This window comes from Mustelus asterias, chromosome 9, assembly GCF_964213995.1.
Source record: "Mustelus asterias chromosome 9, sMusAst1.hap1.1, whole genome shotgun sequence".
NCBI lineage: Eukaryota > Metazoa > Chordata > Chondrichthyes > Carcharhiniformes > Triakidae > Mustelus > Mustelus asterias.
This window is the reverse complement of record NC_135809.1, coordinates 128,319,561-128,607,918: the sequence shown is the minus strand read 5'-3', so window position 1 is coordinate 128,607,918 and position 288,358 is coordinate 128,319,561. Positions and strand designations below refer to the sequence as shown.

Genomic DNA, 288,358 nt, shown 5'->3' with positions numbered 1-288,358 from the left:
GGGAAAGATCAAAGCCCCAGAAAAGGTCTGGAGGAGTGCCGTATAATTGATAGTTAGTTTGAGAGTGATAGATGCCTCAATTAGTTCTCAGCAAATGGGGAAATGTACAGTCACAAATCGATTTGAGAGTTCAATTTCACAAATAATTTAAAGCTAGTAGACAGGGAAAAAAATAATCAGCAAGGCTACTCAAATGTTGGCCATTATAGAATCATAGAATCCTACAGTGCAGAAGGAGGCCATTCGGCCCATCAAGCCTGTGCCGACAACAATCCCACCAAGGCTCTATCCCCATAGCCCCGTGCATTTACCCTGGTTGTCCCCCTAACACTAAGGGCCAGTTTTAAATGGCCAATCAGCCTAACCCGCACATCTTTGGACTGTGGGAGGAAACCGGAGCATCTGCAGGAATCCCACGCAGACACGGGGAGAACGCGCAAACTCCGCACGATTCCGAGGCCGGAATCGAACACAGGTCCCTGGTGCTGTGAGACAGCAATGCTAACGACAGTGCCACCGTGCTGCCCGCTATCATCATCCATTATCTCAAGAGATTGGATTAAGAAGGGGAAGAAGGTGGGCTTCTGTTATATGGAGCATGGGTTAGACCCCAAGTGATTTGATTTATTATTGTCACATGTATTAGTATACAGTGAAAAGTGTTGTTTCTTGTGCACTATACAAAGCATACCATTCATAGAGAGAGTGCAGAATGTTACAGTCATAGCTAGGGTGTGGAGAAAAATCAAAATAATGCAAAGTAGGTCCATTCAAAACTCTAATGGCAGCAGGGAAGAAGCTGTTCTTGAATTGGTTGGTACGTGATCTCAGACTTTTGTGTCTTTTTCCCGATGGAAGAAGGTGGAAGAAGGTATGTCCAGGGTGTGTGGGGGTCCTTGATTATGCTGGCTGCTTTTCCGAGGCAGCGAGAAGAGAAGGCAGTGTCAATGGATGGGAGGCTAGTTTGCGTGATGGATTGGGCTTCATTCACGACTCTTTGTACTTTCTTGTGGTCTAGGGCAGAGCAGGAGCCATACCAGGCTGTGACACAACCAGAAAAAATGTTTTCTATGGTGCATCTGTAGAAGTTCGTGAGAGTTGTAGTGGACATGCCAAATTCCCTTAGTCTCCTGAGAAAGTAGAGGCATTCATGGGTTTTCTTAATTATAGCATCCGCATGGAGGGACCAGGACAGGTTGTTGGTGATCTGGACACCTAAAAACTTGAAGCTTTCGACCATTTCTACTTCGTCCCCATTGATGTAGACGGGCATGCCCTCCACTATGTTTGCTGAAGTCGATGACTTTCTCCTGCATTTTGTTGACATTGAGGGAGAGATTATTGTCTTTGCAACAGTTCACCAGATTCTCTAACTCATTCCTGTACTCTGTCTCATCATTGTTTCAGATTTGACCGACAATGGTGATGTCATCAGCAAACTTGAAAATCGAGTTGATGGGGAATTTGGCCACAGTCATAGGTCTATAAGGAGTATAGTAGGGGGCTGAGGACACAGCCTTGTGGGGCACCGGTGTTGAGGATGATCGTGGAGGAGATGTTGTTGCCTATCCTTACTGATTGTGATCTGTGAGTTAGGAAGTTCAGGATCCAGTCGCAGAGGGAGGTGCCGAGGCCCAGGCCACAAAGTTTGGAGATGAGTTTCGTGGGAATAATGGTGTTGAAGGTTGAGCTGTAGTCAATAAATAGGAGTCTGACATAGGTATCCTTGTTATCTAGGTGTTCCAGGGTTGAGTGTAGGGCCAGGGAGATGGCGTCTGTTGTGGACCTGTTGCGGCGATAGGCAAACTGTAGTGGATGCAGGCAGTCTGGGAGGCTGGAATTGATTTGTGCCATGACTAACCTTTCGAAGCACTTCATAATGATGGATGTCAGAGCCACTGGACGATAGTCATTAAGGCACGCTGCTTGGTTTTGTTTTGGTACCGGGATGATGATTGTCTTCTTGAAGCAGATAGGGACCTCCGATTGTTGTAAAGAGAGGTTGAAGATGTCTGTGATTACCCCCGCCAGCTGATCCACGCAGGATCTGAGTGCCCGTCCGGGCGCCCCATCTGGGCCAGTTGCTTTCCGTGGAATATTTTATTCAATTTTGGCTTCCAGACCTCAGGAAAGATATATATATATATAAATAGACCTTGGAGAAAGTACAGTGCAGATTGAACAGAACAATACAAAGATTAGAGGATTAAATAGTGAGGGTTAATTGTATAAACTTCGATATCGAGTGTCAAAGAATGAGTAGTAAGTTGATCAAAGTGTTTTACGTGTTAAAGCGATTTGCTCGGACAGATATTGGGAAACTATTTCCCCGAATGGATGATCAAAGATGAAAGGACACATTACGCACAGTTGGATTTTGTAGTATAGCTGGAATTGGTGCAATGGAAGCTGAAAGCCTTCCGAATGGGGTGAACAGTACATCCTTACATGACCTTTACAGCCTGCGTGATGTTTCATGTCGGAAAGGATACTCACATGGGCATTCTGTGCCTGTGTTTGAAACTTCCCAACTGGTCAGATTGTAACGTGAAAGAGCAATGCAAATGGATTTGTGCACAACTAACAAACTTGGAGCACCCAGGTTCGCTCACTATCCGCTTGTCAGTCATCAAGAAACATCCATAACAGCTAAAAGAAAGGGGGCCGACCACTGGAATTATTTAAAGAATTAGTAAAACCAATTTTTAAGTAAAATGATTTCAATTAACTTATTCTATTTCAAAATTTCTAGAAATTTCTGTCGAGAGCTTTTGCTGGTGTTATGGTGAGTTGCTGGATTTGGCAGGTAACCCTGCTTCATTCCTCACCTTGAGGGAGAGGATTTGATAATCTCTTCACGCAAAGATGCAAAGGTGGATTGGGTGGGGGAGGGGGGAGGGAGGAGGACTTTCTGGGGTGGGCCTTTACCTCAACCGAACCAAACAGTCCAGCCAGTGTGTGGTCGAGGGAGTCGTCCGTACTGATTGTCCCTTCCATGGCTATGTTTACTATGTAAGAAGTTTAACAACACCAGGTTAAAGTCCAACAGGTTTATTTGGTAGCAAAAGTCACAAGCTTTCGGAGCCTTAAGCCCCTTCTCCCCCACCCACTCACCGGAAGAAGGGGCTTAAGACTCCGAAAGCTTGTGGCTTTTGCTACCAAATAAACCTGTTGGACTTTAACCTGGTGTTGTTAAACTTCTTACTGTGTTTATCCCAGTCCAACGCCGGCATCTCCACATTCTGTTTGCTATCCCAGGAAAGGGAGTACAGGATGTATGCCGGCATGTGTGAGGCTTTCCGTGCCCAATGGGCACTGCTGGGACTGGGGTGTTTTATCAACCATTTCAACCACATTTTGCTTGGATGTCTTTAAGTTTCCTTTGAGATCCCATTTACTTTGATGCAGTCTCCCTTTAAGGGGCTGCACTTTAATTTATCCCTCAATTTGATTGTTTTGGTTTATTTTGTTCACCAAAGGAATCACAAAAATAATCGCCACAACCAAATACACGGCAAAGTACTACATGTGCTATGGGATAAAACAGTAACCCATATTTAATACACTCTCTCACACCAACTGGAAATTTTCCCCTGAATATTTTTCATGTTGCAGTTTCTATTGTAACCACCAGATGGAGCTGATGCACTTGTTTCACTCGCTTGCCATGTTCCTGTCAAAGTAAATCATGGGCAAAGTATCTTACTTTAGTTCAGAATCCTGTGCCCTGATCTATTCGGTTAATTCTATGTTCTTCCTTGTGAACTAATCCATGTTTTCAGTTTGGCACTGCTGCCTCACAGCGCCAGGGACCCGGGTTCAATTCCGGCCTCGGGTGACTGTGTGGAGTTTGCACATTCTCCCTGTGACTGCGTGGGTTTCCTCCGGGTGCTCTAGTTTCCTCCCACAGTCCAAAGATGTGCAGGTTAGGTGGATTAGCCATGCTGAATTGCCCCTTAGTGTCAGGGAGATTAGCCGGGTGTGCACTTAGGGTGACAGGATAAGGTCTGGATGGGGTAGTTGTTGGAGCAGGTTCGATGGGCCAAATGGCCTCTTTCTGCACTGTGGAGATTCTATGATTCTCCCACGATACCTACATACTGAGAAACTCACACATGTGTCTGTGGCTCCAGCTGGCCTCGACGGATGGTGATGATGGGAGGTGATGGCCCAGTGGATTTATCGCTAGACTATTCATCCAGAAACTCAGCTAATGTCCTGGGGACCCAGATTCGAATCCCGCCACGGCAGATGGTGAAATTTGATTCCAATTAAAAAATCTGGAAGTAAGAATCCAATGATGGCCATAAAACCATTGTCAATTGTTGGAAAGACCCATCTGGTTCACTAATGTCCTTTAAGGAAAGAAATCGGCCATCCTTGCCTGGTCTGGCCTACATGTGACTCCAGAGCCACGGCAATGTGGTTGATTCTTAACGGCCCTCCAAGGGTGACTAGGGAGGAGTCAATAAATACTGACCAATCAGCGACACCTATGACCCACGAATGAATAAAAGAGTCAGGGCTATTCTTTGAAAAGATGGCTGATGTTGCCACTCAGACGCCTGAGGACAAAAACAGAGGACAGATACAATCACAGCCATGCCTCCAGAAGGACAATGGTGGGGAGCACAATAGGTCTGCTTAAAATGCGGTTCTGAGGCCTGGTCCTCACCAAGGGGGGCCTGCAACGTCCGCTGGAGCGATTGCCACTCATCGGGGGCGATTCTCCCATTCCGACCCGCCAGTCTTTTGGCGCACCGGGTTGGGAGATGCGCACATGCGCCGATTTGCGGGATTTGCGCATGTGTTCCTGACGCACGCGTGTCTCCCACTTCCAGAAATCAGGCGCAGTCAGGACCACACAGGAAACCGGCGGGAAGACCAGGTAAGTAATTCTGTTATTTATAATTCTATTTTTAATGTTATTTGTCTGTGATTATCGGGCCCGGGACTGAATTCTTCAGGCACAGTAGCATCTTCCACCTCCTCAGGGGTATTTCACTCCAGCAGGGTTCACTCTACCTCCCCACTTTCGGGGAACTAGTAGGAGACTCCGCTGGAGTGAAGGGGGCAATCGGGGCCTCCAGGGGGTCGGGCAGCAGGGGTGGTGCCCCATGGGCATGGGCACCCTGGCAGTGCCAGTCTGTGCCCCCAGGCACTGCCCAAAGGGCAAAGTGCCAATGCCCAGGGGGCACCTTGGCACTGCCCAGCATGCATGGGGCAGTGCCAAGGGGGGTGGGGCCTAGGGGGTGAAGTTTAGGGGTGATCAGTGGGGTGGGGGGGTCCCGCTGCCACTCTGCATTTGGATCCGGTCGGGACTGGAGGGAGGCCAGCGATCAGGGCAGGCTGGGGGTGGGGGCTGGTGGGTCTGCCGGGGGGGTGGTCTGCCTCCCTTTGGGGGGGGGGGTCTGCTGGGGTGCGAGGTGGGGGGTGGTGGGCAGGCTCGTCACTGCTGGGGGAGGGGGGAGGCTGGAGAATGGGGTGCTCCTGAATGGGGGGGAGGGCGGAGGGGCTGGCCCGGGAATGATCATAGGGGCCGCGATCGGGCCGTGGAAGTGTTGGGAGGGGCAGCACTGTGGGGGTCCCGGGCTAGACATTGATTGAGCTGCAGGCTTGCAGTTCGGGGCCACTGCGCATGCGCAGAGTTCCGGAACTGTCAGACCCGGGCGTGAATAGGCCCCGCCCCCCGAGCTTTTAATGACATTCACGATTGTGACCTCTGCGTTGCACAGAGTGTGGGCGATTTGAGTCTGAACTCCCACTGAAAAAAATTCGTGATTTACACATTTTTCCCGCCAGTTCAGCACTTAGAATTTTTTGGGGAGTATTGCCACCCCGCCACCCCTCCCCCTCCACCCCACCCGCCCCCCCCCCCCCCCCCCCCCCGCCCACCACCACCCATAGTCTTTGTGTGTTGTGGTCTGCTTATTCTCGCTCTTGCAAGGGTGGATCCACTGGACCAGGTGGACACTGGAACAGATGCACATGCATCAGAGGAGGAATCCAATAATGATTCAGATGGGGAGTCAGATAGGCACTGGGTGAGGACAAAGAGCAAGGCATGAGGAATGTTCAGGGAGGCAGGGACACGAGGGGGGGGGCCTTGATGCAATGCTCTTTCGGCTAGGCTGTCAAGTCTAATCATCCTGCTTATCTCAAGGGCACCACCTGTTTGGTGAACGTTTAAGACAATGCAATAACTGGGAAGGTGTGCAGTGACTTGGCTGAGCACTGGCAGACTCTGGAGATGGTGCTGTGATTGGCAGAGGGGTGGAGAAGTTGCCACCCTCATCCAGAGTACTGAGAGAGGAACCCACAGCGAACGATACACAGCTCGTCCGCCAGCATGAGTTGTGTCTGTACCTCTGTCCTCACCATGGATAGACGGGCAAATAGCAGCGAGACGGTGTCTGACCATCTCTCATGTTGGCATTGAGCTCCGGAGGTCCGGCGTGTTGGACTGCAGGTCCGAGTCCAAATCCAGGAACCCCTGAGTCACCATTCTCTCAATGGATGAGACTGTGTGCTCCCCGATCACCATAGCACAGAGACCCTCAAGGATCTCTGCCAGATCGTTCCACACATCTTGCTGGACACCCAGCCTGAGGGACAATTCCAGAGGCTCATCACCTGCCTGGGACTCAGCATGGCCCTGGTCTCCCGCACTCCTTGTAATGCTGGCACCCTGAGCACTCTCTGCCTCCACCATTTGCTCAGGTGAACATGATGTGCCCTCACCACTCTGCCCTACCAACTGAGCCGATGTACTATTGCCTCCCGATGTGCCAGTATCTGCGCTGGCGATTGGCATGGAGAGAGGGTGTGACGCCATGTCCATGGTCAATGCCTATGCTAGACAGCCGGATTCGATTCATATCAACCATAGCACGGCAGTTTAGTGATCGATGAATCACTAGGGACTCTTTCTCAGAAGCCCTTATCAGTGAGACAGCGCTACATTTCCTTCACTCTCCACCTGTCACACTTCGACCCACTGGACCTCCTCCAAGACGCCTGCCTCCTGCCGCCTGAGGATCTTCCGCCGCGCTGAGCTGCAGGGCACCTATTTCACGGCTGGTGAGGATTTCCACCACCCGTTGCTGAGCACTCAGCATTATTGTTCCTTCATTATTCAAACCTCCACCTGCAAAACCATATTATGTCCTCACCACACCCTCGCCTCCCTTCACCCCCAAGAACCATGTTGATGTTCCCGTCATCTTTGTACATCTGACCTTTAGTATGATCTTACTTCCCAGCTTTATCAGGCACAGATCTATATGCATGATTGCGTGTTCAGTAACGCTGATTCCCAGATTTCTCCACACTGGTTCATGCCAACTTAGTGTCCACCCTTGCCATGCACAGTAGATCACTGAGCCTTTTCTGCCACTATATCCTTGCTCACTGACCTCGGTTTGATGGGGCAACCTCATTTTGTCATTCCGGGCAGAAGTATGTCCTGTCTGGCACTCACGGCAAAAGAATTTGCTTTTGGTTATTTTATTATATATAAGTTGTTGTTATTGTTTCAGCATATCTGTTGCTAAAATCCACATCCATACTTTTGCTGCCTTCAGACGTAACTATTCCAATGCTTTCCTAGTCGGGCTCCCATCTTCCACCCTCCCTAAAATTAAGCTCATCCAAAGGTCTACCGCCTATATCTTAAATGCAGCATGTTCCATCAAACATACATCCCTGTGCTTGCTAATCTACATTACATAAGAACTAGGAGCTGGAGTACGTCACTTGGCCCCTCGAGCCTGCTCCACCATTCAACAAGATCATGGCTGATCTTATCGTGGACTCAGCTCCACTTACCCACCCGCTCATCTTAACCCTTAATTCCTTTACTGTTCAAAAATCTATCTATCTTTGCCTTAAAGACATTCAACGAGGTAGCCTCAACTGCTTCACTGGGCAGGGAATTACACAAATGCACAACTCTTTGGGTGAAGATGTTCCTCCTTTATTCAGTCCTAAATCTGCTCCCCCTTATTTTGAGGCTACGCCCCCTAGTTCTAGTTTCACCCGCCAGTGGAAACAACTTCCCTGCTTCTATCTTATCTATTCCCTTCATAATCTTATATGTTTCTATAAGATCTCCCCTCATTCTTCTGAATTCCAATGAGTATAGCCCCAGTCTACTCAGTCTCTCCTCATAAGCCAACCCTCTCAACTCCGGAATCAACCTAGTGAACCTCCTCTGCACTCCCTCCAGTGCCAGTATATCCTTTCTCAAGTAAGGAGACCAAAACTGTACACAGTACCCCAGGTGTGGCCTCACCAGCACCTTATACAGCTGCAACATAACCTCGCTGTTTTTAAACTCCATCCCTCTCGCAATGAAGGACAAAATTCCATTTTCCTTCTTCATTACCTGCTGCACCTGCAAACCAGCTTTTTGCAATTCATTACCTGATCCACCATTACCTCAATTTTAAATTTCTAATTCCTTGGCCTCGATTATCATCCTCAAGGCAGGTACAGGGAGTTGGGAAAATTCCTAACTCAGTCCATCCACCTCAGGAGAAAGTGCCCGCAATGGTGGGATCTTCATTGCTGAGGTGACGGGTGTTAAGATTGGAATCACGCAACTCTTGAGTGCGTGCTTTCAGTTGGTATTTACAAGTCGCTGCCCCCAGTGGGGGAAAGATTCGGGAATCATTGCAAGAGCATAAAAAACAGTTCATACTGCGTGTGTGTGTGTGGGAGGGGGAGGGGGGGGGGGGAGGAGGAGGAGCAGAGGTGGGAAGAGGGATTTGTGCTGTTGCCCTGTAGTCTTGCAAATAAATCTGGCTTCAGAAAAAGACTAGCTTCAGATTCATTGAAATTGTCATCGACTTCAAGAAGCGTAAAAGAGAACATGCCCCTGTCTACATCAATGTAGAAAGGGTCAAGAGCTTCAAGTTTTTTGATATCCAGATCACCAACAACCTGTCCTGGTCCCCCTATGCTGACTCGATAGTTAAGAAAGCCCACCAATGCCTCTACTTTCTCAGAAGACTAAGGAAATTTGCCATATCAGTTATGACTCTCACCAACTTTTACAGATGCACCATAGAAAGCATTCTTTCTGGTTGTATCACAGCTTGGTATGGCTCCTGCTCTGTCCAAAACTGCAAGGAACTACAAAAACTCGTGAATGTAGCCCAATCCATCACGCAAACCAGCCTTCCATCCATTGACTCTGTCTATACTTCCCATTGCCTCGGCAAAGCAGCCAGCATAATCAAGGATCCCACGCACCCCTTTTTCCGTCAGGAAAAAGATACAAAAGTCTGAGGTCACGCACCAACCGCCTCAAGAACAGCTTCTTCCCTGCTGCTGTCAGACTTTTGAATGGACTTACCTTGCATTAAGTTGATCATTCTCTACACCCTAGCTATGACTGTAACACTACATTCTGCACTCTCTTGTTTCCTTCTCTATGAACGGTATGTTTTGATTATATAGCGTGCAAGAAACAATACTTTTCACTGTATGTTAATACATGTGACAATAATAAATCAAATCAAATCAAAACCAAATCATCCTTTCCCCAATATATAATTGATGAAATTTCCATGGTAGTAGAGGATGATTTGATTTATTATTGTCACATGTATTGGGATACAGTGAAAAGTATTGTTTCTTGCGCACTATACAGACAAAGCATACCATTCATAGAGTACATAGGGGAGAAGGAAAGCAGAGGGTGCAGAATGTAGTGTAACAGTCATAGCTAGGGTGTAGAGAAAGATCAGCTCAATATATGGCTGGTCCATTCAAAAGTCTGATGGCAGCAGGGAAGAAGCTGTTCTTGAGTCGGTCGGTACATGACCTCAGACTTTTGTATCTTGTTTCCGATGGAAGAAAGTGAAAGAGAGAATGTCCAAGGTGTGTGGGGTCCTTGATTATGCTGGCTGCTTTTCTGAGGCAGCGGGAAATGTAGACAGAGTCAATGGATGAATGTTGAGCACTGCTGATTGGACGATGAGTGAGAAGTTTTTTTAATCTTTATCTTCTAAGAGAAGATCTTCTTGGTAACCTCAGGTACAGAATGGATGAAGGCCAATGCAAATTTTCAAGCTTTGATTATCCACGAGTTTTTTCAAAGCCTGTTCCATATAGATAGTGGAAAAATGAGATAGAAATTTGGTCACGGATTACCTCATTATCCGAGAGGAATCAAGGTCTGGCTTTGGCTTTCAGTGGCAGGAAAAAGCAAGATTAGGAGTAAAATATTTTTGGCACTTGATGTGACTGACTTGGATACCAAAGGGGGACTTCTATTTCTTTTCTTGGATAGGTTTTGTAAGAAAGATAATTTGTTGGAAGCATACAAAGCATGGTTAACTTTTAGTAAATTTAAGAAGACAATCAGTCCATGGGAGAGCATTTTATGATCTTTGATAGGTGATATAAGTTTGATGTTGAAATCCCAGAGTCTGTGCTTGTATTCCGGTTACTGAATTGTACACAGATTTCATATATAGAGACTTCTGGTATTGAAGGAAGGGTTCAATTTCATGAAGAAAACTCCCTCTTCGACCAAATGGCTGCTGTCCTAAAAATATTAGGGAAAGCTATTGATGTGCGATTAAATAACTCGGGAGGCTGGATCGTACCCGGGAAATAAAGGCTTTAATTACTAACAAGAATGGCGCATACTATATAACAATACAATCCCAGACTAAAGGGTCACCCGGCAGTGCAGTGACCTTTATACTCCTACAGGTAGGCGGAGCCAACCGGAGTGTACCACAGAACAATACCAACAGGTAGAACACCCCAACCCTAACCCCAACAGTGACAACAGTAACATATGTACAAGTACCCATAGTGCTGACCATCTATGGTTCAGTACCCGTAGTGGTAACCATCTATGGTTCACCATAGCTATCATGTTCAATTGCTTTTCAATCAAGTACAGGCAACTCTGCACTGATGCAAAGAATGGAGAACTGGCTACAGAATTTCAATATCGTTTAAATACTAGATGTGGCCGTCAGTACAAATACGGGTTGCTGACAGGTGGTCTGAAAATGGTCACACGTTTAGCCAACTTGAGAATCAAGGCAAGCAGTGGGTCTAGGATGATGATCGTTGGCGCTTGAGCCCTAGAAATGTACGGGGAATGATGATTCGGTGTTATCATTGTGATTCCAAATATCATACAATTGCCCAAACTGCAAAAAACATGTCCTGAGGTAATGCATAAAACAGATATTATTGACACTGAGAATGATGATGGTGACTAGCTTGAAGCCATTGCACTGGCCAATGGCAGTTTGAATCCGGTGATGAGCATTTTGGTTGCTGATTCATTAAATTGTGCAATATTGGATAGTGATTCCACTTGCACAGTGTGTGGAGTGAATTGGTTCAATTGCTACTTGGAATCTCTTGACAAGGCGGAGAAGTGGCAGATGGACTTCAACCCAGATAAATGCGTCGTGGTCCATTTTGGTAGGACAAATGGGATGAAGGAGTACAATATAAAGGGAAAGACTCTTAGTACGGTAGAGGATCAGAAGGACCTTGGGGTCCGGGTCCATAGGAATCTAAAATCGGCCCCACAGGTGGAGGAGGTGGTTAAGAAGGTGTATGGTGTGCTGGCCTTTATCAATCGAGGGATTGAGTTTAGGAGTCCGGGGATAATGATGCAGCTATATAAGACTCTCGTCAGAGCCCACTTGGAGTATTGTGCTCAGTTCTGGTCGCCTCACTATAGGAAGGATGTGGAAGAGATTGAAAGGGTGCAGAGGAGATTTACAAGGATGTTGCCTGGATTGAGTGGCATGCCTTATGAGGATAGGCTGAGGGAGCTCGGTCTTTTCTCCTTGGAGAGACGAAGGATGAGAGACCTAATAGAGATGTATAAGATGTTGAGAGGCATAGATCGGGTGGACTCTCAGAGGCTTTTTCCCAGAGTGGAAATGTCTGCTACGAGAGGACACAGGTTTAACGTGCTGGGGGGTAGGTACAGGGGAGATGTTAGGGGTAAGTTTTTCACACAGAGGGTGGTGGGCGAGTGGAATCGGCTGCCGTCAGTGGTGGTGGAGGCGAACTCAATAGGGTCTTTTAAGAGACTCCTGGATGAGTACATGGAGCTTAATAGGATGGAGGGTTATAGGTAGGTCTAGAAGGTAGGGATGTGTTCAGCACAACTTGTGGGCCGAAGGGCCTGTTTGTGCTGTAGTTTTTCTATGTTTCTAAGGCAGATCGATACAGGGTTAAAGAGTATGAAAGCTCTACTGTTTAAGGACAGGGTAATATTACGTGTCCTGGGCACGTAAGATAGCGTGTGATGACATAGGGCGCACATCACAATGACATCCCGGACTCGCACATTGGGCGGGATTTTACGGGCCTCGCTTGTCCCGAAGCTGTAAAATCCTGCACACGGTCAACAGACTTTTCCATTGTCCGCCCCACACCCACTCCGATTCCCGTGGCGGGCGGAATGGTAAAATTCCAGCGAATATTTTAGTCGTCTCGTGCAGGCGCAGGTCAGCAATGCAATCGCTGACAATTATGGAACCAACTGAAGGGGTTAACTGTTCTGCTGCTGAGTATGTTATGTCGGCTGTGCAATTTTTAGGTCATCAAATGGACACAACGGGCAGGCGGGCAATCTGTTTTGCAGCTTCTCTGAATCAGGGATGGGGGTGGGGGATGCCTCAATTTGAAGGCCCCTCCAGATTTCGGGTGCTGACACCTCCAGGACCTGGGACCTCTGGCCCTTCCTCCTTCCTGTCTATTCTCCAACGTTATGATCACCCCCCCCCCCCCCACTCATGACCCCTGCAGGGCGTCCCCAAGCGTCCCACCCCTGGGACCCCCGGGACTTACCTTGGAAATGGTCCTGGGACTTAGTTCCAGGTACAGCACTGCAGTACCTCTCCTGGCCGCTGCTGACGTTACATCACTGGCGAGGGAGGGAATTTTCTGATATGGAGTGAATATATGGCAGGGAAGCTCTTTAATTGCGTTATAATTAAGATCCTGCCTTTCTAGGCGGGGAACTCATTATGTCACCAGTGAGGGGCGGAGAAAATCAGAAAATGAGATCTTGCTGGCGAGAATCTTATTTTTTGAATCTCACGAAATTTTGTGCCCACCTCACCATTTGTGCTCACGGTGAACGTGAGGGCAAAATAGTCTATGTGGTGTGAGTCTTGAAAATATGTGGTTCATTTCTCTGTCTTCAGATTCACCTCTTCCTCAATATTTGATTAATGAACTGGGTGGGGTTTGAGTCAGGCCAGCTGACCTGCAACGGGCAAAGTCAACCACAAGGGCAGCAGACTGCATTGCTTAGAAGGTCCACCTCAATGTCTTGGGACTTTGTCCCAGTGAAAGAAGATATAAAGGTCCTCACCCTCGTACCTTCAACATCCTCCAAATACTTCCCATGCCACCTGCTCTCACCCCTCCTCCCCCCAAGCCTTCTTCTCTGTCTCCTCATGCCCCCTATGGCAAACCACCCCTTTAGGTCCCTCACATCCCCTGTGCTAAGCTCTGCCCTTCCTCCTACCCCACAGGCATACATAATGAGGCTTGGCTGAGAGCCCAGGATAGTTTTTACAACAAGAGAACACCTGTGCCCCGGAGGAATCACTTTCTTCGCTCTATCATTCACAATCATGCCTTCAAATTTTTGTTTGTTTAATCTGCTGGGAAACCCCTTAGAGCTTTTCCATCGCGTTAAAGGTGGTATGTCAACGCAAGGGGGAGACAGTGGCATACTGGTATTGTCACTGGACTAATAATCCAGGGTAAAGTTCCGGGGACCTGGGTTTGTGTAATAAGTCTTCGGAGGCAGAAATCCCTTCACCAAAATCTCTTTATTTACAAATTCTAACAGCAGTACACAGAGTGGGTACAGTAAGAAGTCTCACAACACCAGGTTAAAGCCCAACAGGTTTATTTGGTACCAAATACCATAAGCTTTCGGAGCGCTGCCCCTTCGTCAGATGGAGTGAAAATCTGTTCTCCAACAGTGCACAGCTTTCCCCCTGATCTTGCAGAATCTTACTAGCTGTTCTGTCTGGAGACAATACACATCTCTTTAACCTGTGTTTAATGTTCCCTCCACCCACATTATCTGTACCTTTAAGACCTGGCTGGCTGTAGAGATTGGCATTCTAATTAGTATTCTGTAACTTGATTTCTGTGTCTCTGTGCACTGTTGGAGAACAGATTTTCACTCCATCTGACGAAGGGGCAGCGCTCCGAAAGCTTATGGTATTTGCTACCAAATAAACCTGTTGGACTTTAACCTGGTGTTGTGAGACTTCTTACTGTGCTTACCCCAGTCCAACGCCGGCATCTCCACATCATGACTACCATCGCGGGTGTCAGAGGAATTGACACACCCGGTTAAGGTTAAGTATAAGGCAAAGACTCCCTGATTGGCCCATCAATTGGATCCTTAATCAGGGAGTTCATACTCCAATAGGCCAACCTCAATGGCCTGATTGAAGTCATTACAGTTTGCAACACGGCAAATGGTGAAATTTGGACCAATAAAACTCTGGGCTTAAAGGTCTAAGGATGACCATGAAATCATTGTCGATTGTCGGAAAAATCTATCTGGTTTACTAATGTCCTTTAGGGATGAAAATCTGCCATCTTTACCCTGTCAGCCTACATGTGATTTCAGAAGTACAGCACTGTGGTTGACTCTTAAATTGACCTCTGAAATGGCCAACAAAGCCACTCAGTTAAAGGGCAATTTGGGATGGGCAATAAATACTGGCCCGGACAGCGACTCTCACACCCCAGGAATGAATAGAAAGAGAGTTGCTGCTGCACTGAATAATGCTTGTCATTTTGACGGAATATCCTCCCATTCAATTCTACTTTCATTTTAACTTGAAATTGGCACCTTGGACTGATTCAGAACCTATCATTTAAATGTATACTAGTGGTGCCAATACCCATTAAAATACAGATCCAGTTTGCATTACTGTCTTTTAGTCAAGGATTGTTTGTCTAAGAAATCTTACATTTTATAATCAGTTATATTTTCTGAGTGCTATGGTGGATCAATGCCAACTACTTTTTATAATAACTTTTGAAACCCTTGATTCAAGGACAAATGATAACAAAACTACTGCATTAACTGAACCATCATACTTCAATGGTGGGAAATCATCCTGACAGGAAACATCTTATTTTCTAAGCAACTAAAGAATTTACAGATTAATCTTAAGACTCCCACTTCAGTCAGTCTGTTCCCGCAGCCATCTGGTCAATGTGGTTTTAATCCAAGGCTATTTCATTCTTTAAGACGAATCTTTGCAATTCTGAATGTGTGTCTTCTTTTTACTTTGACTGTTTCTGCTTTGCTTCTCACCAGTTGTCATAGGTTCTGCCAAAAGAGACTATTTTCAAGCAGCATTGAGTTTTCTGATGAGGCAGTGTGTATTTGTGTGGCTGTATTTAAGTTGATTTGTTATTGTTATTTACAGTTACATTGCAATGAAGTTACTATGGAAATCTCCATAGTAACTAGTCTCCATGCTCCAAAGGGCTGTACTTTTCTTTTAATTTGATCTTTGCTCAGTGATTAATCTCATGCATCTATTCAAAGGCACTCAGTTCCTCGGTGTTAGTCATGGATTTTTGCAAATAAATGCACCATTTTGCAGATCACAATTTTGTACAGAATGCTCCACTAATACCATGGATACATTTAGAATGCAGCGACTGATCTGGGACCTGGACTTAAAGCTCGGGCTCCATTTGGGCATTTGTGTTCTTTCTATTATACTTGGCTCAAATTTCATTTCCACTGCTAAAGTCCCTACAAATCCTCTCTCAACATTTAAGTTTTCATGGACTTTGAATAGTAGAACCAATGTGCTCCAAGCATTTCAATTCACTCCAGCTACATTCAAAATTATTCAGGGGTCCTATGATATCCTTGAAATAAGACCAGTTTAACGACACTGTCAATAAAACTCATCAATGTTATACGCAAGCTTTAGCTGCGTGGGCTGCTGTCAAGTAGCGGGGGAAAGTTCCTTTACAGGTCCCTGTCCCCATTGGAGGCACTCTTCTCACACACACACCCCCCCCCTGGCCCCCCCCCCACCAACTCTCCCCCATGTATGTAGGGATCATGGCGTCACATATAATTCAGCCCGCAGACGTGCTGGCTTTGAAAGACCCCAGCAGCAGATGCAGGTAAGCCAGTGTGCACCGGTGCAGGGTCTTCAGTAAGAAGTCTAACAACACCAGGTTAAAGTCCCAACAGGTTTATTTGGTAGCAAAATCCACTAGCTTTCGGAGCGCTCGCTGCTCCTTCGTCAGGTGAGTGGGAGTTCCTCATTCACAAACTCTGCCTTCCCGCCCTGAGGAACTCCCCACTCACCTGACGAAGGAGCAGCAAGCGCTCCGAAAGCTAGTGGATTTTGCCACCAAATGAACCCGTTGGGACTTTAACCTGGTGTTGTGAGGCTTCTTACTGTGTTTACCCCAGTCCAACGCCGGCATCTCCACGGCAGGTCTTCAGCCCAAGTAGATGGGGAGGGTCAGAGCAGGAAGGGCATCCGGCTGTAAAACCATCCACCAAATCCAAAAGATATGATGACTGACATGGAGGAGTGATCAACCAACATTTTGGCAACCCTTTGTAACACAGGAAAAGTAGAAAGAAAAAGGAAGATTCTGTTCAGTGTTCTGATTCTTAGCCTCAAGCCTTGATTCCCTACCCTTCATTCAGAAAAGTTGATACCTTGGCTGAAACTCTATGTTGGATAAAGTTCTGTAAAGATTTTTAAAATGCTGCTGGCAATGTTTAAAGTGCTAATACTTAAAAAAAATTAAGACAGAAGTTGGGAATTCAACTTTTCCAGATGCACCATGGAAAGCATTCTTTCTGGTTGTATCACCGCTTGGTATGGCTCCTGCTCTGCCCAAGACCGCAAGGGACTACAAAATGTCATGAATGTAGCCCAATCCATCACGCAAACCAGCCTCCCATCCATTGACTCTGTCTACACTTCCCGCTGCCTCGGCAAAGCAACCAGCATAATTAAGGACTCCGCGCACCCCAGACATTCTCTCTCCCACCTTCTTCCGTCGTGAAAAAGATACAAAACTCTGAGGTCACGTACCAACCGGCTCAAGAACAGCTTCTTCCCTGCTGCTGTCAGACGTTTGAATGGACTTACCTTGCATTAAGTTGATCTTTCTCTACACCCTAGCTATGACTGTAATACTACATTCTGCACTCTCTCGTTTCCTTCTCTATGAATGGTATGCTTTGTCTGTATAGCGCACAAGGAACAATACTTTTCACTGTATGTTAATACATGTGACAATAATAAATCAATTCACTTTTCTTCTCTCAGTGCAGAGAAGGTAAATGGAAAGATTCTTAAAAGGTTCACCCTGCAATAACCATCAGAATCTGTATAATTTAAAATTGATACCATATGATATCTATTTTAAATACTGAACAAGGCTGTTCACACCAACCCTTGAATTGATCTCAAGAATGGCCCTCGCACTGCCATCTTAGTCACACTCAGTCCACCTTTCTATGTTCACTCCATTGGGAATCCTGGAACACACCAACACCGAGAGACACCCACACCCTTATCTTTGTCCTCCATACACCAGCACTTCCCTTCCACTCCAGTCAGACCATGGCAACATCTTTCCCATGCTTCCAGCAATCAGTACCACCTTCCAAACTGCTTCCTCTCCATACTACAGCCTCCAATGCAGGTTTCCCAGACCCTTCCATGTCTGAAATAATTCCACACTCCATATGCGGGTATTTCCGCACAACCCGTCAAGTGTTTCGCAAAGGCCATTGGCCAGCGGCAGGATCTTCTGGTCCCGCTGTTGTCAACAGGGTTTCCCATTGTAGGCCTTCCTTGCTGCTGGGAAACCCATGATGGGAATGCGCTGTCGTTGGGACTGGAAGACCCCATCGATACCTTAACTCTGTTTCTCTCTCTGTTTATTATTAAAATTCATTTATGGGATGTGGGTGTCGCTGGCTGGCCAGCACTTATCGCTCATCCCTAATTGCCCTTGAGAAGGTGGTGGTGAGTTGTCTTCTTGAACTGCTACAATCCCCAGTAGTGTAGATGCATCCATAGTGCTGTTTGGGAGGGAGTTCCAGGATTTTGACCCAGTCACAGACACGGCCAGACTTGATGAAGCTTTTCCAGCATTTTCTATTTTTATACCATCAATCAGTAGTTTTAACAATGCTTTCATGTAACATATTATAATACAACATAAACTCCAATTTAATCTGCTCATTAAAAAAAACCAAATAATCTTAAAAACAGATTAGTGGCATTTGGCATCAACAAACAAACCACTCACCTCTTACTGTCTTCAGCTACAATTAACCACTTCACTTTAAAACTGTTAAAGCACAGTGGTTAGCACTGCTGCCTCACAGCGCCAGGAACCCGGGTTCAATTCCTGGCTTGGGTCACTGTCTGTGTGGAGTCTGCACGTTCTCCCCGTGTCTGTGAAGGTTTCCTCCGGGTGCTCCGGTTTCCTCCCACAGTCCGAAAGACGTGCTGGTTAGGGTGCATTGGCCATGCTAAATTCTCCCTCGGTGTACCTGAACAGGCACCGGAGTGTGGCAACTCAAGAGATTTTCACAGGAATTTGCAGTGTTAATGTAAGCCTACTTGTGACTAATAAATTAACTTTACTTTTCTTGATTCACGACTAACTTATCAACATTTTGTGAATTGTTAAAATTTAAATGGATGTGACCTTCATTCTAAATGCTTGTTTTGTCTTGTCTGTTAATCATCACTCACTAAATAACTATGTACACTTTTTACATCTCCTTGCTTTGTCAGGGCTACTTTTGGGATACTGATGTCTCTAATCATTATTGCCCTGTGTCTCCCTATACCACTCTTAATTGTCCAATAGAGATTGCCAATTATTGTTTGTATTATCAAAACTAATTTCCAAAATATTGCTTCATTTAGGCCCGTTTTAAAGGTCATATGGATCATACATTGTGAGTTATGTAAGTATAGAACTAGCTTAGATGTCAGGATTTTTCTCCAGGCAGAGGGATTATTGCACTTGTAAGGATAAAGAGAAAGGCTTGCATTTATGCACTGCTTTTGTGATGGCTACTGCACTATTAATAATTTTATGTTTAAGGGGGACTGCTTTAAGAGGCAGTGTTTTGTCACAAGCAGTCGGTTTGTCTGGAAGGAATGCAACAGATGCTGGGAAAACAGGATAGTTATTAATTTTAGTCATGCAAGGGTTTATTCAGCTGAAGGCTTAATGGGTGGTTTTTTTTGATTAAAGTAATAGATGAGTTAAGTATACAGGCACAGAGTCATGTGAGAAGAGCAGAAGAACAGTTTTATTTTCATTTTAAGAAGGGAAGTTGCTGACTGCAGTTGGTCAAAGGCAGAAGCCTGGAGGCTCTCTCTCTGAAAATACCTTTCTGAAAGTTCTAAGGTGGTACTCAAGTTAAAGCAAATATACCTGGATTTGCCAGCTAATTTTAAAGAGTGGTTTAAATCTGTAAGAAAAATATTGCTTAATTGGAACTGAATAGTAGTAAGTTAGAAGTTAAGTGTTTATTTCTTATCATGATGAAAGGTTGTTCAACAGTTACGATTGGAACTATTTCACTTTGTTAACATAACTGTGTTATGAATAAAGCTTGTTTTGATGTGAATGCTGATTGGGAACAGCTATTTGAGGGCAAATCCACATCTGACATGTGAAAGGCTTTCAAAGTCCAGTTGATAAAAGTTCAGGACAGGCATGACCCCGCAAAAATGAAGGATAGATATGGCAGGATTCAGAAACCATGATGACAAAGGAAATTGTAAGCTAAGTCAAAAGGAAAGAGGAAGCATATGAAAGTCTAGGCATCTAAAAACTGACAAAGCCATTGAGGAGTATAGTGAACATAGGAAGGAACTTAATTGCAGAACTAGGAGGGCTAAGGGGGACCATGGAATGTCTTAGCAAACATGGTCAAGGAGAATCCCAAAGCTTTTTATGCATATATTAGGAGCTAAAGGGTAACAAGAGAAGAGTAGGCCCATTCAAGGACAATCAAGGGAAGTTAAGCATGGAGCCACAGGAAGTAGGTGAGATCCTTAATGAGTAATTTGTATCAGTATTCACCAAGGTGAAGGACATAACGGATGTTGAGGTCAGGGATAGCTGTGTGAACGCTCTAGAGAATGTCAATATATCAAAGGAAGGATTGTTGGGTATCCTAAATTGCATTAAGATAGACAAGTCCCCGGGGCCAGATGGGATCTATCCCAAGTTACTGCAAGAGGCAAGGGAAGAAATAGCTGGGGCCTTATCAGATATCTTCACATCCTCTTTGACCACAGGCAACGTTCAAGAAGACTGGATAATGGCCAATATTGTCCCCTTGTTTAAGAAAGGAAGCAGGGATAATCCAGGAAATTATAGGCTGGTGAGCCTGATGCCAGTGGTGGGAAAGCTTTTGGAGAAGATACTGAGGGACAGGATATATGCACATTTGGAAGAAAATGGACCAGTTAGCGACAGGCAGCATGGTTTTGTACGAGGAAGGTCATGTCTCACCAATTTGATTGAGTTTTTTGAAGAGGTGACACAGATAATTGATGAGGGAAGGACTGTGGATGTAGTTTATATGGACTTTAGTAAGACGTTTGATGAAGTCCCACATGACGGACTAATACAAAAAATAAAATCACATGGGATTCGGGGTTGGCTGGCCAGATGGATACAGAAATGGCTTGGTCATAGAAGACAGAGGGTAGCGGTAGAAGGATGTTTTTCTGGGAAATTTGTGGCTAGTGGTGCTCTGCAGGGATCAGTACTGGGACCTCTGTTGTTTGTAATATATATAAATGATCTAGAGGAAAATGGGGTGGTCTGATTAGTAAGTTTGCAGATGACACGAAAATTGGTAGAGTTACTGATAGTACTGGTGATTGTCAGAGGATAAAGCAGGGTATAGATAGATTGGAGACTTGGGCACAGAAATGGCAGATGGAGTTTAATCCCGGACAAATGCAAGGTGATGCATTTTGGAGACTCAAACTTAGGTGTGAATTATACTGTAAATGGCAAAGCCCTTGGAAACATTAACATACAGAGGGACCTGGGCATGTAGGTCCACAGTTCCCTAAAAGTGGCCATTGAAGGCAAGCTTGCCATGTGCCTTCTTAATCACCTTGGCCACGTGCATTGCCACTTCTAGAGAACTGCATGTCCAGATCCCTCTGTATGTTAATGTTCCTAAGGGTTCTGCCATTTACACGTTCGAGGTGAGAGGGGGAAAGTTTAAGGGAGATGTGTGGGGGAAGTTTTTCATGCAGAGAATGGTGGGTGTTTGGAACGCACTGCCAGAGGAGATGGTGGAAGCAGGCTCATTAGCAACATTTAAGAGGCATCTGGATGGGTACATGAATAGGGAGTGGATAGAGGGATGTGTACCGAGTAAGGGCAGATTTATTTTGTAGTTTAGTTAGGGCATCATGATCGGCATGGGCTTGGAGAGTCAAAGGGCCTGTTCTTGTGCTGCACTTTTCTTTGTTCTATGTTCTTTGATAAAAAGATCCCTAATTTGTCAGTGGACCCACTCCTGAGGCGAAACAGCCTTCCCTCACATTTATGCCGAAATAGAAAAATTGTTGGCTAGTCTGACTTCGTAATATAGCTTTGGGTTTCTCATCTGGCAACCAAACAATTTTCACAACTACCGGGTGTCTCAAAGCATTTTTCAACCAATATAGTACATTTTTGAAACACTGTTGCTGTTGTGAAGTCTTGTGATAAAGTGGGAGTGTTCGTACCTCTCGACCAATTAGCTCTGGGTTCAAATCTCATGATGTGGAGATGCCGGCGTTGGACTGGGGTGAACACCCCAGTCAGATGGACGAAGGAGCAGTGCTCCGAAAGCTTATGGTATTTGCTACCAAATAAACCTGTTGGACTTTAACCTGGTGTTGTGAGACTTCTTACTGTGTTCAAATCTCATTCCAGGACATGATGACAATGAAAGGTTTGTTCATAATAATGTGGTCAAATGTGTTGATTATTAAAATCCTTCTGATGGCAGTTGGTAGTAGTGAGTGAATTTCCTGGTCAGCCACACTGCAGAAGACAGTGGCAAACCACTGCCAAGCTTAATCAGAGTTAAAGTGCATGTTTGCCAATTATCTTTTAGGGCCATGGTACCTGAAGGAGGCATCCCTATTGTAATGTAAGACATCTGGCACCCAAATAATGCGCTGGATGTCATCAATGTTTATGTGAAAGTCAATTTGAAGACTGTGGCTGCTATCACCATAGGGGAGTGTGTAAGTGAAGAACAGGAACAAAGTTTAGATCACTGGAGAACACTCGAGGTAATGTAGCAGAGATGGGAAGATAAACTATTGCCGCATCTCTTGTACTTAGGTCATAGATCATAGAATCCCTACAGTGCAGAAAGGGACTGTACAGCCCATCGAGCCTGCACCGATAACAATTCCACTCAGGCCCTAACCCCGTAACCCCATGTATTTACCCTACAAATCCCCTGACACTAAGGGGCAATTGAACATGGCCAATGCACCTAACCTGCACATCTTTGAAGTGTGGGAGGAAACCCGAGCACCCAGAAGAAACCCATGCAGACACGAGGAAAATTTGCAAACTCTGCACAGACAGTGACCTGAGGCTGGAATTGAACCTGGGTCCCGGGTGCTATGAAGCAGCAGTGCCTTCCACTATGCCACCGTGCCACCAAGAGGGAAAAGATTGGGGTAACTATTGTGCCTCTTGCAACTGCTGTGGCAAGAACTAACATGGTTAAATGATGAATCAGCACTTCAGGTTTTCCTAGAAATTATGACTTAACTGCTCACTGGATAAGCTGATTGAGCCATCACTGGAGGTTATAACATAAATATTATCATTTAACAGTGTATACCTCTAATACCAATAGTTTATTCCTCATGCTGCTTCAATTAGAATTATAGAATCGTAGAATCCCCACAGTACAAAAGACGCAATTCGTCCAATGAGTCTGCACCGACTCTCTGAATGAGTTTCTTACCCAAGCCTACTACCTCCACCCGATCCCTGTAACCTCACACATGTACCATGGCTAATCCACCTAACCTACACATTTTGGGACACTAAGGGGAAATTTAGCATGGCCAATCCACCAGTCCAATCTGTACATCTTTGGACTGTGGGAGGAAACCGGAGCATCCGGAGAAAACCCACGCAGACGTGGGCAGAATGTGCAACATTCCGCACAGTCACCCAAAGCCGGAATTGAATCCGAGTCCCTGGCGCTCTGGGGCAGCAATGCTAAGCACTGCGCCGCAAGAACATTTCAATTTCTCATTCAAAAAAATCCAATCCCCTATTTGAATGTATTGCGTTTTCATTTCATTTTTAGCTGCAGTAATTCTAGCTATTATTGATGATGCAAACTATGTGATATCACATTGGTGGCTCATACAGCCCACACATCGCAGGCCAATTCACCACCACATTGTTTCATGGTCAACCAGAAGTTGAATTTCACCCCTATTCTTTCCATCTACTTAATAATAGTCAATTTGTTACCCAAGTATTAACCATCCTATCCAAATCTAGGTTAAATGAAGGAATTGTCCCATTTGCAAAGATGAACTGACCTTAAGTAAACTTCAGAATAGAAACATGGAACAAACACAAGAAACATAAGTCACAGATCTTCATCATATTAATTTGCAATCAAGAGCCTTTCAGTAAAAAAAAACCTTTTCTCTTCTGGCTGAACTGAACCACTGCAAAAGCCTAAGAGCTCCAATTACCTCAGGTGAGGAAATGCATGAAGCAAATAACTGGAGTGATTGGTTAATGTAAAAACCATAAATCCTAAGATCTGGAATTGATAGCACTGATTCAGTATAAAGGGAAATTCAGTTTGTGATGCCTTCAACATTACTGATGCACTGTTGCTTGAAGTAAACCTCTGCAATGTACTCATATTTAAAGGTATTTCTGACAATTTTTTAATGCAATGCTGGATAATAATAGCATGCTGAATATTTTAACTTTGTGTTCTTTAAAATATAGCTGTGTGCAGATGTGGAAAAATGATTATATGCCTACGAATTTATAATCTTTGATATTGAAAGCATTGAATGTGGTATGTTTAATATAATTTTGTACTAGCAAATGGACCTGATGGAACATCACAGTATTACGTTGATTAAATTTCATGCACATCCTGCCGACTAAACAGGTCTTAGGTTTCTGCAACTCGTGGGAATCGTGAAGGTTTAATATGCTAGCCTCTCTTTAATATTTATTTTTAACCAGATCATGTAAGGAAGCTTTGTGCTATATTTGACCAGAAAATGTTCAAGTCAAACGTAAAGGAGGCTAATAGAAATGCATATCCTTTATTATATGCATTAATTGGACCATGTTCATTTACTTATCTTTTCAGATTCGCCTCATGTTCCAAATTATGGTGACAAAGATCTCTACAATCCACATATTGTTCTTTTTACTGTGCTGGATGCCTGTCCAGTCGCTGAACAAATGTCAGCTGACTAATGTCACAATCGCGGTGGAAAAAGAAGAATGTGGGTACTGTGGCATGATCAATGTAACTTGGTGTGCTGGTTACTGCTTCACCAAGGTGAGGAACCTCATAATTGTTGATAAGTAATCATCAGATATGTGTGTTTGACATGTAGTGTTCTATGATATGAGAGAAGTGGTCGAAATCTATGTCACCGATGTTAGAACAAACATTTAAACTTTCTGTAAGAAGTGCAAATGTTAGAATTCTGAAAGACAAACACAAAAATCCTTAAAAACACAGCAAGTGTGTCCCATTTAAAAATAAATAAGTGGCAGATTTAATGTATTAAACTCCAAAAATATAAACATCTCTTTTTTCTGTTTAAGAATGCTGCAGACCTACTTTATGACCCAACCATGTTCCACTACTACTTAAACATTCCTAATAATTTTGGACTTCAAGCAAGGACATAACAGGAAAACTGCATGTGCTTTTTGGGAGGGCTGTCATATGTACTGAATAATATGTTGTCATTGACTATACATGCTGTTGATATGAATAATGTAATTAATTATAATCAGATTACACAATGAAAGAGCAAGTGTTTTAATACATGCTTCCTGCTGTGCTGCTTAATTCAGAATCATGCCATTTTCCTTTAATTTCTTTTTCAAATTTCATGTTTTAGGATCCAGTCTGCAAGCACTCCATGGCTTCCATTTATCAAGATATTTGCAGCTACAAGGAAATAATCTATGAAACGATAAGCATTCCAAACTGTCCTGCCAATGTTAACCCTTACTTTACTTACCCTGTAGCAATAAGCTGTCAATGTGGAATGTGTAATACCGAAACCACTGACTGCACAGTTTCAGCTTTGGAACCAACACATTGTTCCTCGACTCAACATTAATAAAACATAGATAACTTCCTTTCCATCCAGTGGGTCCGCAGCAGAGGATATTTGATAAACAACAAACATAGTATTCTAACCTGATTTAGGAGCAACAATCTCCTATTAATTAATGTAGCCTCAAGTTAATATTTAATGGGTGCAAATATATGGTACTGTTAAATTATGTGCCAGCTTATTGTAAGACATGTGTTAAGTTATGTGTTGTCTTGTTTTAGTACATTACTAAGAATTTGAATGAGAAATGAATTATTGAAAAAAGTCTTAAAGCAACATGTAAAAGGCTCAGGTCTGTGTGCCGTACATGCTGGTTTTGTACAGTCTGTTCATTAAACTATAATGTAATTTATATGAAACCATAAATAAAGACAAAATATGCTGACTACTGAATTTTAGTTGTTTATTTTGCTTTCACTTCACAGATATCCTGCTTATAAAGTGGTTAATGCAAAATAAATAAAATGCAATAAATTTATATTTAATTACAGTTTCTATATTCATGCAAGAGGCTCAAATATTGTGTGTTAGTCCAAAGATTCTCAGTTAAGGATCAAATTGAAAGGGGTATCAGTGGAAGTGGAAACACTGAGTGCCGAATCTGGGTAGGGGGGGTGAGGGGGGGGGGGGGGGGAGGGGTAGGGGGGGGGGTGTGGTGGGGGGGTGGTGGGGGGGGGTTGGTGGGGGGTGGGGGGGGTGGGGGGGGTGGGGGGGGTGGGGGGGTGGTGGGGGGGTGGGGGGGGGGGTGGGGGGGTGGGGGGGTTGGGGGGGCGGCGGTTGGGGAGAGGATGACTTGGGAGAATCTTGCAAACTGAAAATAATGTAGCATCGTCTTTGTGCTGCCTAATTATCTATGGGAAAGGTAATTAAACAACAGTGTCCTACTGAGCAATTAGTGACCTGTATAATACATTTGTGATCTGTAACTGGATTGTTGATGCTCAAATGTTCAGAGCCCTGTGGTGAACTTGGAAGAATTGTCCCCGTGGTGGAACTTGGTTGGAAATAAGATTCAAGGAGATTACTAAATCTTGTTTTCATCTGAACATTGCACAGAATTAGAGGAATTCCCTTTGGAAGATAATGTCAAAATTATAATCGCAGGAACTAAAAACATGACAGTCAAAAATTTGGGAAAATATTTCAAAATATATATCCCCCCATCCATGGATGGTTGGGGAGGATGGGCTTCGGAGATTCCCCTGCTGAATAGAAATCCGCTTAGGAGGTTTATTCTGCAGGTCGCTAAAAACGCAGATCCGGATTGGCCCGCGCGGTGGTAAAGTGGGATTTGGTGGTAGAGTTGTGCGCACGGTTCATTAAGTCGATTTAAATGCATGCAAATACATTTAAATCGTCGGGCCGCCCGATTCGGGCACGGGCCGGATCCGTGCCCGAATCGGGTGTCGGTAAAGCCGCGATCTGCTCGGATTCGGGTGCAGATCGCATTAAAGGCCCGACGCCTGACTTTACCACGATTTTTGGTAAAATCGGGCCCAATGTATGCGGTGGTGGTGTGTTACATTAATTTTGGGAACTGTGGCAACATATACTTCTACACGCAAGGCCTAGGCAGAATTCAGGTTTGGGGCAGTCAATGCCAAGTAACATTCCAACAACTTTTACAGATGTATGATAGAAAACATTCTTTCTGGTTGTATCACAGCTTGGTATCACTCCTGCTGTACCCAAGACCGCAAGAAACTACAAACGATTGTGAATGGAGCCCAATCCATCACGCAAACCAGCCTCCCATCCATTGACTCTGACTATACTTCCCACTGCCTCGGCCAAGCAGCCAGCATAATCATGGACCCCACCCACCCTGCACATTCTTACTTCCACCTTCTTTCTTTGGGAAAAAGATCTTAATGTCTGAGGTCACATATCAACCGACTCAAGGACTGCTTCTTCCCTGCTGCCATCAGTCTTTTGAGTGGACCGACCTTGTATTTAGTTGATCTTTCTCTTCACTCTAGCTGTGACTGTAACACTACATTCTGCACTCTCTCCTTTCGTTTTCTATGAATGGCATGCTTTGTCTGTATAGTGCGTAAGAAACAATACTTTTCACTGTATGCTAATACATGTGACAATAATAAATCAAATCAAATCAAATCAAAGAGAGAGATTCCAACCATCTCCCCTTGACATTCAATACTATTACCATTGCTGAATCCTCCAATGCCAATATTCTGTGAACTACTATTGATCAGAAACTGAACTAAATATTGTGGCTATAAGAGCAGGTCAGAGGCTGGGAATTCACCTCCTGACTTTTTAATTTGAATTGATTTATTATTGTCTCATGTATTGGTACACAGTCAAAAGTATTGTTTCTTGAGTGCTTATACAGACGAAACATAGCATTCATAGAATACATAGGGGAGAAGGAAAGGAGAGGGCACAGAGTATAGTGTTGCAGTCACAAATAGGGTGTAGAGAAAGATAACTTAATATTGTAGATCCATTCAAAAGTCTGATGGCAGCAGGGAAGTTGTTCTTGAGTCGGTTGGTACGTGACCTCAGACTTTTGTATCTTTTACCCGATGGAAGAAGGTGGAAGAGAGAATGTCCGGGGTGTGTGGGGGTCCTTGATTATGCTGGCTGCTTTGCCGAGGCAGCGGGAAGGGTAGACGGAGTCACTGGATGGGAGGCTGGTTTGCGTGATGGATTGGGCTACGTTCACAACCCTTTGTAGTTTATTGCAGTCTTAGTCAGGGCAGGAGCCATAACAAGCTGTAATGCATCCAGAAAAGAAGCTTTCTGTGGTGCATCTGTAAAAATTGGTGAAAGTCATAGTGAACTTGCCAAATTTCCTCAGCCTCCTGAGAAAGTAGAGGTGTTGGCATGGGCTTTCTTAACCATACCGTTGGCGTGGGGGGAAGAAGGAGACGACCACCTGAGGCAGGAGATGGCTGCCATTTGCCCAGGGGGCGGTGCTACTTATGTGGAGTGGGGCAGGGGAGGGGTGGAGGGTGGAGGTAGGAGGAGGTGCATGGGGGTCAGGGACTGGAAGCATACAGGGTGCTGGGGATGGGAGGATCTGGGTGAGATTTTGGGAGAATGCGAGATGGAGTTAAGCACTCACCCTTGCTGCTCGGATGAGGTCATTGACCTTCTTGTGGCACTTCTTCCCTGTTCTGGGGGCCAGTGCCATGGTACTGCCTCCCAGGCCGCATTGCCATCAGCCCCCCCACTGGGTCAGCGTCCTCCTGGGAGGAAGAGGACTGTCTGTGGGTGCTGGGGGAGACATTATCCGGCCTGGGAGGGATGTGGCAGGGGAGCAGCATTCTATCATTGCGCAGTTGTAGACTCCGATCGGAGCTGCAGGGCTTCACGTGCGTTAAATCCCACCCACAGACTTGTGCAGCGTGATTCAGAATTGCTGATATTTTTGCAGGCAGAGTGTGTATGGGGGTGCCTGAGAACGGGTCTAAAAGCCAGATCTGAAACACTCCCAGTTTCAAGTCCGCCCAGAACTTTGAATCAAAATGGTAAAATAGTGTTCTCTGTGTCCTTCCCACAACTTGCCTTCTCACCCAACTTGGTATCATCAGCAAATTTTAATGATACTGTGCCTTCAAGAAATGTATTTTTACCATGTTTCTTGTAAGGGTATGTTTAAAATTCAGCTCAATACGTTGCTGATTTGTCTGGGAAAACAGGGAGCTCAAATGTTGATAATGGAGGATAATGGCTGAGTTTAGCTAATGGTGTGTTTGCCTGAACAGGGTTCATGCATTTGTATTTACTTAGCTTTCCCTTGGGGTTTCAGAGGAGGGTTTGGATTAGGTTAAAAACAAATTACTGCGGATGCTGGAATCTGAAGCCAAACGCTGGAAAATCTCAGCAGGTCTGGCAGCGTCTGTAAGGTATGAAAAGAGCTGACGTTTCGAGCCCGGGGTTGATGGACAAAGAAACAGAGTCATGTGCAAATGGGAGGGGCTAAGCTTGCAGGGGAAATAAACAGTTTCTCTTTTATATGAAAATAGTCAGCTTCTGCCTTGAACAGTTTTTCTGTTCTCTCTCTCTCTGGAAGCTGCTGTTTGGGGTTGTCAGAAGACAGATGTTTCTCGATCTCTCCAGATGTGCTCAAAAGTCTCTCGGACTGTGAACAAGTACAAGCTTGTAAGCCTGGGGTTTGCTAACTGTCTGTTATTTGCTCAAGTCTGAGGTCACGTACCAATTGACTCAAGAACAGCTTCATCCCTGCTGCTATCAGACTTTTGAATGGACCTACCTCACACTGAGTTGATCTTTCTCTACACCCAAGCTATGACTGCAAACACTACCTTCTACACTCTCTCCTTTCCTTCTCTATGGATGTTTCTTGCATGCTATGCAGACAAAGCAAACCAATACTTTTCACTATATACTAATACATCTGACAATAATAAATCAAATCAAAAAAGCTAATTTTGAAGAAGGGTTTTAAGTTTGTAAGAGGAATATTGCTTGAATTGGAACTCATAGGAATAGGTTAGCAATTATGAACTATAACTTGTCATTTTTAAGTACTGTTCAATTGGTAAATGCTAAGCTAATTCATTTGTTATAGTTAAATGGTATTGTTAATTAAAGTTTTTTGATAAAAGCTTCCTGGTGTGTCACTAGAATTCCACCTGGAGTGAAACACCTTATCCTCACACTAATGCCAAAACGGCAAATCGCTGGGGTCTAGTCTCATACCCTAATGATACGTTATAAAACTTTTTACTTTTATGAACAAACCTTTGATACATTACACTCTGTTTTTGCATCCAAGTCATTATTATAGTTCTGAAATAACTCCTCAAAGGTTGGTGTCCCTTCACCAGATTCCGTTTATTTACAAACACAATTCCACTCCAAAGAGTGCTTCAGGTACAAAGTCAGAATCCAGAGTGTCAGTAGCCCCTGACATATAACAGACAGACTCCCTGATTGGGCAGGCAATCATTTCCCCAATCAGGGAGCTCATACTCCAAGACGCCAACCTCAATGGCCTTGTCGAGGTCATTACACCGCGCCCCCCCCCCCCCCCCCCCCCCGCCGCAAGTCTGAGGAACCTCGGCTGTTGGTGCGCCTCATGGGTCTCCTGAGACATTTTAGCGCCGGGTCCAGTTCCTCCAACTCCGAGTCTGATGTTGGCGATGTTTATCAAACCAGCATTCGTCTCTTGCAAAGGAGTAGCCGCGGCTTCATCCGCAGTGTCCATTTCGGACTCTGAAGTCTTAACTGTGAGTGATGGAGAGCCGGGGGAGGCCAGTCCAGGAGGATTCTTGGCCCACTGTGCACAGTTGGCTCCTGGACGAATTGTGATTTCAAGGCCCATACCTGGTCCAGGTGTTTTTCTGGATGGCCTCACCCATGCGTCTTCTTTACATTAGGAACAGGCAATAAAAACACCAGAATAGCCAGTGACGTCCATATCTCGTGAAAGAGGAGAAACACCTAAGGGGAGGAATTATCCACCACCGTCCCTCAGTAGTGTTTTTGCAGTGGCGGAGGTGGCCTGCCATTGGCCAGCAGTGGGATCACTTCCCGTCATTTGCATCCTCCGCCACCGAAGAACCCGTGGGATTGAAAGATCCTGCCCCCAGGAATGGATGGGAAGCAATTACAAGTCTAGAAATTGAAAATTGTAGCATTGGCATCTGAGGAAGTCCAGTCAGTTAAGGAACATTAGTAACACAGAAAAATAAAAATATATTTGTATTCACCATAAATCAGGGGAGAGATGTGAGATCTGAAGTCAATAAAGGTAAAGTCTCCATTGTCACAGATGACCACAGTCTGCTCTCCCCCTCAAAGTGGTAATGATTTAACCTGAGGATCACCACACCTCAGGCAAGGTTGAGAAGGCAGGGCCTTCATGAATAACCTCAGCAGGTGCAGGAATTGAACCCACACTGTTGGCATCACTCTATATCACAAACCAGTCATCCAGCCGACTGAGCTAACCAACTCCCCAAAGACAATAAAGGTCAAATGAGGTCCATGTTCAGTCCTCTCATCTATCAGTTAATTAACTGCCCTTGCAACTCTTTCCTGATAAGCATTAGTCCCATGCGTCACACGTGTCATTGTTGCTTTCTTCATTCTGCCAAAAATAAATCGCTCATTGATCTGCCTGTGAGGTAGCCTTGATATCAGGTTCCAGACAGGAATCATTTAGCCTATTCATTGAAACATAAATAGCCCTATTAATTGACCAATCTGCCACAGAGAGCATTAAAAAGAGTTTACTTACATTTTATCATGATGCTGCCATCAGAAAAACACACTGCAATTAACCTAAAGCAGTGTGAGAGTGTAATAAAACCCCCCTAACTGATATTCTTCGATTTTTCGCTTTTGGATGTGGTGTTAAATCAAAGTAATATCCGCCTGTTGAATGCAAAACATTCCACATTTGAGAGAGTAAATATCTTTCAGAGCCCTGACAACATGTATCCTTAATGAACTAGACTAAATATTGTTTGAAGGACCTTGGTGGGTTCAAAATTCCTACCAGATTTGCCTATATAACAACAGTAGTTACATACTAAAAGTTAATTAATTGATTGTGAGGATGTCCTGAGGGTGTGGAAGATGCTATTTGAATGAATACATGTCCTCGGCTGAGGTGCCTAGACACCCAGATCCCAACAGACTTCAAAAGAACTAATCTGCTGTGCAGATAGTTAAGATGTGGAGATGCCGGCGTTGGACTGAGGTGAACACAGTAAGAAGTCTCACAACACCAGGTTAAAGTCCAACAGGTTTATTTGGTAGCAAATATCATAAGCTTTCGGAGCGCTGCTCCTTCGTCCTCCTTTGACGAAGGAGCAGCGCTCCGAAAGCTTATGGTATTTGCTACCAAATAAACCTGTTGGACTTTAACCTGGTGTTGTGAGACTTCTTACTAGATAGTTAAGACACATACCATATATATGCTTAAGATGATGGACCAGTGGGAGGACTTCACATATAAGAGGGATTTCACAGTAACTTTATTGTAGTGTTAATGTAAGCCTCACTTGTGACTAATAAATAAACTTTAACTTTAATAAGCTGGAAGTTTGTCATGCCATGAAAAAAGAGTGACATTTGGGTGATTTATAAAAAATCATTCTTAGTGATTTGGGCATCACTCACTAGTGAAGTGTTTCCAGCCTTTTCCTCTATACAACTCCCACTATTGGGAGCCGGGATCCAGGATGTCGCTAGTCGCGTCCCGGAAATTCTGAGGTGGGAGGGAGAGGAGCCTGAGGTAGCGGTACATATTGGTACCGCTGATGTGGGTAGGAAGGGAGAAGGGGTCATGAAAAGGGAGTACAGGGAATTAGGGAGACAGCTGAGAAAGAGGAAAGCAAAGGTAGTAATCTCAGGATTACTGCCTGTGCTACGGGAAGGTGAGGGCAGGAATGGAGTGAGGTGGAGGATGAATGTGTGGCTGAGGGACTGGTGCAGGGGGCAGGGATTCAGGTTCCTGGACCATTGGGACCTCTTTAGGGGCAGGGGTGATCTGTATACAAAAAACGGGTGGAACTTGAATCACACGGGGACCAATATCCTGGCCGGTAGGTTGGCTAAGGCTACTGGGGAGAATTTAAACTAGATAGGTTGGGGGGAGGGGAGCTAGAAGAGTTGACTAGGATCAAGGAACTAATTGATGGGGGGGAGGATGCAGGGGTAAGGGGAATTACAAAATTAATGGTAGAGGAGAGGGTGCAAGTGAATGAAGGCGGTAATTTAGATAAGGGAGTAGAGGGAGACGGTGTTCGCGACTCATCAAAGCGGGTCCAGATAAAAGCTGGAATAAGGACACTTTGCCTGAATGCACGAAGCATTCGGAACAAGGTGAATGAGTTGATGGTGCAAATCAGCACAAGTGGGTACGATCTAGTGGCCATTACAGAAACGTGGCTGAAAGGTGACCAGGACTGGGAGATGAATATCCAGGGGTATCAGGCGTTTAGGAAGAATAGACAGGAAGGAAAAGGTGGTGGGGTCGCGCTATTAATAAGAGATAATATCAGGGTAGTACTGAGGGATGATATAGGCTCTGAGGAACAAAACGTGGAATCATTATGGGTAGAGATGAGGAATAGTAGAGGGAGAAAGACACTAGTAGGTGTGGTATATAGGCCCCCAAATAATAATGTTGAGGTAGGGAGGGCTGTAAACAAGCAGATAAGGGATGCGTGTAAAAACGGAACGGCAATAATCATGGGGGACTTCAACATGCACATTGACTGGCAGACTCAAGTCGGTAAGGGTGGAATGGAGGAAGAGTTCTTAGAATGCTGTCGGGATAGTTTCCTTGAACAGCATGTTACGGAACCGACGAGGGAACGAGCTATTTTGGATCTGGTATTGTGTAACGAGGTAGGTAGAATTAAGGATCTTATTGTGAAGGACCCTCTTGGGTCTAGTGACCACAATATGGTCGAATTTCTGATTCAGATGGAAGAGGAGAAAGTTTGGTCTCAAACCAGTGTCCTCTGTTTGAACAGAGGGAAATATGATAGGATGAGGGATGAATTGGCTAAGGTAGACTGGGAGAGCAGGCTGGCAGGTAGGATAGCTGAGGAACAGTGGAGGATTTTTAAGGAGATCCTTTTCAGTTCTCAGCAAAAATATATTCCAGCAAAAAACAAGGATTGTAAGAAAAGGGAGAACCAGCCGTGGATAACGAAGGAAATAAAGGAGAGTATTAAAATAAAAACAGCTGCGTACAGAGTGGCCAAAAATAGTGGAGAAACAAGTGATTGGGAAAAATTTAAGAAACAACAAAGAGAGACTAAGAAAGCGATAAAGAAAGGAAGGATAGACTATGAAGCTAGGCTAGCAATTAATATAAAAAATGATAGTAAAAGTTTTTATAAATATATAAAAAGGAATAGAGTGGCTAGAGTGAATGTTGGACCCTTGGAGGACGAGAGGGGGGAGTTAATAGTGGGAAATGTGGATATGGCTGAGTCTTTAAATACGTTTTTTGTGTCGGTCTTCACGGTGGAGGACACAAATAGTTTGCCAAATATTAACGATAGAGGGTTGGCAGCAGGAGAAATACTTAATACGATTAATGTTACCAGAGAGGCAGTGCTGGGTAGACTATTGGGACTGAAGGTGGACAAGTCCCCGGGTCCGGATGGAATGCATCCCAGGGTATTGAAAGAAATGTCAGAGGTAATAGTGGATGCGTTAGTGATTATTTATCAAAACTCGTTGCATTCTGGGGTAGTGCCGGTTGATTGGAAAACGGCTAATGTTACGCCGCTGTTTAAAAAAGGAAGGAGACAAAAGGCGGGTAACTATAGGCCGGTCAGCTTAACGTCTGTAGTAGGGAAAATGCTGGAATCCATTATTAAAGAGGAGATAGCAGGGCATCTGGATAGAAATGGTTCGATCAATCAGACGCAGCATGGATTCATGAGGGGAAAGTCGTGCTTGACGAACATGTTGGATTTTTATGAAGATGTGACGAGGGCGGTTGATGGAGGAGAACCGGTGGATGCGGTGTTTTTGGATTTCCAAAAGGTGTTTGATAAGGTGCCCCATAAAAGGCTGCTGAAGAAGATTAGGGCACACGGAGTTGGGGGTAGTGTGTTAAAGTGGATTGGGGACTGGCTATCCGACAGGAAGCAAAGAGTCGGAATAAATGGGTGTTTTTCCGGTTGGAGGAAGGTAACTAGTGGCGTGCCGCAGGGATCGGTACTCGGGCCGCAACTATTTACCATTTATATAGATGATCTGGAGGAGGGGACGGGGTGTAGGGTAACGAAGTTTGCAGACGACACAAAGATAAGTGGAAAAGTGAATCGTGTGGAGGACGGAGAAGATCTGCAGAGAGATTTGGACAGGCTGAGTGAGTGGGCGAGGATATGGCAAATGGAGTATAACGTTGATAAATGCGAGGTTATACACTTTGGAGGAAATAATAACAAATGGGGTTACTATCTCAATGGAAACAAATTAAAACATGCTACCGTGCAAAGGGACCTGGGGGTCCTTGTGCATGAGACGCAAAAGCCCAGTCTGCAGGTACAACAGGTGATCAAGAAGGCAAATGGGATGTTGGCCTATATTGCGAGGGGGATAGAATATAAAAGCAGGGATGTCTTGATGCACCTGTACAGGGCATTGGTGAGGCCGCAGCTGGAATACTGTGTGCAGTATTGGTCCCCTTATATGAGGAAGGATATATTGGCATTGGAGGGAGTGCAGAGAAGGTTCACCAGGTTGATACCGGAGATGAGGGGTTTGGATTATGAGGAGAGGCTGAGGAGATTGGGGTTGTACTCGTTGGAGTTTAGAAGGATGAGGGGGGATCTTATGGAGACTTATAAGATAATGCGGGGGCTGGATAGGGTGGAGGCGGAGAGATTCTTTCCACTTAGTAAGGAAGTTAAAACTAGAGGACACAGCCTCAAAATAAAGGGGGGTCGGTTTAAGACAGAGTTGAGGAGGAACTTCTTCTCCCAGAGGGTGGTGAATCTCTGGAATTCTCTGCCCACTGAGGTGGTGGAGGCTACCTCGCTGAATATGTTTAAAGCGCGGATGGATGGATTCCTGATCGGTAAGGGAATTAAGGGTTATGGGGATCAGGCGGGTAAGTGGTACTGATCCACGTCAGATCAGCCATGATCTTATTGAATGGCGGGGCAGGCTCGAGGGGCTATATGGCCTACTCCTGCTCCTATTTCTTATGTTCTTATGTTCTTATTGATTTTTTGCTCCTCAGTGTTTCTCAGCTCTACCCTTACAGATTCCATATCATTGCAGCTAATACTTTTCCTCACCATTGAGTTAATTTCTGCTTTAACCAACAATGCAACTCCACCACCTTTTCCTTTTTGTCTGTCCTTCCCAAATACTGAATACCCCTGGATGTTCATTTCCCATCACCTGGCAGCCGTGTCTTTGGAATCCTGATTACATCACACCCATATACACTTATTTGCGTGATTAATTCCCGCGAGGCTGGTGCAATGGCTGCTTGCGTTGAGGGTTCTCATTTTTGCCTCTCGCTCTCACCTCGCCCCCCAGCCCTGCTCCTCTCCAAACAGTTCCAGGGCGCCCTCCTCGAAGGGGATGAGGATTTCTAGTTCAGACATCACTTTGCTTGGCTGTGCTTGGTCCCCGTCCTGGAATGAGACAGATGGGGAGTGTGTGAACAAGATGCGTGCTGGGTAAAGTGGTAATGATGCCTGACATGTTGGGTTGGTGAGTGCGAGCTGGGGTGTGATGAGGGGAGGAACGCAGTGGGGATAGGGGCGTGGGAGGGTCAGTAGTGGGACACAATGAAGTGGCAGAAAATGAGCTCCCAGTGAAAGTGCGATGGGTGTGTGAGTGGGTGCGTGATAACAAATGAGAAGGGTCACTTACCCTGGCTGCAGGAAGGAGGTCATTCATCTTCTTCCTGCACTGTATTCCTGTCCACCTTTGCAATGAGCTGACTCTCATTAGCGCTGCCACCACCTCCCATGCGGAGTTGGTGACCTTGCTAGCAAGTCTTCAGCCCATGTGAGGGTATAGGATGTCCCGCCTCTGCTCCACTCCATCCAATATCTTCAGGAGGGCTCCCTCCGAAAACCTTGGGTCTGTCTCCTTGGCTGCCACCTCCCCGATTGGAGTTGAAACAAGTGCTGGGGAGGCACTTAAATGGTGCTCCCCTCTGATTAATTAGCTCAAGTGATGCTGGGGCAGGTGAATCAGTCAGACTGCCAAGGGGGGTAGCGTGAAACACATGCAAAATCTCATCACCCCCCCTCCCCCCCCACCCCCACCTCGCATCCCCCCCCAACCCCCAAGTGCCTGAAGGTACATTGCAATTTTTTGCCAATGATGCTGGCGGGCTGATTCCTGGTTTTTGGACTGAAACTGACACTTAGCCAAAATAACGGAATATTCCATCTTTAGAAACAAGTGTCATCTCTGCATTGCTCTGAAATATATAAAATATACCATGAATTGGATAATATACAACACAAAAGTTAGAACAAAATGCTGAAAGTGCTGGAAATCCAAAATGAAAACAGGAAGTGCTGGAAAAGCTCAGCAGATACGGCAGCATCAGTGGAAAGAGAACCTGGGTTAACATTTTGAAATGAATGACGATCCTTTGGAACGGAAGGGAGGAAGCATGTTTTGCTGTTGAATGCACAGCACTGACTTCTGGCTGGGATTGCCTTAAGATTCAGTTCAGTTCCTAAGCTCAGAATTGTCCTCAATACGCTAAAGGGCCATCTTACTTGGAGAGGCTAGATTATTGCTGGAGCACAAAATGGTTAAACCATCCTACAGATGTTATTTTGTATGTTTGTGTTGTGGAGTCAGGAGACCCAAACTCTGCCCAACCACCCCGTCCTGTTATCTCTTCTGAAATCCTGGGTAGGCCACAGGAACCAAATAATTTTGTTGCCTTCCCACAGAAGTTGTTTTATTAGTGTCTCAAGTAGGCTTACATTAACACTGCAATGATGTTACTGTGAAAATCCCCTAGTCGCCGCACTCCGGCGCCTGTTTTGAGGTTGTGTCCAGTGTAAGTTTACTTTGCATTTGACTGTAAAGCACCTGACTTTGCAGCATTTGAGGTTTGCCAGAAATGAGAAGAATTACATTCTCCATCTTTATCAGAAAAGCAACACCTGCAGCTCCTAACTTCAGCGAGCTCGCTTTCAATTAGTAATGGACTAATCTACAGGATTTTTCATTTTCCCATTGAAAAATAACTTTTCTTTGTGCTGCAAGGCAAAATAAACAAACATTTTCCCAACAAGGCAGGGGACATATTTCTCATGCAAGACCTGATACTAAAATACACAGTTTTGTTTAGTTGCACTTCTACAACAAACCACAATCTTGTATTCGATTTCTGAACATGCAGTGGAATCAGATTTGCTCTAATAGAGATAAGGTGATTGGCTGTTGGCATCCACCTTATTTTAACTGATGACCCACCAAGGTCAATTTCTCCAAGGCAGATGTCCTGAAAGCTAAATCAGAAGATGATGATTTTGCTGCACAAACAATGGCCTAAAAAACAATGCCCTAATACCTGAAGCGCAGTGCGACTGGCATGTAAAATAATGCACGTGCACAATGAAGCCAATGGTAGGCCCATGTCATATTGATCCCCCAACTTCATTAGGTCAGTAGGGACAACCCTTGAGTGATAGTCATGACTCCATTGGCCACTTCTTGGTTGTGGGAATGCAACTATACGGTTTGGTTCCTCTGTCTACCTAGGATTTCAGAAGAGGTGACAGAATGGGGCGGTTGGGCAGAGTTTGCAGTCATAAGGATGCACTCCTGCCTTTCCAATGCAAATATACAAAATAGGAGCAGAAGTAGGCCATGGCCCCTTGAGCCTGCTTTACCATTCAACAAGATCGTGGCTGATTGGTTTGTGTTTCAAGGCCCTGTTGATTCACTGGAGTGAACCACTCCATGGTGGTTGGGGGCGGGGGGGGGGGGTGGGGGGTGGTGGTGGTGGTGGTGTTGAGAGAGGCTAGCGGGCCCAGAGACATCAGTCCCAGGCTTGCTAATGGGATGGAAATCCACTCTCTGCTGAGTTCCAGTGCAGCACTGATGACGCCAGAAATCCTGGTCCCCAGAGACGTGTGGTGGCCATGGCGTCCAGCGGGGAGCCCGCTAAATGGCGTGGCATCACACCTGCTGTGCTATGCCTACCCATGCCAAAATTCAAAGTGCAGAACCTATGATCTAGGCTGACTTCACAAAATACCTTGGAGTTTCTGGCCGAGACTAAAGCAAATTTCTGAGATGACCTACCTTATGATTCATGCCCATTTCTGAGCAACTGATAAAATGCTATGATTACAGTGATCTTTTCATCAACATTGGGTAAAATTCCTGGTCATCCTGCCCTCACAGCACTGTGGGCTGCAGTCCAGGATGGGGGGTTCAGGCAACACTCAATCGGGCCCGACGGGAGGGGGGGTTGGGGGGGGTCAATCAGCCGTGGAGGCCAGTGATTGGTGTGGGTGTGCGATATTCAGGGAGGGGAGGGGGGGATTGCCTGACATATCTCTCTCTGTTCTGTTGCAGAGATCTGCGCATGCACCAATGCACCCTCTAGTATGAGCAGCCGGCTTTCCAATGAGCTTAGACCTCCTTAGCGCCCTCCCCCTACTGGTGGGAAACAGATTGTGTCTCATTTTTTTCAACAGAGGAGTAAGATTGCACTTTCAAACTTGCCCAAAAAACGGAACACTCCCGTTTTCATGCTTGTTCCGCACTTCAAATTTTTTTGGTAAAATCAGCCCATCGAATCTGCCCCAGCTGCAAAGGTAACTTCCATTGGAAGTTAATAATACTAGATGGAAGAGGGAAAAAAAAACATATTTAAGGAAAGATTGAAAGCTGAATGAGAGGTGAGAGGTAAACTTGCAGGTTGAGTCCGTAATTAAGAAAGCAAATGTAATGTTGTCATTTATCTCAAGAGGCTTGGAATACAAAAGCAGGGATGTACTTCTGAGGCTTTATAAAGCACTGGTTAGGCCCCATTTGGAGTACTGTGAGCAATTTTGGGCCCCACACCTCAGGAAGGACATACTGGCACTGGAGCGGGTCCAGCGGAGATTCACACGGATGATCCCAGGAATGGTAGGTCTGACATACGATGAACGTCTGAGGATCGTGGGATTATATTCATTGGAGTTTAGGAGGTTGAGGGGAGATCTGATAGAAACTTACAAGATAATGAACGGCTTAGATAGGATGGACGTAGGGAAGTTGTTTCCATTAACAGGGGAGACTAGGACGCGGGGGCACAGCCTTCGAATAAAAGGGAGTCACTTTAGAACAGAGATGAGGAGAAATTTCTTCAGCCAGAGAGTGGTGGGTCTGTGGAATTCATTGCCACAGAGGGCTGTGGAGGCCGAGACGTTGAGCGTCTTCAAGACAGAAATTGATAAATTCTTGATTTCTCGAGGAATTAAGGGCTATGGGGAGAGAGCGGGTAAATGGAGTTGAAATCAACCATGATTGAATGGTGGAGTGGACTCGATGGGCCGAATGGCCTTACTTCCGCTCCTATGTCTTATGGTCTTATGGTCTTATGGCCACGTGATATTCTAAAATGTGCGCTGGGACAGACCTGTGATATAAGCATCTCCAGCCACCTCAGAGAAGTGTTTGTTCCAGAAAGCAAGGTTTTGTGACAAACCTTGGATTTCCATTGTCGAGTGAGATGGAGCGAGATTTCCTGTGGATTAAAAACAGAAAATGCTGGAAAATCGCAGCAGGTCTGACAGCATCTGTGGAGAATGTCAAGATGATCCTTCGTCAGTCCTGTGGACTCCAGTGTTTGAGGTTTCTTTTTAAATAAAATGTTCAACTTAATATTTAAATTCTTCAAAAATGGTATTGGAATCTTCACTTCATACATGCCTTCTTGTAATAAAAATGCAAATTCCAAATCATTGTGATAGCTGGACTAAATTTCGTCACCTCGCAGCTCTACCTGAGAGAGGTGGATACTCAACGAGAACTTGGAGTCTTCGTGCATCAGTCGCTGAAAGTAAGTACTCAGGTACAGCAGGTAATAAAAAAGGCAAATGGTACGTTGGCCTTCATAATGAGAGGATTTGAGTATAAGAATAGGGATGTTCTGCTGCAATTGTATAGGGCATTTGTGAGGCCACATCTCGAGTACTGTGCGCAGGTTTGGTGTCCTTATTGGAGGAAGGATGTCCTTGCTATAGAGGGAGTACAGCAAAGGTTTACCAGTCTGATTTATCCCCCCAACCCCCCAGTTTATCCCACTCCACCCCACCAATTGATCCCACCCCCCAATTTATCCCATCCCCCCAATTTATCCCACCCCCCAATTTATCCCACCCCCCAATTTATCCCACCCTCCCAATTTATCCCACCCCACCACTCCCCCCCCCCCCCCCTTATCTATCCCCACCCCACCCCTAAAGGTTTGGGATTTAATCCTTCCCTCCCCCCAAGTTTGAGAATTCATATCCTGCTCTGAAAGTTTGGGGATTTGTGATCCCTCCCACCCCGCCCCCAAGGTTTGGAAGTTCTGATCCCCATTTACACACCATTTTTACAACTCGCCATTTGGAGGACAGTGGTATAATCAGACAAAGTCAGCATGGATTTACAGAAGGGAAATTATGCTTAACGAATCTATTGGAATTCTTTGAGGATATAACTAGTAGAGTTGACTGAGGAGAACCAGTTGGTGTGGTTATTTAGACTTTCAGAAGACTTTTGACAAAGTCTCACATAACAGCCTAATATATAAAGTTAAAGCACGCGGGATTGTAGGTGATGTTTTGAGATGGATAGAAAGCTGGTTAGCAGATCGGAAGCAAAGAGTTGGCATTCAGTTACTAGTGAGGTTCCGCAGGGATCTGTTCTAGGTCCCCAACTGTTCACATTATATATTACTGATTTGGAAGAGGTAACTAAATGTATAATTTCCAAATTTGCAAATGATACAAAGTTGGATGGGAGGGTGAGCTGTGAGGAGGATGCAGGAATGCATCTCGGCGGGGGCGCTTTGAGGAGAGACTAAGTTGGTAAGGATTATATTCAGAACCGATATAGTTTCGAAGAGTCGGAGGGGAACTCAGAAACTTATAAAATTCTAACAGGGTTAGACAGGGTAGATTCAGAAAGAATGTTCCCAATGGTGGGGGAGTCCAGAACTAGGGGGCATAGTTTGAGGATAATGAGTAAACCTTTTAGAACTGAGGTGAGGAGAAATTTCTTCACCCAGAGGGTGGTGAATGTGTGGACTTCAATACCACAGAAAGTAGTTGAGGCCAAAACATTGTCTGATTTCAATAAGAAATTAGATATCACTCTTGGGGCGAAAGGGACTAAGGGATATGGGGAAGGGGAGGATCAGGATATTGAATTTGATGATCAGCCATGATCATAATGAATGGCGGAGCAGGCTCAAAGGGCCAAATGGCCCATTCCTGCTTCTAGTTTCAATGTTTCTATGTCGCTGCATAATTCTATGTCTTGTTTCCTTTGTAATGCTCCTGTGAAGTGCCTTCGGAAGCTATCTATGTGACTAAGTTGTTTTATGAGAAGCCACGTGTGTCGCTCCATTCAAAGTAGGAGTAGAAGTAAGCAATCAAATCTACTCCACCATTCAATGCAATCTTGATTAATCTAGTGTGAAAAACTCCATCACCTCGCATCAACACCACTTATTCCCTATGAGCCCCAATTCCCTTACTGATTAAAAATCCATCTCATCTCAGCCTTGAACACACTTAATGGCTCAGCCTCCACAGCCTTTTGTGGTAAAGAAGTCCATAAATTCATTACCCTCTTGAGAGAAGAAATTCCTCCTCATCTTTGTCTGAAATGGAGCGATTCCTAAAATTATGCCCTCTGGTCCAAGACACTCTCACAAGGGGTAATAACCTCTCAGCAACTACCCTGTCAAACCCCCTGAGAATCCTGTATGTCTCAATAGGGTCACCTCTCATTCCTCTAAACTCCAATGAGAACTTGGCCAAACTACTCAACCTCTCCTCATACCCAAGATCAACCTAGTGAACCTTCTCTCGACTGTATCCAATGGCTATATATCTTTCAAGAACAAAGAACAAAGAACAATACAGCACAGGAACAGGCCCTTCGGCCCTCCAAGCCCGCGCCGCTCCCCGGTCCAGGATTGAATCCTGAATCCAGGATCCCCGCCCAATTTTCCAGCCTATCTACATACCAATATCCTATCCACCGAGCTGTCCCCCACAGCTACGATGCTTTGTTCATTACAACCTATTAACTCACCCCCACCCCCCCATTCCAGACCATGTGATCTCCAGGGAGAGGCGAAAACCCAGAGTGAAAAACCCCAGGGCCAATATGGGGAAAAAAAAATCTGGGAAATTCCTCTCCGACCCCCTGAGGCGATCGAAACGAGTCCAGGAGATCACAATGGCCCTGATCGGAAAATGCTTCCCAACCCTAGTCATTTCCACTTCCACGAGAAACAAGGAACAATTAGCCCGCGCCACTCCCTGGTCCAAACTAGACCACTCTTTTGTATCCCTCCATTCCCACTCCGTTCATATAGCTGTCTAGATAAGTCTTAAACGTTCCCAGTGTGTCCGCCTCCACCACCTTGCCCGGCAACACATTCCAGGCCCCCACGACCCTCTGTGTGAAATATGTCCTTCTGATATCTGTGTTAAACCTCCCCCCCTTCACCTTGAACCTATGACCCCTCGTGAACGTCACCACCGACCCGGGGAAAAGCTTCCCACCGTTCACCCTATCTATGCCTTTCATAATTTTATACACCTCTATTAAGTCTCCCCTCATCCTCCGTCTTTCCAAGGAGAACAACCCCAGTTTCCCCAATCTCTCCTCATAACCAAGCCCCTCCATACCAGGAAACATCCTGGTAAACCTCCTCTGTACTCTCTCCAAAGCCTCCATGTCCTTCTGGTAGTGTGGCGACCAGAACTGGACGCAGTATTCCAAATGCGGCCGAACCAACGTTCTATACATCTGCAACATCAGACCCCAACTTTTATACTCTATGCCCCGTCCTATAAAGGCAAGCATGCCATATGCCTTCTTCACCACCTTCTCCACCTGTGACGTCACCTTCAAAGATCTGTGGACTTGCACACCCAGGTCCCTCTGCGTCTCTACACTCTTTATGGTTCTTCCATTTATCGTGTAGCTCCTCCTTACATTATTCCCACCAAAATGCATCACTTCGCATTTATCAGGATTGAACTCCATCTGCCATTTCCTTGCCCAAATTTCCAGCCTATCTATATCCTTCTGTAGCCTCTGACAATGTTCCTCACTATCTGCAAGTCCTGCCAGTTTTGTGTCGTCCGCAAACTTACTGATCACCCCAGTTACTCCTTCTTCCAGATCATTTATATAAATCACAAACAGCAGAGGTCCCAATACAGAGCCCTGCAGTACACCACTAGTCACAGGCCTCCAGCCGGAAAAAGACCCTTCCACTACCACCCTCTGTCTTCTATGACCAAGCCAGTTCTCCACCCATCTAGCCACCTCCCCCTTTATCCCATGGGATCCAACCTTTTTCACTAGCCTACCATGAGGGACTTTGTCAAACGCTTTACTAAAGTCCATATAGACAACATCCACGGCCCTTCCTTCGTCAACCATTTTGATCACTTCTTCAAAAAACACCACCAGGTTAGTGAGGCATGACCTCCCTCTCACAAAACCATGTTGACTATCGTTAATGAGTTTATTCCTTTCTAAATGCGCATACATCCTATCTCTAAGAATCTTCTCCAACAACTTCTCCACCACGGACGTCAAGCTCACCGGCCTATAATTACCCGGGTTATCCTTCCTACCATTCTTAAATAACGGGATCACATTGGCTATCCTCCAATCCTCTGGGACCTCACCTGTGTCCAGTGACGAGACAAAGATTTGCGTCAGAGGCCCAACGATTTCACCTCTCGTCTCCCTGAGCAGCCTTGGATAGATTCCATCAGGCCCTGGGGATTTGTCAGTCTTTATACTCTCTAACAAACCTAACACTTCCTCCTTTGTAATGGAGATTTTCTCCAACGGTTCAACACTCCCCTCCGAGACACTCCCAGTCAACACATCCCTCTCCTTAGTGAATACCGACGCAAAGTATTCATTTAGGATCTCCCCTACCTCTTTGGGCTCCAAGCATAAGTCCCCACTTTTGTCCCTGAGAGGTCCGATTTTTTCCCTAACAACCCTTTTGTTCCTAACGTATGAATAAAATGCCTTGGGATTCTCCTTAATCCTGTCTGCCAAGAACATTTCGTGACCCCTTTTTGCTCTTCTAATTCCCCGTTTGAGTATTTTCCTACTTTCATTGTACTCCTCCAGAGCTCCCTCCGTTTTTAGCTGATTGGACCTAACATACGCCTCTCTTTTCCTTTTGACCAGTCCCTCAATTTCCCTGGTTATCCACGGTTCCCTAATCCTACCCTTCCTATCCTTCTTTTTTACAGGCACATGCTTGTCCTGTAGCCCTCACAACCGTTCCTTAAAAGACTGCCACATACCAGATGTGGATTTACCCTCAAACAGCCTCTCCCAATCAAGAGCTGCCAATTTCTGCCTTATCCCAATAAAGTTAGCCTTCCCCCAATCCAACACCTTACCCTTGGGACACCACTCATCCTTTTCCATCACTATCCTAAAGCTAACAGAATTGTGGTCACTATTTGCCACATGTTCCCCAACCAAAACTTTGAAGACCTGACCGGGCTCATTCCCCAGTACCAGGTCCAGTATAGCCCCCTCTCTAGTTGGGCTGTCCACATATTGTTCCAACGAACCCTCCTGTACACATTTTACAAATTCCTCCCCATCCAGAGTCCCTGCCCTCAGCGATTTCCAGTCTATACCAGGGAAATTGAAGTCTCCCACTACAACAACCATATATTTCCTGCACCTATCCAGTATCTCCTGACATATCCATTCTTCCACTTCCCTTGGGCTGTTGGGGGGCCTGTAGTACACCCCCAACATAGTGACTGCGCCTTTCCTGTTTCTAAGCTCCACCCAGAGTGACTCGCTACACGACTCCTCCGAATTGTCCTCCCTCTGCACCGCTGTAATATGCTCTCCAACCAATACCGCTACTCCCCCACCTCTTTTGGCCCCTCCTCTGTCTCGCCTAAAACACTTGTACCCTGGAATATTCAGCTGCCAGTCCTGTCCCTCTTTCAACCACGTCTCTGTCCTTTCCTTGGATAAGGGGACCGAAACGGTTCATTTTATTCCAGGTCTAACTGGAGCCACATATAGTTTTAGCAAGGCTTCCTTATTGTATGCAGAAATGGAAAATGCTGGAAAACTGAACAGGTCTGATAGCATCATATTCTGCGATATACAACTTCTCACAATGCTGTTACATTTATTGTCTTTGTTTTAGTTAAATCATTGTCGTGATACACAATTACATGTGTAGTTGTCAAATAAGATGAGTTTACTATCATGTTAGACGTTTATGATATTTATGTGTGGAGCAAACACAATGTCATTTAAAGAAATCTTCACAGTTGCAAAGTTTCTTTTTCTCACTGGGAGAGGCAGTGGCGTGACGTTGTCGCTGGACGAATAATCCAGAGACTCAGGGTAATGCTCTGGGGATGGGGGTTCGATTCCCACCAGGGCAGGTGGTGAAATTTGAATTCAAAAAATCCAAAATTAAAAGTCTAATGAGACCATGAAACCATTGTCGATTGTCGGAAAAACCCATCTGGTTCACTAATGTCCTTTAAGGAAGGAAATCTGCTGTCCTTACTCGGTCTGGCCAACATGTGACTCCAGAGCCACAGAAATGTGGTTGACTCTTAACTATCCTCAAGGATGGCAATAAATGCTGACCCAGCCAGCGACACCCACATCCCATGATTGAATTTAAAAAAAGTGGGGAGGGATGTTAAATTTAATTTATTTATTAGTGTCACAAGTAGGCTTACATTAACACTGCAGGAGGAAATACAGATAGTTTAAATAAGTTTGTGTTAGTTATGTGGTATAAGTTTAAGCTTAATTTGTTTCAGCATTTGTGTGCGGAAAAAGGTTTAGAACTTCAGTTTATATTCATTGGAATTTAGAGGAATGAAAAGGTATCCCATAGACACTTATAAAAGTATAACAGGATTAGATATGGCTGATTGAGAAAGAATGTTCCCGATTGTGGGGGAGGCCAGAACTAGGGGTAATAGTTTGAATATAAGGGTAAACCTTTAGGACTGAGATGAGGAGAAATTTCTTCACCCAGAGAGTGGTGAATCCATGGAATTCACTACCACAGAAAGCAGTTGAGGCCAAAATGTTGTGTGATTTCAAAACAAAATTAGATACGGCTCTTGGGGCGAAAGGGATCTGGAGGAAGGGGGACCAGGATATTGAATTCAATGGTCAGCCATGATCAAAATGAATGGGGGATCAGGCTCAAAGGGCTGAATGGCCCACTCCTGCTTCTAGTTTCTATGTTTAATCTGATCACCGTCACAGTATAAATCTAGTCCTATTCACTTTGTCTTTAGCTCTGACGAAGGGCCATCCAGACTCAAAACATTGGCTATATTCTCTCCTCAGATGCTTTCAGATCTGCTGAGATTTTCCAGCATTTTCTGTTTTTTCTTTCAGATTCCAGCATCCACAGTACCGTGCCCTTATTTTAGATTACCCTGTTGTGCCTTGTGTAGAAGTTGTGTGTGTTCGTACTCTCTGCCGCTTGTTTTCTGCTAGTGAGTGTCTCCTGAAATTCCCCAAAGCCTTCTATCATGATTAACTGTCGGGAGAGCTTTCTTATACCTTTGTTACAATTCAAAAGCTCTTGAACATTCCCAAACCAATCAGTAGTTTAAACCTAAAACTGAATTATCCAGTTAAAGAAGTGCCAGCTAGGAATACAGCATCCCCTGTTTTCTCATTTTTTTCCTCCTAACTTCATTTGACCGTTGGGACTGTCATCAGTTGTAGCTGTGCAATGATAAAGGACATGTTTCTGCACTGGAGACATATGATGCTGTCCTTGATGGCTAATTACCTTTGTGATGCAGCCATTATCATACCATTAAAGCGAGATACCTGCCCTTCCATTCTTTTTACAGCTCCCAATGAGATTTTGGTTGACCTTGATTTCCAGACACAGCAAATCCTGCTTCATGTCATGTGTGTGCTGGTGGATGAAGTGCAACTTGCACTAAACAACTTGAAGCTTGTGACCTTACCCTCTGCTCTCTTTCCTGCCTTGTCTATGCTGTGTTCAGAAAGTTATTCAAGAAGATAGAGGATTGTGAAATTTCATACAATGCAATTAGAGAAGTGGGATCCAATGCATTAACATTCCATCTATGAATGATAGACCTCTACAGTTAACTTGACCCTCAAGCACTCAGACATCCCACGGGTTTAAAGTGTGTCACAGCAGGATGTTAAGTTGCTGTGGCACTGCCGTGGCGGAATGTCAGTGGCTTCATGGAGTAAAACTACTCCCCTTTGAGGAGGGTAGTATTTGTCTTTCCACTACTGACACACCATTAATAACCACCATCAATGGCAGGGACATGTGCAAAATTTCAAAGTTTGCAGATGATATGAAGTACAAAAACACGCTGCGCAATAATAGATCAGTTATTGCGGCTACATTCGTGGCTGGGTGGCCCCAGAGAGGGAGCAGCGATGTCTGCCATATGCTTAAGGGTCCCACAACCCGTTGGGGCTGGAGTACATCATCACCCCTGGGGACAATATTTTAACTTGATTTTGGAAGTTACCATGAAGTTTTGAGTTTTTGATACAATGCCCCATCAGAGCTGTCACCCCCTCTCATTTATTAATTTTTATTTACTTAATTGTTTTTGATTTATGAATGGTATAACACACATCAGGAGGACTTCTTTATTTATTAGTGTCACAAGTAAGGCTTACGTTAACGCTGCAATAAAGTAACTGTGAAAATCCCCCAGTCACCACACTCCGGTGCCTGTTCGGGTACACTGAGGGAGAATTTAGTATGACCAATGCACCTAATTAGCACATCCTTCAGATTGTGGAGGGAAACCAGAGCACTCGGAGGAAACCCATGCAGACACGGGGAGAATGTGCAGACTCTGTACAGACAGTGACCCAAGCCCAGAATCAAACCTGGGTACCTGGCGCTGTGAGGCAGCAGTGCTAACGACTGTGCAACCATACCACCCCAAACAGATTGATGAAATGTGCAAGACACACCGTTGAAATGTGAAGAGTTATGTGTTTGGTTGTGTTATGAACACACCTTGCTTGGCCACTGAGTCCTCAGCTGGGACTTGAATCCAGGTCTTCATTATTCAGAGGCAGGTGTGCTATGCACTGCATCATAAGACCTGGAAGTTATACTAAACATTTAGAAAAGACTAATTACACATCGACTAGAATATTGTGTTCCATTCTGAGTAGCATACTTTAGGATTGACATCAAGGCCTAAGAGGGAGTCCAGAACAATTTGACAAGAATTGTATCAGGGATGAAGAACTTCACTTATATGGTCAGACTGAAGGCATTGGAATTGGTCTTCGTCGGCTGAAAAATTAAAAGGAAATTTATTCGCGTTTAATTTCATGAACGAGTTTGAAAGTTTAACTGAAGATAAAGAGCGGAATTTTCCCATCACGTCCGCCGCAGGACTCATCGCAGGTGGGACTGGACCATGCAAAGGTCCCATTGACCTTGGGCGGGATTTTCTGCCTTGGGGTGAGCGCAGCTGGAAAATCCCACCCAAACTATTTGGAATGATAGGAGGGTCATTGCCAAAAGGATACGGGTTGAAGGAGGAAAAAAAAACAGAGCAGAGGTGACATGTGGAAACAATATTTTCACACAGCAATTTGTTCTGACCTGGAATACAGTACCTGAATGAATCGTGGAAACAGAATCAATTGTAATTGTCAAAAGCAAATTGGATGAATACTCGAAGGGGAAATAACTTAACAGGGCTGTGGGGAAAGAGGGGGGTGTGTGATTAATTGAATTGAAGAGCACTACCAAAGAAATATTACAGGCACGATAGACTAAATGGCTTCCTCCTCTGTGATACCATACAGTTATACCGTTACAGACTGGAGTGGCCAAAGCATTTCTTTCTTTGCTTTTTGAGTTTATAATTCCAATTATGATGTGCTAACTATGCTAATGGTTATGAGTTTTAAAAAGAAAACAAAGTGGTTTGCACACGTAGATTCAAAATGATAAGTCTATTCTTTGATGGTATACAATGTTCTAGAGTTTGGCTATCCTTGACTCTAGAAGTATGATTTGGAACTTCAGTGGACATTTCTTCTCTTGGAACTAATTCTGTATCGTTCTCACATGGTACAGTTGCACAGGCACAATCATCAGCCAACTCACATTCAACTAAGACTTCCATAGTAGTCTTTACAACACTAGGAACTAAAAAAGTTGGTACTTCTGGAGATGATTCTGAGAAATCATTTTGAGATGACAACAATTGAGTCAGCATGGCGTGGCCAAACTAGTTCATCTTCGGTTTGAACCATGTAAGAGATTGGACCTGCTTTTGCTTAAACTATGGCTGGTACCCATTTCTCACTTGTGGCATAATTACACACTAACACTCAATCTCCTTGTTGAAATGAGCATTGTTTTGCCCTCGCTCTCGTTGAGCAACTTTATATTGCTGTTGATGCTCTACTACCTCTGAAGTTTCTGGAGATAATAACAAATCAAGCGTCATTCTCAACTTGCTCTTTAACAGTAGTAATGCAGGTGAACTTTGGATAGTCACATGAGTAGTATTTCTATAAGATGCCATAACGCTTTTCACACAACAGAATGAACCTTGTTTTAAAGCTTATAAAAAATGTTTCAAGGTTTGTAGAATCTTTCAGCTAATCCATTGGTTAATGGTGTGGATTTTATATGCTGAATCCCAATTACTTTGAGATAATCCTCAAACTCTTGTGAAGTAAACTGTGAACCATTATAGCTAACAATCTGTTCCGATTTACAAAATCTTGCAAAACTTTCATCAAGTTTTTCAATGGTTTGTTGTAGTGGATCTCATGATAAGAACTTCAGGCCGCTTTGAGTGTGTATCAATTATGAATAAGAACATGTAACCCTCAAAAGGACCAGCAAAATCTACATGTAACCGCTGCCATGGCATTTTAGGCCACTTCCAATATGTGAAGGAGATGACAGTCTTGTATTTCTTATTCGTGCACAGGATTGACACTGTTCCACTTTTTCTTGGAGGAGTCCAGAACTAGGGATCATAGTTTGAGGATAAGGGGTAAACCTTTTAGCACTGAGGTGAGGAAAAATTTCGTCACCCAGAGAGTGGTGAATGTGTGGAATTCACTACCACAGAATGTAGTTGAGGCCAAAACGTCTGATTTCAAGAAGAAATTGGATATAGCTCTGGCGGCTCAAAAGTTCAAGGGATATGGGGGTAAGGGAGGGTTCAGCATATTGAATTTGATGATCAGCCATGATCAAAATGAATGGCAGAGCAGGCTTAAAGGGCTGAATGGCCTACTCCTAAAGTAAAAGTTTATTTATTAGTCACAAGTAAGGCTTACATTAACACTGCAATGATGTTACTGTGAAATTCCCCTAGTCGCCACATTCCGGCGCCTGTTCATGCTTTTAGTTTCTGTGTTTTAATGTTTCCTCAACCTGAGCATCCAAACTCGGACACCAAAAATAACTATGTGTTAATTCTTTAATCCAGGGTATACCAGGATGTCCTTCATGTAGTAGTTCAAGAACTCTTCTCCGTGGACTTCAGAGGAATGATCACTTGGATTCCCCACAATAGACACCCACCTTGGATGGTCAACACAAGCCCTCTTGGAGTGGGATTTTCCTACCGCACTCACCCCAAAACTGGAGAATCCCGTCCGAGCTCAATGAACCTTTGTGTGCTCCGCCACCCCCCCCCCCCCCCCCCCCGCCCCCGCTACAATTCCTGTGGCGGGCATGATGGGAGAAATCCCCCCATGGTTTCAAATCACGATGCGTATGATGCGTTCCAGCTATCGTTCCTTTCAATACCATATCCATCACCTTCCCAATTCCATGATAATTTCTAGTATGTCTCTGAACTAGAGAAACCATCACAGGCAAATGATCTACCGGCAAAAAATAAAGAGTAGTGGCAAAATTAGTCGGTGGCATCAGCTCAATACGTAAAGGTAAGTGTGATCAAGCATCAGCATTAGCATTGCATTCTGATAGTTTATATCACAGGAGTTTGCACATAAGGTCAGAGACCATCTTTACAATCTACTAACAGCTAATGTATGCCTTCATACGGCTCAAAAGTAGTAATTGAGGGTCAATGATCAGTCAATAATGTGAAATGACAACAATGTAAATAATGATGAAACCTTAGTCGCCAAAAATTATACTCATTGCCTCTTTTTCTAACTGAGCAGAGTTGGATTCAGCACTGGTCAGATTACACAACGCAAAATTCTTCACTCAGATCACTGCATCATATTGTGCAGTGATCTGAGTGAAGAATCATCATGTATGACAGAGGGAAAGGAGGCAAAGGACTGGGTAAAGGCGGAGCAAAACGGCACTGCAAAGTGCTTCATGATAATATCCAGGACATCATCAAGCCAGTAGTCCCCCGTCTGGCTCGCCGTGGCAGTGTCAAGCGGATCTCAGGTTTGATCAATGAGGAGGCTCGCGAGGTGCTGAAGGCATAACATGTGAAATGTCAAGTCACCGTAAGTTTTGCTTCCTGGCTTTGCTGGATGGTGTGGAGATGCCGGCGTTGGACTGGGGTAAACACAGTAAGAAGTTTAACAACACCAGGTTAAAGTCCAACAGGTTTATTTGGTAGCAAAAGCCACACAAGCTTTCGGAGCTGCAAGCCCCTTCTTCAGGTGAGTGGGAATTCTGTTCTGTTTGTGAACAGAATTCCCACTCACCTGAAGAAGGGGCTTAGAGCTCCGAAAGCTTGTGTGGCTTTTGCTACCAAATAAACCTGTTGGACTTTAACCTGGTGTTGTTAAACTTCTTGCTGGATGAACCAAGCTCTGGAGCAAATTGAAGGTTTTACTTCTTATTGTACTGAGAAAAGCTGGTACGGGCTTTGTAATTTTATTCGCTTGAACAAAGTACTAAAAACACTGCATAGGAACTCCATGATTCATTTTCCTCATTGAAAGAATCCATGGATCCGAACGGACCCACCATTTCTCTCGCAAGCACTAGCAAGTCAAGACTGCTCAATATATATTTTCTTTACTGTCTTCCTAGTACACCCCTTTTTTCCCTGGAGACCACTGACTTGATTTTTTTTTACAAATGGCACCAGCCGTGCAGGAAAGTATCCCTTTTTAAATATGCCGGATACTGCCTGGAATCTCACCCTTCTCTGAATGGAAATACTCCCTCTTCTAAAACCATGCAGAGCGCTTTTTCAACTACACAGCAAGACTTCCACTCTGCCATTACACACTGCAACATTTGTGCAGACCTTTCAACTTAGAAGCGTCTAACCGATTTTTTTTCCCGGTAAGAAACCTAATTTTTTCCTTTATTTTCTCTTACTTGGGATTCCTTCAGTGGCACTTCCATCTTTAATCTTGTTGTTTATTTTCCCCAACCTTCTAATATTCAAAGGGCGAGGGTCCATGCTGTTTTTTTAAATTTCACCTCAGGATCCTTTCTTCTTGTCAAAACAAAATCCTGACATTCTGCCAGTTTTATTTTTACCCTGGACTACTTCTTACACATGGCAATGTATGTATTCTGTGCATTCTAAAATATCTCCTTTAAATGTTTACCCCGCATCTCAATTGATCTATCCCCTAACCCTAATTTGTGAATATACTTGAGCCAGCTCAGCTTTCAGGCCCTGAAATAATTGCTCATATTTATGTTTAAAAACATCGGGTGGAATTTTCCATCTTTCTTGTCCAAGTCCTGCTCAGGTAAGATAAGCGGTGTGTGGCATGCTGGCTGCACAGCCAGCTTTTCTTGCCATATTGCCATTTTTCCAGCGTGCATGGGCACAGGGAACCCATGACCCCCTTCCCCCACCCCACTCCGCTATGGAGCTCCCCAGAGGAACCCCTCCAGCACTGCCCCTTAGCACTACTGCTGTGTCAAGGGAAGTGTCAGGGAATTGGGCAGGAACTTTACATCAATGGCAGGGTGTGGGATCAATCTTATTGCAGATCTCAGTGGTGATATTCCCAGTTTTGGCTTCTTGCTGGATTTTGCACCTGCAGACCCACTCCTCTCCCTCAGTCTGAGTGTAAAATTCAATATCATTGTCGCTGCTATCTAGAAGTGCATTCACTATGAGATCATTACTCTTATCCTGTTGTACAAAACCAGGTCGAGAAAAGCCTGTTCTCTGGTTGGCTTCAGAACATGCTGTTCTAAGAAACTATCCTGAGAACATTCAATGAACTCCTCATCCAGGCTTCCTTTGCCCATCTGAATTTTCCAGTTTATATACAGATTCAAATCCCCCATGATTATCACCATGCCTTCCTGACAAGCTCTAATTATTTATTATTTTATACCCTACCCTGCCATACGGTTACTGTTAGGGAGCCTGTATACGACTCCCACAAGTGAATTCTTGCCTTTGCCAATTCTCATCTGAACCCAAGCTGTTTCCACATCCTGTTTTCCTGAACTTAGGTCATCCCTCTTTATTGTATGAATACCATCATTAACTAACAGAGCCATCCCTGCACTTGTTCATAGCTTCCTGTTCTTCCTAAATATTCCCCTCCTCCTTAATCCTCACCCAGCTTGTTGCATATGGACCCCCACCTTGATTAAGCCACTTGCTGAGATACCTAAACCCGACTTTACCTGGGTTTCTTTGCATGGTGGACTTCCTGTAGTCCCAGCAGTGGGCATTGATCCTTGCTGGCACTGCTGGGACTGTCTGATCCTTGCTCCAGTGAAAAATTCTGGAATCTTTCACTGGGTTTTTTTGGTGCTTTATAAATGCAATTTGCTGTTGTTATCTTCACTTGATAGATTCCCAAGATAGTGTTGCACCCAAGATTGTTATTGCTTCTGTCCAATTCCTTCAGATTTCAGGATCTGAAGAGCAGCAAACATCAGCACGTTATCGCTGATGAAAATATCCTTTTTCCATGAAGCAGCACAGGGTCTTTGGTCCAGAGACTTTCTACTCACTGTTTTTGAATAAAAACCCGATGGTTCTGAAGCCAGTGGTCATATCTGCTGTTGTAGAAGTGGCCTGCCTTTTCTATCCCCTGTTCCTGGTTCGGGACAGGGGAGTATTGGATCCACAGAGATGTGGATGGGATCAGCACCAAATAGTAAATGAGACATGGGAAATTTTATTTTGTGCAGTGACTAATTAGAAGATGAAATGACCCATTTGAGGCAGTGGCAGAAGCTGAATACAGAGTCGTATTTATATTGGAAATAGATAAAAGGAACTTGCAGGCTAATGGGAGAAATTGGATATCTGAGAGAGCTGGCACAGGCACAATGGTCAGAATGATCTCCTTTTGTTCTGCAAAATTTTCGATGTAAAATGGACAACATCAAATCAGCCTCTGGTTACACACCCACCCGGTTTCTCTTTCTCTGAATTTAAATAAGCTGAAGTGCATACTGGCCGGCCTATCTAGTACTGCCGGAATGGTGCCCCCTATTCTCCATTTCAGCAAAGGAAGATACCATATCCCAAGTTTTACACTGATTAAAACTTGATACAACTGATTTCTCACACTGCAATATGTTTCTCCAGTAATATTGTGGTTGTGATGGGCGGTACGGTATGGGCGGCACGGTAGCACAGTGGTTAGCACTGCTGCTTCACAGCTCCAGGGTCCTGGGTTCGATTCCCCGCTTGGGTCACTGTCTGTGTGGAGTTTGCACATTCTCCTCATGTCTGTGTGGGTTTCCTCCGGGTGCTCCGGTTTCCTCCCACAGTCCAAAGATGTGCGGGTTGGGTTGATTGGCCATGCTAAAATTGCCCCTTAGTGTCCTGAGATGTGTAGGTTAGAGGGATTAGCGGGTGAATGTGTAGGGATATGGGGGTAGGGCCTGGGTGGGATTGTGGTCGGTGCAGACTCGATGGGCCGAATGGCCTGTTTCTGCACTGTAGGGTTTCTATGATTTCTTCTATGATGACTAAATTCTTATAATTTGCAACTTTTGAACAGTTATGAATTTCCTTATAAAACTTAAAAGCACCTTCTGATATTTATTATTTATATTGTCTTGCAGGCATAGTATATGGTGTAGTTTGTACAGCGATGGCAGTTCTGCCATCCTTAATGGGTGGCATCATACAGGTAAGTCCAGTTTATGAGAATTGTCTGTTTTTTTAGAAAGCAATTACACTTCTCTACTTATGATTCTAAACTGTGAGGCTGCCCGCTTCTCTGAGCTATTTTGTATGCTGCCCTAATTGAGTATGGATGTTTTTAGATGCAGACCCCGTAACTTATATCAAGATGCTTTGGCACTAACGCAGATTGCTCGCTGTATGAGGTAGATGGTAAAACAAGCAGTACTTCTCAAACCTTACCCTGCCAATAAAAATGGGCCCAAATTAGTAGTAAACCAGTGCGTTCTCAAACTTTATTTAAGGTTGACACTACTGAAAGAAGTCTTCTTACTTGATAACCTAATACAACCTAATACACAGTATTTAACAAAGATTTCCTTTCACTCTGGTCGCATTTAGTTCCATATTAAGACCATAGTATTAGAGGGTTGGATGGAGAGAAATTTGTTGAGTGTACTCAGGAGGAATTTCTCATTCAGTATGTGGATGGCCCAACTAGAGAGGGGGCAAAACTTGACCTCCTCTTGGGAAATAAGGAAGGCCAGGTGACAGAAGTGTTAATGAGGGATCACTTTGGGATCAGTGACCATAATTCTATTGGTTTTAAGATAGCTATGGAGAATGATAGGTCTGGCCCAAAAGTTAAAATTCTAAATTGGGGCAAGGCCAATTTTGATGGTATCAGGCAGGAATTTTCAAAAGTTAATTGGGGGAGTCTGTGGGAAGGCAAAGGGGTGTCTGGTAAGTGGCACGCTTTCAAAAGTGTGTTAACCAGGGTTCAGGGAAAACACATTCCTCTTAGAGTGAAGGGCAAGGCTGGCAAAAGTCGGAACCCTGAATGACTCAGGATATTGAGGCCTTGGTCAAGAAGAAGAGGCACATGACATCCATAGACAGCTGGGATCAAGTGAATCCCTTGAAGAGTATAGAGAATGTAGGAGTAGAATTAAGAGAGAAATCAGGAGGACAAAAAGGGGACACGAGATTGTTTTGGCAGATAAGGCAAAGGAGAATCCAAAGAGCTTCTACAAATACATAAAGGGCAAAAGAGTAACAAGGGAGAGAGTAGGGCCTCTTAAGGATCAACAAGGTCATCTATGTGTGGATCCACAAGAGATGGGTGAGATCCTAAATGAATATTTCTCATCAGTATTTACTGTTGAGAAAAGCATGGATGTTAGGGAACTTGGGGAAATAAATAGTGATGTCTTGAGGAGTGTACATATTACAGAGAAGGAGGTGCTGGAAGTCTTAAAGCGCATCAAGCATTCGGCATGCTTGGTTTCATCAGTCAGAACATTGAATACAGGAGTTGGAATGTCTTGTTGAAGTTGTACAAGACATTGGTAAAGCCACTCTTGGAATACTGTGTGCAATTCTGGTCACCCTATTATAGAAAAGACATTATTAAACTAGAAAGAGTGCAGAAAAGATTTACTAGGATGCTACCGGGACTTGATGGATTGAGTTATAAGGAGAGGCTGGATAGACTGGGACTTTTTTCTCTGGAGCGTAGGGGGCTGAGGGGTGATCTTATAGAGGCCTATAAAATAATGAGGGGCACAGATCAGCTAGATAGTCAATATCTTTTCCCAGAGGTAGGGGAGTCTAAAACTAGAGGGCATAGGTTTCAGGTGAGAGGGGAGAGATACAAAAGTGTCCAGAGGGGCAATTTTTTCACACAGAGGGTGGTAAGTGTCTGGAACAAGCTGCCAGAGGTAGTAGTAGAGGCGGGTACAATTTTGTCTTTTAAAAAGCATTCAGATAGTTACATGGGTACGATGGGTATAGAGGGATATGGGCCAAATGCGGGCAATTGGGATTAGCTTAGGGGTTTTTAAAAAATAGGGCGGCATGGACAAGTTGGGCTGAAGGGCCTGTTTCCATGCTGTAATCCTCTATGACTCTATGATTCTATAAGACATTTATTAATCAAGAGTGTTTGAAACCAGTGCCAAGCAAAGAGACATTCTTGGGGATGCGCTTAATCCCATGTTAGAGTTTTATTAAGCAGTCTCTCATTCAGTATATCATTAGAAAGCATCAGTTTCCCCAAACTAAAGATAATTCGTGGTCCATATCCTTTGAACAGCTTGGGCAGTCTATTTTCAGCATTGTCCAGTACATTGTCCAATCAAAACTCTCACCTCAGTCCTCTGTAACAGAATCCATGTGTGAATTTGCCCTCCAATGAGCTATCATGTGAGCTACGACCTGAGGCCCGACCACTTGTAGATTGTGACTCACCATGTGGTGGTAGAATGGCAGTTAAAGTCAATGCACATCTAGTATCTGAACTGGTGGCTAAGGTCACATCAAGTGTTTACATCAGTAATGTGATTTTGCACTCTCTCTGTCTCTCTTCTACCAGAGGCTGTTGGCCAGATGGCAGTTGTTAGGCAGGAAACTAGAAGAGGAAGCTTAGGTTAAAGGAAGTGGGGTTGGGATAGGAAACAACAGGACCATGGTTGCACCATTTTTAAAAATTCATTTTATGGGGCGTGGGGCTTCACTGGCTAGGCCAACATTCCTTGCCCATCCTTAATAGCCACTGAAAAGGTGGTGGTGCATTGCCTTCTTGAACCGCTGCAGTTCATGTGGTGTTGTAGATATATCCACAGTGCTGTTAGAGAGGGTGTTCATGGATTGTGACCCAGCGACAGTGAAGGAACAACATATTTCCAAATCAGCATGGCAAGTGGCTTGGAGGAAAACCTCCAGATGGTGGTGTCCCCATGTATCTGCTGCTCTTGTCCTTCTAGACATGGGTTTTGGAACATCATGCAGATTCATGCCAAGGAACAGGACGAAGGTGGGGTGGAACTTTAAAGGGGTATAAAGCAGGAACATAATTCATAATGATCTTTGAGATGTCAGGTGCAATGAATTTTTTAAAATGTTGTAGTCAGACCCGTGATATGAAGCATCATTTCCTCAGCAGAGCTCTGGAAAGGCAGGTGTGCCTGCTGTCTCTCCCTATCCCTCATTGCTTGCCCCTTGTTGCGTTCCATTGGTGAGACTGCACCTATCGTACACTATATGCTTTTGGTCATTTGTTCCTTCCTTACACTGGAGGCAATTCAGAGAAAGTTCACTGGAGGCTGCAAGGTGGTAACAAGTGGGTTAACGGTGACATTCCAGGGATGACTGATGGGAATAACATTAGGGGAGATAGTTAGAAACTCACCCATATAGTGCGTAGGAGGTCATTCACCTTCTTTCATTGTTGGGCTCCCTTCCTCCCGCCCGTACTCCTGGTCACACTACTTATATCTCTATTGCAGCCACTGCCTTCCACGTGGGATTGGTGACATTGCTTGGGGGTCTCCTGCCAATATGGGGGTATGTCGTGGTCTGCCTCTCCTCCATGACATTGAGACGTCTGGTGAGGGTCCCCTCCGAAAACCTAGGGGTGGGTTAATCGGACGCCTGGCGAGTCAGGTGTGGCATGTTTCAGGTGGGAGGAAAAAATCTAACTCCAGATTGTGCTGGCACAAATCCCACCAAATGTCATGCTCAAGACACTCATTCTTTGGGACAATTCCACCCCATAGTTTAAATCCTTTTTCCCATTCCTGTGAAGGTATTTCTTGATGGCCGCCATCTAATGCCAGTCCTCCTGTAAAATATGGCATCTCTCATACTCCTGCATCTCAAAAATGGACCCGGGAGCCTTGCTCTGCTCTGGTCATCCATTTGCGACAATTGAAATACTGACAACAGCTTCTTTCCCATTAGTACAACTCAAATTTAACATGGCCTGAACAATCCCCATCCACCAACACTCTTCCATCTGGCTGAACTTGTTTTCTCACTGAACAATTTCTCCTTTAAGTTGTCTCACTTCCTCCAAATAAAAGGTGTGGCTATGGGTATCCATATGGATCCTGGTTATGCCTGTCTCTTTATGGAATATGTGGAACATCCCTTGTTTCAATCCTACTCCATCCCCCTCCCACAACTCTTTTATTGGTACGTCAACAACTATTTTGGTGCCACTTCATGTTCTCTTCTGGACCTGGAAAAAATTATCAATTTCCCCCCTTCTATCACCTTCACATTGTCCGTCGCTGACACTTCCCTTCCCTTCCTTGACCTCTGTTTCCATTTCTATTGATAAATCGTCCACTAATATCCATTACAATCCATTGAATCCCACAGCTACCTCAACTACAGCTATTCACACCCCACATGCTGTAAGGACTCCATCTCATTCTCTGAGTTCCTTCACCCCTGTCGCATTTTTTCCGATGATGCCACTTTCCAAAATGGCGTTGCTGAAATGTCTTGCTTCTTCATTAATCATGGTTTCTCATCCACTGTGGTCTGCCATTTACACATTCTGATCTCTTAATGTGCCACTCAGCAACATTCTTAGCCATGATCACCACCATTTACATTCCCTTTGTCTTTTTGTTGATGACATATTTGTCAATCTCTCCCGTCTCCACCAACCGCTGTGTCTCTATCCAGCTCCCAGCCCTCCTCACTGCCGCAGTATAAATCTCGTTCTCCTTTCTATTGTCTTCGGTTCTGACGATTGGTCATCCAGACTCGAAAGTTAACTCTGTTTTCTCTCCACAGGTACTGACAGACCTGTTGCGATTCTCCAGCACTTCCCGTTTTTGTTCCAGATTCCAGCATCCGCAGTAATTTGCTTTCATCAAATTTAAAGAATGCAGGTTAGCTGGAACATCTCTTAGCCCCACACACTGTTAGGCCCTCAATCAAGTATACAGCCAGCCAGCAGTGTAAGCCAAGTTTGGCTGCTTGCTACCTTCAGACAAATAATTAAGGCATGTAGAACAAAGCTAACTTAAGATAGACCCTCGCCATTCTCCAAGGATTTGATATTTATCTGTTGGCAGGTACTCTTGTACTGAAACAGTCCTTCCTTTTCCAGGTGACGCTTGTGCATATCCACAACAGTGCCATGTATTTCAGCATTACAGACTTGTGTATTTTCTACTGTGCACAATGACATTTTATGGGCGGCACGGTAGCACAGTGGTTAGCACTGCTGTTTCACAGCTCCAGGGACCTGGGTTCGATTCCCGGCTTGGGTCACTGTCTGTGTGGAGTTTGCACATTCTCCTCGTGTCTGCATGGGTTTCCTCCGGGTGCTTCGGTTTCCTCTCACAGTCCAAAGATGTGCGGGTTAGGTCGATTGGCCATGCTAAAATTGCCCCTTAGTGTCCTGAGATTTGTAGGTTCGAGGGGTTAGCGGGTAAATGTGCAGGGATATGGGGTAGGGCCTGGGTGGGATTGTGGTCGGTGCAGACTCGATGGGCCAGATGGCCTCTTTCCGCACTGTAGGGTTTCTATGATTCTATGATTTTGCTTTTAATAAAATTCTACATGCCAAGAGCAGGTTGTTTCTTGTCAACCACCAAGAACTTGTTTGCCTTTTGCAGGGAGTTCTCCAATTTATGGAAATAAGCCAACATGTTTTCTGGCGCTGTGTAACCAGACAACCAGACCTCCCTCCTCAATGGGACTGAGCAAAGGCACAGGATGAACCCCAGCCCTTGCGCCTGATAATGGGCACTGATGCATTTTTAATGCTTGATGTTTGCCATTTCCGTTTCGGCAGCAAATGGTGCTGAGCTGGACTGGGTTTGTCATGTCCAGAAGGTGGGATAACATTTGTGTCCTATTTTATCAGAAGCTAAACACGCTATTTTCTTTGTCTCCTCTTTGGTATTGGTAGACGCCAGTCCTTTCGCTTTTTCAATGTCCTTAATGCCTCTTTTAATGCCAGATTAAGGAGAACTTTTACATCAATGGACCTTGTGTATTCCCTTAAAGCAGTACTGATTTGTTGGTCATTTGCTAATCAGCTTTTCCTCTGTGCTTCCCCAGCTTCCTGATTCCACTTAAACATGGTCGGCTTTCAGTTCTGAAGAAAGACCTCCCAAAATTCTGGCCCATAATTTCTCTCCACAAATGCTGACTGATGTGTTGTGTGTGTCCTTCAATGCCGCTTTATTCCAGGGATTGCCATCACATGCTATTGTTTTGTCTCCTATAAACATAAATCAACACTGAAGCGGGCAGCTCGGAGTCTTAAAAGTTTTTTTTTCTCTGTATTAACTGTTCATTTCTAATTCACAGGTGGCACTCAGTATTCACGGGCTGTGTGGGGAGCCTATGCTTGGGTTACTTTCCTTGGGCATTTTATTTCCTTTGCGCAAACTGGATTGTAAGTATACAGTTTGTTCCCATCTTTGCTGTTATTTTAATACCTTTGTTTTCCACTAATCTCAGCACAAATGTATGAAATATCTGACTCATACAGGGTGCCACCAGACGCTTGATATCTGGAGTAGCCTTATCATTCTGGCCTGCATTTGGTGGCTTTTTTTATCCTGCACCAGCATCAAAGAGGCTACCCCTAGATTTAAGTACTAACGGTCGTATACCAGCAAACACAAGGGATCTTTCATCCACTCCGTTGCCAACCAAAATCACCAAAGTGATACACAGGTATGATTGGGCTGTTTTTGTTCAAATTCAGCCTTACAGTTAAGTAAGTAAAAGTGACATTGATAATGGTGCTCTTTTTCATTGGCAGACCACCAGTGGCAGATTACTGATATTCTCTATCATACCTCTACCACAGTGCTTTGGGATACCTGGGGGTAAATAACATTGGGTGGGATTTTCCGGCCGCGCTCACCCTGAAACCGGAAAATCCCGCCCAAGGTCAACGGACCTTTTCATGATCCGCCTCTCGCCCGCTACGATTCCCGAGTCTGAAGTCACAAACCAACCGATTCAAGAACAGCTTCTTCCCAGCTGCTGTCAGACTTCTGAATGGACCTACCTTGTATTAAGTTGATCTTTCTCTACACCCTAGCTATGACTGTAACACTACATTCTGCACTCTCTCCTTTCCCTCTCTATGTATGGTATGTTTTGCCAGTATAGCGTGCAAGAAACAATACTTTTCACTGTATACTAATACATGTGACAATAATAAATCAAATCAAATCAAATGATTGTCTTAGCAGCAGAGTTGAGAAGAAGGTTGTCAGTGGTTTTGGAGCTGTTGGTATTCACCAATATGGAAAGATGTCTGTGGAGCATCATTCCTATGGTGTGGCCAATATCTAAGGATGTGAAACAACTGACAGGTATGACCTTCAAGTTACAAGTGCCCCTTTGCAGCATACCAGGGAATCTGTCCTTTCCATCAAGGGACCTTTAGAAATTTCTGGAATATCGTTGCATCACTTCTCATACAAAATCATTTCAGGGAAGATCTAAGAGGTAATTCTAAATGGCCCATAATGTGTTGGATCGTGGCATCTTGAAGTCTGTCCCATTAGCTCAACTCTTCACTCTTCAGGTATAGCCTCCTTTATCAACATTTATCACATACCTGTTTCTTTAAAAATGGACACCTGAAAATAAGTATTTGGTGGATGTTTATGTCTAAGTAATAAATGGAAACAGTGGAGTAAGTCGTCCACTGTGATGAGTAACTGTAAAGGCACTGTATAAAAAATTGGACTGAATTGGGAAACCTCTGAACTTGTATAATGTTTGAAATAATATTTGAAACTTGTGCATCTGATGTGCTAAGTGTAATTTTACGAGATGTAAGTTTTAAATTATTTGATAACAGCTTGAGATACCTGATAACAGCTTGGATCCTTGTTGAGTGCAAGACGAACAGTTTATCTCCTTCACCTATGAGATTTAGAGATTGAGAAAGAAATGAAGGAATAACAGCGATGGAAGCAAGATGAATTCAGAGTCAAATTAGATATGGAAAGAAAGAGAAGGCAAGATTGGATTGAGAGAGTAATAGAGAGAGAGAACATAGAACATAGAACATTACAGCGCAGAACAGGCCCTTCGGCCCACGATGTTGCACCGACCAGTTAAAAAAAAAAAGAGAGAGAGAAAGCAAGAACAAAATTAAAACAGTTTAAATTTTAAAAATCTTGAAGAACAATTTACAACCTACAACAGGAATGAAACTTGACAGTTACAATTGTTCCCTTTCTCGGCAGTATTTCAGAGACATTAATCTCATCATCAAGAAGGTCCTTATGCTATTAAGTACCACCCTAACTTTCTGTGGTAAGTATAATTGAGAATTAAAGTGCAAATGCAGTAATTTCAAGGTTGCCATGGGGAGGTTGTGAGCAAGCTGGTGTTTACAGCAGGTTAATGATGAAGCGACACAAATTGTACAGCAGCTTGTGGTGACTTGCATTTCCTGGGATGTCTCATCACATGTTATTTTTCATTCATTCATGGGACAGAGGCATTGCTGGCTGGCCAGCATTTATTTCCCATCCCTAGTTAGTTGAGAGTCAATCACATTGCTGTGGCTCTGGAGTCACATGTAGCCAGACCAGGTAAGGACGGCAGATTTCCTTCCCTAAAGGACATTGGTGAACCAAATGGGTTTCATGGTCATCAGTAAATTCTTAATTCCAGATATTTTTTATTGAATTTAAATTCCACCATCTGCTGTGGCGGGATTCGAACCCGGGTCCCCCAAGGCATTAGCTGAGTATGTGGATGAATAGTCGAGCAATAACGCCACTAGGCCATCACCTCCTCATTTTACTCTAGTGGTGGCTTGCATTTTTAAAAGTGCCATTATTTTGCCAGCACATTCTGCCAGACTTCCAAAAGATGCACGTTTCAGAAACAGGAATTTCCCCTGGAAACAGTCCCTGCTGGAATAATTCATTGAATTACTGCATTCATTACAGGGTATATTTTCACCGACCCAAACACTGATGTGCATTCAATTATTTATTAATGAAAATTCTGATATCCAAATCTGTATAATACAGTCATTACAATTTTTACATGTAAATCTTACAAAATTAAACAGAGCAATTTGTAAATATTACAGTACAGGCCCAAGCAAATGTACCAAGTATTTTCTGTCTTTTTTAAGCTTCAGTTTATACATACAAACACAAAAAAAATTACTGTACGTTTCTCTCCAAGTGCGGCAATGTAAACCTGGTGACGGAATCACCAATAATAACTGGTCAAAACAGCCTCATGAAATAGTGCTCCCACATTTCCTGGGGCAAAGATTGTTAACAGCTGAACAGAATAGTTTATCGTCTTTTGAACTCTTGTTTCACAAGTTTAACAGCATAAACATTCAGTCAGGGAAAGTGTATTTGTTTTGAAGTATATAGCGGAAGAATATGGCAAAATAGTTGCTACATCAAACCTGATAGAGGTGCTACTAATACTGTCACATTCTAAATGATGCATTGAAGTAAATATAACTCCATTCAATTCATGCCACCATATCTTAGGTTGAGGAATAATTGAACTGAAAACCCATTGTTCCACTCTCTATTTAAAAATGAACTGGTTATTAATCTTCCCTTGCAAAATTTGCAAACATCAGTTGCATGCAGCATCACATTATTCAGTAATACAAAATACAGAGCAATGTAACTACCAAAATATATCTTTGCATTCACCAGAATAATATTTCGCAATAACTTAGCAGGGGTTCCTGAGAACTGAGTGCAATTAATTTGTAAACTGCATTCTAAATTCAGAAGTTTAGATGACACCCACTCAAAGACAGTGTGAAGACTTCATACGAAATTAAATCATTTCACGATGAATCTGTCAAAGGAAGGGGAGATTGGACACGACCTGGTTTCTTTTTTAGTTTCACGATTGAAATCTCTTTCTGACCATGAAGTTCATCAACTTGAGACTAAATCCATTGACAGCAAATTCCCTTCATCGACAGATGGGGAATTTATTTAGAGCTTCTCCCACTCCACCACTGCAACCTTGCTGCAAGAGTTTCCATTATATTGCCAGGAAAGTGATGGTGCCGAACGAGGAATAGCTCTGAGGGGAACCTGGGCCACAATGTCACACGGGTAAGTAAAGTAGATTTCCAAAGCTCCAGACCAAACAAAAGTGACTCTTAAAGTGTCAGCAAACAGGCTGGATGTGAACTAAAGAGCAAATAAAAAAAATACATTTGCTAATCTTGCAGTGTTAATGTAAGCCTACTTGTGACACTAATAAATAAACTTAAAACTTAAAAACTTGGGGAGAAAGGGAATGTCAAAGACTGGGTTAAATAAAATCCAGATACATGCCAAAATGGTGGTAAGAAGAGGAACGTGGTACCCAGAAAAAGCATTGTATTAACTTTTAGATGCAGTTGTTTTGTACAGGATGACCTGAGCAACATGCCCTCCCCAAACAGGAATGACCTAAGCAAAAGCAAGAACATAGACATGAATGAGACGGAAGACCTAGACAGGTTAAAAGGACTCAAAAAAGACAAGTCCCAAGGATCAGATGTGGCTTACCCTGGAGCGCTGGTAGACACTGGGAATGAATTTTTTTGCAGCACAGGCAATCATTATTTGGGAGTCAATGGACCTTGAATAAGTCCCAATAAGTTAACATTATGGTTGTTTTGGCTAAGTCTCTGAGAGGACAGCTTATGTCAATGTTTATGCATTCTATTGTGGTCCATGCATGCGGCTGGGATTCTCCAGTACTGTTGAAGTGGCACGGTGGCACAGTGGTTAGCACTAGTGCCTCACAGAGCCAGGAACCCGGGTTTGATTCCTGGCTTGGGTCACTGTGTGACCCAACAGTGTGGAGTAACATGTGTGGAGTTTGCACATTCTCCCTGTGTCTGCATGGGATTCCTCCGGGTGCTCTGGTTTCTTCCCATGGTCCAAGGATGTGCAGGTTAGGTGAATTTAGCCATGCTAAATTGCCCCTTAGTGTCAGGGGTACTAGCTAGGGTAAATGCATGGGGTTATGGGGATAAGGCCTGGGTGGGATTGTGGTCTGTGTCGACTTGATGGGCTGAATGGCCTCCTTCTGCACTGTAGGATTCTATGAAAAAAGTGGATGGATGTTTTGGCTGGAGCGCCAAATTCTCTATTCTCACTGGCAGCGGGGCGGGCACAGATGAGATTGGAGAATCCTGCCCTCGGTCTCTCCCATGGCTAGCTGTAATCGGAGGTGGTCAAGATGCGACTGCTGAATACAAGAATGCGGCTCGACTACAAGAGCAGGGATGTACTTCTGAGGCTGTATAAGACTCTGGTCAGACCACATTTGGAGTATTGTGAGCAGTTTTGGGCCCCATATCTAGGGAAGGATGGGCTGGCCTTGGAAAGGTTCCAGAGGAGGTTCACAAGAAAGATCCCTAGAATGAAGAGCTTGTTGTATGAGCAACGGCTGAGGATTCTGGGTCTGTACTCGTTGGAGTTCAGAAGGATGAGGGGGGATCTTATTGAAACATACAGGATACTGTGAGACCTGGATAGAGTGGATGTGGAAAGGATGTTTCCACTAGTAGGAAAAGCTAGAACCAGCGGGCACAACCTCAGGCTAAAGGAATGATCCTTTAAAATAGAGATGAGAAGGAATTTCTTCAGCCAGAGAGTGGTGAATCTGTGGAACTCTTTGCCGCAGAAGGCTGTGGAGGCCAGGTCATTGAGTGTCTTTAAGACAGAGATAGATAGGTTCTTGATTAATAAGGGGATCAGGGGTTATGGGGAAAAGGCAGGAGAATGGGGATAAGAAAACTATCAGCCATGATTGAATGGCAGAGCAGACTCGATGGGCCAAGAGGCCTAATTCTGCTCTTATGTCTTATGGACTGTACCTGACTCAACAGTAGGTTAGATGCAGGGTAACACAGTGCCCGTATTGAAATTGGGTGACCAAACAGGCATCAGTCCATTAGTCTTACCTTCACTTCATGTGAAATAATAGAGTGAATTATCTGGAATAAATTGAGGGTTATCCCTGCCACGATAATCTAGGTAAAATGAGTAAATGTTAAGACAGAAGGGGAAGATCCTGTTTCGCAAACCTCCTCGCCTGCTCCGAGAAAATGGCAGCATAAATGGATTGGGGGAGATCCGATGATTTAGTGAACCTGGTCTTCCAAAGGCTTTAGCAAAGTTCCAAATGAAAGGCTATTGAGCTCGAAGCATTAGAATTCCAGGGTAAAATCTGAGATTGGATAAGCAATAAGAAATTGGCTAAAGGGTAGAAAATACATGCAATTTAAAGGAATTACGTCAAGAGAAATACTGGGAAAAACTGAAAATTTCCATGACTATCAATGGGCCTTTACATTGTCCGCACGCAACCTGCCCACTACAATTTGAGTGGTGGGCGGGGTGTGAAAATGCCGTCCACTGTGTGGGTGTCCAAGAGTTCGATGTGGAGATTAACAAAATTTCAAACTTGTGTGAATGAATAGGGATGACCAGAGTCTGAACGTGAGGTCCTTAACGTGAGGGCGGCATGGTGGCACAATGGTTAACACTGCTGCCTCACAGCGCCAGGGACCCGGGTTCGATTCCCAGCTTGGGTCACTGTCTGTGTGGAGTTTGCACATTCTCCCCGTGTCTGCGTGGGTTTCCTCCGGGTGCTCCGGTTTCCTCCCATAGTCTGAAGGATGTGTTGGTTAGGTGCATTGACCTGAACAGGCACCAGAATGTGGCAACTAGGGGAATTTCACAGTAACTTCATTGCAGTGTCAATGTAAGCCTTACTTGTGACTAATAAATAAACTTTTAAACAGGCCCAGTAATTCTCTCAGGAAACAACAGACCCTTTGGTTTAAAAATCATTGGATTTTAGTCTCAAAGGCTGAAATTACATTCCTATGTTAGGATTAGTTAGCTGATCATACTGGGTGGTAATGCCAGTCGAAGTCTAGAGAAAGAACAAGCAATGACAGGATTGATGCCAAAATGTCACGTGTTTCCGTAAAATTTCATTGCTAGGTAATAGGACACTCTGCAGAAAATGATTTCAATGGCCGAGATTATCTACTCCTGTTCACACCGGACAGGTTCAGCAACAGGAAAACATCACGAGAAGGCCAAAGTCACGTTTCAAGTCAAAGTAAAAGCAGGAAGTGACTGTCCCCTCCCCTATCAGTGATGGGCCACGTTTCCCACTGTTCAATATTGGGAGCCGCACTGTAATAAGCTAGCATAGCATTTTTATTCTTTTGTTTTATTCATTCGTTAGACATGGGCGCAACTGGCTGACCAGCATTTATTGTTCATCAACAACAAAAAACACAAAATGCTGGAAAATCTCAGCAGGTCTGACAGCGTCTGTGGAGAGAGAATAGATGTGGAGAATAGATGTGGAGAATAGATGTGGAGAATAGAGCCAAGGTTTCAAGTCCGGATGGCCCTTTGTCAGACCAAGTAAGGACAGCAGATTCCCTTCCCTAAAGGGACATCATTGAACCAGATGGGTTTTTCCAACAATCGACACTGGTTTCATGGTCATCAGTAGATTCTTAATTCCAGGTATTTTTTATTGAATTCAAATTCCACCATCAGCTGTGGCGGGATTCGAACCAGGGTCCCCAGACCATTAGCTGAGTTTCTGGCTTTAATCGTCTCGGGATAATACCACTAGGCCATCGCCTCCCCTGTGATTATCAGGTCCATACACCAGAATCATAGCTCCACGTCAAAAAATGCATCCACAGTGGTGCGATGTCAGAACTGAGTGAAGCATGACTGGTCTCAGAAAGTGCACACCTGGGAAGCAATACTCCCAAAGGAGCTCGGAGGTGAGCGCAGCACGCGAGGGGGAGAGGGTCGTGTCAGGATAGTACCAGGGCAATGCCACCTTAATGTCAGGTGATGTGGGGGTGGGGGGGGGGGGGGGGGGGCGGTGGTGGGGAGGAGTGGGGTGTGGTGGTTACCAGAAGGTTCACCATTATGCACAGGTGAATATTGTTTCGGGCTTTGCTAACTGTGTACAGGGGTAGCCTTTAAAAAGGGGCACCCGGATCTCTTCAAGTTGCTGGTCTGATGGCGGGACTGGCCAATCAGAGGCTGCCTGCCAGCAATATGTCTTGGAACCCGTGACTGCAATTTCCTTCCTCTCAGGTTCCAGACTATATGGCGGGAAAAGGCACCATTCTTCAACACTACTTTTCCCACTCGCTATCCGCCTTTGTCAATACTGGAGGAAATCTTGCCCAATGCATAACTCACAGGAAAAAAAGTAAAACTATCTCGGCCTCGATAATGAAAATACCTTGCTTTGGGGTTTCACGTTAGTGGCTGTTTCTAAGACTGCTTTTACACAGTGCACGTCATAGAGCCATAGAGCATGGAAACAGGCTCTTCGGCCCAACTTGTCCATGCCACCCCCTTTTTAAACCACTAAGCTAGTCCCAATTACCCGCATTTGGCCCATATCCCTCTATTCTCATGTTACCCATGAAACACTTTTTAAAAGACAAAATTGTACACGCCTCTACTACTATCTCTGGCAGCTCATTCCACACTCTCACCACCCTCTGTGTGAAAAAAATTGCCCCTCTGGACCCTTTTGTATCTCTCCCCTCTCACCTTAAACCTATGCCCTCTAGTTTTAGACTCCCCTACCTTTGGGAAAAGATGTTGACTATCTACCTTATCCATGCCCCTCATTATTTTACAGACCTCTATAAGATCACCCCTAAGGTTACTACGCTCCAGAGAAAAAAGTCCCAGTCTATCCAGCCTCTCCTTATAACTCAAACCATCAAGTCCCAGTAACATGTCTTGTAATGTTGCATCAAAGATAACGATTAAAACCTTTTAAAATTTAACTGGAAGTGGGACAGTTCTTAAATTGTGGTTCTGTTGCAGTGAATCAAATCTAAGTACTGGAAAGCTAGAAATAGGTACATGCTGAATATTTTACTTGCAAACATGCATTAATAAATTTCCCTGAATGCAAACTAAGTAGCACAAGTAGAAAACTGCTTGGAAGAGGCCCAGTTGTATAGAAATTGCCCAACCTGACATAGAAGTTGAGCTGTTGTATGCATGCTGATACAGCAATAGTAAAAACGCACCATCATACAATCATTTGGAGTAGCTGATACAGAATGGTTTTCCAAAAGCTCAAACTTCTCGCTGTTTGAGACTTGACTGGATCTTTTGTATACCCAAGAATGGAAGGTGATTGGAATGGATTATTTTTGTCAACATGTACGAGCATGCCAAACTTATCATTTCAAATTGCTCCTTAGCAACCATCTAGCTGAGCGTTCAAATTTCTGAAGGGTACAGGGCAATGCATCTTAGATGTGTAAGTTATTAACCAGCTGAGGAACAGCACGGCAAGCTACAAGATGGCCCGCCTTGCTGTCACCCATCACTTCTACTGAAGTGAAACACTTGCGAAGAAATGAAATCATAGGAAAGCTTCGATCTTGTATCAACCCCATAAGCTGGTCCCTTTGGCCTCTTGAGTTTCAACATCAACTAAAATAATTATGAACACAGGAACAAAAAGAGTTTTGAACTCTTCACAGAATTACACTGTACTCACAATTCCGGTATTCTTAGATTCAAAGTCGCGACTTCTATTTTTACACAAACAGCGAATCAAGTCAACTATTGCAAATAATATATAAGATAAGGAAATCATACAATGCCAGTAACAATGCATAGCTCATGATTTAAATAATTCCATTTGTTTGCCTTCTCATTTTTTTGGTCAAACCTAATTTACACAATACAGGCCAGAATTCTCCGGCCATTCACACCGGTGGGGGGGGGGGTGTGACTTCAATGGGAATTTCCATCAGCAGCGATAGGACCAGAGAATCCCACCGCCAGTAAACAACACGCCATCTCCCACCGGTGGGAAACACGTGGCAGGGAAGCCGAGGAATGTCACTCATGGTGTTTGTATTCAGGAAACATGTATGCTTTGTAGTGGGGGTGAAAGTGCTGATTATGATCTGAAGGTGTTCAGTCCTATAGTACATAAGGCTCATCAGTGAAGGACAACTTTTTGAACTGCATAGTAAATAATTTGATAGCACTGATCGCCTCTGTCATCTGTGGGCAGGGAAGGCGGCGGGGGGGGGGGGGTGGTGGATCTGCCAATAGGCAAATCATAACCTCTAATGTAGCCATGCTTATAAAGAAGCCAGCCCAATGCTCGATTTCATATACTTGCATGGTATTACTTTTTCTACGAACAGGCATTCAAGTTAGTACAAAGTTACCAAAATGGTTGATAGATTGAATTTCGAAGTGACAGTCTTACAACAGACCCTTTTGCCCATGACCCCTATCTCACGGGAATCGATATGTCCAGCTCCTGTACCCTTCAGTGGTACTAACCTGGTTTCTACACTTGGACATCACAAGCCTTTATAGCTGAGATATAACAAAATAGGGAAACAGCCATGGTGTGAGTGCGTGTAGGATTGTGCTTGCATATTACATTTTGCATTAGTTGAAACAAACTCTGTAAGGCTTAACATGCAAGAGGTTCCTTAAAAGTACAGTGAATGAGTTAGGAAATTATAATAAAAATATGAACCAAAACAAGGTGAAAACAGGGATGCTGAAAGCAGGCAGACTTTTTGAAGTTTGGGGCCAGAATTCGCAGGCTGTGCACTCTGACTGGATTTTCCAGTCCCACTGACGGCGCATCCACTACCACGGGTTGGGTGGAATCAATGGCAAATCCCATTGACCTGAAGACCCCACCGCTGGTGAGCGGGGCGTTGCCTCCTGCTGCTTAGAAACACATCACTGGGAAGGCTAGAGAATCTCGCCCAAGGTCTTGCTGTCATTTGGCAACACCAAGCGTGAGTTACCTTTGGGTGGAACATCAGCTTCAACAATATCAGCCTGCTTTGAGAAACTATGAAAAAATATACCAGTGCATGGGGAGATCCTTCACAACAAAACATCTCCCTGTTTGTTATTCAGTACGTTGTGGCATGTCTCGGCAAAAACTATAGATGTAAGATTACAGATTTTATAAAGTACTCTCTGCACAATTTCTATAACTTTATAGTAACAAAAGTATAATGTTTGTTGTGTTGAATTACGTTTTGGGGTTTTATTAAGGGCTTTCAGAGAGTACACGCTTTATTGTCACTCATTGTGCATTGTTTATGATCATGTAGAAAGCTGAGGTCTGGTGGCACAGTGGTAGTGGCCCTCCCTCTGGATTCTGGACCAGAGTCAAGTCCAACTTGAACTTGGGTTCAAGTCCAACACCCGGACCTGTCGGCCACGGAAGAAGCATTCATAACACGGTTCAGCGGGCTGACAATCAGCTCGGGACCTCATTCCCACTGTTTCCCAAGTAATGTGTGCGTGTGTGGAGATACACTTAAAAGGAAAAAATCAAAGCAGCCTGAATTTAATGCTTCACATTCTGGTATGCCGTAGAACAACTCGCATTTGAATGAATGTAAGCACACTGATTAGACTCAATACAGCACATATCCGTCCATTGTGTAATGACAAGAAATATGGAGATATAGGCTGGAATTTTACCGGCACGCCCGTCCCGATTCCGGGGACGGGTGAGGCTCTGGGAGAATGGCATTCTCCGCTGGCTGCGGGTTGACGTGCCAGTAAAATTCCGCCCATGGAGTAGGACATCAAAGAGAAAAATCTCCCTTGGTCGGCCTGTGCATCCTTCCCACCCAACACAATTGCTCCAAAAGCCGTCTTGACTGAAAGTTAATGCGTTTACATTTTTGCATATTCATTAAAAAGGTGATTTGGTCATTTCTGTAATATTTATTCAGACACTGTGCAAGCCGCCACGTAGAGATTGCTGTCACTTTTACTCAGCTCCCCAGCAGAAACACCGGTGCAATGGGAACAGGAATCCCAGAGGATGAGTATCTTCAAAACAGAGGGAGAAAAGAACCCATGTAAATAATCCATTTGTCACAGTGCTGTCGCCAATCGAACATTCAGCAAGAATCGCTGGTCAAGGTTTGAGATCTTTGTCCAGTCGTCCATCGGCTGCACCTTGGGTTTGACTTGCACACAGATGACTGGAGTGGTTCAGTACTCGTCCGGTGAACCAGGCTGTGGCTCTACATGCTGACATTCCTTTTCAAAAACGAGTCTTTTTGGAGCAGTCAAAGAAAAAAATATATAAACTGGTAGGGGAAGAAAAATCAGGAGAAATTCTAAATAAACAGGGGAGGGAGGGTGGGGGGAACTGTTTTGACAAATAAACTTTCCATTCTTTGGTAAATATGGATCATACGATGTCAACGAATAGTCAGCTGTAATGTATTATGAAAAATTAAACATCAAATCATCACATGGTTAACACTTGGCTTCCAGGATCCTCTCCCTGTGTCGCCTGAAACCCAGGGGGTAGGCACTCTTCTTTTTCTTTTGAAAACATGCATTTGACGACTTTATAATTATAAAAGTTTTTTATATATATATGTATATAAAAAGAACTTGCAAGAGCTTGTGCAGCATAGCTGGCATCTCCTCCTTCTGTAGCAGCGCAGTCCACCTGGAGTGTCTGTTAACTGGTTTCATTGGTCACACTAAGGCCATTCATGGTGATATCGCTTCCCATTCTTTTTCCGTTCCCTCTGCAGATGTTCCAGCTCTGCCTCGTACATCATCTCTTGAACTAGGTACTTCTCTCGCCGCATCTGGTCACACAGGTCTTTGGGCATATCCGGGATTAGGTAGGCTATGAAGGACTTGATGCCAAACACGAGGTGCTGAAAGTAAAACAGGTAACATATTTCAACTCCAACACGCGCAAACATAACCCATTTCTTATTGCTTGATGTTATTTTCAACATTCGTTACTGCTCCAACATTTTCCTCTCTTTTTCTACTCCTCTTTTCCACTCTCAACTTCAGCAGAAGTATCACAGCTTGGTATGGCTCCTGCTCTGACCAAGACCGCAAGAAACTACAAAGGGTCGTGAATGAAGCCCAGCCCACCACGCAAACCAATCTCCCATCCATTGACTCTGTCTACACTTCCCGCTGCCTCTGAAAAGCAGCCAGCCTGATCAAGGACCCCACGCACCGTGGACATTCTCTCTTTCACCTTCTTCCATCGGGAAAAAGATACAAAAGTCTGAGATCATGTACCAACCGACTCAAGAACAACTTCTTCCCTGCTGCCGTCAGACTTTTGAATGGGCCTACCTTGCATTAAGTTGATCTTTCTCTACACCCTAATTAGCTAGACTGTAACACTACATTCTGCACCCTCTCCTTTCCTTCTCTATGAATGGTATGCTTTGTTGATATAACGCGCAAGAAACAACCCTTTTCACGGTATACTAATACATGTGACAACAATAAATCAAAATCAAATCCTTCACCCTTGCCGGTCGCACATCTCCTCAAAAACTATCAACTGCTTTCTCTTCCTTCCTGGGTGACTGACTCTAGAACAGTTTTGTCCCCGCTGCCATCAGACTTTTGAAGGGACCTACCATATATGAAGCTGATCTTTCTCTTCACTCTACCTGTAACTGCAGCATTACATTCTGCACCCTATCCTTTCCTTCTCCCTCATGTACTCTATGAACGGTATATTTTGCCAGTATAGCGCGCAAGAAACAATACTTTTCCCTATATCCCAGTTCATGTGACAATAATAAATCAAATATTATAAGATGTTTTGTTGAACCTGGATGCACCACATGATGAGAGACGTGTTTGAGTGGATCAGATGACGATCCCTCTTCCTGACAGACTGCCCTCTTTGTCAAAGATGATCTTTGAAAACATTACTTCTTTGAAAACATTAATTCAAGTTGACAGTTCAGTTAAGCATGGCTCTCAAATTTCATCTCCTCGGAACCTATGTGGCATTCATTTATATTATTCTTTTGAAAGCAACTTTGCTGATAAATGAACACTACACATTCGACAAATCCATAGCAATCACTTGTTGCACTCACAGAATTAAGGTCATGACCTCTCAATGTGAGTTCTAAATGGGAAGGTTGAACAAAAAATTACGAAGCGTGATTTTCCCTCTCAATGACAGTCCATTGCTAATTATGCGATCTGCCCCTCTTCTGTTGAAAATGTGCAGTCGCCAGCAAGCAAAATGTCTTTTTTCATCTCCACCCCCTCTCCCCATGTTCTGTCTGACTCCATGCATCTCCTATATCGTGAAGGTTAGACGGCTTGTAGTCAATGGGAGCCAAAGCAAGAGTTTGTGCCGGAGGCTTTTGTTGAGAGGGTTGCAGCCCACAGGAGTGGGAAATGTGGTGACGAAAGTGATGCATTTAGGCAGGATGTGAAATTCCGATGTCTTTTGATGCAGAAATAAAGTAAGTGGCCTGTATACAGCATTTCGTCAGCTTGTGGCGGGTTCACACTTGCAATGTATTTGCATGCCAGGAATAACTCATTAGCACAAAACATTTGCTATCCTGGGGATAAAATCAGCGTGCATGAACAACCTTGTGGCACCCGGTCCACAATCATTTAGGAGTGGTGTGCAATTGTGTATAAAGTCAACAATTTTCCTCATTTAGTGCTGACACTGAGGAAGGGGAAGAAGGGGACTGATAATCTTTGAGGAGATGTGCGACTGGCAAGGGTGAAGGATTTGATTTTGATTTATTATTGTCACATATATTAGTATACAGTGAAAAGTGTTGTTTCTTGTGTGCTATATAGACAAAGCATACCGTTCATAGGGAAGGAAAGGAGTGAGTGCAGAATGTAGTGTTATAGTCATAGCTAGGGTCTAAAGAAAGATCAACTTAATGTGAGGTATTCAAAAGTCTGGTGGCAGCAGGGAAGAAGCTGTTCTTGAGTCGGTTGGTACATGACCTCAGACTTTTGTATCTTTTTCCCGGCGGAAGAAGGTGGAAGAGAGTGTGTCCTGGGTGCGTGGGGTCCTTGATTATGCTGACTGCTTTTCCGAGGCAGCGGTGACTGTAGACAATGTCAACGGATGGGAGGCTAGTTTGAGTGATGAGATTGGATTTCATTCACGGCCCTTTGTAGTTTCTTGCGGTCTTGGAAAGAGCAGGAGCCATACCAAGCTGTGATACAACTGGAAAGAATGCTTTCTATGGTGCATCTGTAGAAGTTGTGATGTGGAGATGCCGGCATTGGACTGGCGTGGGCACAGTAAGAAGTCTCACAACACCAGGTTAAAGTCCAACAGGTTTATTCGGTAGCACGAGCTTTTGGAACGCTGGTCCTTCATCAGGTGAGTGGAGGATTGGGTTCACAAATCGGACATATATAGACACAGATTCAATTGCAAGATAATGGTTAGAATATGAGTGTTAACAGGTAATCAAGTCTTTACAGGTGCAGACAATGTGAGTGGAGAGAGGGATAAGCACGGGTTAAAGAGGTGTTTATTGTCTCCAGCCAGGACAGTTTGTGAGATTTTGAAAACCCAGGCAAGTCGTGGGGTTACAGATAGTGTGACATGAACCAAAGATCCCGGTTGAGGCTATCATCGTATATGTGGAACTTGGCTATCAGTTTCTGCTCAGCGATTCTGCGTTGTCGTGTGTCTTGAAGGCTGGCTTGGAGAACGCTTACCCGAAGATCAGAGGCTGGATGCTCTTGACTGCTGAAGTGTTCCCCAACAGGAAGGGAACACTCCTGTCTGGTGAATTGTCAAGTGGTGTCCATTCATCCATTGTCGTAGCGTCTGCATGGACGCCAATGTACCATGCCTCGAGACATTCTTTCCTGCAGGGTAAAAGGTAGACAACGTTGGCCGAATCGCAAGAATATGCAGTGTGTACCTGGTAGATGGTGTTTTCACGTGAGATGATGGCATCCGTGTCGATGATCTGACAGGTCTTGCAGAGGTTGCTGTGGCAGGGTTGTGTGGTGTTGTGGTCACTGTTCTCCTGAAGGCTGGGTAGTTTGCTGTGGACAATGGTCTGTTTGAGGTTGTGCGGTTGTTTGAAGGCAAGAAGTGGGGGTGTGGGGATGGCCTTAGCGAGATGTTCGTCTTTATCGATGACATGTTGAAGGCTCCGAAGAAGATGTCGTAGCTTCTCCGCTCCGGGGAAGTACTGGACAACGAAGGGTACTCTGTTCGCCGTGTCCCATGTTTGTCTTCTGAGGAGGTCGATGCGGTTTTTCGCTGTGGGGCATTGGAACTGTCGATCAATGAGTCAAGCGCCATATCCTGTTCTTACGAGGGTGTCTTTCAGCGTCTGTAGGTGTCTGTTGCATTCCTCCTCATCTGAGCAGATCCTGTATATATGGAGGGCTTGTCCGTAGGGGATGGCTTCTTTAACGTGTTTAGGGTGGAAGCTCGAGAAGTGGAGCATTGTGAGGTTATGCGTTGTGACTGTCCTTGATGGAGATGCATCCAAGAATGCAACTGATTCTGGACAGTAGTCCATGGTGAGTCTGATGGTGGGATGGAACTTGTTGATGTCATCATGTAGTTGTTTCAGTGATTGTCTGCTGTGAGTTCAAAGGAAGAAAATGTCATTGAGATATAGCGTCGGTTGAAGGTCCTGTGCGGTGAAGAGGTCTTGTTCGAACCTGTGCATGAAGATGTTGGCATATTGAGGTGCGAATTTGGTCCCCATGGCTGTTCTGGATGAAGAACTGGTTGTTGAAGGTGAAGACGTTGTGGCCCAGATGAAGCGGATAAGTTGTAGAATTGTGTCTGGAGATTGGCAGTTGTCAGCGTTGAGTACTGAGGCAGTTGCAGCAATGTCGTTGTCGTGGGGGATGCTGGTATAGAGTTCTGAGAGTGACGAGGAGTGTTCCTGGTTCAACTGCTCCATGGGTGCTGAGTTTCTGTAGGAAGTCCGTAGAGTTACGACAGAAGCTGGGGGTTCTTTGTACGATGGATTTCAGGATGCCCTCGATGTAGCCAAAGAGGTTCTCACACAGGGTCCCATTGCCTGATACGATGGGATGTCCAGGTGTGTTTGCCTTGTGCATCTTCGGGAGGCAGTAGAGATCTCCAATGTGGGGAGAATGTGGATTGGGAGCACGGAAGATGCTCTGAAGGTCCGGATCAAAGATCTTGATCAGTCTGTTGAGTTGGTGGGTGTGTTCTTTGGTCGGACCTGTGGGTAACTGTCTGTAGTGTTCCTGGTTGTTCAGTTGTCGGTACACTGCTTTGCAGTAATCCGTTCTGTTCAGTATGACGGTGGCCCCTCCTTTTTCTGCTGGTTTGATGACAATGTTGCGGTTGGTCTTGAGAGCACGGATGGCGTTGCGTTGTGCTTGAGTGATGTTTGGGGCTGTCTTGTGAGTGCGGCTGATGAATCTGGCATTGATGCATCTCCTGGCGGCTTGGGCATACATGTCAAGTCGAGGGCAGCAGCCTTCCGGAGGAGTCCAATTCGACTCTTTTCTCTTTGGTTGCTGCACCGCGGATCTCTCTGTTGGCTGTTCCGGTTCATTGGCTGTCTCATTGTGTTCGCCGTTGGCCTCTTGGCGTTTGTGGAAGGTCTCCTGCAGCCCCATTCGCCTGATGAATTCCTCTGTGTCCGCTGCGAGACTGATGGGGTCCATTTTGGTGGTGGGGCAGAAATTGAGCCCTCGGCTGAGAACTTCGATGTTGTCTGGTTGAAGTGTGTAGTCGGACAAGTTGACAATGGACTTCCTGCAGTGGTACTGTTTTCTACTGTGGCACTGGGGGAGGCTTGGTTGCTGCTGGTGGTGACTATGATGACGGATGAATGGACATCGCTTGACAATCACCAGGCAGGACAATCACCAGTTCCAGTCGGGGGACACTTCAGCAGTCACGGGCATTCAGCCTCTGATCTTCAGGTAAGCGTTCTCCAAGGCGGCCTTCAAGACACACGACAGCGCAGAGTCGCTGAGCAGAGACTGATAGCCAAGTTCCACACACATGAGGACGGCCTCAACTGGGATCTTGGGTTCATGTCACACTATCTGTAACCCCTATGACTTGCCTGAGCTTGCAAAATCTCACTAACTGTCCTGGCTGGAGACAATTCACACCTCTTAACCCTCTCTCCACTCACATTGTCTGCACCTGTAAAGACTTGATTACCTGTTAAGACTCACATTCCAACCATTATCTTGCAACTGAGTCTGTGTCTGTATATGCCCTGTTTGTGAACCCAATCCTCCAGTCACCTGATGAAGGGGCAGCGCTCCGAAAGCCCGTGTTACCAAATAAACCTGTTGGACTTTAACCTGATGCTGTGAGACTTCTTACTCTGTAGAAGTTGGTAAGAGTCGTAGTGGACGTGTCAAATTTTCTTAGCCTCCTGACAAAGTAGAGGCATGAGTGAGGTAGGAGGCATGGAGGATGAGACAAAATTGGAGATATTGTGAAATGTGAATAGGATAGCGATAGACTTCAGAAGGATAGATACCCTTATGACCCCATGAATGGCAATGACCATAATTATTAAATATCATGGATAAGTCCATGAATTACTCTATCTTTCCCTTCACCAAAAAGACTCACTAATCTTTAATGACTTCACTTACATGCTGCATTTTGTTTAAAAGTTTCAGATGTGCTCAGAGGAGAAGCTGAAGGATTTATCAGTATTGAGGGCGCACAATTTAGAATTGGAATGTCTGTAATATCAGAATTAAACTAACCTCTGTGTTGGGAAAGGACAGGATAGGATGAATTGTTGGTTTTGTAATCTGTCTGACTTCATTCTCCATTGAAGGCAATGAACAGGCAGGATGCAAATCCAACAATCGACCTGAGCCCATTTCCCAAACTGTGAATTAGATCAAAATTACTCCCTGGTGTGTTAGTGAAAGCTGTTAAATTGAGCACTGATTACAGAAATGTAAATTATTTCTAACTGCTGGTGAGATTGTAATTGTTCGCCTGCTATTAAATTCCAGTTTTTAAAAAAAAGTTTATTGATTAGTGGAAGGGTCTTTTTCCGGCTGGATGCCTGTGACTAGTGGTGTTCCGCAGGGCTCTGTATTGGGACCTCTGCTGTTTGTGATTTATATAAACGATCTGGAAGAAGGTGTAACTGGGGTGATCAGTAAGTTTGCGGACGACACGAAAATGCCTGGACTTGCAGATAGTGAGGAACATTGTCAGAGGCTACAGAAGGATATAGATAGGCTGGAAATTTGGGCAAAGAAATGGCAGATGGAGTTCAATCCAGATAAATGCGAAGTGATGCATTTTGGTAGAACTAACGTAGGGGGGAGCTATACGATAAATGGCAGAACCATAAAGGGTGTAGATACGCAGAGGGACCTGGGTGTGCAAGTCCACAGATCCTTGAAGGTGACGTCACACGTGGAGAAGGTAGTGAATAAGGCATATGGCATGCTTGCCTTTATAGGACGGGGCATAGAGTATAAAAGTTGGGGCCTGATGTTGCAGTTGTATAGAACGTTGGTTCGGCCGCATTTGGAATACTGCGCCCAGTTCTGGTCGCCACACTACCAGAAGGACGTGGAGGCTTTAGAGAGAGTGCAGAGGAGGTTTACCAGGATGTTGCCTGGTATGGAAGGGCTTAGTTATGAGGAGAGATTGGGTAAACTGGGGTTGTTCTCACTGGAAAGATGGAGGATGAGGGGTGACCTAATAGAGGTGTATAAAATTATGAAAGGCATAGATAGGGTGAACGGTGGGAAGCTTTTTCCCAGATCGGTGGTGACGTTCACGAGGGGTCATAGGTTCAAGGTGAGGGGAGGGAGGTTTAACACGGATATCAGAAGGACGTATTTTACACAGAGGGTGGTGGGGGCCTGGAATGCGCTGCCGGGCAAGGTGGTGGAGGCGGACAGACTGGGAACGTTTAAGACTTATCTAGATAGCCACATGAACGGAGTGGGAATGGAGGGATACAAAAGAATGGTCTAGTTTGGACCAGGGAGCGGTGCGGGCTTGGAGGGCCGAAGGGCCTGTTCCTATGCTGTATTTGTTCTTTGTCACAAGAAGGCTTACATTAACACTGCAATAAAGTTACTGTGAAAATTCCCGAGTCGCCACACTCTGGCGCCTGTTTGGGTAGACTGAGGGAGAATTTAGCATGGCCAATCCACCTAACCAGCACATCTTTCAGACTGTGGGGGGAAACCGGAGTACCCAGAGGAAAGCCACGCAGACATGGGGAGAATGTGCAAAATCCACACATTCAGTGACCCAAGGCTGGAATGGAATTTAGGTCCCTGGCACTGTGAAGCAGCAGTGCTAACCACTGTGTCACTCTCTGCTACAGAGATTATTTAATAGCTACATTATGTAACACTGTATATATTTCCTGATGTGAAAAGCAATATTATTTAACTCTTCCAGCCAAGGCTTGTTTCTGTAGTGTAGTGGTTATCACATTGGTCCAACACGCAAAAGGTCCACAGTTCAAAACCGGGCAGAAGCATTTATTAAGCTTTCTCATGTCAGGTGGTGACGTTCACGGGCGGCACGGTAGCACAGTGGTTAGCACTGCTGCTTCACAGCTCCAGGGACCTGGGTTCGATTCCGGCTTGGGTCACTGCCTGTGTGGAGTTTGCACATTCTCCTCGTGTCTGCGTGGGTTTCCTCCGAGTGCTCCGGTTTCCTCCCACAGTCCAAAGATGTGCAGGTTAGGTTGATTGGCCATGCTAAAATTGCCCCTTAGTGTCCTGAGATGTTTAGGTTAGAGGGATTAGTGGGTAGGATATGGGGGTAGGGCCTGGGTGGGATTGTGGTCGGTGTAGACTCAATGGGCCGAATGGCCTCTTTCTGTACTGTAGGGTTTCTATGATTCTCGGTGAGTGAAGTCTGTATGATTTAAGTTCATGGGTGGCACAGTGGTTAGCACTGCTTCCTCACAGCGCCAGGGACCCAGGTTCGATTCCCGGCTTGGGTCACTGTCTGTATGGAGTCTGTACGTTCATAGAATCATAGAATCCCTACAGTGCAGAAGGAGGCCATTTGGCCCGTCGGGTCTGCACTGACCACAATCCCACCCAGGCCCTATTCCCATAACTGCGCACATTTACCCTGCAAATCCCCTGACACTAGGGTCAATTTATCATGGCCATCAACCTAGCCCACACATCTTTGGACTATGGGAGGAAATAGGAGCATCCGGAGGAAACCTATGCAGACACGGGGAGAATGTGCAACCTCCACACAGACAGTGACCCGAAGCCGGAATTGAACCCAGATCCCTGGCGCCGTGAGCTAGCAGTGCTTGCCACCGTGCCGCCCACGTTCTCCCCGTGTGCTCCAGTTTCCTCCCACAGTCCGAAAGATGTGCTGGTTAGGTGCATTGGCCATGCTAAATTCTCCCTCAATGTACCCGAACAGGCGCTGGAGTGTGACGACGAGGGGATTTTCACAGTAACTTCATTGCAGTGTTAATATAAGCCTACTTGTGACACCAATAAATAAACAAGAGGTAGAACATCTGCTAAAAGGTTGAAAGATTATTTTTTCGCTTGGAATTGTATTTGTAAATTGGAACGGTGCAGGTCGTTGAAGAAAATCACTGATATTGGTCGATCATTTAAAATGCAGTGTTACTTTCATCTTGTTTGTGACGAGATGTTTGTAACCAGGGTGCAGTGTAGAAAAATACAGGTTTTGAAAAAGCTAACTTCTTGTCTGAGAAAAAATTCATATTAAAAGTTGAAATGCATCATGTTTTTTAAAAAATCAGAATTAAATTACATTGTTTTTGAGAAAGCAATGTGCCTGTTCCCGTAATTACGGCCAGAAACACTCACCAAATAAATATTCGGCAAAAAGCATAAACCATTTATCAAATAGAAGTAACGTTCACAAAGTGAATATGATTGTTCATTACTAAAGCATTAATTAAAATATATCTAACAAATTAAAATACTCTATATTAACTTTGCCACATCAAATTATTAATAACTGCTTCTTAAAGTGTGTTGCGTGTGGTACACAATGTGGGATTAGTGAAGCAGTCCATTTGGCTGAGTCAGATTACACTGTCTTCGATTTGTTATAAACAACTGGCCAATAATCCAGCAGAGTACTGGGATGGAAGAAATAGAGAGCGAGCAGAGATCATATTTCCCTCCTTTGTCAATGATTTTACTTCAGTCTTGCATTGCTACCTCTGTACATTTAATCATTGCTGATGTAAATACACTTAGCTAAGGATTTCTGTGAAATCCTCCTCTGCTACTCAGAGCTTTTAGAAGGCATTAACTGAGCACCTTTTATCCATTCATCACAGGCAGCCATCACAACAAGTGAATCCCAACTAAGTTCAAAACCCAAACATGCTTAGTTTTGGATTTCAGATGTCTCTTGAGTATTTTTACCCAAGAGATTGGGTAAAAAGTGTGCACAAATGTTAAATAGCGTTTTCAATTATTTAAAATTTAAGGTTTATTTGCTAGTGTCACAAGTTGGCTTACATTAACACTGCAATTAAATTATTGTGAAAATCCCCTAGTCACTACACTTGAGTACACTGAGGGAGAATTTTGCATGACCAATGCAGTTAACCAGCACGCCTTTCGGACTGTGGGAGGAAACCAGAGCACCCGGAGGAAACCCATGCAGATATGGGGAGAACGTGCAAACTCGGCACGGACAGTGATCTGAGCCGGGAATCAAACCCGGGTCCCTGGCACTGTGAGGCAGCAGTGTTAACCACTGTGCCACCGTGCCGCCCCACTTACATTCTCATCATGAAAGGAAATGGCAAACAATTGACTGGGAGCCATTCACAAAGGCCACAGGATGTGAAGTATTTTCAAATTAGCTTACCTTACCTTAGTCATCAGCCTACAGATATTATATAGGCCCGTAATTTCCTGGTTCTCCAGCGTCGGATTTTGGGGGTATCCCAATGATGTGTTTGGAAATCCCTCTCGGAAGTTCCCATGTATGGGTTATGCAACAATTGTCCAGAATTGCTAACTTTCTCTGCGCAATTGTGCTGCACTAAGAACTACCTGACAAATCGATTTAAATCGCTAACTTCAGATAGTTCTGCCAGTCTCACCCCAGGAGTCTACACAGGGATAATAGACAGGTTACGTGACTGAGCAAAAACCTGACAGAATATAATGTAAAGCTAATTTATTAGTCACAAGTAGGCTTACATTCACACTGGAATGAAATTACTGTGGAAATCCCCTAGTCGCCAAACTCCGGTGCCTGTTCGGGTACACTGAGGGAGAGTTTAGCATGGACAACTCACCTAACCTGCACATCTTTGGAGTGTGGGAAGAAACCGGAGCACCCAGAGGAAACCCACGCAGACACGGGGAGAAAGTGCAAATTCCACACAGACAGTGACTCAAGCCGGGAATCAAACCCGAGTCCCTGGCGCTGTGAGGCAGCAGTGCTAACCGCTGTGCCACCGTGCCACCTGCAGGAATGTAGGAAAATGTGAAGTTGTGCACTTTGGTAGGAAGAATAAAGGAGCTGAATAATATTTAAATGGAGAAAGACTGCAGAAAGCTGCAGCACAGAGAGATTTGGGGGTCCTTGTGCATAAATCACCAAAAGCTAGCATGCAAGTTCAGCAGGTAATAGGGAAGACAAATGGAATGTTGGCCTTTATTTCAAAGGGAATGGAGTATGAAAATAGAGAGGTATTACTAAAACTATGCGTGGCATTAGTTAGACCACACCTGGAATACTGTGAACAGTTTTGGTTCCCTTATCTAAGGAAAGATATAATGCCATTGGAGGCAGCCCAGAGAATGTTCAGGTTGATCCCAGGTATGGTGGGCTTCTCTTATGAGGAGAGATCAAATAGTTTGGGCCTGTACTCATTGGAGTTTAGAAGAATGAGAGGTGACTTTATTGAAACATAAATTCTCAGGGGGTTTGACTGGGTAGATGCTGACTGATTGTTTCCCATTGTGGGAGAGTCTGCGACCAGAGGACTTAATCTCAGAGTAAGGCATTGCCCATAGAGATGAGTAGTAATTTCTTCTCTCAGAGTGTAGTGAATATGTGGAATTATTTACTGCAGAGAGCTGTAGGGTTTGGGTCATTAAACATGTTCAATGCTGAGGTAGTCAGATTTTTATTCAGTAAGGGAATAAAGGATTATGGAGGATAAAGCTGGAAAGTGGAGTTGAGGATTATATCAGATCAGTCATGATCTTGTTGGATGGCACAGCAGACTCGATGGGCCGAATGGCTTACTTCTGTGTACCGCATCTGCATGGGTTTCCTCCGGGTGCTCCGGTTTCCTCCCACAGTCTGAAAGACATGCCAGTTAGGTGCATTGGCCATGTTAAATTCTCCCTCAGTGTACCCGAAACACTGGAGTGTGGCGACTAGGGGATTTTCACAGTAACTTCATTGCAGTGTAAATCTAAGCCTCCTTGTGACAATAATAAATAAATCTCTGGTCGTATCAAATTAGAATGAGGAAAGAAACCCCCTGTTAACGGTTCTCACAATCTGTATCATCTCTGATTTTGTCACAATGGCAATGGCATTACATAGAGTCATCAAGGTTTACAGCATGGAAACAGGCCCTCCAGCCCAACTTGTCCATGCCATCCCTTTTTTTAACCACTAAGTTAGTCCCAATTGCCCCGCATTTGGCCCTTTTCCCTCTATACCCATCTTACCCCTGTAACTGTCTAAATGCTTTCTAAAAGACAAAATTGTACCCGCCTCTACTACTACCTCTGGCAGCTTGTTCCAGACACTTACCACCCTCTGAGTGAAAACATTGCCCCTCTGGACCCTTTTGTATTTCTCCCCTCTCACCTTAAACCTATGCCCTCTAGTTTTATACTCCCTTACTTTGGGAAAAGATGTTGATCATCTAGCTGATCTGTGCCCCTTATTATTTTATAGATCTCTATAAGACCACCCTCAGCCTCCTACATTCCAGGAAAAAAGTCCCAGTCTATCCAGACTCTCCTTATAATTCAATCCATCAAGTCCCGGTAGCATCCTACTAAATCTTTTCTGCACTCTTTCTAGTTTAATAATATCCTTTCTATAATAGGGTGACTAGAACTGTACACAGTATTCCTTACCAATGTTTTGTACAACGTCAATGCCCCAACTCCTGTATTCAATGTCTGACCAATGAAACCAAGCATGCCGAATGCCTTCTTCACCACTCTGCCCACCTGTGACTCCACTTTCAAGGAGCTATGAATCTGTACCCCTAGATCGCTTTGTTCTATAATTCTCCCCAACACCCTACCAGCAACCGAGTAAGTCCTGCCCTGGTTCAATCTACGAAAATGCATCACCTTGCACATATCTAAATTAAACTCCATCTGCCATTCGTCAGCCCCCTGGCCCAATTGATCAAGATCCCGCTGCAATCCTAGCTAACCTTCTTCACTGTCCACTATGCCACCAATCTTGCAAACTTACTAACCATGACTCCTAAATTTTCACCCAAATCATTAATATAAATTACAAATAACAGTGGACCCAGCACTGATCCCTGAGGCACACCATTGGTCACAGGCCTCCAGTTTGAAAAACAACCTCAACAACCACCTCTGTCAAGAAGCCAATTTTGTATCCATTTGGCTACCTCACCCTGGATCCCGTGAGATTTAACCTTATGCAAGAACCTACCATGCGGTACCATGTCAAAGACCTTGCTTAACATCAACTGCACTGCCCTCATCTACCTTTTTGGTTACCCCTTCAAAAGACTCAATCAAATTTGTGAGACATGATTCAGAAATTTACTTAATCCAAGCTCAGGATCCTGGGAGAAACTGAGGCCTCGTCGTAAAACTATAATGAATACATTAAAAACTCTAAAAAGATCGAACGATGCGCTGAATCACATGACCTCAGAATGTGTTATTTCATTGATTTTCAGTATTTGCTTGAAACCCTTATTTTGGAAAATCGTGATTTGAGTTACTGAGAAGGAAAGGCAGTCAAAACAAAATGGAGAAAAGACTTGAAATGATTTCTGGACACCAGATTTGCAGAGGTGAGATCCAATCCAAATTTGTGTGCAGGAATTTCTAACAGAGAAAAGTTGACACAGGAAATGCGGCAAGAATGCGACAATGGGAATGATATTAACTTTGGGCGATGGTCGGTAATACTGAACTGGTTATTGAAGTTACACCCTGCCCAATAATCGATATAAAGCAAAAGTGGTATCCAACAGAAGGCAAATTGGAAAGGTGAAGTGGCTGTTAATGATGGGAAAAGGTGGGGGCAAGGAAAATAAACTTAAAGGGCGTAATCTTACAGGCATTCACACTGACGGGATTTTCTGGTCCCGCTGCAGTGAATGAAGATTTGCCTGAGTGCCAAATTTCCCAGTGGCACTGGGGCATGAACGGCAAGTAAGATCCCGCCCAAAATCTTCACATGTACATATACTGCACAACAGAATCTCAAGAATATTAGCATTGTGTATACATACAGAAAGAATAATAATGAGAAATCAGGCAAGCTTATCTCTACATGGGAGCACAGAAATCTTTTGATGCAAAAGTTCATACTCCATTTAGTTTACCTTCTATTATCCTAGTAAACATGTGAAGTTCGAGAAACTTGGTTTGTTCTCACTGGAACGACAGAAGTTGAGGGGTGACTAATAGAAGTTTACAAGATTATAAGGGGCATGGACAGAGTGGATAGCCAGAAGCTTTTTCCCAGGGTGGAAGAGTCAATTACTAGGGGGCATAGGATTAAGGTGCAAGGGGCAAAGTTTAAAGGAGATGTACAAGGCAAGTTTTTTACACAGAGGGTGGCAGGTGCTTGGAACTCGCTGCTGCGGGAGGTAGTGGAAGCAGATACGGTAGTGACTTTTAAGGGGCATCTTGACAAATATATGAAAAGGATGGGAATGGAAGGATATGGTCCCTGGAAGGGTGGGGGGTTTTAGTTCAGTCGGGCAGCATGGTCGGTGCAGGCTTGGAGGGCCGAAGGGCCTGTTCCTGTGCTGTCATTTTCTCTGTTCTTTTGTTCTTTGTTGTTTATGATAAAACAACAATGGAGTTGTTGACTCGTCAGAGCAACCAATCTGTCATAATTCATCCACAGCAGATCCAGGTGTGAGGTGAGGAAACCCGCAGCGGGGGCGAGTTTCATGGACCACAAACCCCCAAGTCACATATTCTTTCCAAACATGCTACATTCACAGCAGGACGGAGCTTTGATTAGCCTGATACAGTATCTACAGAAATGCTTTTCATTTTACACAACACCCATCCATTTAATCGACACAGTTCACTCCAAATAAAGAGGGGCGATTTTCCATCTGCGCTCACCCCAAGACCGGAAACCACCTCCCCCCCCCCCTCCCCCCAGAGGTCAGTGGACATTGGCACGGTCCGTGTCCCGCCCGCTACGATTCCCGGTGCAACGGCGAGGAGCAACGTTGCTCAATCACATCGAGACATGACTGACCTCAAATACGATGATGAAAGCCAAGCGTGCAGCTAGAACATGCCAGAACTGTAACGTGAACTCATATCGATTACGATCCCATGGTGGGGCTCTGTAGTCTCTGTACCTTGAAGCAAAAATGTAGTTAGAACCCGCTAGTTGGTAAAAATGATTAACCATTTGCTCTGTTGAAAGTAGACCAAGACAATGACCAAGTTATTGTTGGATTCTGGAAGCCTTTTTGTTAGCTCCTGGTGTTTATAGTTTAAATCCAGCTAGCTTAGCCCCAGCGACAGATCTCCAGACCTTTTTGGTTTATGATGGAATTAACAGTGTGAACACACAAGAGTGGCTTAGACTTTGCAGTTGGTGAAACTGTGAACATAGACTGAATTTACAGTCACAAAGTTAACAGGACTTCAATGCACAAATGCAACAGATGCTGCAATGTCTTCTCTGCTCTTCCACATGGTAAATGTTAAAATCCCTGCGCACGGCAAACTTCTAGATTTCTCTGAAATTATGAGAACTTCATTCTTTCCACTGTAATTGCGATAACCCCCAGGACTTGCATGGGGAATCACTGATTGACCCCACACCCCAACTGTAGGACTCATTGAATACGAGCTCCCCGTGGATTGGTAATTAACTCACCAGGTGCAGTTCGCACACTGAGCCCTGGAAGTTTATTTATTTATCACAAGCAGGCTTACATTAACACTGCAATGAAGTTACTGTGAAATTCCCATAGTCGCCACACTACGGCACCTGTTCGGGTCAATGCACCTAACCAGCACGTCTTTCAGACTGTGGGAGGAAACCGGAGCACCCGGAGGAAACCCACGCAGACACGGGGAGAACGTGCAAACTCCACACAGACAGTGACCCAAGCCGGGAATCGAACCCGGATCACTGGCGCTGTGAAGCAGCAGCGCTAAACCACTGTGCCACCATGCCTTCGCTGTATAAAGCAGACCCCTGAATGGGTCCATTATTGCATTGTCCTGGATGGGACCTGCTTGTGTTTTGTGTTTTACTTTATTTTATGCAATAAAACACTGCTCCTTTACAGCCAACAGCTGGAGTTTTTGTAGTAATATTGCTGTTCAAAAATCCCTGAAAAGTTACTTGGTATAATCATTTTTTTAACAGTGTAATAAGCATGGATATTGCTCAAGGATCTCTTTTGCACTGAAAAGGACATCTTATATGTGTAGTGATGAATTCTGCAGTTTTTTATTGGTATAAAAAGTTATTTATTTAGTAGTTTTTTAAAATGATTTTGCTTCCAATGTGTCTTTCTCAATATTTATATCACTTGTGGTAAAATTTACAATGTGTGAAAGGTAATTTGTGAATTTTGCTTCCTGGTTTGCTGTCTGTGAGAGTTCTTCAATGTGATTCACTGCTTACGTTAATGGGTAACATCACTCATTGGATGCGAGGATATCCACATGACTTGCTACGAGATGCAGTTAACATGGGAAAAGGGCAAATTATTTACGTCAGAGATCGTGAGGTCTTTATGGGGGGGGGGGGGGGGGGGTGTGGAGTGGAAGGGAGTGGAATAACTGTTCCTGGGGAACACTTCCACCAATCTAAGTGTTCTAGCCAACTAATCAGCAACCTTTTCTCATGCACAATGAATTATTCTTGCCTTTGAAAGTTGGTATTCTTGCTTCTGTCCTGATAAATCCAAAACAAAAAGCATGTCTCTTTTTTCAGCAATGCTCAACTTCTGTGCCGCTAAATAGTGACTTTTTGCAGCTTTCTTGACTAAAACTTAATCATAGAATCTACAGTGCAGAAGGAGGCCATTTGGCCCATCGAGCCTGCACCGACAACAATCCCACCCAGGCCCTGTCTATCCCCATAACCCCACATATTTACCCTTCTAATCCCCCCGACACTAAGGGGCAATTTTTAACCTGGCCAATCAACCTAACCCACACATCTATGGACTGTGGGAGGAAACCGGAGCACCCGGAGGAAACCCACGCAGACATGGGGAGAATGCGTAGACTCCGCACAGACAGTGACCCGAGGCCGAAATTGAACCTGGGTCCCTGGCGCTGTGAGGCGGCAGTGCTAACCACTGTGCCACCGTGCCATCCATCTTTCGGCAATTTACCTGTTCCCCCAGAAACTGCCCGGTTGATCTTGTTCACTGCTTGATCTATGTAATAAATAATGCAATCTAATTTCACACACAATTAACTTGCATCAGTCGCTCTCTTGATGCTCCTTCCTTCAGAATCTTATCTTTCAGTCACTGTGAACATAGAATATAGAACATTACAGCGCAGTATAGGCCCTTCGGCCTTCGATGTTGCGCCGACCAGTGGAACCAATCTAAAGCCCCTCTAATCCACACTATTCCAATATGAAGGTAAATGCTATACAAGTACATACATTAGCCTCCCTCTCAGTTTTGAGAGTCAGAGGTGGGGGGGGGGGTAAACAATCTCCGTTGCTTGATGGAATTATACTCACCTGCAGTAACCATTGCCACCTGTGCCAAAATCGTTTATATCGAAGATAGACAAACTGCCATTCACATAACCTTTCAAGCATCTGCAAACAAAATTGAACATGTCTGTGAATAATAACACCAGTGATGTAACACATCAGCTTGCACATGTCCTTGATGCATCCAATTCATCAGCTTTGAATCCCAAAATAATTTATCCAGTTCCCATTAAGCTTCTCAGTTACTTTGGCCAGTTTGATAAACAAGGCTAAAGTAGAAATCCCTTTGAGATTTTGATCAGTATCTTTCTTTCCGAGATTAGTGTGGAATATCCATGCTCACTTCACCAGTTTCCATTTTATAAATTTGGTCGATTTATGTTACAGATTGGGCCACAGCACATTTGCGGAACTAGGGCTATTTCAGGCCCTAAGGTAGTGCCATAATTTGTACTTTGTTACTTTATTTATTAATATCACAAGTAGGCTTGCATTAACACTGCAATGAAGTGACTGTGAAAATCCCCTAGTCGCCACACTCCGGCGCCTGTTTGGGTACACCGAGGGAGAATTTAGCACGGTCAATGCACCTAACCAGCACACCTTTCAGACTGTGGGAGGAAACTGGAGCACCCGGAGGAAACCCACATAGACACGGGGAGAACGTGCAGACTCTGCACAGACAGTGACCCAAGCTGGGAATTGAACCTGGGACCCTGGCGCTGTGAGGCAGCAGTGCTAACCACTGTGCTACCTTTGCTAACTACTTGTACCTATTGACTATTGAACAATGTGAGGATCACATTCATTTCAGGAAAGGTACAGACAATATTCCATCTCTTTAAAAGAGGGAAGTTTGCTAGATTCATGAGATTGGCTTTAGGGATGAGGGATTCCAGTTACTTGGCTTAGATTGGAGAAGTTAGGACTGTTGTCCTTGAAGGAAAGCAGGGAGGAGATTTGATCAAGGAATGGAGGGCCTGGATAATACTGTTAATACTGGATAGGGCCTGGGGAATACTGTTCCCATTGGTGGAAGGACCAAGAGCCAGAGAACTTAGATTTAAGGTAATTGGCAAAAGGAGCTATGGCAATAAAAGGAAACATTTTTCACGCAGCGAGTAGTTAGGATCTGGAATGCACTGCCTGGGAGTGGGTTGGAGGCAGGATTGATTGAGGCTTTCAGTGGCCACAAAACTGGATTGAGCCACGTGGAGATGTGACTCACCAGCTGGCTGTTCAAAGCATCTTCACCATCGACAAAGCTCAAAGCAGGAGTGTGACAGCAGACTCATCAGGCACCTGGATAGGTGCAGCTCTAACAACACTCATATAGTTCCTCATCATCCAAGACAGGGAATTTCACTTGATCACTGTTTGTCAGTATCCAGCTCCACACTAATGTCCTTAAGGGAAGGAAATCTACCGTCCTTACCCGGTCTGGCCTACATGTGACTCCAGAGCCACAGCATTGTGGTTGACTCTCAACTGCCCTCCAAGGGCAACTGGGGATGGGCAGTAAATGCTGGTCAGCCAGCGACGCCCATGTCCCACGAATGAATAAAGAACGCATAGCAACTGTAAGTGTGATCTACACCATATATTACAAAGGGACTTGGGAGTCATTGTTCAAGATTCTCTGAAGGTTAACGTGCAGGTTCAGTTAGCAGTTAGGAAGGCAAATGCAATGTTAGCATTCATGTCGAGAGGGCTAGAATACAAGAGCAGGGATGTACTTCTGAGGCTGTATAAGGTTCTGGTCAGACCCCATTTGCAATATTGTGAGTTTTGGGCCCCATATCTAAAGAAGGATGTGCTGGCCTTGGGAAGGATCCAGAGGAAGTTCACAAGAATGATCCCTGGAATGAAGAGCTTGTCATATGAGGAACAGTTGAGGACTCTGGGTGTGTACTTGTTGGAGTTTAAAAGGCTGAAGGGGGATCTTATTGAAACTTACAGGAAACTGCAAGGCCTGGATAGAGTGGACATAGAGAGGATGTTTCCACCAGTAGGAAAAACTAGAACCAGAGGGCACAACTTCAGGCTAAAGGAACGATCCTTTAAAACAGAGATGAGGAGGAATTTCTTCAGCCAGAGAGTGGTGAATCTGTGGAACTCTTTGCCACAGGAGGCTGTGGAGGCCAGGTCATTGAGTGTCTTTAAGACAGATATAGATAGGTTCTTGATTAATAAGGGGATCAGGGGTTATAGGGGAAGGGCAGGAGAATGGGGATGAGAAAAATATCAGCCATGATTGAATGGCGGAGCAGACTCAATGGGCCGAGTGGCCGAATTCTGCTCCTATGTCTTATGGTCTTATTACAACATCTCATTGAGCTTACCATCAACAAAGCCAAGAACAGAAATCTCACAGGGCTGTCACCAGAGACAAGTTCACCTCTGTGTCACACGAGATTCTGACTTGGACAAATGGTGCTCTTTTCTTTGTTAATGTGTTAAAAATCGGGGATTCACTATCCAACATCATCGGAGTATCCTCACCACAAAGACTGCAAAGGTTCATGGAGAACACCTCCAGCCCCATTTAAAGGATAAAGGACAATCAGGGATAGATAATAATTGTAACTGTGTTTGTACAGCCCACAACCTGGGGTGGCACAGTGGTTAGCATTGCTGCCTCACAATCTCACAAAATCTCACTAACTGTCCTGGCTGGAGACAATACACATCTCTTTAACCTGTGCTTAACCCTCTCTCCACTCACATTGTCTGTACCTTTAAGACTTGATTACCTGTAAAGACTCACATTCCAACCATTATTTTGTAAATTGAGCTTGTTTCTTTATATGCCCTGTTTGTGAACAGAACTCCCACTTACCTGACGAAGGAGCAGCGCTCCAAAGGCTGGTCGTTTTTGCTATCAAATAAACCTGTTGGACTTTAACCTGGTGTTGTGAGACTTCTTACTGTGCCTCACAACGCCAGGGACACATGTTTAATTCCAGGTTTGGGTGACAATCTGTGTGGAGTTTGCACGTTCTCCCCGTGTCCGTGTGGGTTTCTTCCGGGTGCTCCGGTTTCCTCCCACACTCCAAAGGTGTGCAAAGGGTGAGGTGGGTTGGCCATGCTAAATTGCCTCTTCATGTCCCAAGATGTAGAGGTTAGCTGGATCAGCCATGGTAAATGTGTGGGGTTCCGGGGAGAGGGCCTGGGTGAGATTCAGTGGGTGCAGACCTGATAGGTTGCTCTGTGGAGATTCTATGATTCTAAATATAAAAGAGCCTCCAAGATGGGAATCGATACCAAGATATTGGACTAATTTTGAGAAACAGTTGAGAAATCCAATGGAGAGATAGCAAAGAGGAATGAGATTTAATGGACTGTGTGGAGTTTTTCAATGAAAACACATTTTCAGATCTTATACCTCGGAGGCAGAAGGCATTGAACAACAGTGTATCTGTGGAAGAAGCAGCAGATTCTCCAGTCTATGTGAATGCAGGCACAGAACTTTTAATATTGGCATTTTATTGATGATCTCCTGAAGTAATCTCTATGATTTTTGATATCTTCACTAAGGCAATCAAAAATCATAGAGATTACTTCAGGAGAGGCCATGGCTGATGTTATTATTGCTAGATTATTAATCCATTAAATGGAGTTTTTCAATTAATCACATCTTTGGATCTTCTACCTGGGAGGCAGAAAACATTGAATGACCGTGTCTCCATAAAGTGGAAGCAGCCCCGTTATCAGACAATGCCGAATTTATTATTTTCTTTCTCTATTTCATAGACACTTGACGTCATAAATGCAACATTCTGCGTAAGGGAAAATCACTGACCATCTGTTTGCCTGGGAAAAACCTCTGCAAAGAGAATGCCCTCTCTCTGACTTTGGAGCATCCTTACTTTCAGCAATTAAAATTTTATGGGCTTTCAAAAGACTTGTTAAAATATCTCCTGTCTCGCAAAACACGTCTTCCAGCTTCCCCAGGCTGTCTCGAAGGAGGATTAAGTAAGTAAGTTTATTTATTAGTCACAAGTAAGGCTTACATTAACACTGCAATGAAGTCACTGTGAAATTCCCCCAGTCGCCACACTCCGGCACCTTTTCGGGTACACTGAGGGAGAATTTAGCCTGGCCAATGCACCTAACCAGCACGTCTTTCAGACTGTGGGAGGAAACCGGAGTGCCCGGAGGAAACCCACGCAGACACGAGGAGAACGTGCAAACTCCACATAGACAGTGACCCAAGCCGGGACTTGAACTCGGGTCTCTGGTGCTGTGAGGCAGCAGTGCGAATCATTGTGCCACTGTGCCGTTAACTAGCTCCGACAATTTCTAAAAACTTTGTTATAGCTCTAATGTTTTTTTCTGGTTACCAGATGTTGCTCTGTGGGTAATTCTGATGGTTACATCAGTAAAAATATTAGAAATGGCACTCAATTTTACCAGGGATTGTGGGATTTGTGCGATTTGGGCTTCGCTGGCTGGCCAGCATTTATTGCCCATCCCTATTTGCACTTGAACTGAATGGCTTGCTAGGCCACTTCAGAGGGTAATTGAGAGTCAACCACATTGCTGTGGGTCACATGTAGGCCAGACCGGGTAAGGACAGCAGATTTCTTTCCCTGAAGGACGTTCGTGAACCAGATGCTTTTTTTCCAGCAATTGACAATAGTTTCATGGTCATCAGTAAATTCTTAATTCCAGATATTTTTATTGAATTCAATTTCCACTCTCTGCCATGGCGGGATTTGAACCCGGGTCCCTAGGACATTAGCTGAGTTTCTGAGTTAATAAACTAGTGACAATACCATTAGGCCATTGCCTGCCCAACTCTCGTGAGAGTTGTCAGGAATGCAAATCCTTGCACCGTACTTTCCAGAGGGGTTGATGACACTCACTATCTTTTACACCCTCTATTTTCAACGAAACAAAGAACAAAGAAGAAAGAAAATTACAGCACAGGAACAGGCCCTTCGGCCCGCCAAGCCTGCACCGACCATGCTGGCTGACTTAACTAAAACCCCCGATGCTTCCGGGGACCATATCCCTCTATTCCCATCTCATTCATGTATTTGTCAAGACGCCCCTTAAAAGTCACTACCGTATCCGCTTCCCCTACCTCCCCCGGCAACGAGTTCCAGGCACCCACCACTCTCTGTGTAAAAAATCTGCCTCGTACATCTCTTTTAAAACTTGCCCCTCGCACCTTAAACCTATGCCCCCTAGTAATTGACTCTTCCACCCTGGGAAAAAGCTTTTGACTATCCACTCTGTCCATGCCTCTCATAATCTTGTAGACTTCTATCAGGTCTCCCCTCAACCTCCGTCGCTCCAGTGAGAACAAACCAAGTTTCTCCAACCTCTCCTCATAGCTAATGCCTTCCATACCAGGCAACATCCTGGTAAATCTTTTCTGTACCCTCTCCAAAGCCTCCACATCCTTCTGGTAGTGTGGCGACCAGAATTGAACACTATATTCCAAGTGCGGCCTAACTAAGGTTCTATAAAGCTGCAACATGACTTGCCAATTTTTAAACTCAATACCCTGGCCGATGAAGGCAAGCATGCCGTATGCCTTCTTGACTACCTTCTCCACCTGCATTGCCACTTTCAGTGACCTGTGTACCTGTACACCCAGATCCCTTTGCCTATCAATACTCCTCAGGGTTCTGCCATTTACTGTATATTTCCTATCTGTATTAGACCTTCCAAAATGCATTAGCTCACATTTGTCCGGATTAAACTCCATCTGCCATCTCTCCGCCCAAGTCTCCAACTGATCTATATCCTGCTGTATCCTCTGATGGTCCTCATTGCTATCCGCAAATCCACCAACCTTTGTGTCGTCCGCAAACTTACTAATCAATCCAGTTATATTTTCCTCCAAATCATTTATATATATTACAAACAGCAAAGGTCCCAGCACTGATCCCTGAGGAACACCACTTGTCACAGCCCTCCATTCAGAAATGCACCCTTCCACTGTCTTCTTTGACCAAGCCAGTTTTGTATCTACCTTCCCAGCTCACCTCTGATCCCATGCGACTTCACCTTTTGCACCAGTCTGCCATGAGGGACCTTGTCAAAGGCCTTACCGAAGTCCATGTAGACAACATCCACTGCCCTACCCTCATCAATCATCTTCGTCACTTCCTCAAAAAACTCGATCAAGTTCGTGAGACATGACCTCCCCTTCACCAAACCATGTTGCCTCTCACTAATACGCCCACTTATTTCCAAGTGGGAATAAATCCTGTCTCGAAGAATCCTTTCCAATAATTTCCCTACCACTGATGTAAGACTCACCGGCCTGTAATTACCTGGATTATTCTTGCTACCCTTCTTAAACAAAGGAATAACATTGGCTATTCTCCAATCCTCTGGGACCTCCCCTGTAGCCAGTGAGAATACAAAGATTTCTCTCAAGGCCCCAGCAATTTCCTCTCTTGCCTCTCTCAGTATTCTGGGGTATATCCCATCAGGCCCTGGAGACTTGTCTACCTTGATGTTTCTCAAGAACCCCAATACCTCCTCCTTTTTGATCTCAACATGACTCAAACTATCTGCACATCCTTTCCCAGACTCATCATCCACCAAGTCCTTCACTTTGGTGAATACTGACGCAAAGTACTCATTTAATACCTCGCCCATTTCCTCTGGCTCCGCACATAGATTCCCTCCCTTGTCCTTGAGTGGGCCAACCTTCTCCCCGGCTACCCTCTTGCTCTTCATATATGTGTAAAAAGCCTTAGGATTTTCCTTAATCCTGCTGGCCAATGCTTTTTCATGACCCCTTTTAGCTCTTCTTACTCCTTGCTTAAGTTTCTTTCCACTTTCCTTGTATTCCACACTTGCTTCATGTGTTCCCAGCCTCCTAGCTTTGACAAATGCTTCCTTTTTCTCTTTGACTAGGCTCACAATATCTCTCGTTATCCAAGGTTCCCAAAACTTGCCATACTTATCCTTCATCCTTACAGGAATGTGCCGGTCCTGAATCCCTGTCAACTTACAGTGCTGGCATGTTATATTTAACAAGCACAGAAGTCATAGCCATTTTACAGCTTAACTATCCTTAAAGCAGATGTAATATGTTGAATACAGAAAAGTATTTTTATCTCTATGACACCTCTCTTCTGAACTGAATTCACATGAAGAGGAATTAACAATACACATCTGGCAAAATGATACTGTGCTATTTAATATATTTTATGTTCAAGGGGACTGCTTTAAGATTCAGTGTTTTGTTAAAGGCAGTCGGTTTGTCTGGGGGGAATGCAGCAGATGCTGGAAAGGAGGATAATTATTCATTTTAGCCATATCAGTGTTCATTGAGCAGAAGGCTTAATGGGCTTTTTTTTAACCAAAGGAAAGGACCCCTGGGGTGTTTTTTGATTAAAGTAATGGAAGATAAGCTAGGTATTCAGCATCATATAGTCAAGTCACACTAGAAATGGGAGGAGCTAGACTTGTAGCAATAAAAACAGTTTCATATTCATTTTTTAAAAAGAGTAGTTGCTGGAAGGAGCTGTAAAGAAGAAGAGGTCTGCTCTCTTTCACTGCCAAGTCTCTCTCTGCAGAGTGTCTCTGAAGGTTTCAAGGCTGTTAACTAATTTAAAGCAGGTATGCCTGGAACTGCTGACTGGAGAGATTTAAAGACAGAAGTCTGGAGGCTGTCTTGGAAAAGCAAATCCTCTCTGAAAGTTCCAAGGTTGTTACCTAAGTCAGAGCAGGTACATCTGTGAATGTTAACTATATTTAAAGTGGGTTTTAATTCTATAAGAGAAGTGTTGCTTAATTGGAATTGAAATTGTGATAAGTTCAAAATTAAGAGTTGTTTCTTTTCATGTTTGAAGGTTGTTCAACTGTTAAGAGTTAAAGTTTCACTTTGTTAGAGGTACTCTTAAACGGTGTTATGAATTCAGCTTGTTTTATTAAAAAATATCCCTAATTTGTCAATGGAATTACTCCTGGAATAATTATGTCAAAAGAGAAAAAATATTCGGGTCTATTCTGGTTTCATCATATGCCATGGGGTTCTGGTCTGGCATCCTAATATGACAAACATTTTGAATGTGGGGTCTACATTCATAGCAGATACTCCAGTCTATGTGAATGTTGGTATGCAGGCACACAACTTTTAATATTGGCGTTTTATTGACTACCTGCTTGCACCATATTGATATTTTCACTATCATATAGATTACTCAAAGGGAGGTGGTGGCCTGGTGGTATTATCACTAAATTTTTAATCCAGAAAGTCAGCTAATGTTCTGGGGACATGGGTTCAAATCCCGTCATGGCAGCTGGTGGAATTTGAATTCAATAAATAATATTGGGAATAAAGAATCTACTGATGACCATGAAACGATTGTCGGAAAAATTCATCTGGTTCACTAATGTCCTTTACGGGAAGGACATTTGCCGTCTTTACCTGCTCTGGCCCACCTGTGAGTCCAGAGCCACAGACAGCAATGTGGTTGACTTTCAACTGCCCCTCTGAAATGGCCAAGCGAGCCATTCAGTTCAAGGGCAACTAGGGATGGGCAATAAATGCTGGCCCAGCCAGAGATGCCCATGCCCCACAAATGGATTAAAAAAACTATGATGCTTAATTGTACCACATTTTGGAGCTCTTGAATGGATTTTAACAGTGCAACATAAAAGAGCAAAGTTGAACTTAATTTGCTAGAGGTGTTTTCTGACAAATTATTTTTGTTGATCTCCCAAATGTGAAGGATGGGATGCCTCCATTGGCTACTGTTTGAAAGGACATTGTCATGAACTAGGGATCCTCCAAGGACATGCATCATACAATGACAGGTCATTTCGATTTGGCAATGTACAGAAGTGTAGAAAAGTGTAGTACTTCTCCTGTGTGTATCCCTGATCCGCACAAGGACCGTATTTAAACGCGTAGACAAAACGAGGAATGTAATCCGACGTTATGGCAATCACAAATGCATTGGTGATCACAGCGAGCACTCCGATTCCTTCCAGGATTCCATACCAGATTCCTAGCACAAAAAAAAACACTCTTTATAGTAGTCTTGTTTCTCGGAAATAGTGCAGTGAAAGATTAATGCATACAAACCAACAAATCAGAAACAGAAGCGACGAAGCTGCGAGTTTAATCCGGACAAATGTGAAGAAATGCATTTTGGAAGGTCTAATACAGATAGGAAATATACAGTAAATTACAGAACCCTTCAGAGTATTGATAGGCAAAGGGATCTGGGTGTACAGGTACACAGGTCACTGAAAGTGCAACGCAGGTGGAGAAGGTAGTCAAGAAGGCATACGGCATGCTTGCCTTCATCGACCGGGGCATTGAGTTTAAAAATTGGCAAGTCATGTTGCAGCTTTATAGAGCCTTAGTTAGGCCACACTTGGAATATAGTGTCCAATTCTGGCCGCCACACTATCAGAAGGATGTGGAGGCTTTGGAGAGGGTACAGAAAAGATTTAACAGGATATTGCCTGGTATGGAGGGCATTAGCTATGAGGAGAGGTTGGAGAAACTTGGTTTATTCTCATTGGAACGACGGAGGTTGAGGGGCGACCTGATAGAAGTCTACAGGATTATGAGAGGCATGGACAGAGTGGATAGTCAGAAGCTTTTTCCCAGGGTGGAAGAGTCAATTACTAGGGGGCACAGGTTTAAGGTGTGAGTGGCAAGGTTTAAAGGAGATGTACGAGACAAGTTTTTTACACAGAGGGTGGTGGGTGCCTGGAACTCGCTGCTGGGGGAGGTAGTGGCAGCAGATACGATCGTGACTTTTAAGGGGTGTCTTGACTAATACATGAAAAGGATGGGAATAGAGGGATATGGTCCCTGGAAGGGTAGGGGGTTGTAGTTCAATTGGGCAGCATGGTTAGTGCAGGCTTGGAGGGCTGAAGGGCCTGTTTCTGTGCTGTAATTTCCTTTGTTCTTTGTTCTCTTTCACATGATGCATTTAAAATAAACTCACATGGAGAAGATAACAGCCTTTCTTTCTTGATGAAAATTGATATTCTACCCTTCTGTAACGCTAACTGTCATCTGTACAAAAGAACAATTGATCCACAGCTGGGGTTGTGATCTGTACACTCTGTACAACCACTGTATACACTGATAAACCTTCCAAAATGAACAAGCGAATTGCTATTATGCTTACCTTAAGCCAGTGTGTCGTGTTGCTAACCCTGATTGTACTACTTAAGCAGACCAAGGTTTTAAGTAAGCTGGAAAACCATTCAGCTATTCGAAATGTCTGTCGATTTGCAGATCATTCAATGTCAGAGAAGCCCGCCATCTGCTGATTAAACTACCACATTGCAATTGCAATTACAGCAACGCAAGTTTGTTCATGAATGTTACGAACAGAATATTCTAGGTTAAGTTTATTTATTAGTCACAAGCAGCCTTACATTAACACTGTAATTAAGTTACTGTGAAAATCCCCCAGTTGCCACACTCCAATGCCTGTTCGGGTACACTGAGGGAGAATTTAGCATGGCCAATGCACCTACCCAGCACGTCTTTCGGACAGTGGGAGGAAACCGGAGCACCCAGAGGAAACCCACGCAGACACGGGAAGAACGTGCAGACTCCACACAGACAGCGACCCAAGCCGGGAATCGAACCTGGGTGTCTGATGCTGTGAGGCAGCAGTGCCAATCATGCTGCCCAGGCGCTAATGATCATTAATACGGCTAATCTGCCTTTCAAAAGTGCAAGATTAACATCTTGTATACAAAGCTCCGAGCTGTATGTCCCAGGCCTCTTTTACCTGAAAATCAAATTGGTTTCGAAATGTAACTTAAAGTGATGCATCTCACTCTCAAAGATCTGGCTCAAAGTGGGGGGGCGGTGGGGATATTCCCGTCCCACCTACCACGGGGCAGAAGAACATGGATCATGCAAAGGTCCGTTGACCTCAAAGAACAAAGAACAATACAGCACAGGAACAGGCCCTTCGGCCCTCCAAGCCCGCGCCGCTCCCTGGTCCAAACTAGACCATTCTTTTGTATCCCTCCATTCCCACTCCATTCATATGGCTGTCTAGGTAAATCTTAAACGTTCCTAGTGTGTCCGCCTCCACCACCTTGCCTGGCAGCGCATTCCAGGCCCCCACCACCCTCTGTGTAAAATATGTCCTTCTGATATCTGTGTTAAACCTCCCCCCCTTCACCTTAAACCTATGACCCCGCGTGAACGTCACCACCGACCTGGGGAAAAGCTTCCCACCGTTCACCCTATCTATGCCTTTCATAATTTTATACACCTCTATTAAGTCTCCCCTCATCCTCCGTCTTTCCAGGGAGAACAACCCCAGTTTACCCAATCTCTCCTCATAACTAAGCCCCTCCATACCAGGCAACATCCTGGTAAACCTCCTCTGCACTCTCTCCAAAGCCTCCATGTCCTTCTGGTAGTGTGGCGACCAGAACTGGACGCAGTTTTCCAAATGCGGCCGAACCAACGTTCTATACATCTGCAACATCAGACCCCAACTTTTATACTCTATGCCCCGTCCTATAAAGGCAAGCATGCCATATGCCTTCTTCACCACCTTCTCCACCTGTGACGTCACTTTCAAGGATCTGTGGACTTGCACACCCAGGTCCCTCTGCGTATCTACACCCTTTATGGTTCTGCCATTTATCGTATAGCTCCTCCCTACATCATTTCTACCAAAATGCATCACTTCGCATTTATCAGGATTGAACTCCATCTGCCATTTCTTTGCCCAAATTTCCAGCCTATCTATATCCTTCTGTAGCTTCTTCCACTGCAGACCCTTCCACAACCACCCTCTGTCTTCTGTGACCAAGCCAGTTCTCCACCCATCTAGCCACCTCCCCCTTTATCCCATGAGATCCAACCTTTTTCACCAGCCTACCATGAGGGACTTTGTCAAACGCAATTGGGTGGGATTTTCCAGTTTTGGGGCGAGCGCGGCTGGAAAACCTCACCCAAAATGTAGTTTTGAAATTCATCAAACTTTTCCTGATTCTAAATCTAGCACCCAATGTGCAGATTGTGATAGGAATCGCTGACTTCCCAGATCGTACCTTTTATTAAGTCATGAGCCAAAAGAAATAAAGGGGAAATTTGAAAAATGTTTACATATTTACATTGGCCCCTCAATGGGTTCCAGTGGAAGTTAGATTCTAAACAATTGTGAAAATTAAAGTTCCTTAATTGTCAAAAAACTCTTGTCAAGTAATGGAAAAGAATTATTAGCCAAACAAGGTCCTCAGTGGAGCCTTCAGTAATGCTGTCAATAAGGTCAACGCTTACATAACTCAAGGTAAACGACTAAATCCAAAAACCTTGTTTTATAAACACCGGATTTCAGACTGGGACACAGGACAAAAGCAAAGAACAAGTTACCGTGACGATTACCGAATCGTGAGATATGGGGACATATTCTGCTAATGAAGGAATGGCAGGAGACAGTTTTCTATTGGATGAGAAAGGGCAAATGTCTATGTCATGATTGGTGGATATGTATGCAAATGAAGGATTACAAAAATTGGGCGTTTCTCATTTGCTGTAATGAACTATAACTGCTAAGTTTTCTGAATGAATCGCCAGAACACTCTGCAATACTGCTTACACCGTGTTTTCACTTGTGCACAAGTTATTAAAGCTTGGAAATTGAGTACTCTGGGTTAAAGTGTTGTCTGTACCCAAGTCGACTGCAGTTTAAGTGTTGTCTGTAGCCGAAGTCTATGACATTACATTGCCTGCTTGACTTTCAGCATACTTCCCACTCTTGCGCGCACCTGCCGACCGAAATATTACACGGATGCGCGATGACGCCAGGACGCATGTTCAATATCTTCTCCCGCGATTTCACGTACTTCGAAGTCAGGTGTGTCCGCCCCCCCCGCCCCCCCCCACCTCCCCCCCCCCACAACCATCCACAACCCCCCCACTGCCCCTCCGATCAATATGAAATTCTGTTCATTGGGAAAGCCAGAGTCTGAAATTCGCACGTTGTTGTTGAGCCGAGTTCCGTTCATGTTAGTCCATCCCGCCAACAGTGAACGGAGATTTGGCCAGCCGCCAGATTCTCCGACTTCGCTGCAGCGGGAGCGTGGCGCGATCGGCAGGCAAGATCGCCCCATTGAAATCACCAATACTGCAGATATTCCTCTCAATGAATAGAAGAGTGAGCTTACATTGAGATTCCTAGTGGAGTGGAGCACCGACACATGCCAGGTGTGACAAAGGGACTCACAGTAAGGAATACATGATTGTCAGGCCACCAACAGGGAATCGAATTTAGAATATACAAAATGTAAATTGGAGCTTAATGCAACAATTATCACAAATATTGATCCACTTCAGATCAGCCATGATCTTATTGAATGGCGGGGCAGGCTCGAGGGGCTAGAGGGCCTACTCCTGCTCCTAGTTCTTAAGTTCTTACATGGTCCATCCAGCCCATGTGAACAATAAAGAACAAAGAACAAAGGAAATTACAGCACAGAAACAGGCCCTTCAGCCCTCCAAGCCTGCACTGACCGTGCTGCCCAACTGAACTGAAACCCCTATCCTTCCGGGGACCATATTCTTCTATTCACATCCTATTCATGTATTTGTCCAGAAGCCCCTTAAAACTCACTATCATATCTGCTTCCACTACCTCCCCCGGCAGCGAGTTCCAGGCACCTACCACCCTCTGTGTAAAAAACATGCCTCATACATCTCCTTTAAACCTTGCCCCTCACGCCTTAAACCTATGCCCCCCAGTAATTGACTCTTTCATCCTCGGAAAAAGCTTCTGACTGTCCACTCTGTCCATGCCTCTCATAATCTTGTAGACTTCTATCAGGTTGCCCTCAACCTCCGTCACTCCAGTGAGAACAAACCAAGTTTCTCCAATCTCTCCTTATGGCTAATGGCCTCCATATCAGGCAACATCCCGGTAAATCTTTTCTGTACCCTCTCCAAAGCCTCCACATCCTTTTGGTAGTGTGGCAACCAGAATTGAACACTGTATTCCAAGTGCGGCCTAACTAAGGTTCTATAAAGCTGCAACATGACTTGCCAATTTTTAAACTCAATACCCCAGCCGATGAATGCAAGCATGCCGTATGCCTTCTTGACTACCTTCTCCACCTTCATTGCCACTTTCAGTGACCAGTGTACCTGTACACCCAGATCCCTCTGCCTATCAATACTTTTAAGGGCTCTGCCATTTCCTATATATTTTCTATCTGTATTAGATCTTCCAAAATGCATCCATGGTGCCCAGTGCTTATTGCAAAGAGCACCCTTTCACTTCCCCCAGAACCATACTAAAAGAGGAGTATTCTAATGTCTACAAACCCCGTCAGTATCAAGTCAGCATGAGTGATTACACAAGGAAACTTGTTATTGAACAGGATTGGACAACAATGGCAGAAGGAGAGAGCCCTGTTTCTCCGGTGAAAATGGGAAAGTGTTTGGGGGAGGGGTAGGGAAGGGGTCAGGCTTACGATTTTCAGCCACCTTTGTTACGACAGAGAGGTTCTCCGTCATGGCAAAAATCTGGGACCCACCAGAGGGGATTGCCCCTTTGGCAGGACTGGAAGATCCCGCTGCCGGGAAGGGCTGAAAAATCCCGTCCCCATGCTTACCCAAAGACGTGAACTGGAAAGATCAGGGCGTAAACTCAAAAACAAACCTTCACTGATCTGGGGGCAATAATGTTTCTTGAAATGGCCAGGTGATATTCAGACAATTTAATAATGAAGCCACAGTCACACTAGTAGAGATGGACAGAGGAACAGCTGCAAGTCTCACTGAATACCATTGCTGCGTACGGCAATATCATTTCATTGAAGTTTAAAACGTAAGCTGCGAAAATATCATTGGTGTTTGACAAAGCCAGATGTCCCAAATCAGCTCTGATGAAGGGTCACCCAGACTCGAAACGTTGGCTCTATTCCCTCCCCACAGATGCTGACAGACCTGCTGGGATTTTCCAGCATTTTCTGTATTTGCCCCAAATCAGTTGTGTTTTCTATTTTCTGTTAAATTCATAGAAGAAACAAATTGAATATGGTGGAAAACTCACTACTGCCTGTTCCAAAACCAAAAGAGAAAATGCTGGAAAATCTCAGCAGGTCTGGCAGCATCTGTAAGGAGAGAAAAGAGCTGACGTTTCGAATCCAGATGAACCTTTGTCAAAGCCGAAAGGCAGAGAAAGTGGGAGATATTTATACTGCAGGGTGAGGGAATGAAAGATGAGTCATAGCCACAGAAACAAGGGGAAAAGACTGCTAATGGCAGTCTATAGAGAGAATAGAAGGTGTGAATGGCCAATCGGCAGAGAAGCTAAAATGAAGATGTTGGGGGAGGGGGTGGGGTGGCGGGGGGGAAGAGGAAAATGGATGGGACAGAGGTAAGATTTAGAAAAGGAGAAGCAAAAGGGGAGAAAAAGTAAGGGAAGGGGCGTAAAGTAGGGCAAAAGAGTTGCGGGGGGGGGGAGAAAAATGAAGAAAGACAATAAAGAAATAAAAGGTAGAGAACAGTAAAAAATAAAATATAATAAAATGAAAAGAAAGGGGTCGAGTTGGGGTAGAGCAAATCATCTGCCGATTTCATACTTGGCCGAATGGCCAGAAACCAATTTCACCCCATTGTGTTCATAGTTTGTGCCAGAATATTTTCAATAATTCAAATATGTCAAGGAGAATGGTGCTCTGTAACTGAAATAGGACTTGTGATGCAGAATGTTATCAGTTCAAGTGACCATCAGTGTCTTTCCTGCGTTTCCTTGAACAGTAACCACTGGCGTCTAAAATAACTCCTGCATTAATGTGTGCCTATGGCACATCCGGCTTTGGAGAGATATCTTGCTGAAAACATATAACAACTGTTACTTACCAGATTGAGTTTGGTCATTTTATATCAAATGATCCTGCCTACGCTCTCTGGTAGAACAACACAAATGCGCTATAACGAGAAGGCAGCTTTTGAGTATATCTTCAATTTGTGGGGATTACAAGGAACATCAAGAGCAGGAAATGCTTTTTAACTTGAGGCCTGGGCTGAATTTTCTGGGTTTGTGTTGCTGACATCAAGCCTTACCGTTTCCTAAACAACATTCCCATGGTTTTCTGTTACGCCTTCTTGGCAAGTGAGGTTGGTTGTGAAAAAACGGGCATTTTGTATCATGCTCAAGCACTCTTCAACCAGGTTTGACATTCACACTTACCAAGCATCTCCCCCCCTGGGGCAATGGGTTGGGGACTTCGACCAGGGAGGGGGAGCGCAATTCCAGGGGGGTGGTGTTTGATGAAGGATCCGGTGGATGCTGGGGAAAGTAGTGCAGGCAACCAAAAGAGAAAGCGCTAGAAAATCTCAGCAGGTCTGGCAGCATCTGTCTGAGAAAAGAGCTGACATTTCGAGTCCAGATGACCCTTTGTCAAAGCTGATCAAAGCTGAAAGTAGTGCAGGTGATCTGTAACTTTTGGCCGTATCACACAGCAGTCTTCGCCTCGATGTGTGGGATTGGGGAACACACCGTGGGGGGAGAATCAGAGACAGATGAGTCACAGCTGTGAGGTGCAAAAAACTTTTAATTGTGCTCTTAGCAGTGACCAAAACTTAACCCCGACTACTGGTGACCAAGGGGGTCGTCTGACCCGACTGTCTGCCCATCTACTGTGCTATATTCACGGCCGGGTGTACCTGGAGAGGGAGCATGCGGTGTCCGAGGGCACTGTTAACACCTCCTGAGCCCACTGGGCATCGCAGGGGTTGGGGTGCATTATCAACCCCTTTAATCACATTTTAATTTGATGTTTTAAGTTTCCTTTCCTCTTGTCTCGGACGGTTCCCCTCCTTTTGGAAGCTGACGCTTTTTGATTTATCCCTCAGTTAATTTGATTTAGTTTAATTAGTTATAGCCAAAAAAGACCTTCACCCGTGCCCTCTCAGTGACCGAACAACTTTCTAATCTTGTATGGCCTACTGCTTCGTTTAGGTGTTCCCCAGGATGCACATGGGAGGTGAAGGTGTCCAACTGTGATCCGTGTCCTGTTACCTGTGATGCCCTTTGCGGCCAGTCCCAGGAGGGCTGAGAGCTGGAGGACCCTGGCTGACTTGCGGATGACACTGATGTTTTGGTGCCACCCTGTCCATCCAGCTGGTCCTGAGACGTCCCGGTGTGAGGAAGGGGGGAATCGGAAGGCCTCGGGATGTCTGGAGTTTCCTGAGTTGCCCTTCCTCCTCCTTGGGGTGCCCATAGGTCCCGGGCACAATCCATGGGATGCCAGGGTGGCTGGACTGAGCTCCAGAAGCTGCGGCTCCAGAAGCTCCACCAATCCTGGAGGCCCTGATACATCTGCCCCATGATCTGTGATCCCTCAGCCCTGGTCCTCTGAGACTAGGCCAAGCCATGGAGCCCCTTCGCTACTCCATTCTGTGAGTGAGCCAGGCTCTGGAGCCCCTCAGCAGTAGCCCTTGTCGAGGCTCACAGCCACGGCCTGCTGTGTCTCCAGAATGCCAGCGAGAGTCCCAGCCATGGCCAGCAGTGTCTCCCACATGCCCCCGACACCCATGGCCATGGAACGCTGTGCCTCCTGAATGCCGGAAACGCACTCGCCCGTGGCCCGCTGTGTCTCCAGGATGGCCTGGAGCCTGTCACCCATGAGGACAGACCCCTGAGCCAGACTTTCCACTGCAGACGCCACCCTTGTAGTGTTGGCCTGGGTCTCACGCTGTGTCGGCACCACCTCCTGCAACAACACTCTGTTTGACTCCCCTAAACAGCCTTGCAGTCACAGATTGGTTGCTGACAACCCTTCCACAACTCCCCGAGTTCCTGATGCATCACCATCAGCCTTGGGATGAACGAACCCTGAGGCCTGGCAACTGGTTTGGGGCCAGCTGCATCCTGGCCTCCAGCAGACCTCCATGTGCCCGAGCCCTCAGATGTGCCTCCTCCACCCGATGTGCATCAGCAGCTGCGATGTGCTCACCAGTAAGTGACCCAGAAGCCTCAGCACTAACATGACCCACCATGGTGATAGTCTCTGTGTTGGTGGGTTGTGTGGTAGGTGCCTGTGCAGAATCACTGGTACTGTCCTCGAAGGATTCTTCGGAGCCTGAGGTGTCCTCAGAGATGTCCAGGGGAGTTGGTTCCTGAACAGCAGGGGGGCGGGGGGGGGGGGGGGGGGAGGGGGGTGGGCGCAACACCAGAAGGGCCTGGTTCATCAGGGTCCAATGCTGTAAGAAAAAACACACATTCGGGGAAAGGTGGGCAAACAGCCCGCCCAGCATGGCGCTGCTCAGACCCCATCAGCAGGCGCAGCTCGGGTACTCCACCATCAGTTTTCTCCCTCTCACGCCGGTCGTGTGTGGTTTTCTCCTGTGGGGACATAAGAGGGATTGAAAGCTTGATGTATGGAAGGCTCCTGGGGTGGTTTCACATTGTCAGCACCCTGTTCATCCAGCTGGCCCTGAGGTGCCCCGGTGTGAAGCAGGGAGGAATCGTACAGGTTTCAGAATGGGATGCACACTCACCCTTGCAGCCCAAAGATGGTCGTTCGTCTTCTTATGGTACTGCTCTCCAGACCGGGGGGTCAGTGTCCCGGCATTAACTGCAGATGCCATTGCCTCCCATATGACCCTTGCTACACGACCCCTTGGGCAGTGGTGGCCCTGAGTGGGGTACAGCAAATGTTGCCTCTCCTCCACCACATCCAGCACGCGGGCCTGCTCGGTCTCCCAAAATCTGGGAGCACTTTTCTTCAAGGCCGTGTTCCTGGCGTGACTGCCTGTGTGTCCATCATTGCAGCTTATATACAGCTCTGGTTTGTTAAGGGAGTAAGAGTTTTAACAACACCGGGTTAAAGTCCAACAGGTTTATTTGGTAGCAAATACCATTAGGTGGCCATGGGTGTCGGGGGAATATTATGGTATTTGCTACCAAATAAACCTGTTGGACTTTAACCTGGTGTTGTTAAAACTCTTACTGTGTTCACCCCAGTCCAACGCCGGCATCTCCACATTATTGTTAAGGGAGTCCAGGTGCAATCAGTTTGAGCCAGTCCTGGGCTGTTAGTGAAATTTCATTGTGAATAATGTGCAGGCAACCTGGTTTCGATAGAGGGTGAGCCAGCTCCAAAGCTGCTGATTGGGTGAACTCAACAAGGTACTGTGTCTGGGGTGGAGAGGGGGGGGGGGGGGGGGGGGGGGGGCGGTGCAATGCTCAAGACTGCCACTCAATGAGGGGGAACGCTCACAGGCCGGGCGTGTGCATGGCAGCCCAGTGCTCGATGAGTGAAGGGGTCTGGGGTGGGGGGATGGGGAAGCCGGCGATGTCCGGCTCACTGGGGGATGGGGAGGCTGGGATGCCAGTGATTTTCTTGTGGGGGAAAGGGGGTGAGATGCCAGTCATGTCTGTGGGTGGTTGAGGCCAGCGATCTCAATACTGGGAGGACTGGTTTAGCGATCTCCCAGAGATGTGCGCGTGCACGGGGGCCGCTCAGCCCGCTGATTTCAGCCTCTTCAGCGGAATAGGCCCTGCTCCTGGATTTTTAGCGTGATTCACACCACTGCCCTCTGCAGTGCACAGAGAGTGAGAGATTCATTTTGAAAACCCAGCTGAAAAAAAACCAGCATGATTTACTCCAGTTTTCACACAAATTCGACAGTTAGAAACTTTTGGGGAGAATCACCCCCAATAAGTTACAGATTGGCTCTGTGGGGGGAGGGGCTGGGGAAAGAAATAAGGTGGAAAAAAGATCAAAATAGAGGAGAGAGTTCATGGCCTGATATTGTTGAACTCAGTGTTAAGTCCAAAAGCTGACAAAGTATCTAATTGGAGGATGAGGTGTTGTCCCTTCAGTTTACTTTGGTTTTCACTGGAACATTGCATCTTCAGACAGAGTGCACAAGCTTGGTCAGAAGAAGGAAATTTCAAATATCTTTCTGAAAATCTAATATTGTTTCTATTTGTGTTTAACATTTAACTACAAGTATTGTTTAACTGGCAAATCTCATCCAGGGGCCTAAGTAGGGGGAGAGAATCAATCTACGAGTTGATTAATGAAGGAAATGAGCTTGATCTGGTCTCTGCTTTGCCCAGGCTTAGCTAGTCCCTTGGTTCAGAACATATCAATTCAGACACTTTGGGGTCCATTGGCCTCTGGTGGAATGGAAGATCCCACTCCCTCGGTGTGGCCAACACTGAGTGCTGCTTCGGACAGAGTGTGGAAGATTGGTGAAAAGGAGTTCGCTTGAGGAGCGGGGGAGCAGTATTTCTTTACATTGAGTACAAGAGTTGGGAAATCATGTTGCAGCTATATAAAACCTTGTTTAGGCCGCATTTGGAGTATTGCGTGCAGTTCCGGCCACCGCACCACCAGAAGGATGTGGAAGCTTTGGAGAGAGTGCAAAGAAGGTTCACCAGGATGTTGCCGGGTCTCGAGGGTGTTGACTCTCAGGAGAGGTTGAATAAAATAGGATTGTTTTCACTGGAAAGATGGAGGCTGAGGGGAGACCTGATAGAGGTCTACAAAATGATGAGAGGCATAAACAGGGTGGATAGTCAGAGGCTTTTTCCTTGGGTGGAAGTGTCAATTACAAGGGGGCACAGGTTCAAGGTGAGAGGGGGAAAGTTTAAGGGAGATGTGGGGGGGATGTTTTTCATGCAAAGAGCGGTGGGTGCCTGGAACGCGCTTCCAGAGGAGGTGGTGGAAGCAGGTACATTAGTGACATTTAAAAAGCATCTGGATGGGTACATGAATAGGGAGGGAATAGAGGGATATGGACCGAGTAAGGGCAAAGCTTTTCTTTTAGTTTAGTTAGGGCATCATGATTGGCATGGGCTTGGAGCGCCGAAGAGCCTGTTCCCGTACTGTACTTTCCTTTGTTCTTTTTATATTTTGTTCTTTTCGTAGGAAAAATTACAAAGGGTCATGAATGTAGCCCAATCCATCACGTAAGCCAGCCTCCCATCCATTGACACTGTCTACACTTCCCGCTGCCTTGGAAAAGCAGCCAGCATAATTAAGGACCCCGTACACGCTGGACATTCTCTCTTCCACCTTCTTCCGTCGGGAAAAAGATACAAAAGTCTGAGGTCACGTACCAACTGATTCAAGAACAACTTCTTCCCTGTTGTCATCAGACTTCTGAATGGACCTACCTCGCCCTACGTTGATCTTTCTCTACACCCTAGCTATGACTGTAACACTACATTCTGCACTCTCTCGTTTCCTTCTCTATGAACGGTATGCTTTGTCTGTATCGCGCGCAAGGAACAATACTTTTCACTGCATACTAATACATGTGACAATAATCAAATCAAATCAAAAAGTGAAGAATGTCTCCAAATACGAATAAAATATTAAAAGCCTTCTCGTGTCTGGGCTCTACAGAATTTGAGCGAATCAGGTCTCCAGAATCAACTGTAACAACAGCGGAGATGTGGATATTCTATTGGATCTTTGCAATACAAAGCCGACAGCTTATTAATTTAAAGGCAAATCACTGCGGATGCTGGAATCTGAAACAGAAACAGAAAATGCTGGAGAAACTCAGCAGGTTTGACAGCATCTGTGGAGAGAGAATAGAGCCAACGTTTCGAGTCTGGATGACCCTTCATCAGAGCTTGTTAATTTTATCATGTCATTCTCCTGGAATGCATCTGGGTGCAGGGCAGCGCAGTGATTGTATTTACCTATATCTGTCGCTCGTGCAGGCAATGGCCGTCTCCACTGGGTGACGAATTTGTAAGCATCCAGCCTTATTTCGATGATATTGTTCAGGAGTGCAAGGAGCGGGGCCAATGGGAAGGCAGCAACAAATATAGTTGTGAAACCAAACTGTAAAACTAGATGAAAATGAGAAATACAATCATCATGGCATAAATAATAGACAAAAGGCATTATCTAATCAGCAAGAGTTTAAATCAAGTGCATGAAGTTTAAAAGTTTATTTATTAGTCACAAGTATGGCTTACATTAACACTGCAATGAAATTACTGTGAAATTCCCCTAGTCGCCACTGCCTGTTTGGGTCAATGCACCTAACCAGCACGTCTTTCAGAATGTGGGAGTAAACCGGAGCACCCGGAGGAAACCCACTCAGATACGGGGAGAACATGCAAACTCTACCCAGACAGTGACCCAAGCCGGGAATCGAACCCGGGTTCCTGGCGCTGTGAAGCAGCAGTGCTAACCACTGTGCCGCTGTGCTGCCCCGTGAATCTCTGAGACTGACATTTCCATCTATACACTGAAACAGAAATGTGTTTCCAAGTTATTATTTTTCATTCTGACAGCATTGTGCGTCAACCCACAACACCTGGACTGTATAGAAACATAGAAGATAGGAGCAGGAGGAGACCATTTGGCCCTTCGAGCCTGCTCCGCCATTCATTACGATCATAGCTGATCGTCCAACTCAATAGTTTAATCCTGCTTTCTCCCCTTTGATCCCATTCACCCCAATTCCAAATCTAGCCGCTTCTTGAATACATTCAATGTTTTGGCATCAACTACTTCCTGTGGTAATGAATTCCACAGGCTCACCACTCATTGGGTGAAGAAATGTCTCCTCATGTCTGTCCTAAATAGTCCATCCCGAATCCACAGACTGTGACCCCTGGTTCTGGACTTCCCCACCATCGGGAACATCTTCCTTGCATCCACCCTGTCTAGTCCTGTTAGAATTTTATAAGTCTCGATATATAAAAAAGAATGGGGGGCTGGTGCTGACACGATGGGCCAAATGATCCCCTTCTGCGCTGTAACAATCCTGTGATTTGGTGATCTGTCAACCTTTTTCCACATTAACCAATGTCACCTCACTTTCCTTCTTCCTCATGTTCTTACTGCTGTTTACATTCATCCGTGTTAACCTCCATATTACATTGTGGTCCATTATTCTCCCACACTCTTTGCAAAGGAGTTCGTCTTCAATGCTATGGGGACATAACCTTTGGAAAGTTTTTTGCTGAAAGATTTTTTACCAGTTTAAAATCTCCAGCTCAGTTCTGGGCTTGAATAATGGACACCCTGGATGAACTCTGTGGTCTACATCGGTGGTCTACCGATAATTCACCGTTTAATTTTTTCTCATTCCTTCCTGGGACATGGGCATCGCTGGCTGACCAGCATTAATTGCCCATCCCTAGTTGCCCTTGGAGGGCAGTTGGGAGTCAACCACATTGCTGTGGCTCTGGAGTCACATGTAGGCCAGACCAGGGTAAGGATGGCAGATTTCCTTCCTTCAAGGACATTAGTGAACCAGATGGGTTTTTCCGACAATGGTTTTGTGATCATCATAGATTGGTAATTCCAGATATTTTTTATTGAATTCAAATTCCACCACCTGCCATCGAACCTGCGACCCCAGAACATTAGCTGAATTTCTGGCTTAATAGTCTGCTCACATAACACCATGCAAACAGAACAAGCTGTCAAGGGGACATGTGTCATAGTTCTTGCTTAATTAGTAGGGGGATCATAGAATCATAGAAACCCTACAGTGCAGAAGGAGGCCATTCGGCCCATCGAGTCTGCACCGACCATAATCCCACCCAGGCCCTACCCCCATATCCCTACATATTTACCTGCCAATCCCTCTAACCTACGCATCTCAGGGCACCAAGGGGCAATTTTTAACATGGCCAATCAACCTAACCCGCACATTTTTGGATTGTGGGAGGAAACCGGAGCACCCGGAGGAAACCCACGCAGACACGAGGAGAATGTGCAAACTCCACACAGACAGTGACCCAAGCCGGGAATTGAACCCAGGTCCCTGGAGCTGTGAAGCAGCAGTGTTAACCACTGAGCTACTATGCCGCCCATTAAAGTTTATTTATTAGTCACAAGTAAGGCTTACATTAACACTGCAATTAAGTTACTATAAATTCCCCCAGTCGCCACACTCTGGCACCTGTTCGGGTCAATACACCTAACCAGCACTTCTTTCAGACTGTGGGAGGAAACCGGAGCACCCGGGGGAAACCCACGCAGACACGGGGAGAATGTGCAAATTCCACACAGACAGTGACCCAAACCGGGAATCGAACCCGGGTCCTTAGCGCTGTGAGGCAGCAGTGCTAACCACTGTGCCACCGTGCGTTCAATAATCACACACACAAATGTTGACATTAAATATTCAAAATATAAGACTCTTTATCCAATAATATTAATCGATAGTGATGTATAATAACACTCCTGTGTCTTACCCATTTCTAAATATTCATCTATTAGTCCATGAATGTTCATGGGTTGCAGATTCCAATCTTTTTCCCACTGAGGTAGGTAAACTTTATTCTCCACACTGTGGCCAGCTTTCTTCATCTTCCTTCGTGACCACCAGTTCTGCAACAATCTAAACAAACCAGAAAATTACTGGAGTAACTCAACTGCCTTCCACCTGCCAACAACATCGTAGTATCGTATAATTTCACCACAGCTCAGCATCTCTCACACACGCGGAACAACATTTGTTTGCAGAATGCATTTCAGAATTGCTTGTCTGCCAGTCACTAAGTCTTGTTGACAAGCCAGGGAAGAGAAGGGTCTCTCGCGCATAAGCTGGTATGGAATAATAAAAGATAAATCTGTAAGGCAATTCAGAAAATCACAAGCAACTCATGCCTCAGGGCTCCACGCTGTTTATTTTCCCAGATATAAAAGAGGTTTGTAATTGCTGTGGATTGCTGGTTTGGGAATTGGATAAACTAGGATGTCTTGAATGTGGTAAAACGGCAGAAGTGGGCATCAATGTTTTTACTTGAAGCTCAACTCTAATCTTGTGCACTACCTCTCCTCACCACTAAGTGGCAGACTTTGCAAAGAGGATGGAGTTGTGTCGTTCAGGAATCGAAAATCTATCCCAAATATTCATAGCACACAAGAGGGTTTTTAATATCCCACCAACTTCAGGGCGGAACGGTGGCACAGTGGTTAGCATTGCTGCCTCACAGCGTCATGAACCTGGGTTTGATTCCCGGCTTGGGTCACTGTCATTGTGGGGTCCAGGGGATTTTTCACAGTGTTGCAGTGTTAATGTAAGCCTACTTGTGACTAATAAATAAACTTTAACTTTTCAACATTCCTTCACTTAACTATTTATGAATAGGTGATTTTTTTTCCTGTGTTTTGAGAATCGTGTATTTTTCCACTCTTTGCGCACTGTGACCTGGTCTCGAGTGTATTGTTTATAAAATGAACTTGCCCCCTCTTCCGCTGTGAAGCAAGTGTTTCTTGTTAAGCTCCATTCTCGAAGGAGCACTGCCTCATTTGCACCCCTAACATTGTCAGCCACAGCTCAATTAGTATCACTCTTAACTCTGGCTCAGAAAGCTGTAGCTTCCAATCCTGCTCCAGAAATGTGTTGTTCTTTAGCATTTTTAGCCCATAGTAAGATTGCTTAACACACAGAGTTGTTGTCGCTCTATGTTTAAGCTTATTTATTAGTGTCACAAGTAGGCTTACATTAACACTGCAATGAAGTTACTGTGAAAATCCCCTAGTCGCCACACTCTGGTGCCTGTTCGGGTAGACTGAGGGAGAATTTAGCACGGCCAATGCACCTAACCTCGGACTGTGGGAGGAAACTGGAGCACCCGGAGGAAATCCATGCAGACATGGAGAGAAGGTGCAGACTCTGCACAGACAGTGACCCAAGGCAGGGAATCGAACCCAGGTCCCTGGCGCTATGAGGCAGAATGCTAACCATTGTGCCACCGTGCCGCGGAGATGAAATGTTAAACGATGTTCCGTTTCAGATGGATGTAAAAGATCCACGGCACTGCTTAGAGCTCAGGCTGGTGGACAATGGGGATCTTATCCCAGGGTTACGATTTTACATTCCCGCATACCAACATTTAACAAGATGTGGACTTGCTGTGGGGGAGCATTGGGCCAATTTGCAAAGAAACCTCGAGAGGATGGAATGGAGCCAGAAATTGGAAATAGGGAAAGCACAGCAAACATTGGCTGAGGCTGCAGCCAGAGTGGACAAGTCCCGAATCATTTGATCACGGGAGGAAGGGTTGTCGACGGAGTGACTGATTGAGTGCCTGCCCGTGCAAGGTTATCCGAGAACTTGGTAATGAATGAACCAAAGGAAATCATACAATTTTGGAGAGTTGCCTTGAACAGAACAATTTGGGGTTAACATTTGTGATATAGAGTCAAGGGCCGGAATCTTTCTGCAGAACGGAATTCATCGTTGGCCTTGAGCGGGATTTTATAGCCTTACCCGAGCAAGGTTGTAAAATCCCAGCCGTAGAGTTATACAGAGCAGAAAAAGCCCTTCGACCCATCGAGTCTGCATTGACAATAACTACCACGAAAAGGCGCGCTAATCCCATCTTCCAGCACTTGCCCCAAAGCCTGCAATATTATGATATTTCAAGTGCTCATCCAAGTATTTTTTAAAGGTTATAAGATTTCTGGCCTCCACAACTTCCCAGGCAGCGCATCCCAGATTCCCAGCACCCTCTGAGTGAAAAAGTTTTTTCTCAAATCCCCTCTAAATCTCCTGCCCCTTACTCTAAAATGACACCTCCTCATGATAATATGTACTTGTGTGTATTTGCAATATAGTATGTATGATATGTATGTAAAGTTATCTTTCTTCCACTCTTTTAATGTATCCCGTCCCGTCCACCATAGGAATGGTAGTGGGCAGGGGGGACAAACCATGCAAAGTCCGTTGACTTTGGGTGGGATTTTCCGGTTTTGAGGCAAACGCGACCAGGGAATTCCCATCTGAAGTGTTTGTTTTCGTATTTTCTTTCTTTTTAATAAAGTTATCTTTCTTTCAATCATTGATAATTGTTTAATAGTGGTCTGATAAGGATGGCTGATTTTATTCATTTGTGGGACACGGGCTTCATTGGCTGGCCAGCATTTGTTGTGGAGATGCCGGCGTTGGACTGGTGTAAACACAGTAAGAAGTCTAACAACACCAGGTTAAACTCCAACAGGTTTATTTGGTAGCAAACACCTCTAGCTTTCGGAGCGCTGCTCCTTCGTCAGGTAAGTGGGAGATCTCATAAACAGTAAACAGGGCATATAAAGACACAAACTTAATTTACAGAATACTGATTGGAATGCGAGTCTTTACAGCTAATCAAGTCTTAAAGGTACAGACAGTGTGAGTGGAGAGAGCATTAGCACAGGTTAAAGAGATGTGTATTGTCTCCAGACAGGAATCATAGAATTCTACAGTGCCGAAAGAGGCCATTCGGCCCATCGAGTCTGCACCAACCACAATCCCACCCAGGCCCTATCCACATATCCCTACATAGTTACCCACTAACCCCTCTAACCTATGCATCCCGGGACACTAAGGGGCAATTCAGAATGGCCAATCAACATAGCCCGCACATCTTTGGACTGTGGGAGGAAACCGGAGCACCCGGAGGAAACCTATGCAGACACAGGGAGAATGTGCAAACTCCACACAGACAGTGACCCAAGTCAGGATTCGAACCCAGGTCCCTGGAGCTGTGAAGCAGCAGTGCTAACCACTGTGCTACCGTGCCGCCCCGGTACAGCCAGTGAGACTTTGCAAGTCCAGGCAAGTTGTGGGAGTTACAGATAGTGTGACTTGAACCCAAGATCCCGGTTGAGGCCATCCTCATGTGTGCAGAACCTGGCTATCAGTCTCTGCTCAGCAACTCTGCACTGTCGTGTGTCGTGAAGGCCGCCTTGGAGAACGCTTACCCGAATATCAGAGGCCGAATGCACGTGACCGCTGAAGTGCTCCCCAACAGGAAGAGAACATTCTTGCCTGATGATTGTCGAGCGGTGTTCATTCATCCGTTGTCATAGCGTCTGCATGGTTTCCCCAATGTACCATGCCTCGGGACATCCTTTCCTGCAGCGTATCAGGTAGACAATGTTGGCCGAGTTGCAAGAGTATGTACCGTGTACCTGGTGGATGGTGTTCTCACGTGAGATGATGGCATCCGTGTCGATGATCCGGCACGTCTTGCAGCGGTTGCTGTGGCAGGGTTGTGTGGTGTCGTGGTCACTGTTCTCCTGAAGGCTGGGTAGTTTGCTGCGGACAATGGTCTGTTTGAGGTTGTGCGGTTGTTTGAAGGCAAGAAGTGGGGGTGTGGGGATGGCCTTGGCGAGATGTTCGTCTTCATCAACGACATGTTGAAGGCTCCGGAGGAGATGCCGTAGCTTCTCCACTCTGGGGAAGTACTGGGCGACCAAGGGTACTCTGTCCACTGTGTCCCGTGTTTGTCTTCTGAGGAGGTCGGTGCGGTTTTTCGCTGTGGCACGTCTCCACTTCTCCAGCTTCCACCCTAAACACGTTAAAGAAGCCATCCCCTACGGACAAGCCCTCCGTATACACAGGATCTGCTCGGATGAGGAGGATCACAACAGACACCTCCAGACGCTGAAAGATGCCTTCATAAGAACAGGGTGTGGTTCTCGACTCATCGATCAACAGTTCCGATGCGCCACAGCGAAAAACCGCACCGACCTCCTCAGAAGACAAACACGGGACACGGTGGACAGAGTACCCTTCGTCGTCCAGTACTTCCCCGGAGCGGAGAAGCTACGACATCTCCTCTGGAGCCTTCAACATGTCATTGACGAAGATGAACATCTCGCCAAGGCCATCCCCACACCCCCACTTCTTGCCTTCAAACAACCGCACAACCTCAAACAGACCATTGTCCGCAGCAAACTACCCAGCCTTCAGGAGAACAGTGACTATGACACCACACAACCCTGCCACAGCAACCGCTGCAAGACGTGCCGGATCATCGACATGGATGCCATCATCTCACGTGAGAACACCATCCACCAGGTACACGGTACATACTCTTGCAACTTGGCCAACATTGTCTACCTGATACGCTGCAGGAAAGGATGTCCCGAGGCATGGTACATTGGGGAAACCATGCAGACGCTACGACAACAGATGAATGAACACCACTCGACAATCACCAGGCAAGACTGTTCTCTTCCTGTTGGGGAGCACTTCAGCAGTCACGGGCATTTGGCCTCTGATATTCGGGTAAGCATTCTCCAAGGCAGCCTTCACAACTCATGACAGCGCAGAGTCGCTGAGCAGAGACTGATAGCCAGGTTCCGCACACATGAGGACGGCCTAAACCGGGATGTTGGATTTATGTCACATTATCAGTAACCCCCACAGCTTGCCTCCTGGGCTTGCAGAATCTCACTAGCTGTCCTGTCTGGAGACAATACACATCTCTTTAACCTGTGCTGATGCTCTCTCCACTCACTGTCTGTACCTTTAAGACTTGATTAGCTGTAAATACTCGCATTCCAATCATTATTCATTATTCTGTAAATTGAGTTTGTGTCTTTATATGCCCTGATTGCTGTTTATGAGCAGATCTCCCACTCACCTGATGAAGGAGCAGCGCTCCGAAAGCTAGTGGTGTTTGCTACCAAATAAACCTGTTGGACTTTAACCTGGTGTTGTTAGACTCGTTACAGCATTTATTGTCCATCCCTAGTTACCCGAGGGCAATTGAGAGTCAACCACATTGCTGTGGCTCCGGAGTCACAAGTAGGCCAGACCAGGTAAGGACGGCAGATTTCCTTCCCCAAAAGGACATGAGTGAACCAGATGGGGTTTTCCGACAATCAACAGTAGTTTCATGGTTATCAGTAGATTCTTAATTCCAGATATTTATTTTTACTGAATTCAAATTCCACCGTCTACCGTGGCGGGATTCGAAGCTGGGACCCCAGAATATTAGCTGAGTTTCTGGATTAATAGTCTAGCGATAATACCACTCAGCCATCACCTCCCCACCGTACATTGCTTTGGTATTGAGTCATTCATTCTTGTCTGTTTTGAGTCGGGCTCCAAACCTTCAGGGAGAATCCGCAAGGGGCTCTCACATGCTGGTGTTTGCATCAGGATATGGGCAGTAAAAATTAGGGCCATCAAATCCCTCCAATTTTGCACACAGTTGAATTTTATTCTTCCAGAATGCATACACGAATTCCTCGGTGAGTGCTTCCCATTCACATAAATGCAGGGTTTATGATCCGCAGGAGAAATTACCTTCCAAATATAGCATCTGGCAGGCGAACCAGAGGGAAATAAGTGCTCAATGTCACACCGAGTTCATTTTTAATTGGCTTGTCAGCCAAGATCATTGAGAATGAAAATGGATATCTTACGGATAGCCAAGCTCCATGAAGTTATTCCACATCTGTTTCAGGACCATAATGATACCCATCTGCATGCACAGGTCTATTAGACAGCCACTGGGATGACACTGTATCAAATAAGAGACAAAGATTCATCAGATCCATCATAAATACATCGATAATATGCAAAGTAATTGTACGTATGACAGGCAGTTTATATGTTTTCACCCAAACCTGCTACATGTTTTTCTCCAATTAATTCCCTAAGATGTGTTAACAGCAAGGAAAAGCAAGCTTGCAACAAGAAAAAAACATCAGTTGCTGTGTTCTATCCTTTTTCCTACATGCCTCAGAAACCTTAGTTTTTATTCATTTCCCGGGATGTGGGTGTAGCTGGCTGGGCCAGCGTTTATCACCCACACTGGTTGCCCTTCAGAATGTGGTGGTTAGCTGCCTTCTTGAACCGCTGCAGTTCCTGAGGTATGGGTACACCCACAGTGCTGTTAGGGAGGGAATTCTCGGATTTTGACCCACCGATAATGAAGGAACAGTGCTATTTTTCCAAGTCAGGATGGTGATTGACTTGGAGGGAAATGTCCCAGTGGCAGTGTTCCCAGGTATCTGCTGCCCTTGCCCTTCTAGGTGGTAATGGTCGTGGGTTTGGAAGGTGCTGCCTAAGGAGCCTTGGAGAATTCCTGCAGTGCATCTTGTAGATGGCGCACATGGCTGTGACTGTTCGTCGGTAGTGGAGGGATTGAATGTTTGTGGAAGGGGTAGCAATCAAGTGGCTGCTTTGTCCTGGATGGTGTTGAGCTCCTTGAGTGTTGTTGGAGCTCCACTCATCCAGGCAAATGGGGAGTATTCCCTCACACTCCTGACTTGTACCTTGGAGGTTGTGGACAGGCTTTGAGGAGTCAGGAGGTGTGTTTTTCACCACTGGATTCCCAGCCTCTGACCTAGTCTGGTCAACACAGTAAGAAGTCTCACAACACCAGGTTAAAGTCCAACAGGTTTATTTGGTAGCAAAAGCCACAAGCTTTCGGAACGCTGCCCCTTCGTCAGGTGAGTGGGAGTTCTGTTCACAAACAGGGCATATAAAGACACAAATTTACAAAATAATGATTGGAATGCGAGTCTTTACAGGTAATCAAGTCTTAAAGGTACAGACAATGTGAGTGGACACCACAAGTAGTCCAGTTCAGTTTCTAGTCACCCCCAGGATGTTGATTAGAAATGGTGATGTGGGCAAAAATTTACAGCTCTCATCTAAAAGATCAAAGGATTTACAAGGAGATACTGGAGACAAAAACAGAACTAGAAATATGACATGGAGTAGTGAGTCGCCCGTTGAAAACTATTGTTTTAATTTTTACCTCAACGTGTACAAAAGAATATTATTTTCAATCTCAACTGTTCATTAGTGGTGGAAGGAGTGAATGTTTGTGGAAGGGGTAGCAATCAAATGGGCTGCTTTGTCCTGGATGGTGTCGAGCTTCTTGAATGTTGTTGGAGCTGCACCAATCCAGGCAAGTGGGGAGTATCCTCTCACATTCCTGACTTGTGCCTTGTAGGTTGTGGACAGGATTTGTGGAATCAGGAGGTGAGTTTCTCGCCGCAGGATTCCTAGCCTTTGACCTGTTCTGGTAGCCACTGTGTTTATGTGACTAGAGCAATTCAGCTTCTGAATGATCAATAAAGATCTGTGGAAGTAAAATAGAAGCCTTTGAAATGTGGATTCTAAGATGTGTGCTAAAAAAATCCAAAAACTGAACAAAGGAGAAATTAAGAGGTGCTTGAAATTGCAAAAGCAAAAAGAAGTCTAAAAAAGTGACATTCAGAAAAAAAAATGTCAGTACTTTAGCCATTTGATCAGGACTGAAGATCTATAGAGATCTCTCCCAGAAAGCAACATCGAGGGCAGCAGAAAGAGGGGTGGACCGAGGATTGGGAATTCAAAAGAGCTGCAAGGCTTGAGCAAACTCAATGGGCAGGATGCTCCGGTCCCGCTGCAGTGAATGGAGATTTGGCTGAGCGCCAAATTCTCCGTCCTCGCTGGCAGCGGAGGTGGGGCATGAATGGCCAGAGAATTCCGGCCCTTACCTGTACAGAGAATGGGTCCCTGCATGTCACAACCCTTTTCTTCTGCAGACAAATTGTGATGGTTTTGAAATTTGGAATTCTTCAATTTGTCCTGATGAGTGCAAGGCGAAAAGCTTCGGCAGCATGTCTCTTTTCAGCAATATTTATATTATTAAGATATGCAAGATGAAATCCGGGCTGAAAGACTGCCCTTGCCTTCACATTCCAATGAAAGGGATGTTAATCCTTTGCAGACAATTCATATTGACCTGGGTTTGGGGAAAAGTTCCCATCTTAACTTCAAAAGTAACAGGCTGGCAACAAATGAGACTTTGGTTATTACATTGGATTCAATAACTTGGACTGGCTGAAAAATCAAGGCTGTCCTGACAATGTTGGCATCAAAATGGATGCAGAATATATCTGTACCTATAACACAGATACTGCAAATGCAGTAAGGGTGCAAAAAAAAGGTGTGAGCGATAGGCCAGAAAACTGCAGGCCGGTTAGACTTACTTCAGTGGTAGGCAAATTATCAGAAACAATTCTGAGAGACACGATAGACTGTCACATAGAAAGGCACAGATTGAACAGGGATAGTCAGCATAGTTTTGTTAAGAGTAAATTGTGGGTTTCCTCCGGGTGCTCCGGTTTCCTCCCACAGTCCAAAGATGTGCGGGTTAGGTTGATTGGCCATGCTAAAATTGCCCCTTAGTGTCCTGAGATGCGTAGGTTAGAGGGATTAGTGGGTAAATATATAGGGATATGGGGGTAGGGCCTGGGTGGGAATGTGGTCGGTGCAGACTCGATGGGCCAAATGGCCTCTTTCTGCACTGTTGGTTTTCTATGGTTCTATGGTTCTATGTCTTGCTAACTTGATCGAATTTTTTGGGGCAGTAACAAGGAGGATTGATGAGGAGAATGCAGAAGCTGTTGTCTGTGTCGATTTCGGCAAGGGTTTGACAAGTTCCACGTGGCTCATTAATCAGAAAAGTGAGGTCTGGTGGGATTATAGGGGAAGATAGCAGATTGGATCCAAAATTAGCTCAGTGACAGAAAGCAAGGAGTAATGGTCGATGGATATTTTAGCAAATGGAAAACATTTTCCAGTGGAGTTCCACAGGGCTCAGTGCTGGGAGCTTTGCTGTGTTGTATATTTTAATGATTTAGACTTAAATGTGGGTGGCATGATTGGGAAAATTGCAGATGACACAAAAATTGGCCGTACAGTTGATGGTGAAGAGGAGAGCTATTTACCCCAAAATTATATCAATGGTCTGGTTGAGTGAACAGAGAGGTAGCAAATGGAATTCAATCTGGAAGAAAATGTGAGCTAATGCACTTGGGAGGGCAAACGAAGCCCAAACAAAGGGATTCTCAACAAATGGGAAGATATTGAGAGGGGTTGAGGAAGTGAGAGACCTTGGAGCGCATGTCCACAAGTTCCTTAAGGTGACAGGACAGGGGACAAGGTGGTCAAGAAAGCACATGGAATGTTTTCCCTTAAAAAGTAAAGTTTATTTATTAGTCACAAGTAAGGCTGTGAAGTTACTCTGAAATTCCCCTAGTCGCCACTCTCTGGCGTCCTGTTTGAGGACACTGAGGGAGTACTTAGCATGGCCAATGCACCTAATCAGCTCATCTTTCAGATTGTGGGAGGAAACCAGAGCACCCAGAGGAAACCCACGCAGACACGGGGAGAACGTGTGGACTCCACACAGACAGTGACCCAAGCCGGGAATCGAACCCGGCTTTCTGGCGCTGTGAGGCAGCAGTGCTAACCGCTGTGCCATCGTGCCGCCCATATTGGGCGAGGTATTGAATACAAAAGCAGGGATGTAATGATGGAACCGGATAAAACACTGGTTAGGCCACAGGTTGGAATGTTTTGTTCAGTTCTGGTCACCACATCACATAATTGCCCTGGAGAGAACGCGTAGGAGATTTACAAGAATGTTGCCGGGGCCTGAAGATTGTAGCTATGAGGGGAGATTGGGTGGCCTAGGGCTGCTTTACTTAGAACAGAGGAGGCTATGGGTGACCTAATTGAGGTGTACAAAATTATGAGGATTCTAGATAGAGTAGACAGGAAAGACTTGTTTCCCTTAGCTGAGAGGTCCATCACCAGGGGGCATTGATTTAAGGTGATTGGTAGAAGGATTAGAGCGGACAAGAGGAAAAACCTTTTCACTCAGAGGGTGGGGGACATCTCAAATTCATTGCTTAAGTTGGTGGTTGAGGCTGAAATGCTTAATTCATTTAAAAGGAACCCAGATCTGCATCTGAAGAGCTGTAACCCGCAAGATCAGGTGTAACCTGCACCTAACAATCAGGTGCTGGAAAATGGGATTACAATGAGCGGCGAGTTGCTTTTTCTCTTCTTTTTTGGCCATCACCTAGACGCTGTGGGCTGAATGGCCTCTTTCACCATTGTAACCTTTCTATGGTTCTGTTGCTGAAAGGCCGAGGCAACGTGTGAAAGTGAGCAATCCTCTCTTCGATATTCTTATTAACTGATCATTAAGTGCTGTGTGCTGTGGCATCAAATTATTCAGGCACTGCGTGAGAAATTTCAAATGGGTTTAGCACAACTGCGGGACGTCAAGCAGCAAGTGCAGCTGATGGATACGTACCTCCTCCAGTCTCCATCTCTGAAACAGCTTGGCATAAGCACCTGGTCGGCCAGCAAACCTGAGAACACACAAGTGGATTCTTAGAGCAGCAGAGATTAGATTACAGATCGATCATCGTATCAACCAGGTCCATTCATTCTGCTTGATGTGATCTACATAAGAGCATTTGCAACACATTCAAACTGTTAGCGAGCGTGATCAGGAGCGCAGCCGGGTAAAGTTGCCAAGTCATTGAGAGAGAAACGGAAGGAACAAGAGAGGGGGGGATTTTCCCCATTTTGCCCACCATGGGATTCGGAGCGGGCAAGGGGAGGACCATGGAAAGGTCCGTTGACCTCGGAATGGATTTTCCGGTTTCGGGGCGAGTTTGGCCGGGAAGTTCCCGCCAGAGGAGTTAGCAAATGGGTTCGGACAGAGGTGGAATTTTCCCAGCAAGTGATGAATGCCGGAATGTTACAACCGTTCACGCCAGCGGGATTTTCCCATCCCGCTGCGGTGAACGGAGATTGGGCTGGACGCCAAATTCGCTGACACGAACAACTGGTAAGATGCGATTCTCCCGAATTGAGACTAAGTGTCCAGGTCAGTGGCAAACCTGGGGGCTTTCCCTTTTGCATTAGCGGCATCTATCAGGTGGATTCTCCAACCTGATAGATGCTTATTTATTCATAGCAGACAACCCGCTGACCAGGCCCGCTGTTCCGGGACCAGGCAGCCATTTGTAAAGGGCGACCTGATCTCTGCACTCAGAAATAGCAGCAGCGCCCCCCCACTCCCCTCTCCCCACCAACATACACAAAAACATAAATGATGGCCCCAACACTGACCAGGGGAGCATCACCAACCCCTCACCAAAGAGGGCCATCCACCAATCCCCCCCACCCACAAATAACGGATAAACCACCACCCCACCCCTCCACACCACCCCGACCCCACCATGCAAGCATGAGGGTCTCCATTTGTGGAGTCCAGTAGTGATCCTCGCTGGGTTCTCATTGCACCCCGGGGTTAGAAAGTCCCACGAGCCAGGAAGTGTAAACACTAAGATAAAAGCAAAATACTGTGGATGTTGGAATCTGAAACAAAAACAGAAAATACTGGAAGATCTCAGCAGGTCTGACAGCATCTGTGGGGAGAGAATAGAGCCATTTCGACTCTGGATGATCCTTCGTCAGAGCCTAACCATAATCGCTCTGACGAAGGATCATCCAGCGTCGAAACGTTGGCTCTATTCTCTCCCCACAGGTGCTGTCAGACCTGCTGAGATTTTCCAGCATTTTCTGATTTTGTGTCTGCATATTTAAACAGTGTTACTGGGCAGGTACCAGATTCTGTCCAGGGGTGGTGGGTGGGAAGATACTGACGAGTTTTGCTGCTGGTGCAGAACATGCTAAACCATTCACCCACCCCGCTCCAGTCCCGCTCCACTTCAGTGCGTTCTGTGCTGGGCGAGACGTGGATGGAGAATCACGGCCATTGTGCGCAAGGGGCAATGCTTGCAGACTGATCTGAGCTATGTGGCTTCCAGTGACAAAAATATAGAAGGCAAGGGTGAGAAAAGGCCACTTTGGCCATTAGAACCCATCACTCTAATTGCCCCTTTGAAGAGTAAGAAGTCTCACAACACCAGGTTAAAGTCCAACAGGTTTATTTGGTACTATGAGCTTTCAGAGCACTGCTTCTTCATCAGGCGAGTGGAGATGCAGGTTCACAAACATGGTATATATAGGCAAAGGCACAATCGCAAGATAATTACCGATTGGAATGCATTCCAACCATTCTTCACATTCCAATCTGTCATTATTTGCAATTGTGTCTTTGCCTCTATATGCTGTGTTTGCGAACCTACCTCCACTCACCTGATGAAGGAGCAAAACTCCGAAAGCTCATGATTCCAAATGAAGCTGTTGGACTTTAACCTGGTGTTGTGAGACTTCTTACTGGGACCATCCCAGTCCAATGCCGGCAACTCCACATCATGGCTGTCCCTTTGAAGGATGCAGCTGTACTTTGAATAGGCCACGTGTTCCCCTTTCATGTTTCTAGGCAGTTCCAAACATTCATCAGTCTGTGAGTGAAGGAGTTATAGCGAGGGAAGGCAGCACACGTCACAGTTCTCATGTCACAAACTCGCCGGTTCCTTCCTGCTTGAGTATGGAGGAGAAACAAACAGATGCCGATGTGTGAAAGAGAACATCATTGTCCCTCTTGTCATAAACAGATCCAATGGTGAAATATTATTGCTCTCCTTCATTGTGGTGCTGTGTGTTGGGGGGTGGTGCGGGGGTAGGGGGTGGTTGTGGTGGGGGCTGTGCAAAGGGAAAACAATGCAACAGTGAATTACCCTCAGATCAGTAACACATTGTCCTGCACTTTTTATTCCTGATTTCTTATTGGCCCACAGAGGAGTTACAATATCCAATTTGCAATTTGGGGTTTCTGAGATTTTATACTGAACACAGAATCACAGAATCCCTGCAGTGAAAGAGGAGGCCATTCGGCCCATCGAGTCTGCACCGACCACATTCCCACCCAGGCCCTACCCCCACAACCCCATGCATTTACCCTAGTTAGTGCCTCTGACACTAAGGGGCAATTTAACACGGCCAATCCACCTAACCCACACACCTTTGGTGTTGTGGCAAAACTAGAAAAATGCTGTAAATATATATTCGATGCATAGGAAACCATAGGCCAGTGAACCAATCAATCTCTCAAACGTGCTCCACATTCAATGAGATCATTGTCTGAGATCACCCCTTAATACGCCCACCTAACATCAGCCTTTCTGGATGGCAATTCCATTTGCCTTCTTAATCACCTGCTGCACCTGCAACCAACTTTTTGTGATTCATGCACAAGGACACCCAGGTCCCTCTGCACAGTAGCATGCTGCAATTTTTCACCATTTAAATAATCGTCCAAAATGACCTCACATTTACCTACATTGTACTCCATCTGCTAGACCCTTGCCCACTCATTTAGACTATCTATCTCTCTTTGCAGACTTTCAGCGTCCTCTGCACATTTTGCTCTGCCACTCATCCTAGTGTTATCTGCGAATTTCGACATACTACACTTGGTCCCCAACTCCAAATCATCTATATAAATCATAAATAATTGCGGTCCCAACACTGATCCCTGAGGCACACCACTAGTCACTGATCGCCAACCAGGAAAACGCTCATTTACCCCACTCTGCTTTCTGTTAGTTAACCAATCCTCTATCCATGCTAATACATTACCCGTAACATTGTGCACCTTTATCTTATGCAGCATCCTTCTGGTGTGGCAACTTGTCGAATGCCTTCTGGAAATCCAGATTCACCACACCCACAGGTTCCCCATTGTCCACCGCGCTCATAATGTCCTCAAAGAATTCCACTAAATTAGTTAAACATGACCTGCCTTTCATGAACCCATGCTGCGTCTTCTCAATGGGACAATTTCTGTCCAGATGTCTTGCTATTTCTTCCTTGATGATAGATTCAAGCATTTTCCCCTCTACAGAAGTTAAGCTAACCACCTACAGTTACTGACCATGAAGCGTGAGTCGCAAATGGATAATTCAACAGCACAACATACACATTTCACAAATTGTAGCTGTGGCTTTGACCTTCAGTTTGCCTTCCGTCGATCAGGGTCTGTGTTTATTATAGCTAACAGATCGATTGCATGTGACTCCCACAGGATTCAGACATCGATCTGGAGCCTCAGCAACCTTAGGTCCAGATTACACAGGCTGATCAATAAGGCAGGTTTGAAAATGGTCCACAGCGACTAACCCGCAGCAGTTTCCTTCAGACTTCTTCAGACTTCACAGTCTGATGACTCAGCTGAGTAGTGTTTCCCAGGGCAACGGTAAATTGTTTAATGGGCAGCAACCTGGTCAAACACTCGCCCCTCCCAACTGACCTCGCTTTCATCAATTACAACAGTCCCAGAATATTAATTATTGCAGCAGTTTACTAACTACTGAGCAAGTTATGGAGAGTTAAGAAGCCTGAATTTCCCCCTCTTCTCCCCAAAGACCTCCAGAAATGAAAGAGGTCGGGAAATTGGAAGGATGCTAGAAGAAAAATCAATGAAAATTAATACACCATTAACACTGCAGCTTTATAGTGTATAACAGGCAAAAAACAAACTGATTCCTGGGATGGCAGGTCTGTCATATGAAGAGAGATTAAGTCAGTTAGGATTATATTCACTGGAATTGAGAGGGGATCTCATAGAAACTTACAAAATTCTAACAGGGTAGATTCAGAAAGAGTGTTCCCGATGGTGAGGGAATCCAGAACTAGGGGTCATAGTCTGAGGAAAAGGGGTAAATGTTTTGGAACTGAGGTGAGGAGAAATTTCTTCACCCAGAGGGTGGTGAATGTGTGGAATTCACTACCACAGAAAGTAGTTGAACCCAAAACATTGTGTGATTTCAAGAAGAAATTAGATATAGCTCTTGTGGCTAAAGAGATCAAGGGATATGGGGGAAAGGGGGAATCAGGATATTGATTTCGATGATCAAAATGAATGACGGAGCAGGCACAAAGGGCCGAATGGCCTACGCCGGCTTGTATTTTCTATGTTTAAATCATATCCTCATGGTAGTTGATGTTTGATGGGATATGTTTGGGCGGAGGGGGGGTTGGTGGGTGGGGGCTGGTGTGGAGGGTGGTGGTGGTGGGCGAGGGGTTATGGAGGGGGAATGCTACTGTGTTTCAATGTTTAGGTCCTCAGGATCTTTAATGGTAGTTGCCCGACTCAGAATCAGTCCATTAATAATTTGCTAAAATGTTTAGAAGCATTTATCAGAAAAGAGGCCATGTCAGAGACAAAATAGGTGAGAACAGTCATCCCACCAACTTGCCGTTAGTCTGTGTGCAACACTGAACTTCACTTTACGTGCTTGCAAATCAAAGTCAAGAGCTTTGGACCTTAATTTTGCGTACTGAAATATTCATTGATGCAAAAGTACGCATTGACCGAGGGTGATTCATTTGATATGAATTTGTACATAACTGAGGATACACCATGAACTGAAATATTATCCATATTCATTAAAGGCACTCACCTGCCGAGGAAGAAAGCAACGTAGAAGATGGAACTGTTAAGGTTTACAAATTGGAAGAGAAACATTTTTAGAGCGAAGCTGTTCTCCCATTCAGATTCTGTTCGAGGATGTTCTGCAACAATAGATAACATGTGGATCAGCGATTAAATAAAAAAGGGATGTCCTTAAAAAAAGATATTCAGAACTGATCTGGTTTCCATTTGTAATGGATAAAAACTCTTATTAACATCTAGCCAACACAACTTGAGATTTTATTCTTGAAGTAGCATTGGCGCAAAAAAAAAGTAACATTTTGTGAAGAGATCTCTACATGTTATGATTAGTTTTACGTCTGATGTATCTGTAAAGCAGTTCCATTAATATTGGCTGATCTTATATTTGAGAAAATGCAGGCACTTTGTGTTTTTAGAAGTTAAATCATTTAAAAAATGACCGCGCAGAGTTTCCAGTACCGCAACCCCATTTACTTACCCCAGTTTGTTAGTAGGTACGCAACTTTTTCATAAACCTCAAAAGAAAAATAAATACAGAAGTCAGATACTTTACTGAACAAAGATCTAACCAACATGCAATTTTATTTGTGAAATTATATTGCCCTCTTCATTAAGTGACATGGATTCTGTTGGTGGATCACTGAATATGAAGGTAGGGTTCACTCAAAGCTAAACACTTCTCGGTGTTACAATGTTTATCAACATGTCTAACATGGCCAAAGCACCATTGAACCCACAGCTCAATTGAAAGTCAGCCTCAATTAAAAACAAATCTTAAGGTTAACGTGTAGGTTCAATTGGCAGTTCGGAAGGCAAATTCAATGTTATGATGTGGAGTTGCCGGCGTTGGACTGGGGTAGGCACAGTAAGTAGTCTCACAACACCAGGTTAAAGGTGACCTGATGAAGGAGCGGCACTCCGAAAGCTCTTGCGACCAAATAAACCTGTTGGACTTTAACCTGGTGTTGTGAGACTACTTACTGTGCAAATTCAATGTTAGCATTAATTTCTAGAGGGGTAGAATACTTGAGCAGGGATGTACTGCTGAGGCTCTGGTCAGACCCATTTGGAGTATTGTGAGCAGTTTTTGGCCCCATACCTAAGGAAGGATGTGTTGGCCTTCGAGGGGTGTCCAGAGGAGATTCACAAGAATGATCCCAGGAATGAAGGGTTTGTCATACAAGGAGTGGTTGAGGAGTCTGGGTCAATACTTCATAGAGTTTAGAAGGATGAGGGGGGATCTAATTGAAACTTACAGAATACTGAGAGGCCGAGATAGAGTGGACATGGAGAGGATGTTTCCACTAGTGGGAGAGATTAGAACTCGAGGGCACAACCTCAGAGTGAAGGGACGCTCCTTTAAAACTGAGATGAGGAGGAATTTCTTCAGCCAGAGGGTGGTGAATCCATGGAACTCATTGCCACAGAGGGCTGTGGAGGCCAGGTCATTGAGTGTCTTAAGATAGAGATAGATGGGTTCAATAAGGGGATCAAGGGTTACAGGGAGAAGTCAGGAGAACGGGGATGAGAATCTGCCATGATTGAATGGCGGAGAAGACTCGATGGGCCGAACAGCCTAATTCTGCTCCTATATCTTATAATCTTACTAAAAATCACCCATCGTGCCCTACGTCAAATGTACTTAATCTTCTATTCTTCATCAGCCTACGTATTTTCTTCACCAATCACCATTCCTCAGCCTTGTTTGATTCTCACAATGAAAGTTGTCACTTTTTTTTAATCATTCATTCATGGAACATGGGCATCACTGGCTGGCCAGCATTTATTGTCTATCCCTAATTGCCCTTGGAGGGCAGTTGAGAGTCAACCACATTGCTGTGGCTCTGGAGTCCAATGTAGGCCAAACCAGGTAAGGATGGAAGATTTCCTTCCCTGGAGGGCATTAACGAACCAGATGGGTTTTCATGGTCACCGTTAGACTTTAAATTCCAGATATTTTTTATTGAATTCAAATTCCACCATCTGCTGTGCTGGGATTTGAACCTGGTCCCCAGAACATTAACTGAGTTTTTGGATTAATAGTCTAGCAATAATACCACTAGGCCATCACATCCCCACTTATTTAGCACACTGATGTAACATTTTCGATGATTTCCACAGATAACTCCCCCTGATGGACAATGAGTAAGAGTTGAGGGCGGGTAGAGGGAGGGGGAATGGTGGTGTTGTTGGGAGGGGAGAGGGACTGGTGGGAGGGGGGGGGGGGGGGGGGGGGGGGGTGCGGGAAGAGGCAGTAGAGGAAGTGATCAGGGACAGCTGTACTCACCACATTCAAAGACATGATGATGATAAAGTTGATGCAGACTCCTGTTCCTGCCGTAGCAAACTGCCAGTTTTTCTTCACAAAATCCCACTGGAAAGTGGCAAAATTCTCCATGGTCACCAGGCGATACACCACCACACCAAAGACCGCAGCCAGGACCAGCAAGATCTACATCCACCAGAATAAAAGAACAGGGCCGGTGCTGAACCATATGTATGAAATATTTCAACTTTTAATTCTGTCACATGAGGGCAGGGGTGGAATTTTCCCGTCCCGCCCACCAGTGGAATGGTAGCGGGCGGGGCAAGACCATGCAAAGTTCTCTCGACCTTGGGCGTGAGGCTTTCCAGTCTTGAGGCGAGCGTGGCCGGAAAATCCCACCCCAAATGTCTGCTTAAAGCTTGTGTTTGCCATGGCTCAGTGGGTAACATAGAAAGATAGAAGATAGCAGCAGGGGGAGGCCATTTGGCCCTTCGAGCCTGCTCCGCCATTCATCATGATCATGGCTGTTCATCCAATTCCAAATGAAGTGTAGCACTCTTTCCTGAGATCAGAGGGTTTTCTAGGTGCAAACTCAGGGCTCATGCACAAAAATCTTCGCTGACATTTGAATACAGTACTGAAGGAGTGCTGCACTTTTGGAGATGCAGCTGTAGAGTCATAGAGTCATAGAGGTTTACAGCATGGAAACAGGCCCGTTGGCCCAACTTGTCCATGCCGCCCCTTTCTTTTTAAACACCTAAGCTAGTCCCAATTGCCCGCATTTGGCCCATATCCCTCTATACCCATTTTACCCATGTAACTGTCTAAATGCTTTTTAAAAGACAAAATTGTATCCACCTCTACGACTACCTCTGGTAGCTTGTTCCAGACACTCACCACTCTCTGTGTGAAAAAATTGCCCCTCTGGACCCTTTTGTATCTCTCCCCTCTCACCTTAAACCTATGACCTCTAGTTTTAGGCTCCCCGACCTTTGGGAAAAGATGTTGACTAGCTATTCCCCTCATTATTTTATAGACCTCTATAACATCACCCCTCAGCCTTCTACGCTCCAGAGAAAAAAGTCCCAGTCTATCCAAACTCTCCTTATAACTCAATCCATCAAGTCCCAGTAGCATTCTAGTAAATCTCTTCTGCACTCTTTCTAGTTTAATAATATCCTTTCTATAATAGGGTGACCAGAGCTGTACACAGTATTCCAAGTGTGGCCTTACCAATGTCGTGTACAACTTCAACAAGACATCCCAACTCCTGTATTCAATGTTCTGACCAATGAAACCAAGCATGCTGAATGCCTTCTTCAGCACTCTGTCCACCTGTGACTCCACTTTCAAGGAGCTATGAACCTGTACCCCTAGATCTCTTTGTTCTGTATCTCTCACCAACGTCCTACCAACGTCATACCAAAATGCATCACCTCGCATGTTTTTCAGGTAAAACATTAAAATAAGGCCCCACTTGGTGAATGTAAAAGAAAATACATGTACTATTTTAAACAAGGGCAGGTCAGCTACCCCCAGTGTCCCGGCCAATATTTATCCCTCAATCAACATCACCAAAAGAAACTGACCATTCTCACATTGATGACTGATCCGGTTTCCATTAGTAACGGATAAAAGCTCTTATTAACATTTGGCCAACATAAATTCAGATTTTATCTTTGAAGTAACAGCGTGGTGCTAAAAAATAACATTTTTTAAAAGAGGTCTCCACATGTTACAATTAGTTCTACGTCTGATATATCTGAAAAGGATTTCCAATAATTTTGGTTAATCTTAAAGGAGTTTGTGCATATATTGGCTGCTGCATCTGCTAAGTGACAGCACGGTGGCACAGTGGTTAGCACTGCTGCCTCACAACGCCAAGGGCCCGGGTTCGATTTCCAGCTTGGGTCACTGCCTGTGTGGAGTCTGCATGTTCTCCCCATGTCTGCGTGGGTTTCCTCCGGGTGCTCCTGCTTCCTCCCACAGTTTGAAAGATGTGCTGGGTAGGTGCACTGGTCATGCTAAATTCTCCCCCAGTGTACCTGAACAGACAGCGGAGTGTGGCGACTAGAGGATTTTCACAGAAACTTCAATGCAGTGTTAATGTAAGCCTTACTTGTGACACTAATAGAACATACATAGAACATAGAACAGTACAGCACAGAACAGGCCCTTCGGCCCACGATGTTGTGCCGAGCTTTATCTGAAACCAAGATCAAGCTATCCCACTCCCTATCATCCTGGTGTGCTCCATGTGCCTATCCAATAACCGCTTAAATGTTTCTAAAGTGTCTGACTCCACTATCACTGCAGGCAGTCCATTCCACACCCCAACCACTCTCTGCGTAAAGAACCTACCTCTGATATCCGTCCTGTATCTCCCACCACGAACCCTATAGTTATGCCCCCTTGTAATAGCTCCATCCACCCGAGGAAATAGTCTTTGAACGTTCACTCTATCTATCCCCTTCATCATTTTATACACCTCTATTAAGTCTCCCCTCAGCCTCCTCCGCTCCAGAGAGAACAGCCCTAGCTCCCTCAACCTTTCCTCATATGACCTACCCTCCAAACCAGGCAGCATCCTGGTAAATCTCCTCTGCACTCCTTCCAGCGCTTCCACATCCTTCCTATAGTGAGGTGACCAGAACTGCACACAATATTCCAAATGTGGTCTCACCAAGGTCCTGTACAGTTGCAGCATAACCCCACGGCTCTTAAACTCCAACCCCCTGTTAATAAAAGCTAACACACTATAGGCCTTCTTCACAGCTCTATCCACTTGACTGGCAACCTTTAGAGATCTGTGGATATGGACCCCAAGATCTCTCTGTTCCTCCACAGTCTTCAGAACCCTACCTTTGACCCTGTAATCCACATTTAAATTTGTCCTACCAAAATGAATCACCTCACATTTATCAGGGTTAAACTCCATTTGCCATTTTTCAGCCCAGCTTTGCATCCTATCTATGTCTCTTTGCAGCCTACAACAGCCCTCCACCTCATCCACTACTCCACCAATCTTGGTGTCATCAGCAAATTTACTGATCCACCCTTCAGCCCCCTCCTCTAAGTCATTAATAAAAATCACAAAGAGCAGAGGACCAAGCACTGATCCCTGCGGCACACCGCTAGCAACCTGCCTCCAATCCGAAAATTTTCCATCGACCACCACCCTCTGTCTTCGGTCAGACAGCCAGTTGCCTATCCAATCGGCCAACTTTCCCTCTATCCCACACCTCCTCACTTTCATCATAAGCCGACCATGGGGGACCTTATCAAACGCCTTACTAAAATCCATGTATATGACATCAACTGCCCTACCTTCATCAACACACTTAGTTACCTCCTCAAAAAATTCTATCAAATTTGTGAGGCACGACTTGCCCTTCACGAATCCGTGCTGACTATCTCGGATTAATCCGCATCTTTCTAAATGGTCGTAAATCCCATCCCTAAGGACCCTTTCCATCAATTTACCAACCACCGAAGTAAGACTAACCGGTCTATAATTACCAGGGTCATTTCTATTCCCTTTCTTAAACAGAGGAACAACATTCGCCATTCTCCAGTCCTCTGGCACCATGCCCGTGGACAGTGAGGACCCAAAGATCAACGCCAAAGGCTCTGCAATCTCATCCCTTGCCTCCCAAAGAATCCTAGGATACATTTCATCAGGCCCAGGGGACTTATCGACCTTCAGTTTATTCAAATACATTTTAAAAATATTAAAACTAAGGTTCTTCGACACATTCTTACTTGCATCCCAAAATGTTAAATCCGTGTTAACAAGCCCTTGTACCATCAGCGAAGGGAAGAGATTTATTTTGTTTTTTAAAAAATATTCATTTATGGGATACTAATAAATGAAAAAAAAGATTTCATTTCTACAGCATGTCGAGTTAATATCATGGGGCTTCACTCGGGGCTAGTTTGTCTCCCTTTATTGCACTTTGTGTCACTATTGCATTATGACATTCAGGATGAATCATGAACAATTGTGGCAAAACCACTCTAAATTTAGTGAATCGTAATCCATGATTGACTACAGGGAACTGATACGGCAGAGAGAAGTCAACTTCCATTAGATTTTTGCAGGATATCCTTGGTGAAGCAACTTTTGTGTTCATTGATTTGTGCACCTGGGACTCATTTTGCTCTCACTTCCAATTTGCCCACCCAGAAATGACGGCAAGTTAAAAAGTGACAGGGAAAGAGGATTTACTGCGAGTATTTTCTATTAAATACATTTCAGCGAGATCATTCTTTAAAAAATAAAATCAATACAAGGCATGATAATTACTTTCTACAGTATCGCTGCAGAGCTGGGATCACTTGACTCTGACTGGTTCAAGCCCAGTAAGAAGTCTCACAACACCAGGTTAAAGTCCTGTCACCTGATGAAGGAGCAGCGCTTCGAAAGCTAGTGGCTTTTGCTACCAAATAAACCTGTTGGACTTTAACCTGGTGTTGTGAGACTTCTTACTGTGTTTACCCCAGACCAACGCCGGCATCTCCACATCATGGTTCAAGTCCATGCAGTCTCGGCATAAAGATCAGACAGACCGGCTAATTAAAGCTAGCTGAGTGCTTAGCGCCTCTGCATCACCCAGCAATTTGGCTTTCTCATTAGTATCAGTCTGGCACCGACTTCTGACTGAAAGTCTCTCCATCTCCGTTCCGATGAGAAGCCTTTGACCTGAAACGTCAACTCTCTTTCTCTCTCTGCCGACGTGACCTGACCTGCTGAGCATTTCCAGAATCTGCGGTGACATCCTTCAGATTTGAATTTGTATTGTCACATGGATTAGCATACAATGAAAAGTATTGTTTTTTGCATGTTATTCAGACAAAGCATACCGTTCATAGAGTACATAGGGGAGAAGGGAAGGAGAGAGTGCAGAATGTAGTGTTACAGTCATAGCTAGGGTGTAGAGAAAGATCAACTTAATGTGAGGTAAGTCCATTCAAAAGCCTGACAGCAGCAGGGAAGAAGCTGTTCTTGAGTCGGTTGGCACGTGACCTCAGACTTTTGTATCTTTCTCCCGACGGGAGAAGGTGGAAGAGAGAATGTCCGGGAGGGTTTCAGCATACTCCGTATTTTGCTTTCACCTGTCCTCTGCTCGTGCACTGCCGCTGATGTTCTGATCCACAGCCGCCAGATGTGAGCGGGGCTGGGTTTGAAAAGACAAGTTGCCAGCTGGTGCTGTACAATGTCAGCCACAGCTGTGCAGACGAGACAGGAAGGGCTCCATATTTGGAAGAAATGCATGATTTTTAACTGTGATTTTAAAAAGTATCTGGATGAGCACATGGCACATCATAACATTCAGGGCTATGGGCCAAGTACTGGCAGATGGCATTAGGTGGGAGTTCAGGTGCTTCTAATATGTCAGTGTGGACCTAATGGGCCGTCGGACCTCTTCTGCACCGTATGATTCTATGATGCAATAACCAATGCATTTTAACACTGCAATTACAAGACTGGCTGAAATCAATTAACTCAGCTGCCCGCTAAATTCTAAGCTATTGTCATGGTTATTTAAAATGCTCGTTCATACTCAATGCGTTAGAGAATCACTGGCGCCCAGTGTCGGCTCTGAAGACAGCAATATGGCCTCAGTATAGTACCTGTACCAGGAGGTCCAAGTCTCCAAATTGGACCAAAGATCTCTAAATAATCCTGGCAAGCTAGATGTGGCCATCTCCACTGGCAGCTCACCCATTAGAACTGGATTATTTTAGGCCTTTATCCTTGATAGTAGCAGTCCCAAGGACAGGAGCTGCAGGCTGAGGGTTGCACAGCTTATGGAGGGGGGGGGGGGGGGGTGGTGGGGGGTGTTGGAGCTGCAGTGTGGGGGTGCTGATTGCGAGTATGCTGAAGTTGGGGAGGGAAGCACTTCTGTTCCTTTTGGTTCCAAAAGAACAATTTTTAAAAATGTGATAAACAAGCCTGAAGCTTACTCGACCTATCAATGGAATCCAATTTTACAGAGCAGGAAACAACATGGGTGTTTTGTAAGTGAGGGGTCTCTGTACCAAGACTAACACCTGCGCTAGGAGGTCACCAGGGCAACCTGCCCAAATGTTCTTTCAGTTATCCTGTAGGGCACACAACATTAATCCTATGGTGCCGCTTGTCAAATGGGCACAATGAGGCAGGAGTTGGCCACTGGGCCCTTCAAGCCTGCTCCGCCATTCAATATGATCCTGGTTGATCTACATCGGCCTGAACTCCTTTTCTGTGCCATTTCCCCATAGCCCCCTATTCCTTGATCTATTAAATATTTATCCACCTCCACTTTAAATACTTCTAATGATCCAGCCTCCACCATCCTTCGGGGCAGAGAATTCCAGAGATTCACCACTCTCCGCGAGAAGCAATTTCTACGCACCTCAGTTTTAAGTGACCGGCCCTTTATCTTGTAGCTTGTTTTTTTAAGTTTATTTATTAGTGTCACAAGGAGGCTTGCATGAATAGTACAATTAAGTTACTGTGAAAATCCCCCAGTCGCCACACTCCGGCGCCTGTTTGGGTACACAGAGGGAGAATCCAGGATTTTGATGACAGAAGCGCAGTTCCAGATCATGATGGTGAGTGTGGAGGGGACCTTCCAGGGGGAGGTGTTCCCCTGTGTCCACTCCTCTTGTCTTTCCAGGTTGTAGATGTTGTGTGTTTTGCAGGTGCCAACAAGCAGCCAGCTAAAACTGGAAAGGAGAGGGCACATCACCCCCTTGTCATATCACCCCTCACCTCAAATCGCCAAGGCTGGGCCAGCACTACCCCAGACATAGGACGAGTAGTCAAATCCATTCCCATCCTCTTCCCCTCATTGTACTTGACAACACACAGGCTTGATCAGTAATGAGGAAACACTAGTCAAAGGAATGTAGTAAGCCCAAAGCCTTTTGTTTCGTGCATTGAGTAATCACTATGAACTTAACACTGCCCATCCCTCGGTCTTCAATGTTTTTAAAAACTACTTTGTCATTCTGAAAGCAGCAAATCCTCCCTCCCACTCTTTGCTGATCCTAAATGGACACTTAGCCCGGTGAGGTACATCAGCAAATACTGGCAAAAGGCAGAGATATGAAAGGATGCACATCTGGATGACCATCTGGTTACTTGATAGACAGAAGGAAGTTTATTCCCCTGCACCCCATCCCGAGATGGAAAGCAAACATTTTGGAAAGTGTTTCAGGGAAAGGGAGGGAGGTTTATTTACGGAGCAGCTGGAGAAAGACACCATTTCACGCCCATGGACACCAGAACAGCTCCTGGAGGAGCAGATTTGGATCGAGAATCAAAGCAATATCCATCCAGTCAAGCCATGAACAGAATCCCACCACAACAATTAATTGATGAGGCAGCAAGTGTGTCCCCTAATGCAATACAGTCCAACTGAATATCAGTGTAGCTGACATCAAAATATCCTAGCTCAGCGAGAACCATCCAATCATATGGAAGAAAGCAAGAATCAGTCAAAAAAAGGATGTCCAACTCTACCCCCCGATGTCCAACACACTGATGTCCAACATCCTGAAGTCTGACACCCCTACACCTTTAGCTCCAATCCTCCCCTCTCCCCCCCCGATGTCCAACTCCTCCCCGATGCCCAACCCCCCCTGACATCTGACCCCCTCCACACCCCTATATCCAATCCTCCCATCCCACTGATGTTCGACACCCCACCTCCCCCATGCCTGACATCCCCCCACCCATTCTCCGATGGCCAATCCCTCACCACCCACTCCTTTCACCTTCCCAATGCCCAACCACCCCTATTCGCTTTCCCAGAGTCAGTCACCCACCCCCTCATGTCTTCCCCGTCCAAATAGTCCCTCCAATGTCAGACCCAATCCCCTCCCCCACTCCACCTACAATGTCCGACTCCCCTCCAAGCCCATTCCTCAAATCCTGTCCACTCACCTCACACAGTTCCCTTCTTCCCGGCCTCTCAATTCCAACTGGACCTTTCAACCTTATCTGGTTTAGGGTAACTAAGTGTTGTAAAAGGGGGACCCATCCCCCTTCAGACCGACTCTCTTGGACTGTGATACTGGGCTTCGGAGTCACGCCGCTGCCTGGATCTTGCCCGGCCTGAGTAGAAGGTGGGGCGAGACAGACAGTGGGAGAAATCTGGCATGGGTGAGTGGGCATGGTGTGGTAATCTGATACCGATTGCTACTCTGGGGATATTATAGCCAGTGAATCAAGCAGCTTGCAAATGGCTCAATTATCTCATGTTGCTATAGTGACAATAACTATCCCATTATTATTACCTGGGATGAAGGAAACAGAATGATCAAATTGTATGTCTGCTCTCTCCGGCACTTACCATGAAGAATATTCCTGAGACAGACACAAGGAGCCGACTGAGTTTATCAAGAAATGGCTGGAATGGTTCAGGTTTTCCTGTGATGGGATTAACACGTTCCTTTTTGGAATATTTTGCTTCAAACTGCGGACGGAGCTCTTCCTAATAAAAAGATATAACAACATCATTTTGGGGGATTTCCAACAGAATTGTCAATGCTGTTTCTTTTACAATTTGCACAGACCACCTGTAAAACTAGGAAGTGTCGTTAACCTGTTTGAAGAGGGTGCTATTAACAGATATAACGCTGTCAAATTTCTTCCAAAAATTATTATTTATTATTCTTTTAAAAGCACATTCTGAAGACAACAATAGAATCATCATAGAAACCCTACAGTGCAGAAGGAGGCCATTCGGCCCATCGAGTCTGCACCGACCACAATCCCACCCAGGCCCTACCCCCACATATTTTACCCGCTAATCCCTCTAACCTACACATCTCAGGACTCTAAGGGGCAATTTTTAACCTGGCCAATCAACCTAACTCGCACATCTTTGGATAAAGATACCATTATCTTTGTGGATCTTTCAATGTTGGATAGCTTAAACAGACTCTTTTCTGTTGTTCATTCATTCATGCACTGTGGGCAGTGCAGGCAAGACGAGCGTTTCTTACCTTTCCTAAATGACCCTGAAGATGCCTTCTTGAATGGCTGCAGTCAATGTGGTGTAGGTACACCCACAGTGCTGTTTGGAAGTGCGTTCCATGGCTTTGACCCAGTGAAGGAGTGACAATATCTTTCCCAGGAAGGATGGTGAGTGACTTGGAAGATACCTTGAAAGTGGTGGTGTTCCTAGATATCTGCTCCCTTTGTCCATCTTGGCAGTTGAGGTTGGAGTTTGGAAGGTGCCATTGAAGAAGCCTTGACTATTTGCTTCAGTGCATCTTGTACATGGCACACACCGTTGCCACAATCCATCGGTGGTGGAGGGTCTTAACGTTTAACTTGATAGATGAATCATAGAATCCCGACAGTGCCGAATGAGACCATTTGGCCCATCGAGCCTGCACCGACAACAATCCCAGCCAGACCCTATCCCCATAATCCCATGTATTTGCCCTGATAGGACCCCCTGAGACTAAGGGGTAACTTAGCATGGGCCAATCAACTTAGTGCGCACACCTTTGGAACATGGGAGGAATGTCTATGGTGTCATTCATTCAAGGGACATGGGAGGAAACCAGAGCACCCGGAGGAAACCCACGCAAACACGGGGAGAACGTGCAAACTCCAGACAGTGTTTGAGTGACCCGAGGCTGGAATGAACCTGGGTCCCTGGTGCTGTGAGGCAGCAGTGCTAACCACTGTGCCATCGTGGCGCCCTCGATGAGGTTTCAGTGAAGCTGGCTGCTTTGTCCTGCTTTTTGAGACTTGTCGGAGCTGCACTCATCCAGGCAAGAAGAGAGTCTCCAACATACCTCCAAATTGCATCTTGTAGATGGTGGACAGGCTGAGGTGAGTCTTGCCACAGGATTCCCAGGCTCTGACCTTTTCTTGTTGATTATGTGGCTCATCCAGTTAAGTTCCTGGTGATTGGTGGCAGAATGTTCATGGTGGGAGACTGGGTGATGGTAGCACCACGCAATTATACGTTACCACCAATCTGACAAGCTGTCCATGAGGCTTTGACAAAAATAATGGGTCTTATCAGGAGAATGGTGTGAAAAACTGAGTAAAACTTGTAGTGGGGCACTGCTGACATAGTGTCCACAAATAAAAGCATGTAACTTTCTTGAGGAACATGGATAACATTTACTGCCATTTATAAGTGAAATATTTAAGACTTGAACTCATTGGGATTAAAATTGATCGACCCGGTCTTCGCTTGCAACTGGGCCTCAGGCCTGGGCAGCATTTTCCGAGCTAGCTGTGGATCGGTCATCCAGAGAGAGCTGGTTTGCTCCACGAGGGTGGAGTTGGCCTGGCTGCCACCAAGCAGGATTTATTTTTTCAGTTAATTTTGGGTTTAAAATCGGAGGTTTTTTTCAAAACCGGAAGTCAGGCCAGGAGTGGCCAGGGGAAGTTTTTGGAGGGTTTAAAAGTTCACCAAAGTATACAGCGGGCAGCATAGTAGCGGGCAGCAGAGTGAGTGGGAAGTTGAGTGAGCTGTCAGGGCTTTGGCTCACAGGGCTTGGACGAGCAGGGGTGAGTTTTTGTTTCCTTACACTCTTATTAACTTTTCACTGTCTTACTTGACATAAAGTGTCCAGTATGAGTGTGAAACCAATGTGTTGTTCCCAGTGTAGGATGTGGGAGGTCCTGGAGGCATCTGGCCTCCCGGACATCCACATCTGTGAGGGGTGTGTCGAGCTGCGGTTCCTGAGAGACCGTGTTAGGGAGCTGGAACTACAACTCGAGGATCTTAGGCTGATGAGGGAGAGTGAGGAGGTGATAGACAAGAGCTATCATCAGGTGGTCACACCAGGGCCACGGGAAGAGGCCAAGTGGGTGACGGCCAGGAAGGGTAAGGCTAGGGTGGTTGAGAGCACCCCGGTGGATTTGCCCCTGCACAACAAGTACTCCTGCTTGAGTACTGCTGGGGGGGGACAGCCCGCCTGGGGGAAGCAGCAGTGGCCGTGTCTCCGCAGTGGAGTCCAGCCCTGTAACTCAGAGGGCTAAGGAAAAGAGGAGGAAGGCGGTATTAATCGGGGACTCGATGGTGAAGGGGACAGACAGGCGTTTCTGCGGAGGTAGGCGGGATTCTCGCATGGTGGTCTGCCTCCCTGGGGCCGGGATCCAGGATGTCGCTAGTCGCGTCCCGGAAATCCTGAGGTGGGAGGGAGAGGAGCCTGAGGTAGCGGTACATATTGGTACCGCTGATGTGGGTAGGAAGGGAGAAGGGGTCATGAAAAGGGAGTACAGGGAATTAGGGAGACAGCTGAGAAAGAGGAAAGCAAAGGTAGTAATCTCAGGATTACTGCCTGTGCCACAGGAAGGTGAGGGCAGGAATGGAGTGAGGTGGAGGATGAATGTGTGGCTGAGGGACTGGTGCAGGGGGCAGGGATTCAGGTTCCTGGACCATTGGGACCTCTTTAGGGGCAGGGGTGATCTGTATACAAGAAACGGGTGGAACTTGAATCACACGGGGACCAATATCCTGGCCGGTAGGTTGGCTAAGGCTACTGGGGAGAATTTAAACTAGATAGGTTGGGGGGAGGGGAGCTAGAAGAGTTGACTAGGATCAAGGAACTAATTGATGGGGGGGAGGATGCAGGGATAAGGGGAATTACAAAATTAATGGTAGAGGAGAGGGTGCAAGTGAATGAAGGCGGTAATTTAGATAAGGGAGTAGAGGGAGACGGTGTTCGCGACTCATCAAAGCGGGTCCAGATAAAAGCTGGAATAAGGACACTTTGCCTGAATGCACGAAGCATTCGGAACAAGGTGAATGAGTTGATGGTGCAAATCAGCACAAGTGGGTACGATCTGGTGGCCATTACAGAAACGTGGCTGAAAGGTGACCAGGACTGGGAGATGAATATCCAGGGGTATCAGGCGTTTAGGAAGAATAGACAGGAAGGAAAAGGTGGTGGGGTCGCGCTATTAATAAGAGATAATATCAGGGTAGTACTGAGGGATGACATAGGCTCTGAGGAACAAAACGTGGAATCGTTATGGGTAGAGATGAGGAATAGTAGAGGGAGAAAGACACTAGTAGGTGTGGTATATAGGCCCCCAAATAATAATGTTGAGGTAGGGAGGGCTATAAACAAGCAGATAAGGGATGCGTGTAAAAACGGAACGGCAATAATCATGGGGGACTTCAACATGCACATTGACTGGCAGACTCAAGTCGGTAAGGGTGGAATGGAGGAAGAGTTCTTAGAATGCTGTCGGGATAGTTTCCTTGAACAGCATGTTACGGAACCGACGAGGGAACGAGCTATTTTGGATCTGGTATTGTGTAACGAGGTAGGTAGAATTAAGGATCTTATTGTGAAGGACCCTCTTGGGTCTAGTGACCACAATATGGTCGAATTTCTGATTCAGATGGAAGAGGAGAAAGTTTGGTCTCAAACCAGTGTCCTCTGTTTGAACTGAGGGAAATATGATAGGATGAGGGATGAATTGGCTAAGGTAGACTGGGAGAGCAGGCTGGCAGGTAGGATAGCTGAGGAACAGTGGAGGATTTTTAAGGAGATCCTTTTCAGTTCTCAGCAAAAATATATTCCAGCAAAAAACAAGGATTGTAAGAAAAGGGAGAACCAGCCGTGGATAACGAAGGAAATAAAGGAGAGTATTAAAATAAAAACAGCTGCGTACAGAGTGGCCAAAAATAGTGGAGAAACAAGTGATTGGGAAAAATTTAAGAAACAACAAAGAGAGACTAAGAAAGCGCTAAAGAAAGGAAGGATAGACTATGAAGCTAGGCTAGCAATTAATATAAAAAATGATAGTAAAAGTTTTTATAAATATATGAAAAGGAATAGAGTGGCTAGAGTGAATGTTGGACCCTTGGAGGACGAGAGGGGGGAGTTAATAGTGGGAAATGAGGATATGGCTGAGTCTTTAAATACGTTTTTTGTGTCGGTCTTCACGGTGGAGGACACAAATAGTTTGCCAAATATTAACGATAGAGGGTTGGCAGCAGGAGAAATACTTAATACGATTAATGTGACCAGAGAGGCAGTGCTGGGTAGACTAATGGGACTGAAGGTGGACAAGTCCCCGGGTCCGGATGGAATGCATCCCAGGGTATTGAAAGAAATGTCAGAGGTAATAGTGGATGCGTTAGTGATTATTTATCAAAACTCGTTGCATTCTGGGGTAGTGCCGGTTGATTGGAAAACGGCTAATGTTACGCCGCTGTAAAAAAGGAAGGAGACAAAAGGCGGGTAACTATAGGCCGGTCAGCTTAACGTCTGTAGTAGGGAAAATGCTGGAATCCATTATTAAAGAGGAGATAGCAGGGCATCTGGATAGAAATGGTTCGATCAATCAGACGCAGCATGGATTCATGAGGGGAAAGTCGTGCTTGACGAACATGTTGGATTTTTATGAAGATGTGACTAGGGCGGTTGATGGAGGAGAACCGGTGGATGCGGTGTTTTTGGATTTCCAAAAGGCGTTTGATAAGGTGCCCCATAAAAGGCTGCTGAAGAAGATTAGGGCACACGGAGTTGGGGGTAGTGTGTTAAAGTGGATTGGGGACTGGCTATCCGACAGGAAGCAAAGAGTCGGAATAAATGGGTGTGTTTTTCCGGTTGGAGGAAGGTAACTAGTGGCGTGCCGCAGGGATCGGTACTCGGGCCGCAACTGTTTACCATTTATATAGATGATCTGGAGGAGGGGACGGAGTGTAGGGTAACGAAGTTTGCAGACGACACAAAGATAAGTGGAAAAGTGAATCGTGTGGAGGACGGAGAAGATCTGCAGAGAGATTTGGACAGGCTGAGTGAGTGGGCGAGGATATGGCAAATGGAGTATAACGTTGAGAAATGCGAGGTTATACACTTTGGAGGAAATAATAACAAATGGGATTACTATCTCAATGGAAACAAATTAAAACATGCTACCGTGCAAAGGGACCTGGGGGTCCTTGTGCATGAGACGCAAAAGCCCAGTCTGCAGGTACAACAGGTGATCAAGAAGGCAAATGGGATGTTGGCCTATATTGCGAGGGGGATAGAATATAAAAGCAGGGATGTCTTGATGCACCTGTACAGGGCATTGGTGAGGCCGCAGCTGGAATACTGTGTGCAGTATTGGTCCTCTTATATGAGGAAGGATATATTGGCATTGGAGGGAGTGCAGAGAAGGTTCACCAGGTTGATACCGGAGATGAGGGGTTTGGATTATGAGGAGAGGCTGAGGAGATTGGGTTTGTACTCGTTGGAGTTTAGAAGGATGAGGGGGGATCTTATGGAGACTTATAAGATAATGCGGGGGCTGGATAGGGTGGAGGCGGAGAGATTCTTTCCACTTAGTAAGGAAGTTAAAACTAGAGGACACAGCCTCAAAATAAAGGGGGGTCGGTTTAAGACAGAGTTGTGGAGGAACTTCTTCTCCCAGAGGGTGGTGAATCTCTGGAATTCTCTGCCCACTGAGGTGGTGGAGGCTACCTCGCTGAATATGTTTAAAGCGCGGATGGACGGATTCCTGAGCGGTAAGGGAATTAAGGGTTATGGGGATCAGGCGGGTAAGTGGTACTGATCCACGCCAGATCAGCCATGATCTTATTGAATGGCGGGGCAGGCTCGAGGGGCTAGATGGCCTACTCCTGCTCCTATTTCTTATGTTCTTATGTTCTAAGCAGCGGTCATCATCGAGGTCCTTGGAAGGTGGGGTTGATCGGGAGTGAGGGAGGAATGTGATTTTTTTTCATTCATTCAAGGGACATGGGCGTTGCTGGCTGGCCAGCATTTATGGTCCATCCCTAATTGCCCTTGAGAAGGTGGTGGTGAGCTGCCTTCTTGAATCGCTGCTGTGGATTGACCCATAATGTCATTCGGGAGGGAATTCCAGGATTTTGACCCAGCGACTGCGAAGGAACAGCGACTACTTCCAAGTCAGGATGGTGAGTGGTTTGGAGGGGAACCTGCAAGTGGTGGTGTTCCCATATATCTGCTGCCCTTGTCCTTCTAGATGGAAGTGGTTGTGGATTTAGAAGGAGCTGTCTAAGGATCTTTGGTGAATTGCTGCAGTGCATCTTGTAGATAGTACACACTGCTGCTACTGAGCGTCGGTGGTGGAGGGAGCGGGTGTTTGTGGATGTGGTGCCAACCAAGCGGGCTGCTTTGTCCTGGAAGGTGTCAAGCTTCTTGAGTGTTGTTGGAGCTGCACCCATCCAGGCAAATGGGGTGTTTTCCATCGCACTCCTAACTTGTGCCTTGTAGATGGTAGACAGGCTTTGGGGGATCAGGAGATGAGCTACCTTCTGCAGTATTCCTAGGCTCTGACCTGCTCTTGTAGCCATTGTATTTATGTGGTGAGTTCAGTTGACCCAAGGATGTTGACAGTGGGGGATTCAGTGCTGGCGGTGGTTAGAGTGTCTCTTATTGGTGATGGTCATTGCTTGTCATTTGTGTGGCACAAATGTTATTTGCTACTTGTCAGCCCAAGCCTGGATATTGTCCAGATCTTGTTGCATTTGAACATGGACTGCTTCAGTGTCTGAGGAGTCACGAATGGTGCTGAAAATAATGCAATCATCGGCGAGCTTCCCCACTTCTGACCTTATGATGGAGGGAAGGTCATTGATGAAGCAGTTGAAGATTGCTGAGCCGAGGACACTATCCTGAGGGACTCGTGCAGAGATGTCCTGGATCTGAGATGACTGACACTGCACAACCACAACCATCTTCCTATGTGCCAGGTATGACTCCAACAAGCGGAGTTTTTGCCCCCGATACCCATTGATTCCAGTTTCGCTAGGGCTCTTTGATGCCATACTCGGTCCAATGCGGCCTTGATTTCAGGGGCTGTCACTCTCACCTTAACTCTGGGATTCAGCTCTTTTGTCCATGTTTGAACCAAGGCCGTAATGAGGTCAGGAACTGAGTGACCCTGGCGAAACCCAAACTGGGCGTCACTAAGCAGGTTATTGCTGAGCAGGTGCTGCTTGATAGCACTGTTGATGACCCCTTCCATCACTTCACTGATGATCGAGAGTAGACTGATTGAGCGGTAATTAGCTGGGTTGGATTTGTCCTGCTTTTTTGTGTATAGATCATAACTGGGCAATTTTCCACATTGTTGGGTAGATGCCAGTGTTGTAACTGTACTGGAAGAGCTTGGCTAGGGGAGCGGCAAGTTCTGGAGCACAAGTCTTCAGTACTATTGACGGAATGTTATCAGGGCCCATTGCCTTTGCAGTATCCAGTGCCTCCAACCGTTTATTGATATCACATGGAGTGAATTGAATTGGCATCTGAGATGTTGAGGACCACTGGAGGAGGCTGAGATGGATCATCCACTCGGCACTTCTGGCTGAAGATTGCTATGAATGCTTCAGCCTTATCTTTTGCACTGATGTGCTGGGCTCCTCCATCATTGAGGGTGGGTTGTTTAATTGTCCACCACCATTCATGACTGGATGTGGCAGGACTGCAGAACTTAGATCTGATCCGTTGGTGTGGGATTGCTTAGCTGTGTCTATCACTTGCTGTTTATGTCATTTGTCATACAAAGTAGTCCTGTCTACACTATCCATGCATGATTTCAACATGTATGTGGCCTGTATTAGCATGTACAGAGGGACCTGTATGGAGTCTGTGCCTTCAATGCCTATACAAAGTTGCCAGGTGATTCATTCCTGATGCAGGATATAATATTGGGCATTTAGATATCCATAATCGTCTGGACAGGGATTGTAAACTGCAGACACAGAAATAAGTGGAATTGGAGATTACAATGATGGATTGGATATGCCAGGGTATATTTTTCACTGCATGTACAGTCAAAGAGAGGACGTGTTTCTCTACTCACTGGTTTTTAATGATAGTTGAGCGAAATATATTTTAATTAACACAGGAGAAAATATACTTCTCGGCTGATTAAATACACCATTGAATTTGATGATTTCTGCAATGCTGTGTCAGGAGAGGAAATGGGATTGGTATTTGTAAAGGGCAGACGGAGAGAGACAGATATTCCAGAGGTACGTGTGGATTCTGCAGCTTTTCTTAGCTTCATCAATTTTAAAGTATTTGTACAGTACTCTTTCTCAGGAGATAAAATAAGATGCTGCAGATCAAATAGCACCACTATGTTCAGATGCTGCACAGCCTGATTAACATATCCCCGGACAGATGGCGAAGAATGAACCCAGACACAAATCCTTCTCCTGATAGCTCCATTATTTACAGATTGCAGGTGTATGCATGTCTGCCTCCTACTCACCAACACAGTGTTCCAGAAGCCCCTTTTCATAGTCGTGTTCAGAATAAAACAAATGGTCAACAAAATAAACTAACCCAGTGAGGATGACAGCCCCAGTGGGGCACTGCAACTAACATAAAACATCAAAAAGAAACTAAGCAAAATAAACCAGTAAGTATTTCCCAGGGCCGATGGTGCGCCCCAGCCCTCACAGCGCCCACTGGGCATGGCAGGCCTCGATGGTGTTGATGGACTCTGCATGCTCCCTCTCCAAGGACACCCAGCCGTGAATATAGCTGTGGTAGAGGGGCAGACAGTCAGGGCAGACGACTTATCTGAGGAAGGATGTCCTTGCTTTAGAGGGAGTACAGCGAAGGTTTACCCGGCTGATGCCTGGGTTTGTCATATGAGGAGAGACTAAATCGGTTCGGATTATATTCATTGGAGTTTAGAAGAGTGAGAGGGGATCTCATAGAAACTTATAAATATCTAACAGGGTTAGACAGGGTAGATTCAGAAAGAATGTTCCCAATGGTGGGGGAGCCCAGAACTAGGACTCATAGCTAGAGGATAAGGGGCAAACCTTTTAGAACTGAGGTGAGGAGAAACTTCTTCACCCAGAGGGTGGTGAATGTGTGGAATTCACTACCACAGAATGTAGTTGAGGCCTAAACGTTGTCTAATTTCAAGAATAAATTAGATATAAGTCTTGGAGCTAAAGGGATCAAGGGATATGGGAGGAAGGGGGTGGGGGGGGGGGGGGGGGGGGGGGTGGGAGGGGATCAGGATATTGAATTCGATGATCAGCCATGATCAAAATGAATGGCAGAGCAGACTCAAAGGGCCAAATTGTCCTCCTGCTTCTAGTTTCTATGTTTCTATGTTTGACCTTCCTTGACTGCCCGCTGCCTGCAACCATTAACGGCCAACTTGTCCAAGCCCAAGAGCCCATCTTCCTTTGCGTTTATGGTACTTAATCAATCAATACCCTCGTCCGTAACAACAACAGACAATTAATATCACATTAACACAGCCTTTTCCCATCTCCATGCTTTTGTGTGTTTTGTGAGTCACTCGTACAGGACTTAAGGTTGGTGCTTTACAAGAAGGGTGTATTTACATAAAATTCTTTCAAACTAACCTCTTCCTCTTCCCAGTCAATTAGGTCCCAGTCGTAAGTGAGAACTGCTCTGCGCCTTTTCCAGAACTCCAAAAATACTGTCGCTGTAATAATACAAAAACAAAACTGTAGTTCAGAAAGACCTGCATTGTGCGGAGGTGGTGATGCTCTGATAATGTCACTGGACTAACAATCTAGGCACCCAGGCGAATGCTCTGACGATACAGGTTCCAAATCCTGAGGAACTGGGAAGTTAACGAGGTTAACAGTTGAACTTGAGATGAACACAAAATAACAGCCAAGTAACAAGATTAGCAGGTGTCTGGAGGAATAATGAGATGCAACTTCCCCACTGAAAAGATTAATAGGCATCCAGAGAAATTGAGATGCGAATTGCTATCTCAGAATAGCTGTTACTCTCTGCTTCAAAGTTATTCAGCCAATTTTGTATTCACATTGCTACTATCCATTTTATGACATGTGCTATAATTTTTCTCACAAATCTGTTGTGTGGCACTCTATCGAATGCCTTCTGAAAGTCCATGTACACCACATCAACAGCATTACCCTCATCAACCCCTTCTGTTACCCCCAAAGGACTCCAGCAAGTGAGTGAAACAAGATCTTCCCTTTCGAAATCCATGCTGGTTCTTCCTAATAAGCCCACATTTATTTTCATTTGACTATTAATTCTATCCTGAATAATTGTTTCTCGAAGCTTGCCCACCACTGATGCGAAACTGACTGGTCTATAATTGCTGGGGCAATCCTTACAACCCTTTTTGAACAAGGGCATAACATTTACAATTCTCCAGTCCTCTGGCACCTCCCCTGAGTCTAGAGAAGACCAGAAGATTATGGCCTGCAGTCACCCCCATCATCCCCAGCTTCTATCCTCACATTCTTACTTCCTTCAATATCCTTTGATGCATCTCATCCAGTCCCATTGCCTTGTCAACTTTCTGTACCGACTTCTATTTGACACTTCCTTCTTATCAATTTTGAACCCTGCTTGGGACAGAAGTTCCTCGACTGTCCCCATGTCCTACATAGATTGTGGGTGACTCTGCACCACATGGACTGCAGTGTTTCAAGAAGGCAACTCACCACCACCTTCTCAAGGACAATTAGGGATGGACAATGAATGCTGGCCTAGCCATCAACACCCACCCTCCCGCCCTGTCACCATAGCCCCTATCACCATAACCATGTATTTATCATGGTTAATTCACCTATACATCTTTGGACACTAAGGGTAAATGTGGCATGGTTAATCCACATAACCTGCACATTTTTGCACTGTGGGAGGAAATCGGAGCACCCGGAGGAAACCCACGCAGACACGTGGGGAATGTGCAAACTCCAAACGGACAGTGACCGTAGCCGGGAATCGAACCCGGGTCCCTGGCACTGTGAGGCAGCAGCGCTAACCATTGTGCCACTGTGCTGCCCACTGGGGAAATTAACACTAAAGTATCTGATAACCAAAAGTTCAGTCAACAATTAAGGGGAGGTGATGGCCTAATGGTATTATTGCCAGACCATTAATCCAGAAAGTCAGCGAATATTTTGGGGACCTGGGTTTGAGTCACGCCATGGCAGATGGTGGAATTTGAATTCAACAAAAATAATCTGGAATTAAGAATCTATTGATGACCATGAAACCATTGTCGATTGGCGGAAAAATCCACCTGGTTCACGAATGTCCCTTGTGGAAGGAAATCTGCTGTCCTTACCTGGTCTGGCCTACATGTGACTCCAGAGCCACAGCAATGTGGTTGACTCTCAACAGCCCTCCAAGAGCAACTAGGGATGGGCAATAAATGCTGGCCAGCCAGCGACACCCATGTCCCACAAATGAATAAAAAAAAGACAGCTCAACTAAGGCATTCTGGGAAGGAGGTGCCTGATGTTACTGGTACAGCCCTGAGCAGATGAGCCTTTAATAGAGAGAAAAGGTTTGCCTTGCACCATACCAACCAATGACATCCAACTTTCCGATGACCCAATTTAGTTCTCCAGTAAAACCTAATAATCTTACAACAGATAAACAGTACCTCAGGTGGGTACCAATCAGGTGGCCGAGGTTTCACCTTGCTCACAATCCCCAGTTGCTGACTGCTCTTATTTCAAACATAAAATGGGTGCCTGGCAGCTGAAAATCAGCTGTCAATATTCATACGAATTGTCACTGACCTGAAACATTCCCTTCGTTTCTCTCTCTGTAGTTACTGCCTGACCTACTGAGTGTTTCCGCTACATACACAAGGAGGCACAGTGGTTAGCACTGCTGCCTCACAGCGCCAGGGTCCCAGGTTCAATTCCAGCCTTGGGTGTCCATCTGTGTGGAGTTTGCACATTCTCCCCATGTCTGCATGGGTTTCCTCTGGGTGCTCCGGTTTCCTCCCACACTCCAAAGACGTGCCGGTTAGGTTGATTGGCCATGCTAAATTTCCCCTTAGTGTCACAGGGATTAGCTAGGGTAAATACGTGGGAGTTATGGGGATAGGGCAGGCATGGCATTGCTGTAGGGGCAGGCTCGATGGGCTGAATGGCCTCCTTCTGCTCTGTCGGGATTTAATGATTCTGTTTTAATTTACCCTATTTGGTCATGCTTGAAGCCGACTGGAGAGTTGAATAAAATAGGATTTGTATGTCGAAATTCATGAGGCACATCGAGTGTACACTGCTGTATGTAAAGTTTGCTTTTATACATTTAGAATTAAGCAAAAAAATGTTTCTCCAATGCTCAGCATTTCAGTATTCATCAGGCATTAGGATTTGTTTGTGATCATGAATATTTGATACCAGTTGAATATCTTGTCCATTATTAGAGAAATGGGTAAAAGTGGCACCTGATACATCTTTTGTTCGCAAGTACAGTCACACCATAATAAGCAGAACTTGAATCTGACCCAGATGACAAGACGCCCACAGTCAGGTCACGCGGTGAGTTACAAGACAGAGCTTCCTCTATCTAAACACAAAGCCTTCCACAAAGAATATTCCACAGAGATATCAGATGTCTGTTTTCAAAGTGCCTCTCAGCCACTTTAGAACCTTCCAAATTTGGAAGGTGCTTTGCTTGCCGTGTATATTTTCCTTAATAAACAAATTCCACACTATTGACATTTACAAAGAACTCCTCACATCCTCCATGGAAAGGGGCCAGTGTGAATGAGCTTTAAATGGAGAATGAAACCAAAGGAGTTGAAACCAACAAAAGGCAGATTGTTGAGAAGGTTGGAAAGTCACATAATTATGCTAATCGCTTTGAGCAGCTCGAACTGTTGCCAGAGTGATGGCATTATCTCTGCAATGAGTCAGTGCAAGCATGACCTGATTTCCCCAATAATGCTCCTTCTGAAGATGATGCACACATTTGAAAAGTTATGACAACAGTGTGATGGATTTACACCACAATGTAGCACTGGATACAAAAGCTTGCGTCCTCAGGGTACACAAGAACACAAGAAATAGAAGCAGGAGTGGGCCACCAGGCCCTTCAAGCCTGCCCCTCTATTCGATACGATCGTGGTTGATTTATGCCGGCCTCAACTCCTTTTCTGTGCCATTTCCCCACAGCCCTCTATTCCTTGATCTATCAAATATTTATCCACCTCCACTTTAAATTCATTCATCTACCTGTCGCAAATGCATTTGTCACGCCTCAAATCAAATGGCAACAGAACAGGATAACATGGGTGGATAGGTGTGGGGTCATGCATTTTGGTCGGAAAAATGGGAAGGCGACTTATTATCTAAATGGGGAGAGACTTCTGGGTGCTCGAGTGCAGAGATATCTGGGTGTCCTCATTCATGAGTCAGAGGAAACTAGCATGCAGGTACAGCAGGTAATACAGAAAGCAAACGGAATGTTGGCATTGAGAACTAAAGGAATAGAATATAAAGGTAAGAAAGTGTTGTTGCAACTATACAAGGCATTAGGAGTATTGTGCACAGTTTTGGTCCCCTTATTTGAGGAAAGATGTAGTGGTATTGGAGGCAGTTCAGAGGAGGTTCATTAGATTGATTCCAGAGATGAGGGGTTTGTCGTGTGAAGAGAGATTGAACAGTTTGGGCCGACACTCTCTGGAATTTAAAAGAATGAGGGGAGATCAAATTGAGGCATTCAAGATGATAAAAGGTATGGATAAAGTAGACGTGGAGCGGATGCTTCCACTTGTGGGCCATTCTAGGATGAGAGGTCATAGTCTTAGGATAAGGAGTGACAAAGTTAAAACAGAGTTGAGGAGAAACTACTTCTCCCAAAGGGTTGTGAATCTGTGGAATTCGCTACCCCAAAGTGCGGTGGATGCTGGGGCAGTGAGTAAATTTAAGGAAGAGTTAGACAGATTTTTAATTGGTAAAGGGTTGAAGGATTATGGGGAGAAGGCAGGAAAATGAGGATGAGGAGCATATCAGCCATGATCGGATGGCAGAGCAGACTCGATGGGCCGAATGGCCTAATTCTGCTCATATAGCTTATGAACTTATGAGCATGCAAGGTAAAAAGTGGAAGCATCATGTCATTGACAGAACAAAGTGAAACCACACCTAATGGATCAGATCAGATATCTGCAGCCCTTCCCGGATCCAGCTATAAACAGTGGTGGACAATTAAACATCGGACCTGAGGAGGAGGTTCCACAAACATTTCCATCCAGAATGAGATCGGAGCTCAGTGAGTCAGTGCAAATGCCAAGCTGAAGCATTTTTAATTATCTTTGTCCAGAAGTGCCAACTGGATGATCCACCTCAGCCTCCTCCTCAGACCTTCAGTGGCACAAAAGCCAGTCTTTATCTAATTCAGTTCACTCCCCATGGTGTCAAGAAATGGCTAAATGTACCGAGTATAAGAAACGAAGCAGGCCCTGACAATGTCTGGCTGTAGTGACGACTTGTGCTCCAGAACTAGTCGCACTCTTCGTCAAACAATTTCAGTACAGCGACAACACTGGCATCTATCCAATGAAATGGAAAATTACCCAGGTATGGTAAACGGCACAGTGGTTAGCACTGCTCCCTCACAGCGCCAGGGACCCAGGTTCGATTCCCGGCTTGGGTCACTGTCTGTGCAGAGCCTGCACATTCTCCCCGTGTCTGCGTGGGTTTCCTTCCGGGGGCTCCGGTTTCCTCCCACAGTCCAAAAGACGTGCTGGTTAGGTGCATTGGCCGTGCTAAATTCTCCCTCAGTGTACCCGAACAGGTGCCGGAATATGGCGACTAGGGGATTTTCACAGTAACTTCATTGCCGTGCTAATGTATGCCTACTTGTGACACGAATAAATAACTTTCAGCTTCAGTGTTAATCTGGTCCGTTGTCCAGCAACATTTACAGATGAGTGACTAAGCCAAACAACACAAAAAAACTAACATAAATTATGACAGCACAACCCATGGAATTTATGATAATTTATAAAACCATATTAATGTTTTTCAATTCATACTATTTTACAGAACAGAATTTAAATTGAAATTTTATAAAAATTAATAAGTCACACCAGGATAATCATCTGGGCTAAACTTAATAAACAGAATAAACATTAATTGGCCACTCAAAGCAGGGGATTTAAAAGCTGATAGTCTCAATGTGTTAAATCATAGAATCCCTGCAGTGCAGAAGGAGGCCATTCAGCCCATTGAGCCTGCACCAACAACAATTCCACCCAGACCCTATCCCCATAACCTTGAGTATTTCATCCACTAATCCCCCGACACTAAGGGGCAATTTGGAATGGCCAATTAACCTAACCTGCATATCAGATCTGAAGAAGTGACAACATAAGCATAAAAACAAATCTGGGACTGACCTTAAGAGTGAAATTACCCAGACAGGAGGATAGAGGGGAGGAGGAACTGAAGGGCAAAAGATGTCAAACCGGAGTGAAAGATGAATTTGCCAAAGAATACCCCAGAGGAACAGATGACCAAGTCTAAGCTGATAAACTGCGACCACATTAGATGTTGTTGCTGCAGTACTCACAATGATCTGGATGAGGGGGGTTCTCATTGAAACTTACAGAATACTGAAAGGTCTGGATAGAATGGATGTTGGGGGGGATGTTCTATGAGTAGGAAAGACTAGGATCTGAGGGCACAGCCTCAGAGCAAAGGGACGGCCCTTTTGAACAGAGATGACGAGGAATTTCTTCAGCCAGGGAGTGGTGAATCTATGGAATGTATTGCCACAGAAGGCCGTGGAGGCCAGGTCATTGAGTGCACTTAATACAGTAAGGGGATCAAAGGTTATGGGGAAAAGGCGGGAGAATGGAGCTGAGAAATCTATCAGCTCAGATTGAATGGCGGAGCAGACTCGATAGACTAAATGGCCTAATTCTGCTCCTATATCTTATGGTCTTATGAGTGTGAGGCAGGCCTGATGGACTGGCTTATCTCTTCCTGCCATCAGTTTTGCATATCTGGTTTTTTTTAAGCACATTTTCACACATACACTGTTTTCCCCTTTGGAGAATAGTGGGAGAAGGATTCCCAAACTGATTATCAACACGTGTTCCGAAGGCTCCTTCCATGGCCAACAAGTCCTGATATTGGACTGTTTTTAATTCATCCCTATGGGATGACGACATCTCTGGCTAGGATAGCATTTATTGCCCATTCCTAGGTTGCCCTTGAGAAAGTGCTGGTGAGCTGCCTTCTTGAACCCAGAGCTTCTGGTCTAAAGGTCGGGATGCTATCCACCGTGCCACAGGATCTCCTTGCATATCTCTATGTGCTGCAAGACTAAGAACACCCCTCACAACCCTTGGATAGATTTCCTTTCATCCGATCTCCCCTCCCCGCACCTCATAGCATCAACCAGTCTTAGCTGTATCCCACCAAACACCCCAACCAACAGCCCCCACCCCCGCAACCCCCTCCCCCCCCCCCCACCCCCCCCCCCCCCCACCCCCCCACAAACACACACAATAGGGAAGTGGGAAGGGGTTGAGAAGGAGGCAAGGGTCGCAGATGGCATTGGGACCACCCAGGAGCTTTTTAAAATCTGGGACAGTGACTTTGGGACCGAGATGAAGAATATCCAAGTCAACAGGGGGGGTTAATATCAGTGGGAGCTGAGTTAGGGGAATGTTGAAGGATAATTTTGAAGGAAAGGAATCCAATAAGGGAGCTGAAACGTAAGTTTGAGTGAAGCTGCAGAATGTTATGAAATCGGAACAGACTCAGAGTCCTTGGGGAGGGCAACCAAATAGGTTCCATTTCAGACACAAATACCTGAGCTTCTTACATTTAACATCAGAAGCTTGAGTTGGCACTGGGACATATTAGCTCCCTAGGTTCTAGGTTTTCATACAAGAATCATAGAACCCCGACAGTACAGAAGTAGGCCATTCGGCCCATCGAGTCTGCACCGACCACAATCCCACCCAGGCCCTATTCCCGTAACCCCACGCATTTATCCTGCTAATCCCCTTGACACTAGGGGATCAATTTAGCCAATCAACCTAACCCACACATTTTTGGGAGGAAACCAGAGGAAACCCATGCAGACACGAGGAGAATGTGCAAACTCCACACAGACAGTGACCCGAGGTCGGAATCGGACCTGAGTCTTTGGCGCTGTGAAGCAGCAGTGCTAACCACTGTGCCACTGTGCCACCCTACTGCGCTACGAGACCTCCTTGCATATCTGTATGTGCTGTATGTATACCTGTATGATCCCAGCATTTGCAGTATTTTGCTTCTTTTAACTTTTAAGGCTTGTTGTTTGGTCACAAACCACTCTGATTGATCATTTTGGCTAAGCTTCCAAACCAACTTATTTTCATTCCCACGGAATGCATAATTTTTCCAGCTGAAAGGAGAGAGAGAGAGAGAGATGTCTTTTGCCCCATCACCACACCTAGATGTTTAACTGTGTGTGAGGTGTAAACGGTAGCAGCAAGTTGGAAGCTCATTTCTAACTCTGCTCATTGTCATTTCCATTGAGGTCAGTGGGCTGACCGCCCGCTTTCTTCCTTTCATCACGGTCCCACCGGTCTTTTGTTTCCGACAGTGGGATGACTCAATTTGTTGAAAACCAGTGATGAGAAACAAATGCAGGTGACAGAGAAAGGGAAATGAAGGAGGGATTCCAGGATCAGGGGATTCTAAGAGGTAGTCGATGACCTAGTGGCATCATCGCTAGACTATTAATCCAGAAACCCAGCTAATGTTCTGGGAATGTGGGTTCGAATCCCACCACGGCAGATGGTGGAATTTGAATTCAACAAAAAATATCTGGAATTAAGAATCTACTGATGACCATGAAACCATTGTTGATTGTCGGAAAAACCCATCTGGTTCACTAATGTCCTTTAGGGATGGAAATCTGCCATCCTTACCCGGTCTGGCCTACATGTGACTCCAGAGCCACAGTAATGTGGTTGACTCTCAACTGCTCTCGGGCAACTAGGGATGGGCAATAAATGCTGGGCAGCCAGCGACGCCCGTGTTCCATATATGAATTTTAAAAAGCTGGTATATGAGCTGCATTTTGAGAAATCCAAGGCCTTGACCTCAAGAGCCAACGACTAAGAAAAAATTCTGCCAGACTCGCCCTTCAATTCCCCCAAGGAAAGTATTTGGTCTGAGTCATTCCAGCATAGTAAGAAGTCTAACAACACCAGGTTAAAGTCCAACAGGTTTATTTGGTAGCAAACACCACTAGCTTTCGGAGTGCTGCTCCTTCGTCAGGTGAGTGGGAATTCTGTTCACAAACAGGGCATGAAAAGACACAAACTCAATTTACAGAATAATGAATAATGATTGGAATGCGAGTCTTTACAGCTAATCAAGTCTTAAAGGTACAGACAATGTGAGTGGAGAGAGCATTAGCACAGGTTAAAGAGATGTGTATTGTATAATATATAACATTATGTATATATTATGTATGATATATAATTTTATGTATGTATAATATATAATGTATAATAAGGAGCAGCGCTCCGAAAACTAGCGGCGTTTGCTACCAAATAAACCTGTTGGACTTTAACCTGGTGTTGTTAGACTCCTTACTATGTTTACCCCAGTCCAACGCCGGCATCTCCACAACATTCCAGCATAGCAGAGCTGAGATTACTTACGTAGAAGGTTATGGGTGTGATACTACTGCACTCTAAAACAACGTCATAGTTTGAGCTAGCTGCGCGTGCTGAGAATTCACATTCAGACAAGCTGCACAGCAACTTCAAGTGTTATGGCATGAATGGTATTTTAGCCCCCTGCCACAATAAAGACTTATTTTTTTCTTTATTTTTTGCTGCACGTAGTTAGCACTGCTGCCTCGCAGCACCTGGGACCCAGGTTCGACTCCTGGCTTGGGTGACTGTCTGTGTGGAGTTTGCACGTTCTCCCCATGTCTGCAAGGGTTTCCTCCAGATGCTCTGGTTTCCTCCCACAGTCTGAAAGGCGTGCTGGTTAGGTGATTGACCCGAACAGGCGCTGAAGTGTGGGACTAGGGAAATTTCACAGTAGCTTCATTGTAGTGTTAATGTAAGCCTTACTTGTGACTAATAAATAAACTTTAAATAAAATTTACTTGAGTTTACTTTTATTTATGTGATGCATCTCTGCCAGTTACTTTTGCAGAATTAACACGATCACCAGACCCGGTCTGACCCCTATCTTCCAGCCTCCATTTAAAACCTGACCCTCTGTCAAACCATAATTGAGGTTGATCTCCTCCCCCTGCCCCCACATACCCTCTGTGCTATTCCCCCTCCCTACCCACCCTAAGCTCTGATGCCTCTCCTTTCTCCTGATAAATGCCCTGAGGCAAGGGGACTGAAAAGGCGTTAACATGTGACATCCACACTGCTGTGTCAGTGGATTAGGGTGCACCTACATACCCAAGGCTCTCTACATGTCCAGTCCCAGCTCTGCTGCCCACTCCCTCTCCCAACTGTTGATGATTGCTCCCAATTATAAACTCCTGATGCTGTAAAGGGTATTGGTGAGGCCACACCTGGAGTATTGTGTGCAGTTTTGGTCTCCTTATCTGTGGAAGGATGTCCTTGCTACAGAGGGAGCACATGAAGGTTTACCAGGCTGATTCCTGGGTTGGCAGGTCTGACATATGAGGAGGGACTAAGTCGATTAGGATTATATTCGCTGGAGTTTAAAAGAGTGAGAGGGGATCTCATAGAAACCTATAAAATTCTAACAGGGTTGGACAGGGTAGATTCAGAAAGCATGTTCCCAATTATGGGGGAGTCCAGAACTAAGGGGTCATAATTTGCGGATAAGGGGTAAACCTTTTAGAACTGAGGTGAGGAGAAATTTCTTCACCCAGAGGGCGGTGAATGTGTGGAATTCTCTACCACAGAATGAGGCCAAAACATTGTCTGATTGCAAGAAGAAATTAGATGTAGCTCTTGGGGCTAAAAAGATCAAGGGATATGGGAGAAAGGCGGGATCAGAATTTAATGATCAGTCTTGGTCAAAATGAATGGCAGAGCAGGCTTGAAGGGCCGAAAGGCCTTCTCCTGCTTCTATTTTCTACGGTCAGGCTGACCTGTCAATCTGACTGGCTAGCAGGTCAGAAACAGAATGGAAAAGATGACAACCAGGTCTTGAGCAGAATATTTGCATCATTGGGAAGTCTCCAGGGGCTGCCCCACCACCTCCCCTTCCCCCTCCCATCTTGTCCACCACACTTCCTGTCCACCTCCCCATCAGCATCAGACACAATGCGTGTTCTGTTGTTCCTTCTTTCACAACTTTTTTCCCCAAGAGAAACATAGTTATGTGAGGCATTATTTTAAAATAAAACCACGCCTTGACAATCCTGCGTGGTTAAAGCATTGCGCACTCGGAGGACCGACTGCTTTCACTGACATTATATGGCAAGAAATCATTGCAAAGAAATGCACTGATTAAATCCCAGTGGCTGGAGGAGAAAGAGGTGATTAAGTGTTTATCAACTAACCAAATAAGAGCCACAATTGGTTCATGACTGGCCGAGCTTTTCGGCACCACCGTGCCACTGGGGAAACTGTGACGGGAGGGGGACATGGGCGAAGGTGATGGGCACGTCACCCCAGTTGGTTTGCCTCTCCCCACTCCTGTAATCCACCCCGGGAAGTTGCAAAATCCAAAACATGCAAATCATAGAAACATAATTTCACAAATTTGATAGAATTTTTTGAGGAGGTAACTAAGTGTGTAGATGAAGGTAGTGCAGTTGATGTCATATACATGGATTTTAGTAAGGCGTTTGATAAAGTCCCCCACGGTCGGCTTATGAAGAAAGTAAGGATGTGTGGGATAGAGGGAAGTTTGGCAGATTGGATAGGTAACTGGCTGTCTGATCGAAGACAGAGGGTGGTGGTGGGTGGAAAATTTTCGGACTGGAAACCGGTTACCAGCGGAGTGCCACAGGGATCAGTGCTTGGTCCTCTGCTATTTGTAATTTTTATAAATGACTTGGAGGAGGGGGCTGAAGGGTGGATCAGTAAATTTGCTGATGACACCAAGATTGGTGGAGTAGTGGATGAGGTGGAGGGCTGTTGTAGGCTGCAAAGAGATATAGATAGGATGCAGAGCTGGGCTGAAAAATGGCAAATGGAGTTTAACCCTGACAAATGCGAGGTGATTCATTTTGGTAGGACTAATTTAAATGTGGATTAGAACATAGAATATAGAAAGCCACAGCACAAACAGGCCCTTCGGCCCACAAGTTGCGCTGATCATATCCCTACCTCTAGGCCTATCTATAGCCCTCAATCCCATTAAATCCCATGTACTCATCCAGAAGTCTCTTAAAAGACCCCAACGAGTTTGCCTCCACCACCACCGACGTCAGCCGATTCCACTCACCCACCACCCTCTGAGTGAAAAACTTACCCCTGACATCTCCTCTGTACCTACCCCTCAGCACCTTAAACCTGTGTCCTCTCGTAGCAACCATTTCAGCCCTTGGAAATAGCCTCTGAGAGTCTACCCTATCCAGACCTCTCAACATCTTGTAAACCTCTATCAGGTCACCTCTCATCCTTCGTCTCTCCAGGGAGAAGAGACCAAGCTCCCTCAACCTATCCTCATAAGGCATGCCCCCCAATCCAGGCAACATCCTTGTAAATCTCCTCTGCACCCTTTCAATGGCTTCAACATCTTTCCTGTAATGAGGTGACCAGAACTGCGCGCAGTACTCCAAGTGGGGTCTAACCAGGGTCCTATAAAGCTGCAGCATTATCTCCCGACTCCTAAACTCAATCCCTCGATTAATGAAGGCTAGTACGCCGTACGCCTTCTTGACCGCACCCTCCACCTGCGAGGCCGATTTAAGAGTCCTATGGACCCGGACCCCAAGGTCCTTCTGATCCTCTACACTGCTAAGAATGGTACCCTTCATATTATACTGCTGCTTCATCCCATTGGATCTGCCAAAATGGATCACTACACACTTATCCGGGTTGAAGTCCATCTGCCACTTCTCCGCCCAGTCTTGCATTCTATCTATGTCTCGCTGCAACTTCTGACATCCCTCCAAACTATCCACAACACCACCTACCTTGGTGTCGTCAGCAAACTTACCAACCCATCCCTCCACTTCCTCATCCAGGTCATTTATGAAAATGACAAACAGCAAGGGTCCCAGAACAGATCCCTGGGGCACTCCACTGGTCACTGACCTCCATGCAGAGAAAGACCCCTCCACAGCCACTCTCTGCCTTCTGCAGGCAAGCCAGTTCTGGATCCACAAGGCAACAGCCCCTTGGATCCCATGCCCTCTCACTTTCTCAAGAAGTCTTGCATGGGGGACCTTATCGAACGCCTTGCTGAAGTCCATATAGACCACATCCACCGCTCTTCCTTCGTCAATGTGTTTGGTCACATTTTCAAAGAACTCAACCAGGCTCGTAAGGCACGACCTGCCCTTGACAAAGCTGTGCTGACTACTTTTGATCATACTAAACTTCTCTAGATGATCATAAATCCTGTCTCTCAGGATCCTCTCCATCAACTTACCAACCACTGAGGTTAGACTCACCGGTCGGTAATTTCCCGGGCTGTCCCTGTTCCCTTTCTTGAATATAGGGACCACATCTGCAATCCTCCAATCCTCCGGAACCTCTCCCGTCTCCATCGACGATGCAAAGATCATCGCCAAAGGCTCCGCAATCTCCTCCCTCGCCTCCCACAGTAACCTGGGGTACATCCCATCCGGTCCCGGCGACTTACCAACCTTGATGCCATTCAATAGTTCCAACACATCCTCTTTCTTTATGTCCACATGCTCGATCCTTTCTGTCCACCGCAAACCAGCAGTACAACCACCCAGATCCCTTTCCACCGTGAATACCGAGGTAAAGTATTCATTAAGCACCTCCGCCATTTCTAACGGTTCTGATTACAGGGTCAAAGGTAGGGTTCTGAAGAATGTGGAGGAACAGAGAGATCTTGGGGTTCATATCCATAGATCTCAGAAGGTTGCCACTCAAGTGGATAGAGCCGTGAAGAAGGCCTATAGTGTGTTGGCGTTCATTAACAGGGGGTTTGAGTTTAAGAGCCGTGGGGTTATGCTGCAACTGTACAGGACCTTGGTGAGACCACATTTGGAATATTGTGTGCAGTTCTGGTCACCTCACTACAAGAAGGATGTGGAGACATTGGAAAGAGTGCAAAGGAGATTTACCAGGATGCTGCCTGGTTTGGAGGGTAGGTCTTATGAGGAAAGGTTGAGGGAACTTGGGCTTTTCTCTTTGGAGCGGAGGAGGTTGAGAGGAGACTTGATAGAGGTTTATAAGATGATGAGGGGGATAGATAGAGTGAATGTTCAAAGACTATTTCCTCGGGTGAATGGAGCGGTAACTAGGGGGCATAACTATAGGGTTCATGGTGGGAGATATAGGAAGGATGAACCAGGTAGGTTTTTTACTCAGAGAGTGGTTGGGGTGTGGAATGGACTGCCTGCAGGGTTAGTAGAGTCAGAAACTTTAGGAACATTTAAGAAGCTATTGGATAGGCACATGGAATACTTCGGGATGATAGGGAGGAAATAGCTTGATCTGGGTTTCAGACAAAGCTCGGCACAACATCGTGGGCCGAAGGGCCTGTTCTGTGCTATACTGTTCTATGTTCTATAGGAAATAGAAGAAGGAGTAGGCCATTCGGCCCACTCGAGCCTGCTCCACCATTCATTTTGATCATGGCTGATCATTAAATTCAATGTGCTGATTCCGCCTTCCCCGTGCTATCATTAAGACCCCACCAGCAAAGAAGATAAGGATGAAAGCTAAGGCAACCCAAAAATTTTCCTTAGAAGGGTCAGGCAGAGCAGAATGAGCTCCTGGGGCCCCCTCCAAAACAGATCTGAGCCTCCTACAAACTTCCATCTTGCCCATGAATTTGGCCCTCCATGATAAGCCTCGATGCCCACAGGCAGCCCTCACTAGGCTATTTTAACCTGCCCTGATTGGAGAATCGAAAACATGGGGGGGTCACAGTCCCAAAGTAAGAGGTCAGCCATTTAGGACTGAGACCAGGAGAAATTACTTCGCCCAAAGGATTGTAAACCTTTGGAATTCTCCACCACAGAGAACCATTGATGTCAACCAATCAGCACCCCTTTTCCCCCCGCGGTATAAATTGTTGTGATTGTTTGAAATTTAGCATTTTGCGTTTGTCCGAATGAGTGCAAGTTGTGAGGTTTTGACATTATGGACAGGATTTTACAGCCTTGCTCATCGAGAAACCGTAAAATCCCGCGTGACGTCGACGGACCTTTCTATTGTCCGCTCCTTGCCCGCTACGATTCCTGTGGCAGGCGGGGCAGTAAAATTCCAGAACATGTCTCTTTTCGGCAACATTCAAGTTTTGTACTATAAGACCATAAAACCATGAGGAATAGTTGAGGATTCTGGGTCTGTACTCGTTGGAGTTGAGAAGGATGAGGGGGGATCTTATTGAAACTTACAGGATACTGCGAGGCCTGGATAGAGTGGATGTGGAGAGGATGTTTCCACTAGTAGGAAAATCTAGAACCAGAGGGCACAACCTCAGGCTAAAGGGACAATCCTTTAAAACAGAGATGAGGATGCATTCCTTCAGCCAGAGAGTGGTGAATCTGTGGAACTCTTTGCCGCAGAAGGCTGTGGAGGCCAGGTCATTGAGTGTCTTTAAGACAGAGATAGGTGGGTTCTTGAGTAATGGGGGGTTCAGGGGTCGAGAAACCGTAAAATCCCGTGCGACATCAACGGACCTTTCCATTGTCCGTTCCTCGCCTGCTACAATTCCTGTGGCACTAAATTTCCGGCGTGTGTCTCTTTTCGGCAATTTTCAAGTTTTGTACTATAAAACCATAAGACCATGAGGAATAGTTGAGGACTCTGGGTCTGTACTCGTTGGGGTTGAGAAGAATGAGGGGGGATGTTATTGAAACGTACAGGAAACTGCGAGGCCTGGATAGAGTGGATGAATCCTGTATGTTTCAATGGGATACTATCGAGTAACTGTTTCTATCACCTCATTCTGGACATACTTACAAGTTGAAACTGTTTCTCTACCTTCCAACTGAACAATCTTCTTCATAATTTAAAAATCTTCCATAAGGTTATTCTTCATCTTTTGGGAACCACCCCACTCTCCAGCCCATACCTGCAAATCATTTCTGATGGCAACACCTTCTTGATTCCGGCAATATTATTCCATACTCGCCAGCAAAAAATGTGCTCCTTTTAAAATCCCTTGCCCCACAATGTCTTTCAGATCTTATGATCCAGACAGGTTAACTTCCACGGGAGAACATGCAGACTCCGCACAGACAGTGACCCAAGCCAGAATCGAACCCGGGTCCCTGACACTATGAGGCAGCAGTGCTAACCACTGTGCCACGTGTCTGCATGGGTTTCCTCCCAGTGCTCCAGTTTCCTCCCACAGTCCGAAAGATGTGCTGGTTACGTGGATTAGCCATGTTAAAATTCTCTCCTTACTGATGCTGCCAGACCTGCTGAGATTTTCTAGCATTTTCTCTTCTGGTTTCAGATTCCAGCATCCTCAGTAATGTGCTTTAATGCAAACATTCTCCCTCAGTGTACCCGAACAGGCGCCAGAGTGTGGCAACTAGGGGCTTTTCACAGTAACTTCATTGCAGTGTTAATGTAAGCTACTTGTGACGAATAAATAAACTTAAAAAAAACTTTACTTTCTATGTGATAGGTGTTTTACTAATTCAACTTCTCTCTTTTGCTTCAACGGGAAGCCCAGTCTAACATAATTAGGAGATTGCGAATTACTGCAATTTTATACTACTAAGGAGTTTCCAGTGACCCATATCTCCCGCATGTAAAATCCACTCTCTTGACCGACAAGTCCTGACAAGGTTATTGTCATCTCAGAGATTAATATAGTTCAATCAAGGTGCTGACTAAAATAACCAAACAAAAGGTGCATGTGACACAAATACCTCATTGCAAAATCTCTCCCACAGTAAGGGCACACAGGACACACCCAGCTAAACAGCGTGGCAGATTTATTTGTCCCTGTGAATTAATACTTTCCAGTGGATGCATAGAGAAACGGTTAATCAGGTCTATCCGGTTCCGACACTTTGTCAGAAGAAACCACACCCACCCTTTTAATTCACTTAGCACATCCATTATACGGCCACACAGGTGCATTCACCTGAGCGACACAGGGCAGCTTGGAAACACTAACAGTTCTCAACAGCTTTGAAACACATCACGTCAAGTAAAGTAAGTACCCTCCAGTTCTTATCTATACTGTACTTATCTGGGATTTGAAGAACAGTCTTACATTTGTTGAATGATGTGGAACATTTTCCTGTTTACACCTGCTCAGTAAATCTTCAGTGCTGGATTGCAGTTGTGTAACATGTCGCAAATGTACGGGCAACACATTAACATCCTCGGCACAAAACAACTCTGCAGGCCACCGAATTAAATGGAATTCTTCCATCACTGGATGCTATTGTTGCTGACAAGCCAATTTTCTTCTGACAAGTTTACCTTTTTCCCCTTCCCCGATGCATTTGCAATAGCAAGTGACACAAAACATATGGTAGTGGGACTCGCGGGTACAGTACACTTGTCTCAGGAGCTATTAATGACAGTAAGGATTACGAGTGCAGGGTTCTCCTTCGAGACCTCTACCGTTGCCTCCGCATGGGACATCTCTTAAAGGGGTGCCAAACTTGTAGAATCACAAAGAATTTCACGATGGCACGGTGATTAGCACGGCTGCCTCTCAACGCCAGAGACCCGGGTTTGATTCCTAGCTTGGGTCATTGTCTGTGTGGAATCTGCACTTTTTCCCCATGTCTGCATGGGTTTCCTCCGGGTGCCCTGGTTTCCTCCCACAGTCTGAAAGACGTGCTGGTTAGGTGCTAAATTCTCCCTCAGTGTACCTGGACAGGAGTCGGAGTGTGGTGACTCGGGGATTTTCACAGTAACTTCATCGCAGTGTTAATGTAAGTCTACTTGTGACGCTAGTAAATTTTAAAAAATTACAGCACAGAACTGACCTTTACTGGTGTTTATATACTCCATACAAACCAATGTGTCTTTGAACGTTTTTTTATCTACTTGTCCCTCAACTCCGTTTTAAAAGGCCCAACTTCTGAACTGACGTGATCTCAATCAGATTTCATCAAATTTAATTGACAAATTTACGCTTTCTGTTCAGAACCCATGGCACCAAAACCTCCTCATTTGCATCAAATGACTTTGTAACCCAGGCAGGTCTTATAGTGTGGACAAACATGACAGTAGTACAGTAAGATGTGCTTATTGAAGGGAAGTGCCATCTCTAACCTATCTTATGTCTGATTAAGGAGTGATTTAGGTAATACTAATGTGGGGGAAATGTGAAAGGCTTTGGAAAGATGTTGTTGATCTAAAAATGCACCTTGTACAAACTTGGAGCGACCTCTGATAAAGTCAGTTATAGAATCTTACAGCACTTTTTAAAAATTCATTCATGGGACAAGGGCGTCGCTGGCTGGCCAGCATTTATTGCCCATCCCCTGTTGCCCTTGTGGCTTGCTGGGCCATTTCAGAGGGCCGTTGAAAATCAACCACATTGCTGTGGCTCTGGAGTCACATGGAGGCCAAACCAGGTAAGGACAGCAGATTTCCTTCCCTAAAGGACATTAGTGAACCAGATGGGTTTTTCCCACAATCAACAATGGTTTCATGGTCATCAGTAGATTCTTACTTCCAGATTTTTTTATTGAATTCAAATTCCACCTTCTGCCGTGGTGGGATTTGAACCTTGGTCCCCAAAACATTATTTATTTTCTATTTATTATTTATTAGTCGCAAGTAAGGCTCACATTAACACTGCAATTAAGTTACTGTGAAATTCCACGTTTCTGAGTAGCTGAGTTTCTCGATGAATAGTCCGGTGATAACACCACTCGGCCATTGTCTACTCATGCGGGCTGTTATACCAACTCTTTGAAAGCTCAGGAAAACTTACACTGCACACTGAAATTTATAACTCATGTGAGAATTTCTTTTAGATCTCTGGTTGAAGTGACACTATAGACATTAATCTCTGATCTGTATCAGTACTGTGTGATTCAGAGTGACTGAAGTTATAGAAGACAGAAATGTTAATCAGAACTGGATCCGTACGTCCGACAATGTAAAGTCCAAGTGGCAAGAGGTAATTGTTTGTCCAAGTGTGTTTGGCAATTAATTAAATGACTTTTGTATTTGCTGCCACTTTTGCATCAAGCATTCCCTTACTATGAGCACAGTGGCAATGGTGATCCACTCCATCTGACGAAGGAGCAGCGCTCCGAAAGCTAATGTCATTTGCTACCAAATAAACCTGTTGGACTTTAACCTGGTGTTGTTAAAACTCTTACTGTGTTTACCCTAGTCCAATGCCGGCATCTCCACATCACAGTTATAGATCACTCAGAGACCCCAAGTTGCTGTGTCAACGTGCTGTTTAACATACATGATGGACGGGATTTTCAGGCTGTTCGCGCTGGCGGGATCTTTCAATCCTAACAATGCCGTGGGTTCCACTGTGGTGACGGGTGCAAACAACAATGGAAACCCCCATTGACAGCAGTGGGACTGGAAGATCCCACCACTGGCGGGCCGCCTCCACCAACGCAAACGTGCCGTGGGTGGTGGTTGTGGTGGATGGGTGGGGGAAGGGGGGGGGGCATGGTGGTGGGGGTCCATCCATCCCATCGGTTGCAGTCTGGAGCCATGGATAGAAATGGTCGGGGCTCCAACGTTTTTCTTCCATCACATCCAAAGATGTGCGGGTTAGGTGGATTGGCCTTGCTAAATTGCCCCTTGGTGGCAGGGGGATTAGCAGGGTAAATGTGTGGGGTTATGGAGATAGGGCCTGGGTGGGATTGTTGTCGGTACAGGCTCAATGGGCTGAATGGCCTCCTACTGCATTGTAGGGATCCTATCATTCTGTGATTCTATGGCATGGCTGATCAGGCATCTCTTCCAGCCATTGGCACCAGCCATTGGCGTGGGTTGGAAGGATTTGCAGCTTGATAATCAATCTGTTTGGGTGCATTTTGAACACACCTTCCCTGGACATCAGGCCCTGGGGCGGGACACAAACCCTGAGCTTCTAGCTCAAAGGCAGGAATGCTACCCATTGCACCACAGGACCTCCAGTTAGCATTCTAACTTTCTCCAATTTACAGATGGAGAGGAGACAGGAAAGAGGTGGGAGAAGTGGCTGGGATATAGTTGTAGAGGTAGGTTTTAAAGCGGCTGTTGAAAAGGTGGAAAGAGGCTTTGCAAAGCTGAGGAATTTAGGGAGAACATCCAAAACGTTGATGGCAAAATGATTTCAGGCTGTTATCCGATTAATTGTAAACCAGGCGGGGTGGCTGAACACTGGAGTCTAAAGTGAAGTACAGGTGGAGATGATTGTGAAGATGGGGGTGAAGAGATTGTAGATAAATACTAAAGAATTTGAAATCATTGTGCTCAGGGACAGAAAATCAATAGGGCGGCATGGTGGCACAGTGGTTCGCACTGCTGCCTCACAGCGCCAGGGACCTGGGTTTGATTCCCGCCTTGGGTCACTATCTGTGTGGAGTTTGCACATTCTGCCCGTGTCTGCGTGGGTTTCCTCCAGCTGCTCCAGTTTCCTCCCACACTCCAAAGATGTGCAGGTTAGGCTGATTGACCATGCTAAATTGCCCCTTAGTGTCCCAAGGTATGCAGGTTAGGGGGATTAGTGGGGCAAATACTTGGGCTTACGGGGAACAGGTCTGGGTGAGCTTTCCCCTCAGTGTCAGGGGGATTACGTGGGGTTACAAGGATGGAGCTTGGGTGAGATTGTTGTCAGTGCAGACTCAATGAGCCAAATGGCCTCTTTCTGCACTGTAGGGATGCTATGAATTAGTAAGGAATTAAAGGTGGCAGTTGAGTGGAACTAGGTGTAGGAGTTCCACACCAAGAGAATGATGTGAACAATCATTAATAAGTTTGCAGTTTATGTTAGGTGGAGTTCAGGATAATGATACAAATGACAATGAAAGAAAGTTATAATACATTAGGTTCAGCACTGCCGGAAGAAGAGGTAGGAATGGTAACCACCAGTATGGAGGAGGTGGAAATATTTGGTCTTGCTGATGGATTTGATATAAGGTTTCAAGCTCAGTCCTGGATTGAACTAAATACCAAAGTGCTCACCATTGGAATTTAACCTCAGCGAGATGATGAAATCAGAAGCGGGGGTGTAAAGCTTCTGGTGGTACTGAATAACACGGCTCTGGTATTTCCAATGAGTCTCTTGCTCCTTTACAATGTAACATCCCATGTCAAATATCATTCTCAAAGCAGCAGAGTTGTGGATGTGTAGGTGATAATAATGAGAGATAATTCATGTATACACGGAGCCCAACGTGCTATGATAATGATAGTGTCATGGAATTCTCTCAGCACAGAGGAAGTTACTTAACCCTTCAAACTACTTTGCAAGATCAATGTAGTTAGTCCCATGCACCAGGCCTTTTCCAGTCCCCCCTCCACTTTCATTTCTTCAGGTGCTTCATCCATAGAATCCCTACAGTGCAGAAGGAGGCCACTTGGCCCATCGAGTCTGCACCAACCACAATCCCACCCAGACCCTATCCCCGTAACCCCCACGTATTTACCCTGCTAATCCTCCTGACACTAAGGGGCAATTTAGCATGGCCAATCAACCTAACCCATACATCTTTGGAGTGTGGGAGGAAACTGGAGCACCCGGAGGAAACCCACGCAGAAAATGGGGAGAATGTGCAAACTCCTCACAGAAAGTGACCCGAGGCCGGAATCGAACCTGGGTCCCTGGCACTGTGAGGCAGCAGTGCTAACCACTGTGCCACCGTTATCCAATCTCTTTTCTGAAATCGAATCTTCCTCCACCACTTTTACAGGCAGCCCATTCCAGATGGTAACTCCTCGCTGCACAAAATAGTTCCGCCTCATCGCTAAAACTCTGCGTCCTCTGCTTCCCAGCCGTTCTGTTAATGCTGACAGTCAATCTCCATCTACTCGGTCTGGACCCCTCAAAATGTTGAACTGTTCTATCAAACCTCCTCTCAGCCTGTTCACTGGGGAGAACAGCCCCAGCTCCTCAAATCTATCCACGTGGTTGAAGTTGCTCATCCCTGGAGCCATTCTCCTGAATATTTTCTGCACCCTCTCCAAAGTCTTCACATCGTCCTGAAAGGGCGGTCCACACAATTGGAAACCAGTTGAGGTTGAACCAATGCTTTGTAAACATTCAGCAACAATACCTGTATTTTTGTGCTTTGTACGTCTCTTTGTAAAGCTCAGGAACCTGTACACTTTTAAAACCACTTTTCCAACCCACTACCTGCAGTGATTAGTACACAGACAAGGCCAAGTGGGGGAGGTGCGGGGTGGGGGGACTTTTCCTGTCGTTCACGCCGGCTGGATTTTCTGGTCTTGTTGCAGTGAGCAGAAATTTGGCTGAGCGCCAAATTCTCCATTCTTGCTTGCAGCGGAGCAGGGTCTGAACGGCTGGTTAGATTGTGCCCCATTGTCTCTGTTTCTGCACTTCCTTTAGAATTGTACCTTTCAGTTTATGTTCCCTCTTCTGGATTTCCAGACACGCCCACCCCCAGGACCTGAAATTTCTGCCCAAGGTTAGCAGACCTTGCAATAATCTGTTAAACTGATTGTCCCGCCCTCGACAGTGCAGGGGGGAACCAGAAAACTTACCCCGTCATTTTGTTTTACGTCGCTGCTTTACTTACATCTGTAAGAAGTCTCACAACACCAGGTTAAAGTCCAACAGGTTTATTTGGAATCACGAGCTTTCGGAGTGCCGCTCCTTCCTCAGGTGAGTGACCTGATATAGGAGCAGTGCTCAGAAAGCTCGTGATTCCAAATAAACCTGTTGGACTTTAACCTGGTGTTGTGAGACTTCTTACTGTGCCCACCCCAGTCCAACGCTGGCATCTCCACATCTTAATTGCATCTGCCACAAGTAATGTTGAAGTAACTTGGGCGGCACAGTGGCACAGTGGGTTTTCTCCGGTTTCCTCCCACAGTCCAAAATCCAAAGATGTGCGGGTTATGTTGATTGGCCATGCTAAATTGACCCTAGCATCAGGGGATTAGCATATGTGAGGTTACGGGGATAGAGGGATATGGTCCCCGGAAGGGTAGGGGGTATTAGTTAAGTCGGGCAGCATGGTCGGTGCAGTCGTCGAGGGCCGAAGGGCCTGTTCCTATGCTGTAATTTTCTTTGTTCTTTGTTCTTTGATAGGGTCTGGGTGGGATTGTGGTCAGTGCAGACTCGATGGGCTGAATTGCCTCCTTCTGCACTGTAGGGATTCTAAGATTCTACAAGGCTTTGCAGGGAGCCAAGCCTGGCCCTTGGGGCGCGTCAATGATAATTGTGTGACCACAAGGAAAGGAAAGATAACTTCCACTTTTACAGCGTCTTTACTTTCAAGGTTTCTCAAAGCCAATGGATAAGTGAGGAAAAATTGTTGTAAAAGATGGGTACACTGCGTTCATTATGAATGGAACCACGCGAGGTCGGTTGTGCAGTCAGATTTCAAAGCAGGGTTACCAGAATCATAGAAACCCTACACTGCCATTCGGTCCATCGAGTCTGCACTGACAATCCCACCCAGGCCCTATTCCCATCACCCCACATACTTACCCCACTAATCCCTCTAACCTACGCATCCCGGGACACTAAGGGACAATTTTAGCATGGCCAATCAATCTAACCCATATATCTTTGGACTGACGGAAGTTATGTTGTACCATGTCAGCGAGAAGCTAAGGAGGAAGGGAAATGACTTTGAGTGGCTTCTCATACATCAGGTCATATGAGGAAGCCAGATTGTTGGCCTTCAAATGGCAGGTGGTGAGAAAAGTGGACATGGATTCAGATGGCGCGAACATTTTGCAGACGTAGGGAAAATGGGAAGGAGGTTGAGAAGGAGGCAAGGGTCGCAGATGGCATTGGGACCACCCAGGAGCTTTTTAAAATCTGGGACAGTGACTTTGGAACCGAGATGAAGAATACCCAAGTCAACAGGGGGGTTAATATCAGTGAGCGCTGAGTTAGGGGGATGTTGAAGGATAATTTTGAAAGAAAGGAATCCAATAAAGGAGCTGAAATGTAAATTTGAGTGAAGCTGCAGAATGTTATGAAATTGGAACAGACTCAGAGTCCTTGGGGAGGGCAACCAAATAGGTTCCATTTCAGACACAAATACCTGAGCTTCTTACATTTAACATCAGAAGTTTGAGTTGGCACTGGGACATATTAGCTGCCTAGGTTCTAGGTTTTCATACAAGAATCATAGAACCCCTACAGTACAGAAGGAGGCCATTTGGCCCATCAAGTCTGCATCGACCACAATCCCACCCAGGCTCTATTCCTATAGCCCTGCATCTTTACCCGGCTATTCCCCCTGATACGAGGATCAAGTTAGCATGACCAATCCACCTAACCTGTATACCTATCAACTGTGGGAGGAAACCGGAGCACCTGTGGAAACCCACGCAGACATGGGGAGAATGTGCAAACTCCACACAGGCAACGGCCCGAGGCCAGAATTGAACCCGGGTCCCTGGCGCTGTGAGGCAGCAGTGCTAACCACTGTGCCACCGTGCCACCCATTTTGGAATTAATTTCTGCCTCTTTCTCCACTAAGATTGCCTTACGACCTACCTCTTTAACCAAACTTTTGGACGTCAGCCCTGATATCTCCTTAGATGTCTCGCTGTCAATCTTTGTTTCATAATGTCTTTGCGAAGTGCCTAAGTGTGTCCAATAAAGTTAAAGGTGCTATCTAAATGTTAAGTGTTGTTTTGTGTGGTATTGGATTGAATGCTCATCAAGTGAGGTAACTCAATGAGGATGGAGACACTGATATTGAACTAACCGTGTAACCGGATCCTTGGGTGAAGTATAGTTTGCGCCACATGGCAGCTTTCATTATCTGAAAAGCTTCCAAGTGTTGTACAACACCCTGCGATTTCAATTCAGGCATGAGAAACCTAATTGTTATTGGGCTGTAAAGTTTATCCGTCAGTCGGAACAATTTCACCGCAGCACAGATTCACTTGCCGATTTCTGCTGTGCACGCAGACTATTACAGAACATTCTGCTTTGCCTTCAATTTAACCTCGCCTCATTCGCAAGATGAGCACGAGCTGATTACACCGTGCCAGTCGCTGCTATAAGATGCATGAGAGTTTCAGCAAGTGTCGCAATCAGTGAGTAATGCGGGGATGGTTAGTGAGCTGATGATTAACTGCTGAAAGCTCGGACTGCCCTGGCAAGGAATGTGGGTGTGTTACATAAGGTGACATTTCACATCAATTCCCCGACATTTCACATCATTAAAAAGCAAACAAGTTGTCCAGGGAGACCGATACATTATACTAAAATATCCACAAAGTACATCACGTCAGTCACTTTCTCGGGTTACGATCGTAAGTTTGTCATCCATAAAATTCCCTTTCTAAAATCTGTAAGGGCAGCAGATTTCCTTCCCTAAAGGACATCCGAGAACCAGATGGGTTTTTCCGAAAATCGACTATGGTTTCATGGTCATCATGATGTGGAGATGCCGGCGTTGGACTGGGGTAAACACAGTAAGGAGTCTAACAACACCAGGTTAAAGTCCAACAGGTTTATTTGGTAGCAAACGCCACTAGCTTTCGGAGCACTGCTCCAAATAAACCTGTTGGACTTTAACCTGGTGTTGTTCGACCCTTTTCATGGTCATCAGCAGATTCTTAATTCCAGACATTTTTATCAAATTCAAGTTTCAAACCCGGGTTCGATTCATGGCTTGGGTCACTGTGTGTGTGTAGAGTTTGCACATTCTCCCCGTGTCTGCGTGAGTTTCCTTCAGGTGCTTCAGTTTCCTCCCACAGTCCAAAAATGTGCGAGTTAGGTTGATTGGCCATGCTAAATTGCCCCTTACTATCAGGAAGATTAGTGGGGTAAATACATGGGGTTATGGGGATAGAGCCTGGGTGGGATTGTTGTTGGTGCAGGCTCGATGGGCCAAATGGCCTCCTCCTGCACTGTAGAGATTTTATGTACTGTACCGGAATTTTACCATCCCACCTGCCACGGGAATCAAAGCGGGCGAAGGGCAGACGATGGAAAGGTCTGTTGACCTCAGGCTGGATTTTATGGTTTCGGGACGAGCGAAGTCGTAAAATCCCACCCCTAATCTATGACAGTTGCCTATCAATGGGTGAAACCACAACTGTTATCAACCAGTATGGTTAAAGTCAAACAATTATCCATGGATTCTTGGCAGGTTTTAGCTTGCATCTGGTCGTGGGTCACTAACCCAGCACCCTTAAACTTCTGGAGCAGGATTTTCCAGCTGCGCTCGCCCCAAGACTGGAAAATCCTGCCCAAAGTCAATGAACCTTTGACAAAGGGTCATCTGGACTCGAAACGTCAGCTCTTTTCTCTCCTTACAGATGCTGCCAGACCTGCTGAGATTTTCCAGCATTTTCTCTTTTGGGACCTTTGCATGGTCCATGTCCCGCCCACTACGATTCTCGTGGCGGGCGGGATGGTAAAATTCCATCCCTGGAGTTATGTATCCAGTTGTAAGAGGAGGCAGTGGTGTAGCAGTATTGTCACTAGACTAGAATCCAGAAACTGAAACTCCAACCTCTGGGGACCCAGGTTCAAATCCCACCAATGCAAATGGTGAAATTTAAAATCCAGTAAAAATCTGGAATTAAAAGTCTAATGATGACCATGAAACCATTGTTGATTCTCGTAAAAAACCATCTGGCTCACTAATGTCCCTCAGGGAAGGAAATCTGCCTTCCTTACCCGATCTGGCCTACATTTTTAAAAAAAAATTTATTAGTGTCACAAGTAGGCTTACATTAACACTAGTTATTGTGAAAATCCCTGAGTCACCACACTCCGGTGCCTGTTCGGGTACACTGAGGGAGAAATGATCATGGCCAATGCACCTAACCAGCACGTCTTTGGACTTGGGAGGAAACCGGAGCACCCAAAGGAAACCCATGCAGACCTGGGGAGAACATGCAGACTCCGCACAGACGGTGACCCAAGCCGGGAATCGAACCTGGGTCCCTGGCGCTGTGAGGCAGCAGTGCTAACCATTGTGCAAGCATGCCACCCATGTGACTCCAGACCCACAGCAATGTGGTTAACTCTCAAATGCCCTCTGAAATGGAGGGCAATTAGGGATGGGCAATAAATGCTGGGACGTGGAGAGGATGTTTCCACTCATAGGAAAAACTAGAACCAGAGGGCACAACCTCAGGCTAAAGGGACGATCCTTTAAAACGGAGTGGAGGATCTGTGGAACTCTTTGCTGCAGAAGGATGTGGAGGCCAGGTCATTGAGTGTCTTTAAGAACATAAGAACATAAGAAATAGGAGCAGGAGTAGGCCATCTAGCCCCTCGAGCCTGTTCCGCCATTCAATAAGATCATGGCTGATCTGAAGTGGATCAGTTCCACTTACCCGCCTGATCCCTATAACCCCTAATTCCCTTACCGATCAGGAATCCATCTATCCGTGATTTAAACATATTCAACGAGGTAGCCTCCACCACTTCAGTGGGCAGAGAATTCCAGAGATTCACCACCCTCTCGAAATGAGATAGATAGGTTCTTGATTAATAAGAGGATCAGGGGTTATGGGGAAAAGGCAGGAGAATGGGGATGAGAAAAATATCAGCCATGATTGAATGGCGGAGCAGTCTCGATGGGCCGAGTGGCCTAATTCTACTCCTATGTCTTATGGTCTTATGGTCTTATGACCCAGCCAGCAACACCCACATCCTGTAAAATGAATAAATAAAAGATAAGACTGCATCCAAGGCAGCTGTTACACCAAATGTTGAAAGAAGATGAGGACATGCATTCTCATGGCCACACTAGTTTCTACTATGCAACTGCACGAAATAAATTAATCTGGCCTTTTCATAACATAGCAACTCCCAAGGTCCTGTTGTAACCAAACTGGAGAAGCACCAATGGGTAGGAAGGTATTCATGATTTGAGAAATTGTCTGCACTAATAGGTGATATTATAACGCGGGGGCATAATTGAAGATTATTACAGGAATAATTAACAGTTTAATTATGATAAAAATTCACAGTGTTTGGTTAGAATTACCTACAATTCATTGTGGAAGTATAATTTGTAAACTCTTAGAAAACGCAATTAGGTAGTTGCTTGAAAAATAGCCAGTAATATTGAAGGGTATAGCAGTTAGCAGGAGAATGACATCTGTGTGAAAAGAGACCACTTTAATGAATCAAATATAAAAGCAAAATACTGCGGATGCTGGAATCTCAAACAAAAACAGAAATTAATAAGGGCGGCACGGTAGCACAGTGGTTAGCACTGCTGCTTCACAGCTCCAAGGACCTGGGTTCGATTCCCGGCTTGGGTCACTGTCCGTGTGGAGTTTGCACATTCTCCTCGTGTCTGCGTGGGTTTCCTCCGGGTGCTCCGGTTTCCTCCCACAGTCCAAAGATGTGCGGGTTAGGTTGATTGGCCATGCTGAAAATTGCCCCTTAGAGTCTTGAGATGCGTAGGTTAGAGGGGTTGGCGGGTAAATATGTAGGGATATGGGGGTAGGGCCTGGGTGGGATTGTTGTCAGTGCAGACTCGATGGCCCGAATGGCCTCCTTCTGCACTGTAGTGTTTCTGTGATTTCTATGATCAGGGGTTATGAGGAAAAGGCAGGAGAATGGCGATGAGAAAAATCATAAGAAGTTTAACAGCACCAGGTTAAAGTCCAACAGGTTTATTTGGTAGCAAAAGCCACACAAGCTTTCGGAGCTCCAAGCCCCTTCTTCAGGTGAGTGGGAACAGTTGTGGTTCACAGTTTCCTACTCACCTGAAGAAGGGGCTTGGAGCTCCGAAAGCTTGTGTGGCTTTTGCTACCAAATAAACCTGTTGGACTTTAACCTGGTGTTGTTAAACTTCTTACTGTGTTTACCCCAGTCCAACGCTGGCATCTCCACATGATGAGAAAAATATCAGCCATGATTGAATAGTGGAGCAGATTCGATGGGCCGAGTGGCTTATTTCTGCTCCTATGTCTTATGGTCTTATGGTCTAAAATGCTGGAAAATCTTGGCAGGTCTGACAGCATCTGTGGAGAGAGAATAGAGCCAACGTTTCGAGTCTGGGTGACAGCTGAAGGGAAGGAAAATTGGACAAGATTTATACTATGAGGGTCGGAGTGGGGGGCTATAAATGGATGAAAGGAATGTAAACGGTGATGGCAAAGGCTGAGAAAGATGCTAATAGCGTCCATTAAGTGATCGGAATGTGTGAATAGCAGAACAAAGATACAGATTGTTAAGGGACTACCTGAGGAATGTGGCAGTTGGCCCTGGGGGTTAATGAATCAAATAGCTGGCTTTAACATTGTGACATCCTAGAATGGAGTGTGGGTTAAAAGAAATTCCTTCCTTGCTCCTGCCTTCTCTGTCAATTCCTTCCTCGTGTTTCTGACGTGCAATCAAAGTAAGTTCACCTCACTATGCACAGGGGCAGCAACCTTTCCCATCTCAAGAATGCTGTGACTATTTCAGCATTTACTAACCTGGGCCCAGCTGAGGTCAGGTGATTGAACTTGAAGCCTCCTGGGTTTGTATAATTCAGATATAATAATACGGGGGGAAGGCTGGTAAAAGAGTTGCAGTTCTGCAGTTGCAACAGAATTCCAAAAAGGTTCAGATTAAAGAACGTGGAGCTCAGTTTATCCACAGTTTGCCAATGAATCGTTCATTCATCCTTACAATGCTCTTCAGGCAGAATTGACGTGGTTATGCAGAGCAGAACAAAATAAACACAAAGGACAAAATGCAATCTAACAGAAGTGTCAATAGGATACTCAGGTGTGCCAATATTGATGCTATAATTCAATACATGAGGCAAGGTCCAGACGATTGCTGTTTCAAACAGAGTCAATGTAAAATTGGAAGCTGTGACTGTTAAACACGCTTGACTTGGATCTTTCATTCGACATTATTTGAAATCTTCTGCTTTCCTCGGTGGCTATTCCAATTCTGAGCTCAGAAGCCAGGAGCTTCCCGTTGCAGCCACAAGTGAGGACAGCAGCGGGACCTGAGAATCCCGCCGGTGTGAATGGCCAGAAGATACCGCCCATGGACTGGAATTTCCCTGTCCTTACGCCAGCGGGATTTTCCAGTCCCGCCGATGTGAGCGGAGATTTCAATGGTTCACTGGCCCCACTGTGGGAAGAAGGCGGTGGGCAGAATGGGGGTGGATGGAAAGGAAGGTGGACAATCCAGCCACGGCGCTGAAATTCGTCTGGGCCTATTTTTAAAATCCACCCAGTCTATTAAACAGCCTGAAAATTGGGCCTTGGGCCTTGTTAAGATCTTACGCGCAAACTTAAAGTTTATTGATTAGTGTCACAAGTAGGTTTACATTAACACTGTAATGAGAATCCCCAAATCGCCACACTCTGGTGCCTGTTTGAGTACATTGAGGAAGAATTTAGCATGGCCAATGCACCTAACCAGCATGCCTTTGGAGTGTGGGAGGAAACCCACGCAGACACGGGGAGAACGTGCAAACTCCACCTTTCTCAGCTGGCATCATCACCATTTACATTCTCTTTGTCCAATTACAGCCTCCCACCTCCCCCCAGCCCTCACAGTGTAATATACTCCATTCTAAATTGTCACAATATTAAAGCCAGCTATTTGATTCGTTAACCCCCAGGCCAACTGTCACATTCCTCAGGTAGTCCCCTAACAACCTGTACCTTTGTTCTGCTATTCACACATTCTGATCACTTAATGGACACTATTAGCATCTTTCTCAGCCTTCACCATCCCCATTTACATTCCCTTCATCCAATTACAGCCCCCCTGATCCTCATAGTATAAATCTCGTCTGATTTTCCTTCTCTTCAGCTGTCACAAGGGTCATCCAGACTCAAAACATTGACTTAATACTGTCCCCACAAATGCTGTGTCCATTTCCACTCCATCTGATGAAGGAGCAGTGCTCCGAAAGCTTATGGTATTTGCTACCAAATAAACCTGTTGGACTTTAACCTGGTGTTGTGAGACTTCTTACTGTGCCCACAAATGCTGTCAGACCTGCTGAGATTTTCCAGCTTTTTCTGCTTTTGTTTCAGATTCCAGCAGCTGCAGTATTTTGTTTTTAGATTTGATTCATTAAATTGGTCTCTTTTCACACAGATGCCACTCTCCTCCACACATGGTCCACTCACAAGCTCTCGGTGCTTGACACACTGCCAAAGCCTAGCTTCCTGCCCGCCTCTCCAGCAGCGGCCTGAGGGTAGATCGCTGGGGTGGGGAGGGGGTTGGAAATGAAAGATTGGTTTGGATCGTGTGAATTGTGGAATTGGGGGGACACACCTTCTCTGCCTGACCCAAAAGAAAATCAGGACCTTGACCTTTTCCTTGTTTGCCATTTTAACACACGATCCTGCTCCCATGCTCACATGCCTGTCCCTGGCCTGCTGCAAACCTGTAAACCTGTTGGGCTTTAACCTGGTGTTGTTAGACTTCTTACTGCTGCAATGTTCCAGTGAAGCTCAACGCAAACTGGAGGAACAGCATCTCATCTTCCGGCTGGGCACTTTGCAGCCTTCCAGTCTCAACATCGAATTCAACAACTTCAGATGATTAGGTCTACCCCACTTTGACCCTTTTGTTTTCATTTCATTTTGAACTGTTCTCTACCTTTTATTTCTTTATTGTCCTTCCCCCCCCCCCACTCTTTCCCCCTATTTTATCCCCCCTTTCCTTACCTTCTCTCCCCTTTTGCTTCCCCTTTCCCCCTTTATCTCAATTTTACCTCTCTCCAACCCATTCCCCCCGCCCCACATCTTCATTTGTCATAACTTTGCTGCCTCTGATTTCAGCTTCTCTGCCGATTGGCCATTCACACTCTTTATTCTCTCTATAGATTGCCATTAGCAGCCTTTCCCCATGTTTTTGTGGCCATGACTCATCTTTCATTCCCTCCCCCTGCAGTATAAATATCTCCCACTTTCTCTGCCTTTTAGCTTTGACAAAGGGTCACCTGGACTCGAAACGTCAACTCTTTTCTCTTTTAAGCTTCATATGTTTCGTATGAAGCAATTTTTAAAAGCGGTATCTCGGCCTTTTGGCTAAGATGCAGATGAGCTCAAGTCTTGGAGGAGGTATTGCTTTCCCTCCTCCAATCAGCTTGGCTCATGTAGATCAGGCCCAGGACAGGGTAATTTGGTCGCTTGCCTTGTCTTGCCAGCCTGGATTGGAGATGTCTCAACTTGTTGAGACTCTGAATTGGATTTGATTTGATTGAATTGGAAAAATACAAAAAAAAACTCTTTTCTCTCCTTTCAGATGCTGCCAGACCTGCTGAGATTTTCCAGCGTTTTCTCTTTTGGTTCCACAAGAAAAGATCTATGCCTCCGTCAGCAACTATGTTTAAAGTTTAAAGTTTATTTATTTGTGTCACAAGTAGGCTTACATGAAGGCCGGGGGTGGGAGGGGCGGGGGGGCACTGACTAATCCTTAACAGGCATCTCAGAAGAGATGATAGTGTCTCCCAATACAATCTGTATTTGATGGTAAATAAGAACCAAACTGGTCAGGTGACATCGGCCGGTGTGCTCATGTAGCCCGGGATAAAATTAAAAACAGGATTTTGTCCGTCGGATAAACACAAGCACTGGCAGTGGTAACACTTAAAAAAAAACACAAAACAAAGGCTGGAAATCTGTAATAGAAACAGAAAATGCTGGGAGTGCGGTCAGTATCCGTGAGCAGAGAGAAAAGAACAGGTTCTGTGTGCGTACTTACAGTGAGGTAAGTTACACACCCAAAATATTTCAGTTTGTCTTTTCACAATCACTGACCGATTCATTGCATAATCCCAGCATTATTTATAGCATTATAATCAGGGATTTTCACAGTAACTTCAATTGCAGTGTTAATGTAAACCTACTTGTGACGCTAATAAATAAACTTTAAAAACTTTATTTGTCTTTACTTTCTTTTCCATCTTCTAAAATTTTTTTTTTACTGAGTTGTCTGTTTCAGCATTTGCAGAATCTTTCCTCACTCCAATATTTCCCTCCGACAGATCAAACCCAGGGCTTAAATTTTTAAAAAGACACTTGAGTGTTTTCCTCTCAAAGAGACAAGCATAGGAAAAATGCTACAATAAAGCTAAAAGAAAACTATGCCTCACAGCGCCAGGGACCCGGGTTCGATTCCCGGCTTGGGTCACTGTCTGTGCGGAGTCTGCACGCTCTCCCCGTGTCTGCGTGGGTTTCCTCCGGATGCTCCGGTTTCCTCCCACAATCCAAGGATTTGCGAGTTAGGTTGATTGGCCATGCTGAATTAACCCTTAGTGTCAGGGGGATTAGTGGGATAAATACAGAGGTTTACAGGGATAGGGCCTGGGTGGGATTGTTGTCAGTGCAGGCGCGATGGGCCGAATGACCTCTTTCTGTACTGTGGAGATTCTATGATGAACAAAAATGCATATTTGTAAATGGCTTCTGATTGCTCCTATTATAGAGTCTGAGATCTCGTGGTGCAGTGGGTAGTATCCCTGCCTCTGAGCCAGTAGCTCTGGGTTCAAGTCCCACCTCAGGACTTGATGGCCAAGGGAGGTCCATTCATAACGCAGTCAAACAGGTTGAGTGTCAACCTGCAAATCCATCCAAACACACCAAAGGCTGGGGGTAAGGGCGAGGAGACTCTCTCAAGAGCAGAAGTGGTGTCCCTCAAACTATAAGCCCCTAGTTTATAGTGGTGGAGGTGGTTTGGAACTATAGCCGGTCTCTGTTCTAAGAATTTCTAGCAATGAAAACAGATGAAAGTATTCCTTAATGCACCACTAAGTGCGGGAAGAGAATTGGAATATTATAGAGAACGAACGCAAAGTTTATGAGTTGTCACTCCAACATTACCAGAATACTGGTACAGAGTTTAAATTTTTATTTATTAGTCACAAGTAGGTTTACATTAACGCTGCAATGAAGTTATTGTGAAAATCCCCTAGTCGCCACACTCTGGCGCCTGTTCGGGCACTGAGGGAGAGTTCAGCATGGTCAATGCACCTAACCAGCATGTCTTTCAGACTGTGGGAGGAAACTGACACACCCGGAGAAAACCCACGCCGACACGGGGTACCCATGCAGGCTCCACACAGACAATGACCCAAACCGGGAATTGAACCTGGGTCCCTGACACTGTGAGGCGGCAGTGCTAACCACTGTGCCACCATGCCAGAGGGCTTAGGAGCAGGGGTAGGCCATTCAGCCCCTCAGTCCTATTCGATAAGATCATTTTGATCTGGTTGTGGTCAACTCCGCTTCCCTGTCTGCCCGGCTCTCCCATAACCCTGGACTCCCTTGTGGATCGAAAATCCATGGAATTCAGCCTTGAATAGAGTCAAAGACCCAGCCTCCGCTGATTCCTGGGGAACAGATTTCCACAGACTGAAGTAATGATGCTGCCCGCTTGCCACTTTCTCGGGAAGAATGGCTCCACGCGATGCCCTTATGGGGTAACTGTAGGTAAAGAAAACTGGAGGCCAAGGGCTAGATGCATTGAGTGGCAGCAATGAGGGGACTGACAGCAGATAGAGGAGAAGGCATTGAGGAAAGAAACTGGATCTCAAACAGGAGGTGGGCAAATCTCATTTCTGAGACAATCATTTATACACCATTGATAAAAACATATCGGGGGCGATTTCCCCCCCAAAACACTTAGTGAAATCAGTTGGATGGATCTGCGGAACTCTGTGCTTCATGATACTAACCTAGTAAACCTTCTCTGGACTGCTTCCAATGCATTTACATTTTTTTAAAGTTTATTTATTCGTGCCACAAGTAGACTTACATTAACACTGCAATGAAGTTACTGTGAAAATCCCCGAGTCGCCACTGAGAGAGAATTTAGCATGGCCAATGCACCTAACCAGCATATCTTTTGGACTGTGGGAGGAAACGGGAGCACCCAGAGGAAACCCACGCAGTCATGGGGAGAACGTGGACACTCCACACAGACAGTGATCCAAGCCGGGAATTGAACCCGGGTCCCTGGCGCTGTGAGGCAGCAGTGCTAACCACTATGCCGCCGTGCGGGCCCATCTGTCCTCAGATAAGGAGGCCAATACTGTACACAATAATCCAGATATGGTCTCACCAATGTCCTGCATTTAAAAAGTAACTTGCTATGTTTTGTCATAATAAGTTGCATCTGTGGCAAAATATATAGTAAAGCTCCAAAGAAACTATGATGGTATACTGTGCTCAATGAGATGATTTTTTTTCCAGGATTCGGATCTGAAGACATTTACCGAAGCAACCAGCACAATGGTGTCGTTTCTCACAGTTTTACTGATCACATGCCTAATGTGCCCTCTCTGGGGTGTTGGACGATCAGAGAGCAGCACTTCAATGTTGCCCACTTCTCCTGCAACAAGTGAAACTACACTGATGTTAGGCACTGACATCGCAACCTCAACTGCTATGGCAACCCCGTCAAACACAACCTCCTCTGCGGTTTCATCAGCTTTTAACACTGCAATGACCAGCGACAGCAAAGGTTCTGTGGCAACAACCAACAGCAGCTCACCTGTTTCAGACGTGAATAGTATATCTATTTCTGACCCTAATAGCAGTGGAACACTTGTCAATAGTCCCATGACCACCACTGAGGGCTCAACTGCACTAACTACACCATCAGGGAGCACAAATGACACTAATGAGACATTGGCTACCACAGTAAGTTACCAGAGCACTAACGGCACGACTGAACTAAAGCCTACTAATGCACAAAACACCAGTGATATGACAGCAAATCCCAATATGACTACTGCAACGACTACAGTCCAGGCTAATGATACAGCTTCCACTGAATACACAACGACAGGAAACATAACAGTTCCAACTTCCATCCCAACAATATTCAGCAATACTTCAACAGTTGCCCCTGGTAACGAGACAAATGCTACTTCAGCAACATTAGCTCCAGCCCCCACCATTTCTTACCACAGTACCACAAGAAGTTCGACTGTTGTGATAGCAACTACTAATTCCAGCATTAGTGTGACTATTGGCACATCGGTTGACACATCAACTGCCCATGGGAAAGGTAAGCTTGCAAAAAATCAATATTAAGGACGGGTTTTACTTATTCCTATTCTTAGCACTGCACAGTTGCCTGGTCCTGAAGGGTGTTAATACAAAGAACAAAGAACAGTACAGCACAGGAACAGGCCCTTCGGCCCTCCAAGCCTGTGCCTATCATGATGCCTGCCTAAACTAAAACCATATGCACTTGCGGAGTCTGTATCCTTCCATTCCCATCCTATTCATGTATTCGTCTAGATGCCCCTTAAGTGCCCCTATCGTACCCGATCCCACTACCTCCTGAGGCAGCGCATTCCAGACATTCACCATCCTCTGTGTAAAAAACTTGAGTTGCACATCTCCTTTAGACTTTTCCCCACTCACCTTACACTTATGTCCCCTAGTACTTGACTTTTCTACCCGAGGAAAGAGCATCTGCCTACCCACTCTGGTTAGGTGCATTGGCCATGCTAAAATTCTCTCTGTGTACCCGAACAGGCGCAGGAGTGTGTTGACGGGGGGATTCTCACAGTAACTTCATTGCAGTGTTAATGTAAGCCAACTTGTGACACTAATAAATAAACTTGGACTTTAACAGATTTCAACTGTCAAGAAAATATTGCCAAGTACGAACCTCTTCAGTCACTTGTACCTTTGAATTACACAGAGACTCCACTTTGCTCAATACCTAAGGTCCACCCCCACTCCCCCATACAAAAAGTCAGCGCCTATCAATGAACATGTTTTTGCGAAAGCTTAAATTCATGCATCACTAATTTGAATTCACAGCTTTTAGCCAGTGACTTAAAAGTGATATGCTGCATTCACTTCTCCCAACGGTTTAATACACTACACATTTCAGTGAGTCGCCCCTTAACCTTATAAACTGTAATGACTACTGCATCTCCTAATTAGGGAAACAGATAGGATTGAAGAGGATAATTTATGAGGCCTTTATAACTCAGGAAAACTACATCAACTAATCATTCTTACAGGGAGGAAGACAACTCTGGGCAAAATCCACTCAGACTGATTGAAACTGCACTGATATAATAGATACACTTGATTAATAAACCTTCCACATTCACTCCCTCCACCAGCAATAGAGTGGCAGCCGTGTGTACCATCTACAAGATGCACTGCAGCACTCACCAAGGCTCCTTAGGCAGCTCCTTCTAAACACATGACTGCTACCATCTGGAAGGACAAGAGCAGCAGATACCTGGGAACACCACCACCTGGAGGTTTCCCTCCAAGTCACTCACCACCCTGACTTTGAACTATAATGTCATTCCTTTACTGGTTTTGGGCTAAATTTCTGGAGCTCCCTCCCTAACAGCACTGTGGGGGTGGCTACACCACAGGGACTGCAGTGCTTCAAGGAGGCAGCTCACCGCCACCTTTCACCTGGGCAATTAGGGATGGGCAACAAATGGGGAGGCGGTGGCCTAGTGGTGTTATCGCCGGACTATTAATCCAGAAACTCAGCTAATGTTTTGGGGACCCAAAATTCGAATCCTGCCACAGCAGATGGTGGAATTTTAATTTAATTTTAAAAATCTGGAATTAAGAATCTACTGATGACCATGAAACCATTGTCGATTGTCGGAAAAACTCATCTGGTTCACTAATGTCCTTTAGGGAAGGAAATCTGTCGTCTGTCCGGCCTACATGTGACTCCAGAGCCACAACAAATGTGTTTGATTCTTAACTGCCCTCGGGCAACTAGGAATGGGCAATAAATGCTGGCCAGCCAGCAACGCCCATGTCTCATGAATGAATAAAAATAAATAAGTGCTGCACAAGCCAGGGATGCCCACAACCTGTAAAATAGATTTTGAAAAAAGCACACATTCTTTGCATTCAAACACAAACGGATCACTGAAATTCTTCACTGCAGTATCAACAGCAGCTCTGAGCTGAATCAAATTAACCTCATTTTTCATCTTGGTGTAAGAAGCAACTTTGAAGTAGATAAATATTTAGCGTGCTGCACTGTCAGGCTCGATATGTACCAGTTAAGGAAATAACCATCTGTAGTTGTGCGATCCTACACAAAGAAACACCAGTTAATAGCATCACAGCAATAACAAACTAAAGTTTGGATTCATTTTCTAAATAGCCTTCTGTCCTGAAATATAACCACTGCATGGATAATGAACTGTCACAGTGGCACAGCGGTTAGACTGCTGCCTCACAGTAACAGGGACCCGGGTACAATTCCCAGCTTGGGCCACTGTCTATGCAGAGTCTACACGTTCTCCCCGTGTCTGTGTGGGTTTCCTCTGGGTGCTCAGGTTTCCTCCCACAGTCCGAAAGATACTGGTTAGGTGCATTGGTCACGTTAAATTCTCCCTCAGCGTACCCGAACAGGTGCCGGAATGTGGCAACTAGGGGGTTTTCACAGTAACTTCATTGCAGTGTGAATGTAAGCCTACTTGTGACACTAACAAATAAACTTAAACTTAAAAAAAAAGTGATGAGTTCAGATATGTTTGGTGCTTTCCCTGCACTCTACCAAAACCCACTCCATTTAAAATAAGACCCATATCCTATTTCTATTGGAGGTCACAGCACCAGGGGCCCAGGTTCGTCTCTCGCCTTGGGTGTTTGTCTGAGTGGAGTCTGCACGTTTTCCCCGTGTCTGCGTGGGTTTCCTCCGGATGCTTCAGTTTCCTCCCACAGTCCGAAAGACGTGCTGGTTAGATGCATTGGCCATGCTAAAGTCTTCCTCAGTGTACCCGAACAGGCGCCGGAGTGCGGCGACGAGGGGATTTTCACAGTAACTTCATTGCAGTGTTAATGTAAGCCTACTTCTGACACTAATAAATAAATAAATAATTCACCAGAATAATTGGGTAAGACAGCAGTTAACTTAGCGAAACTATCTCAATGACCTGACCTGTTATGCAATCATCATTATTTTCAAAATGTTTCAGATCTAATTCCTGTGGACAGGAAAGTCAGCGGAGGAGTGGTAATTGGGGCCCTCCTTGGCTGCATTTTGGGAGTCATTCTTCTGTCCCTTCTTGTTTACTTTTTCTGCGCACGCAGAAAGTCAGATCACTTCAATCATCGCAGACTGTACGATAATATCTCCAGTGATCCAGGTAAGCAATTGCTAAAATGCTGTAATAAAATGTTAACTCGTACATGTAACTCCATTTATTTCCTTGGCCATATGAGAGATTCAATCCTAGCAGTTAGAACAACCAAATACATTTTGTAAATTATCTTAGAACGATAGTGATTATGGCACAGGATGAGGCAATGCAGACCATCCTGCCCATGCCCATGCCAGCTCTTTGCTTGCACTGAAAAACACATTATTGCGACTCTACTTTTGCCCCTTTGCCTTGTGACGTCCACTTTAAATACCGACTCATTTTAAAAGACGTAAAAGGGATTCTGCCTCAGCCATTTTCTTGGCTGACTTGTTTTTAGTCATTCGACCTCGGATCAATGTCTGTGCGGAGTCTGCACGTTCTGCGTGGGTTTCCTCCAGGTGCTCCGGTTTCCTCCCACAGTCCAAAGATGTGCGGGTTAGGTTGATTGGCCATGCTAAATTGACCCTTGTATCAGGGGACTGGCAGGGTAAATATGTGGGGTTACGGGGATAGGGTCTGGGTGGGATTGTGGTCAGTGCAGGCTCGATGGGCTGAATGGCCTCCTTCTGCACTGTAGGGATTCTATAATTCTTAGCACTGACTGTCACCCTGGTGATAGTCTCTGCGACCTGAATTAAGTTCTCCCTACCTCACATTTATTGCCACTGAATTCCATTTGGTACCTCTCCTGCCTATTCCAGCTCCTTATCTAAATCCCAGCTTCCCCGAGGGTGGTGACGGTCTGGAATGCGTTGCCTGGGAGGGTGGTGGAGGCGGGATGCCTCACATCCTTTAAAAAATACCTGGATGAGTACTTGGCACGCCATAACATTCAAGGCTATGGGCCAAGTGCTGGCAAGTGGGATTAGGTGGGCAGGTCAGGGCCTTTCATGCGTCGGTGCAGACTCGATGGGCCGAAGGGTCTCTTCTGTACTGTAGTATTCTTTGATTTTGTGATTCTGATTCCTTTAGATATTTTTAAACATTCTTTAATGGGCATCACTGCCATCCCTGATTGCCTTTGAACTGAGTGTCTTGCAAGGCCATTTTAGAGGGCAGTCAGGAATCATATAGAATCCCTACAATGCAGAAGGAGGACATTTACCCCATCGGGTCTGCACTGACCACAATCCCATGCAGGCTCTGCTCCGTAACCCCACTTATTTACTCTGCTAGTCCCTCCTAAGCGGCAATTTAGCACGGCCAATCAACCTAATCCGCACATCTTTGGAGTGTGGGAGGAAACCGGGGCACCCGGAGAAAACCCACGCAGGTACGTGGCGAATGTGCAAACTCCAAACAGACAGTGACCTGAGGCTGGAATTAAACCCAGGTCCCTGCCGCTGTGAGGCAGCGGTGCTAACCACTGTGCCACCATCCCGTCCAGCTTCATTGCTGTTGGTCTGGAGTCACATGTAGGCCAGACCAGGTAAGGACAGCAAATTTCCTTCCCTCAAGGACATTAGTGAACTGGATGGGTTTTCAATGACAATTAATGGTAGCTTCGTGGCCGCTATTTTTGAAACTAGCTTCCAATTCCAGATTTTATGAATTTAATTTAAACTCCATCCAGCTGCCCTGGTTTGATTTGAACCCATTTTCCCAGAGTATTAACCTGGGCCTCTTGATCACTAGCCAATTACATTGCCACATAGCAACTATCTCCTGTAATTGTGCGCTATGCCTCCTACTATTGGAAGGAGGACAAAGTGTGAGTCAAAGGATGAGTGATAAAGATTGAGAGAGGAGACCAAAGGCGGCACGTTCTCCCCCTTTACAGGCTAGCAGAACCACGAGTGAACCCCACCGGGCTGCTTACTTGTTGGTGGCCTTTCCCTGGCGTGGGTGGACATGTGGGCTTCCCAAAACACTTTCTCGTACCACTGGGAAAAGTGCAGCAGGGGAGCGGATTGGTCGATTGGTGTCAACAGGAATGGTGGCCTTGGCCTGGTGTCCAATTTCATTGTCCCAACATCTGCAGCCCACCCCCACCCATCCCCACCAACCCCTCTTCCCCCTCCACTTCCAGCCGCCTGCCAACCTGTCTCTGGGGAATGGCAAATTCCAGACAGGGAAGTGAAAATCCAGTTTCCGAATGGACCTGAATAATTCAAAACTCATTCGCTGCAACAAATTTCTTGTAATAACAAACAAGGGGGATCTATCAATGGGTAAGAGGGGAATTAGGGAAGGTAATTAAGAAAACCTTGTCATTCAGTCTAGCCCCAAACAATGCTCATACATCTCGAACGCTGAGATACATTGAATACTCTTTTCCCTCCTTCAGAACTTGGCCATTTTATTGTATTTCACAACACAAAAGGCCCACTCACACATGCCTCACAAAAAAAACCTACAAAAGAAAATTATATGGTCATGATTCTTCAATATAATTCCCCACAATCTACCATTTCATCGCAGAAAAGTCAATTGCTACAAGTTACAGTTTAACAATGTTCAATTGTACAAATGTAAGAAGATTACAAAACTGATTCTGTTCAGTTGCAGTGAGCACTATTCAAAATCTCCAGTGTCAGATAAGTCTCATAAGACCATAAGACATAGGAGCAAAATTAGACCTTGCGGCCCATTGAGTCTGCTCTGCCATTCAATCATGTCTGATATGATTCTCATCCCCAGTCTCCTGCCTTCTCCCCGTAACCTTTGATCCCCTTATTGATCAAGAACCTATCTACCTCTTGAAGACACTCAATGACCCGGCCTCTACAGCCCTCTGTGGCAATGAGTTCCACAGATTCGCCACCCTCTGGCTGAAGAAATTCCTCCTCACCTCAGTTTTAAAGGAGCGTCCATTGACTCTGAGGTTGTGCCCTTGAGTTAGAGTCTCTGCAAAGGTGGGTGGTGGGGATGGGTGGGGGTGGGCTGCAGATGTTGGGACAATGAAATTGGACACCAGGCCAAGGCCACCATTCCTGTTGACACCAATCGACCAATCCACTCCCCTGCTTCACTTTTCCCAGTGATGCTTTCCACATCCACTCTATCTAGGCCTCTCAGTATTATGTAAGTTTCAATTAGATCTCCCCTCATCCTTCTAAACTCCATCGAGTACAGACCCAGATTCCTCAACCACTCCTGAAATGACAAACCCTTCAATCCTGGGATCATTCTTGTGAACCTCCTCTGGACCCCCTCCAAGGCCAGCAAGTCCTTCCTTATGTATGGGGCCCAAAACTGCTCACACTATTCCAAATGGGGTCTGACCAGAACCTATGCAGCCTCAGCAGTACATACTGAGTACACACTCACCTGATGAAGGAGCAGCGCTCCAAAAGCTCGTGCTACCAAATAAACCTGTTGGACTTTAACCTGGTGTTGTGGGACTTCTTACTCAGAAGTACATCCCTGCTCTTGTATTCTAGCCCTCTAGAAATAAACGCTAACATTGAATTTGCCTTCCTAACTGCCAACTGAACCTGCATGTTATCCTTAGAAGAGTCTTGAACCAGGACTCCCAAGTCCCTTTATGCTTTGGATTTCCGAAACTTTTCCCCATTTGGAAAATATTCTGCACTTGCATTCTTCCTACAAAAGTGCATAACCTCACACTTTCCCACATTGTATTCCATCTGCCAGTTCTTTGCCCACTCTCTGAGTCTGCCCAAGTCATTCTGCAGCGCCCTCACTTCCTCAACACTACCTGTCCCTCTCCATATCTTTGTATCATGCGCAAATTTAGCAACCATGCCCTCAGTTCCATCTTCCAGATCATTAATGCATGTCGTGAAAAGTTGTGATTCCAACACTGACCCTTGTGGAACACCACTCATCACCATTTGCCATCATTTCCACCTTTCTGGCAGCTTTCTCACCTCTTAAATCCCAGTTCAGGTTGCCTTCCAGTACATTCAGGAGCGTCAAACCAGGAAACTTGGAGCGTTAGCACTACTGGAACATCACTTAAATAAATGTCAATTTAGATCAGTATATGTAATAAATGTCGATCGGTCAGAGCTCAGTTGGCAGGTGCTGCAAAGTTCAAAATCTCATGGAAATGAAACTTTCCGGACACTGGAGATTTTGAATAGTGCTCTCTGCAGCTAGAAAATTCTAGATCTTCTTCCCTATCTCAAACGAATAGGTATTTCTTCACTACTCATTGTACACCACGGAAACATGCCAGTCCTCACATCTCCAACAAAACTGCAACAATAATCTTCACTTTACGCCCGCAATAGATGCGTGCCCCCTTTCCTACATGACCTCATCTCCATGAACTGCAAAGCTGTATATTAACACATAGGCCGCTATCTTACGGGCTGTAACGCCATGCTCCCGCTGCAGCGAGGTTGGAGAATTTGGTGCCCAGCCACATCTCGGTTCACCGCAGCGGGATGGGAAAATCCCATCGGCGTGAATGGTGTTAAGATTCCGGCCATAACCTATGTTTTATGGAATTCTAAAATGGACGCAAAGAGTCACATGGGAACTGACACAAAAGAGGCGATGGTGGCCCATTTTGCATGCACTTTGATGATTTTCACTTCCTTAGACAGCACCTTCCAAACCCACGGCCCCTACCATCTAGAAGGGCAAAAGCAGCTGATACCTGGGAACACCACCACCTGGAGTTTCCCCTCCAAGTCACTGACCATCCTGACTTGGAAATATATCACCGTTCTTTTGCAGTCGCTGGGTCAAAAACCTGGAATTCCCTTCCAAAAAACACTATGGGTGTACCTATATGTCAGGGACCGCAGTATTTCAAGAAGGCAGCTCACCATCACCTTGTCAAAGGCAACTAGGGATGGGAAATAAATGCTGATCTACTTCACATCCCGTAGATGAATTTAAAAAGCTTCCTCTGATGCTAATTGCAACTCTTTATACTACTATCCGATATGTTGCATTCAGCAAATCACTGGGGCAAAAAAAATATTAGTCCCACTATTTCCAATTCCTTGCCACATTGACAAGATGTTTTATTTGCGAATACAGGAAAACAGTGATGAAGTGGTCAGCAAGATCAGCAGACAGCTATGATTTACGTTGCAAATCTTGCTGCTCCATTGCTAAGAAAAATACAATCTGCTAGCAAAGTGCATAACATAGAACATAGACCAGTACAGCACAGGAACAGGCCCTTCAGCTCACAATCTTGTGCCGAACATGACACCAAATTAAACTAATCCCTTCTGTCTGCCCATGGTCCATATCCCTCTATTCCTTGCATCTTCATGTGCTTATCTAAAGGCCCCTTAAACACCCCTATTGTATCTGCCTGCACCATCACCCCGGCAGCGTGTTCCAGACACCGACCACTCTGTGTAAAAAACTTGCCCTTCACCTCTCCTTTGAACTCTCCCCCTCTCACATTAAGTGCATGCCCCCTAGTATTGGACATTTCATCTCTGGGGAAAAAAAGATTCTGACTGTCAATCCCTCACTATGCCTCTAACAATACCACTAAGTTGCCAAACAAATCTATCAAATCACAGTCCAAACGTCTGTTTCATGTCTTCACATATACTTTGGGAAGCAGAGAGGAAATGTGGAAAAGATTAACAGGCTGATTATCAGCCGTGTCACAAACACTCCTTTCATTGCCAACAAGTCCCAGAGTGAGATTTGAACCTGGAGTTTCTGGCACTTCCATTCCTCGGGTACCTCAGAAGCTGTTCTGGGGGGGGCAATGTCACGCCACCATGGAGGTGAGCAGTTCTGATTCTGTCGGCAGAATCGTTACCCAGGAAAGGTTAGAAGAATTAAAATTACTTCCAACACTTGGATAACTATATTCAACTAACCCACACCCTCCATTCCACCCCCCCCACCCCCCGCCGAATGCCACAACAATCACAAACCCCTCCCCCCACTCCACCCGTAACTACCCTCCCAACCTTGCCAACCACCCTCCTCACCTGCTCCTCCTTACCCCAACTACCACCCACACCCCCGATTACTCTCCCAATCCCCGAACCTGACTACCATCCACACCCCCTCCCAACCCCCGTATCCCGACTGGCAATGCCATTCCCTGACTACACCCAAACCCCTCAATTACCCTACTGACCTCCACCCTTCTATCCCCACCAACTAAGCTCCACTGCCCGTGACTATACTCCCATCCCCCCAACACCCCCCCCCGGAATACCTTCCCCACCCCAACTGTTCCCCACACCCTGACCGCAGCCCATATCCTGACTGCCCTCCTGACACCCTCAGCCTCTTCAATGCGTTCCGACTACCCCCCCGATATCCCTGACTGGCCTGGCTACCCTCTCCACTCCCATCACCCTCCTCAATCCCGAGCACAGCCCCATCCCCTGACTTCACTCTCTACCCTCCCCCGGACCACCTGAATTCCCCCCCCCCCTAAATTAATACAAGCCTGTCACCTATTCCTCAACGCCCTTCCCCCCAGCCCCCGTGATCACCACCAGGCCGCGTGGTGGCACAGTGGTTAGCACTGCTGCCTCACAGTGCCAGGGACCTGGGATTGATTCCCGGCTTGGGTCACTGTCTGTATGGAGTTTGCATGTTCTCCCCATGTCTGTGTGGGCTTCCTCCGGGTGCTTCAGTTTCCCCCCACAGTCCGAAGACGTGCGAGTTAGGTGGATTGGCCATGCTAAATTGCGCCTTAGTGTCAGTGGGGCCAGCTAGGGCAAATGCATGGGGTTATGGGGATAGGGCCTGGGTGGGATTGTGGTTGGTGCAGACTCGATGGGCCTGGTGGCCTCCTCGTGCACTGTAGGATTCTAGGATTCTATGATTCTTGATCATCCAATCTCTTCCAAAAGGACCTTCTCCCATCACCTGGCGCCCCACCCTCCGCCGCACCTTGAGTGACAATCCGACAGCCCATTATCAGCCAGCAGGTACACAATATCATGGAGATTTTCTTCATTCCAAAAGTGATCACATTATATTCCAATTTATTCCAGTCCTGCGTCTGGAACACACAGATGATGCAATCGATTTGAGGTACCAAGAGGGAGCAGCGTACTACAACCCAGCTGCTTTGAACGAAGCGGCGCCTTACAACACCGGACAGATACACGACCCGAATTACGAGATCCAGATGGACAACTTGCCCCCTACATACGGAAACATTGCGTAACGCGCCTGACATCTCACAAACCAGACAACTGGAAAGAGAGTGAACAGAGAGACCTTTCCACATCTGGAGTGACATCCAATTGGTTGAACTTGATTTTTGCTGCAGAAAAATCTGCCGTTGAGACAGAGAAAAAAAATTGCACTTACCCCAGATAGCCATGAAAATGGCGAAGAAGACAGTGCCGCCATTATCAAATAAATGCGTCAACTAGAGAAAGAAGAATGGAAATACTAATTATTCAATGATACAAACAGCCCGCAACTAACCTGCAAATGCTTCGAGCATCATCTTGTGTTAATTTTACACAGACTGTACTTACACAGAAAACATTTTCAAAATCAGCAATGCCATTCTGAGGAATAATCTCAATAAATTAATTTCCTCAGCATTCCAGTCACAATCCGACACATGCCATGCACAGATTTTTACACCATGATGCAAAATATTAAGGTACTTTAGGTCCTTTGAATTTGATGAGGATCTTGATCCTTTGGTATCTAAGCTCCTCCATTTGTTACTGTTGCCAGTCTCCCATTTTCATCCCATTATCTTCGTGAGATGCCCATGTCAACCACAGCAGAAAGGTCGGGTTGCAATGAGTGGAATGACATTCAGGGTTTTAGAAAGGGAATGTAGTTCGTAGACCGTGGTAACTGCTTGGACGACAATTTTATACATCATGCTATCATAGCCAGGCCAGGGTGACCAATTAGCATTGGAATAACTTGCTTTACAATCCCGGTAAAAAGAGTATTCTTTGGTACAATGGTCACCTTCCATTTAATATCCCCGCTTTTCATGAGGTTCCACAAGATAGACGACATTGAATTACTGGTGAAGCAATCACTAATGAATGAGGTCACCTTGTGAGCATGTCGGACCTGCCACTGCTCTGATTTCAAAATACAGGGGTGACGGGGGGAGGGGAGGGGAGTAGGGGGAGGGGGCAACTGCTTTAAAAATGTTCATTTTCGCAGCAGCACAGTTCGATGAGAAAGATGTCGATGAATGGTCAATGGTTTCATTAACCAGACTTTGAGTTGGTGACATGAATTATGTCAAAGATGCAAAGAGAATGTCGTGCAGATTCCCCACCCCGGGGTGCGGGGGTGGCGGGGGGTGGAGGGGGGGGGGGGCGGCAGGAAAAGTTTATTTATTAGTCACAAGTAGGTTTACATTAACACTGCAATGAAGTTACTGTGAAAATCCCCGAGTCGCCACACTCCGGCGCCTGTTTGCGTACACTGAGGGAGAATTTAGCATGGCCAATGCACCTAACCAGCACGTCTTTGGACTGTGGGGGGAAACCGGAACACCCGGAGGAAACCCACGCAGACACGGGGAGAACGTGCAGACTCCACACAGACAGTGACCCAAGCCGGGATTCGAACCCGGGTCCCTGGCGTTGTGAGGCAGCAGTGCTAACCACTGTGCCACCGTGCCACCCTCCAAGAGCGAACGTAAAGATGACAGGATGAAAGGAATGGAGGAACGCAGTCAGGAATTATGCTGAGCAATCCCAATACTTCCTCCTGATCAATCGTAGAATCATACAGTGTAGAAAAGAGGCCCTTTGGCCCATCGAGGCTGCACCGACATGCGAGAAACATCTTACCTCCCCCCACCTAATCTCATATACCAGCACTTGGCCCGTAGCCAAATCACAGGATGATGGCAGCAAAATGGTGAGCGCAAGCCCCCCATTCAAATCCCTTTGGGCAGGGAATGGTGTGAGGTTGTTGCAGAACACGAGGACAGATAATAGCAATAACTTAACGGGATAAACCAAACCTAAACCCAAGTATTGGCTGCAGTTTTTGTAGATTATGTAATTGCTTATCTGGTGGATTAAGTTTCGTTAATTGTTCCTCAATAATAAAATCAATAAAAAGTGTGAAAGACAAGAATTTTAAATCTTCATTTCATTGTTTTGTATTTGTTAAAGTATCTGAAATATCCTTAGATTTTCCACCTCCACTTTTACTAGAAGTCTGGAATTTGTAAATACATACTGGGGTGCTTTATTTGTTGATGTTAGTTTGTAATCAGTACTCACACTGCGATGCACATTTGCACTACATCCACAGTTCAATTTGTTGTCTTGCCAAGAAATGCTTAAATCACAGTGTGAGTATCGATAATTATTAAGGGATCATATTATAGTTGTTCCTTTGAGACGTGCAAAGTTCCTGAGTAATCATGTACAAGTCAAAAACACTTGCAATCAGCTTGTGAAATAAAGTGCACATGATCATCGTTTGTCACCTTCCTTCCCTGCTGTCATTTAGCATGTTCTGATGTAACCGTGCATCACATTTGTTGGGTAACTTTTTTGTACCTTAACCCAGTTGGAGGACAAGGTTCCAAGTACTCTCTAAAATGAAGATATAATTGCAATGTCATTGTCCATGATGTTGTGCCGAACATAATGCCAACTTAAACTAGTCCCTTCTACCTGCCCATGATCCATTTCCCTGCAATCCTTGCATATTCATGAGGCTATCTAAAAGCCCCTTAAGCACCCCTATCGTATCTGCCTGTACCACCCACCCCGGCAGTGTGTTGCAGACACCAACCGGAATTGAACCTGGGCCCCTGGCGCTGTGAGGCAGCAGTGCTAATCTCTGTGCCACCGTGCCGTCCCGGGCATATGGAATCACAGGGAAAATTGCATTAAAAAACGACATATTTATGCAGGATCTTTAGTATATTAAACTGTGCTGAGGTGCTTCACAGGGAAGTAATCAGATTAAAATTGATGCAGAGTATTAGGACTGGTACCAAACAGCTGTTTGAAGTGAGTGGGTCGAACCAGGAGGAGAGAGAGATGGAGAGGCAGAAAGCTTTGGGCAGGGAACTCATCAGCAGGCTAATGGCTTCATACAGATGGTCAAGGTGAGTGAGCGAATCTTCATATAATATCTCCTGGTCAACACAACATTGCCCTCTGAGATCCTGAGGGGGTTTGACAGGGCGGATGTTTTCACTCGTGGGAGAGTCTCAAACAAGGGGACATAGCTTCCAAATAAAGGGCTGGTCATCTAAAATTGACGTGGATAGAAATTTCTTCTCAGCGAGGCCTGGTTAGAGTGGACATGGTAGAAAAGAAATTTCTTTTTTGCGAGGCCTGGATAGAATGGACGTGGAGAGGATGTTTCCACTAGTAAGAAAAACTAGAACCAGAGGGCACAACCTCAGGCTAAAGGGACGATCCTTTAAAATAGAGATGAGGAGGAATTTCTTCAGTCAGAGAGTGGTGAATCTGTGGAACTCTTTGCCACAGAAGGCTGTGGAGGCCAGGTCATTGAGTGTCTTTAAGACAGAGATAGGTTCTTGATTAATAAGGGGATCAGGGGTTATGGGGAAAAAGACAGGAGAATGGGAATGAGAAAAATATCAGCCATGATTGAATGGCGGAGCAGACTGAATGGGCTGAGTGACCTAATTCTGCTCCTATGTCTTATGGTCTTACCACAGGTGGTGAATCTCTGGAATCCTCTGTCTCAAAGGGTGATGGAGGTTGGAATCATTAGAAGTATTTAAAGTGGAGGTGGATAAATATTTGATAGATCGAGGGATAGAGGGCTTTGGGGAAATGGTACAAAAAAGGAGCTGAGGCCGGCATAGATCAGCCAGGATTGTATTGAATAGCGGAGCATGCTTGAAGGGCTTGGTGGTGCTGTGAGGCAGCAGTGCTAACCACTGTGCCACCCCAGTAGGTCAGTTAGCAATGTGACATCAGGGTGAAGTCATTTCATGACCCCCCGTGACTTTCCCAGCTGCAATGCCATCCAGGGCGGACAGGGGCACACTCTGCCCTCGGTAGGTGATGACTAGCCTCCACAAGATGGTGCCACTTGGTCAAATATCCCGCCCCGAGATTTTTGCGGTAGATTCCCTGTGGTTCCCGCCAGTGCACAAGCCTCACCTCAGTGGCTGAGACCACACACAGAGGGCCTCAATCTGTACCATTCCTGTTTTTGATTACAAGCAGTTGGAGAAGAGCCATCAACCCAGTGAAGATTCCTGCCGACAATCACATCAGCAATTCAGCTGAGATCTGTCTCTAAACAGAGAAACGGGGAAACTAAAGTGAAATTAAACCTACGGCTCTTCAATTTGGGCTGTTGGTAACAACCTGGTAACACTCTAAGTTGCGCAGGTTATGTTCTCAGATTAAAGAACGCATGTTACAAATCTCTGTCTTAAAATAAAAGCTGCTGCGACAGTCATCTTTGCAGTAATTATATATTATGGTCTATTCCACAACAGATGGCATGGTCTGTGCTGCTGGAAACCTGTAGCTTGGCATCGACAGGATGCCAGATTCCTGTCATCTCTGTTCAAAATCACTTCCACCCACTTCACTGCATCGTTCTTTGAGCCACATTCCAAAACAAAACCATTAACTAGGTGCTCAAAGCCTATCCTGGGCAAAGATCAGAATGAAATAGAAGCCATTACAGTTTGTTAATGTAGTGACTGCAATGCAATGGCTGAACTGTTGTAAATATTGATGAGGTATGAGAATGTGGGCTGAGAAATTCATTGACCCCTCTCACCTTCTGTCAGGTAATATGGCTGGTGATGTGCATCTGTACATTCTATTCTCTATTGCATTAGCCAAGCCAAATAAAGAAGGGGCAAGTGCCTGTGCCTGAAACACATGGTTCACCCTTTGATTAGACTTAAACATAAGGCTTAACATCTATTTAAGTATGTGTTCGTAAACTGGTCTTCCCTAGTCGACTGTGTTCAGGAGAACATGGTCGACATACAGCCTAATCAGCAGATCGAAAGGGATCTCGGGGGTCCGCTGTAGCACTGAATGTAGAGTTCAAATGCTCAGAGTTTGAGTGAGTGAGTCTGTTTACTGTTGCCGCTCACTATGCTTGATTGGTTAAGCTTGAGCGTGGACTCAGAGAAAAGTAAACAAAACTGTAGAATGAACTAGAAGCTAGAGCCAAAACATAGGCCTGAATTTTTAGGATGGTGAGGGCTTGGCTTGGATCCCGTCAGCCGACGAGCCCCCACCAAATCCAGCAGCCTTGATGCCATATTATGCTCCTCGAGCATTGTTTCAAGTTTTAGTTTATTTATTAGTGTCACAAGTAGGCTTGCATTAACACTGCAATCAAGTTACTACGAAAATCCCCTAGTTGCCACACTCCGGCGCCTGTTCGGGTACACTGAGGGAGAATTTAGCATGGCCAATTCACCGAACCGGCACGTCTTTCGGATTGTGGGAGGAAACCGGAGCACCCAGAGGAAATCCATGCAAGCTCAGGGAGAATGTGCACAGACAGTGACCCAAGTCGGGAATCGAACCCGGGTCCCTGGCGCTGTGAGGCAGCAGTGCTAGCCACTGTGCCACCGTGTTTGGAGTTCCGTGAAGTAGGAGTTCCGCCCTCACTCAGATTGACAAATAGCTCTCTAGTCTCTCCAGGCACAGCGCTGCAGTGGCCAGAAGAGGCACTGCAGAGAGCTACCTGGAACCAACATTTGTCACCCATTCCTAATTGCCCTTGAGAAAGTGATGGCGAGCTGTGTTCTTGAATTGCTGCAGTCCATGCAGTGTAGATGATGGACTGGCTTTGGGGAGTCAGCAGGTTAATTACTCACCACAATGATGGTGGTTTGGGCCACAATGTGGTGTCCAACCTCCACTCAAGACCCCCTCCCCAGCCACAAGATGGAGGCAGATCGCACCCCCGGGTTTTCTAGACCCCAAATCTATGAAAATTGCACTTTGTGGCATTCTGATGTCAGGGATGGGTTTGCGAACCGGAATTGAACCCACCTGATCATTCTCACCTCCAATGGGAAAATCCGGCCCTTTTCGATGCAATTTCAACGAGGGCCTCAAACACACTCCCGGATCTCTCAGTAAGCTTAAGTATTCCGAATATCCGACAAAATAGATTTCACCAGTAATAAAAGGTGCTAATGTGGTTTTGACTTTAAATGGAGTAAACTACATTTAGAAGTAATGCAGTAAATTGCAGATGGGATCCAGGGCGGCACGGTGGCACAGTGTTAGCACTGCTGCCACAAAGCGCCAGGGACCCAGGTTTGATTCCTGGCTTGGGTCACTGTCTTTATTTATTTATTCTTATCCTATCTTATCTTATCTTATCTATCTATCTATCTATCTATCTGTTTGTTTATTGTGTCACAAGTAGGCTTACATTAACACGGCAATGAAGTTACTGTGAAAATCCCCTAGTTTGTGTGGATTCTGCACATTCTCTCCGTGTCTGCGTGGGTTCCCTCCGGGTGCTCTGATTTTCTCCCACAGTCCAAAAGACGTGCTGGTTAGGCACATTGGCCATGCTAAATTCTCCCTCAGTGTACCCGAATAGGCGCTGGAGTGTGGCAACTGGGGGATTTTCACAGTAACTTAATTGCAGTGTTAATGTAAGCCTGCTCGTGACGAATAAATCAATAAACTAAATAAATAAATACAGCAATGATATCATCCCATCGTTAAGATCAATATATATGGTCTTGATTTTAAATTTCAGTCAATGGGAACACTTTGCTCTCGCTATTTGCTTGTTGCTGACAATGCTTCAAAATTGTGGCCGAAAAATTGAATGTTACTTTTCAAGAGAAGAATAAATCTCCAACAGCAGACGCTGCACATTATAAAGAGGAGGATCTGGCAGCAATATAATCTGCAGCAAGTATTCCAGCATGTCACCCGGGTTCAGTCAATTGTCCAACGTGAATTCCATTTTTATTTTATTTCAGAGGCAATTCCAACCATTGTGTCTATAATTCTCATTACAGACAAGTTGCAGAACCGCAATGTAACCTTGGCTCAACGATAAACTGGTGCATAAACTGGGATAAAAGTCTGTCAACAGTGACTTGATGAATTGTCATTTTATTTATATTTGTTTGCACCCATGATGGGCTCGATTTTACAGTTTGAAGTTTATTTCCTCGTGGGCACAAGTAGGCTTACATTAACACTGCAATGAAGTTACTTGCCGGAATTTTACCGGCACGTCTGCCCCGGAATCGGGATGGGCGAGGCTCGCAGAACGGCATTCTTCATTGGCCTCGGGCGGGCGAGGCGGTAAAATTCTGGCAACTGTGAACATCTCCAAGTCGCTATATTCCGGTGCCTGTTCGGGTACACTGAGGGAGAATTTAGCATGGCCAATGCACCTAACCAGCACGTCTTTCGGACTGTGGGAGGAAACCGGAGCACCCGGAGGAAACCCACGCAGACACGGGGAGAACATGCCGACTCCACACAGACAGTGACCCAAGCCAGGAATCGAACCCGGATCCCTGGCGCTGTGAGGCAGCAGTGCTAACCACTGTGCCACCGTACACACCCTACAACTACATTATTGATGGATCAGTGTGCAGTATAATGTGCTCACTACAGATTTAAAATGATATGCTTCCTTCCATGTATCTTCAGTTTGTGTATTTCATAAATCCAAATGTTTCTATTTTAGTTGCCAGTGTTCCTGTGACAGGAGAAATCTCTCTATAGCCCTTGTCCCTCTCTCTTCTAAATTGTTTGGCATCACCCTTTTCCTCAAAAAGTCCTTACAAACGACTATCACATCCACAAACTCCTTTTTCTCTCCAAAGTCCTTGAATGTGTTGTCGTCTCCCATCTTTCCCAGAACTCCATGTTTGAATTCTTCCAATCACGTTTCCCCCATCAGAGTGCTTTATCAGCTCTTCTCCCACTCACAAATGGCTATGATAAAGTAAATCTTCCCTCCTGTCTTTGTAACAAATTGTTTGTACACACCCTACACAACCAACCTGCACTGACAAAATCCAAACCAAAATGTGTAACATTAGATGTGACTCTGTGATGAGGCAGCACTTGCTAAACAATCCTGAGTGCGCCGATAGCTACACTAACAATCCAAATGGACCAACAGGGGCAGCTGACAGGACTGCAAGATCATTCAAATGAACATCCTTCATTGTCCTAGCACCAATTCAAGATTGTATCCCATGTTTTTCTTTGCACTCTCTTTCTTTCAGATGACATGTATGTTGTCAGGCACCTTTTCTCCTTGTGGACACAGTGGTGCTCCCTCAATATGAGGAGCTGTGAAGAAGAAGAGAATCCTCAATAGTGTATTGAGGATATATGACACTTGGTGTAGCGCCATGCACACACACACAATGCACATACACAGACACATATGGCAGACACACACACACACACACACAATGTGCATATACAGGCACTCAACCAAACACACACACAGACAGACATATGCACACACATATAGACACAGATACACACAATGCTCATACACAGACACACATGCACACAGATACACTCACACATGCACGCACACAGACACACACACAAATGCACACACACACAGACGCACACACGCAGACACACATGCACACATACACATGCACATGTGGGCGGCACGGTGGCACAGTGGTTAGCACTGCTGCTTCACAGCACCAGGGATCCAGGTTCAATTCCTGGCTTGGGTCACTGTCTGTGTGGAGTTTGCACATTCTCCCTGTGTCTGCATGGGTTTCCTCCAGGTGCTCTGGTTTCCTACCACAGTCCGAAAGACGTGCCAGTTAGATGCATTGGCCATGCTAAATTAACCGTCAGTGTACCCGAACAGGCACCAGAGTGTGGCGACTAGGGGATTTTCATTGCAATGTTAATGTAAGCCTACTTATGACACTAATAAATAAACTTTAAAAAGCATACACACACACACGTACACACACACATACACACACACGTACACACACACGTACACACACACATACACACACACATACACACACAGGTTAAATTATGCCGTGTTACAGAAATGTATGAGGTGTTGTTCAGAAGCTCAGTGTACCGTGTTTCATTTGCTGGAGTGTGAACAAAGGTGTGCCAGGATGACCAGCCACAGAATCCATCCACCAGGCACCCCTGAAAGATGAAGAGTCTTCAGATGATCTGCGCCAGCTGAGCTACTGCCATCTGTCATTAGGACGCGTGCTGTTAATGTGCTGAGCAAGAGGCAAAGGCAGTCAGCTGTGCCTTCTAGTGTGCAAGTCTGGTCATTCTTAACCCCTGAACTGATCCGACCCTGACAATTTCAGTCTCTTACACTTCTTCAATTATTTTTCTCAACTGATATTCATTAGCTTAAATTCCTCAGTGTTGTCCCTTGGTTACCTCATTGATCCACTGGAGCAAGCTGAGAGGGGTGTTTGAAAGCAGCAGTGCTGGTAAGAGATTAATTGAATTGTTTATTTATTTAATTAGTCAGCTAGTGTGTGTATTTTTTTGGCCTTTACTTTAACAGCAGTTTTTCAAGTTTAAAGTGAAAACTAGAAGTGGGCAGCAAAGGAGTCTGGGAAGGGTTTTTATTTTAACTTTAAAAGTCAGTTACCTGGGAGGTTCCCCCTCATTGATCCACTGGAGCAAGCTGAGAGGGGTGTTTGAAAGCAGCAGTGCTGGTAAGAGATTAATTGGATTAATTGAATTGTTTATTTATTTAATTAGTCAGCTAGTGTGTGTATTTTTTTGGCCTTTACTTTAACAGCAGTTTTTCAAGTTTAAAGTGAAAACTAGAAGTGGGCAGCAAAGGAGTCTGGGAAGGGTTTTTTAAGCGCGTGAAGTATGAAAGGTAGGCTGCAGTATACAGCGGGCAGCGTCGGGAGCGGGCAGTGGAGTGTGTGGGAAGCAGAGTGTGAGCTATAAGACTTTGGCTCACAGGGCTTGAGTGTGTGGGAAGCAGAGTGTGAGCTATAAGACTTTGGCTCACAGGGCTTGAGTGTGTGGGAAGCAGAGTGTGAGCTATAAGACTTTGGCTCACAGGGCTTGAGTGTGTGGGAAGCAGAGTGTGAGCTATAAGACTTTGGCTCACAGGGCTTGAGTGTGTGGGAAGCAGAGTGTGAGCTATAAGACTTTGGCTCACAGGGCTTAGGCTGAAAGGGCGAGCAGGGGTGAGTTGAATTCATTTTTGCACTTTCTACCTGGTACTGGCAAGGTATCTCGAGGGGATGGGTGTGCAGGCAGTGCAATGTTCCTCTTGCACTATGTTTGAGGTGAGGGACGACGACAGTGTCCCTGCTGATTACACCTGTGGGAAGTGCACCCATCTGCAGCTCCTCCAAAACCGTGTTAGGGAACTGGAGCTGGAGTTGGAGGAACTTAGGATCATCAGGGACGCAGAGATGGCCATAGACACAAGCTTTAGGAATACAGTTACTCCGAGGATTGAAAACAGATGGGTGACGGTGAGAGGGGCTGGGAGGAAGCAGTCCGTGCAGGGATCCCCGGTGGTCGTTCCCCTTAGCAACAAGTATTCCGCTTTGGATACGGTTGAGGGGGATGACATACCAGTGGGGAGCCGCAGTGAGAGGATCTCCAGCACTGTGTCCGTCTCTGTGGCTCGGGAGGGAAAGGGGGAGAGCGGGAGGGCGATAGTTATTGGGGACTCGTTAGTTAGAGGGATAGATAGGAGGTTCTGTGGCAGCAAAAGAGACTCACGGATGGTATGTTGCCTACCGGATGCCAAGGTCCGTGATGTCTCAGACCGTGTTTTCCAGATTCTGAAGGGGGAGGGGAAACAGTCACAAGTCGTGGTGCACATTGGTACCAATGACATAGGTAAGAGAAGGGACGGGGATTTAAAGCAGGAATTTCTGGAGCTGGGCTGGAAGCTGAGAGCCAAGACGAAACATGTGGTCATCTCTGGTACGTTGCCGGTACCACGTGATAGCGAGTTGAGGAACAGGGAGAGAGTGCAGTTAAATATGTGGTTGCAGGGATGGTGTAGGAGGGAGGGTTTCAGATACGTGGATAATTGGAACACGTTCTGGGGAAGGTGGGACCTGTACAAACAGGACGGGGTGCACCTGAACCAGAGGGGCACCAATATCCTCGGAGGGAAATTTGTTACGGCTCTTCAGGGGGGTTTAAACTAATTTGTCAGGGGAGTGGGAAAGGGAGTTGTAGTCCAGAAGTCAGTGAGGGTGGTGAGGTATTGGGGAAGGTATCAGGGTCAAGGGTGGGTACTGGTAGACAGGAAGGTGGGTTGAAGTGTGTCTACTTCAATGCAAGAAGCATCCGGAACAAGGTAGATGAACTTGGGGCGTGGATTGGTACTTGGGACTACGATGTTGTGGCCATTACGGAGACGTGGGTAGAACAAGGACAGGAATGGTTGTTGGACGTTCCGGGGTATAGATGTTTCACTAAGTGTAGGGAAGCTGGTAAAAGAGGTGGAGGAGTGGCATTGTTAATCAAGGATAGTTTAACGGCTGCGGAAAGGCACTTCGTGGGGGATCTGCACACTGAGGTAATATGGGCTGAAGTTAGAAATAGGAAAGGAGCGGTCACGTTGCTAGGAGTTTACTATAGGCCCCCAAATAGTAATAGAGATGTGGAGGAAGAAATTGCTGAGCAGATTATGGATATGTGTGGGGGTCACAGGGTAGTTGTCATGGGGGACTTTAACTTTCCAAATATTGATTGGAACCTTTGTAGGTCAAATAGTTTGGATGGGGCACTTTTTGTGCAGTGTGTGCGGGAGGGTTTCCTGACACAATATGTGGATGGGCCGACTAGAGGTGAGGCCACATTGGATTTGGTACTGGGAAATGAACCGGGCCAAGTGTTAGATTTGGTTGTGGGAGAGCAATTTGGAGATAGTGACCACAATTCGGTGTCTTTTGTTATTGCAATGGAGAGGGATAGGGCCGTACGGCAGGGCAAGGTTTACAATTGGGGGAGGGGTAATTATGATGCGATTAGGCAAGAATTAGGGGGCATAAGTTGGGAACAGAAACTGTCAGAGAAAGGAACTAATGAAAAGTGGAATTTTTTCAAGGAACAAATACTGGATGTCCTTGATAGGTATGTTCCTGTCAGGCAGGGAGGAAATGGCCGAGTGAGGGAACCATGGTTCACAAAAGAGGTGGAATGTCTTGTGAAAAGGAAGAGGGAAGCTTATGTAGGGATGAGGAAACAAGGTTCAGATGGCTTGATTGAGGGTTACAAGTTAGCAAGGAATGAGCTGAAAAAGGGGCTTAGGAGAGCTAGGAGGGGACATGAGAAGTCCTTGGCGGGTCGGATCAAGGAAAACCCCAAGGCTTTTTACTCTTATGTGAGGAATAAAAGAATGACCAGGGTGAGGTTAGGGCCGGTCAAGGACAGTAGTGGGAACTTGTGTATGGAGTCAGTAGAGATAGGCGAGGTGATGAATGAATACTTTTCTTCAGTGTTCACCAAGGAGAGGGGCCATGTTTTTGAGGAAGAGAAGGTGTTACAGGCTAATAGGCTGGAGGAAATAGATGTTCGGAGGGAGGATGTCTTGGCAGTTTTGAATAAACTGAAGGTCGATAAGTCCCCTGGGCCTGATGAAATGTATCCTAGGATTCTTTGGGAGGCAAGGGATGAGATTGCAGAGCCTTTGGCGTTGATCTTTGGGTCCTCGCTGTCCACGGGGATGGTGCCAGAGGACTGGAGAATGGCGAATGTTGTTCCTCTGTTTAAGAAAGGGAATAGAAATGACCCTGGTAATTATAGACCGGTTAGTCTTACTTCGGTGGTTGGTAAATTGATGGAAAGGGTCCTTAGGGATGGGATTTACGACCATTTAGAAAGATGCGGATTAATCCGAGATAGTCAGCACGGATTCGTGAAGGGCAAGTCGTGCCTCACAAATTTGATAGAATTTTTTGAGGAGGTAACTAAGTGTGTTGATGAAGGTAGGGCAGTTGATGTCATATACATGGATTTTAGTAAGGCGTTTGATAAGGTCCCCCATGGTCGGCTTATGATGAAAGTGAGGAGGTGTGGGATAGAGGGAAAGTTGGCCGATTGGATAGGTAACTGGCTGTCTGACCGAAGACAGAGGGTGGTGGTCGATGGAAAATTTTCGGATTGGAGGCAGGTTGCTAGCGGTGTGCCGCAGGGATCAGTGCTTGGTCCTCTGCTCTTTGTGATTTTTATTAATGACTTAGAGGAGGGGGCTGAAGGGTGGATCAGTAAATTTGCTGATGACACCAAGATTGGTGGAGTAGTGGATGAGGTGGAGGGCTGTTGTAGGCTGCAAAGAGACATAGATAGGATGCAAAGCTGGGCTGAAAAATGGCAAATGGAGTTTAACCCTGATAAATGTGAGGTGATTCATTTTGGTAGGACAAATTTAAATGTGGATTACAGGGTCAAAGGTAGGGTTCTGAAGACTGTGGAGGAACAGAGAGATCTTGGGGTCCATATCCACAGATCTCTAAAGGTTGCCAGTTGTGAAGAAGGCCTATAGTGTGTTAGCTTTTATTAACAGGGGGTTGGAGTTTAAGAGCCGTGGGGTTATGCTGCAACTGTACAGGACCTTGGTGAGACCACATTTGGAATATTGTGTGCAGTTCTGGTCACCTCACTATAGGAAGGATGTGGAAGCGCTGGAAGGAGTGCAGAGAAGATTTACCAGGATGCTGCCTGGTTTGGAGGGTAGGTCATATGAGGAAAGGTTGAGGGAGCTAGGGCTGTTCTCTCTGGAGCGGAGGAGGCTGAGGGGAGACTTAATAGAGGTGTATAAAATGATGAAGGGGATTGATAGAGTGAACGTTCAAAGACTATTTCCTCGGGTGGATGGAGCTATTACAAGGGGGCATAACTATAGGGTTCGTGGTGGGAGATACAGGACGGATATCAGAGGTAGGTTCTTTACGCAGAGAGTGGTTGGGGTGTGGAATGGACTGCCTGCAGTGATAGTGGAGTCAGACACTTTAGAAACATTTAAGCGGTTATTGGATAGGCACATGGAGCACACCAGGATGATAGGGAGTGGGATAGCTTGATCTTGGTTTCAGATAAAGCTCGGCACAACATCGTAGGCCGAAGGGCCTGTTCTGTGCTGTACTGTTCTATGTTCTATGTTCTATGTACCCTCGATTTCTGGTATGTGTTTTGTGTCTTTGATTGTGAAAACAAACACAATGGACTAATCTTCCATTCTGGAGTCTAAGTCCAGTGGCGGCCGGGGAATTAAGAATCCACTGATGACGCTGAAACCATTGTCGATTGTCAGAAAAACCCAACTGGCTCACTAATGTCCTTTAGGAAAGGAAATCTGCCGTCCTTACCAAGTCTGGTCTACATTTGACTGCAGAGGCACAACAATGTGGTTGACTTTCAACTGTCCTCCAAGGGCAACTAGGGATGGGCAATAAATGCTGGCCAGCCAGTGACGCCCATGTCCCAGGAATGAATAAAAAATGTTGAAGAGGTTCCAGCTGGGTGGTGGTAAGGCTGAACACCCGCGATCGTCCACTTCTCAACTGATTAATTATGTATCTGTGAGGAGCTTGGTAAATCTTGTGGCGGGGCTGGCAGGAAGTCACCCTCCCGGCTGTTACCTCATGGGGTCGAATGTTCTAGTGTCACATTTAAAGAGCTTCCAGACAGACGCGCACTCACTGCAGACCAAGGGCTCTGGGATCTGCATGCTGCAAGAGGTCGAGAAGTCAAAAACAACCTACGGCCCAACTGTTTAATGATATTCCACCACAGACTCCACTCCAAACCATCTGGAAGAGGCATTCGGTGCTTTTTCATAGAGCCATAGAGTTCCTACAATGCAGAAGGAGGCCATTTGGCCCATTGAGTCTGCACCAACTCTCCGAATCAGCACCTTACCTAGGTCCATGCTGCCTCCCCCTGCCCTATCCCTGTAACCCCACATATTTACCCTACTAATCCACTAACCTACACACCTTTGGACACCAAGGGGCAATTTAGCATTGGCAATCCACCGAACATGTACATCTTTGGACTGTGGGAGGAACTGGAGCACCCGGAGGAAACTACGCAGACATGGGGAGAATGTGCAAACTCCACACAGACGGTCACCTGAGGCCAGAATTGAACCCGAGTCCCTGGCGCTGTGAGGCAGCAGAAGGCTGAGGAATGATCTAATAAAGATCTTTAGAATTCTGAATGGTTTTGATGGGGTGGACGTAGAGAAGCTGCTTCCACTTGTGTGAAGCATAAATGTCAGCAAGATCAGTTCAGACAAGTGTCCTGTTTTATGTCTTTTAGATTCTATGCAATTATCATAGAATCCCCACAATGCAGAAGGAAGCCATTTGGCCCATCGAGTGTGTACCGATCACAATCCCACCCAGGCCCTATCCTCATAACCCCATGCATTTATCCTAGCTAGTCCCCCGACACTAAGGAGCAATTTAGCATGGCCAACCCACCTAACCCGCACATCTTTGGAGTTTTAGGTAACAGTCTGTTCCTGGATCTTTGAATAAAGGTGCAAATCAACTGGTCCAGGGAATTTGATTAGGGAAATAGGAAAGTCTTGCTAAAACTATCCAAGGCAGTAGTCAGGTCACACCTGGAATAATATGAACAGTTTTGGTCCTCTTATATAAGGAAAGATATGTTGGCATTGGAGGCAGTCCAGAGAATGTTCACTGAGATAATCCCAGATATGGAGGGGTTTTCTTATGACAAGATGTTGGGTAGGTTGGGCCTGTACTCATTGGAGCATAGATGAATGAGAGGCGACCTTATTGAGACGTAGGATTCTCAGGGGGCTTGACAGGGTAGATGCTGAGAGGTTGTTTCTCCTTGTGGGAGAATTGAGGATCAGAGGGCATAATCTCAGAGTAAGGGGTGGCCCATTTAATACTGAGATGAGGAGGAATTTCTTCTCTTAGAAGGTAATGGATCTGTGGAATTCTTTCACACAGAGGGTTGTAGGGGCTGGGCCCTTAATTATGTTCATGGCTGAGACCGACAGATTTTTAATCAGTAGGGAATCAAAGCTTATGGGGATAATATGGGAAACTGGAGTTGACGATTATCATTCAGATCTCACTGAATGGTGGCGGAGCAGACTCGATGGGCTGAATGGCCTAGTTCTGTTCCCATGTCTTATGGTCTTATGGTAATAGCAATTGAAGATAAAACCAGACAACATTCAGATTACAATTTTATGTAGACTTTGGAACTGACAAAACATACAAGCAGGAGTAGGTCAAACAAGCCCTGGGGCATATTCTGCCATTCAATCTCATCATGGCTGATCTGGATCTTAACCCCATCTCGCCATTTCGCTTCCTTCACCTCTGACAATTGCCGAACAAAACCTAAGCTTTTGGAAATAAATGCCATTCAAAATCACTTAACTTTATATGAAGGAAGTTTTTTTTTAAATTTGGACCTCAGAGAAATATTCTCACGGCAAATGGAAATTTTCAATTTAATTTCAGAAGTTGTGCTCAGGTTAAAAGTCTGCTGTGCAGCAGGAATGAAGTTACCTTGGCAAAGATACAGCTGTCACTCAAGTTCCAGTAAGGGCAGTTACGCTCACACATCGGACACATGATGATTTCATTGGCTCCACAGATCTCCCTGCTGGAACATTGAAATAAAATAAATCATAAGGTATCACTTTAATATGCAGAATATATGGATCAAAATAATGTCCTCAAGACCCTGCAAATTGGAAAAGCAGTCACTAAATTCAACCCACACACCCAGGACATACTTCTCTTCCACCTTTGTCTGTCAGGAAAAAGACACAAAAGTTTGAGATCACAGGTGGAATTTGCTGGCCGCGCTCACATCAAGACGGGAAAATCCTGCCCGAGGTCAGTAGACTTTTGCACGGCCCGAGACTCGCCCGCTACGATTCCTGTGGCGAGCAGGATGGGAAAATTCTGCCCCACATACCAACCGACTCAAGAACAGCTTCTTCCCTGCTGTCATTAGACTTTCGAATGGACCTACCTTATATTAAACTGATCTTTCTCTACGCCTTAACTATGACTGTAACATCATATTCCGCATCCTATCCTTTCCTTCTCCCCTATGTGCTCTATGAACGGTATGCTTTGTCTGAATACTGCACAATAAACAATACTCTTCACTGTATCCCAATACATGTGACAATAATGAATCAAATCAAAAATCACATACTTGCATACACCTGCACACTTTTCATCATGCATTTCCTAAGAGTTTTATCATTTTGCAACAGTAAAGAGAAGCAAGACAAATAGCAACGTTTGTGTTAGTGAGGAAACTCCAGATACACTCTCTCTCAAACTTTCCATATCCTAACAGTGCACAGATCAGACTTTTATCTCTTTCTGTACCAAATTATTCCTGGAACAGGTCACTAGTCAGTCATCAGGGGCTTGTAGCTTGAGAGGCACTACACCATGTCAAGCATGGCCACACTCACACTGACACAAACACAGGGTCAATTTAGCATGTCTGATCCTCCTCACCCACACATCTTTGGACTGTGGGAGGAAACGGAGCACCCGGAGGAAACCCATGGAGATAGGGGAAGAATGTGCAAACCCCACACAGTCAGACACCCAGGCCGGAATCGAATTTGGGTCCCTGCCATTGTGAGGCAGCAGTGTTAACTGCCGTGTCACCGTGCTGCCCCAATATATCAACGCAGAAGAACTAATATAATCAATATCAGATTCCAATTTAAAATCCGCACCATCGTATATGCATACAAAAAAATCAACTTAGTGACAGGGAACAGTAGGTGCTCACACCTCCAGGAGGGTATCTCAGGGGCCCCGGGTCAAATGCCAAAGATTTGGATAAAGGCTTACTTAACTGAAAGGGAAAGTGCCAAAAGTCCATCATGCCGGCAGCACAGACCCAGGTTAAAAAAAGATTACACAAAATGAAGTAAAACTGAGAATGAACGTTAGCTGAGAGCTAGTCTGGATTTAAGATGTTTGAAGATTCAAGGAGCAAGGAAAAGTTGAAACAGGCCAGAAAATCCTCGACGCTTCAAACCAGGGCGAGTAAGAACGGGAGTCCTGATTTCTACAAAGTGAGAATTTTCGAAATCAGGCAGAGTGCGTAGGAACTGTGAGGGCTGCACTCAGAGCAGTATGATCATAGCCATGTCACTGAACAGAACAGAAAATGATCTTGTCAAAAAGGGATGAGCCTTGTTAAATCAATAAAGCTATGGAAGGATCAGCAGCTCCGGTTTTTGTCAAACAGAATGCAAGAGCACAGGTCATGATGTGCACTGTGAACAGCCAGCCTGGGATTTCTTATATCAGTCGTGGCTGCGATGCAGAATGCTGTCATCGCTCCAGACTCTGAGTCTCATTGTATGTTAGAATTTGACGTCTTGGAAGACACCTTGCCGAGCCCTGCTTTTTGCTGCAATGCACACCTACAAAGTAATATCATTGGTCTGTACCTTGAGGATGAGGCCTTTCTCAGGCTTTGCAAACTGTGCAGTTTGATTTGCAATCATGTTGGAGTTGTAAAGAACTTTGGTGAGGCCACAGCTGGAGTACTGTGTGCGCTTCTGGTCGCCACATTATAGGAAGGATATGATTGCACTGGAGGGGGCGCAGAGGAGATTCACCAGGATGCTGCCCGGCATGGAACATTTAAGTTATGAAGAGAAGTTGGATAGGCTTGTGTTGTTTTCCTTGGAGCAGAGAAGACTGAGTGGCGACCAGATCGAGGTGCACAAGATTATGAGGGGCATGGACAGAGTGGATAAGGAGCAGCTGTTCCCCTTAGTTGAAGGGTCAGTCACGAGGGGACACAAATTCAAGATGAGGGGCAGGAGGTTTAGGGAGGATGTGAGAATAAACTTTCTTATCCAGAGGATGGTGACGGTCTGGACTGTGCTGCCTGAGAGGGTGGTAGAGGCGGATTGCCTCACATCTTTTAAAAAGTATTTGGATGAGCACTTGGCATGTTATAAGGTTCAAGGCTCTGGGCCAAGTGCTGGTCAATGGGATTAGTTGGGAGATCAGGTGTTTCTCACGTGTCAGAGCAGACTCGATGGGCTGAAGGGCCTTTTCTGCGCTGTATGATTCTATGATGATCTATTAGCATCTGTGTTTTGAGATCTTGTTTCTTTGCCACCTCTGGATTAATTAACTGCTCTGGTAGGTGGCAGTTTAATTCAACTTTTAATTTTGTTTGTCTCTCATGTAGCAGTCGATAAATCTTTCCTCTGGTTGGTAACAGCCTTGTCTCTATCGACTGCGCATTGCAACAGAAATTCCTCTTGCCCGAAAGTCACGAGGATGAGGAAAATTGAGTAGCAGGGGATTCCACTGCACCAGAGGATAGTTATCATAGAATCCCTACAGTACAGAAGGAGGCCATTTGGCCCATTGAGTCTGTACAAACCACAATCCCACCCAGGCCCTATTCCCATAACCCCACACATTTATCCTACTAACACTAGGGGCAATTTACCATGGCCAATCAACCTAACCCACACATCTTTGGACTGTGGGAGGAAACTGGAGTACCCAGAGGAAATCCATGCAGACACGGGGAGAATGTGCAAACTCCACATAGACAGTGACCCAAGCTGGGAATTGAACCCAGGTCCCTGGCGCTATGAGGTAGCAGTGCTAACTATTGTGCCACTGTGCTGTTATGCTCATTCACAGCCCCACCAACAACTTGCATTTGTATGGGCCTGTGAAATAACAAAATCTCATGAGATGTTCCACAGTAAGATGGTCAAACAAAATTTGGCACCAAGACACATGAGGAGATATAAGGAGGTTGCCAATAGCTTGGTCAAACATTTAAGTTTTCAGGAGTGTTTTAACAGAGCAAAGAGAGGTAGAGAAGCAGGGAGGAATAGGGGCTGCATTTCCAGAGCTTAGGCTCCAGGCAGCTGAAGGCACAAGTACCAATTGTAAATGGTCATAAGACCAGAGTTAAAGGAGTGCCAATATCTTGCAAGGTTGGAGGGCTGGAGGAGGTCTCAGAGGAAGTGAATGGTGGAGTCATGGGGGGATTTGCAAACACAGTTGAGAATTTTAAAATGGGTGTGCTGCTTATAACTGGGGACCAATGCAGATCACAGCAGGAAGCTATTAGAGAGGATTCTTAGGGATAGGATTTACGTGCATTTGGAAATGCATGGCCTAATTAGGGAAAGTCAGCATGGCTCTGTGTAGGGCAGGCCTTACGAAGTTGATTGATTTTTTTTGAAGAGGTGACGAAGGTGATCGATGAGGGTAGAGCAGTGGATGTTGTCTACATGGATTTTAGTAAGGCTTTCAACAAGGTCCCTCATGGTAAGCTCATCCAGAAGATTAAGATGCATGGGATGCATGGTGACTTGGCCACATGGATTCAGAATTGACTTGCCCATACAAGTCAGAAAGTAGTGGTGGAAGGGTATTTTTCTGGCTGGAGGTCCGTGACTAGTAATGTTCCACCGGGATCCGTACTGGAACCTCTGCTGTTTGTGACATATATAAATTACTTGGATGAAAACATAGATGGGTGGGTTAGTAAGTTTGCAGATGATAGGTGGAGTTGTGGATAGCATAGAAGGTTATCAAAGGATACAGTGGGATATAGAACAGCTGCAGATATGGGTGGAGAAATGGCAGATGGAGTTCTATCCAGGTAAATGTGAGGTGCTGCACTTTGCGAGATCCAATGTTAAGGGTAAGTATAGAGTTAATGGCAGGACCTTGAACAGCACTGATTACAGAGGGATCTTGTGGTTCAAGTCCATAGCTCCCTAAAAATTGCCACACAAGTAGGTAGGGTGGTAAAGAAGACATATGGCATGTTTGCCTTTATTGGTTGGGGCACTGAGTACAAGAGTCAGGATGTCATGTTGCAGCTTTATAAAACTTAGGTTCAATTCTAGTCACCACATTACAGGAAGTATGTGGAGAATTTGGAGAGGGTGCAGTAGAGGTTTACCAGGGCGCTGCCTGGATTAGAGGGCATGAGCTTTAAGGAGAGGCTGGACAAACTCGGGTTGTTTTCTCTGGAGTGGCGGAGGCTGGGGTGCCACTTTGAGAGTTGTATTAATGCAAATGATTAAAGGTTTCTATTTTTTGGTTGGTGTTAAGTGACTGTCCATTTGAAATATAGCTGTTTTAGGTGGTGGGGATTCTACAGAGTACTCAAATTAAAGTGGGTGGAGGTAAAGGGTAAGACGGACATTGGGAAATATACAGGGAATAAGCTAGTTGGGGAAAGTGTTGAAGCAGACAGTGGACATTGATTTAAAAAGTAAAGAAAGAACTTCTGGAAATAGATGTTTGAGAAATATGGTGAGATAAATGGTAACAAGGACTAACCTCTGATAAAATAATGGCAGCATTCCCAGCTGAGATCCCTGGTGATTATCTGGTCACTTGGTTAATGGGATTGGAGATATCCCCCATTCACTGTTTTCAAGGCAATTGTTCCTGGTGCAGCTTTGCAGACAGATTGGGCGGAATTTTGCCATCAAGTTGTGCCCGTTTTTTGGGCACGACGCGATCGCAAAGTGAGGCGTAAAGTGATTTGCACGATTGCCGCCGGTTTTCGCGACCGGCGCCATTTTACGACAGTAGGATTCCTGGCATGGTCAGCCTCTCACCGGAAATGGGCGAGAGGCTGGTAATGTATTCAAATTTATTTAAATAAGCATTTCAATGTGTTTAGTGAGCCCGGTGCTCAATCATCCAGGCTCGCCTGCCTTTATGGCCTCGCCGGGAGAGGTTTTCACTGGCAAGGAATAGGCATACTCCCCATGAACAGGGAGCAGTCAACTTGGCCTCACCGGTGGAATAGGAGGCTATTGAGGCCCACTGAGGAGGATGAGGCCAAGGGGGTGCCCCTTGGGCAGTGCCAGACTGCTGAGCACCTGGGCAATGCCTACTGGACAATGCCATGGGGTGGGGCCAAAGGGGGAAGGGCCCAATGGGAGGAGGGGCCAGTGGGGGTGGGGCCATTGGGGGTGGGTCTGTGGGGGTGGGGCTAATGGGGAGAGGGTGTGCACTGCCACTCAGCAGCGATCGGTGGGGTGAGGGCACCGGGACCGCAATTGGTCGGGGAGGAAGGGGGTCCACGATCGGTCTGGGCTGTGGGGTTTCAGTGGGGGCTGTATCTCGGGCCCCCGCGATTGCAGGGGGGAGAGCAGCTTTAGGCTGCCTGCAGTGGCAGGGGCCTGACAGCTCTCTCTATGTCTGTCAGACCCCTGTTACTGCTAGTGCGCATGTGCAGCATCAGAGGCCTGCACATGCGCAGTACCTCCCTCTGCAGGCTTTCGGGCACATTAAACCTCACCCACAGGCTTTTGCACTGAGCAACAGTCTTGCTCAAACTTTTGCAGCCACGGTGCATATGGGGCGGGCGGGGGTGGAGGGGGGGGGGTGGGGGTGGGGTGGGGGGGGGGGGGGATGCTGAAAACACGCCCGAAAGGCGGATCTGAAACTCTCCCACTTCCGTGCCCACCCAGCACTTAGAAATAAAATGGTGAAATTCCGGCCATTGTCTCCAATAGTTTTGGAATGTCGAAGGTGCAGTAAATTTGTAGCTGTCTTTGTGATCTCAATCAGCGGAAGGTGGGTTTAGTCCATTCAAAAAATCAATTGGGGCTATCAACCCAGTAAATTCAGAAGTTGGAGATAATGTATGGTTTCACCACACTATGCTTGAATACACTGACCATTATTCACAGAGTTCAGTTGTTAATAAAGCAATTGCAAAACAGTCCTGAGTTGTTTGATTCTCAATGCAAGAATTGCAATGTTTTCCTACCTGACTTGGCTGGACTCGGTTGTGAATAATCCGTAAAGAAATACAAACAATCCCACCAGGGCAGCAGGAATCAGCATTCCGGTATACCATCCCAGCCATGCAAAATACAGTCCAATCTTTTCGCCAAAGTATCGCCTATAATGAATGACACAAGATTATTAGCACTGCTTAACATTGTCCCGAGCTCTGCCTTCTGTGACAAATTGGTGGAATGAAAAGTATTGTAAAATGGTGGGCCGTAACCTCCGAGCTCCCCAGCATCAGATTTGGGGGGGACACTAAAGATGCTCTGGGGAATCCCCTTTGAATGTTCCCAGGTAAGGTTTTGCATGACAATCGCTCAGGTGGCACGGTGACACAGTGATTAGCTGCTGCCTCGCAATACCAGGGACCCGGGTTCAATTCCCGGCTTGGGTCACTGTCTGTGTGGAGTCTGCATGTTCTCCCCGTGTCTGCGTGGGTTTCCACCGGGTGCTCCGGTTTCCTCCCACAGTCTGAAAGACGTGCTGGTTAGGTGCATTGGCCATGCTAAATTCTCCCTCAGTGTACCTGAACAGGCGCTGGAGTGTGGCGACTTGGGATTTTCACAGTAACTTCATTGCAGTGTTAATGTGTAAGCCTACTTATGACACGAAAAAATAAATTTGATTCCTTTGGTGGAACCTGGACCTTTACAGTGGTCCAAACATGGACAAAAGAGCTGAATTGAAGAGATGAGGTGAGAGTGACTGATCTTAACATTAAGGCTGCAATTCACCCAATGTGGAATCAAAAATTTTTTTAAATGCCCACTCCATTCACCACAGAAAATTATGATTGAAACTTAACACCATGACAGCTTTTAAACTAGTGATTATTAATGCAAAGCCAATCAACCTATCTAGCCAGAATGAGAACAATTTAACAATTGAATCTCATCTTTACAAGTAATAAGAAAATGATTGTTAAAGATTTTTAAAATTTGAATGTACACTTTCTATATTTATCTTGCTTTTTATCATAAAATCCCGACAGTGCAAGAGTTGGTCCATCACATCTGCACCAACTCTCTGGCAAAGCATCTTACCCAGCCCCTATCCCCATAAACCTCACATATTATCCTCACCTATACATCTTGGGGCACTAAGGGATGATTTATCATGGCTAATCCACCTAACCTGCACATCTTTGGACTGTGGGAGGAAACTGGAGCACCCGGAGGAAACCTACGCAGACACAGGGAGAACGTGCAAACTCCACACAGACAGTGACCCAAGCTGGGAATCGAACCCGGGTCCCTGGCGCTGTGAGGCAGCAGTGCTAACCACTGTGCCACCATCATGTCCCTATTCCTGTTACTCTTAAAACAAATCTTTCTTTCATTCCGTTTTCCTTTCTGCACTGATTTAACTCTAAAATTGGCACTCCTATTGCAGGTTTTTTTAAATGTTGTTTCTCAATTCTTAAATCTTATTTGTTAAGGGGGTGGACCATTGCTTTCACTGTTCACTGATGCCCAAAATTCCATGATGCCCTCAGGGCAGTTATCAGTTCACACTTCCAGCAAATTGCGTTGCTGAAGGGTGCTGGAGAAGATGTGATGAACGGTACAAGTTATATTAATGTTTCAAAATACTCAAAGCTTCGATGTCTCCTTCCTGTGTTCTGCAGTGTTGAGAAAACGTACAGCATTACGCAATCTTGAAAAGTCACATTAGTGTGATCCAGGCTTTGTGTAGCTGATTACTGCATTGATATTTAACATGCTGAAACAAGCTAAGGCAAACCAACTCTATCACGGAGCAATGGCTATTGGTGCTGTGTAAATCTAAATTTGCTTAATATTGCAAAATTGATATTATTTTTAATTTTATAGTACTCTAATGCTGTGATTTCATTTTTTTAATCAGTTGAATTAAAGCATACCCTTAAAGTCTTATCCATTATTAAGTTGCCATCTTTGTATAACGGAATAAAGAATTGGACAACTTCATGTAAGAAGGCAGCAGTTTGATAATTGCCACACTCGGCACCTGTTCAGGTCAATGCACCTAAGCAACACGTCTTTCAGACTGTGGGAGGAAATCGGAGCACCCGGAGGAAACCCATGCAGACACGGGGAGAACTTGCAGACTCCACACAGACAGTGACCCAAGCTGGGAATCGAACGCAGGTCTCTGGCGCTGTGAGGCAGCGGTGCTAACCACTGTGCCACCGTGCCAAAGGTGCTGTGACTCTGGATGATGTGGGTGTGGGAGGTGATGCTTTGATTTGATTTATTATTGTCACATGTATTGGGATACAGTGAAAAGTATTGTTTCTTGCGCTACACAGACCAAGCATACGTACATAGAGAAGTAGAGGGTGCAGAATTTGGTGTTACAGTCATAGCTAGGGTGTAGAAAAAGATAAACTTAATGCTTGCTGCATTCCTGAAGGTTTCACAATGTGAAAGTACAGAGGCTCACTTAAGCACATGTTTCCCAGGCTGGAGCCCGATTAGATCAACCCGTATTCCTAAAGCGTAAGGAGGAAGCAGAGTATGGAATCACCCAGCCTGCTTCCACATAATGTGGAGATGCCGGCATTGGAGTGGTGTCCACATAATTCTGTCAGGACACTATCCTCACCCATGTACAATTCTGAAAACTTTCCCTGTTACTCAATGAAACCAGGATATTCAATTCACAGCTTTCTATCGTTTGGGAAAGAAGAGAAACGTGTTTCGTAACTGCATCCACAGGATGGTTAGTGTCAATTTAACAGGACACAAGTTACACAAGTAAAGATGTTTGGCAGAATCTCGAGCCCCCTCTTTCTGTCCATGGGAATGGTGTGGGGGCTGAAAATCCGGTGACACCCAGAAACCATGAATCTCGCCGGTGATCCTGGTGGAAGCCTCATGGGGGGGGTGGGGGGGGGGGGGGGTGCATTTATTTATAATGGTGGGGGAATGGACGTGGGAGCTGGGGATGCTGGAGGTGGCTTTTTGCAGTGGGGGGAGGGGTGAGGGGGGAGGTTCTGATGCTAGCAATGTTCGGGGGGGGGGGGGGGGGGGGGGGGAGGGGGGGCGGGCAGGGGTGGGATGCCAGCTCTAGTCAGGCGTCAGAAGGGGGAGCCCCTGAGACTTCCTTGGTGAGGTGGGGGCAGGTTGTCTTTTCCTCTGGTTCGGGCACACCCTTTAAAAGTGGTGCCCTGATCTCAGAACAGCCGAGTTTTGCCAGTGCGTACAGGCCCTGCCTCTCAACGTGACGGCGTGAAACAAGCCCAGCTGATTTTTTAACAAAATACTGTAAGATCTGGAGAGAAAACCGGTGTGTTTCTCAGGAAAACTGGTTTTAGTCAGACCCTGACTCTATTTTTTGGTAAGAAACGTAGAAACACAGAAAATAGGAGCAAGAGGAGGCCATTCAGCCCTTCAAGCCCACTCTGCCATTCATTATGATCAAGGCTGATCAGCAAACACAATAGCCTGATCCCATCTTCCCTCCATATCCTTTGATTCCCTTTGCCTGCAATATCTAACTGCTCCTTGAAAACTTTAATGTTTTGCCTCAACTATTTTCTGTGGTAGGGAATTCCATAAGATTCCACCCACTGACATTGTTGGGTTGGCACCTGGCAGAACCAATCATGCGCCATTTATAGAACTCATCAAATCTTCACTTCTTTAAAATACTTTAACAATAGTCTGTAAAACACTAATTAGTAGTAGCGCACTGGCGCTGTGAGGCAGCAATGCTAACCACTGTGCCACCGTGCCGCAAAAAGTGAAAATCTCAAATAACAAACCTATATAAAAATTGGGACGCGAACAATGATTTCAAGGCGAGTAGCCAAGCTGCCCAAAGTCATCCAAAAAATATTTAAAAAGTAGGATTTGGTCTTGTTTTCTAGCTCATTAAACTATCTATCCCAACCCTGTCCACCCTTTAGTTCAGTGGAAAGAATGACACTGCATTTAAAAAGCACCTATCATATCTTCTGGATGTCCCAGAGTCCTGGACAGAAAATAGATTGCTTCAGACATGCAATCACTGCAGCAAAATGGAAAATAGAGGAACCAATTTGTGCACAGCAATGTTCTCCAGAATTGTAATGAAATAAATGACCATGATACTTCGAAGTAATCACTTTACAGCGCTTGGCTAAAGAATCAAAGGGACACGGAGACATTTTTTTACACAGTGAACGGTTAGGTTCATGCCTGAGAGTGTGTGCGGGATGCAGAATGACCAATCGTGCTTTTCAGAAGGGAATTGCATAAGCATCAGAGGGGAATATATTGCAAGGACATGGGGAAAGGGACGGGCACTGGGATGGAGTAAGTTTCCCGTGCAGAGGGTTGGCACAGACACAAGTCAAGGTGACCTCCGTCCATGTTGCAACCATTCCATGATTCTTTGATACATTTAAAGATATGCTAGATAAGGGTATGTGGGAGAATGGGGAGGCGATGGCCCCGTAGTATTTTCGATCGACAATTAATCCAGAGGCTCAGCTAATATTCTGGGCTCGAATCCCGCCATGGCAGATGTTGGAATTTTAATTCAATAAATTCTGGAATTAAGAATCTACTGATGGCCGTGAAACCATTGTCGATTGGTGGAAAAATCCATCTGGTTCACTATTGTCCTTTAGGGAAGGAAATCTGCCGTCCTTACCTGGTCTGGCCTACATGTGACTCCAGAGCCACAGCAATGTGGTTGACTCTCAACTGCCTTCGTGCAACTAGGGGTGGGCAATAAATACTGGCCAGCCAACGACACCCATGTCCCACGAATAAATAAAAAAAAGTGGGCTATGCTGACTTGGATGAGGAAGAGTGGGAGGATGCTAAAGTGGAGCATGGATTTCCTGGGCCAAATGGCCTGTTTCTGTGTTTTATGTTCCATGTACGTAAATAATTTATTTTCGGTGTTGGTTGACCCAGCGACAGTGAAGGAACGGCGATACATTTCCAAGTCACGATGGTGAGTGGCTTGGAGAGGAACCTCCAGGTGGTGGTGTTCCCAGGTATCAACGGCCCTTGTTCTTCTAGATGGGTTTGAAAGGTGCTGTCTACAGACCCTTGGTGAGTTGCTCCAGTGTATCTGGTAGATGGTACATACGTCTGCCACTGTGCGCTGGGGGTGGAGGGAGTGAATGTGTGTGGAAGGAAGTGGTCTGCTTTGTCCTGGATCTTAGACATCCAGAAATCCAATCCTCTAATTAGTGAGGCTGCCTGTGGAAATGTTCCAATGCCGGCAGCTCATCGCAATGAACTGGACAAGACCCTTAGGCCAGTTTCTCCTGATCTTCACCCCTCTGCATTTGAATACAGGGAACATTCCAGGCTGCAAGGAACTACAAAGGGTTGTCAATGAAGCCCAGTCCATAATGCAAACCAGCCTCCCATCCATTGACTCTGTCTACACTTCCCGCTGCCTCGGAAAAGCAGCCAGCATAACTAAGGATCCTACGCATCCCAGACATTCTCTCTTCCACCCTTTTCTCCTTCGGGAAAAAGATATAAAAGTCTGAGGTCATGTACCAACCGACTCAAGAACAGCTTCTTCCCTGCTGCTGTCAGACTTTTGAATGGACCTACCTCACATTAAGTTGATCTTTCTCTAGCTATGACTGTAACACTACATTCTGCACTCTCTCCTTTCCTTCTCTATGAATGGTATGCTTTGTCTGTATAGCGCACAAGAAACAATACTTTTCACTGTATGTTAATACATGTGACAGTGGTAAATCAAATCAAATCAATTCATTTGAGAACAGGATGAAAGTAATGGCTTGGCCAAAATATGAATGATGGACAAGTAATCAAAAATGGATAATGCAATCTATTGTTTGTTTATACCCTTGGCACTTGCTTCTGATCAATTAGGGTTGAAAAATAAATACATTCAGCACTCTTGTTCAAGTATTTATTTTTTCAAATTACACATTTTGCAATTAAACTTGAACTCACAGAGTTCCGCTGAATGGATATTGCTATTTCAGCAGTCCCACAAATTACAGCAACTTTAAAGCAGTCTGACTTTCAGATAATCTTTCTCGCAAATTAAAAGCTCCGAAGATATTAGGCTACGGAAATGGGATTGTGAAATCTAAATAAGCAAATATTTATGATTAACATTAACAACATGGCATTTAAGCCTTCAGGGTTAAGTTAGAAGAAAGAGGGAGAGTTATGATGTACATAGAGACAATATTCCTACCTGATGAGATCTAATGGCTGGTACTTGTACCACATTCCCCAACGAGCCCAGCGCTCATAGAGTAAGTGCCTGTGATTAAGTGCACCGTGTGTTTTTATTGGATGGCTGCTCTTGTAGCTTCCCTGTGTGAAGAAAGAATCAATTAAAATTATACATGCAAGCCCGCAAAACGATCTCACACAAATACATATCATTGGATTTTGTGGTAAGAAAGACATGTTGCCAAAGTTTTACATCTTGCACCCATCAGGACATACACAAACAAGTCAAATTTTGAAAAATGACAAACATTTACACTACAGTAGAAAAAGGTGCTGATTGGTTGGAAAGTTGATTCTGAGCTAAGGCATTGCCATTGCAATGGGGGAAACTACAGGCTTCCCAACCCCCTGGGTGATTCAAAAAAGTGCAAGGCTTGGACCGATTCCTTTTGTTTGCAGACAGCGGGTTCCTTCATATGAATGTGCATCGCTTCTCGCAAACACATATGAGCTACATCATGGCATCAACTGATTATTTATGTTCAAGCCTTGCATCTTTTTTTAATTACCCCGGAGCTTGGGGAACTTACTGTTACTGTTTTCTCCATGACAATGCCTCTGCGGTATGGCCAATTGTAATTCATTTGGGAGGCGATGGCCCAGTGCTATTATCGCAAGACCATTAATCCAGAAACTCAGCTAATGTTCTAGGGACTTGGGTTTGAATCCCACTACAGCAGATGGTGGAATTTGAATTCAAGAAAAATATCTGGAATTAAGAATCTACGAATGACCATTGTCGGAAAAGCCCATCTGGTTCACTAATGTCCTTTAGGGAAGGAAATCTGCCATCCTTGCCCAGTCTGGCCTACATGTGACTCCAGACACAGAGCAATGTGATTGACTCTCAACTGCCCTCCAAGGGCAACGAGGGATGGGCAATAAATGCTGCCCATGTCCCACGAATGAATTTAAAAAAACCCCAATCAGCATCTTTTTATCCTGTGGTATAAATTGTTGTGATCATTTGAAATTTGGCATTCTTGCATTTGTCCTGATGGGTGCAAGATGAAAAGCTTCTGCAACATGTTTCCCTTTTCAGCAACGTTCAAGCTCTGTACTGCCAAGCCACGGTTTGTACACACTGGATTATCAAACCACAGGATGTTATCTTATACATAACATTGTGGCGTATCTTTGGACAGTCAGGACAAAAGACGTGGAGATGGCTTTTGTGGTACATTGACGCACAGTACTTGAAATGATCCAGCATGCACTGAGCTGAATGTGACAAAAATAGATGCCAGTATTGTCAAATCTAATCTCCCAAGATTGACTGATTAACGGAGAGGAAAGTAGGTGTACAATGGAATTTGACTGGCACTGAGGAGAGAGAAGGAAGAAGAATGTGGCAGCCTGTAGGTTTTGACGGACAGTATGATAGACAGACACTAAATCATTCAAACCTGTACAGCCGTAAGAGAAGGATGCTTCCATAAAACTGTGTGCAACTTGAAAGGAAATAGCATTTCCTGAAAAGTTAGCTCGCCTGAAATATAATTAAAATTGAATAATGCTTCCCAAAACCAGTTCTGATGCAAGGTCATTGAGCTGATGTGTTGGGCTGAGATTTTTGGTCCCTTTGGGGTGGGACTGGGAGTCAGGAGTGCTGGCAAAATGGTGAAGGAATCATATGGCAGAGAGGCAGCGAGAGGGGACAGCTAACATCCCACCACCATGCCATTTTACCAGCAGTGTGTAACATTATGGATGTCCACTAATAGGCCAATTGAGCTATTTGATTGGTGTTAAGGATCAGGAAGATAACTCTGGTTCACTGTGAGCCCACTTGGTTCACTAACGTCCTTCAGGGAAGGAAATCTGCTGTCTTAACCTGGTCTGGCCAACATGTGACTCCAGACTCACAGCAATGCGGTTGATTCTTAAACACCCTCTGAACTGGTCAAAGAATGTCACAATTAAGGGTGCGCAACAAATGCTGGGCCAGCCAGCGACACCCATATCCCATAAATGAATAAAAGAAAACACCCCCTCATGGTAAAATGGCACAGTGAAAACTGGCTCAGGCTTCAGGCGGGGCGGGAGGGTGAGATGTGGACAGTTTGATATCTCTCCCTTCTGGATGCTCCATGGTCAATGGTGGATCCACCCCTGCCACCATTTTATTTCGATTGCGGCACTTGGTAAACCACTGCTCTGTCACAGGCTGGTGAGAAATCGTTAGCCAATCTTACTTGGGAATGCTGCTGTCATAGCAACAGCGCTGCCGGTACTTCACAAATCTGCTCCCCCACCTTCCCCAATCTGCTCATCCTCTGATTGGACCAACAGATCTTGGAGGCGAGTGTCAACTGGACAGCAGTCCCAGTGGTGGCCTGTTAATTGGACACTGTTGGCACTATGGAACTCTGGGTCCCACTGCCTCCCAATGCAGGGTCACCTCCCTCCTTCAGCCCCAGTGGTGGGATTGCTAGGAATCGCCACATTCTACCTGTTAACTATTTCTCTCTCCACTGATGCTGCCAGACCGGCTGAGGTTTTCCAGCACTATCTGATTTCAACTCGAAGTCTCACTATTAGTGTAGAAATTGTGACTCAAGGAACTGCTAGCAGAAGCGGCTCTGTTTATTTGTTAGGCCAAGTCTGGTCACGTAAGGGTAGAGGGGATCCCATAGTAACTTTAAAAATTCTAGCAGGGTTAGACAGGCTAGATTCAGATAGACTGTTCCTAATGGTGGGGGAGTCCAGGGGGCATAGTTTGAGGATAAGGGATAAACCTTTTAGTGCTGAGGTGAGGAAAAATGTCTTCACCTAGAGAGTGGTGAATCTGTGGAATTCACCACCACAGAAAGTAATTGAGGCCAAAACATTGTCTGTTTTAAAGAAGAAATTAGATATAGCTCTTGGGGCTAAAGGGATCAAGGGATGTGGGAGGAAGGGGGGATCAGGATATTGAATTCGATGATAAGCCATGATCATAATGAATGACGGAGCAGGCTCGAAGGGCCGAATGGCCTCCTCCTGCTTCTATTTTTGATGTTTCTATGTAAAATACATGTATCCCAGCTACAGGTTACTGGTTAAGTATCCACTGCTTCACAGAGACAGGTTGCGGAACTCAGTGATTTAGACAAACTCAAACTCCCAGAAAGGGTCATATCCACTCCCTCCTTCCCTTTCTTCATTCTCTTCCCACTGCTAACAGTGGCTAGCACTGCTGCCTCACAACGCGAGGAACCTAGGTTCAATTCTGGTTCGGGTCACTGTCTGTGTGGAGTTTGCACGTTCTCTCCATGTCTGCGTGGGTTTCCTCCAGGTGCTCCTCCCACAGTCCAAAGATGTGCACGTTAGTTGATTGGTCGTGCTAAATTGACCCTTAGTGTCATGGGGACTAGTAGGGTAAATATGTGGGGTTACAGGAATAGGGCCTCGGTGGGATTGTGGTCGGTGCAGGTTTGATGGGCCAAATGGCCTCCTTCTGCACTGTAGGGATTCTCTAATTCTGGTCAAAAATAGAATAGAATAGAATAGAATCCTTACAGTGCAGAAGGAGGCCATTCAGCCCTTCGGGCCTGCACCGATAACAATCCCACCCAGGCCCAATCCCTGCAACCCCACATATTTACCTTACCAGTCCCCCTGACACTAAAGAGCAATTTAGCATGGCCAATCCACACATCTTTGGATTGTGGGGAAGAAACCGGAGCACCCGGAGGAAACCCACACAGACATGTGGAGAATGTCTGTGGGAGCAGGCGGGTAAGTGGAACTGATTCGCTTCAGATCAGCCATGATCTTGTTGAATGGCGGGGCAGGCTCGAAGGGCCAGATGGCCTACTCCTGCTCCTATTTCTTATCTTCTTATGTGCAAACTCCACACAGGCAGTGACCCGAGGCCGGAATTGAACCCAGGTCCATGGTGCTGTGAGGCAGCAGTGCTAACCACTGTGCCACCGTGCCTTCCCGAATGATCCTTCCGCAGGGAGGCGCCATTAGTCATGCCAATCATTTCATACTGAGGGCAATGATTGAAAAGCTCTGGAAGTGGAGACTGCTGCATCTAGTGAGAGGACACTGCACCTCTGAAACTAAAGTGACCGGAAGGGCGACACATTCCAAATCTGCTCAACGAATCCGCAACGGATCTAATTAGGGCCCGCTCTTATTTATGTTTCCAAGGTGATGTTGTCGCAATTTGATATCCAGGAGGAGAATGGCGCGCCAGCCTAATGTTAGAACTCAACTCTGCAGTGACAACCCACTGAGTAGTAAATGGAAAGCAGGGGAGTTATTAATGTTTACACAAATGTCATTTGCGGAAAATTACATTGCATAAACATAATCATGGCAATGTACCTCGCTGCAAAAACAGCTCCTGCATTTTGATTAAACTTATTAGTGTGTGATTCAACTGACAGCTGCCTCACCACGTACACTCCGGACCCCCTGACATGATATCAATCTGCAGCAGAGATTTCCTCTCTCAACTGATTCTTAATCAAACCTGTTTCCCAGCAATGAATACTTCACTGCGGTGCTTGAACTTTGCGTTTTAATTAGAGATCACTGAACTGCAACGTACCAGCGCAGATTGCTCACTGCCGGCCCATGTCTCGGCTTTCAACAGGAATGAGAAAAAAATCCGAATTCTCACAGTGGGGAGGTGCAGTTCGTGGTTGTGGCTCGGAAATGTTATAGTGGCCTAGAAACTATTTGGCTCCTGGTTTCCAGCAGCGATCTGGCTACACCGTGTCCAAACTGGAACGGGCCTAATGCCAACGGGAAATTGGGTGTCTGCTTAACAGTGATTAGGCCATAAGACCATAAGACATAGGAGCAAAATTAGGCCACTCGGCCCATCGAGTCTGCTCCGCCATTCAATCATGGCTGATTTTTTTTTCTCATCCCCATTCTCCTGCCTTTTCCCCATAACCCCCTTATTAATCAAGAACCTATCTATCTCTGTCTTAAAGACACTCAATGACCCGGCCTCCACAGCCTTCTGCGGCAAAGAGTTCCACAGATTCACCACTCTCTGGCTGAAGAAATTCCTCCTCATCTCTGTTTTAAAGGATCGTCCCTTTAGCCTGAGGTTGTGCCCTCTGGTTCTAGTTTTTCTTACTCGTGGAAACGTCCTCTCCACGTCCACTCTATCCAAGCCTCGCAGTATCCTGAAAGTTTCAATAAGATCCCTCCTCATCCTTCTAAATCCAATGAGGACAGACCCAGAGTCCTCAACCGTTCCTCATACGACAAGCTCTTTATTCTAGGGATCATTCTTATGAACCTCCTCTGGACCCTTTCCAAGGCCAGCACATCCTTCCTTCGAAATGGGGCCCAAAACTGCTCACAATACTCCAAATGGGGCCTGACCAGAGCCTTATACAGCCTCAGAAGTACATCCCTGCTCTTGTATTCTAGCCCTCTCGACATGAATTAGCACTGTGGCCTCACAGCGCCAGGCAACCGGGGTTTGATTCCGGCCTCGGGTTACTGTCTATGTGGAGTTCTTTAGATATAGCTCTTGGGGCGAAATGGATCAGGAATATGGGGGGAAAGGGGGGATCAGGATATTGAATTCGATGATCAGCCATGATTAAAATGAATAGCAGAGCAGGCTCGAAGGGCCGAATGGCCTACGCCTGCCTCTAGTTTCTATGTTTCTATGCATGTTCTCCCCGTGTCTGCGTGGGGGTTTCCTCCAGGTACTCCATTTCTTCCCACAGTGCAAAGATGTGTAGGTTCGGTGGATTGGCATCCTAAATTGTCCCTTAATGTCTCAAGATTTGCAGGTTAGATGGGTTAGCCAAGCTGGATGTGTGGGGTTACGGGGATATAATGGGGGAGAGGGCCTGGGTAAGATCATCTGTCAGAGAGTTGGTTTGGGCTGAATGGACTGAATGGCCTCCTCCTGCACTGTAAGGATTCGATGATTCTAAACTGATTCCACCCAAGGTTTGCATTGAAATGAATTTCAGGCCGTTACCTCACCCTGGTTCTTCATTGGATCTTGCTACTTGTCTATTGTGTTATCCTGGTGGGTGGGTGGCAAAAAGATGAATCATTATGCTTGTGCCTGTACCCCAATGTTGAAACTGACTCGCGGGTCGCAACTGAGTCAGAGGGTCCTAATCCGCGGCCATGCCACTACCTCTTACTGGAGCTCATTATAACAAGCAAATTCGGCATGTCCACTGTGACTCTCACCAACTTTCACAGATGCACCATAGAAAGCATTCTTGCTGGTTGTATCACAGCTTTGTATGCCTCCTGCTCTGTCCAAGACCGCAAGAAACCTTAATAGATTGTGAAAGTAGCATCACATAAACCAGCCTCCCACCCATTGACTCTGTCTACACTTCCCACTGCCTCGGGGAAAGCAACCAGCATAATCCATAACCCCACACACCCCGGACATTCTCTCTTCCACCTTCTTCCATTGGGAAAAAGATACAAAAATCTGAGATCACGTACCAACCGACTCAAGAACAGCTTCTTCCCTGCTGCCTTCAGACTTTTGAATGGACTTCCGTTATATTAAGTTGATCCTTCTCTACACCCCAGCAATGACTGTCACACTATATTCTGCACTCTCTCTTTTCCTTCTCCCCATGTACTCTATGAACGGTATGTTTTGCCTGTATAGCACACAAGAAACAATACTTTTTACTCTATCCCAATAGAATCATAGATTCCCACAGTGCAGAAGGAGGCCATTCAGCCCAACAAGTCTGCACTGACAACAATCCCACCCTATCCTCGCAACCCCACGTATTTACCCTGTTAATCTCTCTGACCCTAAGGGACAATTTAGCATAATCAATCCACCTAACCTGCACAGCTTTGGACAGTGGGAGAAAACTGGGGCACCCGGAGGAAACCCATGCAGACATGGGGAGAATGTGCAAACTCCAGACAGACCTGAGGCCAGAATTGAACCCGGGTCCCTGGCGCTGTGAGGTAGCAGTGCTAGCCACTGTGCTGGGTCACGTCACCTGTGACAATAATAAATCAAATCAAATCTTGTCAGTACTCCGCAGAGAAAGAAATGAAGAACAAAAATGAAAACAAGAATATTCGGTGAAGTACAGAATCATATTAATGGTGAAATACTTGCGTGTTTAATATCAATAAAAAAAATCAAGCTCTCAAAATATATTCTTATCACACATTTGCTTTCCAGTTTCTAATCATCTACAGGCCCAGCGAGGCAATATTGAAACCGGCTGATGTGTTTTCAGATTACAATGTTCTCCATCTACTGATTTATTGTTCAATCCTCAGTATCTATTGTGGACATCTGGTCAAGGGTGGTGCAAAGTTACTGGAACCAATCCATTTTAGCTCTGCAGCAAAAACATCCCTGATCTCTTATAGAAGCAAATAACTGCGGATGCTGGAATCTGAAACAGAAACAGAAAATGCCAGAAAATCTCAGCAGGCCTGGGAAAGCATCTGCGGAAAGAGAATGGAGTCAGGATCCAGACTCGAAACGCTGGCTCTATTCTCTCTCCACAGATTGTGCCAGATCTGCTGAGATTTTCCAGTATTTTCTGTTTTTGTTATCCTCGATCTCTTTTCCAGTTTGCAACTGTTGGCACGATGCTAGATAGCTATTCAACATTCTTAGAATTCCTCTCTTGCCCCAGCTGATTAGCACATTTTTAGCCCTGACATTTCTCTTCATCTGTCACTCACAGGATATGGGCGTCGTTGACAAGGCTGCCATTTATTGCCCCTCCCTAATTAGTCCTGGGAAGGCGTTACTGAGCAACTGGCTTGAACACAACTGAGTGGTTTGCACTCAGAGGGTGATTATGAGCCAAGCATGTTAGACAGACTGGCTATACCTTCCTGGGTGGTGGAGGTGATGGCCTAGTAGTATTAGCACTGGACTAGTAATCCAGAACACTGGAGACCGGGGTTTGAATCCCACCATGGCAGATGATGGAATTTGAATTCAACTTTAAAAAAATCTGGAAATTAGAATCTACTGATGACCATTGTCGATTGTCGGAAAAACCTATCTGGTTCAATAATGTCCTTTAGGGCAGCAAATCTGCCGTCCTTACCCTGTCTGGCCTACATGTGACTCCAGAGCCACAGCAACCGCATCAGCAATTACCTTCTGAGCAAGGGCAACTAGGGATGGGCAATAAATATTGAGCAGTCAGTAATGCCCACACATGAACAAATAGAAAGGCATATGGGTGAATCAGAATGGGTTTTTATAGCAATCCAGCAATTTTGTGGTCGTCTTTTATTCCAGATTTAATGAATTAAATGAATTTAAATCCCCTCACTCCTGTGGTGGGATTTGAGATCTTGGGCACCATTTTGGATTTTGGGGTCAGGACCCCAGTGTTGGAGTCAAATACGGGTCCTGACCCTGCACCTTGCTGGAAGGAGCCATGTATATTGATTTTGAGGTGAACAGGCCAATTCGTGGCCAGAGGGCATGCTTGATATTAATTAAGGATGATGATCAGACTCTCATTGCTGGGGGGCTTATAGGAGACCCTTCAACTTGAAATAAGCCGCAGTCTACATCCAGCTGAGAGACAGAGAGAGAGAGAGAGGGACACCATCTCAGCACTTGAGGCTTAGAGGGTGCAGACTTCTTGAAAAGTATCCAGGGAAGATCTTTGTATCAATATGTAGAAGGCCCAACAAGGGATGGCGCAGTTCTGGATCTGGTTCTGGGAAACAAGCCCTGACAAGTGTTCAATGTGGCAGTGGGGGAGCATTTTAGCAATAGCGACCACAACGCGGTACATTTCAAGTTTGTTATTAACAAGGAGAAAGATGAATTGTATCCCAGGTTGCTGTGGGAGGTGAGGAAGGAAATTGCAGGTGCTCTGACACAAATTTTGAATTCCTCTCAGGCCACAAGGGAAGTGCCAGAGGACTGGAGGATGGCTAACATGGTTCCACTTTTCAAGAAGGATTGTACAGATGAACCAGGAAATTACAGAGTCACACGTTAGTGGAAGGAACCTATTGGAGAAAATTCTGAAGGAGAGAATTAATCTCCACTTAGAAAGGCATGGATTAATTCGGGATAGTCAGCATGGCTTTGTCTTGCCTATTTGATAGAATTTTTCGAAAATGTGATCGAGTTTGTGTAAAGTTAAAGTTTATTTACTAGTGTCACAAGTAGGCTTACATTAACACTGCAATGAAGTTACTGTGAAAATCCCCTAGTCGCCACACTCTGGCACCTGTTGGGGTACACTGAGGGAAAATTTAGCACAGCCAATGCATCTAATGCACGTCTTTCGGACTGTGGAGGAAACCGGATCACCCGGAGGAAACACACGGCGACACGGGGAGAACGTGCAGATTCCGCACAGACAGTCACCCAATCCGGGAATTGAAACCGGGTCCCTGGTGCTGTGAGGCAGCAGTGCTAACCACTCTGCAACCGTGCCGTTTGGATGCCGCCCATGTGGATGAGGGAAGTGCAGTTGATGTAGCTTATATGGATTTTAGCAAAGCCTTTGGCAAGATCCCACATGGGAGACTGATTGGGAAGGTTGAAGCACATGGAATTCAGGGAAGCTTGGCGAGATGGATCCGAAAGGATGAGTGATGGTGGAAGATTTTTTGAGTAACTGAAGGCCAATGTCCAGTGGCACACCGCAGGGTTCAGTGCTGGGTCTATTATTGTTATACATATAAAGTGTATAAATGAGAATGTGGGGAAATGATAAGTAATTTTGCAGATGACACCAAGATTGGTAGTATAGTTAATGGTGAAGAAGGTCGTAGGTTATAGGAAGATATAGATTGGTTGGTCAGATGGGCAGAGCAGATGTTATTTAACTCTGACAAGTGGTGATGCATTTTGGAAGAAGATGCAAGACAAGCAAGTATTTAATGAATGGCAGGACACTAAGAAGCTTAGAGGAACAGATGGATCTTGGGGTACTTATTCACAGATCGCTGAAGACGGCAGCTGAATAGGGTAGTTGAGAAGGCATATGGGACACTTGCTTTTATCAGTCATGGCATAGAGATAAGGGCAAGGAGGTAATGTTGCAGCTGTACAGAACATTGGTTAGGCAACAGCTGGACTACTGTGTGCAATTCTGGTCATCTCACTACAGGAAGGATGTGATTGCACTGGAGGAGGTACAGAGGAGATTCACCAGGATGTTGCCTGGGATGGAGCATTTGAGCCATGAGGAGAGGCTGGATAGGCTTGGATTGTTTTCGTTCAAGCAGAGAAGGCTGAGGGGGACATGATTGAGGTGTATAAAAATGATGAGGGTTATGGACAGAGTGAGTAGGGAGCAGCTGTTCCCCTTGGTTCAGGAGTTAATCACGAGAGGGCATCGTTTTAAGGTGAGGGGCAGGAGATTCAGAGGAGATCTGAAAAACAAATCACTCAAAGGGTGGTAAGAATCCAGAATGCATTGCCAACAATCTTTAGGAAAGTATCTGGATGAACACTTACAACATAACATTCAAGGATATGGGACAAGAGCTGGAAAATGGGATTAATGTGCCTTCAGTAGTCATTATTACTGAAGGGCTTTTTCCTATGCTGTATAACTCTGCGACTCGGCAACTGGAGGCCATAGAAGCTGGTGTGAGGTTCCTGATTTGCTTAATTCCTGATGCCATACTTGTGGTTCAGTTGTTTCAGACCTTCAGCAGTTAACCAGCAGTCATAGAATTGTAGAATCCCTATAGTGCAGAAGGAGGCTATTCGGCCCATTGAGTCCTCACCAACTCTCTGACAGAGCATCCCACCCAGAACCAATTCCAGTAGCCCCACATATTTACCCTGCTAATCCCCCTAATCTTCACAGCTATGGACATGAAGATGCAATTTTAGCATGGCCAATCCACCTAACCCGCATATCTTTGGAATGTGGGAGGAAACCAAAGCACCCGGAGGAAACCCACACAGGGGAGAACGTGCAAACTCCACACAGTCACCCGAGGCCGCAATCAAACCCGGATCTCCGGTGCTGTGAGGCAACGGTGTTAACCACTGTGCCACCGTGCCGCAGTCCTTCAAGAGACCGCTGGCGGCGGTCCACACAGAGCTAAGTAAATGTTTTAATCATCCCATTTCCATGGAGACAGAAGGAACAAGACACCAAAGCATTTACAGGTGACATCGCTGCAACACAATGAGTCACATTCACTCTTCAGGCATTAAGACAGTCCGCTCTGCAATTAAAATGAAAACTGGCTTGATGCACAAAGAACGTTGCTGGAGGGATGGAGTTTAAAAACAGCGAGATTATGATGCAGCTGTATAAGGTGCTGGTGAGACCACACCTGGAGTACTGTGTACAGTTTTGGTCTCCTTACTTGAGAAAGGATATACTGGCACTGGAGGGGGTGCAGAGGAGATTCACGAGGTTGATTCCAGAGTTGAGAGGGTTGGCTTATGAGGAGAGACTGAGTAGGCTGGGACTATACTCATTGGAATTTAGAAGAATGAGGGGGGATCTTATCGAAAGATATAAAATTATGAAGGGAATAGATAAGATAGAAGTAGGGAGGTCATTTCCACTGGCGGGCGAAACTAGAACTAGGGGGCATAGCCTCAAAATAAGGGGGAGCAGACTTAGGACTGAGTTGAGGAGGAACTTCTTCACCCAAAGGGTTGTGAATCTGTGGAATTCCCTGCCCAGTGAAGCAGTTGAGGCTACCTCACTTTTAAGGCAAAGAGAGATAGATTTTTGAACAGTAAAGGAATTAAGGGTTATGGTGAGCGGGTGGGTAAGTGGAGCTGAGTCCACGAAAAGATCAGCCATGATCTTATTGAATGGCGGAGCAGGCTCGAGGGCCTACCCCTGCTCCTAATTCTTTTGTTCTTATGAAGAACAGTTTAGTTTTTCTGACAAACTGATGTGAAAAAAAAAATACATTTACTGTACCTATACATATCAGGTGAAATTAACAAAGAGGAAATGTGACCTTTTTATCAGAAGTAATAATTCTGATGCAGTTAGATAAATGAAATTCTGAAGGCAATGCAATGATTGCAGATACCTCATATCGCATATTAACAATTAGTACGCCACTGAAAAATACTTTTGAGTCACGACAATCATTTTTGAAAGCTGAAATCAGAGAAACAACCTATTATGGAATAGCAGGTCACTGCGTCAGGAGCATACTGCTTACCTGGGTGTGGGCAGCTTACTGCACTCCATGCAGTTTGTTTGCCTGGATTCTGCAGTCAGTGATGAAGCAACGATGCTTGCATTTACCTCAAAGAAAGCCTCAGTGAGAAAATAAATAGACTTATCCATCATCCCAAAATCCGTAAGGACCTGTAAATCCAGGTCCTGCCCTGGAAACCGCAATCTCCTTCAGGCATTGCTATTCTTTTTTTTTATTCTTTCGTGGGACACGGGCATCGCTGGCTGAGCAGCATTTATTGCCCATCCCCAGTTGCCCTTGGAGGGCAGTTGAGAGTCAACCACATTGCTGCGGCTCTGGAGTCACATGTAGGCCAGACCAAGTAAGGATGGCAGATTTCCTTTCCTAAAGAACATTAGTGAACCAGATGGGTTTTTCCGACCATCGACAATGGTTTCATAGTCATAAGTAGACACTTTCTTCCAGAGTTTTTTTATTGAATTCAAATTCCCCCCCCCCACCTGCCATGGCGGGATTCGAACCTGGGTCCTCAGAACTTTATTTCTGGATTAATAGTCCAGCGATAATACCACTAGGGCATTGCCGCCTCCTAAAGTCATCATATCTGGATCGCGTTGTGCTGATCCCTTGCTTTTTGGGTCCAGGGTTAATGGCTGAAGCCGGCCTGGTTCACCCACATCCCTTCCTTTCCCCACGCTGGCTAGGTCAAGCTCAGTGGAGAAATCAACCCAGTTCCTGTTACCCTATTGCCCTCACCCCCCACCCCAGGATCCAAATTCCAGAAAATTCCAATTGGGACGAGCTGGGAGGGCAGCATGGTCGGCATGGACCGGTTGGGCTGAAGGGCCTGTTTCCGTGTTGTACTGGTCTATGACTTTATGGGTGGAATTTTACGGCCTCGCTCATCCCGAAACCGTAAAATCCTGCCCGAGGTCAATGGGCCTTTCCATGGTCCGCCCCTTGCCCGCTCCAGATCCCGTGACGGGCAGGACGGTAAAATTCCGGCCTATGACTCTATTAGCGCCAAAATGGTGAAGATAAAAATCCACCTCAGCATGTCCAAACAATAGCTTCGTAAACAATAAACAGAACGTTAACAAGTTTCCGTGGGAAATATTTCTTTTTAATGCGTTAAGAAGCATGTGTTATGCCCCACTTTGATTCCCCAGTTTATTACAAAAACATTTCACAAATGGTCTCACCTCATGTGGAGGGAAGGCAGCATCGTAAGTTCCATTGCCGAGTAACCTATTTAAACCTGAAAAAAAGAGAAACATCCAGTTGTTTTCTGAGCAAATGGTTTTTTTTATACTTTTCCAATTCAATCAAATCAAATCCAATTCAGAGTCTCAACAAGTTGAGACATTTCCGATCCAGGCTGACAAGACAGGGCGGGCGACTAAACCACCTTGTCCTGGGCCCGATCTACATGAGCCAAGCTGATTGGAGAAGGGGGAGGTTCCTCCTCCAAGACTTGGGCTCATTTGCATCTTAGCCAAAAGGCCGAGATGCCGCTTTTAAAAATTGCTTCATATGAAACATATGAAGCTTCAGCGTAACCTAATGACCTCAACCAAGTGCAGCATCCTCTCCATGCTACACTTGATCTTAGCCAAAAGGCCGAGAAGCGATCAAATGGTTGTCAATCTTTAAGCCAATACTCAAAATATTGCATGACCAAATGGGATGCCCTCTGGCTGACATCAGTTAGCGAGAGGTAGACTTTTCAGTGAGGCTGTTCTTTAATGTCTCGAGTAGTAATTTCCTCTTGGAGCCAGAAATGGGTCAGGACGGCAGCGATGGAAAACATTCACCAGCCCCGATTCACACGAGGGCGTTCTCTTCTTGGCTTGGGTCATCCAATCATGGATGGTGGGTGGGCTCTCAAAGCTGGAGAGCCAATCAGAGGCCTCCAAGTTTGAAGCGGACTACAATGGAGGGTAAGAGAGAGAGAGGGCACTTCAACATGGAAATACCCTCGCTGTGAATTTTTAAAAAATCAACAGAAAAACATCAAATAATTCTCGTATTTCAAGCAGTTGATAAAAACTAGATAAAAGCAAATTACTGCGGATGATGGAATCTGAAACAAAATCAGGAAATGCTGGAAAATCCCAACAGGTCTGACAGCTCCTGTGGAGAGAGAATCGAGCCAATGTTTCGAGTCAGGATGATGCTGAAGCATTTTCTGTTTTTGTATTAAAAAGTAGGTCTTGCAGTCAGGCACTACTGTTGGTGGTGGTGGAGGAGGAAGCGGTTTGGGGGGTCTTTGGCTGCTTCAGCACATCGGTAACCAGGGACGGAGGGTCTCTAGGCTTCTCTGGCCAGGGAGAGAGGGTCGCTCGGCTTCTCTGGAGCTCCAGGAGGTCACCTCCAGGCACATAAATCTGCCCTCCATCCCCTCCCCGCCCACATTCATCTGGAGGCTGACTGGAAAATCCCAGTTGGCCTCCTTTAGTGGGTTCCTAATGAGTCACGTTGACAACGCACTCTGTGTGGGTGGGTAACCCGACCTCACTCTGATTCCATCCCTGCAAATACGGCCCTGGGGAGACGGAGCCGGGGAGGCAGCTCACTGGCTGGTGAGGCTATTTTTAGTTCCTGCCAGCCTGCATTCCCAACACTGGCAGAGATTCAAAACCCTGCCTGGAATGTTCTGGGATTGATACGCCTGTGACATTTATTGTTCTTTTGTGCTATTTTAAAAACGGATCTCGAATTGAACTGATTCTCCTGATAAACTATTTTTGCTCTGGTGAATTTTTATTTCCAATGAAGCATTTTCTTGCCAGTCGCTGTCAGGCAAACACATTTTCTGGGGGTTGGAAGTCTCAGGTAAACCCCAAGCATGGACAATCGATTGGGGTTTTATTTATAGATTAAAATCAGAAGGTGTCTTTCAAAATGATGCCACCAATTTAATTTTGTTTTTATTCATTTGTGGGACATGGGCGTCGCTGGGTGGCCGGCATTTATTACCCATCCCTAATTGTCCTGGGGCAGTTGAAAGTCAACCACATTGCTGTGGCTCTGGAGTCACATGTAGGCCAGATCAGGTAAGGACGGCAGATTTCCTTCCCTAAAGGACATTAGTGAACCGGATGGGTTTTTCTGACAATCGACAATGGTTATCAGTCGATTCTTAATTCCAAATTTTTAAAAATGAAATTCAAATTACACCATCTGCCGTGGTGGGATTCAAACCCGGGTCCCCAGGGCATTAGTTGAATTCCTGGATTAATAGGCCAGTGCTGATACCACTAGGCCATCGTCTCCCCTAATAGCCCCATTGAACCCGTGTGTAGTTAAAGCAAATGACAGTTTACTCCTTAAGCATTAAAGGAGTTATAATCATAGAATCCTACAGTGCAGAAGGAGGTCATTCGGCCCATTGAGTCTGCACAAATCACAATCCCACCCAGGCCCTATCCATGTAACCCCACTGATTTACTCTGACACTAATGGCTGATTTACCATGGCCAATCAACCTAACCCGCCCATCTTTGGACTGTGGGAGGAAACCGGAGCACCCGGAGGAAACTCACATAGACACGGGGAGAACATACAAACTCCACACAGACAGGGACCCAAGGCTGGAATTGAATCCGGGTCCCTGGCGCTGGTGGGTGCCTGGAACTCGCTGCCGGGGGAGGCAGTGGAAGCAGATACGATAGTGACTTTTAAGGGGCGTCTTGACAAATACATGAATAGGATGGGAATAGAGGGATATGGTCCCCGGAAGAGTAGGGGGTTTTATTTAAGTCGGACAGCATGGTCAGTGCAGGCTTGGAGGGCCAAAGGGCCTGTTCCTGTGCTGTAATTTTCTTTGTTCTTTGTTCTTTAGGTGGTTTGATGTCTTTTTAATTTACTTCTTGATTTGTTTGTGTGCTTATGAAGCTGAGAAGAATGGAAACACTCTCCTCTTTCACACTCCGCGCCCTCACGATCCAACAATAATCGGTATTTCGAAATTGAAAAATTGACCTATTTAAAACAGTAGCTGTTTTGAATTTTCCACCTGATGGCCAGTCCCGATCAGCCCTTCTCTCCCTCTGCCACTGATCCCAGGTGCAGAGTGGCAGTGGGACTCCCCCCGCCCTCATCGACCCTGCTCCCCCATAGGCCCCATCCCCCCCAGGCCCCAACCCCTCCACACTGCCCAATGCCCGGTGGGCAGTGCTAAGGTGCCTCTTGGGCATTGCCACTTTGATCCTTAGAGAGCATCAGGGGCTAAGGTGGCACTGTTGCGAACCCTGCTGGAGTGAACCACTCCTGGTTGGTGGGGTGGGGGAAGGGGGTGAGGTGGGGGAGGCTAGCGGGCCCGGAGACTTCAGCCCCGGGCCTGCTAATAGGATACAAATCAGGATTTAAATATTTTAATCAGCTCTGCGCTGATTTCCGGCACGAAGCTGATGAAGCGCGGAGGCCATGGTGCCCAGCGAGGAGCCCACTAAACTGCCTCCGCTAAATGTCCCACGGCTAGAGCAATGCAGCAGGCTGGGAGAATCACCCCCCCTCCGATGTTTGAAAGTTGATGTAGCAGCATGGGATATATTCCAGCTCTGACGAAGGGTCATCCAGACCCGAAACATTGGCCCTATTTTCTCTCCACAGGTGCTGTCAGACCTGCTGAGATTTTCCAGCATTTTCTGTTTTTGTTTCAGATTCCAGCAATACACAGTATTTTGCCTTTATATTATCATGGAATATATTCCTGGTGTTCATTCCTGGGGATTTGCAAAGTTTATCCAAGGTCTGAACAGATAAATAGTGTACTCTGTTCCATCGAGAATAAAAAATCCACTTCTGGGATCATCAATGTAACCCCCAAGGTAACAGATGCTGTAAAATATTCCAGAATCTCAACAGCCATTTTGTAACAGATACACGCCCACACTTCCCAGACTGAGCTATCAGGAGTTGGGACTTTGGACAAGTTTTTCCCTCCTTAACTATGTGGCTGGGTATTGTCATACCTCTAGGACTGGGCTTGGAGCCTTCAGCACTGTATGATTCAGTATGTGTTGGTCAGTAACTTTACCCTGTAGGGCACTGAGGATTCTTTAATGTGGTTACTCCTGTAAGGTTGGCCCAGTTACAAAAGGAATTGTACATTGCTACAACTTCACTAGATACCTAATACATATCGAACTAGGCAACTAGCTATTATAGATTGAACTATAATTATCACATAGAATCCCGACAGTGCAGAAAGAGGCCATTCAGCCCATTGGGGCTCCACCGACAATAATCCCACCCAGGCCCTATCCCTGTAGCCCCACTTATTTACCCTACTAATCCCCTGACACTAAGGGGCAATCTAGCATGACCAATCAACCTAACCCACACACACCTTTGGAGTGTGGGAGGCAGCCATAGCACCCGGAGGAAACCCACACAGACACGGGAAGAATGTGCAAACTCCACACAGACAGTGACCCAAGGCCAGAGTTCAACCTGAGCCCCTGGCGCTGTGAGGCAGCAGTGCTAACCACTGCGCCACCGTGCAACCCCCACTGTGCCACTGTGCCGCCCCTACTCAAGTAAAAGTGAAATACTGCAGATGCTGGAATAAAGAAAATGTTCATGGAAGGGTCATAGAATCATCGAATCCCTACCATGCAGAAGGAGGCCATTCAGCCCATCAAGTCCGCACTGATCACAATCCCACCCAGGCCCTATCTCCATAACTCCATGCATTTCCCCGAGCAAGTTCCCCCTGACACTAAGGGGCAATTTAGCATGGCAAATCCACCTAACCCGCACATCTGTGGGAGGAAACCAGAACACCCGGAGGAAACCCACGCAGACACGGGGAAAATGTTCAAACTCCACACAGTGACCCAAGCTAGGAATCGAACCGGGGTCCCTGGCACTGTGAGGCAGCAGTACTAACCACTGTGCCACCGTGCCGCCTCAAATGTCATATGGACTTGAAACGTCAACTCTGTTTCACTCTACACAAATGCTGCCAGACTTCCTGAGTTTGTCCAGCATTTTCTATCTTTACTGCCTCTGACCCTCTCTTTAAGATGGTGATCAATGCAGGGTCATGACACAGTTGTCCTTGAGCCAACCCATGTATGTATGTTTTCTCCTAGGGTAGCTGGACTGAGTGGCTACTGGGCTAACTTTTAACTTAAAATCTGGCAAAACCATCTCCCTTTCACTATCATGGGATAAAACACACCTACCTCCCCGGCAGAGTACTGCACCGTATACTGCATTCACTTAACCAAAGAGAGAGCAAATACGCTGCAACGTTTAAAAGAAAAATGAGCTACAGTTTGTACACAACAATAATCGGCATTCTGAAATTGAGAAATTGACTTGTTTAAAACAGTACCTATTTTGGATTTTCCATCTTCGTATTTTGTCCTCTGCAGCATGTGATGCACTATCCTGCTTCTTGTGGAGTTACTGAAAAATGTGTCTTTGTTGTTTATTGTGAAGCTGGAAAGGTTTTTTAGCAAAGAAAAGAAAGAGAGAATGTGAAATTCCCTGCTTTGAATCTAGAATACCAAAGGGACTAAAGAGCTTGAATTTGTTAGAAATTCATTCATGGGATGTGGGCATTGCTGGCTGCCCCAACATTCATCGCTCTTACACCGCATGGCTTTTTAGCCCATCTCAGAGTTAACCACATTCCTGTGGATACTGTGTCACACGTAGGTCAGACCAGGTAAGGATGCCACATTTCCTTCCCTCAAGGGGGAACCGGCTTCCACAAGTGCATCACAGAAAGCATTCTTTCTGGTTGTATCACAGCTTGGTCTGGCTCCTGCTCTGCCCAAGATCGCAAGAAACTACAAAGGGTCGTAAATGAAGCCCAGTCCATCACTCAAACCAGCCTCCCATCCATTGACTCTGTCTACACTTCCCGCTGCCTTGGAAAAACAGCCAGCATAATCAAGGACCCTACGCGCCCCAGACATATTCCCTTCCAACTTTTTCAGTTGGGAAAAGATATAAAAGTCTGAGGTCACGTACCAACCGACTCAAAAACAGCTTCTTCCCTGCTGCCATCAGACTTTTGGATGGACCTACCTTGCACTAATTTGATCTTTCTCTACACATCCCAGCTTTAACAATACGTTCTGCACTCTCTCCTTTCCTGCCCTATGTACGGTATTCTTTTCCTGTGTAGTGTGCAAGGAACAATACTTTTCACTGTACGCTAATACATGTGACAATAATAAATTCAATCCAGGTGGGTTTTAACGACAAGTGATTCATGGTTTTCATTTAGCTTTAAATATTTTTTATAGAATTCAAATTTCACCACCTGCCTTGCTGGGATTTGAACTCGGCTCCCCGGAGAATTACCCTGGTTCTCTGGTCTACTGGCAATACCACTATGTCATCACCTTCCCATTTTAAACCGTAAGTATGAAATTGAAGAGTTTATACACACATCATCATAACTTCTCAAGCCTTGATCACACTCTTTGGAATCTGTCTCATTAATGCAAATTAATTCGATTAAAACGGTTTCCAATTTGCTTTGTGCAGCATGCTTATGTGAGCAAAATACTTACTGGTGCATCCGTGCTCTACTGAATGGTGCAGTGTAGCAATCAGTCTCCTCCAGATCTGGGAGCGCCTCCTTGTCAAGTTTCATTGGATTTCTTGGCAACCAACTCTTCAGCTGTCGCAGATTCCTCTGAACACTAATAAGCAAATGCCAGACTACTGATATTTAAAATGAAATGCACTTGAATAATAAGAGAAATTAGTTTAAATTTCAATAGCTTGGTCACTGTGACATCCAGCATGACCAAACCCTGCATGAGAATCCATTGTATTCGCGAGGCGGCTGGATATAGCACTTGGGGTGAATGGGACCAAAGGTTATGGGGAGAAAGCAGGATTAGGCTATTGAGTTGGACGATCAGCCATGATCGTGATGAATGGCGGAGCAGGCTCGAAGGGCCGAATGGCCTCCTCCTGCTCCTATCTTCTATGTTTCTGTGTCTGTTCACTGATTTTGTTTTCAAGTATTGCAAGCCAGAATCTACCATTTCTTTTGGCTAAATAGCAGAATAGCAATGACATTTATTAAAATCAATCAAAGTAAAATGAGTCATTTTAATAAATTTGTCTTCAAGTCTTTCGAATGCATTTAGATTTCAATTCTTACCGTCACTAAAAAAAATTATTCATTTTGAAGTGACAGTTTTATGATTTACATATCTACATGAGAGAGTATAGTTGCCACAGTCTCAGATGACCATAGGCCCTGACTGGTGGTGATTTTAAACTGAGGATCATCACACCTCAGATGAAGGACAAGGTTGAGAAGATAAAGCTTTCATGAGTAACTTTAGCCAGTACAGGAATTGAACCCACATGGTTAGCTGTCCAGCCAACTGAGCTAAGCCGATAATTGGTTAGTAAATGCTTGCAATATTTTCCTAATAACAGAGTTGGGAATATTGTGAGTGTTGAGAAAGGGCAGCTTGTTTATCATATGGCTCGTCCTTGCACTAAACTATCAGCTTACAAATATTGGTTTGCAATTTGGAGAATACCTTGAACAATATGATTTAAAATAAAATTGAGGAAACCGTGTCATTTCAACTTTGCTCCCAGACTGACTGTAAAACTGACACAGTCAGTTAGGGAGACATTTACAACAGAAATGGATAGATGCATAGGAACAATTAATTCCCAAAGGTCGAAAAATAATGAAAATATCTGCCACTATACATTTCAGGACAAAAAGTCTGGTAATATTTACAATTGTGGCTGCTTTTCACACCACATTCTTGGATAGTCAGATGCTCTTTCCTAGGGTAGAAAAGTCACGAACTAGGGGATGTGGGTTTAAGGTGCGTGAGGAAAAGTTTAGAGGAGATGTGCGAGGCAAGTTTTTTACACAGAGGGTGGTGAATGTCTGGAACGCGCTGCCCGGGGAGGTGGTGGGAGTAGGTACGATAGTGGCATTTAAGGGACAACTAGACCAATACATGAATAGGATGGGAATAGAAGCATACGGACTCTGTAAGTGCATGCGGTTTTAGTTTAGGCAGGCATCATGGTCGGCACAGGCTTGGAGGGCTGGAGGGCCTGTTCCAGTGCTGTACTGTTCTTTGTTCTTTGTATTGTGGGCCACAACCAACTCTAATTATTCACTGAGGTATAATCCTGGAATAATCGCGAATTGTTTGGCTGGATATATTGTTGCGAGTGACTCAAAGTCACATCATTCATGAGTTTTAGCTGCTCCCCCAGTTCAGTTTAATAAACCATTCTCGAAGTAAAAACCATCAGGGTTGGTGAACGTATCTGACAGTCCTGATATTCATTCTGATGAACTTGTTCCCAACACTGTGATACAATCCATCAATGGAAATTACTAGCACAGAAAGCAAGCAACACTGAATAATTTGAATACTATAAGATCATAAGAAATAGGAGCAGAGTAGGTAATTTGGCCCATCAAGTCTGGTCCACCATTCTGAACAAACATGGCAGATCTGAGTGTGCCCTGAACTCTATCTGCTGCCGGTCTCCCATAAACCTGGGCTCTCTTTTTGGTCAAAATCTATATATTCAATGTTTCAGCGTTCACAGCTCGCTGGGTAAGAGAATTCCAAAGACAAAAGACCCTCTAAGCAATGGAGAGAGAGATGAGAGTGTAAGTGTGTGTGTGAGTGTGTGGGGGTGTGTGTGTGTGTGTGCGAGTGTGCGTGTGTGTGAGTGTGTGTGTGCATGAGAGAGAGAGGTGGGAGTGTGTGTTCGAGAGGGGGAAGTGTGAACATGAGTGTGCATGAGAGAGAGATGTGAGAGTATGAATGTGTATGTGTAAGAGAGAGGTGACAGAGAATGTGTATGAGAGAGAGAGTTGGGAGTGTGTATGAGTGACAGGGAGAGGTGAGAGTGAGCTGAGTGTATGTGTGTGTGTGTGAGAGAGGGAGAGGTGAGAGTGTGAGTGTATGTGAGAGAGAGAGAGAGAGACATGATGGCGAATGTGTGTGTGAGAGAGAAGGGGAGAGGTGAGAGTGTGAGTGTCTGTGAAAGAGAGAGAGAGGGGTGTGACTGTGTGTGAGAGACAGGGAGACGTGAAAGTGTGAGTGTGTGAGACAGAGAGATAAGTGAGTGTATGTGCACGTGAGAGAGAGAGAGGTGAGTGTGCGTATGAGATAGAGGTGAAAGTGTGCATGTGTGTGTGCGTGAGGGAGAGATGTGAAAGTGTGTGTGAGCAAGAGGGGAGCACTGGGAGGGAGAAACAGAGGGAAAAAGAGAGTGTGCACATATGCGTGTGCCAGACATGAGAATCAAGTTCTCCAGCAACACTTCGAGCATTAAACAAACTTGTGAACAAAAGAAACAGCATAACTGCTCCCACTAAAATGACAAAATGTAAGACTTAAGTATTTGTTGAATAAGAATTTTTTTTATTTAGAATAAATGCATACATATAAGAAATAGAAAATACTTTTATAAACCTGTGTTTGTATCTTTGTAACTATTACACAAAATTAATCCAGTTTTTATGGTTTAACTCGTTAGCAAATTAAAAATGTTTCTCAAGGTTCCATCAGTGTGATTGGTTGGTCAAACGGTTCCATGACTGGATAAGTTTGGGGAACCCTGGTCTAACCATTTCTGATATATGTAACATTAGTTAGAATTTGTTTGTGTTCATGAAATCAAATCATAGAATCCCTACTGTGCAGAAGGAGGCCATTTGGCCCATCAAGCCTGCACCGACAACAATCCCACCCAAGTACTGTCCCTGTAACCCAGGGGCAATTTACCATGGCCAATCAACCTAACCTGCACATCTTTGGAATGTGGGATGAAACCGGAGTACCCGGAGGAATAACAAAGAACAAAGAAAATTACAGCACAGGAACAGGACCTTCGGTCCTCCAAGCCTGCACTGACCATGCTGCCGGTGTAAACTAAAACCCCCTACCCTTCTGAGCACCATATCCCTCTATTCCCATCCTATTCATGTATTTGTCCAGACGCCCCTTAAAACTCACTATCGTATCTGCTTCCACTACCTCCCCCGGCAGCGAGTTCCAGGCACCCACCACCCTCTGTGTAAAAAAATCTGCCTCATACATCGCCTTTAAACCTTGCCCCTCGCACCTTAATCCTATGCCCCCTAGTAATTGACTCTTCTACCCTGAGAAAAAGCTTCTGATTATCCACTCTGTCCACACCCCTTATAACCTTGACCCATGTAGACACGGTGAGAACATACAAATTCCACACAGTCACCCAAGGTTGGAATTGAACCTGGGTACCATGGCACTGTGAGGCAGCAGTGCTAACCACTGTGCCACCGTGCCATCCAGTAATGTTTGATGTTGGAGCTTTAGATATGAGATTCTGGAAAAATTGCAGGTAACTGGCTGATCCTGAAATATGTTTGGGGAACACTGAATGAGGAAATGCCATGCAATGACTTGGAGAACTGTAAAATCACCATTAGAAATCATTTGTTAACTATTGTGATCGCCCATCTAGAGCACTTACCCTTTCAAATGCTTTGTGGTTTGATAAGTTTATAAAAGGACAAGCTGTGTTAAAAGGTGGACAGTCTGATACAATTTTCACTGAATGAGAATATGTAACATTTCGATCTGAAATATGGAAAAAACGCAACTCCACACAGAAAACAATATTTGTCTCAGGTAATGAAAGGAGAATTGGTTGAAAAAAAGAATTTGAAAATTATTTTGACATAGGGCTCAAAGAACAAAGAACAAAGAAAATTACAGCACAGGAACAGGCCCTTTGGCCCTCCAAGCCAGCACCAACCATGCTGCCTGATTGAACTAAAGCCCCCTACCCTTCCGGGGACCAAAGCCCTCTATTCCCATCCTATTCATGTATTTGTCAAGATGCCCCTGAAAACTCAGTATCGTATCTGCTTCTACTACCTCCCCTGAGTTCCAGGCACCCACCACCCTCTGTGTAAAAAACTTAACTCGTACATCTCCTTTAAACTTTGCCCCTCACACCTTGTGGTGAACCATCGTTGGTTACCACTGTGGGGTTATTCCTATGTTACTGTTGGGTTAGGGTGTTGCCACTGTGGGGGTTGTTATAATGTTGTTGGGTTAGGGTGTTTACCTGTGGTAGATGTTGTTATGGCACATCCCGGTCGGGCCCCGCCTCCTGGGGAGAGGTATAAGACCCTCTGCTCAGGCGGGACCCCTCCAGTCTGAATTGGTGTACTCGTGTTAGTTAGTTCCATTGTTTGCTAATAAAAGCCTTCAATAGCTGAAGCCTTGTACCTCGTGCTTGATTGTCGCGCATCACACCTTAAACCTATGCCCCCTAGTAATTGACTCTTCCACCCTGGGAAAAAGCTTCTGACTATCCAGTCTGTCCATGCCCCTCATAATCTTGTAGACTTCTATCCGTTTCCTTTGTAACTTCATTTTTTGTAGATCTATGCTGGATATCTCTTGCTCCAATTGTAATTAAAAACATTCATTCATTCTATGTAAATTAAAAATAAAGATTCTGGTTTTGCTGACTGTAAGATGCAAATAATGAAGATGGATTTATTCCAACAATTTATTATGGCACATAGCGAGTATGGCTTATTAAGGGATCTCTGTTAAGGTTAAATGTCTCATCAAAAGGGATTAGGGAAATGATGTAAACAGTTAGAAAGTTTAAGTAAAATTCCTCAATCAAGGGAAAAGATGATGATTTAAGTAAAGACCACTTACATGGTTGAGCAGCTAGCTTGTATGCCAAGTGACCCCTGTACCACCTCAAAGCTGGCAGTGCAAGGCAAGGCCAAACCTTTGTAGCAACAAGAGATTAGAAGTACAGATCATTCTTGGAGCAATAGAAACTTTGCCTTGTGGTGTCTATAAATTGTTTAGTGTGAATCTAAAACAGGCAATGTTGGAATTCAAAACAATATACCGCTTATGTGATTTTCACTGGATAAATGTCTCATATTTTCCAGTGGGGTAGAGTCTGCTTCAGAGGCCTTTCTCTGAAGCAATGCTCTCCCTGCATATTCTACATCCAGTTACCTGATTGGTTCCCTGTCAATCATCCTAATCAAGCCTTACTTTGCAAAACCCCAGGGGAAAGCACTAAAATGACAGGATAGCATTAGCCCAGATTAAAACAAACATTCTAGCAATTAGGACCAATTATGCTGCACTGTAACAGTGGCTGCCAGATATAGACCAAATGGCACTGATAATAAATCAAATTGCTAAAACAGATCCAACACAAGAAACATGACCCAAATACAATTCTTAATTCTTGAGATCGAAGAAATTTGAAAATGAAAGAAAATAACACCAAATGGGGAATCAAGTCTGTTTTATACTCATGACAAAACCTTCTTTTCACATTTAGTACGGATAGCCAGAAGCTTTTTCCCAGGGTGGAAGAGTCAATTACTAGGGGGCATAGGTTTAAGGTGCGAGGGGCAAGGTTTAAAGGGGATGTACGAGGCAAGTTTTTTACACAGAGGGTGGTGGGTGCCTGGAACTCGCTGCCGGGGGAGGTAGTGGAAGCAGATACGATCGTGAGTTTTAAGGGGCACTGTGACAAATACATGAATGGGATGGGAATAGAGGGCTTTGGTCCCCGGAAGAGTAGGGGGTTTTTGTTCAGTCAGGCAGCAAGGTTGCTGCAGGCTTGGAGGGTCAAAGGGCCTGTTCCTGTGCTGTAATTTTCTTTGTTCTTGTAAAGTAATTATGAATTGATTGCAAATAGCAGAAATTCCACAACAGACATTCACGACAGATGGCACAGTGGCACAGTGGTTAGCACTGCTGCCTCACAGTGCCAGGGACCTAGGTTCAATTCCAGCCTTGGGTGATTGTGTGAAGTTTGCACATTCTCCCCGTGTCTGTGTGGGTTTCCTCCGGGTCCTCCAGTTTCCTCCCACAGTCCAAAGATGTGCAAGTTGGGTGGATTGGCTATGCTAAATTGCTTCTTCGTGCCCAAATATGTGTTGGTTAGGGGGATTAGTGGGTAAATGTGTGGGGTTACGGTAATAGGGCTCGGATGGGATTGTTATCAGTGCAGCCTTGATGGGCTGAATGGCCTCCTTCTGCACTGCAGGGATTCTAAGTGATAAACTAGAAAAACTAAACCCGCTGCAATCTCAACTCCCTTGTATATTGGCACTGAACTGCAAAATACAGCATCAGGTTTGCTACTGGTATAAATACTTTCCTATTATCTAACACTCTCGCTGGAATTCTACCGCTTCCGCCCACCACGGGAATCAGAGTGGGTGAGGGCCAGACAATGGGAAGGTCTATTGACACTGGGTGAGATTTTCCGGTCTAGGGTCGAATGAGAGCATAAAATCCCACCCTCTGGGTTCTGCAATTCTCCCCGTGATCATGCTGGAAATTCTGTTTAAATGCCTTAGCTGTGTCAGGAATAGAACATCGAAAGTGTTCCAACCTGAGGCTGGGAGTTACCAGGCCCATTGTGGTGGGACCCGCCACAGGAGGTAGGCTGGCCCAGCCAAAACTCCATTGACTTTCAGTGGGACTGAACGCTCCTGGCGATGGGCGGGGCTGGAAAACCATTTCTGACTGAATTTTCTGCAGGAAACAGAGATCAAATGGAGTCCAAAGATGTGCAGGTCAGGTAGATTGGTCATGCTGAATGTGTAGGGTTACGACAATATTGTGGAAGGGGGGGAGGCAGGTCTGGATATCATGCTTTTCCAGGGAGTTGGTACAGACTCAATGGGCCAAATGGCCTCTTTTTGCACTGTAGGGATTCTATGGTCCTATGGATTCTATTCAAATAAACTTAAAAGCATTCCAGCAAAAAAAACTAAGTTATTAAATCATTGTTATTCATAATAACTTTAATTTGGAAGAGCTAAGTTTTTTTTGTTGAAATGCATGCCTCAATAAGTGCGCTAATGGAATAGGTTGCGATCAGTAGGAGGCAAGTTCACTCCTTCACAAATATTGAAAAGACCAAATATTCTGATGCTATTTTATGGTGAAACATTGTTTGTGTTGTTACATCAAGAGGAGGCTGACAGAACTGAGTGTTCCAGGTTGACACGCAGCTTAAATGGAATGGAGAAAATAGCAATTTGCCCTCATCGTAGGCGGTCCAGCTCAAACCTGTCACACATTTGACACGTGATTCAAAGTTTCTGATCCAAATAAAACAATGTTACACCTGTTGCTTCTTTCGATTGACAGCCTGCCTGGTACTTTCATTTTGAAAATCAAACTCTGATATTTGGACTGGAATGGAACCTTTTGAAACGCTTAAACGGGGGATTTATCAGTAACATCTGGAATATTTTAACACTGTGCTCCTTTCCAATATATTCCAAACCCACACAACGCAGTTTAACCTGTCCCGGTCATAGTCATCATGATCTTCAGGTCACCTGAATCAACTGAAGGAATATTATGGGGTTGAGTACCTATAGTTTCCTGGTCAGGGAAACCACTGGGTGTGAGATGTCACCAGTCCAACAAGGTCTCAGAGCATTTTAAGATTAAAGTTTATTTATTCCGTGTCACAAGTAGGCTTACAGTAACACTGCAATGAAGTTACTGTGAAAATCCCCTAGTCGTCACACTTCGGTACCTGTTCAGGTACACTGAGGGAGAATTTAGCATGGCCAAAGCACCTAACCAGCATGTCTTTTTTGGACTGTGGGAGAAAACCAGAGCACCCGGAGGAAACCCAAGCAGACAAGGGGAGAATGTGCAGACACCGCACAGACAGTGACTCAAGCCAGGAATCGAACCCTGGTCCTTGGTGCTGTCAAGCAGCAGTGCTAACCACTGTGCCACCGTGCCGCCCCATTGTGGCAGTAGGTTTGACCTACATGTTAAAGATGTTGCTTGTAAGGTAAGCAACTGTGGTCAGAGCTGTCTCTGTGAATCAACATTAAGGTCACTGAAATGGTCCCGTCACTTTGTACTACTAACCTGTGAGTGAGTGGGATTTCGTTCTCCACAAAGTTACCCCACCTTGGCTGAAAGTTCAACAGTTCTACAATTTGTCTTCTTCTTAGCCTGTCGCAACCCCCCCCTCCCCCCCCTCCCACCCCCATCACCCCCTCCCCCCTCCCAGAAACGAGGATTCGAGGATGACATACATCGTATTGGGCAGCACGGTGGCAAGCACTGCTGCCTCACAGTGCCAGGGACCTGGGTTCAATTCTGGCCTTGGGTGACAGTCCGCATGGAGTTTGCACGTTCTCCCCATGATTGCGTGGGTTTCCTCCGGGTGCTCCGGTTTCCTCCCACAGTCCAAAGACGTGCTGGTTAGGTCCATTGGCCATGGTAAATTCTCCCTCAGTGTAGCTGAACAGGCGCCGGAGTGTGGCGACTAGAGGATTTTCACAGTAACTTCATTGCAATGTCAATGTAAGCCTACTTAATTGGATTGGCTATGCTAAATTGCCCCTTGGTGTCCAGGATGTGCAGGTTTAGGTGGATGTAATATGTCTTCAGAGGCAGAAGTCCCTTCACCAAAATCCCTTTATTTACAATTCCAAAAGCAGTACACAGAGCGCTATCAGTCAGCAATCTACCTTCGGGAGTGCCAGAGGAACTGACACTCCCAGTTAAATACAAGGAAAAGACTCCCTGACTGGCCCATCAATTGACTCCTTAATCAGGGAGTTCATATTCCAATTGGCCAACCTCAATGGCCTGATTGAAGTCATCACAGTGGATTGGCCATGGAAAATGCATGGGGTTAGAGTAGGGGATTGGGTTTAGGTTGGGTGCTCTTTTGGAGGGTTGGTGCAGATGCCATGGGCCAAATGGCCTCTTCTGCAATGTAGGGATTCTATAATTCAGTGATACCAGGCCGCAACTATCCCCAAATTGTGCCCTGGCTGTGATCTTACAACTATCAAACACAATCTTTATGGGATGCTATTAGCAAATACTGCACAACACCTACCAACCTGCTCATCACTTTGTTCTTCCAATCAGTGTAATAACATTTTTTCCTGGAAGAATAGGAAAAAAAGTACTAAGGACCGGGAAGCTTCGGAACGGCTATGTAACATCCATCACAGTTCTTTCAAGTGTCAATAATAAGATGGCAAAAGTTATGAAAACATCACGATTAAATCATGCACATATGCGAAAATATAAATGCAAGCATTATCGGTAGAAAATGATTGTTTAATACTGCTTAATAGTGCAAGACATTATTGTGAAACATGCTCAGAAATTTAGCTGTTGACTTGTTATTGTATTTTTCCTGAGGTAATTGGAAGAAGCTGTCAAAGATATGGAGATATATTGTACATTTCACAGTGAAGGGGGTTGTCAATAACTGTATGTCTGTCAAAGAAGTTATTATTTATTGGAGCAAGAAAACAATTCTCATCCTGTTGGCCGTGTTTTTAAAACCTTCTATCAAGCAAATTAAATTGAATATTGCGCGCAGTCCCTGCCGAGGCTTTTCCCTCACTTGCTACTCTCGAATCTGTCCCAAACCGCAGTTTAACAGTTACAGGGTGAAAGAAGCAGCAGTACATGTACAATACCTAAAGGGCATGCGGATGTTCATTCGCTCCGCGTATTTGCATATCGTTTCCCAAGGTGCGTGGAGCTTTACAAACATTATGTCGCTATTTGTGACGGATTGCTAAGAGAAAGAAATGAAGAAATAGGAATTACATCATGGTCAAAAAACAATTTCGAGATCAACGTCTACATGACTTTCAGACTAATTTAAGGTTTACTTGTTAGCACCACAAGTAGACTTACATTAACACTGTAAGAGGTCTCACAACACCAGGTTAAAGTCCGACAGGTTTATTTGGAATCACGAGCCGAGTTACCTGATGAAGGAGCAGCGCTCCGAAAGCTCATGATTCCAAATAAACCTGTTGGACTTTAACCTGGTGTTGTGAGACTTCTGACTGTGCCCAACCCCAGTCCAACGCCAACATCTCCACATCATGGCTGCATTAAAGTGCAATGAAGTTACTGTGAAAATCCCCTAGCGGCCACATTCCGGCGCCTGTTCGGGTACACTGAGGGAGAATTTAGCATGGCCAATGGCACCTAACCAGCACGTCTTTCGGACTGTGGGAGGAAACCGGAGCACCCGGAGGAAACCCACGCAGACACGGGGAGAATGTGCAGACTCTGCACAGACAGTGACCCAAGCTGGGAATTGAACCAGGATCCCTGGTGCTATGAGGCAGCAGTGCTAACCATTGTGTCACCATGCCGCCCAATCACCCCATTCTATGATTTAAATTTCACAATGAAAACACAGGGTCTGATTTTACCATTGCGTTGCGCCCGTTCTCGGCCGCGAAAATTTGGTAAAGTCAGGCGTGATGCGAGTAGCCCGATCCGCGCCCGTCTCCGCGCTGGTTTCCCCCTTACCAAGACTCAAAAATGGCCGTGATTGGGACCGCGCCTGAAACAGGTGCGACAGCCATTTAAACGCATTTGCCTGCATTTAAATTGACTTAATGGGCTGCACGCCCAACCTTACCGGCACGTCCCCCTTTACCACAACGTTCACCCATCCAGAATCGGCGCGAAACAGACATGCTCCATAGAAGTCTGATTCGGGCCCTCCAGTTAGTGTCGAGGTACGTGCCGAGTGAGATCAGCGTGAGATCAGTGCGGGGGGAAGGGAGGGTCCACTGCCACTCTGCCTGAGATCAGTGGAGGGAAAGGGGGGAGTCCACCGCCACTCTGTCTGAGATTGATGGGGGGGGAGAGGGGGGAGGGGCCGGCAATCGGTCTGGGTGGCGGGGGGATAAGGATAAGAGGGTCAGTAATGTTGTGAGGTGGGGGGGGGGAGGGGGGCAATGTCTGTGGGGGCCAGGGGGAGGCATTATCCGGCCCGGGAGGGATGTGGCAGGGGAGCAGCATTTTATCTTTTTTTTTTCTGCGCAAGCGCAGTTGGAGGCTCCGATCGGAGCTGCAGGGTTTTGGGCGCGTTAAGCCCCACAGCGCAATTCGGAATCGCTGATATTTTTGCAGGCAGAGTGCGCATGGGGGCACCTGAGAACGGGTCTAAAAGTCGGATCTGAAACACTCCCAGTTTCAAGTTCGCCCAGCACTTAGAATCAAAATGATAAAATAGGGCCCACAATGTATGATCAAATTCCAGCTTTATCTGTAGGGTATCAAAATTTGTGATATTACTTCATGACTGAGATCCTATTAAATTTTTGATCAAATCTTCCAAAAGGTCAATGCCTATGGACAGAATGAGGATTAGATCACGCAAGCAATGGTATGAATATATATTGCTTTTGAACACATCATACAAATGATAGAAATTACAAGACGAAGAGATGAAATTCTTTTAAATAATATTTCCAAGTCAACAACTTCAAATTTTTCCGTCGTCATTTCAGATCTGTTAACTCTGTAATCGTGGGTACAAATAAACTAACCCCATTCAACAAAATAACCTGTGTTCCCTTGTAATGAAATGGGGTTGGATGTTGGGGGTTGAGGGAGGGGGGAGGAAGGGAGGGGGAGGGGAGAGGAGCGAGATAGGGAGGGAGGGACAGACGGATAGATGACTGCTTGGCAGCCAGGAAACAAAGTGTAGAAATAAAGGGGACATTTTTCAAATGGCAGGCAGTGACTAGTGAGGTGTCACAGGAATCACTGCTTGGACCCCAGCTATTCAGAATATAAATTAATGATTTGGATGAGGGAACTAAATGTAATATCGCCAAATTTGCAGATGACACAAAGCTGCTTGGGAGGATGAGCTGTGAGGAGGATGCAGTGATGCTTCAATGTGATTTTGACAAGCTGAGTGAGTGGGCAACTGCATGGCAGATGCAATGTAATGTGGATAAATGTGATCAGCTTGTTGTAGTAATCCAGAGATTATTACCTCTGTTCTGCTTTTTAATTTAGCTCCTGGCTACACATAATTCCTTGGCCTTTTGGCTAAGATCAAGTGTAGTTTTGCACTTGGTTGAAGTCATGAGGTTACACTGAGACTTCATGGGAAGCAATTTTTTAAAGCAGCATCTAGGCCTTTTGGCTCAGGTACAAATGAAATCAAGCCTTGGAAGAGGTGCAATGCCTGCCCCAATCAGCTTGGATCATGTAGATCAAGCCCAAGACTTGTCTTGTCAGCTTGGGTCTGGAAGGTCTCACTTGCTGAAACTTTGAATTGGACTTTGATTGGATTAAATAAACAAAATAAAAATCCTCAGCCAAATATCTTTCTTAGTCCTACCTACGTTGCTGATATCCATGTGGGCCACTGTGAGGCAGCAGTGCTAACCACTGTACCATCTTACCCCCTTCAAGAAAACATCGTGGAAGAGGAACATGAGGACTCTCTTTGAGTAAAACGTATTGGCTGGGATTGTCCGCCCTCGCCCGCGGCTGGGATTCTCTGCTCCTGCTGCAGGGAATGGAGTTCTGGCTGAGCGCCGAATTCTCCATTCTCACTGGCAGCGGTGGCGGGACGTGTGAGACTGGAGAATTCCGGCCTTTATCTGTCCAAAAGGATACAAACCAGATGAACTGGAAGCAATTAAGAGACTGGCAGCTGGTGCGTATAGACATTAAAATATTAACCAGCCTGTTGCATCATCTTACTTAAATGAATAAAATGATAATGCAATTTCAGGAGTGAGTTCATCAGAGATCTTTGTTGATAGCATTGCTGATCTTCAAGTAAGTGGTTAGCACTGCTGCCTCACAGCGTCAGGGACCCAGGTTCAATTCCCGGCTTGGGTCACTGTCTGTGCGGAGTCTGCACGTTCTCCCCGTGTTTGCGTGTTTCCTCCGGGGTCTCTGGTTTCCTCCCACAGACCGGAAGATGTGCTGGTTAGGTGCATTGGCCATGATAAATTCTCCCTCAGAGTACCCGAACAGGCGCCGGAGTGTGGTGGTTAGGGGGTTTTCACAGTAACTTCATTACAGTGTTAATATAAGCCTACTTGTGACACTAATAAATAAACTAAAAAAACTGAAAAAACAATTAAATTATAACTAAGAAACTAAGGTTACAAAACTGTTTGAATAGATTAGTGCAGGAGCTGCAATTATTTTGACAGAATGAATAATGCTTTGTGATGGGAGCTTGTTTTTGGACTGTTCCTCAGGAACACGATCAATGTCTGCACGATAATAAAGAGCTTTTGTTGCTAACCATTAAAAATTTGATGACACTTGACTTTTGTGTTAAACAGTGGCAAAAGGACACTTCAATGCCAGTGGTTGGGTTGTGTTATTGCAGTAACAGTGTGGGAGAACCCTTGTCTTATTTTTCAAATAAATGTTGTTCTGAACAGTTTTTCAGACTTGCTACAATAATAAGATAGGGAAAATGCCTCACAATTTGTTTTACCTCCGGGCAGCACGATGGCACAGTGGTTAGCACTGCTGCCTCACAGTGCCAGGGACCTGGGTTCAATTCCCGGCTTGGGTTCACTGTCTGTGTGAAGATTGCACATTCTCCCTGTATCTGCATGGGTTTCCTGCCAGTGCTCCTCCCACAGTCCGAAAGATGTGCTGGTTAGGTGCATTGGCCAAGCTAAATTCTCCCTCAGTGTACCCAAACAGGCACCAGACTGTGCGATTACGGGATTTTCACAATAACTTCATTGCGGTGTTAATGTAAGCCCAATTGTGACACTAATAAATACTTTAATATTGTAATTTTATTTTTTACCGAACTAGCACCTGGATCTTATGGTAAATAAACTGTTTCTTGACACTATGGCACAAGATCCTCATATTTTCCCTTCCCCTTATTTTTCCAGTTGAATGGAATCCTATTGGTGCTTCACCCTAGGACGACAGGATGGCACAGTGGTTAGCACTGCTGCCTCACAGCGCCAGGGACCCGGGTTCAATTCCGGCTTAGATCACTGTCTGTGTGGAGTCTGCATATTCTCCCCGTGTCTGCGTGGGTTTCCTCCGGGTGCTCCGGTTTCCTCCCACACTCCAAAGATATGTGGGTTAGGTTGATTGGCCATGCTAAAGTGCCCCTTAGTGTTGAGGAATTAGCAGGGTAAATACGTGGGGTTATGGGAATAGGGCTTGGGTGGGATTGTTGTCGGTGCAGTCTCGATGGGCCGAATGGCCTCCTTCTGCACTGTTGAGATTCTAGGATTCCAAATGGCCACCATTCATGTGTGAATTCAGACATGGAAAGCTGTTGGAGCCTTTTTTCCACAGGAGCTGTAAGAAGTAATGTCAATCTTTTCCACATCCATTGCCTACACACTCACATCTACTGACAAGAATAAGAGAATAGCGATGCGAAGGGAAGGAGTGTGAGTGGGGTTGTTGAAAACGTGGCCAGCTTTCACCTATTCAACCCGAAGTGCTGAATGCTGGCCATCGGCAGCACTCCCCCAACGTCCCCGCCAGGGAGCAGCTAACGTAGCACAAACCAGGGGATCCAACTTTGGATGTTCCCCAGTCTATGTGGATCAGCTTATTCACTGCCCCAACCTGTGAAGCCAACAGAGGAACCCTTTCTACAAAGAAAATAAAAGCAGACTTTTACATTCAGTGACATTAGGGATTGTTGTAAATAACGTAAAAAAAAACGAATGTTGTAGGTGCTGGAAATCTTAAGCTAGAAACATGGATATAGCCCAGCAGGTCAGGTATGAGCTGTAGAGAGAGAAACATAATTTTCCAGTCAATTTTCCATTGGTCAGCGCTGGAATAAGTTAGTGGAATAAGTTAGCTTTTAAACAAGTGCAAAGGTGGGGGAAGTGGGGAGGGAGGGGAGGAATGTAAGAGAATGGAAGGTCTATGGAAGGCTAGAGAGATGAAAATAAAAGGTGTTGGCAATGAGGCAGAAACATATAGGGCGGGATATTCCGGCCGCGCTCGCCCCAAAACCAGAAAATCCCACCCGTGGTCAACGGACCTTTGCATGGTCCGCCCCTCACCCACTACGATTCACAGGAAAATTGCCCCCAAGCACTCTACCGAGACCAAACATTCCCGCCCAAGGTCAATATAGTCCATCAAGTCTATCACTAGAATCAGAGGGCACAACCTCAGGCTAAAAGGACGATCCTTTGAAACAGAGATGAGGAGGAATTTCTTCAGCCAGAGAGTGGTGAATCTGTGGAACTCTTTGACGCAGACGGCTGTGGAGGCCAGGTCATTGAGTGTCTTTAAGACAGAGATAGATAGGTTCTTGATTAATAAGGGGATCAGGGGTTATGGGGAAAAAGCAGGAGATTGAGAATGAGAAAAAAATCAGCCATGATTGAATGGCGGAGCAGACTCGATGGGTTGAGTGGCCTAATTCTGCTCCTATGTCTTATGGTCTTATGGTCAAATTTTCCATCCTGCCCACCAATATTTCTGCAGTTGGGACTGGAAAATCTTTACTTGTACTTCTCTTAAGTCCGTCAACTCTCATTCTGTTTTTATTATCCAATATCTAAGATGTCTTGTTCGCACCTCTCTCTCAAGTTGCAGTCCTTCTGCCCGCAGATTTTTCTCAAAGGTGCTTCTCTTCTCTACCTGCATATTGGATATTTTATAGACCAAGATATAGTCGATCCGCTTCTTCCCGTCTTTGAAGTAAAGGCCAAAGGATATCTCTGAACGTTCTGCATCCTGGGCAATAGACACAAGACGCAATGTCAAATAAAGCGACATGAACCCCATCAGAATTAACATTCTTAAACAAACGTTGCAGGTATTTATATTCTCCGTTTGGCTTGCCACCCCTGATAGTTTCTACTTCTCATTGGCCTCAACTGCAATTCTTTACACTTAACAGAAGGTTCAACTTTGACAAAATGAAAACTTTGGGAGTAAACTTACCAAAAGAAAATTCTAAGTGCCAAACGAGTGTGAAAACGGGAGCAACTCATGCTGTTTTATTGGGCGAGATAAAAATGGAATCTTACCTGACTCTAAAAAAAAAGCCAAAACTGTTTCTTGCCAGCTGGGAGAGGGGGCAGGGCCTAGCTCGCCGAAAGCCGGCAGAGAGCAGCAGAGTGCGTCATTGTGCAAGTGCAGATCTCTGTGATCCCCCCCAACACTTATGGACCGATTGCCCTCTCTCGTCCCCACTCCTGGCTATCGCGGGGCTCCACAGCCGAAATACCCAGACCCACACACGGACCGGCCGATTGCATGTTGCAGACCACGCAGCGATCCCCACCCCCGATCGGCCTGCTCCCATTGGGCGCAAACCTGATTTCTCAGCTCTCTCACACTCTTACTGGCTCGCCCCACTGGCTGATTGGGTAAGATCACGGGCTACATATGCAAAACAATTTTGACAGCTTTAAGTAGCTTATTAAAATTGAACTATTTGTCTACGGTTTGTATGTACTGTCTGATTTAAAATGTGGCAACTTTGGAGCTATCATGATGTTGGTTATATTTGTCATGTGGCTGCTATCTCTGAGTAAACATTTATTGTTTTTATAAACAATACAAGTGTGACTGCAAGGATATGGATCCATCGGAGAGGGCGTGGACAAGAATGGTTCCAGGGATGAGGAACTTCATGAGGATAGATTGGAGAGATTGGGACTGTTCCCCTTGGAGAGAAGAGGGCTAAGGAAGAGATTTGATAGAGATGTTCAAAATCATGAGTGGGCTGGACAGAGTGGATAGGGAGAAACTGTTCCCACGTGTTCCCACTTGTGACACCAATAAATAAACTTAAACTTAACTAAAAGGATCAAGAGCGAGAGGGCACAGATTTAAAGTGATTTGCAAAAGAAGCAAATGTGATTTGAGAAAAACTTTTTCACACATTGAGTGAATGGATTAAGAACAAAGAACAGTACAGCACAGGAACTGGCCCTTTGGCCCTGCAAGCCTGCATCGATCATGATGCCTGCCTAAACTAAACCCGTATGCACTTACAGAGTCATCATGATGGACATGATGGACATCTCAAAATTGATGACTGTGGGAGACCAACTTCTTCAACTCTTTGTAGCCCAGGTCCATCTTGCCTTCTCTTTTCTGGATGTATCACAGCTTGGTATGGCTCCTGCTCTGACCAAGACTGCAACAAACTACAAAGGGTTGTGAACGTAGCCCAGTCCATCACGCAAACCAGCCTCCCAACCATTGACTCTGGCTACACTTCCCGCTGCCTTGAGAAAGCAGCCAGCATAATCAAGGACCCTACACACCCCGGACATAATCTTTTTCACCTTCTTCCATCAGAAAAAGATACAAAAATCTGAGGTCACATACCAACCACCTCAAGAACAGCTTCTTCCCTGCTCCCCTCAGACTTTTGAATGGACCTACTTTATATTAAGTTGACCTTTCTCTACACCCTAACTACACTGGGGCAGCACGGTGGCATAGTGGTTAGCATTGATGCCTCACAGCTTCAGGGACCTGGGTTCGATTCCCGGCTTGGGTCACTGTCTGTGTGGAGTTTGCACATTCTCCCCGCATCTGCGTGGGTTTCCTCCGGGTGCTCCGGTTTCCTCCCACAGTCCAAAGATGTGTGGGTTAGGTTGATTGGCCATACTAAATTGACCATTAATGTCCCAGGATGCGTAGGTTCGAGGGACTAGTCGGGTAAATATGTGGGGTTACGGGGATAGGGCCTGGGTGGGATTGTTGTCGGTGTAGGTTCGATGGTCCGAATGGCCTCTTTCTGCACTGTAGGGATTCTATAACTGTAACACTACATTCTGTATCCTCTCCTTTCCTTCTCCTCTATGAACGGTATACTTTTCACAGTATACTAATACATGTGACAATAATAAATCAAATCAAATCAAACCTTTGCTCACAATCACCCAAAAAAAGATAACCTCTCTGCCAATTAATTAACAGTACCCACTAAAATGACAGAAGGTGACGTTAACACTGGTTACAAAAGAGAGACAATTTTTATGAAGTTCCATTCATATCCCCAGGAACATTCTAAAGTGCCTCACAACCAATTAATTACATTTGAAGTGTAGTCACTATTAATTTGCAGTCAAACACCAAGAATCCATCATGTTGACAGCTCTGGCCTAACTCGTACTTGCTAACATGATTTATTCTCTTTGTGAGTATGTTTTGAAGTTACTGAGTTCTGGAATGTTACGCTTAAACTTTTTTTTATCAAACAACGGTTTGGGCATCTCTGAAAGCTTTATTAGAATTTGAGAAAGTTGCTGTCACGTTGCTCTCTCACGTGTAGCTGGTTACGGAATTTCTTTCTGGGGGGCGACAAGGTGGCACAGTGGTTAGCACTGCTGCCTCACAGCGCCAGGGACCTGGGTTCAATTCCGGTCTCGGTCTGTGTGTAGTTTGTACATTCTCCCTGTATCTGCATGGGATTCCTCTGGGTGCTCTGGTTTCCTTCCACAGTCTAGAGATGTGTGGGTTAGGTTGATTGGCCATGCTAAATTGACCCTAGTGTCAGGGGATTAGCAGGGTAAATATGTGGGGTTACAGGGATAGGACTGGGTGGGAATGTGGTTGGTGCAGACTCAATGGGCTGAATGGCCTCCTTCTGCACTGTAAGGGATTCTGTAATTCTATATTTTCTATTCTATTTCATTGAAGATAATTTGCCACGCACAGAGCGAATGGGATGGACTTTACTAGCCATTCGTGGGCAGGGAAACAGATGGGTGGACCTATAAAATAAGGTGTTGTGCCATTGGCAACATACCAGGTGCTAACCAGTCTGCTCTCACCATGATCTTACCAGTGGCAGTGGAGTTGGGTGGGCAATTGAAGCCCCTAAGCGGGCACTTAAGGACCTCATCCTGCTGCCGCTATGATTTAACATGCAGCAGGAAAGATGTGCGCCCAACATGAAGCCTGGCAGGTTTGCCCCTGCAGGATGCTGGCAATTCAAAGGAGGGGGGGTCCCCTCGTTTCCAGTTCCCTGATGCCAATCAGAGACCCCCACCTCCACAGCTTACCCTCACCGCAGCCACGCTCACCTGTGCCCTGCCCATCATTTTGCCACACTCAGCTCTCTGGGGCCCCAGTGAGATCCCACCTTGCCTGGGTTTTGGGACAACCATTCTTGCTCTTCCTCCCGGGCCTCTTGTGGCACCTCGAGTAGCGACCACAACTGGTGGCACTGCTATTACCACAGAGCTGCCAATCTCTTATTGACTGAACAGAGTTACCTGGCTGAATTGTATGCCAGAGGTGGGGTCCCCACTCCAGATTAAATGTTAGGGCAAGCTTGCTCCTGTCTTGGCTGGATCCATCCCCCACTCCCCCCCCCCCCCCCACCCCCCCGCACACCCTACCGGACCCCCCCCCCCTCCACCCCGCCCCCACAGCCAGTTAATGGCTGTCAGGACGATAATTGGCCTGAGGTGGGTCTCCCTCCCCAATGAGAGTGGAAGTCTCACCTCTGAGAAATGCCAGCCAATCAGATGGTCAACAGTTCTCTTGCCTCAGCAGTGCCACTGGGAGAAGTGGCCACTGCTGAAACTGCAGCCATTCCCCAATAGAAGCATCACGGACTTTCCTTTTGTGCCAGCCCCACCCTCTCCTCCCTATTACATAGAATCATAAACCTCTATAGTGCAGAAGGAGGCCATTTGGCCCATTGAGTCTGCACTGACTCTCTGATAGAGTATCTTACCCAGGCTTATAACCCCACACATTTAACATGGCTAATCCATCTAACCTCCACGTCTTTGGGCAATAAGGGGCAAATCCACGCACCAGGGACCGGGTTCAATCCCAGCCTTGTGTGGCTGTCCATGTGTGGTTTGTACATTCTCCCCGTGTCTTCATGGGTTTCCTCTGGGTGCTCTGGTTTCCTCCCACAGTCCAAAGGTGTGCAGTTTGGATGGATTGGCTACGCTTTATTGTCCCCTTAATGTCTCAATACGTGGAGGTTAGGTGGATTAGCCATGCTAAATTACCCCTTAGTGTCCCAAGATATGTAAGTTAGGGGGATTGACCATGCTAAATGTGTGGGTTTGCAGGGATAGAGAGGGGAAGAAGACCTGGGTAAGATACTCTGCCAGAGAGTTGGTGCAGACTTTGATGGACCGAATGGCCTCTTCTGCACCATAGAGATTCTATGAGACTGCAGCTGTGTATTGAAGAAGACTGACCCAGAGAGATAATGGCATCATCTAAATGCCTCATGGGCTTGCTCTGCTGCTGTGCAGTGCCTCTCCTTGGTTATAGGACTGAAGTGCGGTAGTCTGAGATTCTAATGCTATCTTGCCTCAAAGACTTTAGTCATTAACATTTTCCTTTTGCCTGCAAGAGAATACTTCCCCCATCTAAAGTCAGGTAAGAGTTGATTTGAATTGCAGCATGGGTCATTTGTGTGTATATTCCTCACACAGTGGCACATGAATTAGCAATGTCTGCTCATTCAGCGGACATCTTTCACCCTGGCACTGTTACCATTTCCTTGATCTTTGTTATCTCGGAAGAGAAGCATTGTCCATGTCAAAGTGAGTCAGCAGAGCGGCAGAAAGACCGTGAAAGCATAATTTTAAGGACCCCACACACCCCGGGCATTCTCTCTTCCACCTTCTCCCATCGGGAAAAAGATACAAAAATCTGAGGTCACGTAGCAACCGACTCAAGAACAGCTTCTTCCCTGCTGCCATCAGACTTTTGAATGGACCTACCTCATATTAAGTTGATCTTTCTCTACACCCTAGCTATGACTGTAACACTACATTCTGCACTCTCTCCTTTCCTTCTCTATGAATGGTATGCTTTGTCTGTATAGCGCACAAGAAACAATACTTTTCACTGTATAACCAATACATATTGATGCACCATCTTTCAAGCAAAGACTAGTTTGTATGCAAGAACAAATCGGCTTTTATTAGCAAAAGACTTGGAGCACACCCATGCCGATGAACTGATCCAGACTGAGGCAGGGGGGTGGGGAGCAGTCGCCTTTATACCTGGACCGGGGGGGGGAGGAGTCCCGGGCAGGACTGGCAGGGACGTGTCCAGGCATCTCACACACACACGCAATAAGCTAACTGTGGTTTACCACACATGTGACAATAATAAATCAAATCAAAAGCAGGAACAGCTGTGTGAAGGCTCAAATGAGGGTACAGTAGAGTGGCTGCGAGTAGGAAATGCTACTGCATTGAGATGAATGAGAGGACATTGAAACAGCTTCTATAAGCAACAGGGGATCCGCTTTCCAGATCACCACCCAGGCAATAAAGGCAAAAATCCACCTCAAATTTATTTTCTTGTTACCCCAACAGCAAAAATAAAAGCAGGCACGTAAACAGAGCCGACTCATTTGCGATCACTGCGGGTCTCCCCGTTATTACACAGTGCAAAACACGCTGCTGGAATCATACCACTCGCGCTTCATCGTGAACTTCTGATGACTGACGATTCAATGTGTTCTGCAGGAGGAAGTCATGGTCAGTCCGAGAATCGTACGTCCTTTGCTCAGATTCGATCGTGCTCCATTCCTTCGCTTCATCTGCAAGGCAATGGAAGCAGTGCTTACCAATCTGGTATTTGTCAACACATTCATAGAATCATAGAATGCCTACAGTACAGAAAGAGGCCATTCGGCCCATTGAGCCCACACTGACAACAATCCCACCTCGGCCCTCTGAAAGCAAATTACTGTGGGTGCTGGAATCTGAAACCAAAAGAGAAAATGCTGGAAAATCTCAGCGGGTCTCGATGACCCTTTTGTTAAAGCTTTGACAAAGGGTCATCTAGACTCGAAATATCAACTCTTTTCTCTCCTCACAGATGCTGCCAGAACCGCTGAGATTTTCCAGCTTTTTCTCTTTTGGCCACCCAGGCCCTAACCCTGTAACCTCACGTATTTACCCTGCTAATCCCCCTGATACTAAGGGGCAATTTCACATGGCCAATCCAACTAACCCACACACCTTTGGAGTGTGGGAGGAAACGGGAGCACCCGGAGGAAACCCATGCAGACATGGGGAGAACGTGCAAACTCCACACAGACAGTGACCCGAGGCTGGGAATTGAACCCGGGTTCCTGGCACTGTGAGGCAGCAGTGCTAACCACATTCACAGAGCTTTTTCAATTAAACGTTTATATCGTGCAGAACCCGAGCACAATTCCCTGGTAATCGATACACATTGCTGCAAAACTGAAATCTCGCTTGCATGCAATTTAAATCAAATTATTCTTTGCTGGGATCAATATATTTGCTGTATATTATGAATAATTACTCCAGTTATTATCACTATAACCATTTTATTAACCGCATAGTGAGTCTCCGAAAACACAAATATTTCTTATGAGATTAAAAAACTGCCCTAATAAATTATTTCACTCTCAAAATTCTCTGCTCTGACCAAGGCCGCAAGAAACTACAAAGGGTCGTGAACGAAGCCCAGTCTCCATCATGCAAACCAGCCTCCCATCCATTGACTCCGTCTACACTTCCTGCTGCTTCAGGAAAGCAACCAGCATAATCAAGGACCCCACGCACCCCAGACATACTCTCGTCCACCTTCTGGGGTGGCATGGTGGCGCAGTGGTTAGTGCTGCTGCCTCACAGTGTCAGGGATCCGGGTTTGATTCCCGGTTTGGGTCACTGTCTGTGTGGAGTTTACACGTTCTCCCTGCGTCTGCGTGGGTTTCCTCTGGGTACTCCGGTTTCCTCCCATACTCCAAGGATTTGCGGGTTAGGTGGATTGACCATGCTAAATTGCCCCTTTGTGTCAGGGAGACGAGCTAGGGTAAATGCATGGGGTTATGGAGATAGGGCCTGGGTGGGATTGTGATCAATGCAGACTCGATGGGCCAAATGGCCTCCTTCTGCACTGTAGGATTCTATGATCCTGTTATTCTTCCGTCTGGAAAAAGATACAAAAGTCTGAGGACACTTACCAACCAACTCAAGAACAGTTTCTTCCCTGCTGCTATCAGACTTTTGAATTAACCTACTCGCATTGATCTTTCTCTACACCCTAGCTATGACTGTAACACTACATTCTTTCCTTTCTTTCTCTATGTACAGTATGCTTTGTCTGTATAGCGCGCAAGAAACAATACTTTTCACTGTATGTTAATACATGTGACAATAATAAATCAAATCAAATCAAATCAGCTCATTTAGCATGAAACGGTGAATACCTAGGCAAACAACACAGTCATCGACGCGTTCCTGTGGTGAAAGTTTGGAGTGACACCGTTGACAAGAATTATATCCCAAAACATTCTCATCTGAGCCAGATCCCAGAACGATGTCTGTGAAGAAACGACACAACAAACTGTGAGGACGGCCTCTTTTAAAAAAAACATGAACTTGTTACCAAAGTATTTCACAAAATTATTGCTGAAAGGAATGAGTGTCTTCAATTATTAAGACTGCTTTTAGCTTGTAATTTATATGGAGCCTTTAATATTAAGTAAGCATTCCAATCTGCGTAACTGGAGCGTTATAAGAACATAAGACCTGGGAGCAGGAGTAGGCCATCTGGCCCCTCGAGCCTGCTCCGCCATTCAATAACATCATAGCTGATCTTTTTGTGGACTCAGCTCCACTTACCCGCCCGCTCACCATAACTTTTAATTCCTTTACTGTTCAAAAATTTATCTATCCTTGCCTTAAAAACATTCAATGAGGTAGCCTCAACTGCTTCACTGGGCAGGGAATTCCACAGATTCACAACCCTTTGGGTGAAGAAGTTCTTCCTCAACTCAGTCCTAAGTCTGCTTCCCCTTATTTTGAGGCCATGCCCCCTAATTCTAGTTCCACCCGCCAATGGAAACAACTTCCCTGCTTCTATCTTATCCATTCCCTTCATAATCTTATACGTTTCTTTAAGTTCTCCCTTCATTCTTCTGAATTCCAATGAGTTTAGCCCCATAAGAACATGCTTATAAAATGAAGTATGATGTTCAGCCAGATAAAATATGAGTGCAGATATTCAAAAGCTGGTCACAGAGTTAAGTTTACGGAGCATCTTAAAGAAACGAAGAAAGGCAAAGAGGTGAAGAGATTTAGGAAGGCAATGTTAGCTGAAGGCACCAATATTGGAGCTGCTCAAGGGGGCAGAATTAGAAGAACTGTCCTACCTTTGGAGAATTCTGGGGCTGGAGAATATTAGAGGGATAGGGAGGGACAGGACAGTGAAGGAGTTTGAAAATAAGGATGATCATTTTAAAATGAGTCCTTGCTTCACCAGAAGCCAGTATAAGTCAGCGAGTTCAGGGTTGCCGGGTAACCGGGATTTGCTGCGAGTTATCATCCCGTCAGCAGAGGTTTGGATGACCTCAAGTTTAGGGTACATAGAATATGGAAGGACAGCCAGGAATATGTTCAGACAGTCAAGTCTGGAGATAACAAAGGGTTGCAGCAGCAGGTAATCTGAGGGCTGGAATTGGGCAATGTTACAGATGTGGAAATGGAAGGCTCTTAGTAATGGCACAAATACACAAATAAGGGCAGCACGGTGGCACAGGGGCGGCACGATGGCACAGTGGTTAGCTCTGCTGTCTCACAGCTCCAGGACCCAGGTTCTATTCCCAGTTTGGGTCACTGTTTGTGCAGAGTCTGCAAGTTCTCCCTGTGTCTGCGTGGGTTTCCTCCGGGTGCTGCGGTTTCCTCCCACAGTCCAAAGATGCGCGGGTTAGGTGAATTGGCCATGCCAAGTTGCCCCTAAGAGTCAGGGGGGCTAGCTAGGCTAAATGCAAGGGGTTATGTGGATAGGGCCTGGATGGGATTGTGGTCAGTGCAGACTTGATGGGTCAAATGGCCTCTTTCTGCACTGTAGGATTCTATGATTCTATTACATCAGAAATTCACCTTAGGGTCAAACATGACAACAAAATTGTGAGCAGTCTGGTTTATTCTCAGACGATTTCCAGGGACAGAAATGGTGGCAAGATGATAGTTGTTAGCGGGATTTTACAACGAGGTCGGAAATATACTCCGAAAAATAACGTCACAGTATCAAAGTAAACCTTTATTAAAAAACCAGTGATCAATGGGCGAAATTATATCGATGGTCTCAGATACAGAATACCTGGACTGCTCGAATAAGTTCTAATGTTATTCGTAAAAAATAGGACAATTATACATTTTCCCAATCTGATTCTCTGCCTTTCATTAGTTTAAAAGTTATTTCATATTATATCCATCCATCAATATAAATCTTTGTCAGTTATTTCACTCAATTGCTTCGTACTTTCCAGCATAACGGTTTTTTATTTGTCCATTACTAACCAAACGTTATTCCCATTCTAGCTATGACTACTTCCCTGTTGCCTGGATACGGCAGCCATTACTATAAGGGCCAACATGGAAGTTCCCACCGGCTCACTGCCAAGTTTGAGTAGACATTTGTCTCTGTGTCCAGGGTTATGCCTAATCTATGTCTGGGCTACAAACCAACTATTCATAAGGTTGCAAAATATGTACACTTATGATGATCTTCCAGACACGAGAATGTTAACTAAGGTTCCCAGGCGTTTGGCTCTTAAAATACTCAACTTTCCCATGATGTCTTTCGGTACCTTGCATTGACTGAAGTGTTTAATCGCAGTAAAATGCTTTGGAATGCATTTAAAATATCAATTTATATGTCTTAAAATCAGAGTTACTTGCTTTAATTCTCTATCTGCATTCACATATGGGTACGTTATCATCCCTCTCCTTACTGTTAGCACTGTCAGTGTCTGTATTCTGTCCAAAATAAGAGAAATCTAAAATAATCAGCAGTGAAGAGCAAAGACAATTGTTTCAGTCTCCCCAACATTTCATTTAAGGAATTTTCTCATCTGATCATTTGAAGGTTCTGAAAGAGTCAAGGGAGGTGGTGGTGAGGGTGAGTTAGATGTCACCAGCATACATGTCGAAACTGACATTGTCTTTTTGGATGATGACACGCAGTGGCAGCATGGAGTTGAGAAATAGGACGGGTTCACGGAAAGATCCTTGGGGAAACTATGGAAAAATTGGAAGAAAAGCCATTGATCAGGTAGATCTCCCTAGTGCAGAAAAGGTTAAGAGATCACCTAATAGATGTTTTCAAGATAATGACAGCTTTTGGGTAGAGTAAAGGCTTTCTTGTTAGGTGGGTGGATTAATAAGCAAAGGCCGTGCAGAGAGAAAGGGAGAGGGTGGTGGGATTAAGCACAATGGGTGGGATTCTCGCCAAAAAATTTGAAGTGTTTAATTCGCGTAAAAACTGGAATATTTTCCGCTGGTTTTTACAGCGGGATTTTCAAAATGAATCTCCCACATTCCGCACTGCAGAGTGCACTAGCATGAATCATGCTAAAAATCCTTCAGGGAAGGAAATCTGCCGTCCTTACCTGGTCTGGCCTACATGTGACTCCAGAGCCACAGCAATGTGGTTGACTCTTAACTACCCTCTGAAATGGCCTATCAAGCCATTCAATTTCAAGGGCAACTAGGGATGGGCAATAAATGCTGGCCAGCCAGTGACGCCCATGTCCCACGAATGAATAAAACAAAAATCAGTTCGAGTAAATAAAGTGAAAATCTGCACAGAGACAGTTATGTTTGGAGAATGGCTAGTAAGATTTACAATCCCCTAGACAAATCCCACAGGCACAGAATATATTCACGTGTTTTGCGTATAACCTGAAGAACAATTCCTTCTCCTTGTCGGTATTAGATTACAGTGCAAACTGGCGTTTAATACTAAATGATTTACATTGACATTTATTTTATGAAAAACAAGGAAACAATTTAAGCATAAGTGAACGGTACACTCTTTCAACAAAACAGCTGGCCATGTAAATATTTATACTGTAAGCTTTTCTATTGATAAATTGACATAGAGTCATAGAGGTTTACAGTATGGAAACAGGCCCTTCGGCCCAACTTGTCCATGCCATCTTTTTTTGTAACAACGAAGCTGGTCCCAATTGCCCGCACTGGGCCCATATTCCTCTATACCCATCCTAACCATGTATCTGTCCAAATGCTTTTAAAGACAAAATGGTACCCCCCTCTACTACTACCTCTGGCAGCTTGTTCCAGACACTCACCACCCTCTGTGTGAAAAAAATTGCCCCTCTGGACCCTTTTGTATCTCTCCCCTCTCACCTTAAACCTATGCCCTCTAGTTTTAGACTCCCCTACCTTCGGGAAAAGATATTGACTATCTAACTGATCTGTGCCCCTCATTATTTCATAGACCTCTATAAGATCACCCCTCAGCCTCCTACGCTCCAGGGAAAAGAATCCCTGTCTATCCAGCCTCTCCCTATAACTCAAACCATCAAGTCCCGGTAGCATCCTAGTAAATCGTTTCTGCACTTTTTCTAATTTAATAATATCCTTTCTATGATAGGGTGACCAGAACTGTACACAATATTCCAAATATGGCCTTACCAATGTCTTGTACAACTTCAACAAGACATCCCAACTCCTGTATCCAATGTTCTGACCAATGAAACCAAGCATGCTAAATGCCTTCTTCACCACTCTGGCCACCTGTGACTCCACTTTCAAGGAGCTATGAACCTGTACCCCTAGATCTCTTTGTTCTATAACTCTCCCCAACACCATTAACTGAATAAGTCCTGCCCTGTAGCGACCTACCAAAATGTATCACCTCGCATTTATCTAAATTAAACTCCATCTACCATTCATCAGCCCACTGGCCCAATTGATCAAGATCCCATTGCAATCCTAGATATCGTTCTTCACTGTCCACTATGCCACAAATCTTGGTGTCATCAGCAAACTTACTAACCATACCTCCTAAATTCTCAACCTCAAAGTAGAATTAATCTGAGGTATGGTTGTCAAATATCTTTTGTTATTCAATCGTGGGACATGGGCGTTGCTGGTTGGCCAGCATTTATTGTCCATCCCTTGTTGCCCTTGAGAAGGTGGTGGTGAGCTGCCTTCTTGAATCGCTGCAGTCCACGCGCTGTGGGTTAACCCACAATGCTGTTAGGGAGGGAAAGGTCACGGGGTTGACCCTTACTGTCATCAGGGCAACCAGGGATGTGCAATGGAATGATGTTGGCGTCACAACATCTCAAGGACAACAGATGGTTGAATGGTATCTAACAGAACTCTGACATTTAGTGGCTTCAGTCAGTCTTGGGTGGAGTTTTCTGATCACATGAACAGTGGGTGGGACCAGAAAGTTTAGACAGTTGAGCCAGCTCAAGTTGTGACTGCATCGTAGAGAAGTAGATTCAACGGGTGGCACGGTGGCACAGTGGTTAGCACTGCTACCTCACAGCGCCAGGGACCTGAGTTAGATTCCCAGCTTGGGCCACTGTCTGTGTGGAATTAGCACGTTCTCCCTGTGTCTGCGGCGTTTCCTCCGGGCGCTCTGGTTTCCTCCCACACTCCAAATATGTGCGGGTTAGGTGTATTGGCCATGCCAAATTGCCCCTTAGTGTCCCGGGATTCACAGGTTAGGGGGATTAGTGGGGTAAATGTGTAGGGTTACGGGGATAAGATCTAGGTAGGATTGTTGTCGATGAAGACTCGATGGGCCGATTGGCCTCCTTCTGCACTGTAACAGTACAGCACAGGAACTTGCCCTTCAGCCCTCCAAGCCTGCACCGACCATGCTGCCTGCCTAAACTAAACCTGCATGCACTTATGGAATCTGTATCCTTCCATTCCCATCCTATTCATGTATCCATCTAGATTCCCCTTAAATGCCGCTATCGTACCTGCTCCCACCACCTCCCCAGGCAGCGCGTTCCAGACATTCACCATTTTCTGTATTAAAAACTTGTCTCGTACATCTCCTCTAAACTTTTCCCCACACACCTCAAATCTATGTCCCCTCGTACTTGACTTTTCTACCCTAGGAAAGAGCATCTGACTATTCACTGCAGCAGCTGCCTTCTCTCCAGTCACAAACCACTCCAATTTCTTTTTTATTTATTCATTTTATGGGATCGCTGGCTGGAGCCACCATTTATTGCCCATCCCTCGTTGCCCTTGTTCAGAGAGCAGTTGAGAGTCAACCACATTGCTGTGGCTCTGGAGTCACATGTAGGCCAGACCAGATAAGACGGCAGACTTCCTTCCCTAAAGGACATTAGTGAACCAGATGGGTTTTTCCAACAATCGACAATGGTTTCAAGTCAAGTTTATTTATCAGTCACAATTAAGGCTTACATTAATGCTGCAATGAAGTTACTGTGAAATTTCCCTAGTTGCCACGGTCCGGCGCCTGTTCGATTCAATGCACCTAACCAGCACGTCTTTCAGACTGTGGGAGGAAACCGGAGCACCCGGAGGAAACCCACGCAGACACGGGGAGAATGTGCAAACTTCACACAGACAGTGACCCAAGCCGGGAATTGAACCCGGGTCCCTGGTGCTGTGAAGCAGCAGTGCTAACCACTGTGCCACCGTGCCACCCTTCACGGTTATTAGTAGATTCTTAATTCCAGATTTATTTTATTGAATTCAAATTCCACCATCTGCTGTGTTGGGATTTGAACACAGTAAGAAGTTTAACAACACCAGGTTAAAGTCCAACAGGTTTATTTGGTAGCAAAAGCCACACAAGCTTTCGAAGCTCTAAGCCCCTTCTTCAGGTGAGTGGGAATTCTGTTCACAAACAGAGTTTATAAAGACACAGACTCAATTTACATAAATAATGGTTGGAATGCGAATACTTACAACTAATCAAGTCTTTAAGAAACAAAACAATGGGAGTGGAGAGAGCATCAAGACAGGCTAAAAAGATGTGTATTGTCTCCAGACAAGACAGCCAGTGAAACTCTGCAGGTCCAAGCAACTGTGGGCGTTACAAATAGTGTGACATGAACCCAATAACCGGGAAATTACCAATTAACAAGTCTTTCGCTCAGAAGCATTATCATTGCCTTTCATGTGCCAATGAGGAAAACAATATTGTAAGCATTAGCAACTATTCAAACTCATTATCTAATGGCAATTATTCTTTCCTTCGAGCTTGGATTTTGTGATTGTGTTCAAATTTCTATTGATTGGGAGCAACCTTGATTTATTATCATGTATTTCTCGGTGGCAGTCCAGATGCAAGAAGATATTTTGGGACAATAAACCTCCATTTGCTTTATTAAAGGATTTGTGCCCAGCGTGAGATGATGTTAGAAAAGTAAAATAATGCATGTGCTCAAAATCTGGCATCAAAACAGAAAATTCTGTCAAGTCTCAGAAGGTCAGGCAGTGTCACAGAATCCCTGCAGTGCAGAAGGAGGCCATTCAGCCCATCAAACCAACATCGACTCGCTGACAGAGCCCACCCTATCCCCATAACCCCATGTATTTACCCTGCTAATCCCTCCAACCTGCACATCTTTGGACACTAAGGGACAACTTAGCATGGCCAATCCATCTAACCTGCACCTAACCTGCAAATCTTTGGACACTAAGGGGCAACTTAGCATGGCTAATCCACATAACCTGCACATCTTTGGATAGTAAGGGACAATTTAGCATCCACCTAACCTGCACATCTTTGGACACTAAGGGGCAATTTAGCATGGCCAATCCACCTAACCTGCACATCTTTGCACACTAAAGGGCAATTTAGCATGGCTAATCCACATAACCTGCATATCTTTGGACATTAAGGGGCAATTTAGCATGGGCCAATCCACCTAACTTTCACATCTTTGAACCATGGGAATAAACCTGAGCAAACCCACATAGACACGGGAGAGAATGTGCAGACTCCACACAGTCACACAAGGCCAGAATCGAACCAGTGCTAACCACTGTGCCACCGTGCCACCTGTCAGTGGAGAGAGGAAAACAAAGTGATTGAGTTGGAATTTTCTAGCTCTTGATGGAAGTCAGAGGGTTGGCAGCACGATGGGGGAAGGCATTGGAAGGAAAGCCCAACATCTTTTCCGCTGCTATGGCATATTATCAGAGATGGGAACTCTATAGATGCACCAGCCAAGCAGTCAACTGAGCAATTTAAGAAGGTTACTTTCTGCCCTCAAATAAGAAGCATAGGAGCAGCTAAAGGTCATTCAGCCCCTCATGCCTGCTCCACCGTCAATGGGATCACAGCTAATCTGATTGTGATCTTTACTCCACTTTCCTGTTGATCTCCCATAATACCTGACTCCTCTTGTCAAACAAATATCAGTCTAACTCAGTCTTGAATATAATCAAAAACTCAACCTCCACTGCTTGGTAGGAGAGAGAATTCCAAACACAAACAACTCTTTGAGAGGAGAAATTTCTCCTCATCTCTGAGATAATTGGGAAACCCTTTCTTCTGAAACTGTGACCCCTCATTCTAGATTCTCCCATGGGGAAGAAACATCCTCCCAGCATCTAATCCGTCAAGTCCGCTCTGAATCAAATATGTTTCAATAACAGCACCTCCCATTCTTTCAAGTTCCAATGAGTAAAGACCCAACCTGCTCAACTTTTCCTTACAAGCCAATTCATTCATCCCAGGAATCAGCCTAGTGAACCCTCTCTAAACAGCTTCCAAGCATATACTGTTGGGGACCAGATAGCAAACTCCAAGATATGTTATAAAGTTAGACTAGACCCCACCTATATTTTTATTCATAAGTTCATAGGTTCATAAGATATAGGAGCAGAATTAGACCATTCAGCCCATCAAGTCCGCTCCGCCATTCAATCATGGCTGATTTGCTCCTCATCCCCATTTTCCTGCCTTCTCCCCATAACCCTTCAACCCATTACCGATTAAAAATCTGTCTAACTCCTCCTTAAATTTACTCACTGCCCCAGCATCCACCTCACTTTGGGGTAGCAAATTCCACAGATTCACATTTAGTTTCTCCTCAACTCTGTTTTAAATTTTCTCCCCCTTATCCTCTCGTCCTAGAATGCTCCACAAGAGGAAACATCTGCAGCATGGCTACTTTATCCATACCTTTTATCAGCTTATATACCTCAATTTGATCTTCCCTCATTCTTCTAATTTATTTTGGAATTAGTGTGATGATAAGGTGTTTCACTCCAGGTGTGATTCTATTGGCACACCAGGAAGCTTTTATCAAAATAAAGTTTATTTTAACAACAGTTTAAATACAATGAATGAACGAGCTAACTTATAACAATTAAAATACTTAAACATGACAAGATACAATTCTTAACTGTTAACCTATCTCAATTAGTTCCAATTTAAGCAATATTCCTTGTGGACTTAAACTCCCCTTCAATATAATCAGTTACCAAATAACAGGCTTACATGGATTGTACTTGTTACCAGTCCTAGAGCCTTTGAACACCTCTGGAGAGAGACATCTGACTCTGACACGCAACAGCAGTCTCTTGACAGAGTGAAAAACCTCTTATTTCTTGCAGACCCAAGCAGAATCTGCCTGCTTCTCTCTGGAAGCTTTGCTCCTCCCATTAGTACATGACTCTCTCTTGTCAAATAACCTAATTAAACCCTACTCTGAAACCCCAGGAGAAAACCCAAAAAATACATTAGCCTCGATTAAAACAAACATCCCATTATATAAGATCAATTATTCTTCTGCATTCTTAGTAGGTGGGCTACCTGGAGCAGACGAATTGGCACCGTATAAACAGAGCTGACTTTGAAAACATACCCTTCATAAGAAATATGATATGAATGCATTTCTTAAAGGCACAGCATCATCACAATCTCTGCTTAAGTAAGGTGACCAAAACTACACACAGTACTCTCGGTGCGCCCTACAACAGCCACCAATGCCCATTACAGTTGGATTACCGAGAAGTCCATTCAGTGAGGGCCAGGATTTTGTACCAACAGCAGCTACAAATGTGCAATTGAAACAGAAGGTTCGACTGCTTCATTTTACGGTGTAATCATTGAATGGGTAACTACTGGGAATGAGAAGAAATTCCGCCTGGTCCTCTACTCCTCTGTATTTAAATGGGAAGGTCTGGAAAAAGCAGAAAAGCTCATGAAGAGCCTGAGATAGTGTATGCTATCTGTTGCACATCTCAAATCGATCAATAGGAATGAAGGTATAGTAGTTTGGGTCAACATTCTCGGCTGATTGAGGAGGGGGAGGTATATCAACACAAATGTTTTTGAATGCAGTTGTACAACAGTTGTTGAAATATGTAAATTTTGCCATAATCCCAGATGACCATAGGCTGCTCTCCCCTTTAAGAGAGAGCTGACTGTGGGTGATTTAACCCAAGGGTCATCACACCTCAGGCGAGGGATAAGTGGGAGAAGGCAGGGCCTTCACGAATAACCTCAGCCGGTATGGGAATTGAACCCACGCTGTTGGCATCGCTCCACATCATGAACCAGCCGTCCAGCCAGCTGAGCTAAGAAATAGCCGTGTGAATGCAGCAATTGACTGCAAAAATCAATGGCCACGTTGAAAAGATTGTTCTGGAGCATCCTGGAATGTCCTGCTGACATTAAAGAGATGCACGTTCTTCATTTTAATTGGCTAACTAATCAAAAAGCTTTGCAATACCCTTGTAATGTAGCAAAACCATTGCCTTAATCGTGGATTGTTGTATCAAAGAGTAGTTTGGATTTAAAAGCACCATTCATTATTATAACAGAGAATTTTCTCGTATCACTGACCTTTCTCATACGCTACATTTATTGATGATGGTCCTGCACTTAACGTCTGATTCTGATTGGAGGGCTGTTGTAAAGACTGTCTGTTCAGGTTGATTGGTAAAGTCTGACTCTGAGCCAAGCAGGGCAAACTTCTTCTGGAAGGTGTCAATGGCTGTTCCTTGATAATCCCACTGATACTTGTGTTCATGCCTGGAAGAGAAAAGGAATCACAGAGGCTTTGATCATTTTCCCAGTAGCTTTGTGTCTCCAAGGGTTCATCATTTGTCTTTCATGTTTTCCAAAAACATTTTGCCGTGTAAATTCTTGAAAGACAAAGTTAACTTGGCTAAGAATTTGCATAATCGCATTCAAACAGGATGCAGAATGCTCAGATTATTGACCTGATGCTGCTTGCTAATGTCCAAAAGATTTATGTCAGAGCAAATGGTGTTTGCATTCATTAAAACTAAAGCTAAAATCTATCAATTTTAATGACAATTTTTTTACTACTGACGAGAACAAGCCGTGTTGGTAGAATCATAAAAGCAAATTACTGCGGATGCTAGAATCTGAAATGAAAGCAGAAAATGCTGGAAAATCTCAGCAGGTCTGGCAGCACCTGTGGAGAGAAAATAGTGCCAACATCCGAAACGCTGAGATTTTCCAACATTTTCTGTATTTATGGTAGAATCACAAGTGTTCAGTGCTTATTTAAGGTATGTTTCAGTGTAGACCAGTGGAAGATATTCCTATACTTTCAATGTATAGTGGTAGAAGGACAGCACGGTGGCACAGTGCTTAGCACTGCTGCCTCACAGCACCAGGGACCCAGGTTAGATTCTCAACTTGGGTCACTGTCTGTGTGGAGTCTGCACGTTCTCTCCATGTCTGCATGGGTTTCCTCTGGTTCCCTTCCGCAGTCTAAAAGGCGTGCAGGTTAGGTGCATTGTCCATGTTAAATTCTCCCTCAATGTACCCGAACAGGTGTCGGAGTGTGGCGACAAGGGAATTTTCACAGTAACTTCATTGCAGTGTTAATGTAAGCCTACTTGTGACACTAATAAGTAAACCTAAAGAAGGTGAAAAGCACTGGGGGACCTGAACCACAGCAGTTGAATCACATTCCTCCACTCTGCTCTGTACAAGAACTTGTTCTAGTGTGTAGCCTTAACCATTGCCCAAACAAGGCAGTGTTGACACCCCAAATAACAACAAGAATGTGAACATTGAAAACAATACCAGAACCATAGAGTGGCTTGCACCATACAAGGCTAGCAGGGAGTCGGTTCGCTTAGTTAGCTGGATGGCTGGTTCGCGATGCAGAGCGATGCCAACAGCATGGGCTCAATTCCTGTACTGGTCTGTAGGTTATTCATGAAGGCCCCACCTTCTCAGCCTTGCCCTTTGCCTGAGGTGTTGTGATCCTCAGGTTAAATCATCACCAATCAGCCTAAGGTCACCTGGGACTATGGTGACTTCACCTTTATAAGGCCAGAAGGTGTGTCTGTGGATAGGCTGGGAGAAGGTTGAATTTCTACCTAGCATGGGGCTGAGGTTCAGGCCCACCCTTCCCAGTGTAGAATTCAGGGGTAAGCTCACCTTACCGCCATGTGACGGTCTTTAATTGGCTTGAGGTGAGTGTTCACCCCCAATCAAGATCCAGTCACACCCCTGTTCCCTCACCCCAGTTTGCCACAGCTGCCATGAACCCATTTTTTGCCCCTCTCCTCTCTGCACAGTGCCCCCCCTCCCCCACACCGCCCCCCCCCCCCCCCCCCCCCCCCACCGACATCCTACTCCCAGTGGAACTGTAAAGTTCAGCCTGTGTTTCCTATTCTTTTAATCCCACCTCCTCTGCCCACCCTAATGGCTGGGTTAACTCTCTTGCAGTAAGAAGTTTAACAACACCAGGTTAAAGTCCAACAGGTTTATTTGGTAGCAAAAGCCACACAAGCTTTCGGAGCCTTAAGCCCCTTCTTCTTGCCTCAGAGCCAGGAGGTTGTGGGTTTAAGTCCCACCCGAAATCAAGGTTGACAATCCACTGCAGCACTGAAGGAGCACTGCACTGTTGGAGGTGCTATCTTTTGGATGAGACTTTAAACTGAGGCCCCATCTGCCTGCTTGGGTGGATCACAGAATCATAGAATCCCTACACTGCAGAAGAAGGACATTCAGCCCATCAAGTCTGCATTGACCCTCCAACAGAATATCTTAACCAGGCCCTTCTCTTCATCTGATCCCCCTCACCCTGCGCATTTACCATCACTAATCCCCCTAACCCACACATCTCTGGACACTAAGGGGCAACTTAGCATGGCCAATCCACCTAACTTACACATCTTTAGAGTGTGGGAGGAAACCGGAGCATCCGGAGGAAACCCACGCAGACACGGGGAGAACGTGCAAACTCCGCACAGACAGTGACCCAAGGCCAGAACCGAACCCAGGTCACAGGCGCTGTGAGTAGCAGTGCTCATCACTGTGCCACCCCTGTTCGAAGAAGAGGAGGAGAGTTGTCCCCTTGTATTCTGACTAATGTTTGTCATTCAATCAACATCGGATAAACATTATTCCACTGCTGTTAATGGGAGCTTACTGTGTGAGAATTGATTGCTGCATTTCCTACAGTAGCTACATTTCAAAAGTACTTAACTGGATGTAAACTAACTTGAGATGTCCGATGGTTGTGAAAAGAGCCACATAAATGGAAGTCTTTTCCCTGCTTAAAAATAGGACGATGTGGGAGTGTAGAAGCAAAGCAGCACTTAACCCTTTTACTTGCAAAGCAGGCACAGTAACTCTAACTAAGCAGATACATGATTGCTTAACGCCCATTGAGGCTGGGACAAGGTTTTACTGTACATCATTATTAGAATCAATGGTCATTGCAATGCACTGAGCCTAAACTCAAATTCATTCTCACCCAAACAAAAAGATAAAATGCTGCAAAATCTCAGCAGGTCTGACAGCATCTGTGGAGAGGAGAGCCAACGTTTTGAATCAGGATGACCCTTCGTCAGAGCTGGAGGGATCTTCCGGCTCTACTAACAGCAAGCCCCCACTGCGGGTTATCCAGCGGTGGGGGTGCACTGAATGGGAAATCCCATTGACAGCAGCGGATTCAGAAGATCTCATTGCTGGCCAATGGCGGGCCACCTCTGCCACCACGAAACACGCCACGGGGGCGCATGGAAAATCTCACCCAGAGTGTGCAAAATGGGTCAGTATCTGATTGGCAGGATGAGATGAGTGAAATCCCCCAGGGACCTGCATTGGGGCCTCAACTTTTCACAGTTTGTCTCAATGACTTTGATGAGGGCAAGGTAGCTAAATCTGCAGATGACACAAAGATAGGTAGGAAAGTATATTGTGAAGCGGACATGAGGAGGCTGAAATTGGATATAGATAGGTTGAGTGAGTGGGCAAAAATCTGGCAGGCGGAGAGCATCACTTAGGAAAATGTGAAGTAGTTCAGTTTGGCAGAAAGAATAAAAAACACAGGGCATTGCTGCAAAATTCTGAGGTGCAGAGGATTTGGAGAGAGTACAGAGGAGGTTTACCAGGATGTTGCCTGGTATGGAGGGGCTTGGTTATGAGGAGAGATTGGGGAAACTGGGGTTGTTCTCCTTGGAAAGACGGAGGATGAGGGGAGACTTAATAGAGGTGTATAAAATTATGAAAGGCATAGATAGGGTGAACGGTGGGAAGCTTTTCCCCGGGTCGGTGGTGACGTTCACGAGGGGTCATAGGTTCAAGGTGAAGGGGGGGAGGTTTAACACAGATATCAGAAGGACATATTTTACACAGAGGGTCGTGGGGGCCTGGAATGTGTTGCCGGGCAAGGTGGTGGAGGCGGACACACTGGGAACGTTTAAGACTTATCTAGACAGCTATATGAACGGAGTGGGAATGGAGGGATACAAAAGAGTGGTCTAGTTTGGACCAGGGAGCGGCGCGGGCTAATTGTTCTTTGTTTCTCGTTTCAAGGCTTCATTCTATGATCATCTTGCTGGTGCCAGTACAGAGCGAGACTGCGGATAGTTGGGAACCTGTCTCGGGGGCAGGGAATTCAGATGGTGTTCGTAAAGCAGAAGTGGAAATGAATAGGGTTGGGAAGCATTTTCCGATCAGGGCCAGTGTGATCTCCTGGACTAGTTTCGATCGCCTCAGGGGGTCGGAGAGGAATTTCCCAGATTTTTTTTCCCCATATTGGCCCTGGGGTTTTCACTCTGGGTTTTTGCCTCTCCCTGGAGATCACATGGTCTGGAATGGGGGGGTGGGGGTGAGTTAATAGGTTGTGATGAACAAAGCATCGTAGCTGTGAGGGACAGCTCGGTGGATAGGATATTAGGATGTAGATAGGCTGGAAAATTGGGTGGGGATCCTGGATTCAGGATTCAATCCTGGACCGGGGAGCGGCGCGGGCTTGGAGGGCCGAAGGGCCTGTTCCTGTGCTGTATTGTTCTTTGTTCTTTGTTCTTTGTTGAATCTAAATGTGCTTCCAGGGTCCCAGTCTGGCAGTGCCAGGCTGGCACTGCCCAAGAGGCACTGTCTCCCCCTGCCCCCAACCTCCTGAAGGGGGGGGGGGGCTCAGTGGCCTCCAGTCCCACCAGCAAAGCCATCACGCTAGGTCCCCATTGGTGGGGACTATCTGTGATCCTCGCCAGTAAGGACCTTGACTGGTGAGGTCAAAAAGCTAAGTGAGCTTGGACTATTATGTCCCGGGCTCACTAATCAGATTTACATAATTAACATTTAAATCAGTTTTGTGCCCAGGAAGGCTGTCAATAAAAGTGGTCTGGGAAGATTGCGAATGGCCTGACGCTAGGCACGATTCCCATTTTTTGCCTCCTGCTAAAATTGCCCGTCCCACTACGATAGTGATCGCTGGAGCACGGCTTACAACATTGTTGATGTTAATTTCATTCCGACCCCAACTAAAGGGAGCTCCAACAACAATGATGTCACCAACCAGACCAAGCAACCAATCCCATTGAAGCATTCTCACAGACAGCAGAACAGGAAGTGAACAATACTGACTATCCTTCACTTTTTAATCATTTTATAGGGAATGTGATTTTTTAAAAATGAGACATGCAGATGGAATCAACATAGGAACTGACTTATTATAAACCAACTTGAATTGTTCTCTCAAAACTCTATGGGGAGTGTTTTCAATTGCAAAGGAGAAAAGTGACATTCCACAAATATAAAATTAGTTTTTTTCACGCTAGTGTGGTTGTAATTATGAGTTAAAAAGCTAGTAACAGGTCAATTAATAGGGCATTACTTATTTTTCAAAGGTTTTTGCAGTTCAAATAATAAGTGAAAGTTCGAGCCAGTTCAGTGCTGCCAGGGCACCAGCAGCTCACCTTGAGGAGGTGCAGTCGGAAATAACTAACAGAAACTTTTAGAATTCAATTATTAACCATGTAAGAGTGGACACCAGAAGTTGCTGTCAGTTTCACAGATCAATAATGATGAGTGCTGACAGTCCACCATTTCCATCGCATTGACCACCCCTTGGATTACTTTAATCAATTAGTTTTATAAACACTGGACTGGGCAATCTTTTTGGGTTGATCGCATTTCTTTTTCCATCTCACCATCTCACATAATCCACTTCCTCACCTCCCTATAGTAGAATCCCTACAGTGCAGAAAAAGGCCACCGGCCCATCGAGTTTGCACCAACCCTCTGAAACAGCATTCCAATAAGACACTCCCCTCCATCCTATCCCTGTAACCCTGCACATTGACCATGGCTAATCCACCTAACCTGCACATCTCTGGACACTAAGGGGTAATTTTGTCATGGCCAATCCACCTAACCTGCACATCTTTGGACACTGAGGGGCAATTTTAGCATGGCCAATTCACCTAACCTGTATATCTTTCTACTCTGGGAGGAAACTGGAGCACCTGGATGAAACCCACGCAGACACAGGGAGAACGTGCAAACTCCACACAGACAGTGACCCAAAGCTGGAATTGAACCCGGGTCCCTGGCTCTGTGAAGTAGCAGTACTAACCATTGTGCCGCCTTCCTTTAAACCCAACACCCGAGGCATTTCAGCTCTGTAGCATCTACAAATATTGTCTGTTTCTCATTTGGAAACATGATAGGCCAACTCTGAGTCTTCTGCCACTGGCTCTGGTGATTATATATCCTCTACCCTACTAACTCATTCTTCCAATCAGATATGTCACTTTTCTGCAGACTAATTGAGTTTGGAGACAAGGATTCATAGTCCAATTTAAATTGTGAAGCAAATGAGTTTGAGTGGCTGGCTTGGAAGGTGCTGCACAATGCTGAATAACCCTCCTGGGCATGATACAAGGTAATATTCAAAATGATTAATTCAGGTGACATTCTAAACTACTCAGACAGGTGCTATAACTTGTATCTTTGCCCAAAGTATAGATTATTGCATTGAAATCATGCCTTGGCACATGTCGTTTTTTTCTCTCCCAAAACTACGAACACTATTTTACCAGGTTTATTTATTTTATTTCGTGTGAGACCATAAGACATAGGAGCAGAATTAGGCCACTCGGCCCATCGAGTCTGCTCCACCATTCAATCATGGCTGATATTTTTCTCATCACCATTCTCCTGCCTTTTCCCCATAATCCCTGATCCCCTTATTGATCAAGAATCTATCTATCTCTGTCTTAAAGTCACTCAATGACCTGACCTCCACAGCCTTCTGCGGCAAAGAGTTCCACAGATTCACCACTCTCTGGCTGAAGAAATTCCTCCTCATCTCTGTTTCAAAGGATCGTCCCTTTAGTGTGAGGTTGTGCCCTTTGGTTCTAGTTTTTCCCATTAGTGGAAACATCCTCTCCACTCCACTCTATCCAGGCCTCGCAATATCCCGTAAGTTTCAATAAGATCCCCCCTCATCCTTTTAGACTCCAATTAGTACAGACCCAGAGTCCTCTATCATTTGGAACCTCTTTTACTCAAACCCAGTATCATTTTACAAGATACCACTTCAGTCAGCTGTCAGCTTCAACTTCTGCTTTGCACTTCAGGCTGGGTATATATTTCTGCGTTGGACATATTTGGCTATCAAATCGCAAATGACACTTAAAATTGTGTCCATTTTGAGGTCGGATTCTTTTTCTCAAACTTATTTCCACTCAAACTTAGACTTGCATGTTGCTGAGTGTAAAATCTGTCACAAGCCAGTGTAATCAGCTTACGCATTTGCCCAAACAAATATTCCTTACGACATTTAAGAATGGCAACTGGTGCAGTTTGATTAATCCATGCATTTCTCACCAAAGATGTTAATTTTAATCAATGTCAAACCACTCTGAATAACTGCCCATTGTGAGCTGGATCATAAACAATGACGAGACGGAGTACAGGAATGAGATAGAGAATCTGGTGAAATGGTGCGACGACAATAATCTCTCCCTCAATGTCAGTAAAACGAAGGAGATAGTCATCAACTTCATGAAGCATAGTGGAGGACATGCCCCTGTCTATATCAATGGTGATGAAGTGAAAATGGTCGAGAGTTTTAAGTTTCTAGGTGTCCAGCTCACCAACAATCTGTCCTGGTCCCTCCATGCTAACATTATAGCTACGAAAGTCCACCAATGCCTCTACTTTCTCAGGAGGCTAAGGAAATTTGGCATGTCAGCTACGACTCTCACCGACTTCTACAGATGCACCGTAGAAAGCATTCTTTCTGGTTGTATCACAGCTTGGTATGGCTCCTGCTCTGACCAAGATTGCAAGAAACTACAAAGGATTGTGAACGAAGCCCAATCCATCACACAAACCAGCCTCCCACCCATTGACTCTGTCTACACTTGCCACTGCCTTGGGAAAGCAGCCGGCATAATCAAGGACTCTATAAACCTTGGGCATACTTTCTTCAACCTTCTTCTGTCTGGAAAAATATACAAAATGCCCCGGACATTCTCGCTTCCACCTTCTTCCATCGGGAAAAAGATATAAAATTCTGAGGTCACGTACCAACCGACTCAAAAACAGCTTCTTCCCTGCTGCCATCAGACTTTTGAATGGACCTACGTCACACTGA

The 288,358-nt window shown here is 45.4% G+C and overlaps 3 protein-coding genes across 3 annotated transcripts; 2 read left to right on the top strand and 1 right to left on the bottom strand.

Annotated features, from left to right (window-relative positions):
- Positions 1-16,120: 16,120 nt before the first annotated feature.
- LOC144499032 (follitropin subunit beta-like) lies at positions 16,121-25,451 on the top strand. Its single transcript, XM_078221085.1, has 4 exons — positions 16,121-16,185; positions 17,355-17,364; positions 24,458-24,652; positions 25,227-25,451. Exons 1-4 carry the CDS (start codon positions 16,121-16,123, stop codon positions 25,449-25,451), a joined length of 495 nt encoding a protein of 164 aa, XP_078077211.1.
- A 49,143-nt stretch (positions 25,452-74,594) lies between these two features.
- On the bottom strand, positions 74,595-280,507 carry ano3 (anoctamin 3). Its single transcript, XM_078221016.1, has 26 exons — positions 280,321-280,507; positions 269,921-270,034; positions 268,149-268,276; positions 262,303-262,461; positions 256,410-256,510; positions 255,819-255,863; positions 246,445-246,576; positions 245,253-245,359; positions 240,109-240,164; positions 226,776-226,897; positions 220,585-220,719; positions 214,323-214,419; positions 198,170-198,230; positions 152,254-152,336; positions 142,252-142,392; positions 133,931-134,095; positions 132,122-132,158; positions 131,651-131,762; positions 126,583-126,640; positions 121,901-121,998; positions 115,948-116,093; positions 113,428-113,580; positions 100,623-100,770; positions 91,811-91,891; positions 89,339-89,444; positions 74,595-74,777 (listed from the first exon to the last, which is right to left on the bottom strand). Exons 1-26 carry the CDS (start codon positions 280,505-280,507, stop codon positions 74,595-74,597), a joined length of 2,955 nt encoding a protein of 984 aa, XP_078077142.1.
- On the top strand, positions 168,836-200,282 carry LOC144498990 (uncharacterized). Its single transcript, XM_078221015.1, has 4 exons — positions 168,836-168,929; positions 187,038-187,857; positions 190,775-190,945; positions 197,848-200,282. The coding sequence occupies exons 2-4, from the start codon at positions 187,077-187,079 to the stop codon at positions 198,021-198,023; spliced, it is 1,128 nt and encodes a 375-aa protein (XP_078077141.1). The 5' UTR covers positions 168,836-168,929; positions 187,038-187,076; the 3' UTR covers positions 198,024-200,282.
- Positions 280,508-288,358: the final 7,851 nt, after the last annotated feature.

Bases quoted from the DNA above. Each gene is read 5' to 3' on its own strand.
- LOC144499032 (XM_078221085.1), top strand. From the start codon at position 16,121: ATGGCGTCACATATAATTCAGCCCGCAGACGTGCTGGCTTTGAAAGAC. The intron at 24,653-25,226 runs GTGAGGAACCTC...TTCATGTTTTAG, and splicing joins CTGGTTACTGCTTCACCAAG to GATCCAGTCTGCAAGCACTC.
- LOC144498990 (XM_078221015.1), top strand. From the start codon at position 187,077: ATGGTGTCGTTTCTCACAGTTTTACTGATCACATGCCTAATGTGCCCT. The intron at 187,858-190,774 runs GTAAGCTTGCAA...AAAATGTTTCAG, and splicing joins ATCAACTGCCCATGGGAAAG to ATCTAATTCCTGTGGACAGG. The intron at 190,946-197,847 runs GTAAGCAATTGC...AATTTATTCCAG, and splicing joins TAATATCTCCAGTGATCCAG to TCCTGCGTCTGGAACACACA.
- ano3 (XM_078221016.1), bottom strand. From the start codon at position 280,507: ATGAACACAAGTATCAGTGGGATTATCAAGGAACAGCCATTGACACCT. The intron at 262,462-268,148 runs GTATGATTCCAG...TCTATTGCCCAG, and splicing joins TTCACGATGAAGCGCGAGTG to GATGCAGAACGTTCAGAGAT. The intron at 198,231-214,322 runs GTAACTTCATTC...TTCTTTCTCTAG, and splicing joins ACAGCTGTATCTTTGCCAAG to TTGACGCATTTATTTGATAA.